We start from the raw sequence: 278,696 nt of genomic DNA on the forward strand, positions 1-278,696 counted from the left end.
ATCGATAAATTCGACAACCGCATGGTGAGTGGTGTTGATGTGTAATTAATCACAGTAAAGTGAAAAAAAAACGTATTTAGTCGACTGCTTTTAGTTCACTTAAAGTAAATGTTACAATCCGTATCCTGTGACATGCACCCGTCTTTACGCTCGCCCGCATGTAATAAATGAACTCGCTAATTTTTTCCCCGTAATTGAGGTTCCTTTTTTGTCATTTTACAGTTACAGTCAGTATCCGTTACGCTCCGCTCTTCCGGCAACTGAACTCATTAAGCTTTTTTCCCCCCTCCATAATGGTGATAGCCCGCATTTCCTGAATTTACCGACCGTATCAGTAATTCAACTTCGGTTCTTAGATGTCAAAAAATTAAAACAAAGCACGCAATTATTTGTAGATATGTATGATTCCGATTGATTTCTTGTGTCGATAGATGATTTTTGAATCAAGTTTTATTATTTATTCTAAAATTGAAATTTTATCAATTAAATATATATTCCACCATCATAGCGCAACAAGGAGAATTAAAATAAAAATAAAAGATTCAGAAGACAACTCGAACCAAAGGACTTCGTCTATACCGACTGAGTTACGTAAGCTCTAATATATTATTTGAGGTTTCTAATATATTATTTAAAAAAAAAAAAAATAGAGGTGTTCAAATCAGCGTAAATATGTATATGGCAGAATCTGTAGTTCACTTAAAGCAAAATTCAATACAAATCATTGATAGAACTCAACCACGGGTAATGATGATGTAAAAAACTGACTGACTGCCTCATTTTTTTCATTCAACCGGTACTTTCCAGGTTACATTTTTCTCAACTGAAAGTCTTATAGGAGTTCGGAAGGCTTTTTCTTCCGAAAACTCGGGTTCTTTCCTTCTGTATCACATGAACACTATATACAATTAACCAGCAATATTGTAATTGTAATAAGAATTAGAACTCTTTTAGAATTCTTAAGTGAATTTTTATCTTAAGAATAAAATGGTGTATTTATTATTTTGCAAAAAGTTAAGTAAATCTCAAAAAACATTTTGTCTTTTCAGTTTTTAAAGAAAGTTTTAATGATATACATAATATGTTAAATATATTTCTATTTTTGTGATTATTAGTGGGCGCATGGCCGTAATAACAAACTCCTTGAATATGTGGCAAATATAAGAAGAAATTAAAATATTATATAAACTATTGTAACCCTATTCATATTTATTAGCATTATTTTTTTCGCCAGCTAGGGAAATGAAGTGTTTATATCTTCCTTCCGATGCTCATCAATCATTTTCGTTATACAAAGCAACACATCTGTATGAGGACACTAACACATTGTCTCCCTGTATTTGATGCATTCGTTACACGCCTGGACAATAATCAGTGATTGACATAAGCATTATAACAGCTTAGTACATCCTCCATTGACCTATTTTATGTTTACACAACTGATAAATTTTTCTATATTTATCTCCATCAATAGTCCCGCTGACTTCAACACCAGCTGACAGAGACCCTCGCAATCTGAAACCGTCTATTTCGTTATCCCTACCGAAGTAGAAGCACACGAAGAATATAAGTCAATTTTAGCTTCTGGCTATTTTATTTCAGCTATTTTCTTAACCTTTTTTCGTATTGGTTAATATGCTGATGTAATTCTATCCTCAAAATAAAGGGGAGAAAGAAAATGCAAAATGATATTAAAAGTGGACTGCGTGATCTATGCCGGTCGCGCTGTTAAAGTTCAGTCATCTGTAAGGATCGTTATTCTAAAACCGATAAAATAAAAAGACAAATAAAATGGGATTTTAAAATGCGCTCAATTCTAGTTCATTGTTGCTGAAATATATCCGTTGATCCTTTTAAATATTCAAAGTTGGCAGCGTGCCAGCTTTATATGAATGCAAAAGCTAAAACGGTGTAGGCCGAAACCCACATGGTTAGTATAATAAGTTATGTATGAATTCTTCACGAATTTGTTTATATGATCGCTGTGTCACAGAAGAGAAGCACAATGCTTTGAATTCTTAATGAAACAATATTCCATTTATGCTTCTCGTTCTGGAGGGTGAGTGGGATGGGTTTCGTGTTGCACTGAGGTCAGCGGTTCTTTGAACGATCGAAGACGGTACCCCTACACTTTCAGTTCCGTGTATACTTGCTAATCAAATATGAATCGTCATACGAACAAAAAATATATATATATATCGTATGTTTGAATGATAGTATTAAATATTATATTTATTCATCATCATAATTTCCCTATTTATAATTTTACAATTATAAATAGGGAAACCAATCAAAACAAATAAGTAGTCTGTGTACACTAAGATAGGACTTGCAGGTTGTTATGACGTGAAGGAAAACCAGGCTTCTCTGTCATATGCTAATTGACGGATCTCTGATGCAGAGATTAGGAGGAAAACGGGTAGAATATTGCTGATGTATTTCCAATATAGACTTCGGGGTCTGCCTCTTTTTCTTTTTCCATCTGTAGGGGCGTAGAGGACCAGAGCTTCAAAGGGTACAGAGGGTGGATGTCTGAGTTGGTGGCCGAGCCATTTTATTTGGTTTCTTTGAACAGTGCTGACTAGAAGATCTTGCTGGGTTTCATCTAATATAGTACAGTTGGAAATGTGGTCTTCGAAACTTGTCTAAGAAAATCTCCAGGATATTTCTTAGACAAGTAGTTCCAAAGCTATTTATAATATTGGTCGCTGCTTTTGTTGAGATGTTCCAGGTCTGGAAGCCGTACAGAAAGATAGACTGGCTGGTGCACTTGTAAAGACGAATCTTCGTCTCCTTTGAGATGAGGCTCGACTTACATACTTTATTAAGGCCTCTGTGGAACTGCAGTGCTTTCTGTTTTCTTGTTTTAATATCTGTTAAGGAATCTGAGATGTGTGATCCAAGGTATACAGAGTCCTCTGCTTCTTCAAGGTGATCATTTTGATTTATATAGATGTGCCCATCTATCTGATGTTTCAATATCTTTGTTTTTTGGGAGTTTATTTTTAGTCCAAATATTTCTGCGGTTCTCCTAAGGCTGTTGAAGTGGTTTTGGGCATCTGTGATGTTGGAGTCAATGAGGACTGTATCATCTTTAAAGCACAGGTCTTCAAGGTGCATATGTGTATATGGATCTTTGATAAGGATTCCTGATTTAACTTGCATTAATTTCAAAATATAGTCAATCAGTATGATGAAGAGATATGGGGCCAGTGTTTCTCCCTGTAGGACTCTTGTGGTGATGGGAAAACTGCTTGTTTAGTCTCCTTAATATATTTATTAAACATTATATCAATAAATATATAATATTTATTAAACATTATATAAATACATAAATATACATATACACGTGTGTTACCATCATTGGCGTTTAGAACTAAAATCCGTCTTCTTGTATGGTAATATGTAATATAATGACGCAAGACGTTACTGCCTATAAGGGCGAAGCAAAATGCTTTTATAATCCCTGCTGTCTGATAAGGTAACTGTGTAGGGAAAAATTTATGAGCTAAGTGCTCTGCCCAGGTGGGTGCGAGTTAAAGCTCGTCATTAGGAATTAGGATGGTCTTAGGTCTCCTATATTTGGAGAAATCTGATTCATCATAATTTGCTGCTTGTTGTACTAGTTCATTTGGGTGTGAAGACGATGCTGAGAAGAACTTACTGCTGAAGATTGCAGGAAAGAGTAGATGTAGGGGATATTTGTATCCCGGTGAAGTTGGACATTTCTGATATACCATAGTGAGTTTAAGATCATACGGAGACATTTGTTTTGCACTCTCTGTAGTTTGAGGATATTTGTATTTGAGGTGTGACTCCAGGCTGGAGACGCATAAAAATAATAGGTCGAATCATCAACTGATAAACGAGTAGTTTGATTTTGGTATCCAGCTTGCTATTTCTATTAATAAGAGGATAAAGCTGTGCAATGATTTTTGATGCCTTTGTACATGAGGCTTTTGTGTGTGGATTGAAGGTTAGTTTTCTGTCCAGCAGTACACCGAGATATTTGGCTTCTTCTCTCCAGGGAATCTTTGTATTAAATAGGAGGATATCATCTTTCGGAGATATTGAATTTTTAGTGAAAAGCATGGCGACACTCTTCTGCGGGTTTACCTGCAATCTCCAATTTGAGAACCAGTGCTCTAGTTTCAGAAGGGTTTCTTGCAGTTTCTTGGTAACAAGATGCGGTTTAATAGATCTAGCTAGTACAGCTGTGTCGTTAGCGTAGAGGTCAATGATAGATGACATTGGATTGTGCGGTATGTCAGCCATATAAATCGAGAAAAGTATCGGCGCAAGAAGGAACCCCTGAGGCACTCCTGCCAAGATTCGTCGCTGGGTAGATAATACATCATTTAGTTCAACTTGCATTCATTTGCCACTTAGAAATGACCAATGGAATGCCGGCTATAATCAACTTGTATAGTGATCCGAAGTGCCATAGCTTATCAAAAGCCTTTTCTAGGTCGAGAAAAACTGCTCCTGTGTATTGGTGCCAATTGTAACTTGTGGTAATGAACTCAATTAGTCTGTGAATTTGTTGAGTGGTGCTGTGAAACTGGCGAAAACCAAACTGTTCAGTAGGAAGAATGTTTAATTTTTTTACTGAAAGTTGAATTCTGGAAATGATAGCTTTTTCTGCTATTTTGCTCAAATTAGAAAGCAGACTTATGAGACGATAGCTTTGAGGCTGCTGAGGATCCTTGCCAGGCTTATAAATAGGAACCACGTCTGCCAACTTCCAAGCAGAGGGAAAGTGTTTGAACTTGAACATAGCATTTATTATTGTTGTAAGATGGACGATAGCCTTTAAGGTAGCAGTTTGATAACTTTGTTGCATATGCCGTCAGGCCCAGGAGCTATTTCATTCTTTAAATTCTTTATATAAATGTCATAAATTTCAGCTAGAGAAGTAGATGTGAGTTGGCTGGTACAGGTATCAGACTGTTTTAATATGTATCCGACATGACGGTGGACTTTGTAAATATGATTGAAATTTAGATTATCGTATGAGGGGCTACACTGTTTTTCTAAATTTTTAGCTATAGTTTCGACTTCTGCATCTGTATAAACAATGTTCAGATCAAATTTGAGAGGGGGAAGAGATTTGTTTTTGTTTTTAATGTTTCTCAGCAGCTTCTAGACGGTTTGATCACCGGGTGATATGGAGGCTAATTTGTCTTTCCATAGTTTGTTTCTGTAGGTTTTAAGTGCATCTCTCACTGCACTGTTCATTTTGTTGAGATATTTTTTGTCTTGGAGTACCCTAGTGTTATGGTATCTTTTTCTTGCTTTATTTGTTTCCCTGATTAAGTTCATTATCTCATCTGGTAGTCGTTTTGGCTTAGAGGCAGTATAATTTGAGGTGACAGATGCTAAGGCTGCGTTGATTTGATAAGTAAGTTTATTGACTGCAGATTCAATTTCTTCCTTGGAGTTAATATGAGGAACGGGATCAATGTAGTTTGGAAGCGTTTTTGATCATTTTTCCCAAGGGATGAAAGTGTGAGGGGAGGGGGGCAGTCCCATCTGGTAACCCAGTTGGAGCAGGATAGGGTTATGGTCTGAAGATAATTCGTTCAGTGATTCCAGGTCGTACTGCAATTTGACATTTTGGAGGACAACTATATCTAGGAAGTCAGAGGAGCTAATTGGACTGAAGTGAGATGGTACTGATGGACCAGCCACAGCTATACCATTCGGACTTGAGTAGTTAAACAGTATGCGGCCATTTTTGTTGGTAGATTTACTACTCCAGGCAGGATGTTTTGCATTGAAGTCTCCGGCGATGATGACCGATCCTTTTACTCCTAGGATGGCGTCCAGATCTGAGGTCAACAATGTTTTTGGTGGAGGGTTGTAAGCAGCAAACATTTTTAGGTTTCCAACTGAGTTTGTGACGACATTAATGTCTGTGATTTCGAGGTTGGTGGTTGCAGGGTTGGCTACTGAATGATGGTTTATGTAGTTTTTGATAAGGATGGCGCTGTACCTCCACCTCTATACCCAAGTCTGTCATTTCTGTAAAACTGATACCCTCTGAATTTGAGGTTGTCAGCAGGCCTCAGGTGAGTTTCATTGATTAGCAATATATCTGGGTTATATATATTATTGAATTTCTGAATTTCCAACACTTTGTTTTTGAGACCGTTGGCATTCCAAGCGATAATCCTAAGTGAATTTGGAGTGAATTTTTTCCTATGCATCGGAGAGTGCAGATAATATGGATTGGGTTTGCTGTAAAAATCTTTTTGTAATACTTAATGATGGATTTGAGTTGCTGAAATCCTGCGACATATTTGCAAGAGAAGAGGCGATAATAGCTGATAGATTTCAATGTGGGTTAGCCAGGTTCTGGTTTCGAGTTATCTGCTTGGAGCGGGTTACATCGGCATATGTTCTCGTTTGATATTCAATATTTGTTTTCTTAAGGGACTCAGTTAATGGGGGCGATCACCTGTTGCCATGTTCTCACTCTTGGAGGATTGAGGGGCTAGAAATTCAGGAGCTCCCGCACTAGATGACGAGGTAGGTTGACTATTTCGGTCGTTCCATCCGTTTTTGGGGTGATGAATACACCCTCTATAATTAGCGGGGTGAGGACCGCCGCAATTGGCGCACTTAGCCGGGGTGGATTTTGGCTTGGTGCAATTGTTTGTTGGGTGATTCTCGCCACATTTTAAGCATCTGTACTGGGCTTTGCACAACTTCTGGGCATGGCCAAATGTTTGGCATCTGTGGCACTGCCCAGAAGATGTTCTCTTTCTCAACGGTTTTGGGGTGATTTTAAGTCCACAGATTGACTTTAAATTGTATATATCTTTGTAAATATTGCGAATCTCAACCAAAACCAGAGACATAGAGGTTTTATTTGATCTAAACATTCTACTGACCTTTATAGGAGGTAGATCCTGTATGTTGAGGTCAGTTGCTATTTCGTCAGGTCAATATCCTCGGAGCACCACTTTCAGATTTTTTTCGGAGGCAAGTGAAAATCTATTATATTGTATTCGTCTTGCGTCCAGTTCCTTTGTAAGATTTCTATAATCAGCCACTGAATTTTTATGCCCTCATCAACGTTTTTAGCCGATCTAAAATTTATTTGCAGGTTAGCCACGATAGTTCTTAGTGTTGTCCATCTCTGCTTTTCCCTTAGGATAATCAGTGGCACCTTTTCATTGAGGGAAGCAGAGTTGGATTGGGAACGTCTTCATCCATACCAACATCAATTGTTGGTTCAGGCGTGAGAGTTTTTCGCTTCTTACGAACGTGAGTCTCTCCTTTGATCGGAAGGATTAGAGGAAAAACTCATCCTAGTAGACTCACGCTCGTAAGAAGCGAAAAACTCTCACGCCTAGTCTTCATTTTGCTCACCATCGTCCCCGGGTAAAAAATATAAGTTTAAGTAGCCCGGCCATTCTTGTTCAAATTTTTTAAGAAGTTTTTTGACGAAAGTGAGTGCTTGCCCTTTGTCAAGTGACTCAATGGTGATGTCTGGATTGATCATGTTAATAGGCCATTTCAGCTTGAACTTCTTTTGAAGTTTATTAATGAGCATAAGAGCCGGCTCTTCATCGAGCAAATCAGTGACGACGTCTAGGTCAGGCAGGCTCATGGCGATTCAATTGCGTATGAGTGCGAGTAGAAAATCCCGCAGCCACAAAGGACTGCCAGCAATATCGAGTGTTGACTAAATACGCGAAGCAATAGCAGGTAAATTGTATCAAAAGTCAACGTCTTACCTTGTGTTCCACAATCAATTAGTCATTCTTCTTATCGACACGAAAGCTTGATATGCATTATTTTATCACTATGAGATGACACATCTAAAATCCACTGCACCACTAACTCGCGCACGTCTTAATCAATCAATCGTCAAACATCTAATCACCTGAATCAATGCGTAATCACTCACAACCTGATTCACTCGTAATCATGTAATAATAAATAATATAATAAAATAATTTTTAATAAAATAATTGTTATTGAGCTATTGAAGCTCTGATCAAGGAGGGTATCAGCAATAGCGGAGCCTCAGTTAGAACTTCATTGGCTACAGCATTGCCATCTATTACTCCCCCAGATCAATAAAATAATGACACTCTTTCAGAATTCTTAAGTGCATTTTTATCATTAAAAAAAAATGGTGTATTTACTATTTTGAAAAAAGTTAAGTAAATCTTACAAAAAAATTTTACTTATTCAGTTTTTAAAGAAAGTTTCAATGATATACATAATAATATATTAAATATATTTCTATTTTTATGATTATTAGTTAAAATTATCATAATAGATTGACATATGCCTGTTTTAATGCTATTTATAAATAAATGTCTTTTTGTGTATTGCTTTTATTTCAAGTTAAGTTGACCTCAACAGGAGATATGCCTGTTTTAATAACACATTGACGTTTCTCTTTCTGATATATCCTTTCTTCGAAAAATTAATGTAACAGGAAAAGCACTGTTTCACTTCCAGCAGGACGCTAATTTAATTCATGTCGTAGCTCTTACAATTCCTTTCGTTACATCTGTTTAATAAATATCTAAGCAAGCGCTATTGTGTTTTCAGTCTATTTTAAATAGGTAGCAATAATAATTTTATTGCTTCTTCTCTAAAAGAGTGTTTAATTAAGTACGATTTTTTCCTCTTGGGTTATGCTTTCTAGATAAGACAAGGGTTTAGTCAAACATCCTGTTTCGGCAGCAGTGGGCTCTCTTCCCTGAGCAAGCGCGCATAATAAAATAAATAAATAAAAAAAAATAATAATAAAATCTTAGTCTTGAAAATTACACACAGATAGGACTTGACTGTAATAAAATATAATATTATACTTTGTTGAATGTTGAAGAATTCCGTTACCATTTACAAATAAGTGTTATTGTACGTGAAAATAAGATTTATGAAGTTCGTCTATTCAAGATAATCATGAATTAGAAATTCTGTTTTAAATGAAGCCTAGTTTTAAATTATTCCAAAAATCTCCTCAAATATATTGATATTCTTGGATTAGAATATAAGATAAAATGTGAGGTACTTGAAGAGCCTCCAAATAATACCAAAAATGAACTATGACAAATAAGAAACAAAGCGTTAAATAAAAGTCTAATTAAATTGCAAAACTCGAAAGTTTTTATTTTCATTCTGATAGGGACATGATTAAAATTATAATCGCGTATCAGGCTAACTGAAATATGCACTTGGATTGGAAAATACTTTAATTTTTTTTTTCAAACTGAATATGTTAACAGGTGTTGTACGCTGAATAGCAAGATGTTTACTTCTTGAAACACACGTTATTTTCTCCAAGGAAAGCAAATAGATCTAAAAAAATGACACAATAGCAGTGACGTCTCGTGGCTTGAAATCGTGGGGGTTCTGCAACTTTCGAAATATACATACACACTGGATTTTTGGATAAAATATCAAAATTATGGTAAAATTTTTTTAAAAAATTTAACATGAAACAATATTGTTTATTATCGATAAAAATAAAATCCATTATCATAACCCCAATAATGTTCTGAAATAAAAATTATAACAAATGTTGTGTCTTTAATTTGTAATGTCCAAATATTCAAAGAGACGAAGTAAACACGATAAGCACTACGAACACTACTGGCGGTCTACGAACACTCTACTACTCTACTAAAAAACAATAAAATGGATTTTTATTGTTTTTTATACAAAATAAGAGAATTGTATAGGATTGTTGATGATAAAATTAAATATTACAAGCAAATATAAATAAATTAATAAATATATTTATATATCGAGAAAAATTGGGGGTGGTGCAGTTCCACAGTGCCCATACACGAGCTGCCCCTGCTTAATAGACACAAAAGAGTTTATCAGATGGAAGACAAGAAGCGGTCTTCAGTGATGAGTCAGGATCCATAGATGTGGCAAGTAATGCCTCGGTTTATATATAATCACGAAACGTTTTGTTGAGATCTCGGCTAACGTTCTCTGCAGGCTAGTGGGCATTAATCTGGATGTGAAAGTTTCTTAGTGGAAAGGCTGATTAAATGAGAAGACAGGCTTTAATGTGATAACTAAAAAGTTGATTTAACTTTCGACAACAGCCATGTTTTGCGATAAAAACTTGAATCGAAAGCGTCAACATTGTTTTCGGGAAGACCAACGATGCACAAATTTATACAAGTGTAAACGGATAAATAATATCACTGAAGATCAAATAGAGGATCAAGACAGAAACAAAAAAGGAAATATGACTGGAAAATAATTGCAGTTACAGCCTAAAGGAAAGAAATAACAGTAGTAAATTTAGTATACAATGAAGTGTAAGGTTACAGTGATATTATAAAAATACCATAAGGTTAAGTGTTATCGTAAAGGGATCGTTTTTAGACCAAGAAAGCAAAGAAAGCTCATCAGAGAACATTCCTGTTACGAATAACTGGAAATTCTTACCTTTAATCACGAATGAAATATGTGTGAGAGACAGCGTGAGGTCCCACTGTTACACACACACACACACACACACACACACACACACACACACACACACACACACACACACACACACAATTTCATCATACCGTGCCTTAAATGCATTCACCTTCCCCACACTCTCAGGCAATGCATTCCAATCACCCACCACTTTCCATACAAAAAACAAACTTACTCCTCAGTTCTTCCCCTTGCTCCACCCTCCTTACACAGCTTCCAGGGACCTCTTGTTCTCTCTTGTCTTTCCCTATTCTATTTATAACTTCATCCATATTAATCTGCTAACCCCTTAGTAACTTATACGTCTCAGTCATATCCCTCCCTCCTCTTCCTCAGTTTCTGCAAATTGCATTTTCTTGAGATCTGTGTTCGTACTCAACATTCCAGAGACCACAACTTTGCATCATCTTCAAACAACTGCATGTCACCAATCAAACCCATCCCAATATCATTTACATACAATTCCTATTCCTGTCAATTAAACAGGAACAGTCCCAAATCAGATCCCCCTAGTGACATTCCTCTTCAGGGATATTGCTCCTCCATAGACAACACCTATCAGCAGCCAATGTCCGCACCAACCTACTATCCAGCTCTATCCGTTCCAGTTTAATTACCTGTTGGTCACGTGGCAATCTATCAAAGGCTTTTGCAAAGGCTAAATATACTCTCGTCTACTAAATAATAAAATAAAAAATAAAATAAAATCCTCGTGGACTAAATATATCCTCATCCTTTCCAAAGCAGATTGTTAAAACACGATCTTCCTTTAGCAAGCCCATTCTGACTATCAAAGAGATGACTGCTATTGCCAACCAATCAACCAACCAACCAACCAACCAACCAACCAACCCGATTCTGAATCTTGGTCCTAATTAACCTCTCTCTAGTACTTTAAGGACAACCAAACACACTGTTTGTACCCTACTCCAGAACTATCTGGTGGAGGCAATGTCAGAATGTGATTCAAAGGTCAGGAGGTTAAATAGAACAGGTATAAATGGATGAATGAATGGGTGAGGCATGACAGATTGCTTATGAAAGCAACAAAAGATGAGTGGTAACAACCAGTTGCATTAGGAGTGAAGCGAGGAAGGTGACTCGCTTGATAGGGGTAGGGAAAGTGCAGTGTGAGCAGCAGTTAGCTAATAAAACTAAAAAATCGCAGGGAGTTTTTTCGATATGTGGCCAGTGGAAGAAAGAATGGTTATGGAAGGAATGTACTGGTTGGTGAAATGGTAGAATATAGAGGATATAGCTGAAATATTTAATGAGCAATTCATAAAGGTATTTCATTCTTGTGAGAACTTGAATGCAGTTGGAAAGGAAAAGGAGGAGGCACCGATGGTAAGTGAGCAGGAGGTATGTGAGGAACTGAGTAAACCTGATATCAATAAGACATGCGGATTTGATGGCATATCACCATGTGTTCTATGGGAATTGTCCATGGAGTTAACAACAGCTTTGACATATTCCAAAGGAGTGGAAAGAGGTCAGAATTGTTCTGTTGCATAAGGGAGATGATAGAACTGAGGCTTCGAATTATAGGCTAATATGAGCCTATAATGTGTCTGGAATTGTGGTTAAAGTTCTAGAGAAGTTAGGTAAGACCAAGAAACAGGATTGGGTTAACAATAGCAGTCAACTCCTCGATAGCCCATGACCAGTCGGTAATTAAATTAGAACAGATGGGGTTGGATAGTAGATTAGCGCGCTGGATTGAATATTGGCTGTCTGATTGGTATCAGCGAGTAATCTATGGAGGAGCGATATCCCTTTCTTAGAGAAGTCCACATATAACTAGCCACCATCCAGGTGATCACCACATGGTCACTATCACCAACTAGTGGAAGATTTGACACCTAATTTAAAATAACATGGTCTGGTGATCAAATCCAATACCCATCATCCTCGTGTGTGCCCACTCTTCCGTCCGTACTTCCTCAGGCAGTTGTCTTTCATAAACTGCAAAACAAATTTGAAAACAAACCCCAACTCAACATCACCAGAGTTAAAGATCGGTACTATCAACGCAAGAAGCCTGAATGGCAAAGAAATGGAGCTAGCTGAGGAATTAGATAAGTACTAGATCGACATAATAGGGGTGACTGAAACAAAAAAACCAAAACTGGTGAGATCTTTCTGAGCAATAAATATAAAATGTTATATTCAGGCAATGACAATCAAGGAAAAGAAGGAGTAGCCATAGTATTCAACACAAAATACGAGGCTAATCTTCTTGAATGGCAGTCAGTCTCAAGTAGAGTAATGTGGGCAAATATGAGAATGGGGAACTGGACAATGAGACTTATTTGTGCCTATGGTCCCACAGAAGGTTCTACTAAGGTAGAAGTGGAGGAATTTTTTGAGGCTTCAGAAAAAGCAACTGACACAATGAAAAAGGAAAAGTTGGTCCTTGTTGGGAATCTAAATAGCAGAGTAGGAAATGATTGTGAGACATACAAAAATATTTTGGGAAAATTTGGAGAAAAGAGCAAAGCTAATAATAATGGCAAATATCTGTTGGATTTCTGCTCAGGACATGGACTGGTTATTACTAACACCATGTTCCAACATAAAAATGTGCACAAATTCACATGGAGAGAAGAGGCTAGGAATAAGAAAAGTCTCATTGACTATGATATTGTTGATAGTGATATTTTTCCCTGGTGCAGGACACCAGAATGTCCAGAGGATTTGAAATTGGAAGTGATCACTATTTAGTCTTGAGCAGGATAAAATTGAATTTCACATTGAAAAGAATAACATGTAAGAAAGTTTTAAAGCGAATAAAAGTTGAGCAGCTCTCAGATGTGAACTGTAGACTAAAATACAGAAAGATTATTGAAAAGAAAATGGAAGAGTTTGAGAACAGGAATCAAACCTTGGAGATTCAGTGGCAAACTCTGAAGAAAACATTGATTGATTCTGCCAGAGAGGCATGTGGTGAAGTTGTGTGCAAGGATAAAAAAAAACCAGAACTCCCTGGTGGACACAGGAAGTTAAAGAGGCAGTGAAGGAAAAGAAGAAAGCATATCAAAAGTTCCTGGCAAATAAGTCAGCTTTTACTCTTACAGAATACAGAGACAAATGTAAGAAAGCTAAACAGTGTGTAAAACTAGCTAAACAAAAGTCATGGGAGGATTTTGGCAAGAATATAGAAAATAAATATCAAGAAAGTGGCAAAATATTCTGGAGGTTGTTGAAGAAGCTTAAGAATGGAGGAAAGAGTGCTGTAAAAGGAATTAGAGATGATAAAGGTGACATGAAAACGGGCGAAAAAGATATCCTTGAAGTATGGAGTAATTATTTTGAAAAACTGCTAAATGAAACAAGCAGTGATGACAGCACAGTGGTAAAAAACACTGACCAGGCATGCAGTCAGGAATACATATCCATACTTGAAGTAGAAAAAGCCATCAAAGGCTTGAAATGTGGAAAGGCAGCAGGAGTAGATGATATTCGACCAGAAATGCTGAAGTATGGTGGTATAAAAGTCTTACAGTGGCTGCACTGCATAGTTCAGAAAGCCTGGACAGAGGGGACGAATTCCCGATGATTGGAGTAGAGCTCTCATAGTACCCATATATAAAAAGGGAAATAAAACTGAATATGAGAATTACAGAGGTATTTCCCTACTGAGTGTTCCTGGCAATATCTATGCAAGTATACTTGAGAAACGGTTGAGAAGAATTGTGGAAGAAAAGCTTGGTGAAGAACAAGCTGGATTCAGGTCAAATAGAGGCTGTCAGGATCAGATCTTCACTTTACGACAAATAGTCGTGAAAGCATGGGAATATAACAAAGATCTGTATTTAAGTTTTGTCGATTTGGAAAAGGCATACGACAAGGTGCCAAGAGAGAAGCTATTCAATACGCTGAAGTTATATGGTGTCAATGGGGCATTATATCAAGCAATACTTAGTCTTTATTTGAGTTGTAAGTCAGCAGTTAGAATTGAAGGAAGTACAGGAAGATGGTTTAATGTTAAATCTGGTGTGAGACAAGGATGTACATTATCCCCTCTGTTATTCATTATCTATATGGATCACATTATGAAGGAATGTGGTATTAAACCTGATATCAAAATTGGAGATGTTAATGTCAGCTCTTTGCTTTATGCGGATGATGTTATACTTCTAAATAAATCCGCTACAAGTCTGCAAGATTCTCTGACTAAATTGAATAGCTGTTGTAATAGATATGGTATGAAGGTGAGCAATAAAAAGATAAAGTCAATGAAAATAGGCAGAATCATTGAAAATGTCAACTGTGTTGTGAATGGAGAACCTGTGGAACAAGTAAAACATTTCAGCTATTTAGGCACAATTTTTACTGAAGATGGTAAACTAAATATAGAAATAGACAACAGAATCAGCAAAGTTGGTATGGTGGGAAGTCAATTGAATAAATTCATATGGAATAAGAGAGAAATTAGTCGGAACACTAAATTAGCTGTATACAAGACAGTGTTCAAACCAGTTTTAACTTATGGATCTGAGAGCTGGGTCAGAAATAAAACACTTGACCAAAGACTAGAGACCGCAGATATGAGAGTCCTGAGAAAGATTAGAGGCGTGAACAGATGGCATCGATCGCAATATCATATTAAAAATGAGGATATTTGGAAAGAACTTGACATTGTCAGCATCCAGTCCAGGAATGCGTTAGCAGAGCTAATCTTAGGTGGTATGGTCACTTAAATAGAATGGGAGAGGAAAGATTAGCAAAACAAGTGTTCTCTGCCAGGTTGGCAGGAAAACGATCCAGAGGAAGACCAAGATATAGGTGGATTGATACGGTACAAAGTGCCTTAGACGATAGAAATATAAGATCTGATAATGTTGGAGTCTTGACAAGTAACAGACTGATTTGGAGGAAAATTGTAGATAGGAAGTTAGTAATGATGTAATTTTTTCATGTACTACTGTCATATCCTGTACACCCCTTGAGGGTACATGGCAGGAATTTGATGATGATGATGATGATGATGAATTTCTGCAGTTTATGAGAATCAATGTATACTGTCAGAAAAAGAATAAGGTAAGAAAAAGAAAATGCGAAACGCTGTTTGTGTAAAATCTGTCGAGGTTTAATTTTTGCAAATAGTTAGATGGCTTCTTTCAAACTATGCCCAATTTATCAATAATGATTGGAATGATGTTAACCTGTTTATGTCACAACTGCCCAATTTTCATTGCAATATTTCGATATTTGTATTTTTTCCAAGTTCTTTGCTGCTGGTGATGTTATGCTTGAAGTCAATGATCTATACTTCTTGGTGTTCAATAATTGTGATGTGAAGTCCATTGTGGTCCAAAGGCGCATCGGTTTATATTCTGAAGTCATGGAGAATTTATGCGGTTTCGTTTTGTCTCATTTTTTACTCTGCTACCAGACATCAAAAGTATGGGGGATATTTTGTCTTTTCATAATTATCTCGACCGCTTGAATGTGGCATTTGTAATCAGTCTGAGCTATCTTGCTGAAGACACTGATTAGATATTCAACAGTTTCACCTTTCTGATCGCATAATCTGCGTTTACTGTTCTCGCGGATATTTTTAATTTTTGATTTTATTGCCTTAGTTTGTGAAGCCTCTTTTTGAGCTGGCAAAAATAAAACTTGCTGTTTTTTTCATATGTCCATACCGTAGTCATTTCTGAGTGTTAGTCTTGTCAGTTTTTTTTTTATATTCGCTGTCTTGCAAATAGTTATGTAAATTATTATTATTATTATTATTATTATTATTATTATTATTATTATTATTATTATTATTCAATTAATAGCGTTTACAGTCAAAGAATAATACCAAACATGAAATAGAATAATGAAATCTTTCATTTTTCAAATGAGTTCAATTCTGGCCTTATCCAAAGGCCTAGGAATCGACTACATATCTTCGTAAAATGTGAATCCACTGAAAGATTCATTTTCCAGAGTTGATATTGTGTTATGTCTGAGAGACTTCGCTTTTCCAGATGTTTCATAAATGTCCTTGGTATTGCCCCTAGCGCTTCCATGACAATTGGAACTGTGTTGTTTCTTCTTGCTCCAAAGTCGTTGATTTTCAATCTCCAGATCCTCATATTTGGTCATTTTTATGTGGATTTCCTTCTACTCTACTATCCTCTGGTATTGCCACATCAATAAACCGCACGTGCTCTTGTTCACCTTCAGTGATGTGTGCCATATTATGTTCGAGATGTCATCTGTCTGAATTTTAAAGTTCCATAATATCTTGGCATTTTCATTTTCAATAACTTTTTTCAGCTGTGGATTCCCAACAATTATTATTATTATTATTATTATTGACCTTTCGCCTGCAAACTTAATTCTGCCTAGCATGGTAGATTTTAAGCCTACAATGTTAGGTAGTATCACAGTATCAAGTATCATATGGTGAAATCGACTTAAGATAGATAGATAGTCTCCACGAATTATCGAAATTTATGTTTTAGACCTGGACTCTGGATGCTAAATCGCCAAATGTGTTGCAAGGTCAGTTTCATGCATCAGGAGGAACATTCAACTACCCCACAGCTATATCCCTGGATCGACGAACTGAATGCTGGTTAAAAAAAAAAAACATTTTCACGTAGAAGTTGTGTTCTGTATATTCACTTATAGCTTATCTACTCCCTCTCTTTCATAATTTCACATCCTTTTTGAATGAATTTTTTTGCTTCTTAACTTATTTTTACTTTTTACACAATATTTGCACAAAATAATATATATAATGCATATTTACACAGATATATGCACAAACGCAACACTAACACAGTCAACAGTGTACTAAATTAAATAATCATTGTAACATAAATTTTCATTAAAATCTATCCTCTAGTCAAAACAGTTTATTTAAATCTTTCTTAACGTTCATAAATTCACGGCTACCAAAAAAAAAACCATTTGCTGAAGACCATCTCAAATACTCTATAATACAGCCCGTTGTTTCAGGCAGGCAAATGTAGAAATAAACCTCTTATTCGCACACACACACACACACACACACACACACACACACACACACACACACACACACACACACACACACACACACACACACACACACACACACACACACACACACACACACACACACACACACACACACACACCTGTGTAAATCGGCCTCCTCCTACAGAGTTGCCAGGGTTTTCTCTCCCGGCAACTCACAACATTGCTCATCAACAGCACATAAGATCACATTTAATTAGCAGACGCTGCCTAGCCTTATTTAATTTCGCTGTAATTCCAAATCATAGCAATAAAGATCTCCTGGAAATTGTGATTTTCATTTCACAAAACAAGAAGAACACAAACGGTTTACAGATGCAATATCCTGGACTCATAATCTTTGGGTCGTGGTTCCAAACAATCTCCTGTTAGATCAGCCGATCACGTTACAACTAACAGAATACTCATTTTCCTGACACCATTAGAAACCTTGTTGTTGTTAGGATCCCGGGGCATTTGAATCCGAGATGGGGTATTGGCCAGAAATTGTTACTTTCTATCCAGGGACCAGTGCAGACTGCCATCATTCCCCGAAGAATTAAGGAGGCGGTTTGCCTGTTTGAAAGGATGAAAAACCATCCACCTCTATATGAGACCCGAATAACACACCTTTAGTCAAAAATACTTGAGGAAGGTTCCTCACGCCATAGACGGAAATCGAACTCAGATCTTTCCGACCAAAGGGTTTCGTTCATTCCGACTGATTTACGGAGGCTCCACTAAAAATCGTGATGATTGAAGATGGATCATAATCGAATATTGCCCGAACTTAGCCATTAGTCAAGTGTTAAGAGCTGTTCAAAGGTAAATTATATCTAGAGCAGTGGCGGCTCGTGGCTTCAAATCGTGGGGGTGCTGTAACTTTCGAAATATACAAACACACTGTAAGTTCAGTGTATACGTGTTTGGATAAAATATCAAAATTATGATAAAAATTTAAAAAAAATAAACGTGAACAAATATTGTTTATTATCCAGAAAATTATACAGTTTAGTATAATTCAAAATTACTTACAAATAAAATCCATTATCATAACCCCAATAATGTTCTGAAATCAAAACTAATGTTGTCTTTAATTATATAACTAATATAACTAATGTTGTCTTTAATTGTAATGTCCAAATATTTAAAGAGACGGAGTAAACACGATAAGCACTACGAACACTCTACTACTGGCGCAAACTGCATGTAAACAACAGTGGAACTGCTCGACGGACAGTGCCGCATTACGCCAATAGCTAGCATCTCACTATGACGTGCATATGCTTGCGCGCGTAGCAAAATGACACTGTGGTAAACACAGTGCTGCTAGCGTCCTTCTCCCTCCAGAAATATCGAGATATATACCGAGAAAAATTGGGGATGCTGCAGTTCCGTGGTGCCTATGCATGAGCCGCCCCTGATCTGGTGTAAAAATTTTTTTGGATGCTGAAATTATTTATAATTGTGTTTATGTCAAGAAGTTAAAGTTATAAAGAAATAACACAGAATTGAGTTTTACCAGCTTTGAGTTAACAAAATTATCAGTATTCCATTGAAGAATGGATTTGGATTGGGTTATTTGGCCGACTCAGCTAACACGATGAGGCCAGTCTGTTATGTTTATTAATTGCTTGCGTTCTTTCGGAAGGTTGATTGAATGTTTTGTAATACAACTTCGAATTTCCTGGAGGAAAACCGTGATACCTCATTATGAGACTGGCTAACACATTTTCAGTTTTTTTAAAAAAAAATTATAATGGTTCTTCGCATCCCAGATGGATTTGTATCCGGGTCGTTCGTACTAAAGGGCATCGCCACTCTCATGAGCTTTGAAGTATAACGTATAGTTCATAAATCAGAATTTAGTGTTATAGAAGTTGAAATTGTCGAAGTTTTGATGAGATTTGTGTAGTGCATGGTTTGCCAAATGAGGAGGGGTAGTGCAGCGTCTTGTTATCAGCAAAATGGTGGATTGGATTTCAGTCAATGAGAATGTCACTGATATGCGTATAGAACGAAACGTGTTCGTGAAAGAAAGAAAGAAGTCTTGGGAAATTGCATTTGTTACGTTTCAGGATAAAGATCCATCCACCATCACTTGAAATATGCGACCAGACAGACAGCTGCAGAAGTCAGAATCCAGATCATATGACGATTTACTTGATAGACCTTTTTGCTAAGCACGATCAAAACGCTTTAGAGATATCAAACGCAACCATTTGAGATTTCCAAATAGTTCCATGGCATTTGTCCAAGGATGGGTAACAATAAGCCACATGATCCCCATTTCACTGAAAGGAATGCAATCGATAGTGAAGATCGTTTATTAGTTGAAAGGCTCCAACGTAAAACAGAAAGTTGAGTTAATGGTTTAGAAACTTTTAATACATCCAATGTTATCTTCTTCCAGAATCATACATTGCTTTCATTTATTTAAATTTTAAAGTCTGTACTAGACATCGTGTTTTATATATAATGAACATTAGTTTACTACACTGCATGCAAAAATATTAAAATGGCATTTCTTCTTATTATGGCAGTCGCAATATAATTCGATTTGAAATTATTTCTATTAAATAACAATGCATTATACTTAACAAAAACTATATTCTTTATTTTCTTTTATATTATAAAATGGGAAGTCTTCTTACTGTTTGAAGGGTTGAAAAGATTCTAGGCAGCAACAACATAAATTCTGAAGATAACAACGCTTCATGTGAATATGAGTCATCTCGAATTCTTGCAGTATAACTCGAAGTTGTTCTTCAGAATATGACTGCGTGAGTGTTCATTTGAAAACTTTTCATGCTGGCTTTAATCTCTTCTGTGGAGTTCTATAGACTGTGTTTAGTACATTAAAGACGCAGGCAGAATTCAGGAGAAAAACTAATACCGCGATCAGTGCCCCGAGGGATGAGAAGATTTTAGAAGCGTTTTTCCTTACAACTCGAACAGTGTGCGCCGTAGTGACATCTTGTTGAAGCCACTGACATTTGATGGAATAAATGGTCTAGTAGAGATAGTTTTATCGTTGTAGATGGACAATTGGTCTTCACTCGTCGTGTTCGTTAAAGTAAAAGTCAATCACACCACGTCTGGAATCAACCTCCACGTCATGGTTAATAAGTGCGTTTCAAGAACAGCTGATTGTTCCAAGTCAGCGATTCCAATTATCTACTTCTGAAAAAAACCAGAATAGCATGACGCTCGTGGGACCTTCAACACTCACACACACGAGTTGATAAAATCGGTGTCTCATGGTGAATGAAGTCTGATGGTGAGAACTAATAAAAGTCGAATGTACACAAGCTTATCGAAGTTCATGTTTTTTAAATCATGCCATTTTTCATATAAAAAAACAACAAAGCGAGATTAACTTCTTAGTATTTGATGTTCGTATCATTTATATATGCATAAGAAGGGAAGATAAAGTTTTGAAACTGGTGATGCAAAGCTGCCGCTTATTTTACTCTTCGCTTCACTTTTAACGTTTAAAGGAAATAAGCTGGATGGGTTCGTAAAAGTTTTGGGGATCTAAAAAATATACAACTTTCACTAGACTATCACTGGGAAATAGCCTCAAACTCAGGTTAATGAGACCATCACGTGTTTCGTTTTCATCAATGTTATAAAGAGAGAGCCAAATAGAGGCCAAAGCCATCTTCACTTATTCTATTAACGATCATCAAGACTCACCGTCATATTTGTAAGGTTCCTCCAATATAGCTGTCGAGATTCTTATTTTGAGCAGACTAGCAGAAATGCAGCTATCCCACCTCAAGAAAGTAAACCTAAATCGAATTCGCTCAGTATGACGATAAAAGGATTGGAAATTTGAATGAGGATTGGAAAAAAAAAGGGAAGCTATTCATGATTACAAGTTTAATTCAGAAAGACTTCTGCTTTTAAACCAAATACATACAGAGAAAGCGTACAGAAATTCTATTAGCAGTCTGCAGGTGGCATTGTGTAGACTGGTGAACAGTGGCGAAGAGTGTGGGTGGAGAATTAAGTGTTCTAAGTGGAGGTGGCGTAATAATAATAATAATAATAATAATATTATTATTATTATTATTATTTTTTTTTTAAATGAAGAACTAATTTTTATTATGTCTCAGATAAATTAAATACATAGATTCAGTAATAATTATATATGCACGATTAACAATTATATAACAGATACTTGCAAGTTAATAATAGTCTTAATTTTTTTTATGTCTCAGATAAATTCCATACATAGATACTCTAATAATCATATATATATATATATATAATATTGATAACACATTAAAATTGTGAATAACAGATACTTGCAAGTTAATAATTTTCTTCCTCGAAGCTTAGCTGAGCTTATCTGAGGAAGATAATAGATGATAGATGGCGGTGGCTTGATGGTTATGATTCTATATTGGTCACAAGCCGGGTGTTGATTTTACTATTTGTGGTACGTGCTTGGAAGACTTCAACTGCTATTATAGTTTACCTTTTTTTTTTTTTTTGCAAATACGGTTGAATTTAGACATAGTGTGTTTGTTTCTTTGTGTTCTTGTAGTGATGGTTTTTGAGAGGGGGGTTTGTCATAGGTTTGTGTGTGTGTGTGCGTGTGTATGTGTGTGTGTGTGTGTGCGTGTGCATGTGTGGGGGGAGAGAGAGAGAGAAACAGGAATTTCTCTAATTTTCATTCTTGTTGCATATTTGGGTAAGCGATATTTGCGTTGTTGTGAATGGATACTATGGTCGTGTCGTCTGCATACTTGAAGATTTTACTTTTTAGGGGGAGTTGGCTTATGTCGTGTGTGTATATGTTAAATAGAATGGGAGATAAGACAGCTCCTTGCGGTACTCCACAGGTTACATGTACCTCTTTGCTGTATGCTGATCCTATACGTGTGGTGTGCTTTCTGTTTTTCGTGTATGCTTTAAACCACTGGAGTAGACGACCTCCAATTCCGATATGGGTAAGTTTCCTTAACAAGGTTTTATGTGTTAGTGTGTCAAATGCTTTTGTTAGGTCAATGAATACCACTAATGTTATTCTGTTTTTATCCAATGCAGCGTTTATTAGATCTGTGAAATCTTCCAGGAGTGTTGCTGTTCCTTTATTTTTTTGAAAGCCATATTGTGTTTTGGGTATAATTTCAGATTTTTCAACGTATGTGGAGAGTTTGTGATGCACGATGCTCTCCATGATTTAGTTGATTACGGACAACGTGGTGATGGGTCTGTAATTACTTATAATGTTTCTTTTTCCCTGTTTGTGTATGGGTGTGATTAATGCAGTCTTCAGTGTTTCAGGAATGTGTCCCGTTTCGAAGATTTTATTTAACAGTTTTTGTATAACTGGAAGTAGGTTGGTTGAGTGTTTCTTTGTGTCTTTTGGTCTGATTCCGTCTATCCCCCGTCATTTGTTAGGGTTAATTTGTTGAATTGCCAGTGATAGTTCTTATTTTGTTACTGTGGGAACCACTTCGACTGGGTTACTTCTGGACCTAGTGGAGAATGTTCGTTTGTGTGAGGAAAGGTTGTTAGTAGTAAGGTAGCCACTAGTGACAACATAAGATAAGGAATCGTGACGTGATTGGTTGTTCATTTGATGACGTCATTGTGGCGTGACGTCATGATATTGCAGTGTTTGGAATTTCCCTGGGGGAATATGTGTCAGTAACGTGAGTTCTTGTGTTTTGTTTGGTTCGCGTATGGAATTATGGGGGGGTGGTAGAGATAAGGATTCGTGTTGTGATTGGTGATGCACTTCTGACTAGATCAAGATAAGATAAGGAATCGTGTAGTGGGTGGGTGTTGTTATCAGATGTAGATAAGTGACGTCATTTGTTAGTTGTAAATAAGTGACGTTATTGTTTTGAATGGAAAAGGGAGATATATTAGTAGATAATGAATCATGTCGTGATTGGTGGGACACTTCTGACCAGATCAAGATAAGATAAGGAATCGTGACATTAATGTTTGTTGTTATGAGATGAAGATAAGTGACGTTGTTGTTTTGAATGGAAAGGAATATATTTTAGTGGATAAGGAATCGTATCGTGATTGGTGGGACACTTCTGACAAGATCAAGATAAGATAAGGGATCGTGACGTGGATGTGTTATTATAGAGTTTGGAATATTTGGAATTTCCTGGGGCCCTCGTCTGTCGGGGACATCATATGGTGTGTTTGGTTCGCTTATAGCATTGTGAGTGTTATTTAGAGACAAGAATCGTGACGTTATGTGTTTGGAAATTTCTGGGGAACATATGTCTCTCTCTGTGATATCACATGGTGCTTTGGTTTGCCTATGGAATTGTGGGCTATGTTTTTGAGATAAGATAACTTGGAATTTTCCCAGGGTGACACACATCTGTCATTGTCATCATGTTTTGTGTTTGGTTGTCTATAGATCGGTGTACTTATTTTCCAATACATTTTGGGGTATTTCTTTCCTGTTAAAGGGTGGGAATTCTTAGAGTAGAGTAGAGTCTAGTGGCGGCAGTGTTTCGAGAGCTTTTCTGAATAATTTAATTATATGCTGGTGTCCCTCAAACACACACACACACACACACACACACACACACACACATGAAAAGTCGCTAATGTATCCATTTTGATACTCTAATATGTACCCTATGATTATTCTTATGAAAAAAAAAACTATTAGAATTACGCTTACCAAAACATACGATCAGTAATTATTGAAATTACAATTATCAATTGTTATGTTAGTTAAAAAAAATTATTTTTTTTTAACATTTCTTTCCAGAATGGGAACATCTTGGTACTATCCAGGTTTTCTGAATATTCCAAATTGTTGAATTTTAACATATATTCACAGCACAGAACACAAACACAAGTCTGAAAATGCAGTTGACTTTGGGGCTTGCATATATTCACACCACAAAAACACAAAAAAAACACAATCTTGAAAGAACGAAATTTCTGTAATAGCCTGAAAAGCTATTTGACTTTTGTTCCTTAGATTTTCTGTCCGTTTGGTACATCGTTAATTCCTTAGCATTAGGTCATACTATGCTTTTATTCCCAAGGTGGTGAGGAACCTCAAACTGTCTTTTCCTGACCAAAATATATCCGCCAGCGATCGGTAATTGTTTTGTCTACTTGTGAACTTTTCTGAATGGGGGGATTGGAATTCTGCTGGTCTTACTTGAGGGTTTGATAATACTTCCCACACGACAATCCGAACGTCACCTTTTTCATGACTCATGTTCTCCCTTTGATGTTTTGTGCGGTATTATCAGTTCGGGGTAGTACGACTGTTTTTCTAGTGTAAAATTATGACAAAAGTCTAATTTTCCCATTGATGAATTTAAATGATTAGCGGTAATTTTCCCCATGATACGAATAGCTGGTTATTCAGTTTCCAAAAGTAGTAAATGATTATCAATGTCCTACATTTTTGGTGAAAATCTCTCAGCTTCTTCACAACTAATAGAAAAAACTTTACTTCCATCCGCTCCTGTATTATCGAGTATTAGTTCCCATCTTGGCATTTCAGAATATAACACTCACTGAGGTTCATTTCGTAGTCAACTCTTCTTTGAAAGTAGCCCAGGATATCAGACCACTTCCAGCATAACTTTTCCCAGGTGCTCCTGGATAAATACATCACAATGTATGTGTCTTCTAAAATAATAATCGGTTTCCATACTTTCAGAGCTATGTGAAGAGTTTTGTCTCGTGCTATTTTCCTGAAGAAAGAAAATTTCAATGACTTTTGTGGCTCCCCATTATTTTACTTTACTTTCCTGGACACAAAACACCACAACACAATATGATAGCTGCATGGGATGAATGAATTGCCATAACTGCAAAAACATTTGACTCCTTTGTTTTTCCATATAGTACTGTTTACCTGACCCTTAGCCCTGACCGTTCCAAAATGAAACTTTCGTGCAGATGATTCACGGACATGTTTCTACATGCTGTTGGATATGATGTTGATGTGAGATTATCTTACTTTAAGACATCATAGGGCAAATCTTTTCTCTGTGGCTCGAATGGTATTCTATATTATTTGTCCTTATTATGTTAAGTATCTTATCCTCAAAAAGTGCTTTAATATTAGACCATGTGACTATTTCTCTCACTCATATGTCCGAAATTGTTGGGATGGGGAAAAAAATAGCATTAGGTGGTGGAAGTGAAAAGGTCATCAAGAGAGTGACAGAGGTCTTCCCTGCAATGCTTCCCCCCAACCCTATTCTGCACACTCTCCTCCAGAAGATGACTGCTCAGCCTAGTGGAGATGAGCGAGCTCATCATTTGCTATCTTTTAGTGATGTCACCTCCAACTGATTCTGATAACTTTGGAGGGAAAAAAAAGCATTAGATGGTGGAAGTGAAAGGGTAGTCAAAAGGGTGACAGAGATCTTCCCTGCAACACTCCCCCCCTCTTCTCCTCCAGAAGATGTCTGCTCAGGCTAGTGGAGATGAGCGAACTCATCATTCGCGGATATCTTTTAGTGATGTCACCTCCAACTGACACTGATGACTTTGGAGGAAAAAAAATAAAAAACGCGTTTTTTTATTTTTTTTATTTAGTGACGTCACAACACAATGACGTCATCAAATGAACAACCAATCACGTCACGATTCCTTATCTTATCTTGATCTTCATCAGGTCAGAAGTGGCTACCCTACTACTGTTGTTTCTTGTAGTTTTTGGACAGAGTTCACGAAGTTCTGATTAAAGTTGTTTGCCAACTGTTTGAGGGATTGGGGGTTGCAAGCAAAGCTGTGTTTTATTGTTTTGGAGGCAGTGGTTCTATGTATATTGTCCAGCATTTCATTAATCAGGTGCCAGGTTTCCTTTATGTCATTCTGAGCTGTTGTTAATTTGTTTCTGTAGTAGTTTCTTATTGCCTTTCTAATCTGTGTTGTTAGGAGATTCCGTTTTCTTTTGTATTCAGCTTTTATAGCGACAATGTTCTGCGTCTTCTTAAGTTGTTTCCATAGGGCATCTTTTCTTTGTATGTCTGTTAATATGTTGTCTGTTATCCATGGATTTTGTTTCGTTTGGGGGCCTATTTTTATTTTTGTTAATGCTTTGTTATATATTTTGTTAAATGCAAGTTTAAGATTATTATATACAGCTTCAGCAGGGTCTAAAGATGTTATCTGCATCCAGTCTGTTTTTCTGATTTCATCGTTCACTATTGCTTCGTTAACAATGCTATGATACTGTTTTGTAGTCTCAGTGAGTTTTATGGGTTCTGGTTCAGTGTGTAACTGCAATGCTGTGAAATAATGGTCTGCCAGTTTGCATGTTATGACGGCTGCTGTGTGGCTGTTTGGAGGGGCCCGTATATTTATATGATCAATACAGGATGAGGTTGTTGTATTTCCGACTATCTCTTCTCGTGTATACGACTGTATGGATGGGGTTATGTTATATGCCGATAATAGGTCTAGGTATTGTTCTGTGTTGTTATTTATGTTCCTAATGTTTATATTAATGTCTCCAATTATTATCAAGTATTCTGAGGCGCCAACTTCCGTGGGTGAAAGCCATCTGTTTAGTTCTTCTAGTAATTTCGTGGTGCTTAAGTTGGGTAGTCTGTATATTGCGTTTGATATCAGGGAGTTTTCTTGTTCGATGTTTTTAATTTCGATGCATATGTTTTCTGCGTATTCTAATTTATAGTTTATATCTGTTACTTCTAGTTTATGTTTGGTAAATATTATTATACCACCACCTCGTTTTGTTCGTCTGCAGTGTTTGTGTTGTTGGAAGTGTGACATTTGGTAGGTGGATGCATCTTCGTTTGTCGTAAATACGTCAGTCAGTATTAAAATGTCTATGTCGTCTATATGTTCCTTCAGATAAGCTTGCAGGGTCAGCCAGTATTTTTGAATGCTTCCGATGCTGATTTGGAGAATAGATAGTCCTTTTATGGGGATTGTCACTTGTTTCCATTCTGTTATTGATTTCAGAATGTGGCAGTTATCATGTTCCGGGGTGATTACGTCTGCTTGATGGTCTGCGTTCATGTTGGTTGGTGTGCTGTTCCTTCTTTACGAGTTGTCAATATTCCTTTCAATGTGGCAGCCTGTTGAGGTCTTCTACGGATTTTATTTCGATTGGTTTTGAGTCTTGTGTCTTTCTAAGGAATATTTTGCTGTCTCTTATCCATATAAACTGGTAATGTTTTTCTGTTTTTACTTTCCTTACTTGGTAGAATAATAATAATAATAATAATAATTTATTATTTTTATTGCATATGATACATACAGTACATACATGTGATTACACATGATACATACTTGGTTACATATTTTTCTTTTAAATAAAATTCGATCCTTTATTTAATTAAAATTATGATTAATAATGTGTCATATTTACAACATAAGATTACCTATTTACAACGGTTTAATTCTGTTTTTTTTTTTTTTTTTTTGCAGCAATGAAATTCGTAAAGATTTTTTTTTCTTTTTTCCCTGTATAATGTATTAATAATAATAATAATAATAATAATAATAATAATAATAATAATAATAATAATACAGCATTTGTTCAATTAACAATGAGTTATATATATATTTACAATTATTTAAGTGCTGTAACTACAGCACCGAAATGTGATATATGGGTTTGGATTTTGTTTTCTTAATTTTAATTTTTATTTTTTTTTAATCTTGGATGAGATGTAATTTCTTAGCTTTCATCCTCGAAGCTTACTTGTAAGCTTATCTGAGGATAACACTAGTTAGTTATTATTTATTTGCTTGTTTGCTGCGTTGGGAAGCTGCGAATTCAAATCTATGTTTAATAGGTTTGATTTCCCCCGCAGCTGTTGATTGCAATTCGCGCGCGCACGCGCGCACATCCCCACCCACCCACACACACACAATAGCTTGGAATGTATTGATGCGTCGCTGAACTGGAAGCCTGAGCGAATATATTGTGTTTCATTAAGTTTGTATGGTATTTTGGGTGCGTGTTTCTTGTTCGTAGTATGTCCTTAGAGCTCTTTTCAGGCTATTGTAGTTTGTAAGGTTTCTGTATTCAAAAGGTAATTTGTTTATCATGTCAGAGATGTAGAAGTTTCGCGTGGCCTTTCCGTAGTGATTATTGTATTTATATGTGATATAATTAGTTATCTTGTTATGCGATATGTGTTTCTGACTGTCCTGTAGTTGGCATCGAAATAATGTTTTAGTGGTAATAATAATAATAATAATTTTTATTTATTTATTTATTTTATTACATATGATACATACATTACATACATGTGATTACATATGTTAATAATAACAATAATAATAATAATAATAAAATCTGAGTTTGACTCATCTCTAGGACGCGACGAATCGTTATGAGTATTTCCAACTGAAGATCAGATAACCGGTCTTATATGGAGATGGCAAAGATTTTAACTCCCATAAACTCATTCCATAAAACAGACAAAACATCCCGAGAATATACACGATTGATAGAATATGACGCAAATAGGATTAACCGCTCTATTACGATGTTAATTAGATTCACATGCTGAGCTCTGCTTAGCAGTGATGGCAGGCAATGCAACCTAACACGTTAAATGAAAGGTTGATATTCATGTATGCGTAAGAATTGTCATGAAAGTTTTCGTTGTCGCCAAAAAAAATGTAGAGTAATCAAAGAGGACTATCGAGTGATAATCTCCCTTGATTTTCTTAATTAAAAAAAAAGATGAAAGAGTACAGTTTAAGAACCTTCAACTCATTCTATCTTATTTACTACAAACATTTGGTGGTAATTGCAAACGCACAAAAAGTTGTTCAGTCCATGGTACATTAGTACTGCGAATCGAAAGAAAGTTAGGAGAATAAAAGAGGGAGAGAATACTGGATTTCAAGACCTCTTTAGGAATAGATAAGAGGAAAGACTGTTGGTAAAGACAGCGGAAAAAGGAATAAATTAAGAAAAAATGCTCTGTTAATTTGAAGATGAAATAATGTTGTCAATGTCAGTTCTTCTGATGACAATGACCGAGGAAATATTTGTATAAAATGTAAGAAGTGAATGTGTGTGAGAGAGAGAACGAATTGATGAGACACTGGTCATTAATCAATCAGGCACTCACTTCTGCACTGAGACAATTCGTTTGCTTGTTTGGCGTCTTAAATGCCATCCCAAAGGACGAGAAAGAGGAGTCGGTGCTTGTAGTAGGTTCATGCCATGAAAGATCGAAGATTAGGGTGAGCCAAAAAAAATATCATTTGCCCTGGAGACTTTCTGTTGCCAAAACTAATTCTGGAAAGAAACTCTCTCTCTCTCTCTCTCTTGCAAGAAAGTTATCAACATTTTCACATGACACTTGCCTACCACGAAAGTCGCAAACTTATAGCCCATTAGTAGCTTGTGTAGGCTTTTTTTTTATTAGTTTTAATATTTTTATTTATTTTTTAAATGCTGAAAACCTGCTTTAAAGATTATTTAGAAGTGGTTTGAAAATATTTCAAATATGAAACCTTTTCAAACCACTTCCAATAAGCTGGGCGGAAGACATGCACGAGGCAATGAACTTCATCTCTCACTTGAGGACGCAAATCATCTCTGCCTACAGCATGATTCGAACCTGTAGTCTGTTGGGTGAAGACTGTGGACGCTATCGCTTCGGCTAATCAGGTCGCAAGGGTGGTTTACGGATTACACTTTTCAGTTGTAGAAATTGGCATTCTGAAAGTTTAATTGATTTGACAAATGCAAGCTTTGTGAAATGAGAGAGAGAGGAATGTCGAGTATTGTTGATCGAAACTGTTTTACAAGAAAATTTAAAGAAGCTTCGTAAATGCTTAGGCGACCGACACAATGCAATAAAAATCAAGGCTTAATTTTACATCAAGTATGGTCTGCTTTCATCACAACTGCCACGGACGCAAGTGATATCACAGTACGTGATAGCAACAACTAGCAATGCTCAAACACACGTGTACGTTTGCATGTAGAGAATTGTTGTTATCAAAGCTGTGTATCGGATTTGTTAATTGGTGAGAAAGAAGAGTCTTATGGAAAGATAGCATTAGTTACAAAGTTTCAAGATAAAGATCCATCGACGATCCATACGTTGCAATGTGAACTCTAATTTTGCGACAACAAAGGGTTCATGTTAACGTATATACGAGGGTGGTCTGAAACATTCGCAGCCTAACAATGAAAAACACGAATTTTATTTATAATTTCAGAATTATTTTTATTTTTGAACATAATCTCCCTTAAGACTAATACATTTATTCCAGCGGCATTATCCCGTTCCTGTTGTGGTTCTCAGTAAGAACTACAAAATACCCCTCTACAGCTGCAATCACCTCTTGATTCGAAGAAAAACGCTGACCAGCGAGGAAGAGTTTTAGTTTTGGGAAGAGATAGAAGTCAGAGGGAGCCAAATCTGCTGAATAGGGTGGAAGTTCCAACAATTCATAGTGCAGATCCCTTAATTTTCCCATTGCCAAAACACCTTTGTGGGCAGATGCATTGTCCTGATGAAAGATGATTTTTTCTTCTGCAAACTGGGTCTTTTCTCACGAATGTTTTTGTCTAGTCTGGTTAAAAGATAGGAATAATATTCCCCGGTTATTGTTTCACCCTTTTCAAGATAACTAATAAAAAAAATGCCTTTAGCATCCCAAAACACCGATGCCGTGACCTTTCCTGCTGATGGAATCGACTTTTTCTTCTTTGACGCTGGACAACCGGATTCTCTCTACTGTTTTGATTGCTGTTTCGGTTTTGGTGTGTAATGGTGAATCCGAGTCTCATCCATAGCAATAAATCCACACACAAAATCAGTTTTATTCTTGTTTAAACGCTCCAAGCACTGTTCAGAGATTTTCATGCGACTGTGTTTTTGATCTGCTGTGAGCAAGCGCGGCACCCATCTTGCGCAAAGGTTTTTCATTTGCCATTCTTCAAGCAAAATATATCCTACACGTTCTTTTGAAATGCCTATAGTCTCAGCAATTTCACGCACTTTAACTCTCCGGTCATCCAATACCATATCGTGCACTTGATCAACGATTTCTGGTGTTGTTACTTTTTCTACATACTTCATGTGGATCATTTTCATGCTGGTTTAAACTCGGCAGCCCATTTCTTAATTGTCGAAAACGAAGGAGAAGAGTGCCCATAAACTTTTATGAACTTCGAATGAATTTCTTTTGGCGTTAAACCTTCTTTTACAAAGAATGTTATAACCGAACGATAGTCGATTTTATCCATTTCAAGGGTTTACTTCACTTCAGACAGTTGTATGAAACCAACTACTTGATAGAATGAGTTGCAATTTCAAATGGATGCCTATGACAGATGTACCAACTTAGAAAAAAAAAAGCTTGCCGATAGTGTTGCTATCTGTGGTCGAGGCCGAGAACTTTTCAGCCCACCAATGTACATATAGATCACTTTATTCGTGTGCAACTGAATCCACGTCTTTCCTGTAACTTTTAATTGATTCGTGTGTCACAGTATTGTGATCTCTATTTACATGGGTGGTCCGAAAAGTTCTCGGTCTCGACCACAGATAACAACATCTGTGGTCGAGAACGAGAACCCAGGCATATGACTGCGCTTCGATTCCCGTCGACGACGCTAGGAGCTTAAGGATCTTTCTCAACCAAAGCCAAGTTTTGGGGATGAGATGGCGCCGTACCTCCCCGTAGAGGGGACTCACGGCCGTTATCATCATACGATTATTATGATTATGATTATTATCTGGAGACAATGATTTTTTCACACCATTATGTCTCCAGATAACAATGAAATTTCCAGTGGATAACGAAGAACACAATCTTTAGCCCGTGATATGACTCTGGGTAACTGATTTCTTGCGACATTCAAAGCATCGAATCACATTAGTCGCATTCCAACTCGATAAGTTATTTGAATGTTGTTGATAAGCTGTTGGGGTGGATTTCTTTCTGTGTATCGGATTTGCGGTTAACTAGAGCAGGCGAAAAAAAAAAGAGTTAAAGCTAAAGTACTTGTACTTTTATGAAGAAATTTTTGCCGGATAGATCAGTTCGAATCCCATTTACGCTGCGCAGAGCGTTTCTAGGACTTTTCAGTTCGAAGGTGAGGTGAAATAGCAAGTCTAATACGGTAAGTTTTTTTCATGAGCAAACTCTGCTGAAGTGCAGGCACACAAATTATTCTGATTCTTTGTCTTGAGTATAAGTACAGCAGTTGCAATAATCCAAGCCCAGAGCTAGAGGGAGGCGAAGTGGGAGGCTTGCCCTGGAGGCACTTTGAACCTTTCTTGAACTTTCGCAGTTAATTCTAAAGTACAGTCTCGAGAACTCATTTCCAAATAATGTAATGCTACTGCGAATTTTCCTCACAACTGCTGTAAGTGTTGCTAGTTGTGAGAGGAGTTTTTCTAAATAAAATTGATTAAGAATTACCGACATTACTATGAAATAGACTTCGCAAATGTCATCGACGATTTTTCTAACAGGAAAGCAAGAAAAATAACATTTTAGAATGTTGAAATTAAAGTTTTACTTCAAATATAAACATAGTGTTTTAATTTATTTCCCTATACGTCGTTTTGAATATTTTGTAGTATTTTTGGTGTGTGTTGAGAGCGGCGGCAAACTCAGGGACCGCCTCGAGCGGTCCCTGAGTTTGCCATCCCTCTGAGTACAAACTGAGTTTGCCACAAAAGCTCTAGCTGTCCAAGCCACACAAGAAATGTGTATGAAGAACTTTACAATCTTCATTTGGATGCCGGCTACATCAAAATGTCAAAATTGATTTAAGTGCTTCCTCAGGGCTCGACTTTTTCTTAAAAGATAATTGCTTAGTATCATGATGAAATATCTTTAAAGCAAGGGATCGTTCTGGTATGTAGACAGTACGGTTATCCATCATTACAAACTTCAGAATGAGTGGAGAAGCTAATACCGAGCAACATTCGGAAAGTCAAGGATCCTCCAAAACAAAGAAATAAATCCTGAGACAATTAAATGAAGCCTCTGATTTCGATGACAACCTCGGGGGAAAAGTAAACGCAAAATTCAAATCCAAGGATGAAAAGTCTTATCTCAGATTTCATAAATATTTTGTTCATATCTTAAAACGTTCTCTACGTTTTAAAGATTGATTAATGTGACTCTTCTTCCATAGGGTCAAAAAATTAGCAAATCAGACCACAGATGCGAGCCCTCTTGACACTTCTGCGCATGTCAGAAGGCGAATCCATTCCGATAATAGGGTAATCAATTCGTCTTCTGGGATGAGTTGTTTATTATTACACGTCAAAAAATTAACTTCTCTTTTATGATCATAGTTTTTAAAGTGGTAACTATTTTGCTTGTATAACAGTTGGAAAATTTTACGTATAAAGCACGTGATTTCGAGTGTTGGTGACGAATATGTACATCGCCTTATTGTTTTCTCCCCTTCAACACGAATTGACTCTTCTTGGAGCTGTGCCAGCTAAGGTTCTCTCATCTGTGGGCGTACTATATTGGGGGTTGAAAAAAAAAAAAAAGACCTTTTCAATAGATCCTTAAAAATATGAGAGTATTCCAAACTATTCTGAAAGATGCGAAGTTCTTTCATGATCAATGAACTCTGAATTTGATATTTCCGATTTCAGAGATCTTTTCTTATAGCGAATCCTACGAGTTTTAATTTTGGAGTTCCTTTTTAGAGAACTTCATGTGCTTTAACGAAATGCCACACATTCCATTACAGAATTCTTTGCTAAATTTATTTTTCTTTATTATTTAAAAAAAAAGATGAAAATAAAATTATTTAAATATTTTAATATTCTTTTTAAAGATTTTCTTTAATTTTAACAGGGGATCATAAAAATTATCAAACCACCTTTTGCAAAGAAAGATACATAAATTATGAGTAAACAAATTTATCTACTACGCTAAGAAGGATTGATTCATTCAATCCATTACCCTTGGAGGATAATGCATGGCAATGCTGTAGCCAATGAAGTTCTAACTGAGGCTCGGCTATTGGTGTTACCCTCCTGCCATGATCAGAGCTTTAATAGCTCATGACACCTTATCCCTACATCGTCCTCTACAGATAATGGGGAAGATGAAAAGCAGTCTTGCTTCGCCCCTTTAAGCCAGTCCTTATAAGGACTACGCTAAGAATAATGTTGGAAGCAATGGAAATAAATCATTTATGCACAAGAAAAATTTCATACAAATTTACTCTTGTAATAAAAGGGAAAAAAGTGGAACAACCCAACGGTTTATTCCAATCAAATGATGGTATTATCATCCCTAGAAACTGAAAGAGAGAAAGGAAAATTTGGAAGTTTCTGCATCACTCTCCTGATAAAACTTGTCGACCCATGGGTTCCAGAAAGGCAAACTCAATCAAGGCTTCTTACAATAACGTAATAATGTCGCTCGCCAACTAAATATTTTCTAGAATGAGCCATTCTTGGATATGCCTTTACTATGATAAAGAAATTCTCTGTTTTCAGTGCTGCTAATGTTATAGGAGGGTGGTGTAAAGCTAGCGAACAAATATCCTGTTACTACACTAGTTTCTTTGATTATTTTTGTTTGAATGCTTCAATGTAGCCTTGTAATTACTACTCCTCTTTCTCGATCTCTTTTCTTACCTCACTTTCTTTTCTCATCTCTGACTTCTCTCTAAGAAGAACCACACGGATAAGTTCCTCTGCTTGCTTACACACAAATGATCCGATACCGAGTGCTTGTGCCGAAATAAGCACTTTAATTCTCAGCTATGGCATGCACTTGATTGCAAAAAGTAAATTGAGGCTTCCTTGAAGACGTTGCTGCTTTGATATGAAGGCGACAAAGAACTCATAAAGTAGTTTACATGGGAACAACAACCTCTAACCTTTCGAACCTGCTTCTCATTCTTTTAATCTCGTTTCAAATATTCCGACGTAACTTCTAACAGTTTCCTGAATTTTATATATCGAAGGCTATAAAAGATCTCATATCTGGAAGGCGACTTCACTTTACGAGACGCGATGAGAAAAACCCCGAAGATATTGAATTAGGTGCGCTGTTGGATGCCAACAATTTTCAGTCAATGATAACAATTTTGGTTAAACTGTGAGAAGCCTACATAAAGTTCGTCGAAAAGTTGGAAGGCTGATTTTTTTTCTCCATTACAAATACGATTTTGGCTTTTATCACATGCTTACCGTAGTCCTTGTAGCATCAATGACAGGTGTGGAATCCTCCGTTAAAACATAAAATCCCCAATGGTACCATAAATATTTCGGAAGGCAGACCATTCTCACTAGTTTATGCAAGTGTGTTTTAAGTGCTTTATAGACCAGGAAAGCCTTGAAGATTATCTTAATGAAAATATCTTATTTGAATCGTACATCTACCGACAATTTTATTTTGACAGTTTTGTGACTGAATTAACGATGGATGTGACATCATGTATATATTTTAGGTATTCTTAAAAATTATTTTTTCGCTTAGAAATAAAAGTGTAAGTCATTTTAAATTTTAAATTTAATTTTTTTTTTAAATTTAGTATTTTATAAAATTATAAATATATAAAAATCACCTTTCAGTATGAGACTGTTAATGTAATATAACTTGTGAATTATTGTCATCGGAAGCTGACCGATGTTTCATGGCTACGGACTTGGATGGATAAAGAGTTCACGTTCAGAGGGAAAATTGCTAAAGTGCTCAAGATAGCTTATAGGATTGTTCAGTTATTGAAGAACAACCTAACATGCAGAGATAAAGAAGTTATTATTCCTCTTTATAAGGCGTTGATACGTCCACATCTGGATTACTGTGCTCAAGTCTGGTCGCCTGGATTCCTTGGAGATGAGGAAGTGGTGGAGAGGGTTCAGAGACGCCTGACTAAGTTGGTGAGTGGCCTGTGGAATGTTCCCTATGAGGATAGATTGAGGGTGTGTGGATTGCAGCATTTGGTTGTTGATAGGAGTAAAAGAGGGAAAATGACAGAAACATTTTTAAGTTGCTTAAAGGATTTTACAGGAATGATGCAGGGGAAATGTTTCAGCAGTGGTCTAGATGGACCTGAACAAGAGATCATTCCTAGAAATTAAGTGAGTGGGGTTAACAAGGGTGTGAGGACTAGAGGTTTCGCCTGGAGAGTGGTGATTGGTTGCCTGACTCAGTTGTGAATGCTTCGTCTGTCAATGAGTTCAAGAAAAGGGATGATAGATTTTGTGTGGATAGTTTGGGTGTCTCACGATGTCTTCAAACTCCATGAAAGTGGCCGAATAATAATATATTTTTTAATAACAATTTATTGATTGCTAAAATATTTACACATACAATAAAGATCTTTAGCGACATTGCAACTTGTAATTTTACAGAATTCAGCACTAAGTGCTGCATTTTCTACATTGGATTTCAATTAAAAATTTTAATAATACTTTTTTGCATTTATATTATGTATTTACAGCACATGTTCTTCTAATATTATCAATGAAGATTATACAGAATTTTTTGTATAATTTTTTATTTTTTATTTTATGTTTATTTATTTTTTTTAAAGTTTGGGAAAGAGTGATTATACATACACATTTCTGCATTTGTTTATAAGGATTACTTGTAGATGAGTGAGGCAAATTAATCCCACCTACTTCGAAGCTTGGGTTAGCTTTTATGAAGAGAGTGGGATTTAGCCTTCACTATTTGTGTTGTTGCTACTGTTTATGGATGGGATGTAGGCATTGGATGCTAGTGATTTGTGATGTGTATATTAATGTTAATGGTTTCTTAACTTTGTTGGTATATTTTCCAGAGTTCATTTTTTAATGTTCTGTAGTTATCTACGTGTTTTAACTTTCTTGATAGGTTGTTGAGTTGCGTGGGTATCTGATGTGATCTCACAAAAGAACCGTATGAGTTGTTGAAGGGTGTGGGGATGTAGAGGGTTGTTGTAGGTAGTGTTATACGATATGTGTCTCTGTTGTTTCGATGGGTGATGTTGAAGTAATTCCTTGTTAATGTCATGTAGTGTTTCAGGTTTTTTTAATGCTCAGAATTCTGTGTATCGCCAAGTGCTTGTCGGATATTGGTTGTTGCGTGTAAGGTGCCCAGATCACTGTTGACACGATTTTCCTGTGTAGTGTTTCTGATTTTGTTAGGTGGCTGTTTGATGTATTTACATAGACTGTTATTCTGTATCTGAGTACGGATTCGCAGATACCGTGATATAGGAGTTTTTTATGTTGGGTGGAATAATGTCTTTAACTTGGAAGAGTTTTGCTGCGATGATTTGGAGTTTGGTGTGTAGGTATTCTATATGTTTTGTCCATTTAAGGTGGGAATCTATATAGAGACCGAGGTATTTTGCGTGTGTTACAGGTTTGATTTCTGAACATTGGCAGGTATTTTTGTTGTTAATGCAGCGGTATGTGTGACAATGTATCGATAGTGATGCGGGGCGTATGATTCTTGGGTTGTGAATTATCAACATCTGTGTTTTGGTGCCGTTGATTAGAATTGTGTTTTGGTGGAAGTATGTTGTGATTTCGTTTAGGTCTTGTTGTGTTTTGCAGAGAACTGTGTTAATGTCTGTGTGGATTGCTAGGAGTGCAGTGTCATCTGCGTATTGAAATATTTGACTTCTTATGGATATGTTATGAACATCATTAATGTATATGTTGAATAGAGTGGGTGATAATATGGCACCTTGAGGTACACCGTGTTTTACTTGTATACTCTGACTGTGACATGTACCTATTTTTGTTACTTGTGTTCTGTTTGTGAGGTAGTTCTTGAACCATGTATGCAGTGTTCCTCTTATACCTATTGAGTATAGTTTGGTGAGTAGTATGTCATGTTTAAGTGTGTCAAATGCTTTGGTTAGCTCCAGCAGTATAAGAACGGCGTACTTGTTTTTGTCGAGAGCTTTGTTTATTGTGTCGGCGATGTCTTCTAATAAAGTAATGGTGCTTTTTGTTTTCTGAAAGCCGTATTGGTTTTGTGAGATGATGTTGTACTTCTGTAAATAGTTCTGTAGTCTGGTGTGTGTTATTTTTTCTAGAATTTTTGAGATGACTGGTAGTCTACCTATTGGTCTGTAGTTCTGAGTATCGTTTCTTTTGCCGTGTTTGTATATTGGGGTAATTACTGCAGTTTTTAGTTGTTGTGGAATAATGCCTGTGTCGAATATTATGTTCACGAGTTTCAAAAGTATTGGATTTATTTGTTCAAAGTGTGTTATAAGGTCTGTGAGTCTTATTTTGTCTATTCCTGGAGTGGTCTTTGGTTTTAGTTGTAGTAGTAGAATAATAATAATAATAATAATAACAATTTTAATAGTAATAGTAATTTATTGATTGCTAAAATATTTACACATACAATAAACATCTTGAGTGACATTGCAACTTATAATTTTACACAATTCAGCTCTAAGTGCTGCATTTTGTAGTTTACATGGGAATTGTCCCTACATTAAGTTTCAATTAAAATTTTTAATAATACGTTTTTGCCGTATATTATGTTATTATGTATTTATTATTACGTTATTATGTATTTACAACACATGTTCTTCTAATATTAACAATGAAGATTATACAGAATGTTTTGTATTTTTTTTTTTTTTTTGGGAGGCATTTCTGATTTCTTCCTCGAAGCTTAGCATAGCTTATCTGAGGAAGATAATAGATTATAGATGGCGGAGGTTTCGTGGTTATGTTTCTATACCAGTCCTAAGCCAGGTGTTGATTTTACTGTTTGTTAGTACGTGCTTGGGATACTTGAACTGCTATTACACAGTTTTACTTTTTTTTTGCAAGTAGGGTTGGATTTGGACATGGTGTGTTTGTTTGTGTCCTTGTAGTGGTGTTTTTTGAGAGGGGTTTGTCATAGGTTTGTGTGTGTGTGTGTGTGTGTGTGAGAGAGAGAGAGAGAGAGAGAGAGAGAAACAGGAATTTCTCTAATTTTCATTCTCTCTATAATATTTATACAGCGCCTGTTTCAGCTCTCTGTATATCCCTAGGTTTCTGTCGTCGAACGGCAATTTGTTTATCATGTCAGGTACAATAATAATAATAATAATAATAATAATAATAATAATAATAATAATAATAATAATATTAATATGTTTTCGAAGGTTAGCCATATTTGTTGAAAAAACATTTTATTTTTGTTGAAGCGTTTTGTTGAACCGTTTCTTCAACATATTTGTTGAAGAAACGTTTTTGTTGAAGAAACATTTTATCTTTGGTTTTCTTGTATTTATTGCTGAGGACAACAACAACAACAAATCTACTCCATGACTGGTGATGGGCAATTACTACTTTTGTGTTGTCCGTGCCCAGGATGAAAGTTCAATCTGTAAGTGTAAAAACGGAATTTCCTCCAATCGGCTAACCAGACCAATAACTTACTACAAAGCTCTAATTCATTTTGCATCCGAATCCCACCGACTAAAGGCTGTTAGCATAGAGTACATTGGTATGGTTTGGATAAGCGATACATAATTCGGAGACCCTTCCCTTCATAGTAAACTTGGAACTTTACAAGCCAATTCCAATACGAAGTTCCAATAAGCTTGCTGCTGGTCTCACATCGGACTACCAAAATCATCAGCCACCTAAAGACATTCTCAAACATGCCCATAGCGGAATTCGATGCCACAACCTGTTTATTGGAGAGTGGATACCGAATCACTCGTCCAACCAGCCGGCGAATTCAGTTGATTGCAAAATAATGGTTAATGCTCGTGTCCAGTGCTAAAAACGAAAGCGGCATCGAATTCTATTAACTTTTTCATTGTATTTATTTTAACGGAAATCGACCAAATTCAACATTTCCGGTAGAATGCTCACTATTATACACGGGCTTTACGTGAAATTTCATTAACTCTCATATAAATTTAATATCAGCAATCACGTTATAAGAAGGACCATGTTTTATACCATTTGGACAGCAGAGAGAAGGGGTAACCATAACTAATCTGCACTCGGCTTCAAAATTGTTTTATCTGTGTGCGTTTATACGTTTTGCTACTCTCAGTCCGCCGATGCATCTTATTCATCCCTCTAATTTTATGTCCCACGTGTCGATATCACGGGTCGCTGGCTCGCCGTGCGATAGCGCACATGTGGAAGCTACGAAACTTATTACTTGCGCGTCGTGCTAACAACGCGAAAGACGAGAGAAGTGGGCTAATATTTCTGCGGTTTCCAAGGCAACGGGTTATTACGTCATCGATGAAGCAATGGAGATGTCTCCTGCTGCTGCTGCTGCTGTGTATGGGCAAGACAAGCATGTTGTTAACGTGGGGAGGTGGAAATGAGATGAAGGAGGGGGGGGGGGGAGATGTCTTACCGAAAAGCTGTTATCGAGAGGATAGCAGATGTCTTAGTTCTATACTACATGAACCTTCTGTGTAAAGGACAGGTGGAAAATTTGAGGACGTCACACCTCGTCTGGTGACATTTTTAGACATCCACTAGGAACCAGAAAGAAAGCAGGTGTGTTGCAGTCATGGAGGATCGAATTCAAGAAGTTGGAAGCTTTGTTTAAGAATTCTCTTGCAATTTTGTGAAAGCGATTAACGTAAAACCGAGAGATAGATAGAGACAGTGAGAGAGCAAGAAAGAAAGGCAGGTTAACTGATAGATAAAAGCAAGGCAGGGCAATAGAATCTCCACTAACCGAAATTCCGAATTCGGTACTGCACGCTCCATAACTTTATATCTTTAACCGCAACCGATTATGAGGAATCATTCTTAACCCTGCGGAGGTCGCGGTCGAAAAAATTGCAGCGTAGGTCGCGTGTATCTGAGAGATACATTCATTACTAAGTATACGCTAAAATGCGAAAAAACTTTAAAAACACTGCAAATATAATACATGATGGTTTATTTATTTTCAGTTACAATCTAGAAATTATTGAACAAAGAAAAAAAAACATAAACCAATACTATACTGACATTAGAGGTCGCGGTATCTCTCAGATACAGTTTACTGTCAAATATCACAAACCTTTACATAACATGCGTTAAACCAAAACTGACCGCATAAACAGTGTGCAATATCACTCGTAATATATGCATGCGCAGCTACTCATGACCTCCAAGCAATACACTGAATTGTGTAAGAATATTTATATTAAACATTTTTTGTTTGTATTCTGTCAGATCAGCCGCGACCTCCGCAGGGTTAAGGGTAATGTCTAATCTATGATGGCGTCAGGTGTCATATTTTCTATAAGACGGGGAATCTTTCTTGAATGATCTCACGTCAACAAAGAAGTCACACACAGAAGTAAACACATCAAGACGTATACAAAGAGAAGTCACACAAAAGTAAATGCTCAAAGAGGTTAACAGGCAATTCAAAATCTTAAATCCATTTCGTATTTAAATAACTGCTGAATATAAATACAAGTACAGTTATTAATGGATCTCATAATTTCGATTCTGACTATAGTATCGTACAGATTTTACACGTAATTAGTGATTTCGTTAAAATTTCCACAGAAATAAATTTATGAGGAAATTTTAAGTGCAAAACTTTGCATAATTTTTCTTTAGAAAATTTGATATGGGGGATGGAAATTTGAATCCCTCTCTCTCTAATACCTACTGATAAGTAAGTATCGAGTTTATATTCTCTATGCAAATGAAAAAAAAAAAAAAAAAAAAATATATATATATATATATATATATATGTATATATATATATATATTCTCAAACATTATTTGTAATGTAACCATTTTATCAATCGATTCTGAAAAATGCATTTGCTACATTAGGACTTCCGGATAACTCTGAGTTTTCAACATGAAAACCGTGGAGACAGTGAATACATTCAAATCACAGTATGATGAGCTGTATGCGCGATGGAGAACTTCCCGCCGCGATTAGTCGTTTTAATAATAATAATAATAATAATAATAATAATAATAATAATAATTAGTATTAATATTATTAAAGCTTAGCAATGAGAATTCTTCATAGATGGCAGCACTAACAATACTACGAATGCCGATAATGTACTTCCCTTGAATATTATTTTTCTTCATAGATGGCAGCACATGATTATTTTTATTAATTTATCAATGGTTACTTTGCTTTTGATTATGGTTCAGAATCATAAAATTCTGAAGATAACTTAAAAGCTATTTTAGATTTAAATAAGATAGCCAAAGATTATGGTATGATAATACCAACAGAAAAAATCAAAAACGATGGCCTTTAAGGACAAGATCCACCAAGAACTAAAATAGTAATAGAGAACAGGTGAATTCATTTAACTACCTAGGATGTACGATCACATATGAAAATGAAAAAGATATAAACGTAAAAATTGCAAAATATTTAAAAATAACAGGTGTAATTAACTCTATATTTAAACCAAACCTAGTTCAAAAACAATCCAGACTAAAAGTATACAATACATTAGCCCTACCAGTCTTAATGTATGGATGCGAAATCTGGACAATAAAACAAAAAGACAAACAAAGATTAACAACAGCAGAAATGAAGTTTATGAGAAAAACTGCAAAGTATACCCTATTTGATCACAAAAGAAACGAAGAAATTATGAAAGAATTAAACTAAGAACCAGTAATAGAAAAAATTAAAGAATATGAACATAAATGGATGGAACACGTTCAAAGAATGAAAACAAAAAGATTACCAAAACAAGCCTTAAAGTACAAACCATTAGGAAAAAGAAAACCAGGACGTACTCTTAAACGATTCAAGGATGACTTCTAAGGCCGGAACAGGCCATGCTAGGCCTAAATCCTTGCTACGCATGATGATAATGATGATGAAAAAAAAAAGTGTGTGTTGGAGGGGATACATCATATTATTAATTATTCAGAAAAGGTCTAAACGTTGCCGCGATGTCGATTCTAAGAATTCCCATAGTGTTTAAGAGGAAAGAAATACTCCAAACTATATTAGAAAATTAGTACTGTTATCTATAGACAAACAAACAGAAAACTTTACTGCAACGACGGATGTTTGTCACCCTGGGAAATTCCAAGATATCATATCTCTAAATATCGCTCATAATTCCATAGCCAAACCAAAACACCACGTGATGTCACAGAGACATATGTTCCCAGAAATTTCCAAACACATGTCACGATTCCTTATCTCGAAACATCACCTACAATGCTTTACGCAAACCAAACACATCATGTGATTGGTTGTTGAGATGATGACGTCATTGTGTGTGACGTCACGAGTTTGGAATGTTTCGAATTTCCCTGGGGGCATATGTGTCAATGGCTTCAGTTCTTGTGTTTTGTTCGCGTATGGAATTGTGGGTGTTGATTAGAGATAAGGATTCATTTCATGATTGGTGGGACACTTCTGACAAGATCAAGATAAGATAACGAATTGTGACATGGATGTGAGTTGTTATCAGATGAAGATAAGTGACATAATTTGTTAGTTGTGAATAAGTGATATTATTGTTTTGAATGAAAAAGGAAGATATTAGTGGATAACGATTCGTGTCGTGATTGGTGGGATACTAGGAACAAAATAGGGGTAGGATGAATGTCGGGAAGCGATGTCAGTGTCTTGGATGTGTATTGTTATGAGTTGTAGATAAGTAAATGGTTTGTGTATGGCATTATGGATGATGGATAGTGATAAGATAAATTTTGGAATGTTTGGAATTTCGCTGGGGCCCCTTCTGTCAGGGAAATCAAATGGTGAGTTGGGTTCGCGTATAGTATTGCAAGTTATATTTAGAAATAAGATTCGTGACATCATGTGTTTGGAAATTTCTGGGGAACATATGTCTCTCTGTGATATCACATGGTATTTTGGTTTGCCTATGGAATTGTGGGTGTGTTTTTGAGATAAGATATCTTGGAATATTCCCAGGGTGACACACATCCGTGATTGTCATCGTTTTGTCTTTTTGTCTATAGATGGGTGTACTAATTTTCCAATGCATTTTGGGATATTTCTTTCCTGTTAAAGCGTGGGTATTCTTAGAGTAGAGTCGTGATGGCGGCAGTGTGTAGGGTTTTCTGAGTAATTTAATTATATGCTGGTGTCCCTCAAACATGCGCGTGCGCAAACACACATTAGACATTAAAATTTGCCAATGTATCCATGTTGATACTCTAATATGTACCCAATGCTTATTCTTATGAAAAAAAAACACTATTCAGTATTAGAATTACGCTTACGAAAACATACGAGCAGTGATTATTGAAATTACAATTATCAATTGGTATGTTGGATAAAAATTGGATAACAATTGGATAAAAAAAAATTAACTGACATTTCTTTCCAGAATGGGAACATCTTGGTACTATCTAGGTTTCCTGAATATTCCCAAATTGTTGATTTTTAACATATATTCACATCACAGAACACAAACACAAGTCTGAAAATGCAGTTGACGTTTTCATTATAGGTTATTGGGGCTAACATATATTCACAGCACAAAAACACACAAAACATAGGAGTTGAAAGATATTTTTGTAAGTAACCAGAAAAGCTAGTTGACTACTTAATTAAGATTACTATCTGATTGGTTCTCTGTATTAATTCCTTCCCACAGTTGCTCATGCTATGATTTCCCAAGCTTGGTGGGAAAGTTTATGGGCCGTTTTGTTTAGGGTAAGTGTTATTTCCTGTTTAGAATTCCGATTGCTGTTAGAGTATGGAATTCTGACAATTGAAATGATATTTTTTTTCAAATTTATTAGTTGTTTCTTCTACTTTACTTTTAAAATTCAGTTTAACTACTCATTCTAACAGAATAACTGAGCATAATTAATAAATAAATAAAATGTATATGAAATTATTTTCCAACACTGTAGATTTCTCATTAACTTAAAGACATCCCTCTTATCTGGTCATCTATATTATTGTACGTAGGTGAGAAATCGTGTTTTTAGGTTGGAACTCTTTGTTGCCATTGGAAATTATTGCTCTCGTAAATTAATGCTTACATTTATTTTTTTAAACCAATATGACAATAAATTTTACCTTCAACTCCTTGTGCTCTTAACCTACTTCTGTAACTGAAATTTATTATTTTTATTTATTTTTTCTTTAGAATTAGTAATTTTAATTAACGGAATGAGACAAACAAGGTTTTGAACTCGCCGTTCCATTTTCTTTTAAAAATTTCTTTTATCAGCACAACAAATAAATAGTTATTTCTTATTATTTCAAATGAATATTAGCTCTGTAATATATATACTTTGTTAATTTATATGTTACCTTTTATTTGACTGTAATATTATTAACAAATTATATTTATTGAATTTAACATACAGAAATTAAATAAAGTGAAAAAGATAGTATTTAATTATTTTTACTTATACTTATGATTTAACATTTGCGCTGATGTTCATAGTGTATGATTTGCCACTGGTGTTTATCTATAATTCATGTGATTTTTCTCCATATGACATTTGAAAACAAGTTGAACTATGGTTTTTACATAATTCAACTATGTAAAACTCATTTCCATTAGTCCCAATTGACTGTTATCCTCTCAGCCCAACATTTATTCCATAATATGGATATTTATATATATATTTTAACACAATTATTATATCAGATATTATTTCCAATACAAGTAAATAATTATTTATTCTTATTTCAAATGAAAATTAGCACAGAAAGGATGATAGAAATAATGACAAATTGTAAAGAAAAAAAATGTTTACCCATCAAATAGATATTTATGATCACAGCAAACAAGAAATTCATCAGCTTTTTCAAAGTTTTGAAATTCATGCCATATTGTTTTCATCCTTTGGTATCATTTAAATGAAGAACGGGTGTGGCTATAAAGTTTGTTAATGTTTTTTGATTTTTCTCTTCCGATGGCGAGTATTTTTTCATTTTGATGTATGCATGTTGATTCACTTGTTATCTGCATGCTATGATAATTTTTTTTTCACTTTTCAGGAGAAATATTCTCCACTAAAATTCTGCCTATTAATATAATTTAATACCCGTTTCCTTTTGTTTCCAAGAGTTGACACAGTTTCACTGAGTGGATTTTCAAAAAAAAAAGTCTGTGGTTAGTTTGCGGCATGAAATTTCAGAAGGAAAAAAAATGTTACAGTCTTACTTAAATTTATATAACACATCGACGACACCCAATCTGTTAATTTAAATTTACACATTTTATTTGAGTGAAATATTATTTACAATGTATTTACTGAATCTAACATACAGAAAATAAATAAAGTGAAAAAAAACAATGTATTTTTTGTTCCTTAATCTTCTTATTGTTAAATTTGCACTGTTGTTCAAAGGTTCTTCCCATGCTTGTGGAATTACCATCATGTGGTTTTTGACAATGTGACTCTCATCTGAAAGTTAATTTTCATTTGGTGATCATTGGGAATTTATTACTGTTGTAAAATTAAGGATTGCATATTTATTTTTTTGAAACCAATACATATATTTCTGAGCATTATTAAAAGCACAGAATCTTTCGTTATGTTTCCAAAAGCATTGAAAAGTACATGTTATGTTTTCATGCTTTCGACATCCAATTTCATTTAAATCAAGAACAGGCCTCCCTATTAACTTCGTTAATGTTTTTGATTTTTCCCTTCCTTCGGCGAGTAATATTTGATATTTGCATGTTGATTCTATCATCCAATTTCTTAGTTTATCCAGAGATAGTGAACCAATTTCCCACTTCAGCTGATGGTTATATCGTATTAATCAAGAATTCTGTTTTCTAACTCTTTCAGGTATTCTTTCCAAATACATGATGATTTTGTCATGCATATCTTACAATAATTCCATCAGAAAAACACATTCGTTTAGTAAATAAATTTGAAGTCTTATTGAAAAGAAATTATACATCAATTATAGCAACGTTGAAAATTCGTATATTTCACCCACAGTAGATTTTGCATATTCGTTTTCCTTCAATCTTCTTACATTCTTCATTTGACACCACAAATAAATAGTTATTTATTATAATTATTATTATTATTTCCCTGATTATTAGCTCTGATCTTACATTTTATGTTAACTTTCTGTTACAAAATTCTGAACAATTAGAACTTTCCACAAAGATACGTTCAAACAATTTTGTGGCTCACCCATTATTTTTACATTACCAAACACAATACAGCAGCTGCAGTGGATGAACGATTACCTTAAGTCCAAATCACTCAACTCAATGGTATTTTCTTATAGTACTGTTTACACTTACCATGCCCTACCCTGACTGTTCCTTCAAAAATGAACCCTTTGTGCAGATGACTCAATGACATGTTTTCACATGCTGTTGGATATACTGTTGATATGTTTTTTATCTTACTTTGTGTGGAAAAAGGTAAAATTTGTATTTGTGTTATCTGGTGGGTAAAAACATTTTTTCTATACCAAAATTTAAGAGTTTAAGTCACGTTTTGGGGTTGGGTTAATTATCTGCTGTCTCTCTGTAAAACAACCAAATTCTAACAGTTAGGATTTTCGATTATGTGAAGGAATTGTTTTCAGATAACTCAAACAATGTCAATAAGTAGCATTAGACAATTTCTAAAATAATCAATTCATGGATATAAGTTTTCAACATATTTTCTCTGTTCCTGGTATTAATTTCACACAGTAGTGATTTTTTACAACAATTAGACAGAATTGCATTAAGGTATAAAGTTGTGGATTTAAATATTAATTTCTAATCAGAATAACTGAGTAAAAAAGTCACTATGGAAAAACACAACAACAAAAGCACACATCGTTGTTCATTTAATTTACAAATGCATATTTTATTTTGCTGAAATACTATTTACAAGTATATGCACAGAGAAAAATTCGAAAAAAAATATAATTACCTAAAAATATTTCACAATATTTAGCTTACACTCTTAAAATCACTTTTTGAGGATAAAATACTTAACACAAGGACAAATAATATAGAATACCCTTTGAGCCACAGAGATAACATTTGCCCTATGATGTCTCAAAGTAAGATAATCTCACTTCAACATCATATCCAACAGCATGTAGAAAACATGTCCTTGAATCATCTGCACGAAAGCATCATTTTGGAAGGAACGGTCAAGATTAAGGGACAGTTAAACAGTACTGTATGGAAAAACAAACGAGTCAAGTGTCTTTGCAGTTACGGCAAGTCATTCATCCCGTGCAGCTATCGTATTGTGTTGTGGTGCTTTGTGTCCAGGAAAGTAAAGTGAAATAATGGGTGTGCCACAAAAGGCATTGAAATTTTATTTCTTCAGGAAAATAGCACGAGACAAAAACTCTTCTCATGGCTCTATAAGAAAGGAAACTGATTATTATTTTAGAAGATGCATACATTGTGATGTATTTATCCAGGAGCACTTGGGAAAAGTTATGCAGGTAGTGGTCTGATTTCCTGAGCTACTTGCAAAGAACAGTTGACTATGAAATGGACCTCGGTGAGTGTTATATTCTGAAATGCCAAGATGAGAAACTAATACTTGATAATACAGAAGCTGATGGAAGCAAAGTTTTTTCTATTAGTTTTGAAGAAACAGAGATTTTCACCAAAAATGTACGGCATTGATAATCATTTACTATTTTTGGAAACTGAATTACCAGCTATTTGTATCATGGGGAAAATTATCGCTAATCATTTAAATTCATCAATGGTAAAATCAGACTTCCAAGATTTTATCCAATTCGATAAAGATTCTTTATTTTGGGACATTTTATGAACATTTTACAAAAACTGTTTGTGTATATTTGCTGACAAAGAATACACAGAATGTATAGGGAGGCATGGTGTCATTTCCAGACTGACAATATCAAATGTATGGAGCTGTGCTTAGCATGGTATCAGATTTAAAAACTCTTTTGCATGAGCAGCTATTTTGATGTAATTTAACCAAGAAACAGTGAGTAACAAAAATTTTATTCATCGAACTCTTTGGAAAATGTTAAGAGTGTAAACTAAATATTGTGAAATATTTTTAAGTAATTACATTTTCGATTTTTTCTCAGTGAATATACTTGTAAATAGAATTTCAGCAAAATAAAATATGCATTTGTAAACTTAAATGAACAAAGATGTGTGCTTTTCTTGTTGTGTTTTTCCACAGTGAATTTTTACTCTGTTATTCTGATTAGAAATTGATATTTAAATCCACAACTTTATACCTTAATGCAATTCTGTTTAATTATTTTTTAAAAAAAGTCACTACTGTGAAATTAATGCCAGGAATGGGGAAAAGAGTGTTGAAAACTGATATCCATGTATTGATTAATTTAGAAATTGTCCAATGCTACCTATTGACATTGTTTGAGTTCTCTGAAAACAAATCGTTCTCAAAATCGAAAATCCAAACTGTTAGAATTTGATTGTTTTACAGAGAGACAGCAGATAATTAACTCAAAAACGTGACTAAAACTCTTATAGTTTGGTATAGAAAAAGTGTTTATACTCTCCAGATAACACACATACAAATTTTACCTTTCCCCACACAAAGTAACATAAAAACACACCAACAGTATATCCAACAGCATGTGAAAACATGTCATTGAGTCATCTGTGCAAAAGGAGCATTTTTGAAGGAATGGTCAGGGTAGGGAATGGTAAGTATAAACAGTACTATAAGAAAATACCATAGAATACCAATTGCAACTACTGTTTTGTGTTGTGGTATTTTGTGCTTGGTAATGTAAAAATAACAGGTGAGCCACAAAATTCTTTGAAAGTTTCTTTGTGAAAAGTTCTTATTGTTCAAAATTTTGTAACAGAAAGTTAACATTAAATGTAAGATCAGAGCTAATAATCAGCGAAATAATAATAATTATTATAATAAATAACTATTTATTTGTGGTGTCAAAAGAAATGTACAATTTCTTTTGAATAAGAGTTCAAATTTATTTCCTAAAGAAATTTGTATTTCTGATGGAATTAGTGTAAGATATGCATTGACAAAATCACCTTGTAGTTGGAAAGAATTACCTGAAAGAGTTAAAAAACAGAATTCTTGATTAATAAGATATAACCATCAGCTGAAGTGGGAAATTGGTTCACTACCTCTGGATAAACTTAGAAATTGGATGATAGAATCAACTTGCAAATATCAAATATTACTTGCCAAAGGAAGAGAAAAATGAAAAACATTAACGAGGTTAATAGGGAGGCCTGTTCTTTATTTAAATGAAATTGGATGCCCAAAACGTGAAAACATAACTTGTACTTTACAATGCTTTTGGAAATATAACTAAAGATTTTGTGCTTTTAATAATGCTCAGAAATATATGTATTGGTTTCAAAAAAATAAATATGCAATCCTTGGTTTTACTACAGTAATAAATTCCCAATGATTACCAAATGAAAATTAATTTTCAGATGAGAGTCACATTGTCAAAAACCAGATGATAGCAATTCCACAAGCATGGAAAGAACCTTTGAACAACAGTGCAAATTTAACAATAAGAAGATTAAGGAACAAAAAAAAATAGATTGTATTTTTCACTTTATTTATTTCTGTATGTTAGATTCAGTAAACACAATTTGTAAATAATATTTCATTCCAATAAAATATCTAAATTTAAATGAACAAATGGGTGTAGTTGATGTGTTAAACAAATTTAAGTAAGACCATAACATTTTTCCCTTGTGAAATTTCTTGCCACAAACTAACCAGACACTTTGGCATCTGAATTTTTACACTTCTCTCTCTCCCAGAGGAGGGATGTCAATGCTATAGCTTCATGATGCAGATAAGTTCAAAGATCGTGTTCCACTGTTAGTTCTCGACAGCATATCCACTAGCTCTCCTTTTAGTGACACCATGCCCAGATAGTAGACTTGTCAAAGGACTACGAGCACAGATATATGCATGAAAAGAAGAAATAATAAAACTCCTAGTTTATTTAGTATGCTCTTTGTTACCTTTGATACATTTGTAAGGAGGCTTTTTGGATTAGGCAGTTCACTGTTTTGCAAGGAGGACACATAGCACTGTAAGCGAAACTGTTCACTGGGAATGTGTTCTAAGTTTTCTTCCCACTGGCTTATTTGATTAGTTAGTGTTTCCCTGCTGTCTGCATCAGCAACTATTGTTAACTGAAGTTCTGCCATATTCTTCAATTTGAAATTGGATTCAATTTCTTTTTCTAAACGAAAAATCTCTTCCTGTAATAGTTGAAGTGTTCCAGTTTTTCCATGATGTCGCACAAATGCTGCAGCACAGGCACAATATATACTATTAATCCAGTTTTCTAGTTCTACTTGGCATGGAGCCTGAAGGTATTGTAGCATGCATATAACAAGTGAATCAACATGCATATATCAAAATCAAAAAATACTCGCCACTGGAAGAGAAAAATCAAAAAACATTAACAAACTTAATAGCCAACCCGATTCTTCATTTAAATGATGCCAATATGATAAAAAATGATAATAATATAAATGATAAAAACAATATGTGCATGAATTTCAAAACTTTGGAAAAGCTGATGAATTTCTTGTTTGCTGTGATCATAAATATTTATTTGATGGGTAAACATTTTTTTTCTTTACAATTTGTCATTATTTCTTTCTTTCTTTCTGAGCTAATTTTCATTTGAAATAAGAATAAATAATTATTTACTTGTATTGGAAATAATATCTGATATAATAATTGTGTTAAAATATATATATAAATATCCATATTATGGAATAAATGTTGGGCTGAGAGGATAACAGTCAATTGGGACTAATGGAAATGAGTTTTACATAGTTGAACTATGAAAGATGAAAGATGTTCCCATTCTGGAAAGAAACGTAAGTTTATTTTTTTTAACTTAAAGATAACAATTGATAATTGTATTTTCAATAATCACTGCTCGTATGTTTTGGTAAGCGTAATTCTAATACTGAATAGTTTTTTTTTTCATAAGAATATTCATAGGGTACATATTAGAGTATCAACATGGATACATTGGCGAATTTTAATGTCTAATGTGTGTGTGTGTGTGTGTTTGAGGGACACCAGCATATAATTAAGTTATTCAGAAAACCCTAAACACTGCTGCCATCACCACTTTAAGAATTCCCACCCTTTAACAGGAAAGAAATACCTCAAACTGTATTGGAAAATTAGTATACACCCATCTATAGACAACGAAACACAAAACTTGATGACAATGACGGATGTGTCACCCTGGGAAAATTCCAAGATATCTTATCTCAAAAACACACCCACAATTCTATAGGCAAACCAAAACACCATGTGATATCACAGAGAGACATATGTTGTTCCCCAGAAATTTCCAAACACATAACGTCACGAATCTTATTTCTAAATTCCTTCGCAATTCTATACGCGAACCCAACACACCATTTGATTTCCCTGAGAGAAGGGGCCCCCAGCGAAATTCCAAACATTCCAAACTCTAGCTTATCACTATCCATCACCCATAATGCCATATGCAAACCATTTACTTATCTACAACTCATAACAGTACACATCCAAAACAGAGACGTTGCCTCCCCCATTCACCCTACCCCTATTTTGTTCCTAGTATCCCACCAATCACGACACGAATCCTTATCCACTAATATCTTCGTTTTCCATTCAAAACAATAATATGACTTATTTACAAATAACAATTACGTCACTTATCTTCATCTGATAACAACTCACATCCATGTCACAATTCCTTATCTTATCTTGTCAGAAGTGTCCCACCAATCACGACGCGAATCCTTATCCCTAATCATCACCCATAATTCCATACGCAAACAAAACACAAGAACTGAATCCATTGACACATATGCCCCCCAGGGAAATTCGAAACATTCCAAACTCATGACGTCACACACACAATGACCTCATCATCTCAACAACCAGTCATGTCACGATTCCTTATCTTATCTTGATCTTGTTCAAAAGCGCCCGGTATACTACTTCTGCTGACTTCTTTTCAAGCAGTGTAAATAGCCATAAGCCAAACAACGCGATATTAATTTTGTATAACTAAGTTCCCATGAAAGAGCAGAGATATTATTAACTAAAATTCAACTCTGAGCAATTGAACTTAAACTACATTCTTATGTATTTGTCACATGCAAAAGGTTTTTGTAGTGTTTATATTGTCCTGTATATAAGCACGAATGTACTAATTATCACAACCATTTCATCAGTCTTCAATGGTTTGGTTAACAATTGATTGAAAGGTTCTCCATTCAGTTTCAATCTTCACAAATTCACCAGTCAGTCAATCTTCTTTTTTTTTGCCTTTTTGTCTTTTAGTTTCGTTATAATTCCTTTTTTATTTGTTATTGGTATTACCAAATTTAATTAAATTTAGTATTTAGGGATTAAAACCATGGAAGTAAAAGGGAGGGGTGATGTCTGCAGTGCAATTGTTGAGATTATGGATTGTGTTATAGTACGTCTACACTTGCGAGAGCTTCTCCTGGGGACTTGCCAAGAAGAGTCGATTCATGCTGAAGGGAAATAAAAAAATGAAGGACGTACGAATTGGTCACCAACACGCGAAATCACGTGCGTTCTTGTCTGTCGCTATGCTAGTGGTAGCTTGATTTTTGTTGTCGTTGTCGTCGCAGAAAACGGATTGATTACTCTATTATCGGAATGGATTCTCCTTCTTTTGACATGCGCAGAAGTGTAGAAGGGTCTCGCATCTGTGGGCGTACTATACTATACAAGAATGATCGCGGTTTTTCTCGTTGTCTACGATCATTCCTTTACACGTTTAGTGCTTAGCATCGAAACATAACTTTGCTTTAATTAATTTGTCAAGAAAATTATCAGACTCAAACGCAAACTGAACTGACCCGACAAATTACGGCAGAGATCAAGCCCACTTCGTGCTGGATCTCTGCAACAATGTTCCATATTGAACAATATTCAATGTGGAAAATTGAACGTGTTCGTGCATACTCATCGGACTGACGGCAGAAGCGATTAATATTAAGAGACTGGTGTGTAATCGGAGTGTATTTTCTGCCTGCCCGTTTGTCTGTCTTGAGGGGGCGAAAACCCAGTTTACGGGAAGAATAGTCCTTTCACCTTTCTGTGTGAGATTGGTTAACTCAATTTTAGTTCAAAAGTTTTTTTTGAAGCGTGTTTGCATCCCAGACAAAATTTGAACTTTCTGTAAGATTGTAACAAATGTTATGGGACTTCGTCTAGCTTTCATACTCCTTTAGAGATTATACACCCTCTCTCCAAAAAGAAGCCAAACTTTTCGAAAATAGAAGAGACTAGTGGTGCCACCTGTTGTATCTTTTTGTTGTCGAAAGCGACAACCATCATTAGGGTTGCGCCAACTGTTTGTGATTTGTTTTATTAGCGGCCGAGTTATAGTGCCAAGAGTGACAGTGTTTCGAAGAACAGTCGGAAAACGAGTTTCAAACAGAGAACTGCGATTTACTTTTGAAACGCATCAAATGCTTCAAAAAGCATACTGTGATAAATGCTTCTCCCGTAATGAAGTTTACGAGTGGTTTCAGCGATTTCAAAGTGGTCGTGAGACTCCTGAGGACGACGAAAAGCCGGGCCGTCCGAAAACTGGACTGACCGAAGTTAACATCTAAAAAGTGCGTGATTTCATCAAAGAAAACCCGAAATCGTCCGTGAGATTGATTGAAGGTGAACTGGGGATTCTAAAATTAACTGTGCACAACATTTTGACCGAGAGTTTGGGCCTTCGTAAATTGAAATCGCGATTTTTCCCCCACAAGTTGACCGACGACCAAAAAATGTATCGAATTGAACACTGCAAGGACCTCATTAAAACCGCTCGCAAAGACTGAAACTTCCTTGAAACGATCGTTGCTGGTGACGAAACGTGGTGTTTTGAACATGAGCCCGAAACAAAGCGCCAGAGTGCTGAGTGGAGACCACTAGAAGAGGGGCATCCGAAAAAAAGTCGCTTGGAGAAGTCAAAAGTAAAGACAATGCTGATTTGTTTCTACGATTCCAAGGGCATTATCCATAAAGAATTCATTCCACCTGGCCAAACGGTGAATAGTGAGCTTTATATCAAAGTTTTGAAGCGATGGATAGTGAGAATTCGTCGCTTACGGCATGAATATCGTGATGACCGAACGTTCGTCAAAACATACTGTCACTCTTGGCACTATAACTCGGCTTCTATTGAAACAAATGTCATAAACAGTTGACCCAACACCAATGATGGTTGTCGCTTTCGACAATAAAAAGATACACCAGGTGGCGCCAGTAAGTTACTTCTATTTTCGAAAAAGTTCTGTTCTTTTTGGACAGAGTGTGTGTGTGTGTGTGTGTGTGTGTGTGTGTGTGTGTGTGTGTGTGTGTGTGTGTGTGTGTGTGTGTGTGTGTGTGTGTGTGTGCGTGCGTGTGTGTGGGTGGGTGGGTGGGTGGGTGGGTGTGTAATTTTCTACACGTTTCTATAAGTTTTCTATAAAAAAAGCCCGACATGTCACGTTTCTTATCTGAGTTTATTAATTAGAATTCAATAAACATTAAGCAAGTTCCACAAGCGTTCGTTTTCATCAGTGTAAGAACCTACTGTGTCTACAATTCAGCACCTCCCCGTTGATCTTTTTGCTGAGGAAAGAAAATTCGAACCACTCTTCTTCTAAGACAATCGTTACAGCCTTCCAATGGTTCTCAAAATCTACTCCTGCATCAATCCTCACGGTGTGCATCTTTTTCTTAATCCATCTTTCCCATGTCCTCTGAATTTTCCATATTCTGTCCTCCTTAAAAAAAAAAAAGCAATTCTTGACGTCCTTCCATTTCTATCTTTTCTGAGAATTTTTGAATATTTTTGAAGTACTGGCGAGCATCTTACCACTGAACTATGGAAACACACGCAAAATTCTTACTTTTGATGATTTAAATTGCCACATACCACTGAGTAAACTCGAGCAGAACTTAATGTGGCCATGGAAACGCAGAAACAACGTCACATCCATTTTTGTCGAATAACAAAGTAAGTTTATTATTCCATAGAAATGATACCGAGAATTTCATACCCCCTACCTGAAGATGCTGGCCAGGAATGATTATATTTACTTAAAAGTTCGGTTTCTTCATCATTTAGGTCTCGCCACACGTGAGTTAAAATTCAACGTGTCTTAGGTATCATCTTGCAGTACAAGCCTCTTACACACAAAATGAGATCCTGATGAATCCTGACTCGAGGTCCTCGAATAGAGTTGGCAGCGGCATGGAATTAATAACGAACAAGAGTGCGATATCTTCAGTTTAATTTTCTATGGCAACTTACAAAATCGTTACACTAGTTAACAAACACTGGACTTTATCGACTATTTTTTGTTTAAACATTTAAAAAATAACTTTTCAGTATTAGCTATAAATTTGACTCATTGTTGAAGTGGGGAATTAAACCCACATACTTAGAAATTAAAATTAAAATATGCAGTTTAGACAACTGTAATTCACAAGAATCTTGAGACCATCCACAGTCCCAAGGCTGTGGATGGTCTCAAGATAGCGCCCTCCTAAATGCTACGCGCGCAAGCATATGCACATCGTAGTGAGATGCAAGCTATTAGCGTAATGCGGCACTGTCCGTCGCGCAGTTCCACTGTTGTTTATATGCAGTTTGCGCCAGTAGTAGAGTGTTCGTAGTGCTTATCGTGTTTGCTCCGTCTCTTTAAATATTTGTCACAATGATCTTAACCATTTAAGATAACCTAGTTTCATGTTCTTCTGATAGATGGCAGCACATCCACTGCAGTTTTTAAATACACGCATTCTAAAAGATAGTGTGATGCAATTTCTGCATCACATCGTCTCTGCTGTTGTGGAAAGTGTTTCGATCTCTTCGCTGCATACTTCGGAGATAATTCCATACAGAGACCCATTAAAATAAAAATGTGCTCGAATTCTAAAATTTATATCCGACCAGGAGTGAAATGTACACATTGCATACAACAATAATAAATCAAATTTGTTTGGGCTAGATGGGTGAAGCAAGCAGAGCCGGCGCTAGGGTCTTTGCCGCCCGCATGCAATATCTATCTAAGCACCCCTGTAATGATCCGGGCGTGTGTGGTTCTTTTACGATAACAAAAATTTAAATTATTTGAAATTTCTTCAGTAAATTTTGACAGAACAACCACACGTTGGTTCGCTAAATGTAACGAACCGAGGGTGTTGACTAGGCAGGATAATCGTTAAAAACCCGAATGTTCAAAAAATTCTCAAAAGTTAAAGCAAATTTTGATAAGCCACTTCACTTTAATCGTTGAATATAATGATACAGGGATTATAGCCTTCTCACCGACCCGAATCGCAAACAAAATTTAAATGAATTTTAATTAAAGTTAAAATTTATTTCAACTAAAGTTTTAAAAATTCTTGCATTTTACAAGTTACTAAATTCTTAGTAACTTGTAAAAATGTTTTAATAATTTTTATAAGTGGAACTATCTTTTAGGATAATAAAAGAAACTCAAGATAGATGAGAAAATGAGAAAAGAATGCAGAAATAATTAGAACATTTATTCAAAAAATAACATCTTTACAGAATAGCAGAAAATAAATTAAATTACATAAATATACTTAAAATTTTTTTAATTAAAATTTTAAGATTTTTGATTTCCTATTCACAAAATTAGAAATAATGGTCTTAACGTCTAATTCCGCACATATATCATTTTCTAGCTATTAACGCCAAACTAACAAGCCTTTTTTGTGACATAATACATGTTACATAATAATGTTAAGAACATACTTGTTCTTAAGTAGGTTTTAATCAATTTCAACGTGGAAAAGGAACGTTCACTACTCGCTACACTAACAGGTAAGGTTAATAGTATTCTTAAAGCAATTGAAAAGTTGGGGAAAGATAAATTATTGGACACAATAAAATTAAGAATATCGAAAGGATTTTGAATATTTAAATTATCCTTCCGAAAAATATCCCGGAAAGCACACAACTCGTCATATAGTTCTATTGCATTTACGTTTTTATTGTCTCAGTCCTTCAAGAGAATCTATAAATCGTCACAAATTTTTCGTAAATCTTCTTTATTAATTTAGTAATCTATACAAGAAATTGAAATTATCATATCTTTTAGCTGTTCAAAGCGTTCTATTAACGAACACATTGCAACGTCTAGAAGTGTATTAAACACATTCACTCTAAATTTATCTTCTGGCGATTGTGGCGTTTCGTCATGATGCTCGTAGTCAAATTCTCGTGTCTTCTTTCGTCGTCGAACTTCCGTACCAGTTTTAAATTCTTGTTCTCCATCCACCTCTTCACTTAGTTCTTTTGCCGTTTTTAGACCTTCTTTAAAATTTGTATCTCATTGATACTCTTGTAAGAATATTTTTAAGTTTTCGATATATTCTAAAGCAAGTGTAATGTTCATATTTTTGTCTAGAAGCATTTTACTCACAGGGTTTATTCTGTTAAGTAAATCACGCCAAGTTATAAGAAAGCAAATAAATTTGTAGTCCTTTATTTTAGCACATAATTTGTGCTTCATGCTGAGTTTCTTTATTAAAATTTTCATTATTTAAAATTTTAAAAAGTGCATCATAAATTTCTCCTAACTGATATCCTAGAGGTGGATTGCATTAATTTTACTTTCCCATCATGTTTCTGATGGCTTTCAATGTTAATTTTTTACGAACTTTAAAAGTATCGCCCAACGTTTGCGCGAGAATGAAAAGAAATTTTATATTTCTTGAATAATTGCAAAGAAACTAATTTTATGTGCATTCACTTTGACTGCATCGTTAATGATTAAATTTGGAGTATGAGCAGCACATGGCACGTAAAAAGCTCTAGGATATTTGTTGAAAAGCAAATTTTGGTGCCCATATTTTTTCCCTTTCATATTTGCCCCATTGTCATACCCTTGACCTCGCATGTCTTCAATGGGAATGTTCCATTTTTCCAATTGTTCCATTATTGTTGCACATAAACCACGTCCTGTGGAATCTGATATATCTGCAAAACCTAAAATGTTTTCCCTGATCTTGACAATTCCATTGTCACAGGAAACAAAGCGAATAATAATGGTCATTTGTTCTGTTTTACTTGCATCAGGTGTGCAGTCTAAAATTATGGAATGATATTTAGATTTTCGAATTGATAATAAAATTGTATCCCTGATTGCGTTACTTAAAGTTTCCAATATTTCATTTTGTCTGTCTTTACTCAAATAGTGTTCTCTATTGTTTCGTTGTAGGGTCCTTTCAACATGATTTTCCATAACGGGATCAAACATAGCAAACAGTTTGACTAATTTTAAAAAATTGCTGTTATTCCTTTCATATAATTTATCAGATGATCCGTGAAAATCTAAATGTAGGCTAATAACGAATTTTATCATTTCAATCAAGCGTTCTAAAACACTCGTCCAATGTTTCTTTTCCATTTCATACATGCTTTGAGTCTGGCAATCAATACTAGTTTTTTTTTTTAATTTTTATCAAGTTCCTTCCATTTTAAGAAATGTTTCATGTGAGCTAAACTAGTCTCATGTCTATGCAAAGTTGTACTTACATTTCTCCAATCGTTATAACTTTCTACGAGATTCAGTAGGTGCGAAAGGTTTGCAACAAAAGCAAAAAACAGAATTTAAAGTTTCGGAATAAATGAGCCATGTTCTTAGCACGAGCTCACTGTTTTCCTTTTTTTCTATTATAATACGTGTCGCCAAATAAAAATATAAAAAAATATATTATATTTTTTTTTTGAACAGGCCCCATTTCAATTAAAACAATTCGTAATTTTTCGTCAATATTTCCCCATTCACCTGGATCTTCTAAATTTATAGAGACTAACAATGTGTTAGTTTCGTGGTCAACTACAACTAAATCTTCTCCTAACTGTTTTTCACTTAAATCCTGCATTTTGTTATCTTGTTCAATAGTTGCAATAGTACTTTCATGCAAACTGGATGATGTGCACGGTTCTTCAACTCTGATTTCTGACGTATCGAGTTGGTTGCAATCTGCATCAGAATATTTTAATATTTTAACAAATTTATTAAGAGCCCCAGTTTGTTTCTTAATAGCTGCTTCTTTCGCAGCATGACGCTTACGATTTTGTGCACCGGATAACGTTTTTTTTTATTTTAAATTTTTGATTCCATTTCTATTTTATACCCACAAGAAATTATTACACAACACGACACAGAGACGAAATAATAGTCCGCGCTGCACTACTGTCAATAGACTCCTGAGATGCATACCATATGACGGGTTAACTAGCAACAAATGTTTTGTACGAAAATTCGTTTCTGCGCATAAAAACCGTCCACCGTTTCACTTTAGATAGACTGTAGTAGACACAACATTCTGCAGGCAAGCATTTAGCCTGCTCTAGCTGCAAATTGTAAACAGCCGGCTGATCAAAGAGGCGGCAATATACTTTTTTTTTTTTAATTTTTATTCCGTGTATCCGGCCTTATTTATTTTAATATTGATCATTCTAAGAATTTTTTGTTTTTATGATAAAAATTTTGTTTCTTAAAAATTAACTTATGATCCTTTCCCTGGCGGCTGCGCCCCCATCGTAGCGGCTCCCGTAACCTCTGCAAGCCCACTTCCGCCGGCCCTGGAAGCAAGAATGCTTTTCACATTCTCTGTAGAAGAAAATGTGTGGATGGGGTGTTATTAGGCTGTTTTTTGATTTTTTTTTTAAGTAAAGCAAACTCTAAAAATTACGACGATCCCTAGACCACTCCATTGTGGTCGAAAGACCGTCCATATCTCAGCGTTGGTTCCACTCAGTGATGGCCTTCCCCCCACCACCACCAAGCAGAACCGCTCATATTCCGAAGATATTTTCCGAAGAAAAGCATTCACTGACAAATCCCCTCCGGCAGTGCCGGAAAACACTTTCCCCGGAGACTCAAATTGCTCTCTTAAGGCAAAAACCTTAAGAGAGCGAACTCAAACTCTCGAATCTCTGCGTCCATTGCCATCCATTACCCTCCACCCATTGTCATCTATTACCCTCAGGAATCAATCCAAACAACAATTTCCTTATAGTCCTTAAAAGGATTGCCTTAAAGGGGCGAAGCAAGAATGCTTTTCATCTTCCCCGTTATCTGTAGAGGACAGTGTAGGGATAAGGTGTTATTGAGCTATTAAAGCTCTGATCATGGTAGGAGAGTAACAGCAATAGCCGAGCCTCAGTTAAAACTTCATTGGCTATAGCATTGCCATCCATTAAATAAATAATTTGTGAGTTCAACGTATCTCATCATTGGCCTGTGGAGTAAGATAAGATAGGCTGAGATTCAGCAGATAGTAGGAGAGGAAATAAAGATAGAGTGCCTAGTAGTAGAGTAGATAAAAAAGGCCTCAGCTGTTGCCCCCCTTAGCTGTTGACCCCCCAGGGGTACTTCTAAAACGGTCGTTGATTTTTCACTTTTAAAAAGGAAAAATCCTGAAAAGGAAAAAAAATGACAGACTAAGCAAATTTAACAAGTGTAAATATATCTAAAGACTATGTGGAAGACAATTCTATAGAGGGATGAGTTTGCCGAGCAAACCCAGAACAGTAATACCAGGGAAAAAAAGAGGGAGATATATATGTATTTTGTGAGTTCAACAAACTTCATCATTGGCCTGTAGAGTAAGATAGGCTGAGAGTCAGCAGATAGTAGGAGAAGAAATAAAGATAGAGTGCATAGTGGTAGAGTAGGTAAAAAGAGGCCTCAGTTGACCTGTTTTAGCTGTTTGCCCCCCAGGGGCGTTTCTAAAACGGTCGTTGATTTTTCACTTTACAAAAAAGGAAAAATCCTAAAAAGGAAACATGTAACAAAACAAAAACAAAAAAGTACACAGAAAAGCAAAAACTGAAAGTTAAACTTAGAGGTGGAGGAAGGATCTGGCCCGAGTGATGCAGCTCACAAGGAACTGCACCGCCTCGCTGTAAGCCTTCGCCGCTCGGGTTCTCAGCTCCACCCCTTCTCTGTGAACTGAAAGGAAAAGCAATAGTAGATTCTCCTTACTTCCGTTTGTTGTGGGCTATTAAGATCTGATCGGCCACCTTGCTTCCCCGGTTCAGGTCTAGCATACGGAGAGCTGTGATGAAGGCCATTTCCACCTCTTCTTCTCTATCCAGAGTTCCCCGTATCTCCTCTGGATTGATTTCTCTTATGTCCTCTATGAAGAGGTCGCCCCATTTGGCGCTAACGACCTTGGGACCGTGTTTTCCTGTTAGGAGGAGTACAGGTTCCCCCATTCTCTCCATTGCTTGTTTAAATTTGGCTGGGATCTCTGGGATGTCTTTTATTAGGAACGTTAAAGTTTGCCCTGCTTTTGCTTGGGGGGAATTCTTGGTGGGAGGGCTCCAAAGCTTTAGCTGTTTTGGTTTTAGTTAACTCCTCTTCCTGTGGGCTTAATGGCCGTTTGGAAGTGTTGGAGTTTGTCTCCATCTCCTCTACTTCGTTTTCTTCTATATTTTCTGGATTGGCTATATTTGGGTTCGCATTGGTAGCTTCGCCTTCTTCTGTTGGAGTTACCATTATGGGTTCAGTATTGGCATTTTCCTTTAGGGACGGAAAATCTTCTTGGTTTGTAATTTTTTCGTTTTCTGATGATGATTGCGTGATAGTACTTCCCATCTTTTCTGCATAGGTTCTATACGGGCAGGTGTTAACTTTGTGGTCCTTGGATCCGCATTTTAGGCAAGCCATTTGACATTTGTCCAATGCATGGCTTGTTGCGAGGCAGTTTGCCCCGAGATGGTCGAAGGATCCACATCGGAAGCATTGCTTCTTCACACCAGGGTAATTGACCATGACCCTGGCCGATCCTATGACAAACAAAATTTGGCACTTCTGCCTTCATTTCGATTACTGCCGTGACTTCACCAGACTTCCAGTTTGGGAAATCTGGATCATTTGCCACTTTGACATCTTTTATTATTCCCCATTGCGAGAATGTTGTCTTAATTATGTAAGAAGGAGATAATAATAATAATTTGTGAGTTCAACAAATCTTCATCATTGCCCTGTAGATTAGATAGGCTGAGAGTCAGCAGATAGTGAAATGAGATAATAATAATAATAATTTGTGAGTTCACGTATCTCATCATTGGCCTGTGGAGTAAGATAGGCTGAGATTCAGCAGATAGTAGGAGAGGAAATAAAGATAGAGTGCATAGTATTAGAGTAGATGAAAGAGGCTTCAGCTGACCTGTTTTAGCTGTTGACCCCCCAGGGGTGCTTCTAAAACGGTCGTTGATTTTTCACTTTTAAAAAGGAAAAATCCTGAAAAGGAAAAAAAAAAGGAGAGACTAAGCAAATTTAACAAGTGTAAATAAATCTAAAGACTATGTGGAAGACAATTCTATAGAGGAATGAGTTTGCCGAGCAAACCCAGAACAGTATAACCAGGAAAAGAAGGGAGATGACCTGGCCCGGAAAACCCCGCCCTGAAAAGGGCTTGGGACCACCTCGATGTTGGCCTTCGCAGTCCGGGTTTGTTCAGGTCAACCCCAACCTGGGGACAGAAAAACTTTCAACTGTGAAAGGACTAGACATACCTGTGGGTTAAACGCTGATCAGGAAGGAAGATCGAGACAGTGTCAACACCTACAACTTGAAGGTGTTATAGGTACGGACACAACCGGATTCCCCCGTGATGATCTGGCAGATGGTTGGTGGGTCGCACCATCTCCTCAGGAACCGCTCTTCTCCCCGTAAGTACCTTTCCTGCTCCAGGAAGCGGCGGAGGTAGGCTGAGAGACAGTTCTTAACACGGAGATAGATGCGATCCCCTTCGTTAAGAAGGTGTTTTTTCCTGATTTTCCAAATGTGATGTTTAATCACATTTATTAGGAAAATCAGGTGTTTCTTGTTTTTGGTTACTGGGGGAGGAAACTGTAGAAAGACAATTTCGGCGAATGTGAGCGCTGGGATCGCAAGCACCTCAGCCAGTCTGTGCCAGACACGCTGTGCTGGCGGGTAGTGGAAGAAGAGGTGCCCTACGGTTTCTATCGCACCGCAGACGTCGCAGAAAGGGTTGCATGGTCGTGGGTTGTAGGCTGATTTTACCAGTTTCACCGGGAGTCTGCCGTAGGCGATTCTCCATGCTAAGTCCCGGTGAAATGGTTGTCCCCAGCTGTTTTTTATGTTGGTGAACAGCACCTCTTCGTTTGTGCCCAGATCGGGTTTTTCCCAGTCAAAGCTGTCAAAAATTTTCCAGTACAGCTTGTTTGGGCTGAGCTGAAGCACTCGAACTCCATCCGTTGCCAATTTTTTAAAAAGTTTACATATTGTGTAGTACCACTCAGGCACCGTCTCCGCACATGGTCCAGCGTGGCCAGTGATCCCGAAGTAGGGTAGGAAAAATCCTAAGAAGTATTTAATCAGATTGCCGGAAAGGTGATTTGATGTCAGTGCTTTCCGTATGGTCTGAGCAGTGTTGGTTAGGTGGCAGTATTTGAGGATTGGCAGGGCGAATCCCCCTTGTGTGGGGGGAAGATGGAGAAATGCCCTGCGCACCTCGTGTTTCCTGTTGTTCCAGAAAAAATTAGTGATATGTTTGTGAATGGCGTTGTCTTGTGTGTCTGTTATGTTTGTGAGGTTAATGGTGTGCAGTAACATCGGTTTTAGGACTGTTTTGATAACTGTTGCTCTACCTTCGAATGATAGGTAGTTGGGACTGAAGGGTTTGAGTTTTTCGCGACATTTTTCTATTAAGTGTTGTGTTTGCAACACTGGGGTCTCTAGGAAGGGAATTCCTAGTATTGTTAATAGGCCGGTTGTGGGTTTCAGACCATACGGAAGACTGACAGGGTCGAATTTCCCATAAATTTTGATTCTTGTTTTTTCTGGGTTGGTGTGAAGACCACTGAGCACGCTGAATTCTCGCAGTATGCCGAAGAAGATGTAAATCGATTCGGAATCCCTAAGGGTTCCGACAATGTCATCGGCATATGCGACAGTTTTGCTCTGTTTGGAGCCTAAGGGTAGCGGTATTCCTCTTACTGCGCGCGTCTCATCTTTTTTTAGAAGAGGCTCTAGTACTAAAGAGAAAAGAAGGGGGATAAGGGGGCAGCCTTGCCGAACCCCTCTGCGTATGGGAATGGGTTCTGAAAGAAACCCATTAATCGCAATGTGCGTTGTTGTTTTACCGTACATGCTTTTGATTGCTTCCCTTACGCAGGCCGCCACTCCGACTTGCTCTAGGATATAGTGCAGGAAGTTGTGCTTTGCACTATCGAACGCTTTTTCTAAGTCTATTGATACGAGTGCAAGTGGGAGTTCCTTGTTCGTCACAAAGCGAAGAAGGTCTCTTATTAGGAAGAGGGTGAGCGCCATCGATCTTCCCGGAACTCCGTATACGTGAATGCTGGTTAGCACATTCCCAATGCCCAACTTCAGACGGTTACAAATCACTCTTGCGAATAATTTGTAGTCTGTGTTAGTCAAGGAAATGGACCTCCAGCTACCCATGCTATTCAGGTCTCTCCCTTTCTTGGGGATGAAAATTGTGTACCCGCTAACGAAGTCAGCAGGCACGTCACCAGTGAATAGGAATCTGTTGAATAATGAGACCAGGATAGGCAAGATGAAGTTCCAGGCTGAGCGATAGAGCTCAACGCCTAGCCCATCCAGGCCAGGGGTTTTCCGTAGCTTAAGCTGTTTATAGGCTCGAGTAACCTCTTCCGAAGTGATTGGTCTCTTTTGAAGAGTTCTGAGGTGTTCAGGCATGTTGTCAATGTTCCACATTCCTAGGTCGCCTGTCTCCTCAGCTTCGTCGGAATAGGTTCTCGTGTAATGCTGGGAAAATTGCCGCAGGATGTCTCCCGTGGTTGTGAGTGTTTGCCCGTTAGCATGAATTTGCCGAACCGCTTTCCCGTCTTGTGCTGCTATGCGCTGCCGGTTATAAAAAGCGGCCGAAGGTGTTTCCGCCTGCCGGAGAAACAATCTGGTGCGAAAATCGAGCTCGGCGACTTTTTTTCGTCGGAGTGCCTCGAGTTCGATTTCCACGGCTTTAATAAGCGAATCGCTAGGAATACCGTTTCTCTGGTTAGCCCGGTACCACCCTAGCTCTCGGTACAGCTCTCTCATTTTTTTCCTTTGCGCGTGAGCTCTTTCTCTGGAGATGTTTTGGAAGAGCTCTTTTGCCTCGGTTTTGAACTGGGCCCACTCGTCCCAGTCCCAGTGGGCCCTTTTTCTTCCTTCGCATAGCAGCTGCAAATCCTTGCTATAAATTTTGGGGAAGCTTGGAGGCATTTTCCAGGGTCCTCTCGATGTTTCTACGACCTCGGGTAGTTCGATGTTCATCAGAACCATTTTATGGTCTGTTATCGAGCTACCAACCGCTATATGCCTGACCGAGATAACTCGTGGCCCAAGGTTCCTGGAGATATAAAGGCTGTCTAGTCGCGTTGCAACTCCTCCGCTCTCCCATGTGGTACCCACTGTGTCTGGATTATGTTCCCTCCAGATGTCGATGAGGTCGACATTATCACAGCAGAGTTGCAGTTCCCTAGAGCCACCGGTACCGGAGTTGATGTTGCCACCAACTTTGTCAAATCTTACGTCAGCGATGCAGTTCCAGTCCCCCCCGGCGATGATATACTGAGCCCCGTGTAAATAGGGTTCTAGGGACATGAAGAACCCGCTTCGCTGGTGGGCGTTGTTGGGGGCATATACATTAAGGAAGCGGATGACTCTACCTCCAAACTTCCAGTCTATAGAGACTAGACGTCCTGCAGCATCTTTCTGTACATTGAAAAACCCGCCTAGAATAGGCTGACGAACAAGGATTCCCACCCCCCTCGCACAGCGCTCTCCGAAACACCAGAAGCTCTGAACCGGGAAGCTTCTGGAGAAGTTTTCTATGTCCCAGTACTGATAAAAGTGCGTCTCCTGAAGAAAGAGTACATGAACCTCATGCAATAAGAGTAGGCTCCAAACAGCGCGTTGTGCGGAGACGGAGCGCAGACCGTTAATGTTGAGAGTGGCAACGCGAAATTTGTTGTTCATGTTAATAGTTGAGTTTTAGAAGGTACGGTTGAGGTTTAGTACCTCCCCGTGTGCTATTTCAATTACTGCTTGGTGTAGTGATGTTATGTCACTTTCGTGTAAGCCCAGATTACTGGCTACGATGGTGTTCCTGAAGGAGTCCTGTTGTTCGCTAAGAATGTCAGGCACGACGAAGTTTCCCCATTCCAGATTAACACAGGGTTTGGATGCACCCTCCTGGTAGTGGGTAAAGAAACGTGGCTCGCCGCCCCTTTCTATAGCGGTGACAAACCTTTCATGACCTTCTTGGTCTGTTTGAACGAGTTGGAGAATGGCAGCTCCCCCTTTTATTATTCTGGGAAATGGACGGGGGTTTGTTCCTGTGTCAGTTGTGGAGGGGGGGATTGGATTTCCCCCAATGGGCAGTCTTTTGCATGTAGCCTGCTCCTCTTCCGCATGCTCCCTCTGGCGTTTGACAGTAGAGGTTTCCATTTCCTCTATCTGTGTGTCTTCGGCTGCGTCTCTGTTTGTGGGGGGGTTCTTGTTTTCTGCTTTTCTTTGGCTTTTGGGCTTGTTTCTTGGCACCAGTATGGTCTGTTTGAAATTCTCCTGTTCCCCCCCTTTAGATTTGGACCCTGTTGTGGGTAGAGGAGGAAAAGCGGAGGTGCATTCTATGGGTGTTTCCGTATTGTCTGGGATGGGGGGAGGGGGGAGGAGCGGTTGTATCGAACCCCCCGCACGTTCTGCTAATGATCTCTGAGTACAGGTGTTGAACCTGTGGTCTGCCTGGTGGCATTTTTTGCAAGGGTTATTGCATTGTTGTAGGGAATGCCCAGAATCACCGCAATTACTACATTTTGCCTTACCGCATTCTGCTGCCAGGTGCTCATAGGAACCACACCTAAAACATTGCCTCTTCACACCTGGGTAATTAACCATAACTCTAGCTGAGCCAATAGTGACAAAGTTCGGAACGGGCGTCTTCATCTCTATTGTGAAGGTGACGTCTCCTGATTTCCATTCCGGTTTGTCGGGATCGGTTCCCAGTTTTATGTTCTTGACCGTTCCCCATTTAGAGAACACCTTGTGAATGACATCATCACTTTTTTCGATGTATTCAAGGGGGAATCTGCTAACCTTCACTGTTCTCCACAGGCTTCCCACTAAGAAGGGGTTGATTTCAATCTCCCCACATTTGAAACCTTCCAGGAGTTTGTCCCTTGTTTCGTTGTTTTTGACGATTACCTGGTACTTTCCGGACCCGTACGGGGTAAATCCATAGATGTTTGAGGAGCCTACTGCCTCGCATAGTGCTTGACAGATATACCTCTTATGCAGAGTGGGTTCGGTATCGAACCCAAGCGTTCTAACCCTAGGAAGTAGATATGTCATAGCTATTCCTAGGAATAAGTTAAAGGATGAAAAAGCGTAGGGGACTGTGACCGTGGTGGTAGAGTAGATAGAGAAATAGAGAAAATCCCGTAGGAAGAGGTCCTACCAGCAAAAAAAAAAAAAGTAAACTAAAAGCCTACTAGCAAAGGGACATAGAGTCGCCAAAAGTTCCCCTTTAGCAGAAATATCCGACTGGGCAAGCTAGAGGCGGACTTACTAAACGCAAGAAGCAAAAAAAGGATCTTACCAACCACGACTTGGAAACAGCAGCTTTCATCTACGGGCGCGTCGACTGGATTCACACTGGACGGTACGCTAACCATACTACAGAAATGATCCTGTGAAGTATGATCTTCGATAACATTGATAACATAAATAATTGTGAGTTCAACAAATCTTCATCATCGGGCTGTAGAGTAAGATAGGCTGAGAGTAAGCAGAAAGTAGGAGAGGAAATAAAGATAGAGTGCATAGTGGTAGGGTAGGTAAAAGAGGCCTCAGTTGACCTGTTTTAGCTGTTTGCCCCCCAGGGGCGTTTCTAAAACGGTCGTTGATTTTTCACTTTACAAAAAGGAAAAATCCTAAAAAGGAAACATGTAACAAAACAAAAACAAAAAAGTACACAGAAAAGCAAAAATTGAAAGTTAAACTTAGAGGTGGAGGAAGGATCTGGCCCGAGTGATGCAGCTCACAAGGAACTGCACCGCCTCGATGTAAGCCTTCGCCGCTCGGGTTCTCAGGTCCTCCCCCACCAGTGGGAGCTGAAAACCAGTGAAGCTGAGTACAGAAATCCACAAGGTGGTTACTGTTCCTTTCTTTTGTTGTGGGCTGTTATGATTCTTTTGACCACCTCACTTCCCTTGGCCATGTCTAGTTTGCAGAGAGCAATGTAGAACGCCGAAGCTGCCTCCTCGTCTATATCCAGGGCTACCTCTACTTGCTCAGGGGTGATTTTGCTGATGTCATCAACGAAAATATCACCCCATTTTGCACTGACGATGTCAGATCCATGTTCTCCTGTGAGGAGGAGTTCAGGTTCTCCTATTTTTTTTATCGCTTCTTTGAATTTTTCTGCCATCCCTGGGATACCTCTGATGAGATGGCTGAGAGTCTCCCCTGCTTTCGCGTGAGGGACTTCTGGGTGGGCGGTCTCAGATACTTTTGCTGTTTTGGGCGTTACCAACTCTTCTTCCTGTGGGCTTAATGGCCGTTTGGAGGTGTTGGTGTTCACCTCCATCTTTCCTTCTTCCCTATCTATATCATCTGTATTATTAGTATCTATATTGGTATTGATGGTTTCAATAGCGACTGTTTCTTCTTGTTGGATTTTACTGCTTGTGGAAGTTTTTTCCCCCTTTCGGTTTTTCTTAGACGTGGAGGTATGGATTTCTGTTATATCAGGAGCAGCCTCGAAAGGAGGAGAAGATTCCTGTGGTGTGTTATTTCCATTGCTTGGTGGAGTTGCTGGCATGATTGCACCACCCATCCTCTCAGCAAGGGTTCTGGATGGGCATGTGTCCACTTTGTGGTCAATTACCCAACATTTCAGGCAAGCTGACTCACAGTTTTCTTGGTTGTGGCCTGCTTTGAGGCAGTTTTTACATTTCACTCTAGGACAGTCCGCCCCAAGGTGAGTGAAAGCACCACATCTAAAACATTGTTTTTTTACACCAGGGTAATTTATCATTACTCTGGCGGATCCAATCATAATGAAGTTGGGAACGGGCGTTTTCATCTCGAGGGAGATGTGGACTTCACCCGACTTCCATTTGGGGTTTTCTGCGTCATTTAGGACTTCCACCTTGTGTGTGTATGTATATATATATATATATATAACGCCCCATTTCCCGAATATTTCGTGGATGATCTTTACATCCGTTTCAATATATTCTAAAGGGAATCTGGGGATTCTAAGTAATTTGGTAATACTCCCTACCAAAAATGGAACTATTGTTTTTCCATTACATTCGAATCCTGCAAGTAGTTTGTCTCTTGTTTGCTCACTCCTTACTACTACTTGGAAGCGGCCACCACCAAATGGAGTAAACCCCAAAATCTGCTCAGCACCGACGCTTTCGATGAGGGCTTTGACCAAACATCGAGGTCGTAGATCAGCTTCCACTTCGATTCCAAGGGTCCGCGTACGCGGCAAAGCCATGCTGGTGAGGGGGGGGCCTAAGCTATTCCCACCATTCCCACCACCGAGTGTGTTGTTCTTGCCCCAGTCTGGGGTTTATTCTGTATCTGCTGCTGTAGTTTATTATCAAGTGCCTCTACGAGACGCTTTGCCGATAATAACTGAGCTAACATATACTATATATACTATACTACATACTACAATTTGCGCTTAGCTAAACAATTTGCTAATCACTTATACTACACACTTGATCTAAGCCAAAAGGCCGAGAAGCGATAACATTGGTAAAGGTATTGGAGACTGAATGAAACAATCACCGTAGCTTACCTTGTCCGAATAAAATTTTAAATAAAATTATTCTTAAAAAATAAAAGTGTGCTTGTAAAAATATTTTTTTAATAAAAATTACAATTTAAAATTACATTTAATAATTTTTTAAATAATAATTTTAAACTTACAGACTTTTTATAAATAGTTTTTGAAACTAAAATTTATATATTTTAAACCGATATATTATTTTCTTTACTACTTTCAGCCATTGTTATTCCCATCTACATCCACAAAGCGTCCAATTAAATAAGTGCAATGGTTGCATCTTTTCCCATTCAGTGAATCTCAGTATACTTTAAGAAAGTGAAACACTACCTCCAGGTGGCAGTATCTACACTCTAGTGCGTTATAATAGGGCTATGAGGCAACCCACTTTTTCAAACCGAAGAACAAATATTTCGCTGGCCTCGTCACTGAGCTACGGAGGAGCTCTTACGATGATAGGAAGAGTTAGAGGGGGGGGGGGGCTGAAACTATGTCTAAGGCAGGGGTGGGCAACCTTTTTCGGTGTGCGTGTCAAAATCACCAGATCTTTGATGCAAATTTTTCTCGCGCCAACTGAAATTTTGGGGAACATTATCATTATTTGGTGTGTTTTAAGTATTGAGAGAACCTTTTCAAATAATCAAAAACCACACTAGTGCGGTAAAATCAAATAATATTGCGATTATTGTAAGTCGTGTGAGATTGAATGAATGTAAAAATTAGTGGCGGAGTTCTTACTTAAAAGTCCTTCTACCCTGTTGATAGCGTGGATATTTTTATTTGCATTTAAATGCAATTCTAGTTGCCACGTAAAGCCACACAATTCAAAGACGCAATTTTTCACATCAGCAAAAGAGAGTAAACAATAATTCTGAATTTTCTGTTATTTTATTTATTTTTTTTTTATAAAGATCAACCAGACATAAGTGTTTTCAAGTTTTTCCAATATATTGCGATACACAATCTCGTAATCGTTTTACTTGACTAAAGCACATATACTTTCATTAATTCTTAATCCCTTACGAGTAATTACAGATAAAATAAAATGAATTTTACCTACATAATATATTAAACAGAAGCTAATATTTACCATTTTTAGGAGAAAAGATCAAATCAAAACTAGAGAAAGAAAAATAGTGGACTTGTTATTTATTTAGCATCAATGAGACTTCTGCTGCTTCTGCATCACTAATGACAGATAATTTATATCAGGTTTATATTTTGCAACCTTTAGAGTTGTGTATGCGTTACTAGTTTCAACTGTAAGGCTCCTCCTGACTTAACAAAGTTCATCACTGAGAACAATGATTCACTAGAATATGTAGATGCAGAAATGGATAGTAATGCTGTCGCAAGGGTTTTGAAACATGCAAAAGTTTCGGGAATAGTATTTCAAGTGCTTAGTACCTCGTTTACCGCACTTCTCTCTCTCTCTCTCTCTCTGTTACTCCCATCTCTAATCGCTCATTTTCAATATTTTCCAAGTCAACTCTGAGGTCAACAAATTTCTGCCTCCAAATTGAGCTACTATGAAAATCAATCGACTGCATTTCAAAATCATCCATATTTATCCACGAAAACATCTACAAGCTTAACTGATCCAGTTTTATAGTGTCTGGAAACTTAATGAGTTTTGCAGTCCCTTCTAATTCTCTTAACTTAACAAATCTTAGAGAGAACTGATCAACAGTTGACACAGCGACGTTTAAAAATAGCTTTTGAAAACATTGGCGGTCTGTTTTGTCATAATTTTGGAATCATTGGTGTATCTCATTTCAAATGCCTTTATGTCATCAAACATAACATCAAGAGTCTTACCAAATCCCTGTAGTTTAAGGTTCAAATCATTTAAATGATCTCAAAAAATCTGCAAAATTTCTTTATAAGGCATTTGTTGATTAGTCAAAAAGAGATTTATCTCATCCAGGTATTCAACAAATCGTTTCTGAACAAGACCCCGAACATTGTTGTATATTATTAGTCCTTTGTACACCCTGAATCCACTCATTCAATAGATTCTGAAATTGTCTTTTATTCAAAGCACGTGTAGAAATGTAATTAACAACCTTGGTTACTGTTTGCATCACTTCAAGAAGCGATGCAATGAAAACTTATCAGTGGATGAACTTGAAGAAGATGCAATGAAAACCTATGCAGTGATGCAATAAGTTTTCAGTGGGTCACTGAAAACTTATCAGTGGATGACAACATGTTTTGCAAACAGATTTACAAATTCTGCTTCCTTAACAATCACGGATACCACTTTTGAAATATCAATTTGCCGAATAGATAATTCGTTCATAACTGCTTTACATATTTCAACCCCACTGATACGCTCAGGTAGTGTTACAAGGTTAATCCTCTCATCGCATACTTCGCCAACCTTATAAAATCGAGCAAAGATTGCTAGCCTAGCTGGTGTAATGTCTGTACTCTCATCGACACAAATAGAAAATAACTTACACGAAGCCAAATCTTTTGTTAATTGTTCTGCTGGATTCCTTTCCAACTTAAGTATCCGCTGGTGGTTGTGACATTAATTTGACAATAAACACTTCCAGTCCATAATTAATGACTCACGATTTAATTAAATCCAAATCCACATATATACACACTTTAGAAAGCCGAAAAATTCCTTCGAAACACGAAAAAATATATAAAATAATGGTAAATGCCATGTCTGGCGAATGATGCAACAACTGAAATTTGTACAACAGTATAGCGAGGAGATGAAGATGGCTTGGATGCTTGTTTGATTTTCTTATTATTAGTAAAGCAGTTGATAGTGTTTGCGTCTTTATTGCATTTTTATTTGGTATCGCTCTACTTAATAAAATTGTATTCTATTAAGTTAAAATATACAACTCAACGAAGATGCTGGGTATGTATTTATTATTTTTTTTTTTTACGGTGAACCCTGGGTTGCTTGCCGCGTTTGACACGCGTGCCAAAGGTTTCCCATCCCTGGTCGCAGTGCTTCCCAAACTTCTGGGTGTCAGGGCCCCCTTTGGAAAAATTAAAATATTTCACGGCCCCCATCGGAAAAAAAATCGTAATATAGACATATATTATTATGATATTTATATTCAATACAAAACATGCACAGCGAATATTGCAAATATTACATTTTTAGCATCTTACATACACATTTCACATGGCACATTATCTCCTATTTTTATATAGATAGATAGATATTATTTAAATATAAAGAGCCAACAGGCTTCATTTCGGCGATATAAACATTATTTAAATTAAGGGAATATTAGATCCCACATTGTTTTAAAACCGAATAAGAAACTCAAAGATTGGAATCAGAGAATTTCATGCCGAATATACTATAAAAACCTATAAAAGTATCGGCGAATACTAGCGTGAGCTGAATGCAAGTAGTCCTAGAATGTAGTACAAACACGGGGGCAACTCGTTGCAAAGGTGGGTAAAGTGATGTCTTATTCGGTTTTTAAAACAATGTAGGATCTAATATCCCCTTAATTTAAATAATGTTTATATCGCCGAAATGAAGCCTGTTGGCTCTTTATATTTAAGTAACTTAATGGGTGCACCTTTTGGACAACTCGTATAGCAGAGTATATAAGAGCTTTTCGCTATACCCTTTGGTAATTCGATTGTGGCTAGTGAGTCTTCACTGATACGGTTGTGAACTTTCTTCTCTGTAGAACGTGGTAATTAAATATGATGGTTTTGAAGTGTAGCTGCTAGATTAACTAGCAGAGACGCGTTTATTTAAAGTCATTAAATTGCGGACTATACTGAATCTAAGAACATCAGCAAAGGTAAGTGGACGGTAATTGCAACGAGGGCGATTCGTTAGGCCTAACAGCCGATAGAATCGCCATTGTTAGCATATCTATTCCAGATACATTTACTTGCGTTTATACGCAAACTGTCAATAATGAATGTGTCAGATTTGGACGCCCTCACAGATTCGCTGGACGAAGAGCCAGCGTTCATACTTGTAAATAAACTTCAAAGGAAATTTAAGCTCAAATGGCCATCAAACTTGATAGATCCTGATACAATTATAGACTCTCTAGATAAAGGATTGGCTTTCAGCTTCATAAAGAAACTCCTTAAGAAGTTCGAGCGTGAATGGCCCGGCTTCCTGAATCTTTACTCTTCACCTGAGACTGACGATGATCCAAATGAAGACACTCCTCAAATGGAGGAAAATTTAAATCCAGTCACCTCTGAATCTACTCATTCAGATCAAGGAGAGAAGCACGTGCGTAAAAAACGCAAAACTCTCGCCTCGGAGTCAGCAAACGAAAATGGCATGGATGAAGATGCCCCCAACATAGATTCCTCTGCCTCCACCAATGAAAAGGTGCCTCCAGTCATTCTTAGGGAAAAACAGAGATGGACAGCCCTAAGAACCACCATGGCCAACCTGCAAATAAATTACTCCACTGCCAAGAACATAGAGGAGGGCATCAAAATTCAGCCCACTACAGTGTCTGACTATAGAAATCTAACCAAGGAGTTGGACACAAGAGGTATACAATACCATACCTTCACACTTACCTCGGAGAAAAATCTTAAAGTGGTACTCCGAGGAGTATCTGAAGACATTGAAACAGCTGAAATAGCTGCTGACCTCAACATGCAAGATCTGCCTCCCATCAAAGTCAGTAGAATGTACAGATCTAACAAGACCCCTATGCCTCTAGTATTGGTAGAAATACACAACATCTATAAAGATATTTACAATTTGAAGACAATCTGTGGGCTCAAGATCTCACCAGAGCCACTTAGGAAGAGGGCCTCTTCTGGGCAATGCCATAGATGCCAAAAATTTGGTCATGCCCAGAAGTTGTGCAAAGCCCAATACAGATGTCTGAAATGTGGTGATACCCACCCCACATATACCTGCTCCAAGCCAAAAACCACCCCGGCTAAGTGTGCTAATTGTGGTGGCCCCCACCCTGCAAATTACAGAGGATGTATATGCCACCCAAAAAACAGACAAACTGAGTTAATCAGTCAGTCTAGCTCACTGACAGAAACGAAAGCCCCAGAAGCCCAAGTTCATCAGGCTCCTATTAGCTTGAACAAGATGACAGGTGTTCACCCACCATCAACTGAGCCCCCTAAGAAAATAAATCTTCAACACCAAACAAGAACATATGCTGATGTGGCCCGCCCCAAAAAAGCAATCCATGACCAGAATATGAAAAATCCACATTCAAATATAACAGCCATCATCACCTCTTCTCTTGTAAATATGTTACAGGATTTCAGTAACGCAAATCCATCACTGAGCACTACAAAAAGTTTCTTGCAGCAAACACAGCTCATTTTATCTGCACTCTCCAATGCATAGGAAAAAATTTACCCCAGATTCTCTAATGATTATCTCATGGAATGCCAACGGCCTTAAAAATAAAATACTAGAAGTACAGGAATTCAATGACAGATATAATCCGGATATATTATTAATTAATGAAACTCACCTGAGACCTGCTGACAATCCTAAATTCAAAGGATATCAGCTCTACAGGAATGATAGACTGGATTACAGAGGTGGTGGCACAGCCATCCTCATCAAAAATCACATCAATCATCATTCTGTAGCCATTCCTACAACCACCAATCTCGAACTTACAGGTATCAATGTCATCACAAACTCTATCGGAAACATAAAAATATATTCTGCTTATAACCCACCATCAAAAACATTGCTGACCACAGATCTGGATGCTATCCTCGGCATTAAACTGCCGGTTATTATTGCAGGAGATTTTAACGCAAAACATCACGCCTGGAGCAGTAGGTCTATAAATAGGAATGGCCGCATCCTCTATAACTACACAAGCTCAAATTGCGCAACTGTGGCTGGTCCCTCAGTGCCAACTCACCACAGTCCTACTGGCTCATCCGACGTCTTGGATATAGCTGTCCTTCAGAACGTTAACCTACAGTACTCCCTGGAATCATTGAATGAGTTATCATCAGACCACAATCCTATTCTGCTCCAACTGGGTTATCAGAGGGATCTTCCCCATTCGCCTCATACCTTCATTCCCTGGGAAAAACTATCCAAAATGCTTCCAAACTACATTGATCCCATCCCTCATATTAATTCCAAGGAAGAAATTGATTCTGCAGTCAATAAACTTACTGATCAAATCAACACAGCCATAGCATCTATCACCTCAAATTCAGTTGCCTTCAAGCCTAAACGACTACCAGATGACATAATGAACTTAATCAGGGAGAAAAATAAAGCAAGAAAAAGATACCACAACACCAGAGCACCCCAAGACAAGAAATATCTCAACAAAATGAACAGTGCAGTGAGAGATGCACTTAAAGTCCATAGAAACAAACTATGGGAAGATAAATTAGCCTCCATATCACCTGGTGATCAATCCGTTTGGAAGTTCCTGAGAAACATCAAAAACAAAAACAAATCTCTTCCTCCTCTCAAATCTGACCTGAACATTGTTTACACAGATGCAGAAAAAGCCGAAACTATAGCTAAAAATTTAGAAAAACAGTGTAGCCCTTCATACAATAATCTAAATTTCAATCATATTTACAAAGTCCACCGCCACGTCAGACATGTGTTAAAACGGCCTGATACCTGTACTAGCCAACTCACACCTATTTCCCCAGCTGAAATTTATGACATTATAAAGAATTTAAAGAATAAAAAAGCTCCAGGGCCTGACGGCATCTCCAACAAAGTTATTAAACTGCTACCCCGAAAGGCCATCGTATATCTCACAACAATAATAAATGCTATGTTCAGGTTTAAGTACTTCCCCTCTGCATGGAAGTTGGCAGACGTAATTCCTATATACAAACCAGGCAAGGATCCTCAGCAGCCTCAAAGTTATCGTCCCATAAGTCTGATATCTAATCTGGGCAAAATAGCAGAAAAAGCTATCCTTTCCAGAATTCAACTTTCAGTAAAAAAATTAAACATCCTTCCTTCAGAACAGTTTGGTTTTCGCCAATTTCACAGTACCACCCAACAAATTCACAGACTAATAGAATTCATTATCACAAGTTATAATTGGCATCAATACACCGGGGCAGTTTTTCTTGATTTAGAGAAGGCGTTTGACAAGTTATGGCACTTTGGACTACTATACAAGTTGATTTTAGCTGGCATTCCATCAGATCTAGTTCAAATTATAAAGTCATTTCTTAGTGACAGACGAATGCAAGTCAAACTAAATGATATATTATCTACCCAACGACGCATCTTGGCAGGAGTTCCTCAAGGGTCCCTTCTGGCACCGATACTTTTCACGATTTACATGGCGGACATTCCGCACAATCCAATGTCATCCATCATTGCCCTATACGCAGACGACACAGCTATACTAGCCAGATCTATTAAACCTCATCTTGTCACCAAGAAACTGCAAGAAAATCTGCAGAGATTAGAGCACTGGTTCTCGGAATGGAGACTGCAAGTAAACCCTCAGAAGAGTATTGCCATGCTCTTCACTAAAAACTCAATACTCCCCAAAGATGATATCTTCCTATTTAATACCAAGATTCCCTGGAAAGCAGAAGCCAAATATCTGGGTGTACTGCTGGACAGAAAACTAACTTTCAGTTCACATATAAAAGCCTCATGTTCAAAAGCATCAAGAGTCATTGCACAGCTTTACCCTCTTATCAATAGGAATAGCAAGCTGGATACCAAAATAAAACTGCTCCTTTATCAACTGTTGATTCGACCCATTATCACTTACGCATCCCCAGCCTGGAGTCACACCTCAAGTACAAATATCCTCAAACTACAGAAAGTGCAAAACAAATGTCTCCGCATGATATTAAACGCACCATGGTACGTCAGAAATGTCCAACTTCACCGGGATACAAATATCCCCTACATCTATTCTTTCCTGCAGTCTTCAGCAGTGAAGTTCTTCTCAGTGTCCTCTTCACATCCAAATGAATTAGTGCAACAAGCAGCAAATTATGATGAAACAGACTTCTCAAAATATAGGAGACCGAAGGCCATCCTACTTCCAAATGAAGATCTCTGAATCGCACCCACTCAGGCAGAGCTCTTAGCTCATAAACTTTTCCTCACACAGTAATCCTTATCAGATAGCAGGGAATAAAAAAGCATTTTGCTTCGCCCTTATAGTCAGCAACGTCTTGCGTCTTGCTTGCCTTTGGTAATTAATTTGGTCTAGCTACTCACTGATGAGGCCTCAATTGCAGCAGGACAGTATAGTATTTATTCATTGTTGAATTTGTTACTTACTAATATTTTGTTATATTTATATTTGTTGTTTAGTTTGTTGTACTAACCTTTTGCATCCTTAGTACTAACTGTACTAACTTGCTGGTAGTGAGTTTCGACGCACTACGGGATTTTCTTACAGAGTCTTAGGACTCTTAATTTTTCTCTTTTTTTTTTCTAGAACGCAGAGATCAATCACCGTCCCCCCCCCCCCAGGACTCGGACATTAGGAGTGGAGATTCCAGGTTTGGAGGATCCCAGAATACTAACAACTGTACTTAAGGAGCTTGTAGGAGTCAATAACATCTTCTCCTTCACCACCTATGGAGGAGGACGATTCTTGTTCGTCGTAAAAAATGCGTCCACGAGAGATAAACTTTTAGAGGGTTTCCCCGTCCAAGGGAAGCAGGTGATCCCAACCATGGTGGGATCACGGGTTCGTCAAATCAGAATCGACCGCTTCCCTATGGAGTACTTAGAGTCCGGAGACGACGTGCTCATTCAAGCATTCAACAAGTGGGGGAAAGTGAGCAACATCAAGAAGAGCGTCTCCAAGGATGACCCCGCTTGGCACTCGGGAGAAGTTACCTTCACGATGGACGTGCGGTAGCCCGTCCCAAATTTAGTCAACATCGGCACGTCGCGCGTGATGGTAAATTATCCCGGGGTACAGAGGCAGTGTCTGCGATGTGGCTCGGTGGAACATCTGGATAGTGACTGCCCCCGAGCCAAGTGTTTCAACTGCGTCGGGCACATCTCACATCAGTGCCCACACCCCTGCCGCAAATGCTCTATCAATGAGCATAAAATAACATCATGTCCTTTAAGAACATTTGCAGAGCGGGCAGGGGCGCCAATCGAGCCCTTGAATCCGCAGCCTGCAAAAGACGCCGGTGAATTACCGGTACTCCCCAACACCATCGGGGAGACGACCTTTGCACAAACTGTTTTGGGGAAGATTAAGAAGCGTCCTGCTACAACACCAGCAGAAGAGACTGTCCCCACCCCCAGCAACAACATCCGCTGAGGAAGCAGTCCCCCCCTCGGCAACTTCAATCGTTCCACCACCACCATCGGAACAAAAACAACATACAGCCGACAGAAGAAGCCATGGACAGTGCAACAACAACAGCTATCCCCCCCCCCTCAACAACATCAGAGGAAGCTTCTTCTGTTCACGCTTCCCAGACCTCCCCTGCAGAACAAAAGACACAGGAGGGGGTACAAGACCTTCCACCTCCTAAAGAACCTCCCAAAAAAAGGAATGGCTTCCCCAAAAGCAGAAAAGAAACACCACCGAAGCCACTCCAAAAGAAATACGGACTCAACAACATCTGAGTCCGAAATGGAGGTGGAAACCCCTTCCAGACATAAAGAAAGTGTCAATTCCAAAATCAAAAAATTTACCGGTTCCCAGCTCAATCTATATGACTACGAAATCAAGGACAATAAGATCGTCCGTTTCAAGATTAAGAACATTCGCCACGAGTTCGAGGTATTCTCGAGCTCGTGTGTTAAACTGGAAGCCGGTCTGCAGGGAGCTGGATACTCTACCTCCCCCCTACAAATTGATAACTTAGTTAAATATGTAAAACAGCTTCGCATCAAAGATCTAGGCCGGCAATAAAAACCTCATAATGCCATCCCCCCCCTTCTGTGTCGCCTCCCTCAACATCAGAGTGCTCCGTTCTCTACCTAAACGGCAAGAGGTGTGCAACATCATGCTAGCACACAACATCCGGCTCTTGTTCCTGCAAGAGACACATTTCTTTCATTTCAAAGATATGCAGGAACTGAGCCATAAGTACCCCGTCCGTTCATTCTGGAGTTTCGGCACAAATACCACCGCCGGGGTCGGGGTACTTATGCTAGCCCCGCTCCTCGGAGCCTTCCATAACATCCAGAGGGATACAGAAGGGAGAGTCCTTGCCGTCGACTGGAAGTACCGGGGCTGTATCACCAGATACATTAACATCTACGCCCCGGCATATGCAACATTAAGACCCGCATTCTCCCAGTCGCTTCACACATACTTATACGGCGCCCATCACGTCATCTTGATGGGGGACTTTAATTGTGTGGCGAACCCGGCCTATGATAAAGTAGGGGGAAATCGCAATACAGGTACTGCTGGCTACCAGGACTTGGAAATTCACCTTAAGAATCTCCAGTTGACAGATATCTGGAGGGCTCACAACCCCTACTGTCGGTATTATACTTGGACAGGCCAAGGCATCGGCACACGGATCGATCGCTTCTACTTGTCACCATCCCTTGTCTCCAGAGCCGAAGCTATAAGGCATGTTCCACTTAATTCTACCATCTCGGACCACAAATTAGTCGTGCTCGGTTTTCATCCATTAGAAGCTGTCGATGTTGGTCCGGGCCCCTGGAAGTTACCACCAGACTTCCCGTCCCTGTTCTCAGCCAAGCTTAACCAACTGTGCTCCACCTGGTGCACCGCTGGCTGGGACTGGGACTCCTGGGCAAGACTAAAACTTACCATCAAAGAAAATATGATAAAATGGGGCCAGGAACGTGCCTTCCTCAGAAGAGCTCGGCTCCGTGACCTTTACAAGGAGAGGAGCTGGTTCGTGGCCAGCCAACGCCAAGGCTTTCCATGTCACAACGTCATCCGTGACATTAATCTCGACATTAAAGCGGAGAGAAAGAAACAGGTGGAAGAAAAGAACATTAAGATCCGTCTCCACCTCCGCTCGGAAGACAGGCAATCGGCTGCTTTTTACAACAGGCGTTACTTCAACTTCCGGCAGGAGTGAACCATCACCACCATCAAAGAAGGCGGGTGTGATTACACCACCACACCCAACATCATGAACGCCTTCTGGGGGTACTACAGTCTACTCTATCAAGACAACAGTGCCCCCCAGGATTACTCCTGTTGGAACATTGACTCCTTCCCTGCGCACATCCAAGCAGGGTTGGATGCACCATTTACAGCGGCCGAAATAACATCAGCCTTCAAACAGTGCCGTACAAAGAAAGCGCCTGGGCCAGACTGCTTAAGCACGGAACTCTACCGAGAGGCCTGAGACCACATCCTCCCCATTCTCGTGGCAATCTTCAACTCTTTCCTTACCACCGGAAACATGCCACGGGAATTTCTGGACTGCCATACCGTCTTCATCCCGAAGACCAACAGGGACCCTTCCATCATCAAAAACTGGCGTCCCATCAGTCTGTCGAACACGGATTACAAGATCCTCGCCCGTGTTCTCAATAACAGACTGAAGATCGGGATGAGATATATCATCAAAAGCACACAAGTGTATGGTGCTCCTGGTCGATCGATGGAGTTCAATCTCGTCCTCATCAGAGAGGTGCTACGTCTGGTGAACATCAAGAAATACTCAATGGCATTGTTGACAATTGATCTCAACCGAGCGTTCGACAGCGTCCGGCATTCCTTTCTCTTCGACATCCTAGAGAAAGTCGGGGTCAGCAGTGGACTCCTGAACATCATCAGAGGAGGCTACAACAACAGCTCTACTCGTCTCCTCATCAACGGACACCTATCTGACGCCATTACCATCCAGAAAGGGGTCAAACAAGGGTGTCCCCTCAGTCCACTGCTCTTTGCACTAGCCCTTGAGCGATTTCTACGGGCAGTCAACAGCTCACGTGCTGTGAGAGGGATTCCACTACCACTCACCACGGATGACTCCAAAGTAATTGCATATGCGGACGACGTGGTGGGCACCCTCAGCGACAACGACTCCATACAGAACTTCTTCGACATCTTAGAGAGGTTCAAAGTGTCGGGGTTAACACCCAACCCCGACAAAACTAAGATCAAGACGTATGGAGTCTGGGACCTAAACAACATCCCCATGGGTCTCGTCCCTACAGGAGACACCTTCACCATCCTGGGGGTCCCATTTGCAGCAGAGCCCGTGTTCGACGTTCAACAACTTATCAACACCACAGTCGAGCGTCTCAAGGACTGGACAGCTGTCGCTCTCCTCCAGGGCTACTGTCATCAAGACCATCTTGTGCCCTATATACCAGCACGTCGTGAATATAACAAACATCAGCGAGGATCAAGAAGTTCGGCTTTACAGGAAACCCTTGAAGTTCTTCTGGGGAAGTCTACGCCAGGAGGTTGACATGAAGATCCTTCAACTTCTGGAGAAGCTGCGGGGCTTTGGCCTCCCCGTCCTTAACATCAAATACCTGAGCAATACCGCCTTCCATCTTAGCAGGATACTACAGACCAACCATCCCTGCAGCTATCCTGTGGGGTATTTCTTAGGCTTTAAGCTTCCCCTTTTTGGGATCCCAGCCCACCATGGTCCCAAGGTGGATATTGTTCCAGAGGATTACAATAGACTTTGCCAGCTAGTACAACAACTCCGCTCGTCGGGTGTCAACACTGCCGAGATCCGGAACAGCAAGATGTGGTATGATCATCTCCTTAACATCCTTCATACTGACGTTCCAGATCTAGGAATCAACAACAACGACATCCTCTTCGGCCACCTCTCTAAACATCGAGGTTACCCATCGAGAAAGGACCTGGCCTGGAGGATAGCCTATAGACACCTTCCAGTCAATGTGAATAGGTGGTGGTTCAACAACAACTGAAACCCATTATGTAGCTTCTGCAGGAGCCTGGACACCATAGAGCATGCTTTCTACGGATGTCCTATTTCCATCTTCATCTGGAAGAGGCTAAGCGACGTGCTCCGCATCCCCCCCCCCTCCTACTGCAGGAGCAAGTGATCTTCCTGCAGTTCGCTCCACCAGCCATCAACAGGCAGAAGTTACTAATATTTATCATCAATGAATTTAAATATCACATCTGGAAGGTTAGGAAAAAATTTTCCAACTACGCTAATCCTCCCAGTCTGTTGGATCTCTCTCGGATCGTCTTCTACATGTTCTATGGCTCCTTAAGGAGATTTTTACATCTCGAGAGAGAGAGGCTTTGGGTGACACCAGATTTAACAACAAGGGGTGTTCACCTCCAATCCTGTGTACTGTCAGAAACAACGCCATCAAGTTCTGCCTGCTGCTGCTTTAAGATCTCCATCTGCAGCAGCAGCTCCACTCCGAGTCATTTTCTTGGTCTCTGCGTCCCCCCCCCGAGGTCTGTTTTGTTTCCTGGTCTCCTACGGAGGTAGTTCGGAGGAAAAACCCAGGCAGCGCAGGCCTACTCGAGGCGGGCTGCTCTGAAGGGACGGGTCACCTGGGCAGCGGCTACCTCCGTGGTCCTTTTGATTTCTTGAGGCAGATCTCCGAGGAGGGTGAGGAAATATCATTTGAGAGCTTTAAGCTAGCAAGATGCGAATAATGAGCTGAGGCCTATTTTTCTTCTTTTTTCTTACCCCTACCTCCCCACTCGCCCTTCCCATCCTATTCCGCTTCTTCTCCTCCCCCCCCAGCACCTCACCTTGACCTCTCTGTTACTTCTTTCCCCTCTTTTACTTCTCTTCGGGGACACTCTGACCCCTTTATTTTTCAATAGGCCGATGATGGGTTTATTCTTTACTCTCACCCACCTCAAAAAAGGCTGAAACCGGTCTGGGTAGTGACCTCCCACCATAATGTAATAACAGCATACATTTCCTAGGAAATGTGTTTTTACATTATGGAAAATATCAAGAATAGCGATCGGAACTTTACCCACCTTTGCAAGAGTTGCCCGAGATTGTACTATGTTCTAGGACTACTTGCATTTAGCTCACGCTAGTATTCGCCGATACTTTTATAATTTTTTATACTATATTTGGCATGAAACTGATTCCAATCTTTGAGTTTCTTATTCGGTTTTAAAACAATGTGGGATTTAATATCCCCTTAATTTAAATAAAAGATAGATATTATCTATCTTAGTCTTAAAACATTTTAAATTTGTTTTCATTATTTAACGGCCCCCAATGGGGCCGCGGCCCTCAGTTTGGGAAACGCTGGTTTAGGGAATACTGAACGCTGTAATAAGGAAAACATCAAGTCTACATCGGGCATAGGACTGAAAGCAGCTGTTGGTTTAGACAAAATAAAAATAAAATAAAAATAAATCGCCGGATACATCCATTCTTGTTGACCATTTAGCGTGTACGTGATGGAAACTTCCAACAGGAGGGCGAACGGTGACAATACAGGAATGTTTCTTGCAATGGTTATAGGAATATTATAAGTGCGTTTACATCAATCAGTTTCCCCTCCTCAAATCTCACTCACTTTCACTGCCAGTCTTGTTGGCCGATCTCAAATCCTGGTTTGAATTTCACTGTAATATAGATGTTTGTGAAATTATTTTGGTCGTATATGACTTTCATCAATCGATGTGAGACCACCGCTTCCTTCATTGAACGTCTGCAGTAGTTTGAATAAGCGCCATGTTTGATTTCCTGAACAGGGAAACTGCTGTGCCATAATTACTAAAATAAAGAGCCAAAAGGCTTCAGTTTCAGCAATGAGTCGCATTGGCGGCGCCTACACTCTCTGCCCAAAAAGAACCCGAACTTTTCGAAAACAGAAGAAACTAATGGCGCCACCTGTCGTATCTTTTCGTTGTGGAAGGCCGCAACCTTCATTAGTGTTGTGTCAACTGTTTGTGATTTGTTTCGTTAGAAGCCGAGTTCTAGTGCCAAGAGTGACAGTGTGTTTTGACGACCGGTCGGTAAACGAGTTTTAAACAGAGAGCTGCGATTGACTTTTGTGTTAAACTTGGTAAAAGTTTTACCGAAACGCATCAAATGCTTCAAAAACAATACGGTGATGAATGCTTATCCGGTATTCAAGTTTACGAGTGGTTTAAGCGATTTCAAATTAGTCGTGAGACGCTTGAGGATGACGAAAAGCCGGGGCGTCCAAAAACTGGACTGAGCGAAGTTAACATTCAAAACGTCCGTGATTTCATCAAAGAAAACCCGAAATCGTCCTTGAGATTGGTTGAAGATGAATTAGGGATTCAAAAATGAACTGTGCAAAACATTTTGACCGAACGTTTGGGCCTTCGTAAATTGAATTCGCGATTTGTTCCCCACAAGTTGACCGACGACCGAAAAATTTATCGAATTGAACACTGCGACCTCATTAAAACTGCTCGTAAGGACACAAACACTTCTTTGAAACGATCGTTGCTAATGATGAAACGTGGTGTTTTGAGTATGAGCCCGAAACAAAGCGCCAGAGTGGAGACCACGAGAAGAGGGGCATCCGAAAAAAAGTCGCTTGGAGAAGTCAAAAGTAAAGACAATGCTGATTTCTTTCTACGATTCCAAAGGCATTAATTCGTTCCGCCTGGTCAAACGGTCAATGGTGAGTTTCATCTCGCAGTTTTTTTAAAGCAAGAATTCGTCGCTTACGGCATGAATATCGTGACTACCGACTGTTCCTCAAAACACACTGTCACTCTTGGCACTATAACTCGGCTTCTAATGAAACAAATGTCATAAACAGTTGGCACAATACTAAGGAAGGTTGCCGCTTTCGACAAACAAAAAGATAGAACAGGTGGCGCCACTAGTTTCTTCTATTTTCGAAAAGTTCGATTTCTTTTTGGACAGAGGGTGTATGTCTTTTAAGTAGTCCACACCAAGGCAACTCGGAGATGCCGCGGAATGTATTCCAGCAAGCTATCTGGTCAACTTACGAGATTTAATAGTTTCTTCGCTCGGCTTTGAAATAAAGCAGGATCGAATATCCACTGCGAGAAACTGTGAATGTTTCGTGAGTCGTGGGTGGGTGGGATATATTCACATATGAAAAAAAAAAAAAAAAAAAAGTGTGTAGCCTACAGTGGAATGAGTTGAGCGTAAGAGGAATTTTCTGACATGACAATTTTCTTTAAAAGAAAAAAAAAGACGTCTTCTAAAAACCTTTATTAAGGACTTTGCAGCTGAACGTGAGTTATCAATCGCATGAGGAAGTAGAAGGATTTATTCAGGAAACAACCGTAGAACACGAAATTAGCAGACATATCGCACTGGCCTGTTAATCCCGTTGCTTCTTTCGTAAATTCGAAATTAATTCTGTAGAGTGTTACGAAGCTATCTCATAGCCTTAGTTGCATCAGAGGCTGATGCAACTAAGGCTATGAGATCAGTTTAATGGTCTCTCTTCATTGGGTGTATTCGTCTGGTTGGTTTGCTTCTTTCCTGGGATGAAAAGCCAAAGTTTCCGGGAGGGAAAATCTTGACATTCCCTAAGAGACGAAAAATCCCTTACAAATTCGCCCTCATACGGTACTGGAAGAGTTTTGCCTCCTCAAAACAGGCAAAACTGGCTAGAAGAACACTCGGTTTACTGACAATATGAGGATGGTCTGAAAAGTTCTCGGCCTAATAATGAAAAAACGAATTTATAATTTCAATTATAAATTCGTTTATAATTGAGCCTAAATTATTTCTATTTTCCAACATAATCTCCCTTAAGACTAATAAATTTATTCCAGCGATCCTCCAGCGCTATTATCCCGTCCATGTTGTGGTTCTCAGTAAGATCTGCAAAATACCCCTCTACAGCTGCAATCACCTTTTGATTCGAAGAAAAACGCTGATCAGCGAGAAAGAGGTTTAGTTTTGAGAAGCGACAGATGTCAGAGGGAGCCAAATCTGGGGAATAAGGTGGATGTTCCAACAATTCATAGTTCAGATCCCTTAATTTTCCCATTGCCAAAACACCTTTGTGGGCAGGTGCATTGTACTGATGAAAGATGATTTTTTTCTTCTGCAAATCGGGTCTTTTCTCACGAATTTTTTCGTGAAAAAATTCGTGAGAAAAGACCCGATTTTCAAAAGATAGGAATAATATTCCCCGGTTATCGTTTTACACTTTTCAAGATAATTAATAAACAAAATGCCTTTAGCATCCCAAAACACCAAATGCGATGACCTTTCCTGCTAATAGAATCGACATTGTCTTCTTTGGCGCTGAACAACCGGCTTCTATCCATTGCTTTGACTGCTGCTTGGATTCTGGTGTGTGTGTGTGTGTGTGTGTGTGTGTGTGTGTGTGTGTGTGTGTGTGTGTGTGTGTGTGTGTGTGTGTGTGTGTGTGTGTGTGTGTGTGTGTGTGTGTGTGTGTGTGTGTGTGTGTGTGTGTGTGTGTGATGGTGAATCCAAGTCTCATCCATAGTAATAAATCGACGTACAAAATCAGTTTTATTCTTATTAAAATGCTCCAAGTACTGTTCAGAGATTTTCATGCGATGCGTTTTTGATCTGCTGCGAGCAAGCGCGGCACCCATCTTGCGCAAAGCTTTTTCATTTGCAATTCTTCAAGCGAAACATATCCTACACGTTCTTTTGAAATGCCTATAGTCTCAGCAATTTCACGCACTTTGACTCGCCGGTCATCCAATACCATATCGTGCACTTGATTAATGATTTCTGGTGTTGTTACACTTTTTTGGACGTCCTTCACGTGGATCATCTTCAAGGCTGGTACGACCAGGTTTAAACTCAGCGGCCCATTTCTTAATTGTGGAAAACGAAGGAGAAGAGTGCCCATAAACTTTTATGAACTTCGAATGAATTTCTTTTAGCGTTAAACCTTCTTTTACAAAGAATTTTATAAACCGCACGATACTCGATTTTATCAATTTCAAGGGATGCAGACAACACATTTGCTTTAGACAGTTGTATAAAGCAAACTACTTGATAGAATGACTGGCAATTTCACATGGATGCTTATGACAGATGCACCAACTTAGAAAAAAAAAAATCTTGCCGATCGTGTTGCCATCTATGATCGAGGCCTAGAACTTTTCATACCACCCTGGTAATGCAATGTTCTCGTAGCCTAAGTTACTTCAGCCGTAAATTCGAACTAATCAACCAACCATCTCTCTTGCTCAGTCACCGAATCTAAACCTAATTGAGCAACTGTGCGATGGAATGGAACAAGATTGAAACGCCTTTGGTTCCTGGTGGTGTCAATGCTCCAACAATGAGGATCAAGGCTAAATAAACTTGAAAAACACCCCTCTTTTAAAATATACAAGAAGACAATAAATTGACCACGAAAATTTCAAGTAATATTCAACGCTGAGGATTTTTTTGCCCACTTGTAGTTATTTCTGAAATGTTATCAAAAGTATTCAAAATGTTTATTTATAGAATACATAAATTCTTTTTTTGAATTTTTGAAATTCAGTTGTCATTTTCTAGATCATTAAACGTCAATAAGAAAGTATGTATATGACATTGTACATGTATACATATAAATAAATGTATATAAATATAAAAGTATGGCGTGAATGCTTTTGTGAGAATATCCTGCAGGAAGATATAGTGACAGTATCTAAAATGCAATTAAATTAATACAATAAACACGCCAATTAAGAAATCAGTTTATTTTTGGAAGCTTCACAAAACAGTCAAGTATACACAAACACAGCAAAACAGTCACTATGGCAACAAACCTAGCTTGTCAAAGATCGTGTGATCTACGCTTGCGGTCAATTGTCACATTTTTACAAGCCAGGCAAAGTTCGGTTGTATCATTAAAACAATAAGGCGAACCAGTTAAAAACAGCTTGTCCTCCTACTTGACGATTTCTAAGGAATAACATAGTAATAATTATTATAAACAATGTCAGACTATGCATCAGTTTGATGAGCAAATAGCATCTCGGACTTCAAGTGACAAAAGCTTACTCCATGCTTTATTTCTAATAATGGCGTACAAAAAAAAAAAAAAACGTACACAAACTGCATATGTACCCTATATTCAGGTTTTCTCAAAGTACTCTCACTTCAAATTCTGTGGTGTAAATAGTGGTAAAATATTTATTTATAGATTGCTACGAAGTTCTAAATTTCGAAAAATATATTTTGAGTTCTTCACCTCATGCAAAGAAGATGTGAAAGATTGCTGCGATCCCAAGTATTCTGCTTAAATAATATTCAACTGCTTCAGTAGAAATTGTGACTTTTGTCACCAGCATTTTAATCCACTGAAGATGGCTGGTATCGCGCTGCAATCTTTGATATCTTTTTTTGCATATGTGGCCAGGCAAAAATCGTCTTTTCTTTATACATTTACCAGAAAATTTCGTAAAAAAGATTTTTTTTAAAAGTCATTCGATTAAAAACGTTACATAGATACATGTGTATTTAAAAAGCAGCAATAGATGGCGCTTGTATCAGTTAAATGAGCGACATGTTTCTGTTAATTTCCAAAAGCGATAATAGATGGCGTATCTCATGTGCATGAAGTTCATACATTATCAGAAATCTATTGTACTTTTAATTAGCTATTCTGTTGAATTCCCCGATGAATTAAAAAAAAAAAGAAAAGAAAATGCAATTTGTTATACTTTTTATTAATTTTTTTTTGGCCTAGACAACTTGCAATTATCATAAGACGAGAAACGGATGAAAAAAAAAATATCGGTTTGATTGGTTGTTAAACTAATTATGTTATGTTTCTAAAAAATCAGAACTTGTTCAGCTAATAACAAGCATGACGTCACCACGAACTGAAACTGACGTCTTAATTTTTCTATTTCACGCACATGCTCGATTGTTATTAGTAATGACGTCATGTCCAGAGCGAAAGCGAAAATTAAACCTCATTGATTTTTATGAATCTAACTGAAAATATTATCACAAAAAATATAAATATTACAATAGTGTATCATAGCACGAATCTTTGAATAAGTTTCATACATAAAGCAATTCCGCATTTGCTGAAATTATCGAAATGATTTTCTCACAAATGGATTTTGCTTTCAAAAGAATAATTAATAAAAAATAGAAAAGTATAAAACATGAGATTTGTTGTCATGGAAACGAAGGGCACTTCTTGTTCTTTTGATATATATATATAAGATATTGGTTTGTATTTTCCGGGACTTTGACTAATTATCTATGGAGTTCATATTTGAAGCAAAAAATACTTTCTATTCTATGATTATTAGTGCTTTTAATGCTTGGTGTGGCAGAAAGATGATATCTCCATTTCATCTTATCCAGCAAATCTGCCAGTTGGTAGAGAAGTTCGTGGTGATTTGATAGATAATTTTATGGTATTCGAATCCAGCCACAGTCTTTTTTTTTTTTTTTCAAGAAGAAGAAAAAAATAGATATATACAACTTTGTCATCCCTCAATGGCAATTTCGAGTGTAGGGGAAGTGCTGGTTGTTAAAAACCCTTAGATCTGTGTTTCACTATTGCCTTCCCCTGTGTAGTTCATGCTGCTGTTTCCTTTGTCGGCTGCTCCCAGACTGCCCCGCATGGAAAATTTCCGGATATTCGCTTCCAGTTCCATCTCCTGACGCGCAGCCATTTCAGCGTCGATCTTGTCTAGTTCCGCTCTGGACAGATGATCCACGATGCCTGCTCCAAAGGCGTCTCCCAACACGTTAATTGAAGTTCTAATTCGATCCCTAATAAATAAACGAAGAACAAGATTAATAATAAATAAAAACTAATGAAAAGGTGTGATAAAATGTTCCTAATAGCTTGCCATCACTGTGCAACATGATTGATGCAAACAATACTAGTGCTGCCACCTACATGTTATGTATGTTTATTAACGCCATTTTTCCCTCACCACCATCACTTTTTTTTTTCCCTTTTAAGGAAACAAACTCAATTAAAAGTCAACAAAAGCTTCTTACAGACAGCCTCTCATTGTTCATTTTATTATAAAGTTCAACTGAATGAATAAAGCGTGATGTAGAATTATAGTAAAAATATCATCATTTATATATCATTATTTGTCTATGATGTTTGATTTCCACTTTGGCTTGAATTTTTGTGAAACTCCTCCTAAGGAAGGTAATTTTCATTGTTTAATACAATACGATTCCGTTCTGGTCAACAAAGTGTGAAAAAAAATATCAAAAGATTTTTTTCAGGTTTAAATAAGCACACTATTATGATAAGAAATGCCATTTCAGAATAAGCGAATCATATTAAAAAAACAAAAAACAAACACATGAATGACAGTATAAGTATTTCTCAATATACTTCAAGACAGAACGTGAATAGTTTTGTTTATTCAGCGCTACAGATTCATTAACGTTATTGAGATACCTCACATAAAATTACAACGGGAGAATGTATTAGCTTTCGCACTGATCAAGTATCTAAACTATCCGTACTTCAGGGTTTTTTTTTTCCCTATCATAATTTTCCATCTAAACAGATCAATAAGAGTAAGTGAAAAGCCAAAAAAATAAATAAAAATAAATACGTCACAACCTTGAAGTGAAGAGGAAATTTCTGTTGTCATTTTATGCTATTTTTTAAGTTTTACTGGAAGTAGTTTGAGGCTCTTTTTAAGTTCTTTTCTTTTTCGTTTATTCAGTAAAATTCAATTATTTCAATAATAATATTCTATATTATTATGCGGCTAATTTCAATTATTTAGTTTTTTTTCCACTATAGTACAGCATCCGATACTAATTTTTTAAAAAAGTGTTGTCTAAACAATGTCTGGGAAAGAGAGTTTCGTAGGTTTCTTGGCGAACAGACTTATTGCATCTAAACTTTGTAATATGCCTGTAGATAGTAAGACGATGTCCTTCACCTGACTAATATGTCCTCAAAGCAGTTCAAAGACATCACAGTAGCTGTCACACCTACGAATTTTTTTTTCCAATGCTAATCACTTAAACAACCTTATCCGTCCCTTAAATGCTGGGTGTATATAACATTTTCTGTTCATGAGGCACATGTTATGTTATATCGGACACATAGACTATTCGAGAGAAATGCGCATGAAAGTCACATGTCAAGACACGTGTATGTATATATATATATATAATAAATATATATATTCAGTTTAATAGCTAAATTCGTGAGTTTTAAGATGTTTCGTGGTACGATGTCTGACTCAATGCGACAAAAAAAAAAAAAAAATCATGCCCCATCTAAACCAGTTTTACGTCACTTTCATAAAAGAAATTCACAGATAGGCGCACGTTATATGCCAACACGATACCAATTACAATTTTAATTAGTCTATTAATGCATTTGTTTTTTAAAAAAGTTCATATTGCTCAGAAAGTACGTCGTAATGCGCAGGTAGCAGAAATAATTAATTACTAAAATACGTAATTATGTAAAACCGATTGCATTTTGTTAATTATATAAAATATATAATGCCTATATATATATATATATATATATATATATATATATATATATAATGAAGCCTTTGGCTCTTCATATACTTAATAAAATATATAATTTTACAACAACAACGTTACTGACCTAAAGGGTGGAGCAAATGCTTGTCCCCACTATCTGGTGAGGAAACTGTGAGTGGGAAAAATTTATGAGCCTATTGTTCGCCCTGAGGGGGCTTGAAGATTAGTCATCAGAAAAATTCGTCTCGAAAAAAATTTCTCTCTCCAATTAAAAAAATTAAAATCATGGATCGGTTGAAAAATGGAGAAAATCCAGGAGTTTTTGCAGGGACTTTGAATTTAAATGAATCAACAATTTGAACAATCAAACAAAATGAACATAAAATCCGAGAACGTGTTTATTGCTGGGTCAACGATAAGTGCAAAGCGCGTTGCTCGTGTACGCGATATTCTAATAGAAAAATGGAGAAATCTCTAGTCATTTCGATAGAAAATTGCACTTCAAAAGAAAATTCCTATGGATGGAAATCTTATTAAACAAAAATCTCTCAAAGTTTATAAACATTTATAGTGCAGGCCAAGTGCGGGTGAATGCGCGTGAAACAGGGTTATATTGGAAAAAAGTGCAAAAACGCACCTATATTTCGAAAATGAAAGATCAGCTCCTGGATTCAAAGTTTCCAAAGATAGAATTACTCTACTGTTTTGTAGTAATGTATCAGGTGATTACATGACAAAACCAGTGTTTATTAACTAATCCTCAAATCCTCGTGCTATGAAAGCTTAAAATATGGACTTTATTTTATTTTGCCTAAAACATTTATGCATTATGTGCAATGAAGCTTAATTACAATTCGTAATTTTTATACTTTTATACTATATATTTTTCTCATGGTTTATATGTTTCCTTAACTTACATGAATTACCTCAATTAAATAAAAATATTTTTTGTTGAATATATCATTATATAATTTCAAAAAAAAAAAAACCGATTTCGGAACCTAACCCTACTTTTACTATGTGATCTGAGTCTCACATAACGCGATTTATATAACGCGGCATTTCTATGGAATATATATATATATATATATATATATATATGTATAAATATATATGTAAAACACATCTCACTAAGAGATGTATACTGTTATACATTATGAGTGGGGGGGTCACTACCTAGACCGATTTCAACCTGTTTTGAGGTCCCCTCAGTGAGTAGCTAGACCCTGAAATACCAAGCGTTTTAGTAATACAGAGCCTTATCAACTTTATCTATACAAGTTGCTACAAGATGTTTTTATTTTTACTTTTACTTCGCTTTTATCCACCTTTACAACGAGTTGCCCTGGTGTTGCACTACCTTCAGACTTGAACTACGTTCAGGTACAAACTTCACTGTTTTGCTTACTTGGGAGAAGGAGTAAAAAAAACCAAGTTTATAAAATTACTTGGTATCCTTAATATATATTTTCCCCAAGGTAAAAAACTTCTCACATCTTTATCTCATCCAGAGTTTCTTATTCAAAGTAAAAGCACCTTGTAGCAACTTGTAGAGGTAAAGTTGATAAGGCTCTGTATTACTAAAAACCTTGGTGTGAAAGAATCAATCGACCGTGAGATGCGGTGATTGATTCATTCAATCCAATACCCTTGGAGGGTAACGGATAGCAATGCTGTAGCCAATGAAGTTCTAACTGAGGCTCCGCTATTGCTGTTACCCTCCTGCCATGATCAGAGCTTTAATAGCTCAATAACACCTTATCCCTACTACAGATACAGATAACGGGGAAGATGAAAAGCATTCTTGCTTCGCCCCTTTAAGCCAGTCCTTATAAGGACTATAAACCTTGGTGTTGGAAGATCTTAGTCCTTTTTAGGACTTCCAGGGTAACAATTAGCAATGCTGAACCAAGGAAGTTAACTGAGGTTCGGCTGTTGCTGTTATCCTGGGTGATGAGTTTTTGAGTTCGCTCCCTTAGGGTTTTTGCCTTAAGGGAGCACTTTGAGTCTCCGGGGAAGGTGTTCTCCGGCACGGCCCGCTGAGGGGTTCTTGTCGGTGAATTATTTTCCTCGGAATTTGAGCGGTTCTGCTCAGTGGTTGGGGTGCTAGGACGGGGCGGCCGTCACTGAGTGGAACCAACGCTGAGCGGTTCTGCTAGGTCGGGGAGCCCGTTACTGAGTGGAACCAATGCTGAGATATGGACGGTCATTCGCCCACTATGGAGTGGCCTAGAGATCGTCCGATTTTTTGAGATTTTACCTTTTACTTACTAACCAGGGTAACAAATGGCAATGCTGTAGCCCATGAAGATTTAACTGAGGCTCGGCTATTGCCGTTACCTAGCCATGACTAGAGCTTTTTAGCTCAATAACACCCCATCCACACAGATTTTCTTCATTCAGATGACGGGATAAAGAGTCAAGGACTCAGTCCATCGCCCAGTTCTTTTAAGAACTTTAAACCTTGGTGTGGTTTGTTCCGGCAGAATTCGAGTGAAGTAGGAAAGATGGCGGTTCGTGTGTTAGTGTTTCGTGTCGTGTATTACTGATGATGAATTGTGAATTTGATTGATATGTTTTTATTTAGCGATTTATTTATGCTTATTCATTAGTAATAGTAGTTAAGTGCTTGCTACCATAAACAGTCACTTTATTTTCCATAGTGCTTTATCCAGGTAAGTGATTTGTAATTACAAGGGATATACGCTAGGCCTACAGCCGCTAGTATCGCCTTTGTTTGTTTCTTATAGTGACATTTTATTGCTGGTAGACACCTAAGAGTGTCTACGGGATTTGCTAGTGGACCCTCAAAAGTCCACAGGATTATCTTTAGTTGCTCGGGACACCTGCGAAATCTCTACTCTTTCTCCATCTGTGTCTTAACACATTTTAAATTATTGAAATGGCAAAACATCTGAATGAGACCAAATTCGAGGAATTGTACATGGAATTCCTCAGATAGGAAAGCTGCTGAGTGATAATTGGCCGGCAAAAGTGAAATTGTATGACACGTTTCCTCCTGAATGTGTCTCAGACGTTGTCGCTGAAGATCATTTAGAATCGGTGCCTTCTACTCCTTCAGACTTTGTAGAAGTGCGCGCACGCAAAAAGCGAAGAACAACAGAAGAACCGCACAAGACAATACTGAAATGGAACAGGATTCTCAAGGTCCGGACGCCGCTATTTCTCCCAAATAAAAGGTGCCTCCGATCATCCTTAGAGAAAAGCAGAAGTGGGCAGCTTTAAGATCCACAATGTCTAATCTGCACATTGGCTTCATTAAGGCCAAAAACATGGATGAAGGCATAAAGATACAGCCAGCAACAGTGACAGACTATAGAAGGAAGAACTGGACGATAGAGGCATCCAGTATCATACCTTTGCGTTCAGCTCGGAAAAAACTTAAAAGTGGTCCTTTGTGGTGTCTGTGAAGACGTTGACACTGCAGAAATTGATGCTGACCTTAATTCTCAGGATCTGCCTCCAGTCAAGGTCAGCAGAATGTACAAAGCAGACAAGACTCCCATGCCATTAGTCCTAGTAGAGATTCATAAAATTTACAAAAATATCTACAACTTAAAAACAGTCTGTGGTCTCATCGTCACACCAGAACCACTCCGGAGAAGATCATCTTCTGGGCAGTGCCACAGGTGCCAGAAGTTTGGCCATGCCCAGAATCTATGCAGAGTGGAATATAGATGTTTAAAATGTGGAGACAGCCACCCAACCAATGCCTGCACAAAGCCGAGGACCACCTCGGCCAAATGTGCAACTGCGGTGGCCCTCATCCTGCAAACTACAAAGGATGTACTCAGCACCCAAAGAACAGACGGATGCAGGCAGTCAATCAGCCCTCCTCCTACAGTACAGGCACACCAGAAGCCAAGGCATCAAAACCGGAGACTCAGCGGCCATAGTCGGAGACCTCCAATAATAGAGACACCCAAAAGCAAACAAGAAGTTATGCCGAGGTGACCCGTACAAATAGACCAATACCAAAACAAAATCAACCAACAGCACCTAAAAATCTAACAGCTGTTATTACGGCCTCACTAGCAAACATGCTACAAAATTTCAGCCTATCAAACCCTACTGAAACCTCCACTAAAAGATTTCTTCGTGAAAAGCAGGTCATCCTCACAGCTCTCATAAATGAATAGTAACAAACTCACTCCAGCATCTCTTCAGATGGTTGCTTGGAATTTCCTCAAAAACAAAATTCTGGAACTCCGAGATTTCACATATAGATATCAACCAGATGTTATATTAATCAGTGAAACTCATTTATGATCCTCAGACAATCCTAAAATAAGGGGTTATCACCTATACAGAAATGACAGATTACTCTGCAGAGGCGGCGGCACTGCCATCTTCATTCAAAATTACATTAACCCTTCAACAACTAACCTTGAGATAACAGGCGTGGAAGTAGTCACCAGCTCCACTGGCAAACTGAAAATCTACTCAGCTTACAACCCTCCCCAAAAATCTCTACTACACGCTGACCTAAATGCCATCTTATACGTCAGAGAGCCGACCATTATAGCCGGGGATCTGAACTCCAAGCACCCTGCATGGAATTGCTCAACCACCAACAAGAATGGTTGCATCCTTTCCAATTACTTAGGATCAAGCAATGCTGTTGTGGCAGGCCCCACCGAACCAACTCATCTCAGTACGTTTGGCACTGCTGACATCCTGGATATAGCTATCCTGCAGGATATCAAACTTCAATACAGCATTATATCCATGGATGAACTATCATCCGATCACAACCCAATTCTACTACAGCTGGGAAAACAAGAATACCTGTCTCCTCCTTCTCACTCCTACATAGCATGAGAAAGACTGTCAACAGCACTCAAGGATTATATTGGACCTGTTCCTCACATACGCACAAAAGAAGAAGTAGAAACTGCAGTTAAAAATCTCACACAACAAATTAATTCTGCTATAAAGGTAGCTTCCTCCTGCAAATCTGCCCGTAAGCCAGATCGTTTGCCTGAAGACATCATGAACTTGATCAGAGACAAAAACAGAGCTAGGAAAAGATTCCGTAACACGTGTGTACCACAAGATAAAACAGCTCTAAACGGATTAAATGGGGCAGTAAGAGATGCACTCAAAGCTCATAGAGACCAAGTATGGGAAGAAAAGTTATCTTCCATTTCACCTACTGATCACTCCATCTGGGGACTACTGACAAATATCAAAAACAAAGACAGATCCCTTCCCCAATATTCTCTGACCAGGGCCTTGCTCACACAGATGTAGACAAAGCAGAAGTTATAGCATACAATTTAGAGGAGCAATGCAGGCCTTCGTATGGAAACCTTGACTGTAGATAGTAAGACGATGTCCTTCACCTGACTAATATGTCCTCAAAGCAGTTCAAAGACATCGCAGTAGCTGTCACACCTACGAATTTTTTTTTCCAATGCTAATCACTTAAACAACCTTATCCGTCCCTTAAATGCTGGGTGTATATAACATTTTCTGTTCATGAGGCACATGTTATGTTATGTCGGACACATAGACTATTCGAGAGAAATGCGCATGAAAGAACATGTTAAGACACGTTGAGAAGCAGCAATTTCACAAATCAGGTCTGACCTATCATATATATCACATATATAAGATTCACAGCAAGGTCAGACACGCACTCAAACTTCCTATCACCAGCACTGACCATATTGCACCAACATCACCTGCTGAGATATATGATATTATTAAAAAATTAAAGAAAAAAAGCTTCTGGGCCAGACGGCATTACTAATCGGGTGATGAAACTTCTGCCCCGAAAAGCAGTAGTGCACCTGACCAGTATAATAAATGCAATTTTAAGATTTCACTATTTTCCTTCCACCTGGAAACTGGCTGACGTAATTCCTATACATAAGCCAGGCAAAGACCCACAAATACCGCAAAATTATCGTCCAATCAGTCTCATCTCCAATCTGGGTAAGGTTGCAGAGAAGGTCATCCTCTCACGACTCCAAACCTCAGTAAATGATCTAAACATCCTCCATAAAGACCAGTTTAGTTTTCGGAAACACCATAGTACTACTCAGCAAATCCACAGAATTGTCGAATACATCACCACCAGCTACAACTGGCGCCAGTGCACAGGAACTGTTTTTCTAGACTTATCCAAAGCATTTGACAAAATCTGACATTTTGGACTCCTGCACAAACTTATCTCAGCCGGCACCTCACTAAATATGGTTTTATTTAATCCATTCATATCTTCAGAATAGATCAATGCAAGTAAAAATCAACGGTTCTACATCCTCCCAGCGCCATATCTTTGCTGGAGTGCCGCAGGGATCTCTACTGGCTCCATTGCTGTTCTCTATATACATGTCAAACATCCCGCACAATCCGATGACTTCCATTTTGGCCCTGTATGCGGACGATACGGCAATACTAACCAGATCTCTCAGACCCCATTTCATTACCAGAAAGCTTCAAGAAAACATTCTAAAGCTCGGGTTCTCTAAGTGGAGATTGGAGGTCAACCCCCAGAAACGCTCAGCCGTTCTTTTCTCAAAAAGGCCAATGTCTCCTGTAGGAGATGTGTTACCATGCAATACAAAAATTCCCTGGCAGACAGAAATAAATTACCTGGGTGTAATTCTCGACAAAAGCTATCTTTCAATCAGCACCAAGTCTGCGTGCGCAAAGGCATCTAAAGCCATAGCTCAGATCTATCCGCTAATTAATAGAAATAGCAAGCTCAACAACAGAATCAAATTGCAACTACACCAGATGGCGATTCGTCCTATAATCACCTATGCCTCTCCTGCCTGGAGCCACACCTCTAATGCTAACATTATCAAAATACAGCGAGTGCAGAACAAGTGCTTGAGAATGATTCTGAACGCCCCGTGGTATGTTAGAAACAATCAACTTCATAGAGATGCAAATATTCCCTATATTTTCTCATTTCTATAATCCTTAGCATCCAAGTTTTTCCTAAAGACGTCCACACATCCCAACGATTTGGTTCAACTAGCTGCAGCATACGAGCCAACGGACATATTCACATATAGAACCAAAGACTATATAGAAGACCAAAAACTATATTAGCCTCCTATAACGATGCATAATCTCCATGCCCATTCAGGGCGAGCAAACTGCTCATTAATTTTACCCTCACTGTAACCACAACAGATAGCGTGGAATATGAAAAGCATCTTGCTTCACCCCTAAAGATATAAATGTCAATTGTCAAACCTTGGTATTTCGGGGTCTAGCTACTCACTGAGGAGACCTCAAAAAAGGTTGAAACCGATGGGGCTCCATGAGGCTCTGCTTGGGGATAGGTTTTTGCCTGTCTCTGAGTGGGGCTACCGTTGAGATTATGGCTCTGCTTGGTGGTGGGGTGAGCCTGCCACTGGGTAGAGCCAATGCTGAGAAGTTCTTCTCGGTGACGGGGTAAGCCTGTCATTGAGTAGAACAACGCAGAGTTGGGTGATCTTTCGGGATCGTCTTATTTTTAGAGCCCGTTTCACTTTTACATTCAAAAAAGGTTGAAACCGGTCTGGGTAGTGACCCTCCCCCCCACCCATAATTTATAACAGTATACATCTCTTAGTGAAATGTGTTTTACATTATGGAAAATATACTAAGAATAGTGATCAGAGCTTTACCACTTTTATAACGAGTTTTCCTACCTTTAGACTTGAACTACGTTCAGGTGCAAACTTAACTGTTTTGCTTACTTGGGAGAAGGAGGAAAAACACCAAGTTTATAAAATTACTTGGTATCCTTAATATATATTTTCCCCAAGGTCAAAAACTTTTCACATATGTATATATATATATATACGAGGGTTATCTGTATATATATATTTATGTATATATATATATATATATATATATATATATATATATATATATATATATATATATATATATATATATATATATATATATATATATATATATACACACACACACACACACACGAGAGGGTTATCTGTATATGTCTATATATACATATATAAATACGAGAGGGTTACTTGTTTTTACGAGGGTTACCAGTATATATATATATATATATATATATGTATATATATATTTTTTTTTAAAAAAACAGATTTAATGACTAAAACCAAGATAACTTATTAAAGATTTTAATAAGAATAATAATAATACGGTTATTATTAGTTTCGGCTTATAACAGCCTTCCTCAGGTATTCTTAAAGGAAAAGAATAGTAATAAACATTGAAGTATCTAAACAAACTGGAAATTACAGGTATAAATTGCCTCACATAATCGATACATAAAAACGTTGTATTTTTTCAAGTTGTTCTAAAAGGCGTGCCATTGTTTATTGCAAGTGTGCGTGCAGGCTCACGTGAACGCCAATATTGAATAACTGCAGCATGGCTATCTGGGATGTTATAACTCAAATTGTTGTTTAAGTGGACATGGTTCAGCAGGATTTCCCTTGATTCTACAATTTTCCTCTCAAACTCATCATCACAGCGAAAGATATTTTCTGATCTATCCCAGCAAACGGAGTGGCTTTGTTGATCATCATTAGGATTATTTGAAGAAAGAACATGACGATAACGCAGTTGCATGAGATCTTTTGTAAGAGATGTCTCTCTTATGCTCTTCTATACGTTGTCAATAGATTTGTTAGTTTGTCCAAAATAAGGGATATTGCAATCGCAACATAATTGATATACACCTGGATATTTTAGGTTGTGATGAGTAGGTTTTAGATGGCTGATTGTAGAAAGGATTTTAGGAAGTGTGGTGAAGAACGTCCTGATATTATATTTTTTAAGGACTTTAGTTAATTTTTAGAGACTGTGCTAATGTATGGAATGGAGATGCTACCTTTAAAATTAATAGTTTCTGTTGTGCACTGCCTAGGAGGATCCAGGAGAAATTTCTTAATCGTTTTTTCAGAGTATCCATTTTGTTTAAAGATGAGAGTGAGGTGATTTCTTTCTTTTTGTAGTTCATCTGGTTCATTCAAGAGAGAGCGTGCTCTGTGTCCTAAGGTAGATATAGTTCCAAGTTTTTGTAGGGAAAATGATGAGAACGATTATGCAGATATCTGTTAGTATGAGTAGGTTTTCTGTACATAAAGATTTTTAATCTTTCAGAGCATCGTGTGAGCATGACATTCAGGAAAGCTAAGGAGTTATTATTTTCTAGATCAGCAGTAAATTTTTTATTAGGATGTTGGATGTTTAGGTGATGAAGAAAATCTATGAGAGATGTGTGATTCCAAACAATGAATATATCATCAACATATCTTTTCCAAACTTTCGGTTTAAATGAGAAGGAAGATATGGCTTTCGCTTCAAAATCTTCAAGGAAGATGTTAGCTAGAACTGGGGACAAAGGATTGCCTATTGACAAACCTTGTTTTTGTTGTTAAATGGAGTCCTGATATCTGAAGTAACCAGAATGAACGCAATGTTTTAATAAAGCAAACATTTTTTTGGATAATTTGTCCTTTAGTAATGTAAGTACCTCGTCCGTAGGAACGTTAGTAAATAAAGATATAATGTCAAAACTTACTAGAATGTCATTTTCATTGATGGGAATAACTTTTATATGCGAAACAAAATCTGTGGTGTTTTTGATGAGAGATGAAAGATTTATTGGAGAAACACTTGAGGTACTTTGCTAGATATTTTGAAAGTTTATACGTAGGTGAGTCAATTCCTTCTACAATTGGGCGAAGAGGGATGTTTTCTTTATGTATTTTGGGAACTCCATAGATGCGTGGAATAAGAGGATGTAGAGAGCGTAAAGAGAGGCGAACATTATGAGGAAGTTCACTCGCAGTCTTTAACGTCTTTAACAAGTTGTTTGTACGGTTTTGTAATTCTGTTGTAGGATTTTCCTGAAGAATTGAATATGTCGAACTATCCCCAAGTAATTGAAGCATTTTGTTGTGGTAATCTTCGGAGTTGAGGATGATCGTGGAATTGCCTTTATCCGCAGGCAAAATAATAATGTTACTGTTCTGTTTTAGATTTTTTAGGGCCTGTCTTTCAGCTAGAGAAATATTATCTGTTGGAGGTTTAGCATTATTTATAATGAAAATCCTTAACCCAAAAACTTGAAGAAATTATGGATAATGTTAACTTACATGATTTTATCATTAGCAGTGAAGCACAAGCCACACGAATACAAAACAAGAATAAATATACTTTATCAGGAAATTTAACAATCTAAAAAGGATACAAAACAGATATGGTCATAGTGAAGCCCGTATTAATCCTAAAAAAGTTGTAGTGAACAAATTTTCTCACATTTTAACGGATGCGGAAACGGATATTCTTAGCAAAGGTCTCAATTTCATTCCCTCACCAAAATTTATCCCTAAAGAATCTCTCCTTACAAAAATAGAAAAGGCAAGTTCACTCATTCCTAATCATTTGGAGAAACTTCTTCGTATTGAATCGATTTTCATTATAAATAATGCTAAACCTCCAACAGATAATATTTCTCTGGCTGAAAGACAAGCTCTAAAAAATCTAAAACAGAACAGTAACATTATTATTTTACCTGCGGATAAAGGCAATTTCACGATCATCCTTAACTCCGAAGATTACCACAACAAAATGCTTCAATTACTTGGAGATAGTTCGACATATTCAATTCTTCAGGAAGATTCTACAACAGAATTACAAAACCGTACAAACAACTTGTTAAAGACTGCGAGTGAACTTCCTCATAATGTTCGCCTCTCTTTACGCTCTCAACATCCTCTTATCCCACGCATCTATGGAGTTTCCCAAATACATAAAGAAAACGTTCCCCAAATACATAAAGAAAATGACATTCTTCGCCCAATTGTAGGAATTGACTCACCTACGTATAAACTTTCAAAATATCTAGCAAAGTACCTCAAGTGTTTCTCCAATAAATCTTCTCAAGTGTTTCTTGAGAAGTGTTAATTCAAGTGTTCCTCCAATAAATAGTTTTTGTTGTGCACTGCCTAGGAGGATCCAGATTTTGTTTCGCATATAAAAGATATTCTCATCAATGAAAATGACATTCTAGTAAGTTTTGACATTATATCTTTATTTACTAACGTTCCTACGGACGAGGTACTTACATTACTAAAGGACAAATTATCCAAAAAACGTTTGCTTTATTAAAACATTGCATTCATTCTGGTTACTTCAGATATCAGGACTCCGTTTACCAACAAAAACAAGGCCTGGCAATGGGCAATCCTTTGTCCCCAGTGCTAGCTAACATCTTCCTTGAAGATTTTGAAACGAAAGCCATATCTTTCTTCTCATTTAAACCAAAAGTTTGGAAACGATATGTTGATGATATATTCATTATTTGGAATCGCGGGCACACATCTCTCATAGATTTTCTTCATCACCTAAACATCCAACATCCTAATATAAAATTTACTGCTGATCTAGAAAATAATAACTCCTTAGCTTTCCTGAATGTCATGCTTACACGATGCTCTGAAAGATTAAAAATCTCTATGTACAGAAAACCTACTCATACCAATAGATATCTGCATAATCGTTCTCATCATTTTCCCTACAAAAACTTGGAACTATATCTACCTTAGGACACAGAGCACGCTCTCTCTTGAATGAACCAGATGAACTACAAAAAGAAAGAAATCACCTCACTCTCATCTTTAAACAAAATGGATACTCTGAAAAAACGATTAAGAAATTTCTCCTGGATCCTCCTAGGCAGTGCACAACAGAAACTATTAATTTTAAAGGTAGCGTCTCCATTCTATACATTAGCACAGTCTCTAAAAATTAGCTAAAGTCCTTAAAAAATATAATATCAGGACGTTCTTCACCACACTTCCTAAAATCCTTTCTACAATCAGCCATCTAAAACCTACTCATCACAACCTAAAATATCCAGGTGTATATCAATTATGTTGCGATTGCAATATCCCTTATTTTGGACAAACTAACAAATCTATTGACAACGTATAGAAGAGCATAAGAGAGACATCTCTTACAAAAGATCTCATGCAACTGCGTTATCGTCATGTTCTTTCTTCAAATAATCGTAATGATGATCAACAAAGCCACTCCGTTTGCTGGGATAGATCAGAAAATATCTTTCGCTGTGATGATGAGTTTGAGAGGAAAATTGTAGAATCAAGGGAAATCCTGCTGAACCCTGTCCACTTAAACAACAATTTGAGTTATAACATCCCAGATAGCCATGCTGCAGTTTTTCAATATTGGCGTTCACGTGAGCCTGCACGCACACTTGCAATAAACAATGGCACGCCTGTTAGAACAACTTGAAAAAATACAACGTTTTTTTTGTATCAATTATGTGTGGCAATTTTTACCTGTAATTTTCAGTTTGTTTAGATACTTCAATGTTCATTACTATTCTTTTCCTTTAAGAATACCTGAGGAAGGCTGTTATAAGCCGAAACTAGTCGTATTATTATTATTATTATTAAAATCTTTAATAAGTTATCTCGGTTTTTAGTCATTAAATCTGTTTTCAAAAATGTATCACAACAACCGAGTAAAAGCCGATTATCATATATATATATATATATATATATATGTGTGTGTGTGTGTGTGTGTGTGTGTGTGTTTCGTCAAGAATGACTTCATCAGGCGATAAGAACATAGAAAGATATTAAAAGACACGAAATTAACATTGACACACTCTAAAGCTATACAATTATAAAGCCATAATATTCGACTGTAAATTACAGTTATTATGAGCTTGAACTACAGTCCGAGTTAAAGTTCTATTGTTGTACACCTGTGCGTGTGTGGAATCACGCGATCTCCAGTATCTAATAGTAGAGTTGAAAGAGTCAGCCAAATTATAGCTAAGATTGTTATTCATGTGAAAAGGGTCCAAGATGATTTCTTTTGACTCGACAATGCGGCGCTCTACTTCATCATGGGAGATGTGAATATTATGGCTTTATAATTGTATAGCTTTAGAGTGTATCAATGTTAATTTCGTGTCTTTTAATATCTTTCTATGTTCTTATCGCCTGATGAAGTCATTCTTGACGAAACATGTTGCGTTATTTCAAATAAATGTCATTGTGTTATAATTCTCGGGTTTTAAGTCAGTTAATTTAGAAAACTGAACATATCACAACCCCGAGTTAATAGTACTAATCATATATATATATATACACACACACACGAGAGGTTTACCTGTATATGTATGTGTGTGTGTGTATATATATATATATACATACGAGAGGGTTACCCGTATATATAAATATATATATATATATATATATTAATGTTCATTATTTACTCGGTAGAACTGTATATAAAAAAGGAAATTAAATGACTTTATACCGAGAATGACAAACTTATTGTTAAGATACAACTAGTTTCGTTGAAATGCAACTTCTTCGGGTATCATGGGCAAAGAGTAAAATAAAAATAACAGACACATGAAAAAATTAATTAACAGATCTAGTATAAAACAAGTACATTTAAAAGGAATGCGTGCTGGAATTCCAACTGAAGTTGACTTCGTGCTTGAGCTGGTATTAGTGAGCCAGTATTGGACAGTATCAATGTGCGCATCAGAAATATTATAGCTAAGGCTGTTATTAATATGAGACGAATCAAGTGATATTTCTTTAGATTCAATTATTCTTCTTTCCAGTTCATCATAGCACACATGGATATTACAGGTTTTTTGCCAATCAACGATGTGTTGGCGGCCATCATCTGCGTTGACGGAGAAGAGAGCGTGGCTAGAGAGAGAGCGCTGGCTCTGGTTCTGTTGTAAGAAATGTCTCTTTGATGTTCTTCCATGCGTAAAAGGATGGATAGAAGTTTGGCCGTAATATGGTTTGTCACAATCACACAAAATTTTATAGACTCCTGGATACTGAGTAGGAAGATTTTTCATTTTAGGTCTACTTAGTATGGAGAGAAGTTTAGGGAACGTAGTGAAGCCAGTTCTAATGTTGAATTTCTGAAGCATTTTTGCCAGTTTCGGGGAGAGAAAGCTGATGTATGGTAACGAAATAAAACTTCTTGGTGGAGAAGAATCTTCAAGAGCAGTTGAGTGATGGACAGAGAGAAATTTATTAATCTTTTTAAGAGAGAATCCATTGTTAATGAAAGACTTTTTAAGAAAATTGAGTTCATATTCAATTTCTGTTTCATCTGTTAATAAAGATCTGGCACGATGTGCCAGGGTTGAAATAATACCAGACTTTTGTGGAGGGTAGTGAAGGGAAGAAGCATCTTTAGAAAAGATGCTTCTTCCCATCACTACTTTCTAAAAATAATAAGTTTTAAGTCCAGAAAGGGAAGACATTCGTCGGATTCTGGTTCACAGGTGAAGTTGATTTTCTGATGAAACTTGTTGAGGTGGTCCAGAAAAAGGTTGAGGTTGTTGGTACCGTGTTCCCAGATGAGAAATACATCGTCAATGTAACGATACCAAACTTTAGGTTTAAGAGGTGAGGAATTATTAGCTTTTTCTTCAAAATCTTTAAGAAATATGTCAGCAAGAATCGGAGAGAGCGAGTTGCCCATAGCTAAACCTGAGTTTTGTTTATAAATCTTATCATATTTGAAGTATCGTGAGTTTACACAGTGAGAAAGTAAGGAGAAAAATTTTTTGGATAGTTTCATCTGGAGAAGGTTAAGAACCTCTTGAGTAGGTACATTCGTAAAGAGGGAAACAATATCGAAACTTGCCATTAAATCTGATGTGTTGAGTTTGATGTCTTTAATTTTTGAGACAAAATCAGCTGAATTTTTTACATGAGAAAAGGAAGTACCACAAAGGTCTTTTTAAAAGGATGCGAGGTATTTTGAGAGGTTGTAAGTAGGGGAGTTTATGCCTTCAACGATTGGTCTAAGAGGAGAGTTTAATTTATGGATCTTAGGGAGTCCATATAACCTAGGGATTAGAGGATGAAACGACCTAAGGGAAAGACGGGTGTTTCGTGGTAACTCTGAGGTGGCTTTCAGTACATTGTTGGTCCTATTGTGCAGTGCAGTTCTTTAGTAGGATCACTATTTAGTTCAGAGTAAGTGTCAGTGTTTAGTAGTTCTAAAATTTTGTTATGCTAATCCGATCTATTTAAGATGACAGTAGCATTCCCTTTGTCTGCAGGGAGAACAATGATGCCATTATTGTATCTCAAACTTTTAATAGCTGATCTCTCAGAATGAGAAATGTTATCAGAAGGTGGTCTTGCATGATTTATGGTGAAAATAACTTCCATACGAAGGTCTTGGATTGGTAATAGGGATGCAGCTTTTTCTATCTTTGTTGAGAATAGTTCTTTAGGTATTGAAGTAGGAGCTATAACAAAATTGAGACCTTTAGCAAGTACACTTTCTTCTGCCGTTGAAAGTGGATGGGAAGAATTATTAATAACAACTTTTTTTAAACAGGCAGAATTAAGATTGAAAGTGTGACGATCCTGCATACATTTTAGAGAGTTGAATTTTCTGATGAGAATAATTTTGTTAGAGTTCTGGATATTAGAAGCTTTTAGAGCGCAGAAATCTTTTAAATTGTTCCAAGATGAAGAGTCTAGAGAAGTAAATAAACGGACTTCAAGAGCGTTCTTCTTAGAAAAATAAGCAGCTAGACTACGTTTTGTATCAAAAATCCGTTCCGATAAAAGCTCTAGTTTAGCTCTGTGGAAAATTCTTTGAGCTCTGGCGCACTAATACTAGCTCACGAACGTAATCAACTTCAGTTGGAACTCTAGCACGCATTCCTTTTAAATGTACTTGTTTTATACTAGTTCTGTTAATGTACTTTTTCATGTGTCTGTTATTTTTATTTTACTCTTTACCAATGATACCTGAAGAAGTTATATTTCAACGAAACTAGTTGTATCTTAACAATAAATTTGTCATTCTCGGTATAAAGTCATTTAATTTCCTTTATATATATATATATATATATATATATATATATATATAATTTTTAATAGTCCTTATAAGGACTGGCTTGAAGGGGCAAAGCAAGAATGTTTTTTTATCTTCCCCGTAGGGATAAGGTGTTATTGAGCTATTAAAGCTCTGATCATGGCAAAAGGGTAATAACATCAATAACCGAGCCTCAGCTAGAACTTCATTGGCTACAGCATAATTATATAAAACCTACTTGATTTAACAATAGGTGTAGGAACCTTAGCTTAAATACATTCCGGATTTATTAGATATTAATGAAGTACTTTATGTAATTAGTAATATATTATATTATTCAAAATGTTTTATTCCTATTTTTATCTATAGCTTAAGGTGAGATCCAACTAATGTTCTCTAAATCACTAAGCTACTAATAACTTTTCAGATAACAATGGGAAAAAATGATCATGTTATAGGATTTTTTTTTTTTTACTAAACTTCTTGGTATGATACATTGTGTGTGGTGTTAATATAAAGCATGCACGTTTTTTTAAACAATTGTGATATTATGAGAAAAATGCAGGTCTCTATTTCGACAGTTTACTCTTGCTTATTGAACTCAAGCAACATGAAATAATAATTAGAAGCACAATGCCCCCCCCCTTCTTAATTGTGAGTTCCTAGTTAGTGGCATCCCTTGTATATTTTAATGTTATCCACTAAAATCCTTTCTAAAATTCCAACGGGAAAAAAAAAAACTTCAGTGATTTCCAGTGGATAATGAAGGCGATCAATTTATTAAAAGAACCAGGGCAGTGCAAAAAAAAGAATAAATAAAATAAAATAAAAAACAGGAAATGAATTCTTATTATCGGAGCTTTCTCTACTAACAGGAAGTATGTGTGCGACTCTTATCAGCACGTAGCAGTAACAACTTCTATGCCTTCGACATGAGAGATGACCCTTTATAATAAATGGGCCCTGAATCCCTTATTAATTCTGGACGAATTGGAAATCCGTTTTTTTTTATTATTATTATTATTAAAAGAACACTGTAATGTAGCAAAAACTACAAAAGTCGATCAAGTTTTGCGATAAATTTGATGCATGGCACCAGTAGCGCACTCAGGATTTAATCTTGGGGGTGGGGGGGACCCGAGTCGAGTAGACGATTTGAGAATACAAACTACGCATCGCATACGACCTATGACTGAGCATCCGCAATGATCGCAAATTCATAAGTAGTATACAAATAGAAGACAGAACACAACATAAATTTAAAAAAAAAAAAAAAAAAGAATTTTAACTAGAAAAAGATTTTTGAAAATTTTTTTAGTGTGTTTTTTCCGTTTTCTTTTTTTTGGGGGGGGAAGGGGGGGAGGGCCCTTCCCCCCTCGGGGTACGCCACTGCATGGTGGCACATGGTTCTCTTTGAATCTGATTTGTTGTTAATATGCAATATTTTTCACACTTAAACTAATAAAAAAATTAATTTATATATTTCAATAAAAATCATATTAAATTTAACTTTTTACCCTCGTCGTTAAAGGGTCTACTCCATCACCGAAAAATCTAAGCTGTTTTTTCTCTCCTATAAACATTTTTATTTATTTAATTTCCCATGATTATCACTTCAACAAACAGTTGGTTGTGCGATTGGCATTTTCAGTTAGCAGAACGCAATCGAAAATTCCTGTTGAACTGGTCTCTTCGAAGTACAGAACGAGTTGAGTTTAAAAAAAAAAAAAAAAATTTAATATTAAACACGGCTGTTTCTAACTGTTGTAATATGATGGCGCGTTAATATTTCTAAGGCATCAGAATAATTATTTTTATTTATTTTTTTCGGGGTTTTAAAAATATTTAAACTATTAAAAATGATGACACAAATAAGTAAATGTTTCTGTATCATTTTCAAAAAAAAAAAAAAAATTTCTTGAATCATTCCAAAAATAGTATGCATGACGTCACTTCCGTCTCAAGCAAATTATCAATCAATCAAAACTTGTTGTGAGCACATAATCAATAAGGAGAATAAACATGTTGCTATGTCTGTTTCTTGAGTTCAGGAACAGGTCCTGGATTTCAAGTACAGTGGAACCTCGGTTGTCGAACGCCTCTCATCTCGAACAAATCGGTTCTCGAACATATTTTCCGAACCAAAACGCACCGGTTTCCGAACAGAATCTTGGTTCCCTAACAGGCAAACCGGCAACCACGTGATCCCTGGGCTGAGATGTAGGGCGGGAGAGCGTCACTTACGCCTCAGCCTCCTCTCAATCCAGACACCTGCTCGAATTGAATTTTGCCTTTTCTTGATTTTCTTTGTGTTTTGCTGCTTTTTTATTCAAATTATTATTAAATAAGCCACCACGGGACCAAAGAAGGATAGTGATAGCAGCAAAGCGAAAAGAAAAGTTGTTAGAACCACGATAGAGATGAAAAAAGAAATCATATCCAAACATAAAAATGGCATTCGTGTCTCAGATCTTACTACGCAGTTCGGTATGGCGATATCAATGATCTGTGCAATACTCAAAAATAAAGAGGCGATCAAGGCAGCTGATGTTGTAAAAGGAGTGAAAGTTCTTACTAAACAAAGATCTCAGACGATTGAAGAAGTGGAAAAATTGTTGCGAATTTCGATAAACGAGAAACAGTTGCTGGTGATAGTGTTTATTGCTGTAATTTGCGAAAAAGCGAGGCGATTACATGATGATCTGTTAAAAAAAAAACCTGGTACGAGTGATGCTATGGGGTAACCAGGCATTTTTTTATTCAGTGGATCTAGGAAGTCTTTGCCCCAAACGTGAGAAAATACCTTCAAGAAAAAAATTTGCCATTAAAATGCCTTCTTGTGATGGATAATGCTTCTGCTCACCCTCCAGGCTTTGAGGACGAGTTGGTGGAGGAGTTTGATTTTATCACAGTGAAGTTCCTGCTCCCAATGCGGTTCCTCTAATCCAGCTCATTGACTAGCAGGTCATTCCGAACTTTAAGAAACTCTACACTAAAGCACTGTTTCAAATGTGTTTTTTGAAGTGACCTCTGACACAGAATTAACATTCAGAGCATTCTGGAAAAAATCACTTCAATATCCTCCATTGATTAATATTCTTGACAAAGCCTGGGTGCAAGTGACTTACAGGACCTTACACTCGGCCTGGAGGAAATTGTGGCCAGACTGTGTAGCACACACACAGAGACATTGAGGGCTTTGAGTCTGAGTATGTTGCTGGTATCGATGATGTTGTGTCTCTGGTCAAAAGCATGGGCTTGGAAGTTGGCAATGCTGATGTGGAGGACCACAGGAATGAGCTCACCACGGAAGAACTGGAACACCTTCAGATGGAGCAGCAAAAGACGGTGGTTGAAGAAATGTCTTCAGAGACAGAGAAAGAAAGGTGGGATTCCTAGTTCTTTGATCAAAGAAATGTGTGTGAAATGGGGTGAGGTGCAAAGTTTTGTGGAAAGAGATCACCCGTTTTCGTCTATATTTTATCTATTTATTGTGTTTATTCTTTTTATGTAAGATTTTATGCATTTTCATTATGTTCGTGTACGATTTTATGCATGACGTACTATTGTAAAGGTTTAAATAAACAATCATCTGGGGTTCGGGAACGGATTAATCCATTTTACATTAATTCTTATGGGAAAATGGTTTCAGTTTTCGAACAATTGGTTTCCGAACAGCCTTCGGGAACGAATTAAGTTAGACAACCGAGGTTCCACTGTATTTGGAAAATAATATCATAATTAAAAAAAAAAAGGCATGGGATACAATATACGAATATACGACAATATGAGGCATGCATTAGGACGAAAAAAAGGCCAAAAAAAAAAAGTATTACAGAATTTTCAGCCAAGCGTCGTGAGCGTTTTCAGTTAAACCACACACGAATTAGTTAGCATGATGGCCATATTTGAACAAAAATTGTGCAAAAATAATTCACATTTTTAATTATTTTCATGTCTCCTACTTAAGTAAATATAAGTCTCAAAATAAAATGGAACATACACACGTCAACAACAAATCTGAAAGGAACTTGCAGAGAGAACTTAAGACAGCTCAGAAAGAAGAATACCCAGAGGTCATCCAAAAATGCGATGAAAAGACAATTTATAGGAAGAGAGGTAAAAAGATATAGGTTTAGATTCTTTTAACCTAAAATTTCCTTGGGACAAAAGGAATGCAGTATTGTTTGACATGCTTCGGTAATCAAAGTCAATGTATCATTTAGGTCATTCAATAAAAAAAATGCAGTTGGATACCTCCAGTTTCTTACCACGTCTTCTTAGAGGCCTGCTAAGTTCTATACAATCCCAAACATAAGAAGACACATAATGTACAATAGAGAAGTACCTGTGGGTAAGGCTAAGGAGAAAGAAGGAACTCCGACTGTATCTATTAGTGTGTAGTATGCATTAGTTATGCTTATTTAAAGTTGCGAACATTTGCGAAGTGAAAATGGGTTGTTGTTGTTGTTTTTTTCTGGTTATATTTCTCACGTATTTTAGGAAATTTGTTACATTTGTGGAAGACTTAGTATACAATCTATCGCCATTTTTACATAAATTAAGGCAACAACAATTGTCCAAATTAAACATAACTGAGTTAATATCTATTAATTTTACATCTTAAATTGAGTCAATTAAATATAAGACAGTTATCATCCTCTCCTATGAATTCAAATCATCATATAGTAGACTTTCTGATAGCATATTCTGTAAAGACAAATATGCTGTGAAAACATATATTATATAATATATGTATGTGAAAACTATATTATATTATATTATATTATATTATATTATATTATATTATATTATATTATATTATATTATACCGTTGGTAGTTTGTCTTTTTTGAGTTGTGTGATGTTGTTTGTGAAAGCATGGTTGAATGATTCTGCTAGTTCCTCTTGGTTTGTGTCCTCACCGAAGCTTTTTACAATAAAATCTTGTGCTGAAGTTTTCTTTTTTCGGGTTACTAATTCGTTGAGTGTAGCCCATGTTTGCTTAATGTTGTCGTTATATTCCATGAATTTTTGGAAGTAGTAGCGTCTTTTTGCCTTACGAATTTTTGTTGTTAGTTTATTTGTTGTGTTTTTGTATAAGGTTTGTAAATGTGTGACTTTTTAATATCTCCATAGATTTTCTTTTTCGGTAATAGTATTTAGTATGTCGTTATTTATCCATGGATTGTTGTCTGTTTGTCGCCTCGTTTGTGTAGGTTTTGTTGCTTTTTTTTGTATATTTCTGTGAACGTTAGTTTAAAATTCTCGTATGATGTTACAGGATCGTTTATTTTAAGTAGGGAATTGCAGTGTATTTTTTACTTGGTTATCGACAATGCTCTTTAGTGTGATCGAGTTTTGTCGACTTTTGTGGTGGTGGGAGGGGGGGGGTAGGAAACGTAATAGAACAAAGTTGAGACAAAGTAGTGATCGGCAATTTTTACGTTAATTACTGATGATGTACATGTATGGATGGGAGCCCGTATATTGATATGATCAATGCATGATTGTGTTAGTGAGTTATTGAGTATTTCTTCTCTTGTTGGGGAGTTAACGGTAGGGTTTATGTTGTACTGACTTAGTATATCAAGATATGTGTTAGTGGTTGAAGAAGCGTGGTCAAGAAGTATTTATGTTAATGTCTCCTATTAGGATGAGCCTGTGTGTTGTACGGGGTTCGATGCCGCGTAGCCATGCTTCTAACTCGTGAAGAAAACTGAGTGGATTATTATCTGGGGGTCTGTATATTTGTTTATTGTGTATTTGATACTATTGTGGCTATTTGTGAGTTCCAAAATTAGTGTTTCCGCATGTTTGAAGTGAGTTTGTTTTTCTATCACATTGTATTTTTTTTTTGATAAATGCCACGATGCCTCCTCCTCTTTTGCTTGGTCTGCATAAGTTGTAGGTTTGATAATTATTTATGTTGTATGCGTAAATTTCTGTGTCGTTTATTGCAAGTTCGGTCAGTATTAGCGCATCTATGTTTATCAATGTATAATTGAGTTGTGTTATCAATGTAAGCCAGTGTTTTTTTATACTTCTTATGTTTGTGTGTATGATTGTGAAGTTGGTGTTGGTGGAAATGTTGTCTGACCATTTCTTCAAAGAGCCAAAGACCTTGAAGTTTATGTTGTCTGACTGGATATGTTCGCCTATGTTTGAGGTATCCATTATATAGTTTTTAAATGAGTTCTAATCTTATTCTTAAGGTTGTAAAGAGTTAGTGTTTTATATTGGTAGGCTGTGTAAGTCGGATTCACTTGTAATTATGTATACTCGAGTGTTTTCATTCTTTCTCAAAAATATCTCGGAATTCTTTGTCCACAGGAACTTGTAGTTTTTCTCTGTTTTTGTCTTCCTTGCTTGGTATAGAAGATTTTTGAAGTATGGAGTCCAGTGTTCCGTTATATAGATCGGTGTTGGGAGTTTCTTATCAGTTAGGATCGTTGTTGTCGGCCTTGTTTTCTTGCTTGCTGTAAGAATGGAGTCTCTCAGATTTCTGTTGGTAAAACGAGCGATGATTGGTGGCGGTCTCTCTTTATTTTTTTGTGGGCTTCGGTTGATATAGGTGATATCTATGGTTGTGATTTGAATTCCAATTTTGCAAAGTTCTTTTTTTCTTTTTCTTTTTGTAGCATGTGTTCCATTTGACACTTAAGTGTGTGTTTACTTCTTTCCGCAATTCTTGATTTTCGCGTTGGAGTGTTTCTTGCGTTTCTATCGCTATCGTTAATTTCGTCTTTAGCTTTTCATAATCAATTGTAATATTATGATATTAGATATAAAAAGGTGTATAAAATTGTTTAGAGTTTTAGAAAAAACTATTGTTAAAATTATTAATAATATTAAAAAATTTAAATATTATTAAAGAGTATTAAAGGATAATAGAGAATAGAGAAAATAATAGCAGAAAAGAAAAGAAATAATAGTAGAAAAGAATAGAAAAAATAATAGAGAAAAGAAGAGAATATAATTTAGAAACATATTGCATTTATTGACTTTGAAAAATCATTTGACAAAGTTAAAAGAAACATATTATTTAACATATTAAAAGAAAGACAAATACCAAATAATATCCTAAAAGCTATCACAAGTATATATGAAAATAATCAAATACAAATAAGATTAAATCACGAGCTATCATATACAAGAGAGATAAACCAAGGGGTCCGACAGGGATGTCCCCTCTCAGCAACTCTTTTTAATATTCACTTAAATGAAATAATAATAAAATGGAGTAAAAATTTACATCAAGGAATTAAACTTTCACCTACAGATAACTTAAACACTCTCCTCTTTGCATACGACCAAACAATAATTAGATATTCTGAAGATAAACTACAGAAAGCTATTTTAAATCTAAATGAGATATCCAAAGATTATGGTATGATAATATCAATGGAAAAATCAAAAACTATGGCTTTTAAAGGACGAGATCCAGCAAGAAATAAAATAGTATTAGATAACAAGATCTTAGAACAGGTGAATTCATTTAACTACCTAGGATGTATGATCACTTATGAAAATGAAAAAGATATAAACATAAAAACTGCAAAATATTTAAAAATAACAGGAGTAATTAATTCTATATTTAAACCAAACCTAGTTCAAAAACAAACCAGGCTAAAAGTATACAATACATTAGCCCTACCGGTCTTAATGTATGGAAGCGAAATCTGGACAATAAAACAAAAAGACAAACAAAGATTAACAACAGCAGAAATGAAGTTTATGAGAAAAACTGCAAAGTATACCCTATTTGATCACAAAATGAACGAAGATATTATGAAAGAATTAAACCAAGAACCAGTAATAGAAGAAATTAAAAAATATAAACATAAATGGATGGAACACGTTCAAAGAATGAAAACAGAAAGATTACCAAAACAAGCCTCAAAGTACAAGCCATTAGGAAAATGAAAACCTGGACGTCCTCTTAAATGATTCAACGATGACTTCTAAGGCCGGAACAGGCCGTACTAGGCCTAAATCCTTGATACGTATGATGATGAGGATTAAAGGATAATAAGTATTTATTGCTTTTTTTTAAGAAATTATGAAAATAATGTTTACCTTTTTAACACAAAACTCTTGAAATATCCAAGAGTTGACAAATATAAAATTTCGGCTGGAGCGTTGCTTTGATATTTCAATATTTAAAAGTCATCGACTCTGCTCAAGGCGTGTCCAAATATTGACCTTTTATTATTGCTTTTACTTAACGGCTTAAGATTCTATAGGCAGTGCATTAAATTTGGCGCCACAGAGTCCAATGCTAATTATGTAATTCCTCCCATTGCATGGAATAATGCCATTATAAGTATGTTTCTTCAAAAACATATTAATAAGCAAAATAACAGAAATAATAGTTGTTGTTTACGTTAAAAAGAGAATGTTTACTATCTTTTTATAAAATGAGTTTCGCTCGAGGATAGTAAACCTTTCGCTCCGATGGACGAACATTTTAAACATGAAATATATTATAATTTTGAAGATAGTAAAATATCGTATGAGATGCATAATTATAATATGTGTATTGGGTATGTCTTGGAAATATTTTTTCCTCTTTCAGTCAATCTTGCTTGATATCAACTAGTTTTCGAAAGACACTTGATACTGTAATTGCACAATAAGCAACTTTCAAGGATGTTGACAACTTCCTGAATAACCACGGAAATAAGAAAATAATTATAAAATGACCTTAAAGGCAGTGGAATGCTGATCTTTTAGTTCACACAGATTCCTTAACCCTTTTTTTTCTCCGTTTACATAAATCCAGTTTATCTTCCAAGATAAAAAAAATATCTATCCAGTACTAGCCACTTATAACCTATATATAACTATGAGATATTATAAGGACTGGCTTAAAGGGGCGAAGCAAGAATGCTTTTCATCTACCCCGTTATCTGTAGAGGCCAGTGTAGGGATAAGGTGTTATTGAGCTATTAAAGCTCTGATCATGGCAGGAGGGTAACAGCAATAGCCGAGCCTCAGTTAGAACTTCATTGGCTACAGCATTGCCATCCATTACCCTCCAAGGGTTCACTATGAAATAACATATGGATGAGAATTATTATTGCAGCCATATGGAAAAAGAAAAAAGGTGGGAAAATAAAGATTTTTTAAAACAAGTTTCTTTAATTCAAAATAAATTATTTATAAATAAATAAATTTAATTTTAAAAATGATATCAAATTTAATATTCGTAATAATTTCTATTTATTTTTTGATATTTCATGACGTTTTAACTTTTGTTATTTTTATTCATGAGCTTTTCAAAGCAATCTCCTGAAGAAAATAAATGGTTTACTGAATATTCTTGAGAATCTATGTAGCAGATGCTCCTTTTATTTATTTATTTCTCATCTAAATATCCTCTCAGGAAATAACCGACGGACTTTGATCATAAGACATTACGGACTTTTCTTCTAACCATATTTATTATCAGAATGTGAAATATTTTCAATAATAACAGCGAGTAAGCGTTCTGATATCGAGAAATTGTACACCCTGTTCGTTTATTTAGTGTATATGAAAACAAAAAAAAATAATAAATAAATAGAATAAAATAAAAAAATCGCATTAGTGCTAAACCTTTTCCTCCATCTTAGCTGCTAGCCATACCATCTCGAGATCCACCATAGACAAAATGGCCTGCGATTAGCTTCACGCACAAAAAAAAAAAAAAAAAAAAAAAAAAAAAAAAAAAAAAAAAAAACTGTTAAGCAGAACAATGGTGCATATGCAATGAAATTAATTACAGAAGTATTTCTGTAAATGCAATGATAGCGCGATGTACTGAAATAAAAAATGAAGTTTTTCGTGTACTTTTTCCTCTTTTTTTTAATGAGAGTTATGTTTCTAATATATAATGAGAATATTAAATACCTGTCATTGTTTTAAAAACAAATTAATGAAACATAAATTCGCAACTTTTATGTTATTTTAGTTTTAATAATAGGTATCCTCGTTACATTTTTACTAATTTTGCCAAAATGAAGTCTTCTAGGCTTTATATTGGATATTACATGTTTCGCTAGGTAATATTTCTGGGAAAATCCCATGTTACTCGTCTAAAAATAAACTATTATTTTATTGCCTACTTTCGTTTAGGAGTGCCTCCTTTTTTTTACAATGTCATTGGCTCTTTACGCGAATCTTAGGGCATTACTGAGATGTTATAAAACTAATAATAATAATAATAATAATAATATTATTATTATTATTATTATTATTATTATTATTAATTAAAATAATAATAATAATAATGTTTTTTTCTGCTATCCACTGGTTGCCTGCCAGATACATACTGATAATCGTATTGCATTGTAAAAACATATAACTGTCAATAACCTAATATTATAAATCCTCCTTAGTACGAGATGAATGAATGGCAAACCAAATCGATGTCATTGATTTCTTTCTTTTCATTCTTATAGGTAATGTAATCCAACAGTTTTCGTTTAAAAACTGTTCTGTAAACTTTGAATGAATAGTAAACAGTTATTTTATATACACTCATATCGCAAAAACATTTGAAGTTTAACGAGTTCAAATGGATTTTAAAGAGAGATCGCCATTTGAATGAAGAAGGAAAGAACCTTTATGTTCCTAAGGCACAAAAGAGAAAAAAATTCAATTTCATTTTAAAGAGATGGTACAACAAAGAGCCATAATAATAATAATAATAATAATCAAAAAACCTTACGGTTTAATTTTTTATTTATTCCTGTGGTAGGAAAACCTTCATTTTCTCGTAGACAAAAAAAAAAAAAAAAAAAAAAAAGTTAACCCATTTTCATGGTGTTCATATCCTTGGTAGGGAGCCGACGGTGCGGTCGAGAAGGCCGAGCAGGAGCTGTGAACGGATACAATTTTCGCATTCGATGGGTTAGGTCAAGAGGGACAAGGCAGCTGTCCCTTTTATAAGGAAACTAAACATGTCACTCATTATATCTGTCAGTTATCGTTGCGCCGAGGAAGTGGAGTCATTAGCCACGTCTAGAGGACCGTTCAGGAGAATACCACTGCTCCGAGCGCTCCGGTACTGCTAAAATGCAACCGCACATTGAAACAACGATAGCATTTATTTCGGTAAAAGTTTATCAGAACAAACTGAAAACACAAATAAAAGAAAGTAGGCCAATCTCGATTTTGAGGAGTTAGTTTGAAAACACTCCAGAATAGCGGTAACATCTATGCTGAACAACTGCTATCGGCCTTACAACCAGTAATAATGATGAATTCTTTAATCTTCGAAAATAGGTAGCCGATGTTGTGGCAAAGAATACAATCCCGTTAAGTGAGGTGTTGTTTTCCTGTGTTAACAACCCAATCCTTCTTAACTGAACTAATCACGTGGATGTAGTTAATTTATTTCGGTTAGATAAAGGCTATTAAGGCCAAGGAGATTCCGTGTATGATTTGTCAATTACATCGCTGAATGTGTACTAGTTTCTTTGAAAGAGACATTCCTTTATTCAATTTTAAAAGGTCATCCAGCTGGGAACTTATCTGTTTGGAATTTGAAGTGATTTCTAAATTCACTTTGCAAAATAATAGCCGAGATGTTTTACACAAATGGTAAAGTCCACAACCTACTTTACACTACAAATAATGATACAATGGGATATATTTTTAATTACCATCAAGCGAAATTGGTTAGATAATTTAGTCGGCTGTCGCGTATCTTTAAGCCAAAACTTAGCCGACTATTCAAACAGGGAAAACTAACACAACTAACAGTCATCTCAGCAAACAGACAACTATCTAAATCTGTCATAGGTTATTCCTTAATAACTTGAATTTTCTTTGGGAGGAGGCTCGAGTCGCTAATCTGAGAGATTAAAAAGTACGATACTTATTACTTGTGCTCCAACATACAATACTTGAATTCAAGAACAGAAAATTTTCGTCAGTATAGTCACTAAATAAAAATATAAAAAATCTATCGGGTCATATGCTTAACAATGTGGCTTGAGAATGGAGTGGGCAGCCCTTGTTATGCTTTCAAAAAATCTCTCCCATTATTCTAATTACTTCCCTGATGAGACAGAGGGGTGACACCGCAGGGAATTTCAGGCAACAGAAATAATGACAGACTTCTCATAGAGAAACCCATTTCTGTTATTAACACTTTTAGCTTAATTATACTACTTCTGGTAATTACTGTTAGCAACAATTTATCATTAGTAATGTATAACTATTAGTAGAGTATTCTTAATCCCACACACACTCGGAATAAGTACTTATAGAAATTCATACACTATGATATGATATTACTTTCGACTTAAAGTATCTACGGAGTGGAACTGGGCTAAACATATTTATACTTACAGCAACCAGTCAACCGCCACGATCATGGAGATGTCTTGAGTTGGGAGACCGACAGCTGTCAACACAAGCAACATCGTTACTAGACCGGCACTAGGAACACTTGCAGCACCAATACTTGCGGCAGTTGCTGTCAAACTGTGAGACATTAATGACAAGGCATTAGAGATAGATTATTTGGTGATATAATGACTATCTGCATCACACAATCTTTCTCTCTTTCTTTTGTTGTCACATACATGGTAATTTACAAAGATCTTACACACAACCATAAAATTTAAATAATCCTTACACACAAACAATAATTCTTTCTTACATAGGACTAAAAATATGCGAGGAATTTGGACTTTTTTTTAAAGAAACCAACTAATAATAATAATAATAATCACGATTTTTCAAAATAAAGCTCATTTATCAATAACTAGTTGTATTTCCATTTAAAACCTTCTCTAAAGTTTACGGAAAATAAAACTTTCCCATTTCCTCACTAGTTATTTTGAAAACAAACTGAACAAAAAATATGCGCGATATCTTTCAGAAATCTCAAAGAAATTTTACTTAGGATTGCCTAAGTAATGCCTGACTACAAGACTCCTAGTTCACTCCTTAAATCACGTGCATTGAGGAAGAACTTCAGGATACATCGTTTATGTTTTTTCTCCCTTTATCTGTATATGAAATTTGAACACCGATTAGGAGATTTGAATCTCGCACGTGAAGGAGGCCTGCACTTAAAAGCAAGCATAACAATAATATTTAATACATTTCTTTCTAGTTTACCGCCGAAGCGAACATAAATTATTCAAGAGAGCATATATTATTCTAGGAATAACAGTAAACTTCGCAATAAGTACTCTTTTTTTGCGAGTGAACTTTTAACCCCCAATTATTATAAATTATAACATAAATTAGTGCGTTCTAAAAGCAAACTGTTAACGATACCTTTATGGGCGATACAACAACAAAATGCAAATACGGCCAGCAATAACAAAGTTCGTTGGGCTAAGTGTGGGTTAAATGGAACCGATTGCTACAGTTGTGCACTATTAACAAGATAAGTTCTGTGAGCGTGTGCGTGCGGATTTTCGCATTCTGTGATTGAAGTACTTCATTAAGTTGAAAGCGATTAATACAGTATTATCATAAATAATCTTTACACCATGAAACACGTATTTCAAAACAAAAAAAAAAAAAAAGAAAGCTGAAAGACGAATAGAAGTGACACTTTTGTAATTTCACTAGGTGAAATTATCTTTGTAATTTTTCAAGAAAACTTTCTTGGTTCCATCTTGTGAATGTTTCTTCCATTGGTAAATTCCGTTAAAATGACTTACTAAGATTTACAGTGCTGAAATATTGTTCTTCCATGGGAGTAGCTACGAGTGTTATGTCGATCATTTTTTAGCAATTCTGCTATCTGTAAACATGTCAAGAAGAGCATTATCAGGAAGTGGCATTTAAGCACTAACCTTACTGAATATGCGAAGGTAATAATATTTCCATTAGAAAATTGTCGTTTTTAGTTCTTCTGTTAATCTTAAACTAATAATTGCAACCAAACTTTAAAAAAATTAAATTAATCAACAGATAATTTCTTCCTTGTGATTTTAATATACTTTCCATATTTTTTTTAAAAACTGGTGTCCATTCATAATTATTCAAATTTAAGTATTTTTTAGAATAATGATTTTAATACTTAATTTTGTTATGTAATATTAAATTTATTCAATTAAATCAAATTACTGAATGATTTGCAGTTCACTAACTGACTTTCAAGACTATACACATGTAGAGAAAAAGTGTAAAAACAACTATTTTTATGAAGTCAAGCAAGCAAAGTCATCTGCACATGCGCAAATCAAAACATTCCAAGTTACGTATTTCACGTGGATGTTTGTCATCTACAAGAGCATAAATTTTATGCTCCTTGTAAGTGGTATCGCCGTTATACATTTGCGAACAACTTTTTGTCTCAAATGAAACTGAAAGGATCCAAGACTAGAAATAGGATATCAGACGATCAGTTCAGTTACTGCGAAGGGTCCAATTAAAAAAAAAAAATGTAGCAAATTGTAATCCAAGAACCTGTCATCCAATGATATACATATTTTTGTAACATACTAGTAATACGTAGTTACAATACAGAGTTAAATGGTGACATCCTTTGATAATACGTTTCAATATCAATCCAAGAGCATTTTCCTTTGGTATATTCTCCCACGCGTTTTGGATATGGACGACACAGCATCCGATTACTTTTCATTTGAAATCCGATTCCTTTTCACTTGTAATCTGGTCTCTAGGTCCGAAAAGGATAGACACCACTTATATAAACTGTTGCACTATTAATTCAAAAAAAAAAAAAAAGCGACAAGCGCACACGTTATCCGGCCGTCCAATAGCCACACGATATCTGGTTGGTAGGAAAAACAGGTCAAATGTATGCAACTGATCCCACTGATGATGAGTTAACAGATGCTAGTTTTGTACTGCGAGACCGATATCAAGTAATCAGATACATGTGGTTTACTATATTAGAATTCACGGAATATCATGCTTAGCTGGCACGTTTTGCATTTATTTCAAAATAAAAAAAGTCTGTAATTTCTACTTTTTTTTCTGCTAACTTAATTAAAACATTTGTTATTTGGTACTTGTGTAATTAATAATAAAAGATTGCGTCTGATTATGCATAATTTCATACGAGATTCATATTTAAATATTCATAAAGTTTATGTAAATATTATATAATAATGACACTATCACTGGGAACATTTTAATGTTCCCAGTGATAGTGTCCGAAAGGATCGGGAGTTGTTATGCCAAATACGCGATATCTGGCCTCACTCAAATTATTCCTCGTTGTGGAAGTCATATTTCGAAAAATAAGAACAATGCAAACAGAATATGAACACATAACGTGCTGACTCAGCTTCCGGCTTACAACTGAGATGAAGGCAAAAACAATTACATCATCCCATAGGACACACTTTTGCATAACTTTTGAAGCGACGATATCTAAGTCCCTCAAATTATTTGCCGCCTCTGCAGACAATCTGTCATGAGATATGTAATCAGAACTCTCCCCTCCCCCCCCCCCTCTCTCTCTCTCTCTCTCTCTCTTTATATATATAGAAAGTTTTTGTTATTCATTATCTATATGGATCACATTATGAAGTAAAGAGGTATTAAACCTGATATCAAAATTGGAAATGTTAATCTCAGCTATTTACTATTTATGCATATGACGTTATACTTTTTAAATAAATCTGGTACAAGTCTGCAAGATTCCCTGACCAAATTCAATAACTTTGCAACACATTTGGTGTGGAAATCAGCAATAAAAAGATAAAGACTGAAAATAGGTAGAAATATGAAAGCATCAAACCTGTATCCTGAATGGCAAACCTATAGAACAAGTAAAACAACATTTCAGCTGCTTAGGCACGATGTTTAGTGAAAATGGTAAATTAAATATAGAAATAGACAACGGAATCAACAAAGCCGGCGTGGTAGGAAGTAACTGAATAAATTTATATGGAATAAGAGAGAAATTAGTCGAAATTATATGGAATAAGAGAAAAATTAGCTGTATATAATACATGTCGTGAGAACCGATGCAGTAAAAAGTGCTTTAGAAGACAGAAATAATATCCTTTATTAAGTGATAATATTAAGGCCTTTTGGCTCTACATTTTTAAAATTATATATATCCTGTATAGTATTGTTATTATTATTATTATACTGAAATTAAAGGAATTAATTAAAAGAATTTTCGAAGAATAACAGTATAAACCAACAGAAATACAGTACCTAGAATCTCATAACCGTATTATAATGATGAGTTGCTATGCTTATCTTTATAATCATTTATGCATGCAATATATTTTCAATACTTGTGCATATTTATTGAGTAAACATTTCGTAAAGTTAACTTATCATGAAGATAGAAGAGACTCATGAACCAGTTATGTTACTTACCAGACCTGTTTATGGGACAAAGTTCATTGAATAGGTGTACACTGCTAAAAAATCTAAGAAACTTATGATAAAAAAGAGAGAAAGAAACAGAACTCTCATGAAGTTTCGCTAAATATCGGACACACTTAAAAAATCTAAAATTTGAAAGTAACTGTTAAATATTATGTCAATAACATAATAATATAAATATTTCAATAACAGCTAATTTAATGAAAATTAGTTGATTTTATCCATCTATTTTAAACATTAAATGAGCGTTTAATGCTCAGTCAGTTTCATCTATCGAAGTCCTCGTGGGAAAGACTTGAATTCATATCCCGTTTACCATGCGAAGAATCTTTATAAAGTCTTTACAACTGAAGGTGAGTCACCTGGTCTCATATGAAAATAAAAAAGGTTTGTGCTTCCAAGTATTGAAAATATATTTCATGCATAAATGAATATAAAGATAAGCATAGCAACTCATATATTTAAGCATAAGACAACTAGATGTCTTATCCTGAAATTATATTATGGTTACGTAAATCAATCTCGGCAGGTCCTGAAAGATCCATAAATACCGCAGACCATTATCAGTATTAGTTTAACCATTAAAACAGTTATCTCAGTGAATTCGGTTCGAGTCCACATGACATTTATGCAAAAATATTATTTTTATGGATATTTCCATGACTGATATTTGTGCAAACGTATCTACAAGTTAATCTGCTTCCCACCTTTCCTAAATCTCGTGAGTGTCAATCAGTTCACAGCAACTGCAGCGTCGTGGATTTTGTTCATTCCTCAACTCTCTCTATTTCTATTAAAAAGATATATATATATATATATATATATATATATATATATATATAATTAAAATTACAAATATTTCAGTTCGATGTTAACGACTTTTTTTCTCAAGCTTTGACTCACCAGTATGCCGTAGGTTAGTCACTCTTTCATATTTACCATGAAAAAATAGATAGCGTTTAAATTAAAGAACTCGACATTATTGGCCAGCAACAAGCTGTGTCTGGTCAACTTTTACACAGCTTGCACTGTCACCATAGAACAACGTAAATGATACTCTGTATCAGCAGCTTATCTACGATGTTTCTTGTCAGTAATTTGAGAGTAATTTCAGAATTCCTTTTTTATGTTACGGTGCCATTCATTCCCGTCAATTATGCACTGCGAGCCAGTTAGCCTTGAGTTCTAAAACTCAATACACTGAAGAGTATCTCGGTAACTAGAAATGCATAAATATTAAAACTGACATGGATTCGAATTCGATAGAAATGCAGAAAATCGTTGTGTATTTTAGGGAGGGAGAAAAGAGGGTCTGAGTCCAACTAATACAGTTACTTGTTGAAAGAAGACTAGAAAATACTTTTGTTTCCCTCACTCATGACAGAATTCAACCCAGCTTTTTTTAATCTAAAAGTTGCATTCCGACTGTGCCACAGAAGAATAAAAATGAACAAAGAAATGCGTGTAAGCATCGTGACAATCTAATATGCTGGATCAGAGAGTGGTTTCCAAATAGGGATCTGCAGATCCCTTAATAGCCAAGGAAGTTCAATGTTGTTGTTTTTTATTTCACTGTCAGAACAAGAAAATTCATTCCATTTGAAATAATACAAGAATCACATGCAATTTCCTATTCACTGTCCCAATATGCGACATACCACTACAGTCCTACACATTTTCCAGATGATCAAATCACCCAAGGATAGAAGAACGCCTAACTCCAAAAATAGGATTAAATATTGAGCAAAAGTCTGAAGTTTATTACTTCTTATTATTATTCCTTCCCTTCTCTTTTACCTTGCTGTGGCGAGGATTTTCTATTCACTTAACACAGGGGTCTTCAACGCATATTCGCGGAGCTCTTTGCCGTGGCCCCCGGCCACGGCAAAGAGCTTTTTGTTTTATAACTCAAGTTTTAGAGCTTGAGTTTTAGAACTCAAGGCTAACTGGCTCGCAGTGCATAATTGGCGGGAATGAGCTGAAAAAAATAACTACTTAACATTAAAACACGATTAAATAAAAAATTATTTCAATGAAGCTAGCGGGCCACTAAGCTATACATCGGTATTTCGAATTGTAAGATGCTTTCCAGATTCATAAGACACGCTGTGCATTTGATACTTAACATAAAATCCTATAAAAGTAAATATTAAAATAGACATGCTTCTTCAGCCATCTACCAGCGCCAAGCAGTACTTAAGTACTAGTACTAACGTCGCAGGTAGATGACTGAAGCAGTAGTTCGTTCGAATGCGCTGTCTAGTGCCTTCCAAATGCATCTCGAAGGTTCTCGATACTTCGTTATTTTCATATAAATACAAGAGGATCTCATCCAGTCAGTCAGTCGTGAACAGTGTGATATTCGTGTATAAGCGCACGCAGGTTCGTCGTGCCAGCCATAGCCTATTGTGGTTTTATTTTATGTTGCCAGACTTTTTTCATTAGTGTGAGACATATTCAGTGGATAATAACCGTTACATGGCCACATTTTGGGTCATTTTTTGGGTTCACCTTCCACCACTATGGCGAGTAAAAAGCGTAAATCAAGGGATTCTTGTCGGGTTTTTAATAAAAAATGGACCAATTTGTGCTTTTTTTCTTTTTTTTTATGCCGATGGACGATAAGCCAGTGTGTTTAATTTGTCGTGAGTCAGTGTCAGTGTCAAAAGAATGCAATAAAAAACAACACTATGAGACAAAGAAAGCATGCGTCCAATTTCGATCACCTTCAAGGGCGGCTTCGTGTGGACAAAGTGAACCGTCTCCAAATTGATTTAAAATGCCAGCAGGGTACGTTTAAATGGCAGAGGGGAAGGGAGCGAAGCGTGCGTCAAAGTAAGTTATGTAATGGCTGGAAAACTTGCTAAAAATCAAAAGCCTTCTTGGACGGCGAGTTTGTGAAAGAGTGTCTCACTGCTGTGGATATTCTGTGCCCAAATAATAAGGAAGCATTTAAAAAACCGAGTTTGTCTGGGGAACTGTAGCACGACGTGTTGAAGAACTTGCTAATGACATTGAAGGAACTTGAAAAAAACAGTCGTCAGAATTTATGTCATATTTACGTGCTTTAGATGAGAGCACAGACGTGAAGGATACAGCATAACTGGCTATCTTTGTCCATGCAACTGATCAACAATTCAATGTGACAGAAGAACTGCTAGCGCTCGTACCTATGAAGGAAACGACAAAAGGCATTGATATTCTTGAAGCCGCCAAGAAAACGCTTCAGCTTTTCGACCTCAGCTTAACCAACCTCGAGGGTGTGGTAACTGATGGTGCCCCTGCTATGGTGGGAAAGAACGAAGGGTTTGTTTCACTGCTACAGAAAGAGCCAGAACTAGAAGGAAAAGATTTCGTCCATTACCACTGTTTAATCCACCAGGAGAATTTGTGTGCAAAACTATTGGATTTGAGAATGTCATGAAAGTTATTGTGACTGTCGTCAACATTATTAGGGCAAGAGGATTAAATCATCGTCAATTCCAAGAGTTTTTGACCCAAGAGTGCGAAGCGGATCACGGCGATGTCGTTTATTATAGTGATGTGCGTTGATTGAGCAGAGGGAAGGTTCTTAAAAGAGTCTTTGACTTAAGATTTAGTGATTTTCGTAACCAACAGTCTTCTTTAGATTTATTTTCAATTCCATTCAGTATCAATGCTGCCGAAATGCCGGGCTCAGTACAAATGGAGCTGCTTGAACTCCAAAACAACTGTTTTTGGAGAGGAAAATTATTCAATGTGCCCTTGCTTACATTTTACAAGACTACATTTCTGAGGACGCATTCCCTAATCTTCGCAGGCATGCTTTGAAGATGTGCGCTTTGTTAAGAAGCACATACTTATGTGACCAATTCTTCTCCAGAATGAAGCATGTGAAGTCCAAGACAAGTACTCGGATTATGGACCAACATCTGAAGAATACTCCGCGCACGGCGACTTCCAATATTAATGCCAACATCGACAAGCTGGTCAAGGAAAAACATTGCCAAGTTGCCCACTGACATTGTAAAAAATGAATGTTTTTTCATTAAATTATCTTTTTTCAAGTATTGACTTGTATTTACTTATTATGAACCTGACTCCTACCTACGCTCTGAGTTTTTTTCTATTTTTATAGGATTTTATGTCAAGTATCAAATGCACAGCGTTCCTTGTGAATCTGGAAAGCATCTTCCAATTCTAAATACCGCAGTATAGCTTAGTGGCATGCGGGCTTCATTGAAAGTTTTAATGGGCTCGCACTGTCCGAAGACCCCTGACTTAACTGCTACCGTATCGAGGATAAGGTGGTTAGCGGTATGCCTCCAAGTATGTCCTATGTCTCTAGATGCATGTGTCCTCAGCCAGCTTGCCTGTTCTGGGGGACGAAAAACCCGAGTTTCCGGGTAAAAAAAACCCTCTACCACCGTATGAGACCGAGTAACTCGCCTTTAGTCGAAAGAGACCAGATAAAGATTCCTCAGGTCTCTGACGGGAATCGAACCCAGGTCTTTCTGACCAAAGGGCTTCGTCTATACTGACTGAGCTACGGAGGCTCTTGAAGTTCATTACTTCCCTTTGAAAATAATATTGGCCCCCTTCAAATCCATTTTTCCTGAAGTCAGTGTATCGCATCTCTTGAGAGAAAATGTATTTATAAGTACGGAAATTTTATTCCTTGTCGACAACATGTTACATTTCTTAATGGATACCGAATGAGCAGTTCTGTTATGATATTTTATCGATGCAGTGTTCAAATAATGCAAAAAAAAAAAAAAATCCGCTCATTTCGGCCAGACAGAGATTGTAAATTAGGGAAGATGAAGTGAGCGTATAAAACAAAACTAAATATTAAATATTTTTATGTTATACTGATCAAAAATCAGGAATATTCTTTAAACATTTGTTTTAATTCTGTTTCCGAAATTATATTTAAAATAGTTTTATCATTAGAATAAATAAAATATATAATAAATAAGATATACTATATTTAGTTTTTCCTTGCTGGCAGAAGTGTTGTCTCATGCTACCTAATTTGGACACGCAGTGAATAAAGCAGCCATCGGCTTGTACATAATGAAACATGCAGAATAGATTTTAATTAGGTATGGAAACTAGAGTGTTGAAATCACAGTCAATAGGGAAAAGGTAACAATATCATGGAGTGCATAACGGACATGACTGTCAAGACTTCGAGAAGCACGTTTTTTGGATACGGCACGTTTTGTTGGGTCTGTCTTAGCATACAGCGATTAAGCGTGCACACATACAGACCTTAACCTGTGCACCCGTTCTACGGAAACGCATCGTCCGAGCTAATCGACTGATGACGCTGTCACATTGGACTGCTCAGTGAGGGAAGGAATAATATCCCACACGGCGATGTGCCACACTCTCCCTCTCTCATCGTTATCTGACATTTCCATTGGGTTAAGGATGAATGGGGCCCCCAAGACATCCTCTGCTCGCGGGGGATCATGTATGAAAGCTGTGGTGTCAGCAGCAGCACGTCCGGTGAACACTAGCGGAGTGGGAGAAAGGTGTGCTTGTCTGAACAGTCGCAGTTAGAGTACGCCCACAGTTCGTAGATCTCTGCTTGGCGACTTGCCAAGAATAGTCGATTCATGCTGAAGGGGGGAAAGAAATGAGGACGTACGAATTGGTCGCCAACACGCGAAATCACGTGCTTTATAGGTAAATTTTTCTGACTGTTATACAAGCAACATAGTTAACTACAATGATCATAAAAGAGAAGTTAATTTTCCGACGTGTAATAATAAACAACTCATCCCACAATACGGACTGATTACCCTATTATCGGAATGGATTCTCCTCCTGTTGACATGCGCAGAGGTGTCGAAGGGTCTAGAATCTGTGGGCGTACTATATTGCTGTACACAGCTCCCACCATGACAGGCTACATCGTGGTGGAATGTGTTTGTGTTTGTGAATGGGGTATGTGTTTGAAAATCACAATTAAGAATCCTCTTGCATATTGAGCCAACTTCAGTGTGGCATACAGGCAGCTCCTTCTATCCCTATCATAAAGTTGAGGCAGTAAATCGAACTGCTTATTTGATTGTCTAGACTATAGGAGTGTTTCGACAGTGGAACAGTACCGTGGGCTTCCTGGCCATAGAGGGCGCCCATACTTCATCTTGACGAACGCAGGTCTTCCTGTCTTGTGCGAGTCCATAGACGAAAACCTCTGGAACGACGACCATGGAATTTAATCAGGGAACATATGGGGATGTTTCCCAGACCACAAGCCAACGTACTCTCGGATAGGCCTCCGAAGTAGGTTCCCAGATATGGTATGATATTTCGCACTTAGTCTAGCAGAAATGTAAATCAAAGGACACCAAGCGAGATAAAACAGGATGCCTAAATCTGAAGAACGAGCACTGAAAGCCAAGTCCATTTTACATCAGTGCGAATGTGAACTAAACCGTCTCTAATAGGACAGGTAACAGTCCTGAATGCGCTTTAAAAGATCGAAAACATGAAACCCAATTGCATTGAACGAAAACTCACTGTTTCCGTATAACATTTCTATCAACCGCAAAATGTCAAAATTAACAGTTTATATTTGATTGTGACCAAAAGTCAGAACTAACAACCGAAACTTCATCATTAACTGTTTGCAGTTTTATGTTTAATTAAACAAACTGTAACTTCAAATGATAATAAATTTATTCTAAATAATCGTTCAGTATCTTTAGTTTTTTCCCTTCAAAATTGAATTATCCCGTGTAATGTCCTCTACATTAAGACCTCAAAAAGGAAGAATAATTGACCCATAAATGTGGACAATGCATTTATATTCTTGGTGCATGTGTGTATTGTGCACCCAATTTAAACGAGCAGGTGCATGTGTATATTGCGCACCTGCTCTGGTAGCATACAACTTCATTTACATTATTTAGTACTGCATTATAAGGCAGCTCATTATATATTCAGTCGATTGCAGAATTTAAGCTAGCGCTGACGTATTTTTAGTGAAAAAGGCAAATTTAGATTTCCTTTATATTCGGATTATCTAAAATCCGTTTGTATATAAAAAACGAATCTTTGTGAATTTTATATTTAAGACATGAATTTTGTTAAACCTCTTTCTGTTTGTCTTAGGTTGCTTATAAATAAGAAAATGTATATTATTCTCGTTAATGTGTGACACTGACGAAGATTTAGGCTTGTTCGCAGCATTATCAGCATCGTGTGTCGTGATGGAAAGCTATCATCACGACTCACCAGTATAATATAAATGGGGAACCACATTACTTACCGCCTGATTTGATATTTTTACAGCAAAATTATACATTGCTTGCCCAATGTATTGAAGTTAGAGTGCCTTACCTATGGAGGCTTTAAATATTTAACAACAACCTGCATTTGCGTTGCATTGATTCTTTTAGTGGAAGAAGATATCTGGAGCCACGCTAGAAGAACAAAGTGCTATTTGCAGTGGAGACGCCATTAAACAGTTTCAAATACAAGATACGTAAATATTCTGATAACAGATATATCCCTGGTAAAGTAAATGTTTACAGAATAAGCTTCAGAGGTCACTACTGCAGTTAGTGCAAAATTATTCCGCTAGGTGTAGGTACGCCAGTAGAAGCTGCTTGGTCATTCGTGGTTTATTTCAAAGTTGCAACTTGCATTCTTAAGAAGTAAAATCGTCTTGATAGCAGTGATTTTGCGTTGTGCCTTTTACCATGTGCTGTATCCAAAGAAAGAAAAAAAAGTCATACTTCAAAGAATGGTGCTTGTGCATCAATTTTGGCTTCATATTGAGAATTTGAATTCCGTCTATGACGTCTATTGATGATGCTAAGAGTTGGGGAATGTCCATCTACGAGCAGCACGTGTAAAATTGTGAGTAGATCAAAGAGCATCCATGAAAATAAACTCATCGTATCCACGAGTTGGCTGATTAGTTAGGATTCTGATCGGAATCCGGAAAAAGCATTTTGACACAAGATGGGAAGGCTTTTACCATTCAAAGACAATATTTTTTGTTACTTGATTTTAAAAAAATTATGAATAGTTATTACTTTTCTTTTAATACGTTTTTAATTTTAATTTCGAATTGTTTTGCTCAATTTTGTCACTAAACCAATGATCCAATTTAAACCAAAATTAAAGCGAGTAAAAGATACCACATTTCAATAAAATCCAGGGAGCCAGATTGAATTTTTTTATCGACAGACGTTAAAACCAATAATACAGGATTACTTCTTTTGCAAGTCTAATAATAGAGGTCTTGAAGATGACCATTAATAGAAATCAATGACAGATGGAATAATGGAGGAAGAGAAACAACCATTTATTAAAATGCCTGTTCAGTTCATATCGCAACCCCCTGGCAAAAGTAATGTAATGTATTTTTAGATTAGATGGAAAGGCAGGAAGGTTATTGATGGAAATAAAATGATCTAAAATTAATTCATTTCTGTCAAATAGGAAATCAATTTCAGAAGGGCAACGGGTATACCGATATCTTATTGTACCAGAAGGCAAATTTGTGGGGGGGGGAAGAGAGAGAAAATCTTCTAGGCACATAAACTGAGTAACATTTCAGTACTCTTCAGTTTAAATTTCTTCCTCTTCCTTATTTAAATAGAGAGGATAAGAAAGGGGGGGTTCTGTCTTCTGAGAAAAACAGGAATATTAAACAAAGCCGAAAACCGAAAATCTTACCTGACAGCGATAACTTCACCCGCCGCTAGTTCGATTCCGTTCATCTGGGCAATGAAGATGGCTGCTACAGCCTCGTAAAGGGCAGTTCCGTCCATGTTTACGGTGGCCCCAACGGGCAGCACAAATCGCGTGACTCGTTTATCGATGTGGAGGTTCTCTTCTAGACAGCGAAACGTGATGGGCAAAGTAGCAGCACTAGAAATAGAAAACACATTAGTTGAGCGTCTTAGTAAAGCACACATCATATTCTTCCAATTTGAAATTTCATTTTGCTGTATAAAATTTTAATGCTCAATTATTATTTATTGAAGAATTCAAATTGTCAAGGGCTTTGAAATAGTGTGTGTCCTACAAGTAACTGAAACTGTGTTATTTTAATACTGAACTTCAAAGTGGAGTTGTGCGTATTTTTGTGGAACTAAATCCAAAAGATTACCTAAGTACGGTTGAATTTTCTATTTCTGAAGATGCCGAAAATTTCCAAAGAGTAGTACGCGAGATATTGGACTGTATGCGAACTGACAACCACTCAGGATGTCCAGTAACTTCACGAATTCTTGGAGGCACTGCAATTCTTCTGGATTGCAGCATCTATTATTATTATCCGAAAAAACATTCTTTAATTTATCTGAAAATATAAGTAAATACAATACAGCATATGATTCTGATAACAAAGCACTCATTTTGTTTCCACTAATATCAACTGTTTTCACTGCAGCATTTCTCAGCGTGAAAGTAAATTTAGTCTGTTTTAGAATCCATCGAATATTCTGAGGTATGTGAAAGAAAATTATCATTTGTAAAATATAATAATAACATTATGTTCAGTTCTCTCTCCCTGAAGATCGTCCCATATCCTGAAACGAATAATGAATGACACTTACTTCAAGGAACTTTTTTCCAGGCCTTTCTTCATCTGGTTCGCGGAGGACTGTGCGGTCTTTGACACAGGCGAGATTCCTCTAGGAAACTCTTGTTTCTAACTCTGCATATCACAAAAACAGACCGTAGAACTCGTGTTTCAGACATTATAAAGACCTGTTAAGATTTAAGACCACGAGGACCTACAATAATCTTTCCCCTCAATTCCTTGGTTTATTGATATTGATTCTTGAACTCACTATCTGTGATGGCTGAAGATTGAGATCATTCTTTCAGATCTTCAAAAAGTTAGTTAGGCCAAAAGGAGTTTTGGGTGTTCTCTTTGAGAATAAAAGGCATTATATAATTTATGTTTTTATTGCATATATTTTACATAAAGCCGGCCATATATACATGGTAGAATTTATATTAAAATTCGATTTTTTAAAAATAGTTGCCTATAACAATGGACTGGCTGAATAAACCAGCCTAGAAATAGCAATGGATTTGGCAAGACCAGTTCATATGTAATGCCACTTACACTTCCTTTGGCCACAATCAAACAAAAATACAAACATAGATTAGTCATTGTAATTCATTAAATCAAATGGTGGCGCTACTAGTTTTGACTTGCTTTCAATGTAGTAATATGGCACAACTTATTTATTATGTATTCATACAAGGGGAGAAACTTGTAGAATTAATGCAAACTTGAATTGGCATTAAAAAAATTGGATTCTGAAAGACAAGAATGCCCATAATACTGACAGACAGAGAGACAGACACAGAGAGAGAGAGAGAGAGAGAGAGAGAGAGAGAGAATAAAGCCTGGCCTGATCATATGGACTGCTAAAATAAATAAAAAATCAATGTTGCTTTTTTCTGGCGATAAAGCAACTCTCCAAATATTTCTCTTCGGTTCGTTGGACCATTCTATACAACTCTCCGAATGCATCCCTGGAAACCACATCCCTTCCTTCGATAAAAGTCGCACGACTAGAGATGAGATTTCATTTGTGGGAAGTGGAATAGCTTTTCCAGCAAGAGGCCGAAAGAGATTCTCAATTTGGAGAGTATAACAAAAAAGCATTTCGCAGAAAATTCCTGTATTTACATTCTATGCAAATTAAGCTACTGATTGCATGAAATTTAATTTTAAATTTTCAATCCCTAAAAGACTATTAATCTAAAGACTAACATAAATTCAGCGTCCTCTCCTAAGGTCAAAGTTAAGAAATTATTAACAACCAGCCTGTTCTCAAATACTCGGGTTTAGGGATAAACATTTTCCATTGAATGTGATTCGTGCAGAGTTAGTTTATGAATTATTATTAATATAATAATAATTTAATAATTATTTATTAGTGTATTATGGTATACTTAATTGGACAACTACAATGAATATGACTGATGTATAACATATAAAACATATTCATGAGTATAATGTACGGATTTTTTGATTAAATTTAAAACTTATTTATTGATTATTTCTCTTCTTTAAAACAACCTCTCTCATGCTGTTTCCACAACCCCCAGCTGTTCACGAAACACATCAACAGCTGTCTTCTTTCTCTTTAACTTCTTTATTATGCTGTTCATTGCGTGTATTCCACTGGACGTTTTTTTTTGTTGTTGTTCTGCTGTATGAAAAAACAAAAAAAAAAAACGATTTTATGGAAGTAAAATAAAAATTCTTCCATCTCCTCATGAGATTGTTGTAATTACCCATCAGTTGAACAGTCCTGATGAAGGTTCTTAAAGTCCTACTTCAGCTACGCTACTGGAGAAGGAAGACTTGCAAAGAATTTCGTTACATTGAAATAGTTGCTTAACTGTAAAAATTAGTTCAACGTTTAGTGTTACAAAATAATAATAATAATAAAAGATTAACGTTCCAACTTTAAGTAAGTGATGATCCTCGTGGAATATAGCTATTTCTAGATTAATATAGGAGTGTCATGTAGACATCACCATCAAATACACAGTTACAGAAGCGGATAATTCTCTAAATTGATGAGCTAAACAGAACCATAACTCACCTGGATGCTGTGCCTAGAGCTGTGATCCACGCTTGTAGCATGCCCTTGAAGAAAGTAAGGGGATTTTTCCTGGTGAAAGCGAAGAAGATGAGAGGCAAAGTGATACACGCATGGATGATGAGGCCTACAATGACGGTCACCATATAAAGGCCTAGCTGCTGCGCTGTTAAGGCCAGATTGCTAATGGACATGATCTTGCCAATGATCAAGGACATAATACCGAATGGAGAGTACCTGAAAGAGGTCATTGACAGTCAGAAGTCACATTTACATTTAATTTTATTTGAAAAATTTTTGATGTGATGAGAACTGAATGTTGTGTACTCACCACATCACTAACACCACAATGCGCATGATGATATCATTGAGGATGACGAAGAAATCAACCATGATCCTCCCCTCTTGACCTGTCTGACCAGCATAAATTCCGAAAGCGATACAGAAAACAATAAGACCTGAAACAAAATAATAATTAAAAAAAAATACTTCACTTGGGCACGTGACTACAATATTTGAAACGCTAAAGCAAAATTCATTTGTCGATTCGCTGTGCATGCTAACAACTTAAGGTAACTCAAAAAGTACTTTCTCATTCTCGCGCATGCGCGCAGCCGCACATACAGTTTCAAATCTGAAAATCTGTTCTTGGAGATATTTGACAGGAAGCTTTCTCATTCAATACAAGAATGCATCTAAAGAGAATTAAGAAACCTGGATTTTTCTTCCTTCTTAAACAGCTTAAACAGACAAACAGGCCAATGAACAAACTAACGTACACGCATAATTAGAGTCTTAATTGTGTAAAAATTTTAATCTAAATAATTCCTTTTAAAAGTCCATTCCATTGGTCATGTGGCTTTAATCTTAATTGTAAGTTTAATCTTAAGTTAATTTCCGAAGTCTTCAAGATTTCTTCCTGGAAGTTTTTTAAGTTCTCTCTGCTTTTATTTGTTAGTTTATTGTTTTTTCCTCAATCAGGAATTGGAAATTTAATTAATCTTTTTTTTTCTTTCTTTCTTTTAACTTAGAGACTGCATAAAGTGGCTACTAAAACTAAGAGTTCTAACAGTTCCGAGACAAAAATGAGGAAATATTAATAATAATAAAATAACCCAACTTTAGTGAAATATCTGAGATTGGATATCCATAGATATTTTGTATTAATTTTAAAACAGACGTAGAAATGTAAATGTAATTATTTATAATTAATATTCAAAATGATGTTTTTTTTTGTTTTTTTTTTTCTTCTTCACCCAGACCTTTTAATACACAAAGTAATGGTAATGACATATGAAGAGCGGAAAAACAACTATTTATTATTGATAAAACGAACGGTGATCTGCTTCGTTGGATTAGAAATTCATGTAATAATAACTGATATAATAGAAATAAAATTATTTCTCCTTACAATGTATTCTATAAAAATTTGTTGTAGATAAGGTGAAGGATGTTATAAATCGATGAGTATAAAACTTTGTTATGAGATTAAATCCATGAATGTTTTAGCTGTTTTAAAGAGATCTGACATTTAAAAAGTTTAGAAATAAGAATTTAACCTCTCTGGCAAATAGACCAGGTATTCAGTTTGTTCAAATACATCGTGGGTCTAAGTCGAGACCACAATAACAAGGTATGAGGTGATACTTGACTCATAGAACAATTTTGTTAGCACTAAGTGAATCCAAGAATCTGCTAAAGGTAAAAATAAATAAACTAAAATAAAATAGCAGTACTGGATTGATTTTGACTGTCATATCTCAAACTACAAAGTACTAGAAGTGTAACCAGAGTCTTGTAAATTTGCGATCACCAAAACGGGTCGTTTATGGGACTGGAATGAGGAAGTAGAGCTGTAAGCCGCTCTAGTTAATGCCATAACATAAAGGTTTGTCGTTGGTCCCGTATGTCACGTTTTTAATCTTCCATCGGTGATAATTGGAATTCCGTAATATGATAATGGACATGCGAATATGCCCATCGGGAGATGTAGAGCCTTACAAATGCAACACACGACACGTCGTAACAGGGGTCAAATTACAAGCAGCTGTTTCGAGACGTCCACAAATGAAACAGACCTTAAACTGAAACTGACTGTATTTGATTCATTTAAGTGATAGATTGCAGTATGCTTAGCCTCCAGGATAGATACTGTCTAGAAGGGTAGCAGCGATTCTGTTGAGGTTACGTGTAAAATTCTCCACTTTGGTATATAGATTAGGTGCATGATGTTTACAATAAATGAAGATTCCCTGTAATTGCTTGGATCTCATAGACTGTCAATGAACTCCTTCAGTTGAAGCCAACATAATAAGGTAACACGTGATTTGATAATGTGCGAAACCGATTCTTCCAAAGCATGATAAAAAATATCCTAGAAAATATTTGACTAAGTAGTTGCTCGTATGGATAGAGAAAAGGATTTTATGGAGTTGTTTATGTATTGATATTTTAATACAGGGAAGGTGAAGTCCCCTTGTGAATGAGGGAAAAGAAGATAATGCGGCTCGACTTCCTGTTTTTCATGATGTCCTACTTCGCTTCTTCTGAAGAGGAACAGGGGTTTATATAGGGTGGCTTCTGTTGTTTTCGAAATGCCAGTAAAATGGATTATGTAGCAATACAGATACGATCACGTGTTTAATGACGATAGTTTTTGCCAAGAAAGAAAGAAAGCCAGTATTCCATTTTTCAGGACGATTTTGTATTTGCTAGTCAGATCTTTTGTTAAGAATATTGAAGATTTTAAGAAGACCACACCTGGAATGTTGATAGAATCTGTTCTTAGAACTAGTCCTAATGGTAAATTGGTAACATCCCATTGTCCTATGATTAGCAGCTGTGTTTCGTTTGAGTTATCATCAGTTATTATCTCCAAATGTGCAGTTTCATTCTAGATTCTACCATATACGGCATCGATTATCCATCTGAAAAGCGTCTTTCTAAGGCCAAGAAGAAGAAAAAGAAGAGTAACGGACTCAAAGGCAGTGGCGGCCGGTGAAAATTTTAAGTGGGGTGCTGTATATACAAAATAAAAACAAAAATTCTTTTTTTCCTAATCGGTAACCAATTTATTAATAAATAAATTTACATATTAAAAAAATGCTTTATTAAAAATATTTCATCCTCACCACGAACAAACATCAATAATAAAAGTTTCGTATCTCGCAGAAGTAACGTGCGCAAGCATATGATACACTCCCCAAACGAGCAGTGTTGGAATCACTTGTAACGTGCAATGAGAAGCGCAAACGAATATCGGCGAGTTTAGCTGCAATTGGCCGAACATGATAATTCCGACACTGAGTTAGATCGCAGTGTATTTATTTCGTAATCTAAAGCGTTAATCGAACAATTCCAATTATTAACTATTCAATCGATGTCAAAACATTGTAACCTTTAATTAACAGGTTGTACAGCATTTATATAATGTTGTAAGCATTGTTATTATTCATAACCACAAACAAAATTTAATTTTTTCATTTTTTTTCATGGGGGTGCTGCAGTGTCGCAGTGCTTATGTATGGGCCGCCACTGCTCAAAGGACAATCCTAATGCACTCTTTGATAAGTCTGTGATAAGTGAAGTTGGTTGGGTACCGCTTGATTTTTGAAAGCTGTATGACACCCCGCAGCAGGAAGATGTTGAATCCCATTTCCCTGCCTTGGATGCCACAGGTCTGTGTATTTGTGATAATGCGTTGGGTGTTGACCTTTATTCTGTTATTATCTTCTTAAATAATCTGTAGTCTACATTTTTAGCGTGATGGGATGCCATGGCCGACAACTCTGTTATTTCTATCTTTTTTTTCGGTATAAATAGCGTTTATAATGTCTGACTGAAATCTGATGGCATGTCCTATTTGTTAATCAGTTGTTGAACAGCATAATTAGCATAGTAGTATGATGATGTCCCAAAGTGCTGTGTAGAATACGCCAGGACCAGATGGTCTCTATAACGAGACCATCTGGCGCTGGGTAGCCAACACCGTTTGGCCCATGATTGATTTCTTATGCTGTTATGGGTAGCTTGAACACCGAGTGCCAAAAATAGTACGTGCAACACCAACCAGGAATAGTACCCATGTGCTTATCCACAAAGTTTTTGATAATATTCATGATATTCTGCAGCTCTTCCTGGGTATTGTTAACTATAGTGTTGCCTTCTGCAGAACAAACGACTATGAGTTCCTTGATAGTCGTTTGTTCTGTAGCAGTACAAAAGTGCAGATTTTTTTTTTTTTTTTGTAGAAAACTGCGGAGAGAGTATCTATTTCTCTTAACTGCACCTCGCTTAGTTTTCTTTTCGTATCTATATCGATACGCATGATTTCTATCAAAAACAAACAAACAATAAAAAACAGCTGACACTCAACAATATCTATTGTTGACAGAAGTATCTTAGCTCTTTCCATGACGAGCAGAGCTGTTGTAAGCATCTCTCTCTCTCTCTCTTCCCCAACCAGAATCGGTTTTGTACAGTCTTTTAAATCGTCACTACTTTGTCAAGTCCACTTGTTCTACTCTGCTTGTAACCACTTTGGGCATAATTCTTCCTAGTTTTACTTTGGAACAGCGTAATGTGATTAGGATTAAGTCGTCAGTGTTCGGGTGGTGTCTATTTTGTTGATAAGATCAAGCTTGAGGAGCACTATTGAATGATTTGGGGTTAGCTGATGACTGGCGATGTGCAATGTCTTATGCCGATTGCTTGATGCGCGAAATGGACAGACACAGAAAGCCGATCGATTGAAGTGGCACCATTAAATAAAACAAAAAAAAAAGTTAGATATATATTGTAATACATAATGTTAATCATTCAAAAACAAACGTTAAAGTATGTGGTAGCACGTCAGGTACCAAACAATGAAGGGGGAGGGGAGAATCATTAATTAAGAGAACATTAAAACATTAAGATTAAGAGAAAAAATCTCTTCTGACCGACACTACAACAATCCCGTGTAAGGTTATATTTTTTATAAGTTAACTTTTGAGAGGTGTATAATTATCATAGTGAAATAAAAAGTTATTTTTTTATTTGATTTAGTATTTTTTTCAAATAAAAACATTTAAAAATTTTCATTATGTTATTATGTTTAATTTAAAAATTTAAATAATCTGTTTGTTAATTTTTTCCAGGAACTTCATTAGTATTAATTTTCATGTGCCTGCTGTGCGCAAGGGAAAAAAAACACTGCATGCGTTGCCTGCACTAATAATAATTTTCAGCTGGATAACCATATATAATACATTAGTCATGTGGGTGAGTTAAGGTTTTTTTTTTTAACACGATCTGAAAAATGCTCTAGAAATCAAACATGGAACTTTTCAAGTCACTTCAGGCCTCTACTAAGCTAGGAGGACGTAATCTCACATCAAACACCGAAATTCATTTCCACTTATAGGCATTTTCAATTCACAAAATCGATCCCGAAGGAGGGATTTTAACCTGTAAAAGCGGGCACGTGCTATCAACTCAGCCAACCAGGATTGCAAATGATACATTTATGCTAGAAAATTCATTGACAATAATGTTAAGTTTACACCTGAATGCAAAATGGATACATTTATAGTAATTACAAGAAAAGAGTGATTTTGTTTTTCATTTTTATATAGTCCTTAATTGTAATCTTGGCGCAGGCAAGGAATATATTTTTCTTTCAGAAATTCGGGTTTTTAACGTAATCTCAGAAAATGGACGTAGAACTCGCACTATTTCAAACAATAATACGAGTTATGGTTTAGGATCACGAGATGGTGACTGTTGTCTGCCATATTCTCGTCCCGAGGCTCTGAAAAATTATCGGTAACCATTAACTGGATTATCGTTGATGGCTAAGGGACGAGAACGATTGGCCGATTTCCAGATAAGCTGTGAGTGAATGATACAAGCCAACCAACCTATGTCGGGGGAGCTATAGTTACTGTCGTGTTACATATTGGTTTGGCGGCAATAATGACTACTCAGTACAGCAATCCCTCGATTAGTGCGCCTAATACGTTTTTTAAAACAGGCGCATTAATCGAAAACGCACTAATTGAATATAATAACCTATGGGAAAAAGTATAATTCGTTCCTCAAATTTCTTTCTTGAACTTAATTTTTTTATAAAAGAATTAAGAAAGAATGTCTCAGGGCCTAGTTAAAGGAAAATCATGAAGCTGAAAGACAATAAAACATATTCAGAATATAAATTTATTATTCTGCTTCTTAACAAAGATATGAGCTAACGCTTTTTTTTCATACAACTGACGGTATGGCCCTATTGCCTATTCTAGTACTTCTGCAAATTTTACTGCTTCTCTCTTCATCAGGGTCAGCCACTAAGCATCGCTGCTTAAAAACTTCGATTGTACGAAAACTATTTTCAAATTGTTTCCGTGAAAGCTCTTTGGGCTTGTCAGTGATTAAATTTTCTTCATATTCTTCAGGATCTTCCCGCTGTGCATCTAAATTTAGCAGGTCGGAATCACTCAACTTCTCAGAATGAGATTTAATTAAGTTAGATTAATTTGAAAAGCCTCTAAAATCATTTGCACAATGTGGAAGAAGGCTTCCTAGCGGCTCGCATATTGCTAGCAGTAACTAGCAACAGGTTCAAAAATAACCGGCTGAGATTTCTCTGATTTGGCTAGAAAAGTCTTGGAAGGCATTCGCTTCCAAAAAAAGGCCGGTTTCATCGACATTAAATATTTGTTGATCACAATAGTCCTCTTCTTACACAATTTTCTTCAAAATCTCTGGGTATCTCCTTATCTGCACTTGCAGCCTCTCCTGCGATTAGAACATTATGTACGCTATTTCTCTTTTTGAAAAGCTCAAATCACCCAGCATTAACGTGGAATCCTTCTTCTTTTCCATCATTGATAGCCCTTCCTTTCAAGGTTGCAAAGAGGTTCAATGCTTTTGATTTAATAAGGCCGGTGTTTAGCAGGATCCGTTTTTGGTTACAATCTTCGATCCATGTAAAAAGAAGTCTCACTAATTCAATCATTATAATACTTTGATTTTCAATGTATGCATTATGAACTTGAAGCAGCCTCACCTTTCTCTTTGGGTTCAGCAGTTGATTCACCCATTTTCGTGTTCTTGTCCTATCTTTCTCTGGACTCGCCTCGTTCATTTTTCTTTATTATTCCAAGTTTTTCTTCCAATGAGATTACTTTTCGAATCATTTTCACATTTCTATGTTTTGCTCACTAATTCTTTTACTCATGATAGGTTATGAAAATAATTTAAAATAAGGAAAACAGTTGCACGAGATACGATCAGCAAAATGCTATGTAAAGCAGACGACATAAATTTTGGCCGTAAAGTTGGAACATAGTGTACAAGGAAATAGCGTAGTATGCCATTAAAAAATAACTTTGTAAAATGTTTCAAATCGGTAACTAAATTATTTCATCCTGGGGAGTGATTTTTTAAAATAGTTAGCCATAAAAATGTAGAGATCGAAAATTTTTAAAATCAGTAACATTTATTTTTAAGATGTATATAAGCGCACTGATCGAATTTTAGAGGCGCACTGATTGAATTTGGGTATCGAAAATCGAAAACAAATGACGCACTAATCGAAAACGCACTAATCGGGGGAGGGGGGGCATTAATCGAGGGATTGTTGTATATAGTTCCCGGGCTCGTTCATTTATTATTTTATTTTAGCACCGAGTAGCCGCCTCGGATTGTGGCTGTATCCGATTTTCCTTAACATATACACCTGGAACACTTTTGGTAATTACACAGGTGTAAATAAGAATTCGGGTAATTCGTTACCGCATCAGATAGATAAAGGTGGAAGGATAATGATAATAATAAACGTGAAATCAAAATTCACTGTATATTTCTTTTAAGCTAAATCAAAAGTTATTTTGATTTGCACAATGCACGAGTTGGCTCTTTTATTTAAGTAATTTATGGGTGCACCTTTTTGACAACGCGTATAGCAAATTACAAAAGTTCTTTACGCTATAACGTCAGTATTAGCTGGTCTACCTACTCACTGATGAGACCCCAATAAAGGTTGAAACCGGTCTGGGTAGTGACCTTTCACCATAATGTATAACATCGTACATCTCCTAGGAGATGTGTTTTGCATTATGGGTAATACTAAGAATAGTGATGAGAACTTCACCCACCTTTGCAACGAGTTGCCCTAGTGTTGGACTACGTGCTCTGGCTCACGCTAGTAATCGCCGAAACTTTTATAGTTTACTATATTCGGCATGAAACTCTTTGATTCCGATCTTTGAGTTTCTTATTCGCCTTTGAAATAATGTGGGATTTAATATCCCCTTCATTTAAATAATGTTACATCGCCGAAGTGAAGCCTTTTGGCTCTTTTATTTAAGTTATTTTGATAACACTACTAAGTATTTAAAGGACAGGAAAATCGAAATAAAATGTAAGTAAAACACAAGCACAGTACATAACAATTTTGTCTGAATCAGAAAATGATTCGGACCGTTGCCAAACCACTCACCTACCTAACACATTCGTCCCGTCCTTGTAGCTCAGAGTTCTCTTCAGAATATACGTTTCGCTGACTAAGGATCCGTTGGTGGCGTTGACATCGGCGATGCGAACGATGTTGGGCTTTGTTTTTGTGTACGAGGTCTCCACCTGCTGGAAGCAAGCTTGAAGGAGATTTTCCGGGAACATGTTCCTGTCGGAGAAAGAGAAGACGTTAGAAAAGACGATATTTTCTCACAAGGAACAAAAAGAAAAATCGACGAGTAGCTCAGAAATCTTTGGTGTCGAGATTCTTCACCCTCACGCCGGTGTTCCTGTCTTAACGTGTGTGCTGACGCAGATATTTTGAAAAGTTTAATCTTCTCCTTGTTTGCCCGCAGTTTCGATCGGATATCCATGACAGGCTAACATACGACAAATCCTGTCATACTCTGTCGCATTTCGCAGCAGCTTCTCTTTCTTTTTTTTCTTCTCTATTCTTGGGTCCATTTGCTACGAAAATGGCACAAAGCTAGCGTGAAACGAACTCGTAACTTTTAGTACTCATTTGAAAATACTGAAGTCGTTCACGACATAGAGTTCAATGAGATTTTTCAAGCAACATGACTTGCTTTATACAATTAACAGCTTAAAGTAACTTAAAAACTTTTCTGTAAATTCCATCATACATACCTGATAAGATCTAAGAAAGCGTCTAAAGTCGAGACCTTCTTCTCTTCTGTACCACTTCCTACTTCCTCCTTTATGGAAGGATCTCCAGGGTGGATCAAAGTGACGAGAATGATTCCGACCATTGCTGCCAAGATAGTCGTGATGAAATAGTAGACCAGTGCCCGAGAGCCCATTTTACCACTGGACTTGGCATCTAGTTGAGCTAGACCTGGGAACATCGGGGGAAACAAAAAAAAGCATCCCTAACTTACTAACTTGACTCTTCCAGTATATAGTAAAATCTCTATTATCTGCTTTGAACTGCCAGTAATTTTAATAAATAAACCGTAATAAAAAGGATTAAATATACTCTTAATACTATGAGTTTGGTATTTTTTAAATCTAATTGTAAGTCTTGTACGTCGTTGTATTTTTACTTCTTGAGATGGTAACCGTATAACGCGTGTAACTGTAGATAGCATCTCCACCTTTCAAACCGCAGACCGTGGGGCACAGGATGTTGGCACTGCATCACCATCCACCTCTCGATGTAGAACAGTAGTCATAATCAAGTCAGTCAGTCTTCATACTATAAAATGCGAAGTTAGACAGTTAGATTTTCATGAGTAACGATTTATGTCGGCCATAAAGAGCGCCACCAATTTGCGTTGTTTTATGTTGTGTTCCTGCAAAAATACTGAATATCAAATCCATCCCATTATCGACACTCTGGAACAGCGTTGAAAGGCAGGATTCTACAGAGGAAGGTCTCTCAGCTCATCGGGATGGAAATGGATGGTTTTCCAACCACATTCTTGAGATTTCCAGGATTACTTGGATTAGCTTTTATCGCCTTACCGCATAGAATTGGGAAGTAACTATTTAAACTACTCCACTGTCCTGTCAAGTGATCAGCGTGTGCGCTAACGATGCATCGCGTTTTTTTCCTTTCTTCTCGTCTCATCTTCTTAACTACTTTCTCGTTGCAAAAAAAAAAAAAAGGGAAGGGAAAAACTTACCTAATAATAATTTACAATCTAGAAAAATAAAAATTAAAATTACAAGACAAAATTAAGAAGAAAGTTCGTACATTCTAGAAAATGCTGTAAAAATATGAAAAGCAAGATGAGTAAATGACAGAAATTTGTAGAACCTTCTTCTGACATGAGGAGAAAGCTCACAAAAACTCCTTTCTTGAAGGCTTGATTTCTTCTTCTTCTTTCTTCTTCTGTCTGTCGTTCAATTTTAAAACAAACTGGCAATAATCAAATTATATGAGCTGTATTAAAACCGATAATTACCTTTCAGTTATAGTTGATCTATGTCATTCAGCCCTGGGGTACCCAATTTTAATATCTAGGTACCCATCCTCATCCTGTCCTCCCTTTTGTGTTAGGCTCAATGGCCTTTTACAGCCAAATAATTTGACTTTTTATAAACCCGCTTAATGTTTATGAGAGGACAATAATCCTGTCTGCATTGTTCTGCGTGTGTTCTTCTCGCCAGCTTGCCTGTTTTGTGGTAATGAAAACCGACTTTCTCGAAGGAAAACTCCACCGCCACCACCTCCGTATGAGACCGAACAACTCATCTCTGTTGAAAATCCTGATAAAGGTTCTACTCATTCTAGACGGGATTGGAACCCATGTCTTTCCAATCGATGGACATTATCAATACCGAATGAGCTCCGGAGGGCTCTAAGATAGCACCTGAAGGCAAAATAAGTGCTGATTCTTAAACATTGATTGCTACGTTATTTCATTTCTTGATGAAATTTATTCAGATGCACCATAAATGAATTCGTTGCTTGGTTGTTCATCTTACTATGAAATGGTTGTTCTCCAGCAAGTGGCTTGATGAAATTGAACGTACTCCATTTTATTGGCCCTTTTATTCCATTTTAATCTGATTCATTCAAAAGAAACTTTAAAAACGTATCTAAGTTGCTGATCGACTTGGGCAAGGGATGTGATCAGATGGACTTCGAAAACGGCATGATTGCAGGAAACCAATTAAAAGGTCCCAGTTTGCCGGAAATGGCGTTCTGTAGTTAGGTGTTAAAAGAGTGGAAGGATACTGTGCTGAATAATAATCGCTGGGCCAATAGTGGGTGCCCACGCCTTATCGATGCTCATGGTGAATGTTGATCGTTCCTTCTTGTGCAAGCCCATAGTCTGGAACGGCTAACCATGAAATCAAACGAACGCAAATGGCGGTACCGACAAGATCCAAGGTACCCGTCTCCGTATGAGAATCCCAAGTAGGGGACCCAGTCAAGGTACCTAAGCGTACACCTAAGCATCGACGACTACGTCTACATTTTGCATCTGAGAAACATCAACAGACTATTGAAGAAGAAAAGAAACTTGATGAATCTCGTTTTTAGCTACATTGTGCGAACAGTAGGTGGAGGATTAGGCGAAAATCCAGTAAGAAGAATCACACTGACGTCATGTCCAGGATAGGAGGTGGTGCCGTTTTATATGGGTATGTTTTCCTGGATTCTGTTTAAGTCCGAATATCTGTAGGCCATACCATGAATACTACAAAGCAATCTGTCTTTCCAGGTGGAAGAAGTGTGTTTCAGCAGGATAATGCGCCACTGGAAACTGGAAAGTGGTGCAGATTGAATAGCTACAATTCCTCGTTTCTCTTTATGTGTTAAAGAATATTAAGTGCAGGCAGTCGGCAAACGATTGTAATTGGGATTCTTTTAAGACCTTGATATCACACGGCCTCGGGTTTTAATTTTTGGAAAATACAAAGTGATGGCTCAGTTAATCATTGATTTCGCTCTTTTTCAGTGGGGTAGATTTTTAAAGACGTCTCACGGTTTCCGTGAGTTTCGAATAACGAATATTCAATCCCATCCAAGACGCGCAGAACCTTTATTAGCGCTTTCCAGCTGAAGGTGGATTAGACGGTTTTACACGAAGGTATCGAGGTTTTTACCTTCCGAAAAGGTTTTTTATCCCAATCAGACAAAATGGTCTTACTTGCGGATTATTATTACAATGAAATAATAATAACTACACCGTCTTCCCTCCCCACGTAATCCTTCAAAGCTACTGTCATCAACACACAACGCCATCTACCGCCACAACTAGTATTTTTGTCTATAAATTGCGTGTTTTTTCATGGCCGATTTGCCTTAAGTGGGAAGAAAAACTTATGCATGGATTGGTCAGATAGTTCATTTCGATCTGATTCATCTGGGGATTTTCATACTCATTGTATGAAAATACGAGTATGAATCCATCTATTGTCATTAATGACAAAAAGACAATTCGAAAATATATTGGAGAACCCGTAGATAATGAAAGGTGTTTCACGTGTTTACTCACCTGAAATCATGGAAGAAATGATGAGTGGCAGGATCAGCATTTTCAACATTCGCATCAAAATATCACCAGGAAAAGAAACGAGCATTATGATATCGTCATTGTAATCTCCTAGTCGAGCCAGGAAGCCAAAGAGTATACCAAGAAGCACACCTAAGATAGTTAGAACGAGTAGAAGATTGTGTTTGGTCCATTTAACCAGCTATAGAAGGAGAAAAAAAAAAAGAAAATATATTGAAACGTTCTCATACAAAGCAAAAACTCATACACTATAAATAATGCAGTAAAATACATAGGATCACCTTACGTTTTCCACTCCATTTGTCTATTCTGTGAAGAGAGAAAAGAGAGGGAAAAATCCCGTCGAGCTTTGATTTTTTCCATCTCAATCCATAAAGTCTATAAACAGATGGCCCGAGAGTACAATGGATCAGGCATTACAGTGTTTAATTCATTTCGATTTAACCCTTGATTTATAATTTAAGAGATTTATATCCCTCAGATCACGAACGCATGAGTTAATCCATTCATATTCTTCCCAAGAGTCGCAACAACTGGATAACATCACGATTGCTTACCCACTGAGAGATTAACACTTTCTTACCATTTTACCTTATCATTAAACAAACAAACAAAAATAAATAAATAAATGTAAGAAGTGTGACTTTTCTGTAAATCAAGTATAATTTCCAAGCATAAAGTGCCATTTAAAACTTAATTCAAATAATAAGAAATAATTAATCCCAAAACTTTTTTTTTGTATTTCAAGATGTTATAGGCTGTTATGACGTCAACTCCCGATTTGGGGCAATGACACGTGTTTCTTAATTAGTAAGGATGGCAGGCTAATTGAACTGCTGATTTAATTTGGTGCGTAAAAAAAATGGTAATTCACAGAGCTGGGTATATTCTAAATCAGAAGGACATCAGTCTTATAGCTTGTGACGTCATCGAAACATAACTGGAAGAACAACGTCACTGCTGAGATTCAATGGTAAAGTAGAAGTTTATTGTGACTTCTTTTTCCTAAGATGGATTTTTTTTTCGGTCTCATGCCACCTCTTTCTTGGTCTTCGATTCTTTTTTTTTCTACTTATTTTATATCTGTATAATAATTTCGGTAGTCTGCTGTTGTCCATTCGATTTAAACATTCTGTCCTGTTCCTAAAAATAAATAGCAAAAATGAATTGCGAGTCAGCTCACACTGATTCAAGGACTTGTGGAATCCACTATCCACTTCCAAACATCATCATCACCATTAAATTCCTGACATACACCCTCAAGAGGGTGTACAGGATATGATAGTACAACATGAAAAATTTACATCATTGCTAACTTCCTATCTACAATTTTCTCCAAATCAATCTGTTACCTGTCGAGACTCCAACATTATCAGATCTTATATCTCTATCTTCTAAGGCACTTATTGCTGTATCAATCCACCTCTATCTTGGTCTTCCTCTGGATCGTTTTCCTGCCAACCTGGCAGAGAACACTTGTTTTGCTAATCTTTCCTCGCCAACTGTGTTTAAGTGACCATACGACCTTAAGTTAGCTCTGCTAACACATTCCTGGATGCTAACAATGTCAAATTCTTTCCTAATATCCTCATTTTTAATATGATATTTCCATTGATGTTATTAAATCGTGCCCCTAATCTTTCTCAGAACTCATACCTGTAGTCTCTAGTCTTTGGTCAAATGTTTTACTTCTGACCCAGCTCTCAGATCCATGAGTTAAAACTAGTTTGAACATCGTCTTTTATACCACTAATTTAGTGTTTTCACTGTCTTTCTTATTCCATATACATTTATTCAGCTAACTTCCTACCATTACCAGCTTTACTAATTCTGTTGTCTATTTCCATATTTAATTTAGCATCTTCACTAAAAATCGTGCCTAAGTAGCTGAAATGTTTTACTTGTTCAGTCACAATGCAGTTGATATTTTCAATGTTTCTGCCTATTTTCATTGTCTTTGTCTTGCTATTGTTGATTTTCATACCAATCATCCAAACATTTAAATTTAAAAAACAAATAGAAGTAATTTTTAAACTCACTTTATAAAATGCCTTTTATAAAAAGTAAAGGGATAGGTTTTAAGTTCACTAGCAGTGTCGATTCAATTTGTTCGTTTCTTTTTTATCATATATATACTTTTTCTACATAAAATAAATTTCATAAAATACTCTGTCTTATGATAGATAAAAGCATTAATAATTAAAAACTAATTTGCAGTGCAACTTCTGAAAGTTATTCGTGTATAAGTTTCGTGATAGATAAAAGTGAAGGAGGCCGCTCTGTATCAGTGGATTAAAAACAATAATTATTATAAATGACTAGATCCAAGACAATGTTCCTATTGATCAATTTAGTTTTCTATAAGTAACGACAAGAGATGACTAACCATTCTTGAGCCATGGTTGCTCCCAGAAAGTTTTTTTTCAAATCCTTCTCTCGATGCTACAAGAGAACATCCATACTGTGAAGTGGATTTACATGTTAAAAATACTGGTAGAGAGTTTGTAATTGGGTTTTTCTAGTAGCAATAGTGAAAGAAATCTCAGAATGGAGAAAAAAAAAAAAAAAAGGATTAGGAATTTTGTAAGTTGAAATCATCAGCTGTTACTACTGGCTTTCCTATAACCAGTGTAGATATTTTATTAGTTGTAGTCAACAGTGTCTTTCCGAGCCTGCCCTTAATACCAACCAGTACACTACGTAAAATATATCGGATGGTTTCACAAAAACGTTCAACGCTCTGATGCCTTTTACTACGTTTAAAAACTACTTAGCGATATTCCCTAAAACAGCGATCTCGTCTCGTTCTTTATATTTCTTTATTCATTTATTTTTGGAAATTTGATACGTACAAGACAATACTCTACATTCGTTTGTCGTAGCAACATCAATAATGCAGTCCCATTGATTCTTCACAAGAAACCAAGGGGAAATAGCATTTTAATTTTTGCGATCTTTTCTGAGTAAATACCATGGATATTAATATCATGTCTTAATCCCATGGATATTGTATCGAATCGTAATAATATTGTTGAGAAAGATCATCGTCGCTACTGAATTAAGTGACTCTCTCGTGAACCTGTTGCGGCTGTTGGGTCATAATTTTTAATATTAATATTTCAGGATTGATTAAAACGTGTAACTTTTCGTGTTTAAGAGAAATAGAAACATTTTCATCTGTTTTTATGATTGCGTATGCAAAATAAAATAAAACTTCCTACGGCCCTACCTGCTAGCTTACACTTGCGGTTCCTAGTCCAGCCATAAATACTGCCACATAAACAGCGAATAAACCATTCATCTATCAGTAAATCACGTACAGCTTTCGGCACATATAAACCGCGTGAATAGCCTGCATATAGCAGCACTCAATGTTCGAATATCCTTCGTTTGCTTTCACGAATGCTCGAAGTCTGTGAGACCACATATCGATGACGGTACGCACAACATCCATTGGAAACGCTGCCAGTGCTCGCTCCAAATCCACTTTCAGGCTTGCGATGTCGTTTCTTGCAGGCTACTCTCTCAAGCTCCGACCACAACCTGGAGACCAACGGATTCAGATCGGGACTTCCAGACGGCCAATCAGATGGTGATATGTGGTCGGGCACATTCTCCTCGAACCCCTGTTTTGTGTTCATCGCCTTGAGTGCAAGCGCTGAGTTCGTTGAAAGGTCTACTGCCTACTGTAAAACAAGGTGTTGTTCAGGGGTTACGTACCAAAGGTTCCTGCACGGTATTTTAACAATACACTTTGGAGAGGTTTTGACCACTATTTCGCAGAAATGCAACGTGGATATCCCCCTGATATGTCATCTCTCACCAAATCATCATTGACTCGGGTGATGACCTCTCTTGGGTGCTATGGCACATACTTGGCAACAATCCGGAGCATACACCCATCATTTTGGTGGTTAAACGAATTTTTCCAATGGTGAAAATCTTCTCATTTGTGCAGAGGATCTCTCTCTGTGTCTGCTATTCGCCTACCGCCGGAGAAGTGCCTTTGATCTTATCACCCTCTGCCGCATAAGTTGTGGTCTTAGGAAAGGAAACCTCCAGTAGAACGACGATAGGCTCTCACCCCCCCCCCCTCAGGTCATCAGTTCGTACACATGACATTGTTATCTGCGAAATGTTCATCTCTCGCAACATCACTTTCTGCGTTCTTCTCACAGGATTATGGCGGAGGCATGACCTTCGAGGCTCGCAAGCTGCTGTTGTGTCCTAATGCAGCGTGGTCGACCTGTTCTTTGGCAGTCGTATACGTCTTCTTTATCGCTATAAGGGTTAACGGTCCGATACCCAAACATCCTGCTAATCCTGACTGTTTTTAGCGTGTTGGAAATAACAGGTGGCTGCATTCCAACTTTGTGAAGTGCTATTAGAGCTAGATAGTTCTTCATCATCTTCTCACTGCATGTTAATCCGTACAACTCGAGATCTTCTCTCTCTACTGATAAACGCGAATGTTGACTATGCACAACGCCACTGACGGAACCGGGCCCGTGCCATTCTGTGGACAGCGTGTGGAAGTTGTAACAGTATTTATGGCAAGACTATGTAATTAAACTTGATAAATATCATGTCAGTCAGTATGTTAAAACAGTAAAAGCTTTATAATAATAGCTAAAGATATATTTTTTTTTTCAGGAACTAAACACAAATAAAATTGGTGTCACTAACTAAACTAGGTGATACACTTAGCACCACCAATTTGCACTCCAAAACTGAGCCTTCGCCTTAGCGCGAATTGGAACTCCTTCATGAGTTGACAAACAAAAAAAAAATGCTTTTTTTTTTCATCTGAAAAACATTAAAAAAATTTATTCATCTGGAAAACATTAGTTCCTTTTTAGGAGTTGAAGACATCGTGTTTAGATGTTTTGCTATATTAATTAGCCTAATAAATAGTTATATATTAATTATGCTAATTCTTATTATGTAAGAAAAGAAGTGCTTCTTCTTTAAGAAATTAAATTCGTCAAGTTTGTATTACATTGTGCTCATTTATGGAAGTAAACAGATTCTGATCTGGATTCCGACTGTTAACTGCTTAGTTTATAATTAATGCCAAAGTAACAAAGCTTATTGGTATTGATAAATTTCGCTAAAATTGAGAAAAGCTTTTGCGATAAATTAGTAAAAAAAAAAAGTAATATATTTAATGTTAAAAATCTGGTAATATAAAAAAATAAACAGAAAATTTCTATCAAATAAGGCTTAATCCCCCCCCCCCCACACACACACTATTTCTTGTATTTTGGTATCTGTAAAATTCAAGAAGGACCTGGATACATTGTCTATTACATTAATTATTTGCAGTTAATATACATCCCATTCCCCCCAGTTGAAAATTTCTTTCCTTACCTTTTGCCAGAATGATCTCGGTACTTCCGTAAGGCGAGCGACAGCCGACTCCGATATCATAGGTGTTTTGGCGTTCGTGTCTACTTTTGTCTCAGGCATGATGACCTATATTTCAGCCTGAAAATGTTGAAAACAAAATGAAACTAGTTTAATCGGCTCATAATTGGATGCAAAAGATTAGTAACAATTGGACCAATATGAAAGATTTTATTTAGCAGCCAATGGATAAAACTTGAATATAATGACACCAGAACAATAATGACTACTGAGGAAATTTAGTTTAATTTTCTGGTTTAAAAACAATAAAATCAATAATAACAAATTATCGCTAATATATATGGGAATCTTTCCGATTCAGTGATATTTAGAAAACATGTGATAGGGAATTGTAGTTTAATATTAGCATCCAGTTTCTTGATTGTTTAATTAAAATGTGCTAATTACTGAGAGAGATACTAAACTTTGGATACCTAATGATAGAAGGAATCCAAAATAAACATATAAAATAAAATGGAAGTTAAAAGTTATCACTGATTTATAATTTATTATCATGTTTATTTTCAAATTTTTAGTAAGTTTATTATAAATTAGCTACACCATAAATAAATTATTATACTACTTTTATTTTATTAAAGTCCGGAAAAAGATTTTATGTTTCAATTCAATGATGAATCAACGAAAAAAGTCCTTTTTAGGACTTCCCGGGTAACAAATGGCAATGCTGTAGCCAATGAAGTTTTAACTGAGGCTCTGCTATTGCCGTTACCCAGCCATGACTACGAGCTTTTTAGCTCAATAACACCCTATCCACACAGATAATCTTCATTCAGATGACGGGATAAAGAGTCAAGGACTCAGTCCATCGCCCAGTTCTTTTAAGAACTTTAAGAACTTTAAGATTTTATGTTTCCTGATAGAGATGGATACATAGGTCATAGGTGGTGAAGACTCTTCACAACCTAAAGTCCTTTTTAGGACTTCCAGTGTATGGCAATGCTGTAGCCAATAAAGGTTAAACTGAGGCTCGGCTATTGCCGTTACCCAGCCATGACTCGAGCTTTTAGCTCAATAACACTCCATCCACACAGATTTTCTTCATTCAGATGACGGGATAAAGAATCAAGGACTCAGTTCATTTAAGAACTTTTATGTTTCCTAAGTTCGTATTCAAATTAGTTACTTATATTCAAATTAGTTACTTATACATATGTATTAGTTACATGAATATTTTTTTCATTTTTGTATAAGCATTTCTTACACTTAGAAACACAGATTTCTGCATCTATAATAGGAAAAACTAATGAAGAAAAAAAAATCGCAGTCATGCCGAACCGCATGGTAACAGCAGTGCTACAAGTTGCATGCATAGATGCGGCATTTTAAAGCACAAAGTAACAGGTTTTACAATGGAAAATCAAGGAAGATTTTATTTTGCTATTCAAATATCAGTATACTTGAAGCAGTCTCTTCCTGTCTCCATGCGTTCCGTCAACCCACGAGATAGGAAATTTTCGAGCAGTGTGACATGATATATTCCTTTGGAAAGATAACAACTAATGACAGCCTTCCAGAAAAGACCAATCACTCCACCCATGGTGTCCGTACCTCCATTTATATTCACTCCCACCCTTCCCTTTGCTGAATGCGCACCCTGTAGTGCACTAAGTCAACAACTGTTGCCTAGCAACTGACAGATTGGCACACGAACTCTCTCTCGTCATCTATTAGCAAAATTGATTTCTTTCTGAAAGCCCGTTTTCATTGTAGTGGTGGTGTATACCGGAGGAAGTCCAGTCAATTAAGAGACCATCCTTGATGCTTTCACATAAAGAACTGCTGCTATCAGCCGGTGTCGTGTAATTGGCGGCCATTGCATGGATGACACACACATCTTAGGGCCATACCGACTAATAGAGTCGTGCTTGCTACAAGGAAAAATGAACTCCAGATAAATTACGATACGTTTTAAGCACACGGGAACAGAAAGCAAACGAGAGATTTATGGCGTAGTATTAAATGGCTACAGAGACGCTAGACATTTGGGATGAGCATTTAACTGTCTGTTTAATATAATGAAAACAACAACTGAATAATATAAACATTATTAAATAAATTAGTATCATTAATTTTAATTATTTTAAATTTTAAATCAGTCATTTTTCCTTACAAACTTAGGGAGGGATTTCTTTTTTGAGTAAAATACATTTAAGTGACAGATATTAAAATATTAAATCAAATGTGATTCGATTAATGATAGTTTTGGTATTAACCAACTGTTATATTCAAAACAGATTATCATATACAAAACTTAGCAGGTGTGTTTTTAAACTGGAGTTCTTGCTCGGTTAGTAAGTTATTAACATTATAAAACTCTTAAAATATTTATCCGATTCATGCGTTATTAAGGATGAAAACCGCATCACCTACGTATTATAGCACTGCAAAAGTGATTACGTTTAAAAAATATGATGAGTGTCCCGAAATCTAAGACACCTTTCAAATTCACTTTATAAAAACAGAAATGTGTATTTAAATATGGTAATATATCAGTTGACATATTTCTTATTTCCAAGTTTTGAATATTATTATTATTATTATTTCTCATAGTTTTGTTATACAATATACAAGAAACTTCTTCAAACTGTGCAATGTTTTTTTTTCCAGAGTAGTGATGTTTTTGTTAATAATAATAATACAAAAAACTTATTATTGTTTGATAAAATAAAATAAGATTTCTAAAAATTACAAATATAAAGTTTCAGATAACAAAGTAATTTTCCACACCATTTTTTATTCTGTATATCTTTCAATAAGAAATAACATTTTTGTTCGTAAAAGCCAAAAAAAAAAAAAAGAGAATAGAACAGATTCTATTCAGAGTTAGCATTTAGCTAACCTTTACTAAAAAAATTTAATAAAAATTTAATTTAGTAAAAATTAAATTAAATTTATAAAAATTTAATAATATTGCATGATGAAAATTCAGAGTTTTAGGAGGAAAGATCACGCAGTCTCCATATGAAACCTATCTGATCCTCACCTTTAAAGTTCTTAATGTCCTATATACGAGCTCAAGGTTCAGCTGATAATAAATGACGTCACAGTACAAGAATTCTGTTGAGATAACTTTCTTTAGTCTAGGTTATTTCCTTTTTTTTTAATCTCCAGAATGAAAATTCTGATAGGGAATTAAAAATTTGTTTTTTCAGGTTTAGCGAGAGAAAAAAGAACTACTGAATAAAAAAAAAAAAAGTGAAAAGCCAGATACAAAATGAGTATCATTATTGTATCATAGTTGCCAGCTTTCTCCCCACAAAGTGGACTGTCCTATTTTTCTTTTTTAGAAATCTGACAACCCCATAATAGATGGCGTGCATCACGTGACATATAAAACAGCTGGTAGACGTAACGCGAGCCTGGTTTTATTATAATAAACAGTACATGGAAATAAGAATAATGGACTACGTGACCAATAATAATATTTTCAACATTAAACAGCCATAACTTACGTTTGCCTTCGTATGACGAATCAAGCATCTACTTGATGAGTTATGATTTTTTTTAAATAAAAAAATAATAACTTTTTTCTAAAAAATAAAGAAGTATAAACAACCGTTTATTATTTTTCAAAATCTTATTAATAATTTAAACTGTGCTGATTTGCTGTTTTATTGAACAAACTGCAACGAATTAAAATGCGAATATCTATTTATAATCCAGTCGTGATTCTATTAAAGAAAATTTAGCACTGAAAACTAAGCCACCACCAAACCATGCCAAATTGTAATCTCACCCACTATGACAACCCGTATAAGCAACTTTATTACAGGAGACATCTCTTCTAATAGATAAGATCTACTGTCTTGTCAAGGTGTCATACGTCTTCAATTTAAAGCAATCTGTACAAGTCAGAGCACAAGCAAGTAAGTTTTTATGAAGTCGCTTCATTGTCGTGTCTTAAAAGGCACTTGTCAATTTGCCACCGGGACTAGGCTCTACCGAGCAACTTAAGAATAATACTGGTGTTTTATTTAATGCCGCCGAAGTACTTGCAGAGATAGTAAAAATAATTCAATTGGTTCTGCCTCTTTTCTTAGTATATTCAAATATGGCCTCATTTACACCGAGCTTCCTCCATCTTACATGCACGGTACTAAGCAACAGGGAGTCTCTATTAAAGAAATGCCAAAATTTTAAGAACGCTTGGATAAATTTCTTTAATTCTTACCTCATAAATGTCTAGTTTAATATCTAGTAATATTTTACAATGCCTACCATAGCTCTACAGTTCGCATCTTACTACATTTGAAAAGACATACGTGATTATAATTATATGATGCATATGAGGGGGACGTGGAGAATTTGGGGTCCATATACGCGTCTAAGAATCGAGTAGCATAGGAAAACTACTAGTAATAAATAAGTTAAATTGTTAATTGTAATACAGATATTTGCTGTACAGATGAACGTGCTATTTAAAAAATAGCACGTTCATCTGTTCTCACAAGAGCAAACCATATCTGAATCAAGTTTCTATGACTACAGTTTCATTCCCACATATTCTTTTAATTTCCTTTCTCCACACGCAATCGCTCTTGTTTTCATTGCCTGGATGCATTCGTGTTTTTTTTTTTTTTTTTTTTTTTTTTGTGAAGTGAGTGATCCAAATAATTGTTTTTTCTTTAGGTAGTACTAGACCAACAAAATTTCAGTTGGTCCCTTGAATGCAAAAGATAACCTTCTTTACAACGTTTGTAAATCACTCCCCCCCCCCCCCGATCCAAAGGCGCGTTAATTCCGGCTAAGCTCTTGGACTCGCAGAAATGGTCGTCGTTAATACTACCTTCCTAAAGAGATGCGAAATTTCCCGTTGTTGTTTGAAAGATCACTTAGTGCCTTTTGCGATTTCCCATTTCCATTACCCCCTGCGTGTTAGCCGCAGTGGTCAGTTACAGCCAAGTAATGTGACGTATTTGAAATCGGATTAATGTTTTAATAGAGTGGTTGATTCAATCCGAGTGTGCAGTGGCTGTACATTGCGTGTGTTCTTATGGCCACTTTGTCTGTTTTGCGGAAGAAAAACCCTGCTACCTCCGTCTGAGACCAACTAATGCATTTCAGTTGAATCCTTCGTGTTGAAAATGGGATTCGAATCCAGCCAAAGGCATCGTTAAAACCAGCTGAGCTATGAAAGCCCCCTTTGCGATTTCTTTAAAAAAAAAAAATGTTATTTAGATCTCATTCCAATAATTCATAATAAAAAAATTCTTGCGTAAATTTTCCAAAAAAAAAAAAAAAAAAAAATCGAAAATACAGGAAAGACCTTTTAATTTAGAAGGGAGTAGCTATTGTCCTTTAAGAGCGCCAGCCAGTTCTTAAACCTCCCCATCCAGGGCTAAATTGCACCCACTTTGCATGCGTACCCTCTCCTCTTCCATTAATTTCTCTCCAAAGGCTAATAAACGCAGCCGGTTGTTCTCTCGCCTTCAATTGTATTTCCGAATAAAAATTACTTAAAACTAGTTGAGTATCTTTACCCGCGAACCAGTGTTACTTCATTCAATATTTTTTTTTCTTTATTTATTTATTTTAAATAATTTAAATTTAAATTTAAATTTTCCTCTGGATGCTCCCTTATTCCCCTCACAAACGGAAAAACCCACCTCAAATACTTTTGATAATAGTTTCACTTATCGGTAGAAACATAAATTTGAGAAAAGCAGAGAATTGTCACCTTCATGGACAAGTCGCCTGGTCAAAGCCAATAATAATATTATCATTATTCGTCATCACAACACTAATTACGGGTATAGACCATGTTGGTCTGTTCCGGTCTCATTGTCCATCCAATAAGTGAAAAGCCAATAATAATATTATTATTAGCATGCATAATAATAATAATGCTAATACTTACAGTAATATATTAATTGATTATTCTTTTAATATCTTTAGTTCTACTATTTTATACTTCATAAGAGAATTGATAAGCCTTTTAGATAGTTCTAATATTGTGTAAGATACTGGCATCAGGTTCGGTTCAAAATTACAAATTTATTCTGTCATTCTACATTATTGCTCCCATGAAGACTACCTAAGAAAGACAAAATTCAGATATATTTTGAGTTCTTAAAGTCAAGAAAAGTTTATTACATAATATTTCGGACTCCTCTCCTTCCTCTGAAGAAGGGGTTCTCAGTTTATGGATGCCAATTGAACAAGCAGTTCATATCGTAAGTTAAGGCATGACTGTAACTTACATTTTAGGTTTTCTAAAATGTTTACTAAACAATCATCTCCCCCCCCCCTCCCTCCTCAATCGTTCTTAACCCTTGGCTACAGCACCAGTGACGTCACCATTGAAGAAACGTCAACACGTAAAGCAGACAAGGGAGAGGAAGTGATCCCGCACGGGCTGACGACACCAGTTTCCCTGGAGACGGGAAATGAGACACTGAGAACGTCACTCCCATTTAATACTTCCATCAGCGTTTCCTCTGCTCATCACGAGCTTGCCGTGGCAGAGAACAAAAGGGGGAATCACGCCACAACATCCGCTGCGGTTGTCCGCACATCGAACCAAGTGGGGGGAGAAACGGCTGAGACAAAAACCGACAGAGACGCGCGAGTTTTGTAGATGAACGGTGAATGATCCAGAAAGTACTAATCGATGAGTGGATGGCAACAAGAAAGGTGCACGTGTGCAACCCGCTAATCAATAACATTAGAAATATTCCAGAATATTTCGCATGTGCGTTAGTCCCGATCGTTCTATCTCACAAATACCTACCGGAGTTATAACCGGTTTCTCTTTAACCCATCCCCTTTTCCCAAACACACCAAATCCCGTATTTTAGGGATGTGAAGGTGGCATTCGCCCATACTGAATCGGGGTTGCAGTGGGAAAGTTGATAATCAGAAATGCAGTCCCTCAAAGATTTTAAAATTTTATGAACAGAATACGTGTTTAAATATATATATTTAAAAAAAGTTAAAAAAATATAAGAATGTTTTCATATGGAATCTAACTGAATCTTATGTTAGTCTTCAAAATAATTAACATCTCCTTTTCAGGTGCTGAGCAATGGATTAGCATAGCATCTGAAAGATGCAAATCTTTAAGACCTTCAATGTGCTTATTTATTTTATAAGACAACGTCAAGATAAAATGATTTTTCCCCTATAAAAACAGCAAAGAAACACCCATTAAAAATGTACTATTGGTTGAAGTGCGTCTCTCCGCTTTTTTAAAATGTTACTAATATTAGTATTGATGTGTAATGCAGTGCAGAGTTGTCTTCGAAAGGGTATTTCTAGGATTATTTCATACTGAATAATGTAGTGCATGGAGGTAAAAGGCACAGCTTTCTTCTATTAAGATATTTTAAAATCGAAAAGGTTAAAATGAAATAAACTACATTTGATTAATTAATAAAATCTAAAAAGAAATGAAGAAAATATCCTATTATTGGTAAACTGAAACTGGAGGTCCTTCAACACCTTTATATTTTATACTATTAATAATGGGGGGGGGAGAAAATCATGATTTTCTATAATCTGCTAAAGAATGACCCCTCGAGAAAAGGATTAAATTAAGTCGGTGTTCAAAAAATGAAATCCCGACTCGATATTGTAAATCCGAACAGCACAGCAACCAGTTTCATAAGCTGAAAAACTTGGAAGTTCGAAGCTATTTGAGTCAAGATGCTGTGGCTCAGAGAACATGCTAAATTGCGTGGGACACTGCGATGGGTAAGACAACAGAGGATTGCTGCAATACTGAGACGGACTAGCTAAAATAACAGAGTGGTGGTGATGGCATTGTATTAAGGCTTGATGAGGTATTAAGGATAAAATATGCCCTAAAAATGAAAAATATGGCTACGTTATGAATATTTATCGGTTTATAGTAGATCGGTTATGTTAGTTGTAATAACAATGGAAGATGAGCTAAAACAAGTTATTTTAAAAAGTGATTAATCGTAGTGATGAGAATGTTACTCCAAAAAGCAGCAAAAAATAAGAAACAGATGGAAAGAGACTGAATAAATTAGATTTTCTGAAAAGTGATAAAAAACATCAAAAGAAAATGAAGGCCGATGGAATAAGACTTGAATATATTTACCCAAAGATATGTATAGAGTATAACGTACATCATGGGAGCTCTCTTTAAAGGTGGAACATGTCATTGTCCAATTTTGGTTGGAACACGACAGAAAATATAAAATAAAATGAAATCTGAAAATCAAATCGACAGAAAACTCCGAAGGATTGACAAACAATGAAATCTTTAATATCGTCAAAATATCTGGAATTTTGCTTACTTCTGATGATACCATCACCGAAGTCTTATTTATTAATTTGTTTGATAAAAAGGTGTTGTTCAATTTCTTGATTTGTTGTAGATGGTTTGCCCCTAGGTGCGTACGGTTGTGAATTACTGATGATGTGATTAAAGCTGTGCAACCAATTTAATGAATCCAATCCCGAGTCGAGCAACCTTTATAAAGGGTTTTCAACTGAAGGTGAGCTAACCAGTCTCATTCGGATGCGGCAGGGTTCCCGTTGCAGAAACATTTTTTTTAATTCTGTAAAACCGACAAACTAGTCCGAGGAACATACGCAGTTAACAGATATAAATTACGCTAATAATCGTAGTCGCTTCGGCCGGTTCAAAACACTCCAACCCAACCCAATTGCAGCTAGTTTATTATGTCTGTTAACTGCATGCGTTCTTCTCGCAAGTTTGTGGGATAATGAAAACCTCCCCACTTCCATATGATTGTAGATAATTCAACTTCAGATCTAAAAACCCTTACAAAGATTCTTCGAGTCCTAGATGGAATCGAACTCTTTTTCCAGAGGGCATCGTCGATAGCGACTGAGCCACGGAGGTTCCTCAGCAGAATAGCATCCATTTGGATATCGCGATCATATATTTCGGAAACTAAAAATTGAAGAGAAGCGATTCTGTTAGCTTTAATTTTGCGAATCTTTTTAACTTTAACTTGGAATCAGATTGTATTAATTATTATTCAGTCTAAAAGGTTTGTGGATGTTGATATAGGATCGGTAAACTCTCAGATAATATCTTTGGGTATTAAGGACTTCATAGGATAAAAAATGTCAGTAATAAAAGAAATGCCGGCCTGTTTGGCCGAGTGGTTAGCGTATCCGCTCTGAGGCTGTGGGTTCGAATCCAGTTTAGGCATGGATGTTTGTGATTGTCTGTCACCTTCATACGTTCATTCACCCAAGTATAGATACACTCTCCCAATATGGACTGGGTCTCCATGGGAGTAGTAGACCTAAAACCTCCCTCACTGGGAGAAGCCTTCACCCTGCAGTGGGTAGAAAAATAGGCTGTTCATCATCCTCAATAAACGAAATTGTATTTATACAGGAGAAGTATTAAAATAGCGTTACATTTCATTCAGTCGGTGTTGGAATAAGAGCATCCGACCAAAGGGTTCCGTCAGAAAGACCTGGGTTTGGATCGCGTGTAGGATGCGAGAAACCTTTAGTAGAACTTTCTAACTAATTCAGCAGGTATCATACAGAGGTGGTTTTTTTCCTCCAGGAAACTCATGTTTTTCATTTCTCAAAATAACCAAACCTCCAGTGAACACACACATGTACAGACATAAAACACATTATCCTTAGAGGATGCAGCAGAATAGTCGCAAGCCAACTGCATTAATTCCATTAACTCCTAATTAAGGACTCAACCCGTCCGGACGGATTGAAAATAGTGCATTGCAATGAACAGTAATAGAAAGTATAAATATGGGGATATGGACTGGGATACTTCGAAGTTTGTTTTTTTTAAAAAAAAAAACATCATCGAGTTTCTGGATAAAAATATTTTATTACTTAATGCTTCCTGATGAATGCTATTTAATGAATGATCTTCGGATCACAGGCTCCTCGAGAAGTATGGTCATAATGCGATTATCTAGAAAATGGTAGACTGAAGGAGCACGTACTGGTCAGAATATATTTATACGCAATCACTTGACATCAAACGACGACAATATCGATGGCTGAAGCTGATTACCACAATAAAATGACAGAGTTCTAAGATCAGAGGATTTTTCCAAAAGTTCTCTAATAAGGAAGCTACCACCCTTCATTGTCATAAGTGTCACTGGCCTCAAGAGATGTGGCAGACCGGAAGAGAGAACACGGAGAGAGAGATGGTAATAAATCATTCGGGGTAAAAGTTGGTAATCAATGAATTTTATGGTACAATAATTCGCACATCGGCAATTTTGAGTAAAGCAATTCCAATTAGGAAGAAGACTTCGAATCTTAGGTTAATATTAGTTTTAGGCTCGTTTGTGTTCATGAGGACACTTATTTCTAAGAAACTCCACGCTAAGATTACACAGAAAGCCGTATATTTTTAGAACTTTTCGCAAACATATAGAAGAATCGTAACGAGTTCTTTCTTTCTTCCAAAAGGAAAGCGTGATATTGCTTAATATACTTTCGACTAAATGAAATAAGGAAACTCACTTCAAAAGAAAAACGAAATTCTGAAGAAATTTAAAACATCTTATAAAAACAGGACACAACCCACTGTCGTCAGTTCTTCTTATCTTTACAACTTCTTATTTAAATATTGGGAACTTTTTTTTCGTTGTCAATCTCTCACTGGTGAATTTGCATTCGGCCATTTTGAGTGTGTCCGGTGGATTCTGCTGCTCTGTGAGCAAAGAGTAGCCTGAGTCGTACACCGACATAAAAGAATTATGACCCCCTCCCTAATATCGTCCCAGACTAACTTTCGTACGGACAATGACCAGTATCTACGGTCAATTAATTGCCCTTGATGACAAATGGATCTATAGCTGAGACGTTTCTCACGCTCTCTGGATGGAGAAGGATTCGGTTTCCAGGATAATCACAGCAAGTTCCAGAATATAACGCAGGTTTCAGGTGCAGTGAATTCTGTGGCCAAGAAGAATGCCGTTTGTGTGCGTTTCTCGAATCATTTCCATACACTTTGGGTCCATTGACTTGGCGCATTATCAACATGGCAAAGCTTCGTTTCTGTCTAGAACATGGCGCACATATCTGCTGCGAGTTACCCAGGCCAAGGCCATGCTGATCGAACGTCGGTCATTATGCTACAGGAGTATTAATTCCGAAAATGAAAGCATATCCACAGTGCCATGAAACTTGTCTGGATGGCGGAAACCACTCACGAAGGTTCCATCAGTTCATGTTGCTTGGTTATAAGCGTAGCTGTTCATCTATGGTCAAGACAACCGTTTCGAACTCAGTTCGAAAAGGTCGTTACCTGTTCTTATGAAAAAGGTAATGAAATCAAGAAGTTCGATTCCTCTACAGGACGTAAAGAATCTTTATAAGGACTTCTCAATTAAAAGTGAGTTAGTCGATGTCAAACAGAGGGGGACACAATTTTCCTTTGGAAACTCAGGTGCCATCACACAAAGCACAACTCGATCGGAAGAATACACGCAATTAACACCCAGTTATTCGATAAATCAGACTGCCACTCATACCTTAATATCACAGGATGGTGTTGATATAATTCGATATTATGAATGTAGGTAAAGGCAGTGAGTGGTTCATCACTTTTGTTCTGGTCAGAGGTTTACGACGAGATGTGAACTCCCAGCGTGCATTGTTTACTAGAGGAGAGGTTTTTTTTTTTTTTTTCTTAATTCGACACACTCTTAGATCTAAACACGGAGATGTAAGATTTTGGTGCCTAGACACTACTGTCTCTTTGTAATTTTAATTTGATTGTAATCAATATTTAATTGATTTTTATATCCCCAATTACAAGATTTAATAAAATATTTTACTTAATATTTTAATATATCATTATTTTACTTTTTATAGTTATAAAATAATTATAAATTAATAGAATTATTGGAATCTATATACACTATTTTGACGATACACCATTTAAATTTTCTAAATTTGAATATAAAAAAAAATCATTTAAATGAAAACTGTATTCAAGCCTTCCATATAATATTGCTTAAATAAGCAATTTAAAAGTAAAGACGATCCTCGTTTAGATGTTGTATTCAGAAGCCACTGATGATCCAGAGGCACTCGTGCATAAAAACTTTTCGTAGTCGCGTGTGGGCATGCTCTTAATGGATTAACCTGTCCTTGTCACGTTCGCAAATAAGCGAGAGTATTAGCATTCGCCCCTTGGCTGTTTTGTAATAAGTGGGCCGACTACATTATTATTATTATTATTATTATTATTATTATTATTATTATTATTAAGACGTAATTAATACCGCCTTAGACAAAAACAAAATAGCCATGGTAGTCTTTATAGATCTAACCAAAGCATTCGATACACTTACACATCAAACCTTGTTAGAAAAGCTGAGGCATGTTGGAATAGACGGGCCTCTTCACAGGTGGTTTACAAACTACCTCCAAAATAGAAAGCATATCACACGTATTCGGATCAAACCGAAGCAGAGAGCTACCAGTAACCTGTGGAGTGCCACAGGGAGCTGTACTCTCCCCAACTCTATTCAATATTTACACGCACGATATTAATCAGTTACCACTCAAAGGTAAGATATTCCAGTACGCAGACGATACAGCAATAATATCCATCCATAATAACGCAAGCATAACCCAAACAAATATGCAACATGATATAAATCTGATCATAGACTGGCTCACGAAAAATTCCATACACCTAAACTCAGAAAAGACAAAATTAATGATATTCAGAAATCCACTGACTCGACCAGTTGATAACAAATATATAACCATCCAACATCCACTTTCCAACACAAAAAACACACAGAACAGCAAAACCACTACAATCACTCAGGTTGAAACAATACGATACCTTGGAATTTACCTCGATGCAGATATGAACTGGAATAGCCATATAAAACATCTACACAACAAACTCCGAACAATAAGTGGCAAACCCTACAGATTAAAAGACATAGTTCCCATACGCCTAAAAACACTAATATACAAAGCACTATGCCAAAATATACTAAGATACGCGATAACAACGTATGCTTTCTGTGCACCCTACAAATTAAATAGACTAATGTCGCTACAGTACAAAATGACAAAACTGATCTTTTGGGAACAAAGAGAAAATCATGACCTTATAAACATTGCAATATCAGAACACAAAATACTGACAGCAAAACATTTATGTCACTATGCAGCCTTGCTAAAACATTATTTCGATGCCAACTACAGGACAGTTAGAAATACATACCGTATAACAAGACGTCAGACTAATTATATCACATATAAATACAATAATCACTACGGAAAGGCCACGCGAAACTTCTACATCCCAGACATGATAAACAAATTACCTTTTGAATACAGAAACCTTACAAACTACAATAGCCTGAAAAGAGCTCTAAGGACATACTATGAACAAGAAACACGCACCCAAAATACCATACAAACTTAATGAAACACAATATATTCGCTCAGGCTTCCAGTTCAGCGACGCATCAGTATATTCCAATTTATTGTGTGTGGGGGGGGGTGGGGGTGGGGGTGCGCGTGCGCGTGTGTGTGTGTGTGCGTGCGTCTGCGTGTGAGTGCGCGCGCGCGAATTTCTCATCCATAGATTCCGTAGCATCCTAACACAGCAAAAAAAAAAAAAAACAATACATAATAACCAACTGGTGTCATCCTCAGATAAGCTTACATTTAAGCTTCGAGGATGAAAGGAAAAAAAAATTAGTTCTCATCCAAGATGTATCATATGTAACCAAATGCATGTAATGTACGTATCACAAGAAAACCAATGTATGTATTATATGTAAACCAATGTACATAATGTAAATATCACATGTAAACAAATATAAGTAATGTATCATAGGTAAACAAATGAATGTAATATATATAATAATTATAACAAATGTATATAATGTATATAATAACTGTAACAAATGTATGCAATGTAAAAAAAAAAAATTCTTTTAAAAGTAAATCATGAGTTTACACCGTATGTTTGTGAAAATAAGGAAATATAATATTTAGATTGCATATGTGTAAATACTGTTGTATAATCACACCTTTTCAAACTTGAAAAAAAAAAAATAGTAAACCACAACATGTAATATTATACAACTTATGTAACTCTGAACAATATAATTGTAAATTATTATTATGATTGTTATATAAAAAAAACTGTTATCAACATTACTATTTAAATCTCATTATATGTAGCACAAAGTGCTGAACGTTGTAAAATAATATACTGAATAGATGATCACTGTACATATTTGAAAGAACAATAAAAAAAATAAATAAATAAAAAAAAATTACATGACACCTCCAGGGAGTCCAAAGACTCATCGAGGGGAGGGCACCTAATCTACAACTGTCTCCACTCAATCCACCAACGGCATCAACTGCCCGCCATCACCACTAATATTTCCACGGACAATCACAAATATCCATGCCCATTCCTTATGAAACTATTTCTATATAAAGTCGCTGTTTCTATCGACAAAAATCAATCTCTTAAATTACTGATGTAGTTCAGGGGTAGATACTGCACTAAAAATAATCACAAATTCATATATTCAATACTTAAATTTATAAATTTGTTTATCTAGTCCCACAAATCCATTCACTTGATCTGCTTTTATGAGAGGAAGGGGGGAGGGAGTGGAAAGTGCTGATAAACACCTAGAACGAAAACGATATTAAAGCAACTGATAAACCAACACGAAAAAACATACGAGGCTATAAGAGTATAAGCAGTGGCGCCTCGCGGCTTGAAATGTGGGGATCCCGCAACTTTCGAAATATACATACACACTGTAAGTACAGTGTACGTGTTTGGATAAAATATCAAAATTATGGTAAAAATTAAAAAAAAAAAAATTAAACATGAAAAAAAATTGTTTATTACCGATAAATAATTCAAAATTACTTAAAAATAAAATCCATTCATTTAATTGTAATTAAAGGATTGGATTTACAATTTTTGGACATTACAATTAAATCCTTTAATTGTAAGGTCCCAATATTTAAAGACACGGAGTAAACACGATAAGCACTACGAACACTCTACTACTGGCGCTAACTGCATATAAACAATAGTGGAACTGCGCGAAGGACAGTGCCGCATTACGCTAATAGCTCGCATCTCACTATGACGTGCATATGCTTGCGCGCGGAGCAATATGACACTATGATAAACACAGTGCTGCTAGCGCCCTCCTAGTGTTACAAGAGGGATTTTTATTATTTTTTATACAAAATAAGAGAATTGTTGATGATAAAATTAAATATTACAAGCAAATATAAATGAATTAATAAATATATTTATATATTGAGAAAAATTGGGGGATGCTGCAGTTCCTCAGTGCCTATGCACGAGCCGCCCCTGAGTATAAGTACATCAGTTACATTCACAACTTTCACAACTCTGCTATGTTCTTTCTTGTGGTTATAGCAGTTACTTTAATACCATTTTTGTTTTAGGTGTTTTTTAGAATATTCCGGCCCCTCCCCTCATATTTTTTATGGTTTCAGAAACTTTTTTAAATAATTAGGTGCTAAATTTGTAACAAGTTATGAAAGCTGCCAAAGGTTTTATCAGAAAGTCGTAGGAGACACTATTTAGTATGATACATATTTTCCATGAGGACAAAATTTAGAAACAACTGATTAAAATTAAGTGTATTGCATTTGTATGTAACAGGAACTGTAACAACTAATTGTCTTTCACTTGCTTTGAAGTATTCGGTGTGGAATGATAACATTATTATTTTTGTTGTTGTTGTTGTTGTATGTGGTAGACCGACCAGATTAAACATGGATGAGAATAAAATATACTATATGCGGTATATTTACAAACTTTAGAAACTCTGTACATCTATTTTCAAAGATTCCTCGATTAATTTGGTTTGTTTATAGGTGCGTTTTGCTAACTATGTGAGCATTCATCTGTAAGTTATTCTGGAATTCCAGCTGTTCAGATTTGATTCCTATTTGTAGAGCCATCTCCATATTTTTGTTTATAACCAGGGGCAGCTCGTGCATAGGAACTGCAGCACCCCCAATTTTTCTCGATATATAAATATATTTATTAATTTATTTATATTTGCTTATAATATTTAATTTCATCGTCAATAATCCTATACAATTCTATGTAAACATAGGACACTGTGTTTACCACAGTGTCCTATTGCTACGCGCGCAAGCATATGCACGTCATAGTGAGATGCGAGCTATTGGCGTAATGCGGCACTGTCCGTCGCGCAGTACCACTGTCGTTTCTATGCAGTTGGCGCCAGTGGTAGAGTGTTCGTAGTGCTTATCGTGTTTACTCCGTCTCTTTAAATCTTTGGACATTACAATTAAAGACAACATTTGTTATTGTTTTTATTTTAGAACATTATTGGGGTTGTGATTATGGATTTTATTTTTATCGATAATAAACAATATTTTTTCATGTTTAATTTTTTTTTAATTTTTACCATAATTTTGATATTTTATCCAAACACGTATACACTGTTCTTACAGTATGTATGTATATTTCGAAAGTTGCAGCACCCCCCACGATTTCAAGCCGCGAGTCAACACTGTTTATAACTCTGTATTAGCTGCGGGAGCACGCAATGAAATTTAGTATTTTGGATCTTTTATTAGTATTGCTTTAATTTTGGTTTGAATGGGACCATCTTAATGACAAAATGAGAGAGAGAGAGAGAGAGCTCTGAATTCGTCGCAAGCATCATTATATTCTACGAAAGCAGTTATAAGAAATTACAAACGCGATGTGTTTGGCCACATTGGTGTGCTATTGTGAAGTAAATTTGTTTTTGAACTAATTCCAGGTACGAAACATTGAATGATTCTTATTATCATTCTGTTTTTATTACAAAACAATTTGAAATGATAATATTTCCTCCTGGGCTTCGTGCAGTTAAATGAAATTCATATCACTGATTAAAATCTCTAAAGTTGTTTCAATGAGACCGTTTTAATATTAAAGCAAAAAAATAAAATAAAATAAAAAAATCACAGGTTCGGTACACAATGCAAAAACGGTTTTGTATTTATTTGTGATACGAATAGCGTTACCATACACAAATGCTACTGCAAAAAAATGTTTCAAATAATTTTCTTTATTTGTTGCCATAAATGAAAAATCGAGTTGTGTAAAATCCCTCAAAATAAAAATCCCCAAGTATTTTCAAAAAAAAAAAAAAGTTATAAAAAGCTCAAAGATGTTGCTTTTTTTTTTCTATTGCAGCCAGCTTTATTTATTTACTAGGGAGGAGGGGGCTACGGCGCCCAACCCCCGTGTTCCGGACTGGTAGGCTGGTTCTCCTTGAATTCTGATGACTCGAATTTTGAATCGACACTCAGGGTAGCCCCTGAGTTTCAAAACGTTTCAAAAAACGTGACATAAAAAGGCATATCATTATAATAATAAAAAATAATTTGTGAGTTCAACAAATCTTCATCATCGGGCTGTAGAGTAAGATAGGCTGAGAGTAAGCAGAAAGTAGGAGAGGAAATAAAGATAGAGTGCATAGTGGTAGGGTAGGTAAAAGAGGCCTCAGTTGACCTGTTTTAGCTGTTTGCCCCCCAGGGGCGTTTCTAAAACGGTCGTTGATTTTTCACTTTACAAAAAGGAAAAATCCTAAAAAGGAAACATGTAACAAAACAAACAAAAAAGTACAGAGAGAAGCAAAAATTGAAAGGTAAACTTAGAGGTGGAGGAAGGATCTGGCCCGAGTGATGCAGCTCACAAGGAACTGCACCGCCTCGCTGTAAGCCTTCGCCGCTCGGGTTCTCAGGTCCTCCCCCACCAGTGGGAGCTGAAAACCAGTGAAGCTGAGTACAGAAATCCACAAGGTGGTTACTGTTCCTTTCTTTTGTTGTGGGCTGTTATGATTCTTTTGACCACCTCACTTCCCTTGGCCATGTCTAGTTTGCAGAGAGCAATGTAGAACGCCGAAGCTGCCTCCTCGTCTATATCCAGGGCTACCTCTACTTGCTCAGGGGTGATTTTGCTGATGTCATCAATGAAGAGGTCACCCCATTTTGCACTGACGATGTCGGGTCCATATTTCCCTGTGAGGAGGAGTTCAGGTTCTCCTACTTTATCTATTGCCTCTTTAAACTTTTCTGCTACCCCGGGCATACCTCTAAGGAGATGTTTTAGAGTCTCCCCTGCTTTTGCATGAGGGACTTCTGGGTGTTCGGTTTCAGATACTTTTGCTGTTTTGAGATTTATCAGCTCTTCTTCCTGCGGACTTAATGGCCGTTTGGAAGTTTTGGTGTTCGTCTCCATCTCTACTACAGCTTCTTCTACTGTATCTGAATTGGCGATGTTTATATTGGCAGTGGTAGCTTCGCTTTCGTCCGTGGGAATTACCATGATGGTTTCTGCATTGTCAGTCTCTTCTGTTGGGATCGTATTGCTGGTCTCTGCAATTCTGGTAGGTTTCCCTCCCTTACGGGACCTTTTCGTTGTCTTAGACATGGCGGCATGAAAAGGAGTGGCCTCAAGAGGCGGAAACTCTTCCTGTGTTGTGACCTTTTCATTACTTGGTTTTGTTGCTGATGTGACTGCACCACCCATCCTCTCTGCGAGGGTTCTGGATGGGCAGGTGTCGACTTTGTGGTCAGTGATCCCACATTTCAAACAAGCTGCCTCACATTTTTCTTGGTTGTGACCAATTTTTAGGCAGTTCTTGCATTTTATGCGAGGGCAGTCTGCCCCAAGATGATTGAAGGCACTACATCTAAAGCACTGCTTTTTGACGCCTGGGTAATTTACCATTACCCGGGCAGATCCTATGAGGACAAAGTTAGGAACTTCGGTCCTCATTTCAAGAGAGATGGTTACCTCCCCTGACTTCCACTCAGGATTGTCTGCGTCATTGTGAACCTGGATTTCCCGTACAACTCCCCACTTAGAGAATACGCTATGAATTATATCGTTGTTCTCTGCATATTCTATTCTAGGGGAAATCGTGGTATCTTAAGGGTTCTCAGGATGCTCCCAACCATGAAGGGAGAACTTTTACTTTACGACAGTCAAACCCTTTGAGAAGCTTTTCTCTGGTCTCCATATTTTTGGTCACTACCTGGTATCTTCCTCCCCCATAAGGGGTAAATCCAAAAATGTTCTGTGCGCCGACGCAGTCTATGATAGCTTTCGCCATCGCCCTTGCCGGTATTGTGGCGTCAACCTCAATTCCGAGGGTACGCACACGCGGCAGAATGGAGGGCATGATCAGATGGGGGGAGCCTAACTATTCCCACCACCAAGTGTTTGATATTTCCCCAGTCTGGGGTTCAGGAAGTTCTGCAAATTTCCCGTTAAATATCGTGAAACCCGATGGGACTCGTACCGATATTAACGGTTAAGAACAGAAACTATACACTATGATAACGCTTGATCTAAGCCAAAAAGCCGAGATGCTAACCATACTACAGAAATGATCCTGTGAAGTATGATCTTCTATATATAATAATAAAAAAATAATTTGTGAGTTCAACAAATCTTCATCATCGGCCTGTAGAGTAAGATAGACTGAGAGTCAGCAGATAGTGGGAGAGGAAATAAAGGTAGAGTGCATAGTAGTAGGGTAGGTAAAAGAGGCCTCAGTTGACCTGTTTTAGCTGTTTACCCCCCAGGGGCGATTCTAAAACGGTCGTTGATTTTTCACTTTAGAAGAAAAAGGAAAAATCCTAAAAAGGAAACATGGAACAAAACCAAAAACATGAAGTACAGAGAAAATAAAACTATATAGAAAGAACTGGAAACCAAAAAAGATGGGGGGAAAAGGGTCTGGCCTAAGTGAAGCAGTTCTCAAGAAGCTGCACCGCCTCGCTGTAGGCCTTCGCCGCTCAGGTTCTCAGGCCCTCCCCCACCTGTTGGAACTAGAGCGCTATTTCTGTGGACAGGAAACCATGGGATGGTTATTGTGACTGTCGCTTTTTGTGGGCAGTCATTATTCTTTTAGCCACCTCACTTCCCTTGGCCATGTCTAATTTGGAGAGAGCTATGAAGAACGCCGATGCCGCCTCCTCGTCTATGTCCATGGCTAGCTGTACTTGCTCAGGGGTGATTTGGCTGATGTCTTCAACAAATATGTCACCCATTTTGCACTAACTACGTTTGGACCATATTTCCCAGTGAGGAGGAGCTCAGGTTCCCCTATTCTCACTATTGCGTCTTGAAATTTTCCTGCCACCCCAGGGATACCTTTAACTGGATGCTTTAGAGTCTCCCCTGCTTTTGCATGAGGAGTCTCCAATTCTTCTGTTTCTGCTGGTTTTATTTTTTTCATCTCTTTTTCCTCTGGACTCAGAGGTCTTTTGAAGGGGGCGCTGCTTGCCTCCATGTTTTCTGTTTTATTTACTTTTCCTTCTGCAGTGATTTCATCATGTGACACAGCTTGTTTATTGGCTGTTTCTCGCTTCTCTTTCTTGGGTGTGCAGGCTATGGTTTCTGCCTTTTCTTCTATAGCCGTTATTTTGCCGTATGCCTCGTTTATAGTTGGAAAATCCGTGTTTTCCGACTCTTGTTCTGTAGTAGCTGTAGGCTTCTCTACTGAGGAGACTGTGACTGGTATAATAGCACCTCCCATCCTTTCTGCATGCGTTCTTGATGGGCAGGTGTTAACTTTGTGGTCTTTGGACCCGCATTTGAGGCAAGCCATGAGACATTTGTCCAGTGAATGACTTGTCGTTAGGCAGTTTTTACATGTCAGTTTTGAGCAGTTCGCTCCTAGATGGTCGAAGGATCCACATCGGAAGCATTGCTTCTTAACGCCAGGGTAGTTTACCATTACCCTAGCGGATCCGATGCTGACGAAGTTTGGAACCGCTGTTTTCATCTCGAGCGAGATGTTTACTTCCCCTGACTTCCATTGGGGGTTGTCTGCATCGTTTAAGATTTGTATGTTTCGAACAACACCCCATTTCCCAAACACTTCGTGGATTATTTTTTCATCACATTGTATATATTCCAAGGGGAATCTGGAGATTTTGAGCAGTTTGATAATGCTCCCCACCATGAACGGAAAAATTTCCTTTCCGTTACACTGAAAGCCTTTGAGCAACTTGTCCCTAGTCTCGACGCTCCTAACTACAACTTAGTATCTGCCATTACCGAAAGGAGTGAATCCAAATATCTGGTCCGCACCGACGCAGTCAATCAGGGCTTTAGCCAAAAGTCGGGGTCTCAGATCAGCGTCAGTCTCGATGCCGAGAGTCCGCGTGCGCGGCAAAACATTGGCCATAGCTGGCGAGGGGGGCCTAGCTAATCCCACCCCCAAGTGTTTATTATTGCCCCGGTCCGGGGTTTAGGAAGATCTGTAAATCTCCGTTAAATATATCGTGAGGCCCGATGGGACTCGTACCGATATCAACGGTTATGAACAGATGCTCAGTTTGTTTGTTTCACGAAAAAACGCGAACTCGCTAACCACACTACAGAAATGATCCTGTGAAGTATGATAGGGTAGATATAATTTTTTACTTTAAGTTGAAAGCTAAAGTGGAGTAAAGTTCCCAAATATTTGATTCATTCAGTGGTGACAGATCGCTTTCATAGTTGGATTTCCCAAGATAAGTGTTGTATAAGGCCGGGTGCTGTCGCATTATATAAGGCTGAAACCTTTCGACAACGGTTTACAAATAAAAGTACTAAATAAACCATTTTTGCCTTTGATCTTCCCTCTTCTCCTTCTTTAAATTCACGATCTGGAGACGTGATCTGCTGACGTCAGTGACAAAAGCCAGCCCTGTTGAGAACATTTGATTAAACATCTAACGGAGTTGAAATTAGTATTTAAAAAAATGGATATCGTAATATGAGCACACTTTTTCCTTCTGCTATCAAAAGCAAGAACAGAAATTCCTAAAATATATTAGAGAGGAAATTTAAAAAAAAAAAAAAAACGATGGTACAAACAACAATAAATAGTAAATCAATTTTTCTTTTTATTTTATTTTCTCTAGCTTTGCTGATTTTGCATATTAGACACAGAGGGGATCGGTTTGAATAATTCCCATTCTCTCGAAATAATAAAAAAAAAATTAAATATATATATTATATGTATATATACTGGTATCCAAAACCTAAGGACGAACACTATTTCTGACACTCTGGAACACCAGTGCATATATAATTTCGGATATTCGACTGACGAAGTCTCTTATCCTATCCTACAGGCTTTCTTATCCTACAGGCTGAAAAATCATAAGATTTTTCAGCCTGTGTAGCTCAGTGGGTGTGGCGTTTGCACACCATGGCGCTTGGTCGCACGAAGGAAGACCTGGTTTCGAGTCTAGTCGGCGACTAGAGGAAATTTTTCTAAGCCTTTTTTCGACCGGTTCCCGAGTTAGTCGATCTCTGGCATGGGCAAGCGGGTTTTTCCTCCCGGAAACTCGGGTTTTTCGTCCCGTAAACTCAAGAAAATCGACCGTAGAACCCACATTATTTCAGACATTAAATATATTGTGTTATGGTTAGGGACCACGAGATGGCGGCACATTTGAGCCGTCTCTATTCACTGTGTGTACCGCTTAATTAGTGATAGCCTTGGGCCATCTAGCTCTGATTGGTACCAGTGGAGATTGAACTGTCCACTCAGTCTCCAAAAGTTAGATAGGGCTAAATGGCCTTGTCTACTCCCGTATACGGGAATAAAAAGGTGTTAGCTGATTTTTTTTTTTTTTGAACTTACAGCAATATACGCATGGAGATTTACAATATTTGGCAGTGTAGTCAGTAGCGAAGTTTCCTTTGACTGAAAACACGGCTTTGAATTCCGTCCAAAAGGCGAAGAACGGAAGTAGCAAAGTTTTTCTTTCCGGTATTTTTTTTTTTTTTTTTTTTTTTTTTTTGCAAAACAAAACAAACACCGACCGGAGAACTCACTGACAGAAAGAGCAGACTATGGAGATAAGATTACCTTCCTATCATGGTACGAATTAGGTTTCTGAAATCTTTGGCCATGGCATTGAATCCAAATATGTTGGGGAAGAGAAAGAAGTGCTTATGGTATCATTTAACTTCAAAGGACTTGACTAGTGGTTAACTCACTGTTAGGAGGAATTCTGCACATTTTTGTCATATCTTTTGGAAAATATCATATGTTGGTTTGAAAGCTCGATAAATATGAATTTCTCATTTTTCATTATCGTCGGAAGAAACTTACACCGCATGGAGTTTTCTTTTATGATCTGCTTAACAGTTCTGACGAAAGGACATTAACCTCTCTCTCTCTCTTTCGTTCTTTGCGACAGTTTACTTTGCAGCAAGGCGATGCCAGTACTAGATATAAGGAGATGCTGAAGTTACGCTAGATTTCTTTGTGACCAGGCTAGCTGCCCTTAATATGATTCAGTCTGTCACAAACAAAACAGTAGAGCCAAGTAGGTTGCCAGACACCAAGTAATAAAGTAAAAAAAAAAATGCACTGTCTCAACGGATAAAATAATTTAATATCAGAGTATAACGAGTGAAAAAAAAATCTATTTAATTGATCAATAGGTTGACTAATCAGACACGACCCTATGAAGAAAAGCCTAACAAAAACTCAATAAACAATTCTTCCTCCAAAAAATTATAACTTACAATTACATAAAATTACAACTTCAATGTAGCAGTTGAGAAGAGTTCTTCGATCGTTATTTGCTCTTCACTTAGAGGGTTTTCTTGTACGTCATGCAGTACTTTGCTGTATACTTGACGTTGCTTTTGTTCTTACAGAACATGCAGTACTGCTGGATACACTTTTCCCCTCAGTAGTAATAATCGCACGGTAGTGCAGAAGAAAGAGAAGAATTTTCTTTCAATAAAAGTAAAATAAAAATTACAAAAAAAAAAGAAGGAAATCCGTGGTCAAAAGAAAATCGAAAACTTAGCCTGTTAGAAAAGCTTCAAAGTAACATGGGATGATAAAATTGTATTCATTTACCAAGACAAATTTTCAAATAATAGTCAGTAAACCCGAGTTCGGAAAAACATCAATTTTGGATGAAACCAGTTGCACCTCTGGGAGGAAGGAAACTGTGATTGGTTAAATTGGTGTCTGGGCAATTAAGACATGTCTTATGATGTTTGTCAATTGCGTGTATACTTAGGCAAGTTTCAGCTGCTTAAAGTCCATCTCGTTAATACCTACAAACGTATAAATTTCTTACTTCACCCCATAATGTACAAAATGTTACCTTCCTGTATTTTAATACCGTAAACATTAATTGGTTCATGGAACCGATAGTTCAAGTACCATTAATATTTGCTTTTAAAAGTTAAATCGGACATAGTTCGGAGTTCTTTGACAAGCCAAAAAGAACAGTGAGTCGTGTGTGTCTGTCTGTGATTTATTACTAAAATCTAAACCATTCCTTTCAATCGCCTTTATGTAGTTTTGTAAGAAGAGGGAGGGAGGGAGGGAGGGAGGGAGGGACAGTTGCCAAAATGCTTTGGCCAAAAATGCCATTTTGTTTAGAAGTATTTAATAAAGCGTCAGAAAAGTAACCTAATCATCGGTCAAGTTGCAACGCAATTTCTGAAAATCTTTCTGAACCTAAAAGAGGCTCCGTAGCTTCGATGCCCATCCAAAAAAAAAAAAAAAAAAACAAGATCTACCATCCATGCTATAGAAGACAAGAATGTATCCCAAAATTGTGCAATTAGAAATATATTCATGCAACTGATGTCATAAATTTAAGACCTCATATCTTATTCCCCATATGGGATGCCCTTCCGAAATGAGATATAACGAATTACACCAGAGAGAGAGAGAGAGATCTCAACCATGAATTTCATCATCCAAGCACCCACTATCTATCAGTGACAGATACTAGGACTATAGCAGTGCCACACGGATCAGTTCTAAACAGAACTGATCCGTGTGGCACTGCTATAGTCCCTAGTTGCATAATGTCTTATGCATATTTATGTCGAATTTGTATGTAAATATGGTGCTGATGCATTTGGAGTTTCTCAACAGTTTTCTTTTGGTCTTGGTTTAACTCCTCCTATAATCTATTTTTGCTCTATAAACGTGATTACAGCAATTTTTCTTTCCATACTGACCTCGGTCTGAAGACATTGTCTATAGACGAAAAGTATGTCCCCCCCCCCCCATACTTTCAATGAGATTTGTCCGTTACCAATCTTATTCTTACCTTAATTTCCCCCTTCGCTTTTATCTTTTTCTTTTATGTCTGTCGCTCCTCCAGGCCAAATAAATAAATAAATAAATAAATAAATAAAAATCTAGTAACAGTGACCTGAGCAATGCAGTCCCTCTTCCTTCACCAAGAACAGTCACTGATTAACTTTCATTTAATTTCTTTCAATTTTCATTGGAAGTGCTCGTCAAAAATTTTGACGAGCACTTCCAATCCAATTTTTGATATGAAATATATTCTATAAAATATATTTGGTATCAAACACCTTCAGAAATTTTTCAAAATATTTTTTTATCAAAGCAGCACTTATTGAAATAAAAAAATAAACATATAAAATAACTAAATAAATGCCAAAAATTGAACTGATTTAAAGTTATAGTCGTGTATTAAGTAAATGAAAAACGACAAAAAAATGAATGTGTTTGGGTAAAACTGAAGCTTGTGATCTGGACCCGACGATCACTTTTCTATTTCCAACGAACCGACTTAACTCCCATGGCATGTGATCTATCATACAGTGATTATTAATCATACGGTAAAGTCCTAAATGACACCCAACTGTTTCCCGGATGTCCAGTAGCAACTGATGGCACGTGGCTCAAAGTTAAGGAAGTCACAAATCATTACCCCAAAGAATCGAAAGCAAGCGATGAAATATACGTGGCGCAACAAATGTCGCTTCCAAAAGCCATCTACGTTTAAGATATACAGTTTATAAGACTAAGCCTTAAATCTCCTTACTTTTAAACACCCATCTCTCTCTCAAAAAAAAAAAAAAAAAAAAAAACATTTTATTGAACGCTTATACGATATTAAACGGACTGTAGGCCAATTAAATAACTCTGTGGTACCCTTATCCACCTCCTTAGAGAAACTGTAGAAACAGATATGTAGCAACATATTGAAAAGTATGCTAAACTCCCAGACTAAAGGATTCAAGTAGCAAATAAGAAAAAAAGCAGAAAATTTGAAAATCAGAAAAGAAAAAGGTGGCTGATTCTTACACGACACAGGTCGTGTAAGAATCAGCCACCCTCGGATCAAATCATACTAAATAAGTTATCATCTGACAGCAAAAGAAGAAAATATTCTCAGCAGAAGATTTAATTTCGTGTATGTCCACATAAAACACCTAACGAACATTTATTACCTAAATAGAAAGAGCTTCTACCTTCCTTCCTTCCTCCCCCCCCCCCCCAAGAGGCTAAAGTGTTAAATCTTGAATCGGTTACAACAAACAAAGCGAAACCATCCAAAGACAAAGTGAGAACGAAAAACCTTACAAAGTTAAAAGACAACACGGAGCAAATTATTCGCCCAGCAGATAATAGGAATGGCGCAGTTATCCTAAATACAGAGAACTATGATAATAAACAGATACAGTTACTTGAAATCGTACCAATAATCTACTTACATCAATGGACTTCATAAGAGAAATGAGGTTATCGTTACGATCGTTCTATTTCACTTTTATGAAGTTGCCCAAAATTAAACCAGAGAAACTGAAACCAATTTGTTGAAAGTATGCTCACCTACTTGTAGGTCGTTTAAAGGTTTAACTAAATTATTAAAAGGAAGAAGACATCGTGGCAAGCTTCGATGACACTTTTCTTTTAATTCCCGCTGAAGAAATAATAAACATTACAAGAAGATAAACTCTCCAGAAAGGACTTGAACTCTTAAGACATTATATAAATTAAGGTTACTTTGTACACGAGAACACTACAAGCAAAAACTCGGTGGTGATAGGAAGGAAACTATCCATCTCCAGTGTTAGCAGAAACATTCGAAGAAAGAGCCCACCTACCCATTTCAATCAAGACTCTGGAAAAGATACAGATGATGTTTTCCTGATATAAAGTTATGATCAAGACACACTTCAGGAGTTCTTAAATCATCTTAACAATCAGCATCAGAAAATGCAGTTCATGGCGGAGCTAAAATCAATCCAATAATTCTCTTCTCTTGCTCGACGTAAGACTTTCGGTGTTTTTGAACAGAATGAAGATCGCAATATATAGAAAACCAATCCACACTTACAGATTTTCAAATACTCAGTCTCATGATCATTATCAATCCAAAAACCAGGGATCATATCCAGGGGCGGCTCGTACATAGGAGCTGTGGAACTGCATCACTCCCACTTTTTCTCGATATATAAATATATTTATTAATTTATTCATATTTGCTTGTAATATTTAATTTTATCATCAACAATCCTATACAATTGTCTTATTTTGTATAAAAAGTAATAAAAATCCATCTTGTAGCACTTAGGAGGGCGCTAGCAGCACTGTGTTTACCACAGTGTCATACTGCTACGCGCGCAAGCATATGCACGTCATAGTGAGATACGAGCTATTAGCGTAATGCGGCACTGTCCGTCGCGCAGTGCCACTGTTGTTCAGTTTGCGCCAGTAGTGGTGTGTTCGTAGTGCTTATCGTGTTTACTCCGTCTCTTTAAATATTTGGACATTACAATTAAAGGATTTAATTGTAATGTCCAAAAATTGTAAATCCATTCTTTTAATTACAATTAAAAGAATGGATTTTATTTTTAAGTAATTTTGAATTATACCAAACTGTATAATTTTATCGATAATAAACAACATTTTTCATTTTAATTTTTTTTAAATTTTTTTCCATAATTTTGATATTTTATTTAAGCACGTATACACTGTACTTACAGCGTGTATGTGCATTTCGAAAGCTGCAGCACCCCACGATTTCAAGCCACCAGTCGCCGCTGATCATATAAATGCTAATTGCCGAAAGTGTTTTCGGTCACTTACCAAATGTTAGTTCCATCCGCAAATATGCCATGAAATTGATAACAACCAAATAGGAAGTGATTTTTTTGTCTTTCCCGTGCATCAGCACCATCAGAACAGAATCATCGAAAGAAAGTTCTGAAAAGTACAAAATCCAAATCGCATCCTCTAAGCCAACTGCGATCCTTGCTTCGTCCAGCTTGAAGTGGCTAGGAGTTTATCTCCTTCCATGTGACTGCGATTTCCATTATTATGGAATAGTAGAAAAATTCAGAGAACAGCATGCCAAAGAGCATGTTAGAGATATCGCATTATTCAGTTACATACTAAGTTTTGCAAATCCAGTCTACAAGATATGAAGTGCAACGAATCGGAAAAAGCAAACTGATGTTATCGCGAGAAAAAATATACTAGAATCAACTCTAATCATCTGGATTAAACCTTATCTAGAACTTATCGAATTGCTATTTATAACCAAACGAATAGAAATTCAAAACACACAAATACCAATAACAGTTAGATTACATTTATAGCTAATGATATAAAACTTAGTCTCTGCTCTGTCTCTCCAGCTAATATTCTTTGCTAGAGAGACAGAGCAAATATTTAATAGCAAATATTCTTTGCTATTAGATACACGGAACAACCTGTAGTGTACTCCATAATTCATTCATCGTATAGTGCTGCAAAGAAGTACACTTAACTAAACTAAGCGGAACTTACACAAGAAACGAATTCTAGTTGAAGTACTACTACTGCAGGGGCATTATTTTCTGTTGCAAATCTCCAAAATTCAGTAAGAAAATCAATGGAAGCCGATCTCTCGTAGATCAATTAAGCCTATTAAATGACATAAAATAAAATTAGGCATGGCTGATTCTTGAGTAACAAATCTTAAAATTTTAATGAAATGAATGGGATTACTTTTGCGACTTCATTTTCTTTGCTCTGCTAGAGGACTAGTTCCAATGAGGGTCGTTTTTATTGAAATATCATAAATTTTTTGTCGTGTTTTTTTTGCACCAATTCCAGTACTTAAGTACTACAGATGCATTCTTTTCCATCACAAATGGCCTTAGTGATGACTAATCTCCAAAATTCTTATTTTTTCTTATATCATTTTATTTAATATTGAGATATAAGAAGCAGTGGGCGAATTTTATTGCTAAGATATTTCATGCTTGCTATCCTCATTGCGCTGTGAAAATGACTACTTACTAAAGTAATTGTATATATATATATATATAGAAAGAAAAAAAAAGATTCTAAATCTAGTCTTCTTTTAAGGGAAACCTTTAGTCTGACCTTTTTAAAATAATCTGCATATTTCAGCCCCACTAATTATTCGCCTTCAATTCCGAAGGTGTTGGGATAAACCAAACATGACTTGCCGAAACATGCAGTGCAACCTGCGGACTGAGCAGGCTGCACTGCAGGTAACTTAGTGAACTGGAAGATACTCAATGCGTAAAAATCGTAAAGCAATATATATTTTTCGTGGGAGGATATTGCATGTATATCTGTATATTTATATTATACACACACATTAAATAACTTAGCAAACGCACCTCTTTTTTTTATTATATCATTTTGTATACTAATGGGAGGCAGGCAGCTCTATTGTGTTTTGGGAGAGGAGAATTAATCGACCGTGAGATGCGGTGATTAATGATTAATACCCTTGGAGGGTAATGGATGGCAACACTGTAGCCAATGAAGTTTTAACTGAGGCTCGGCTATTGCTGTTACCCTCCTGCCATGATCAGAACTTTAATAGCTCAATAACACCTTATCCCTACACTGTCCTCTACAGATAACGGGGGAGATGAAAAGCATTCTTGCTTCGCTCCTTTAAGCCAGTCCTTATAAGGATAAGGTCTATTGTGTTTTAGAGTTTGGAACAAGATGGCGGCTCGCGTATTAGTTTCGCGTTTTGATTAGTGTGATATTTTTGGATTTTCGAATGATATATAGAGGTAAGCGTTCTTCTTTTTGTGAAATTTAATTTGCTATTGCTTCGAGAATTTAGCTAACCGCTCGATATTGCTGGCAGTCCTTTGTAGCTGCGATATCCTCAGAATTTCTGCTGCAAGGTCTCAAGACCTGCGGGATTTCTACTTGCGCTCATACGCAATTCCCCAATCACCACCTACTAGATTTAACAACGAACAGAACAGACATGAATAACTTTAATGATCTTCTAGAGTATCTAAACAAAGATCAAGCACTAAAACTATTTAAATTATTACTTAAAAATTTCGATACGGAATGGCCAGGTTTTCCAAACCTGTACACTCAACCAGATGAACCCGAAGATATCGAGGACGAAGTTGAAGAGATCAACAACACGACCATCTCCCTACCTGAGAACCACAGTCAGACAGACTTCACAGAAGAACACACGAATAAAACACGCAGAACCGAGGATGATCATATGGAAAACGAAACACCCTCACAAACAGTGCCGGGAAAAAAAGGAAAAGATCCCCCCGGTAATTCTACGTGAAAAAGAAAATTGGACCACAGTTGCACGAAACCTGAGAGAACATAACACTGACTACTCCTGGACCAGAAACACCGACGAAGGAGTAAAAATTCAACCAACAACAGTCACAGGCTACAGAGGGATAACAAAAATGATGGATAACAACAAACTACAGTACCACACCTTCGCACTTAGCAGCGAAAGAAATCTCAAGGTTATACTGCGAGGTGTCATTGAAGGCATTACCTCCGAGGAGATCGCGGCAGACCTCACCCAGTAGGGCCTAACACCAATCAAAGTCAGCCGGATGTTCAGATCCGATAAACGACCGATGCCATTAGTATTAGTTGAGATCCAGAACATGCAAAGACGAATTTACGACATAATTGCGGTCTGTGGACTTAAGATAACAACAGACCCACTTAGGAAAAGGGCATCAGCATGGCAATGCCATCGTTGCCAAACGTTTGGCCATGCCCAAAGACTATGTAAAGCTAAGTTCAGATGCCTGAAGTGTGGTGGGAAACATCAAACCATTACATGCACAAAACCAAGAACCACACCAGCCAAATGTGCCAACTGTGGAGGTCCCCACCCAGCAAACTACAAAGGATGCAACCACCAACCCAGAAATCACGGAACTACAAGACCCGTCCAACCACCCCCAATCTGGACCACTCAAAGTATTTCAGCTGCACAGTCACCAAACCAACAAAACCCTATCCACAGAAGTCAGGAAGGGGCTCAACTTCCCACCAAGACCTATGCAGAAGCAGCCCACCCAAAGGACACAATGCAGAGCAATCAAATAGGCTTCAACATCACAGCAATACTGACTGCCTCGCTAGCCACTATGCTGCAAGAATTCAGCAGAACAAACCCAACTCCATCCTCCACAAAGAGATTCCTGCAAGGAACCCATTCCATACTGACAGCACTCAACAATGAATAAAACAAAAGTAAAACCCAACTCGCTTCTAATTGCAGCCTGAAATGCCAACGGCCTCACCAACAAGACACTAGACCTACAGGAATTTGCACAAAGACACAACCCGGACATAATGCTGATTAACGAGACCCACCTAAGACCTGCGAACAATCCAAAAGTGAGAGGATACACAACGTACCGAACGGATAGACTCAGCACCAAAGGTGGAGACACTGCCATCTTCATCAAACCGTATCTCCACCACAATGCCATATCCAACCCACAGACTACCAAACTGGAGACTACAGGAATACAAGTCCACACAAACAATGCTGGAAGCCTCAAGATATATGCCGCCTACAACTTACCAATAGACCTGGATGCCGTCCTTGGCAACACAGACCCCACCATCATAGCAGGAGACTTGAACGCCAAACACACGGCATGATTGAGCTCTACAAACAACAGAAGTGGACGCATACTACACAACTACTCAACACTTAACTCAGTTCTGGTAGCAGGACCCACTGAGCACACTCATTACAGCCCTCATGGCAGATCAGATGTACTTGACATAGCTATCCTTAGAAACATTAGTTATCAATACCAACTAGAGATGATCATTGAACTATCATCTGACCACAACCCAATCCTGATCAAACTTGGCATGCAAGACGAACTGCCCAGCACACCTTCATATCATGGGATAGGCTAGCCAAAATCCTAACAGAATACATTGGCCCTGTACCCATCATCCACAAACAAAGAAGAAATAGAAGCAGTAAGCAATCTAACAAACCAAATCAAAAAAGCACTAGAAGCAGTCATGAAAACCACAACCAACTACCCAACCAAACGGCTCCCAGAAAACATCATGGACCTCATCAGAACAAAAAACAAAGCCAGGAAAAGATACCACAACACAAAGGCCCCACAGGACAAGAAAACACTGAACAACTTGAACAACCAAGTCAGAAAAGCACTTCAAAACCACGGGAATCAGGATTGGGACAATAAACTGTCATCACTCAACCCAGAAGATCACACAATACGGAAATTTCTGAAGATCCTGCGTACCAAACATCACCCTCTACACCCCATGCAAACTGCTCATGGAACGGTGCACACTGATAAAGAAAAAGCAGAAGCAATAGCAGAAAACCTAGAAAAACAATACAGCCCATCATATGACAACATAAACATCACCCACATATATAAAATCTACCAGCAGGTCAAGAGTACCTTAAGACATACCTCAGACAAACCAGATAGCATCACCCCCACTACTCCAATGGAAATAACCAACATTAAAACATATAAACAACAAAAAAGCTCCAGGTCCAGATGGAATTACAAACAGAATCATCAAACTACTTCCTCGAAAGGCCATTGTGCACCTGGTTAACATAACCAATGCAATACTGAGGATACAACACTTCCCCACTGCATAGAAAACAGCCGACATCATACTAATAAAAAAGCCAGGAAACAATCCACAACCCCATCAAAGCTACCGTCCAATAAGCCTGCTTTCCAACCTAGGAAAGATTGTTGAAAAACTCATCCTCTCAAGACTACAAGAAAAATCAGACCAATTAGGAATAATTCCAAACGAACAATTTGGCTTCCGCCGTGTACACAGCACAGTGCAACAAATACACCGACTAGTGGAGCATATCACTCAAGGACACATACCTTGTCAAAGGCATGGCATCAAGGATTACTCTACAAACTCATTCGGGCCAACATTCCAACAAACCTTACCCGTCTAATAAAATCATACCTCACTGACAGATCCATGCAGATAAAAATAAATGGCACCATCTCAACTAGGCGCCAAATCCTGGAAGGAGTACCACAGGGATTTCTGTTGGCTCCTTTACTTTTCACAGTTTACGTGGCTGACATTCCACAGAACAGGACTACCATCACAGCCCTATATGCTGATGACACAGCCATAACGACAAGATCTCTCCGCCCACACCTGGCGATCAGTCGTCTCCAGGACACCATCACAAAGCTAGAGAAATGGTTCTCGGACTGGAGGATACAAGTAAACCCCGTCAAAAGCTCAGCTATACTATTCACCAGACGCAAAGCCTTCATCCAAGATGACATTCAACTCCTCGGCAAAAAGATACCATGGCAGACAGAAACCAAATACCTTGGAGTACAGCTAGAAAAAAAGCTAAATTTCAACAGCCACATCAAGCTCATAGGCACAAAGACATCCAGATCCATAGCCCAACTGTATCCGCTGATCAACCGCAACAACAAATTGGATACACGCAACAAGCTGTTACTATATCAGATGGTAATACGACCAGTAATCACATATGCATCCCAGCATGGAGTCGCACATCCAAATCTAACATCCTGAAACTACAGAGGATACAAAACAAATGCCTGCGGATGATCTTAGACGCCCCATGATTCGTCAGAAACACGCAGATCCACAGAGAAACCGGAACCCCAGACATCCATTCTCTCCTTCATGACCATGCGGAAAAGTTCTTCAGCAAGGCACACTCTCATCCCAACCCCCTAATCAGACAAGCTTCCAGTTATGGTGAACGTGACTATCACAAACATAAAAGACCCAAGGCAATCCTGCTCTCAGCAGAACAGAGTTAACTCCATAGTTCACAAAGTGCGAGCATAAGGCTAACAACCCCCACACCCATCAAGCTTCTCAACACAGACAAAGGGGAAAATAAAAAGCATTTTATGCTTCACCGAGCAACGTTGTTGTTGTCTATTGTGTTTTAAGTAATTTCTTTCTATAAGCTGGTGTGAATTTTTTTGGCGCGTATCTATTGATTCTGAACGTTTATGTGTGAATGGTTTGTGTTTTTTTTCTATGAGGATAGTGAAGTAATCAGGTGATCAGAGTCGATTCTGAGTGGTCATGAATTGTGATGATTGTATGAAGTGACCGGCAAATGATATTTGTTGTACAGGGTGTTCGGGATAAATTTGACATATTTATAATTAATTATATTTTTCCGTAAGTTACATGTATTAACACACACTTCTCTTCATTTAAAAGTTTGGACCCTTCTTCATTCACATACAAGATGTCAGAAAGGATGGATAGCTGGAACCCACCTGAATCATGGAAGAGAATAACTTGTATCATGATGATTCGTGCCCGCCATCAAAATAAGGATATTACGACTGCTGCCCAATGCTCCCTGAATACAGTAAAAACAATCAGGCATGAACTAGAGACTTGCAATGGTGACTACGAGGATGTAGCAAGAAGAAAGATCCCTAGCAGACGATCTGATTGCGTTCGTACAGCAGAATTCCTCGCAAATCTGCAGGAACAGGTGTTGAAGAACCCTGGCATTGGAATTCGGGCTTTGTTCGTGGAGTTGCTAACTGTAGTCAAGCCCTGGATAACAAGGGTAGCCAATGGTAGGCCGTATGTATGGCAGCAGGATTCGGCCCCTTGCCACACCTCTGGGAAAAGTCAAAAATGGTTGTCTGAAAATTTCTACGACTTCACCAGTCCAAATGTTTGGCCTCCAAACTCCCCAGACCTTAACCCCATGGATTATTTTGTATGGGGCGCAGTTGAAAAAGACACCAATCGCACTTCCAGTAATACAAAAGCCCAGTTAATGGATAAAATTAAAACACTTTTTCGGCCCTTCCCAGGGAGACTGTAGCATCAGCTTGTTCGAGGTTCCGAAGCAGAATTGAAGCTGTGATCGATGCTAATGGTGGTTATTTTGAGTAAATCTTGTTGATAGTATTGTAATTAACTCTGCCTGTAATGTTTTTTTGTCAATTCATTAAATTTAATAGATACAAAGAAGATTTTCTTTTTCCTTACGAAACTGTCAAATTTATCCCGAACACCCTGTAAATGTGTCCTGAACACCAAGCCATTATATATCAGTGTTCCTACCCAAAAAATTCAGAGTACTGCGTAAGTGCCGGTAAGGCTTCAACTGCACGGTAAGCGTTTTTTTTTTTTAAATTATTATTATTTATATTTAGATACTTCACATTGATAGTCATGGAAAAACAGCTAAATGAGACAATATTTGAGGAGGTATATAGAGAATTTATAAGACTAGGTGAACTACTTAACATCAGTTGGCCGGGAAAAGCGAAAGACACGTTTCCCCTGGAAAGTATCACAGACGTTGTGGCAGAAGATCAGTTAGAATCGATGTCTTCTACTCCTTCAGACTTTGTAGAAGTGCGCGCAGGCAAAAAGCGAAGAACAACAGAAGAACCGCACAAAGACAACGAAATGGAACAGGATGCTCAGGGTTCGGACGCCGCTATTTCTCCCAAAGAAAAGGTGCCTCCGATCATTCTTAGAGAAAAGCAGAAATGTGGAACTTTAAGATCCACAATGTCTAATCTGCACATTGGCTTCATTAAGGCCAAAAACATGGATGAAGGCATAAAGATACAGCCAGCAACAGTGACAGACTATAGAAGGAAGAACTGGACGATAGAGGCATCCAGTATAATACCTTTGCATTCAGCTCTGGAAAAAACTTAAAAGTGGTCCTTCGTGGTGTCTGTGAACACGTTGACAGTGCAGAAATTGATGCTGACCTTAATTCTCAGGATCTGCCTCCAGTCAAGGTCAGCAGAATGTACAAAGCAGACAAGACTCCCATGCCATTAGTCCTAGTAGAGATTCATAAAATTTACAAAAATATCTACAACTTAAAAACAGTCTGTGGTCTCATCGTCACACCAGAACCACTCCGGAGAAGATCATCTTCTGGGCAGTGCCACAGGTGCCAGAAGTTTGGCCATGCCCAGAATCTATGCAGAGTGGAATATAGATGTTTAAAATGTGGAGACAGCCACCCAACCAATGCCTGCACAAAGCCGAGGACCACCTCGGCCAAATGTGCAACTGCGGTGGCCCTCATCCTGCGAACTACAAAGGATGTGCTCAGCACCCAAAGAACAGACGGATGCAGGCAGTCAATCAGCCCTCCTCCTACAGTATAAGAACACCAAAGGCCCTGCATCAAAACCGGAGACTTAGCGGCCATAGTCGGAAGCCTCCAATAATAGAGACACCCAAAAGCAAACAAGAAGTTATGCCGAGGTGACCCGTACAAATAGACCAATACCAGAACAAAAACAACCAATAGCACCTAAAAATCTAACAGCTGTTATTACGGCCGCCTCATAGCAAACATGCTACAAGATTTCAGCCTGTCAAACCCTACGGCAACCTCCACTAAAAGATTTCTTCGTGAAACGCAGGTCATCCTCACAGCTCTCATAAATTAATAGTAACAAACTCATTCCAGCATCTCTTCAGATCGTTGCTTGGAATGCGAATTGCCTCAAAAACAAAATTCTGGAACTCTGAAATTTCACATATAGGTATCAACCAGATGTTATATTAATAAGTGAAACTCATTTATGATCCTCGGACAATCCTAAAATAAGGGGTTATCGCCTATATAGAAATGATAGATTACTCTACAGAGGTAGCGGCACTGCCATCTTCATTAAAAATTACATTAAGCATCACTCTGTGAGCAACCCTTCAACCACTAGCCTTTAGATCACAAGCATGGAAGCAGTCACCAGCTCCTCTGGCAGATTGAAAATCTACTCAGCTTACACCCCTCCCCAAAAATCTCTACTACACTCTGACCTAAATGCCATCTTATGCGTCAGAGAGCCCACCATTATAGCCGTTGATCAGAACTCCAAGAACACTGTGTGGAATTGCACAACCACCAACAAGAATGGTTGCATCCTTTCTAATTACTATACAGCATTATATCTATGGATGAACTATCATCCGATCACAAACTACAGCTGGGAAAAACAAGAATACCTGGTCTCCTCCTTCTCACTCCTACATAGCATGGGAAAGACTGTCAACAGCACTCAAGGATTATATTGGACTTGTTCCTCACATATGCACAAAAGAAGAAGTAGAAACTGTAGTTACAAATCTCACACAACAAATTAATTCTGCTATAACGGTAGCTACCTCCTACAAATCTACCCGCAAGCCAGATCGTTTGCCTGAAGACATCATGAACTTGTCATGATCAGAGACAAAAACAGAGCTAGGAAAAGATTCCGTAACACGTGTGCACCACACGATAAAACAGCTCTAAACAGATTAAATGGGGCAGTAAGAGATGCACTCAAAGCTCATAGAGACCAAGTATGGGAAGAAAAGTTATCTTCCATTTCACCTACCGATCACTCCATCTGGGGACTACTGAAAAATATCAAAAACAAAGACAGATCCCTTCCCCCAATATTCTGTGACCAGGGCCCCTTGCTCACACAGATGTAGACAAAGCAGAAACTATAGCAAATAATTTGGAGGATCAATGCAGGCCTTCGTATGAAAACCTTGACTTTGACCACATATATAAGATTTACAACAAGGTCAGACACTCACTCAAACTTCCTGACAGCAGCACTCACCATATTGCACCAACATCACCTGCTGAGATATATGACATTATTAAAAAATTAAAGAACAAAAAAGCTCCTGGGCCAGACGGCATTACTAATCGAGTGATCAAACTTCTGCCCAGAAAAGCAGTAATGCACCTGACCATAATTATAAATGCAATTCTAAGACTTCACTATTTTCCTTCCACCTGGAAACTGGCCGATGTAATTTCTATACATACGCCAAGGATTTTGAGGCAAGGATCCTCACCTGCCTCAAAATAATCGTCCAATCAGTCTCATCTCCAACCTAGGCAAGATTGCGGAGAAGGTCATCCTCTCACGTCTTCAAGCCTCAATAAATGAACTAGACATCCTTTCTAAAGAGCAGTTCGGCTTTCGGCAATACTACTCACCAAATCCACCGGATTGTGGAATACATTACTACCAGCTACAACTGGCGTCAATACACGGCACTTTGGATTGCTACATAAATTTATCTCAGCTGGTATCTCAATGAAATTGACACATTTAGTTAGTTCATATCTGCAAAACATGACCATGCAAGTCAAGATTAACGGCACTACCTCATCTCAGCGACCCATCTTGGCCGGAGTGCCACAGGGATCACTACTGGCTCCATTGCTGTTCTCTGTATACATGTCTGATATCCCGCACAACCCATTGACATCCATCATGGCCCTGCATGCAGATGACACAGCATTATTAGATAGATCTCTCCGACCACATTTCGTTACTAGAAAACTTCAAGAAAACTTTCTAAAATTAGAAATATGGTTCTCCAAATGGAGACTGCAAGTAAATCCCCTAAAACGTTTAGCTATTCTCTTCACAAAAAGGTCGATATCTCCTGTAGGAGACATCTTATTATTCAACACCAAAATTCCCTGGCAGATGGAAACAAATTACTTAGGTGTCGTCCTCGACAAAAAAATAACTTTTAACCAACACATCAAGGCGTTATGTGTTATGTTATTGATGGCTTTGCATGCCTTTGTAAGGTGTTAACATAACACCTTACAAAGACATGCAAAGCCATCGCTCAGATCTACCCCCCTAATAAACAGAAGCAGCAAGCTAAACATCAGAATCAAACGGCTTTTATGCCAGCTGACGATTCGTCCTACAGTTACTTATGCTTCTCCAGCCTGGAGTCACCTCCACTACAAATATTATCAAATTGCAAAGGGTTCAGAACAAATGTTTGAGAATGATCCTAAACGCCCCATGGTTCGTCAGAAATCAACTTCACCGAGATACAAATATTCCTTATGTCTTCTCCTTCCTACAAACTTTAGCTGCAAAGTTTTTTCTAAAGACGTCCACTCATCCCAATGATCAAGTTCAGCAAGCTGTAGCCTATGAGCCTACGGATACATTCAAACACAAAAGACCAAAAGCCATTTTAACTTCCTTCAGTGATGTATAATCTCCATGCCCATTCTGGGCGAGCAAACTGCTCATAATATTTTCCCTCACTGTGACCGTAACAGACAACGGGGAATATGAAAAGCTTTTCGCTTCACCCCTTAAGTCATAAATGTCAATTGTCTATTGTGTTTTGGGGAAATGACGTGAGAATCGACCGTGAGAAGCGGTGATTAATATCCTTGGAGGGTAATGGATGGCAATGCTGTAGACAATGAAGTTCTAACTGAGGCTCGGCTATTGCTATTACCCTCCTGCCATGATCAGAGCTTTAATAACTCAATAACATAACACCTTATCCCTACACTGTCCTCTACAGATAACGCGGAAGATGAAAAGCATTCTTGCTTCGCTCCTTTAAGCCAGTCCTTATAAGGATTGATCGACCGTGAGATGCGGTGATTAATACCCTACCTTGGAGGGTAATTGATGGCAATGTTGTAGTCACTGAAATTCTAACTGAAGCTCGGCTATTGCTGTTACCTCCTGCCATGATAAGAGCTTTAATAACTCAATAACATAACACCTTATCCCTACACTGTCCTCTACAGATAACGGGGAAGATGAAAAGCGTTCTTGCTTCTCCCCTTTAAGCCAGTCCTTATATAAGGACTATTGTGTTTTGGGTTAGTGGATTACGAATTCTCAAAAATGTTCGACTGAGATTTTTTTCGGATTACGGTAGTCGAGAGTTTGGTTTTTTTTTTTTTTTTTTTTTGCAATGATTGAGCTTTTCAAGGTGTCAGGCAGATAAGTAATCTTCAACACAGCGTTCTTGCAGTCATATTTTGTGCAAGGTAAGATTTTATCTCATTGAAACTTTCTCGGGCCCTCTCCTGTTCCCTGCCCAGTGTCTGGCAGTTGTCTTCCAACTTTAAAAAGGAGATTTTCACTATCGGTCTACACTCGGTAGTAGGAAGAGACAAGGCAGGTCCTGTTCCATGCGAAACGCCCTTCAAACTACAGATTAGGCATAATCATGAATACCCCATATGATGACTTAAACTTTAAGGAACTCCTTGCAGTTTTCAAACATGTTGGATACCTCCTTAACTCCAAATGGCCCGGTAGGGTAGAGATCCACCAGATTATTGAAGTCGAATCAGAGGACTACCAACCCCTTGATCCACTTTCCAGCACTTCTCAAGATAGCACCAGGGAGATTATGTCGCCAGCTAACGACCATCTCCTAGTGGACTCAGATGACTCTACAGACTATCAAGTGGTCAGTAGAAAGAAGCGTAAGAAGGAGTCTCCGGCTACAGAACCTGAAACAACAGCGGAAACAGAGGTTCAGCCCAAAGATAGGATAGCAGCGTTGGACACATCGTTACAGCCCGTTTATGGACGAGTTGAAAATTCCATATCATACATTCCAGCTAAAAAGCAAGAAAAACTTAAAAGTAGTCATAAGAGGTCTCATTAGAGGAGATAGCCGCTGACCTCAAGTCACAAGGCTTAAAACCTATAAAAGTTTCGCGCATGTACCGTGCAGACAAACGTCCCATGCCCCTAGTTTTAGTTGAAATTAGTAAAGACCACGGAGAAATTTATGACCTAAAAATTGTCTGCAACCTAGTGATTAAGACAGAGCCTCTCAGAAGGAAGACATCTGCAGGTCAATGCCACTGCTGCCAGAAGTATGGGCATGCGCAGAAGCTTTGTAGAGCAGAGTACCAGTGCGTTAAATGTGGAGGCAATCACATTTAACGCACTTCTCAAAAAAACCAGCACTGCTCCCTCCAAATGCGCAAATTGCGGTGGGCCGCATCCGGCGAATTACAAAGGCTGCTCATTCCATCCATCTAATATGTCTAAAGCTAGAGAAACAGGAGTCCCATCAACTCAGAAGTATGCTACACCTCTTACACCAGAAAACCCTTTGCGAGCTTCTACAAGTAACAGATCGTACGCCTCAGTGGTTTCCTCACACACCAAATCAGCAGAAACTATACCAAGCAGTCAAAACTCCGCTGTGATGCTCTCCGCCACTTCAGGAGAAATGCTAACAGATTTTAGCAAATCAAATCCCAATCAGGCTGATACAAACAGATTTCTTAAAAATACCCAAGTCATATTCTCAATCATTAATGGATAATCCGGCGATCACAATAAATTCCATACAGGTCGCATTTTGGAACGATAATGGGCTCAGTAACAACATTATAGAACTTCAAGAATTTGCTAATCATTTCAAAATTGATATCCTATTAATCAGTGAGACTCATTTACGTCCCTGTGATAATCTCGAGCTGAGGAATTACTCTTTAATCAGAAATGACAGGCCCAATGCCAGAGGTGGAGATACTGCAATCTTTATCAAGAAAAACATCCGCAAGAAACAAACAAACTGGCACAGAAATTCACACCATTAATGCAGGCATTTAAAAAATATATTCAGTGTATAACCCTCCAGGCAAAACTCTGCTATCCTCTGATCTTTCTCAACTGCTTGACACTACGGAAGCAACAATAGTGGCAGGAGATCTAAATTCAAAGCATCCCTTATAGAATAGCAGGTGTGCCAATTACAACGGAAAAATCCTTCACAATTTTGCTAAGCTGAGAAATATTATCATCGCAGGACCGATTGAACCAGCACACTATGGAACACACGGAAGGCCCGATGTATTAGATATAGCTATATTCAAAAACACATCTCATCAATTCCAGCTGCAAGTGGTTAACGACATCATTTCGGACCACAACCCACTACTTCTAAAACGGGGAGAGGATCCGGAACTCATTCCCAGTCAGTCATTTACTAATTTCACAAAATTCAAGGCTAAAATCAACACTATCATAGATTCATTACCAAACATTTCCTCCCGTGAAGAAATTGACACAGCAATCAACAACTTAGAAAGCAAAATTCAAACTGGCTTAGCCGCAGCTGCTTCTATTTCCACCCCAGCTCAAGTAAACCTACTTCCAGAAGAAATCCTTGCTCTAATCAGAAACAAAAACAAAATCAGACGCCGCTTTCATAACACGCTATATCCTCAAGACCGCCAAGAGCTGAATAGAGCATCAAACTTACTTCGTTATGTACTAAAAGACTACAGAAATCAGCAATGGGAAAGAAAACTTTGTTCCCTGAAAGATGAAGATAACTCTTTATGGAAATTGGCAAAAGCTCTCCGTACAGATCGTTCTAATATCCAGCCCATTCAGGGAGAAAGAGGTATAGTTTATAGGGACGATGAAAAGGCAGAAGCTCTCGCTGACGCTCTTCAACTTCAGTGCAGTCCTAATTATGCGCATGCGGATTTGGTCTTCATAAAGAAAATTCACCGTCGAGTCCGTACTGCGTCACGGCAGCCTTGCAGCCGTGAAAATATCTGTCTCACCTCGCCTAAAGAGGTCTACTCAATCATTAGGAAGCTTAACAACAAAAAAGCCCCTGGCCCAGATGAAATAACCAACAAAACAATCAAGGCCCTTCCTCACAAAGCTGTCATGCATTTGGTAGCCATTATAAATGCAATACTCAGATTAAATTATTTTCCAGTCCGATGGAAACAAGCAGACATAATCCTCATCCATAAGCCAGGAAAAGCACCTCAATTATCGCAAAGTGACAGACCCATCAGTCTCCTTAAATGCTTGGGGAAAATTGCGGAAAAAATCATCCTCAATCGACTTCAAGATGTGGTGAACAAAAACAACATAATTCTGAAAGAGCAGTTTGGGTTTCGAACCGGGCACAGTACCGTACAACAAGTTCACAGGTGAATAGAATTCATCACAACTGGATTCAACTGGCGACAACACACAGGAGCTATTTTTCTAGATGTTGCAAAAGCGTTTGATAAGGTTTGGCACAAAGGCCTCATCTATAAGTTGTTTACAGCCAACGTTTCACTATACCTTACCAAACTTATTGACTCCTTTCTAAAAAACCGGAAATTTCAGGTCAAGTTGAGAGGACTCAAATCCTCTTCGAAAAGAATCACTGCAGGTGTTCCTCAAGGCTCGCTGCTCTCTCCGCCGCTTTTTAACATCTCCGTTGCTGACGTCCCTGGCACGACATCAACCACCACAGCTTGCTATGCGGACGACATGGCAATTCTGAGTAGATCTCTCGGACCGAACTTAGCTACGCAGCGCTTAAAAACCGCAGCAACAAACCTAGAAAATTGGCTCAGGAAATGGAGAATATCTGTGAATGCCGACAAAAGTACTGCCATTCTCTTCACAAGACGGAAGACATCCCACTACGGAGAAGTCAACTTTTCAACACAGCCATCCCATGGAAATCCAGCACCAAATATCTAGGTATTCAACTAGATAACCGTCTCAACTTTAATTCTCACATCGATTATGCCTGCAACAAGTCAAACTCTGCAATTATGTAACTTTACTCTCTTCTCAACCGAAGAAGCCGTGTCAGCACCAAAAACAAACTACGAATCTGCAAAGCAATCATTAGACCCACATTGACTTATGGATCACCGACTTGGGTTGGTGATCCATAAGTCAATATGGGTCTACATGGGTCATAAGTCAATATGGGTTACCTCCCCTGGCAACATCAAAAAAGCTACAGGTCATCCAGAACAAATGTCTCCGTATGATATTCAATGCTCCGTGGTTTGTCAGGAATACGCTCCTCCACCGAGACGCTGCCATTCCTGATATTCACATGTTTCTCCGTGATACTGCCATTATACATTTCACCAAAGCAGCTAGTCGTCCCAATCAACTCATTCGAGAGTCATCTAACTACGATGAAAACGATAGATGGAAACACAAGCGTCCGAAAGCGGCTCTGTTCATCGGTACAGACGCTCCCACACTGCCCTAAAATGGGTGAGCCAGGTGCTCGATAAATTCTCATTAATTTAAGCCATTTTTTCATAGAGATGAAGGGATTATAATCCAAGGGATTGGGGCCCATCCAGCCACAAAAGTTATGTCTTTTTGTGTTTTTTGCTAAAATTTATTTTTGTTTGCTTAAAAGTTGCGTCATTAGAATTATGACGTCATTGGTAAGGGTCGTTACTTTTAATGGTGGATTTTATGGCATGATAATACGAAAATGATATATTTTTCAAGCTATACAATCACGTGATTGTCACTTACAGATGCAGAAACTCTAGTGGCTTTAAGTAGATCTCCACATTTTTTTCCCCTGCTGGTGTCTCATTAATCAAACATTTCTAGAGAAACGTTCAGAAAGACTGAATAGGTTTTGTAGAAATACAAACATCGTTCGCAAAGTCTCGTGGACGGATCTTTTTGTCTAGTTCCATCGTGCAAAATAACTAGGCGAATAATGACTGATGAGTTGGGGGCTTTTCATATCGCGTGCAGGTTGGTTTTTGTACCTTGTGCTCTTTCGCACAGCATACATTTATTTCGTGTATTAAAGCAAATTTACAACTAAAAAGAAAAAATAATACTTATATTAATATACATATGAATTAAATCCAAATCTGAGAAATATTTAATCAGTTATGTTGTCCCCGTTGTATTAAAAAAATAATTTTGCGCAAATCTTCATCACAATGACTCTCGTTTAATGTAAAAACGAACAAACAGTAGCACATCATGCAGCAGAAACCTTGTTTACCGTGTCTCTCGATGCTCTTCACCAAAAAGCTAAATAAATAAATAAATAAACACAGTGGGACGCACAAATGGCAACAAGCCTGTGCAGAGAAGTACGAACGTGTAAAATGGAGCAACGCGAACTCAGCGGAATCAAGAGTTCCCCCCCCCCCCCATCACCAGCGGGGTTAGCGAACGATAAATTAGGGAAAGTTACTTCCTATTATTATACAATAATACTAATACAGACTGTTATCAGAGGGAAGATGCAGTGGATGGGATGCATCCGAAACGGCCGAACTCTTAAGACCTCCAGAAGCTTGTTTTGGGATTTGGATATATCAACTGATACTAATTTATTTTCTTTTATGAAAAATAAAAAATAAAAAAATATTAAAAAGTATAGTTACAGTTTTTAAAATAAATTCAGTTTACAATTTATTTATCTTTCATTTTTATTTATTTTAATAATATTTTAACTGGCTTCTCATCGTACCAACTTTGTTTATTCTATCATCTATTTCCAGATTTCACTTGCTATCATCAAAAACAAAAAGGGACTAAATAGATAAAATGCTTTATTTTGTTTTATAGGTTACTCATTCATGATAGAACTGAAGTTTTCCACGTGTCTGCCAATTTTGTGTCTTTTTACTGCTGATTTCCATATCACATTTGCTGCAGCTCTGATTCAATTTAGTTGGAGAATTCTGTGGACCTACACTGGATTTATTTAAAAGTACATCATCTGCATAAATCAAAGAGGTGAGAATGAACAAATTAAAGAGCTAAAAGATAATCAGCGAACCCTGCTCTGGAAACCAAATATAGCTCTTTTATGCCAATTCCGACCTCGACCAAACCGAATGGGTAATTTCACACCACGAGATGAAAACCATGTAATATGTAACTAGCCCGTGTTGAGCATAACATTCTAAACATATAACTTGTAAATAAATATTTTCTGAATTTATTTTCCATCTTGTATTTATTTTATAATCTCGATCAAAGAGCGTCACGAATATGACATAAAAAATTCACGTATTCGCTGTTCTTTTTAATACTTGTTGCGCAACAGCGTCTAAAAATTCATTCACTTGCCCTGCGATTTAGCGTGTTGTATTTTCAAGAATGAATACGAAGATATTTTTTTCAGAAATATGAGAATCTGAAAGATGAAAAAGAACATTTTTCCTTTTCTATTGTTCGAATCCTCACAATTCAATCAGAATATATTTTATCTTCAAGCATCGGTAATAATAATAATAATAATAATAATAATAATAATAAAACCGCGATGCTCAATTAATAGCACACCAGAGGGAGACTCTGTAGACCGTTATTATAGTCAAGTTTAACTACTAAGCAGTATGTTAACAATTTCGGACAGTACTTTATACGATTAGGGTCGGAAGTCAACTAATATTATACACATTCGGGAAGAACAGGAGAGAGAGAGAGGGAAGATCTTTATTATTCTTCCTTTCTTTGCCCAAAGAAGCGGGGGAGGGCTGGGGGGAATAAAGAAAAAAAAAGCCTTGAATCTGTATCAATTCATCACCCATTTTGGCATTAGCAGTGACCTTGCTCATTACTTGTTTGCGAAAAGGAAGAAGGGGAGAGCAATTTGGATATCATCCAAAAAAACCTGTAATTAGAGGGTAAAAGAGTAAATATTGTAGCCCAATCTCAAGCTTAGTTTACAATAGCATATTTATTTATTCAGAGCGATATCGCATTTGATTCCTTATTCAAACTTTATTGTATGCGTGAAATTACGTATAATCCCCACATATTGCACGTCCATAATAATGACACCACAATAATAATAATACAAAGAGATCTATTGCCGGCATAGAATATACTGCATAGAATATACAGTATATTCTATGCTGCGTTGACCGTAGCATAGAATATACTGCTACGGTCCACGCAGCATTTTCTGTTGACCAAAATGATAATTATAAGTTAACTCCGAACCAATCATATCCATTGCAAAGTAAACACACACACACACACACACAACTGTGTTGACTGAATAGTGCATGCTGTTCAAATAATTAAGGTTTAAAAATAGGCCTATTATCTAAGCCACCAAGCAGCCTAATATAAAGCTTCACGAAATGAAAGACTTCTTTCGAAATAAGCTGGTAAACAGGCGGTGCTGTTATTTCCCAAACCACGGCTCTGGTCTACAACTTGGCTTCTCTATTTCCGTGGAAACGCGTAGTCATGGGAACGGTTGCTGGAGGTGCACATGAAACTGGAGATATTGCACGCGTGACTTGAAGATTTTGGCTTCAACTTCGGGCTTGTTGCTTAATTTCTGTAGGACGTCATTTTCCCTTCCAACTTGGCAGCTAGCAATGGTAGATCATTATGACGACTTAGAAGCGATAGAAAATAATTTTAACTCCCCCCCCCCCGAATTAATATGAACATTTTTCAATTGCCAAGACAACCTCGGTACACAAGCAGTCGAGATGTGTCTACAAGTATTCCCACCATTGCAATTCTATTTAGAGAGAAGTCCCAAAAGTTCGCTTCACCTTTTTAAACATTCTTTTTTTTTTTTCTTGATCTTATTCACTTCCTTTGCCAAATAAATTGAAATAATAAATAAATAATAAAATATATTTTGTTGTTGTCAGTTTTACCATTTAATAAAATTACTTACTTGTCAAAAAGTATCCTGAGAATTTTTTTTCTTGCAAACCCTTTCTACTAGTTAGAACTGAAACGATTTCTTGAAAAAAAAAAAAATAGAGAGAAAATATTGTTATGGATAATTGTAATATTATATATATATATAATATATTTCACATCAAACAAACATTTTAAAAATTAATATATATAATAAAATTCAATAACATTAAATTTTATCAAAAAATAATAATATCGCAACCATGAAATTCACCCTTCGTTTATTAACTGATTCTGAAACATTTTAATATGTTACGTTAAAAACATATTATTCATTAATAAAATGATATAAATAATCAAAATTAATAAAATGGTATAAATTCACGGTTTATATTAAGTTTACTTACCGACCACTTTAGTTATATGAATATTACATAACACTTGGCTGCGTAGGCGAATCCAAAATTAATTTCTTCGTTACTAAACGAGCTGAATATTTATTTAAGAGGGTAGTTTGCAATGCAACTAAAACAGAAAAATTAGACATAATTGCCATAAGCAATATTTTAATTAAATATAATTTATTGCGCATATAAATGTAATGGCCTGCAAAACACCCGGGAGAAAAAAATAACATTCCAGCCATTCCACTGAGATCTCGTTGTTTCAATTCCCAGTTGCAACATCGCGTGCCATGCAACGCGAGCTCGCTTGAGCGAAGTTCAGGTCAGTAGAACAAGCTCCTGACAACCATAAAGAGTGTATTTATTCTAGTAACGGAAATAATATTTGCATATTAAAATTCAAAAGGAATTAAAGGGAGAAAAGATTTCTCAAAAAAATCGAAGAAAGACTTGACAAACTACAGGTGGGTAACTGAAATTCGTCTTTTTAAGAATTTAACTTTTGATTTTTCATTTATTTATCGATCATAATTCAAAGCATAATATACATGAATTGCCACGAATAATATTTTTTTATTATTAATTATTTTATTCTTTTTTCTGAGGATTATTATGAGTTATGAGTTCGCATTTTGAACCCCTCCGTGACTTGTGGGCCACCCTGTATATTCAAAATTGCTTCATCTACTTTTTAAATGGCTATTAATTAAATAACAGTGATGTTTAACTCATTGATGAGCGAACTACAGTGGCAATATGTCTCACAGTTCAAAAAAAATTGTAATCTTTTCTTCATTGAATATTTCATCTCACTTGGCTTATTATTTAATACAAGGGAACGTACATCAATGCACTTTTTTTTATCTGTTATTTCTATCATAGATTACTTAGTTATTCCTATAAATTACTAAATTGTTGTGCAATAATTTACTATTAGTACATATAAATGGTGGTAATATTTAAATAATGTCGTAATTTAAATGTTACAACCAAGAGCCATTTTATTCCTTATTTGGAAAGAATTTAAATAAAATATATTATAAACTATAATATACTACTTAAAAATAATTAGAAAATAGCAGTTAAAAAACATTTCCAGAGTTTTTAAAATTTAGTAATAAACCCTTTAATTTTTTGTATATGAAAATTATGAAATAAGTCAAGGATGTAGTTTTGTATGAATTCATAATAACATAATAATATATGAATTCATAATATGTGGCAAAACCCGTATGGTCTACTGTGCATATTATAAGCTGGAGGTGTAGCCTATGACTCCATCTCGGGTTTAACTGTTACAGAATTTCATTTTTTCAGTCTTCTGAGGATCAAATGATCGCACTACATATTTGAAGCAGCTCATCTTATTTCAATAACAACAACCAAAAGAAATCTTATGTTACCAACAGCCTCTTTAAGTTTCCAAACCCCCCAAGAGATATGCTGTTTCAGCGACATAGCGAAAAGAGCCTTCTTGTTTAGTTTAGTGTGTGTGTAGCATCTCTGCCGGTTGACGCAAGTAATATTAAGGTTCTGCGGAACGAAGCGTGGAGGATTTTTGTGAAGTACTGTTTCCCCTTTATAACACTCTGATACAGCTTACGGCTTCGAGTGCTGTAATTTGCTCTTCACACGAACCACGAGTGGCGATGGTGTTCGCGCTAGTGCTGGATCCTAATCTCTAACACCTTGACTAAAGCAACCACTTGATTCCCCCCCCCCATCTTCTCAGAAGGGAATGAATAGTCCGTCTTTTAAAAGGAATGCATGCGTGTGGACAGGAAAGGTGATAAAGATTTTGAAAAGGTTTCTGCTAATCTCGAACAGATTCCACAATAATGTTGGTTCGCGTGCATCTCATTTCGTAGCATTCTCGCAATGGATATTTCTCGCAGAAAAGTGGGGGGCGTAACCCTGCTTTCAGTAACCCTCGCTGTTGGCAGAAAGTTTCTGTTTGCATATTTCTTTTTTTTTTTTTTTTTCTGATGACGCATCTATTTCCTTGGTTTTTCTCGAGTTCAGATCTCGTCTGCCACAGACGGAATCTGAATGCCATGCAACTCAGATTCTTCCACCCCAACCCACCCAAACAAACCGGCTTGAGAATACAGACAACTGGCAATCGTAATGCATTTAGTTCTCATAACCTTAGCTGCCGCGATAACAGTTCTAAACAAGTTAACACCGCTGATTGTTTATTTAGTTGCTACCACAAACTGGTCAACATAAATATGACCTCCGTCAATCAGTTCACAGTACAATATAAAGTGGTCGATGAAGGCCAAGAAGTCACGATTGAGTTGAATATACAAAGGTAGGAAACGGAAATGGTTGGAAGAGCATATCCCGTATTTCGTGGGAACTCTATTAATAGGCCTTGTTGTTTAAATAGTGATAGTAATGCCCTTGCAAGTAGAATTGGAAATGGAACAGTGTGGTTATATGACGTGCCTCACCCCGCCTTCTTCAACATTGCCTTGTTTAAGATTCTACAAGACGTGTATCGAAGTATAGTTCGGTTTTCCAAAATAAACTACTCCTTATCTCTGTTGTAAAAATTAATAAATAAATCTTCAGATATTTTGGTTTTCAACATTTTTACTGCGTGTATACTATCTATCGTCCTGCAGCTACTGGAGACTATAACAGAACAGTGAGAACGCAATACCTATTCACATCCTTTTACTTAGTGTATTATCTTGAACTTAAAATTGATTGTTGATGTGAATGTTGTGGGTATAGATGACAGCGGCATTAATGCATAAAAGAAAGGTCAAGTTCCGGAGCTCCCCACTTCAAAACATCGCGAATCAGTAAAATTATACAGATGAAAAATATTTTTAAATAAAAGAATATTGTAATACAGAAAACCCATAAGAGAAGGGGATCCGAAAATCCTAAAGAGAGAATCCTAAACACCTCAGATGAGAACTTGAGGATTTTTTTAAAATAAATTATTCTCCAGATAAAATGCTTTTTACATTTAAGTGATGATCTAAATTTAAGCCTTCCTGCAAACCGACAGTTATTTTATAATATAATAACTGTTTTACTTATTTTTGCACAAATTTACTTGCAGAAGAAAAAAAAAATGTCTGAAAACTTCAAAAATAAAATTACTAAAAGAGCATCTAGTGCATTAAGAGACTTCGCAATGAATTTGATCCATTCAAAATAAACACAAGTGAGGTCTGCTTGATGCAACTGATCGCGACCACTTAGCATCTGAAGGTTAGAATTTGAAAAGATGTGCAGCGGCAAACCTCAAATAGTTTTGGCAGGATGGAAAAATAAAAGCGTTTCTTAATTATTACTTCCGAAAAATATCAAATGGGAAAAAAATATACCTGAAATTATATTATTCGTAAAAGTGTAGATATTGCTTTGTCGAATTTATTTAAAATGATTATTCATTCGTTTCTTTAGTTGAGCTCATATCAGCAAGGGTCCGCGCGGTTAGCCGAGTGGCTTTGCGCTTCGCAACCCTATGCCTGAGGAAGGAGTGTCCTGGGTTCGATTCCCGTCGCCGACGTGAGGAGCTTAAGGATCTTCCTTAGCCAAGTTAGCCGGTCTTGGGCAGCAAGGTTTTTTCCCCTCCAGTTTATCTGGGTTTTTTCAGGCAAACCGGCCCATGAACACACGCCTCTACAGTCATAGGATACCTCCAGGAATAAGGAGTAACCGACCTATTCCGTAGGATTTCGGTTCCGAATGTCTACACGGTAAAATGCGTAGGTCTATGCCTGAGCGTAAATTAGGAGGATCAGCAAGGATGTTCAAGCATAAACAGTCCGCATCAAGAACCTATTAGTTGGAGAACAGATAAGTTGTTCACTCGGTCAATCAGGCAGGCGATGACCTCTCATTATATTATAGATTCTTGTATAAACTTCTTCATTACGTGATTAGATTATTACACTATTATATATATGATCAGGTGATTACATACATTGGATTATTTTATACATAACTGATTGGATTATATTAATAATGTAATCTGATTTTAATGAATGTCTTATTTACCAAATCAGATATTGTCTCATTATGTGAATAGATGATATAGATAATGTCGATGTGAATAGATAATGTCGAAAAATATTAATGTAATGTTAATTATTACGTGACATCCAAGGAAAGGACTTATTGCTGAAAGGCACTTCCCCTCCCTTCTACACTACTTTATCCACAATTTACATATTCCACCATCCGTATCACGCCATCTGCCGCCCATTAATACACTACATAAATCCCATCTACACACTACGCCCATTTGTTGTCATTGAAAGTATTTTCTTCGTTAATTACGTATGTCTTCTGGGCAGATTTGCCTGTAAGTTATTAATATATGATCGCACTGTATTATATTAATAATCGCAGCTGATCATTATTATTATTAAGAGAGACCTCCAGGGAGTCAGACACTCATCGAAGTAGGCCACATGCTACACACACACACACACACACACACACATACACACCAGCTATCATACTTATTCTTGAATTCATTCACACTGTTTGCACTCACAACGTCCAATGGCAATCCATTCCAATCACGCACCACCCTCTGAGAGAAAAATCTAGCCCTCACACCCTTCTTGGCGGCCTTCATTCTCAGCTTCCAAGGATGCCCTCTCGTTCTTTCCGCATTCTTCATAAATTTAAAAATTCCATCAACTGAAATCCTGTGTGACCCTTTTAGAACTTTGTAAGTCTCAATCATATCACTCTTCTTTCTCCTGTTTGCTAGTGTCTGCGGTCTACAAATTCTCAATCAGTCTTCATGATCCTGATTGTATTTTTAACACTCTCCAATATATCAAAATCACAACGGGATCCAGGAGACCAGACCTACGCGCAATAGTCCAAATGAGGTCTTATCAAGGCCTTGTAAAGAGTCAAAATAACATTCTTATCTTTACATGTCAACGATCGTTTCAGCATTGCAATTATCTTTAGAGTTGTATTTGCAATCTTTTCTACATGGCCCCTGAACTTCAACTTTCTATCTATTAGCACTCCAAGATCCCTAGCCTCATCAGCTTCTTCTGGCCTAATCCCACAAACATAACAACGACATTGGATATCTAATCACGCCGAAGTGAATGATTTTACATTTACTCCCATTGAACTGGCATCCATTTCCCCATGCCTACAATTCCAGCCTATTCAAATCATTCTGCAAGTACTGCATATCAGCGGCATTCCTGATCACCCTGCCTATCTTTGCATCATCATACTATGCAAGGTCTGGCATTAGTATGCCTCGGCAAATATTCCAAACAAGTGATAAACTTTTATCACTCTAAATTCTTTTATTGAAGAATTTAAATTTTATTAGAATTTAATTTAGAATTTATTGAAGAATTTTATCCAAGTAGTGTTGCAGCTTAATTTATTGAAGTAAATTACGCTCTAATATGGTTAGTTTAGGAATTTGATGGTGAAGGAGCCCAACTTGTTCTGCCTAGAGCCTGATATTTTCTTGTATACTTCTGAAATCAATGACTGTGTGTGAGTGACTGAGAGAGAGAGAGAGAAATCAGCGTCAAAAGTCTCAAGATTAACAAGTCGATGCCATATCGACTAGTCATCGTGTGAAATAGTATGCAACAAGCTGCTCATCTACGTCATCACATGTGTTGTGGTATCGCAATAAAATGCTTAAAACAAAAGAATCCCACCGCAATCAATGCACGAAATATGGGAAACAAAGTAATTAATTCACAGAGCTCCAAACAGGCATGTAATTGGCTCGTATTTGGTAAAAATGCCAGTAAGGACCTGTTATGAAAATTGGCCGCTTCACTTCTGAAAGAATGGCTAATCAACAACAACAAAAAAAAGAATGCAAACAATAATTATCATAAAATGTTTTACCAAGAACTATCACGAGACAAAGAAAACAAACGCACAGATAAACGTTCAAAATTCATTCGCTGCGTTGAATACAAACGAGGAAGGATGACTCGACAACTTCCTGAAGTCCGTGATCACACGGTAGGTCGTAGCGATCAAATATAAACAGGTTCTACTTCTGCAGCCCCCCCCCCCCTTTTTATGAGATCCGAATACCTTCGCCAGCTGATGCCACACGGACCAGTTCAAGATGTGGCCTCGAGGCCCAGCGTGTAAGAGTCATAATAACAGGTATCGGCACCTGAAGCGAGCACAGTTCCTCCCTCGAATCGGGTAACACACAAGAAGGTTGTCTTCTATTAACAGCTAAGTACGGCTGTGTGGAAGAACAGTTTCCCTTTCAATTTTTTCAAATTCAAATAATTTTAGTTAATAATTAAATTAAAAAAAATAACGTTAATAATAATTATTAACGTTTTTTTTCTTTTACATTTATTTGAATAATTTCAACATACGTTATAGAACAGCTGAGTCATCAAATTTTGTAAGAAAATTTTCACAATAAACATCGAAGTCGGGCTTTAGACAACATGACACTCCTCCAGAACACATACATCGAGAAAAGAAACCCTCTTTCGAGATTCTTCTTATATGACCCCTCCCTCCCTCCTTTCATCAAGTTTTATTCTCATCAGTGACCTACTTTTCTCAGGTCATTTGGCGATCGTTTTAAACTGCGATGTATATTGAATTACTGTGTGCTTGGTCACTCAAGGTTCCGAACTACTGCATGAGTCGCCTGTTTATGAAGCCTTCCTATAAGCAGAACTTGTTAAACAGGATGCTGTATTTCCACTATTGTAATTTAGAAGTTTTGTTTTAGATCTAACAATTTTTAAACGCAAAATTTTGAAGAAAATAAAGAAACGTTTACCTCAGATTTGAATATCTGTACATTGGGCTGATTTAGGTTGGTACGTTTATATCAAAACAGAATGCCTATCCAGAATACGTGAGCAACTTATATTACGCTCATCTAATGCTAAATTTAATAATATATTAATTTTCTAATTACCTCAATACTAATTTAATATTCCTAAATTTAATATTTGATATTACGCACCCTAATACTAATCTAATACTTATTAAGTAGCCGAAATTCTTGTTTCCATTGAGACATCATCTTTCAGTAGGTAAATGTAAGTGCTTTTGCAATTGCAAAATTGCAAGCCAGCACGACAAGTCAAAGTTATGTTACTATCAGTTTTTTTTTTTCGAACACTCTTTTCTGGAAGAATTTGAAAATCCTTATATTTGTTCCGAGGCTATATACGTTGTACCAAAATAAATATTGGGAAAGCACTATATTTTAGAGAAGAATCCGATGGCGTGTGAACCCTCCTTTGTCCCTGATCATGCTTTCAATCCCAAGTGGACTCTTCAGAAGTTTATGATGAGTCGACAATAATATGACCCGTTCTTCTTTCATCATGAACAGTCGTTCATGTATCATTTTGCTGGATGCACTGGCATGGAAGCACACGAAGTGTGCTTGCATGCCAGTGCATCCAGCAAAATGATACATGAACGACTTACTGACATAGTACGATAGGGTACTTAACTGACATAGTGCTATAGGGTACGATTTGTGACATAGATGGCAGTAAAACTTGAGGAGTTTTACTGCCATCTATGTCAGTAAAATCGTACCCTATCGTACTTGACATAATGCATTCGGTAAAACTGTCACAGTGTAGGAAGTATTGTGGTATCCAGAAGTGTTAGCTATACTTCCAGATATTAAAGGTTCGATATCAGTACCATTACATCTCAGCCATTAAAACTCACAGTTAGGATGATGCACTCAAGTACGATCTCTCTCTTCAAGTAGGCATCCCAATACCTGCACCTGAGTGAAAGAGTATGAAAGAGATTTGTCACTTCGTGTCAGAGACTTGACTTCCAACGCTCTACGCTAGGCAGGGTAGCCTGTACCATTAATATGCGTCCTGTAAATACACTTCTTTCGAAGTCTTCAAGACAAGTGTTATCCACTTGCAACAGCAAAGTTCTGCATGCGTTTTTGATATACAGCCGATTCTAGAGATTTCTATTTGCTTACTAGATTATCAGTTAAAATCACTTGTGATGACAGGAAGAGACATATCGAGATGTCTGTTCCTGTCATCACATGTAGTTTACACTGATATGAATGATGTCCTGACACTTATTTATGACGTGTGTGTGTGTGTGTGTGTGTGTGTTAGCAGCTCTGTGATCTAAATTTTTTGAAATTAAGTTAGGTTTACAATTTAATCAAGATTTGGAGATTCGAGCAAAAAAAAAAAAACAGTTTCTTTCTCAAGTAAAAACTATGAATTGATATTATTAAAAGTAACCTGAAGTTGTCAAGAAGAGAAGTCTCCTTTTTAAAGAACTTGTTATTATTATTGAAGAGTGAGAAGAGATTTTTTATCGTAAATAAAAATGTGATTGAGTTTTGTTAACATTAAAGTTAACAAGGCTATCTGATCAAAGAATGGTTTGGATGTTATTATTACTACTATTACTATTGCACGGGTACCTCCATGGAGTCCGAAGATTCATCGTGGGAGATCCAAAGTATCCACACTATATCTATCGTACCTCTCCTTGAACCCATTTACACACAAGGCGCTCACAACTGACTTTGGTAACCCATTGCACTCTCTTTCATTCATTCACTACTCTCCAAGCGATAAAATCTAATCTTCACACACACGTCCTTGCTAACGAGTCTTACTCAATTCCCCCCCCCTCCCAGTCAAGTGCTGAAACATTTCCTCTGCATCAGTCCTGTACAATCCTTTAAATAACTTAAACGTTTCTATCAAATCCCCTCTTTTCCGCCTACCAACCTTCTTCAACCAACAAACTCTAAATCCATCGTCATAGAGAGTATTCCACAAACCACTTACCACATTTATCATCGTCAGTTGATCCTGTCCTACTTCCTCATCCCCAATAAATCCAAGTGTCCAGGCCTGACAGCTCTCCTGTCTCTGCTTGTTTCTTCAATAACCAGCCAAAGAATTCTGTGAACTATCTTGGGTACTTTGGCCACCTTAGCAATATGCTCGCTGAACTGCAAGTCTCTATCAACCCTCCCCCCCAAAAAAAATCTCTTTAGTTTCATCAGTTTCCTGGAGTATATTTTCATAAATGTACATCCTTAAAATCCAAAACTTTACACTTCTCCACGTTGAACAAGCAGCTGCAAGCTCTTCACATTGCTTTAACTATTATTATAACTATATATTAAGCGAACAGCTGAATAATTTCCTTCAAATTATTTCCTGTATCATTTATGTACAAATTAAACAGTTGTGGATCCAGCACTGAATCTTGCGGCACACCACTACTCATCAGCCTTGATTCTGCCCTTCCATGGACCACTTTTTGATATTTGTCCAGCAGCCGCTCTTGTGTCCATATCATCAGTTTCATATCATCCCCATTTGTTCTAATTTGCGTAACAGAGTTCCGTGTAGTATGCTATCAAATGCCTTCATGAAGGCATTTGATAGCATACTAGTGAAGGCATTTGTGAATGACTACTCAGCGATATCAGTAATATCGCTGAGTAGTCATTCCCTTGATCCGATTCAGTCGTGACTCTATTATAAAAAAAAAAAAAAAAAATTAGTAAATCACTGAAACCTGACCGACCCTTCACAAAGCCAAGCTGCCTTCCATAGGAGTACTTATTCTTATTCGCACATTCCTGAATTCCATCTATGTCCAACTTTTCCTACACCTTTGCCACCACTCCCAAGATACTGATTGGTATATAATTTGCTACCGCAGTCTTAGAACCTCCCTTGTGCAACGAACTATTTTGCACTCTTTCCACTCTCTTAGGGCTTTACCTGAGACTTAAATTAAACATCCTAGTGAGACGTAATCTCAATTCCTTTGCACATTCTCGTAATACATGGGATAATATCCCATCTAATCCCACGACTGTATTTGCAAGATATTCTGCACTGCCCTGAGTACCCAATTCATCGCCCTTTATTCATACACCAGTTCCAGTTACGTTGGTCACAGTGTCACTTGGAAGATATGGCTAGTGTCATATCGAGAGGCTTGTTATGACATTTGATGCAAAAATTTGATGTGATTGAACGAAAGGAACGAGATGTCGGAGTGCCTGGATCTACGTACGGAATATTTTAAACACACGCAGGGTTTTAAAAGAAAAACGTAAGGTTGCATCAGCTTTTTGTGATTTGCAAACATCCACAAGGAATAGGCGAGTTATAATGATAGAAACAGAGCGTCTTTTAAGTGTGTGGATTGGGGGATTGTAATCAAAAACGCCTTCACCTTAGCAGAACAGCCATTCAGACAAAAGCTTTAAATTTGTTTAAGAGAATGAAAGAAAAAAAAATTAGGAAGTAGAAGAAACGTGTTGGTTTTTTGATCGGTTAAAAATCGAGTTCAGCTCAAAATGTTTAGAAGTGAAAATGACGACGCAGCATCTAAAGATCCCGAGGTTTAAAAAAATAATCGAAATGGTCGATACGCTGATCAACAAATATTTAACCTGGATGAAACCGGTTTATTTCTGGTAAGGATGCTTTCCAAAACTAAGAAACAACAAACAGTGTTCGCTGCTGAAATATTTTTGTAGGGAATGATATTCCCTAAAAAAATCCCTAAATGATATTTAGATTTTTTTTTTTTTTTTTTGCTCTCTCTGACTACTCCGTGACTTTCTGAACAATAAACTAAAATGATAAAGTATCTTAGTTTTACCCTTTACTGTAATATTTCGTTAATAAATAGAAAAACGTATGTTTAAAATTTTTCATTGCCTATTTCCGTCAAGCTGAAATCCGTTACCATAATTCACACCTAAGTTCGAATGGTGCGAAATGGAATAATGCGACTCCTTCATGGGATCCATTCGCACTAATCGAGATCAACCAGTATTTGATTTGGGAGTAGTCAAAAAAAGGGACTTTTCAGTCTTGAAAGATACTCCCAAACCCAACCTGAAGCTGTAATGACACGATATGTCCCAGCTGACTCCCTCGCTGAAAACGTGTACCAAGCTTATATGCTAGTTGCATATACAGTAGTTTGTGTAGGCTGGTATAAGCGCCACCTAGATATACCATAACATACTACTTCTGCCTTCTAACGTTTTTATCATATAAAAATAAAGACTAATTTGCAACAGAAATCGTTAACCAATTAAATTAAAAGGAATTTTTTTCAATAAAATTACAAGTACCCATTGAGGATGAAGTTCACTAACTTTTTTTTATTTATTTTCTTTATCACGTCATTAACTTTGATTGCATAAAGTTAATGACTTTATCAAGTCAAACATCATGCACGCATCAAACATCCAACTTAAACATCATACACTTTTATTAAGTTAAGAATAAGTGCGGTATTTGAGTATGGGAGTTTTTAGTCTGTCTATCGGTAATGTTGCAGCGAAAGGGTGAAAAATAAAAAAACAGGTGGAAGCAACGTTAGACAGAGATTGGTGAAAACTGCTTTATCAAGAATGAGAAAAACAGGATTGCCATCTTGACTTACTTTTGGACTTGACAAAATCAGTTTAGATCATTCATATCACATAAAGTAATTTTTCTCTATCTGAGATCACCAAACATCCCAGAATAATCAATTTCAGCTCAAAAATGACCATAAAAAAGGAATATTTCTCCCTCCTGTTTAAAACAAGTTTCATGAAAAATTAAGAACTTTTTTATCTTAATTTTATAACTCTCGTAATTCTTATTTTGTATATCAATGTTCATCTATTCAATTAAAAAAAACTGGGTTTTTCATTCCACAAAACAGGCAAACAGGCCGAAGAACACAGCAAAATGAACGCGCCTTCATTTTCTTGACGAGCAATCCTTACCATTGTTTCTTTAAGTCTCTTGAAGCGATACGCATGAAACACTGTTTTTTTTTTTTTTTTTCAGAGGTTAATCTGAAGTCAACATTCCAAAGGTAGATGCTAAGACCTTGTTAATCCCCATTAGTTACATTTTAACAGTCAGAAAATAGGCTGGAAAAGGAAGCTGGAGATTAATATGCAGGTCAACTGTGGTTATTCTTGATCCTTATCTCGTATAGCCTTGGCACATTTCTTAGAAAATAAAAGGAAAAATAAAAGGAATGTAGTTGGGAAATAAATATTTCCCTAGCAATAAATATTGCTTCAGTCATACGTTCAGCGCGAAATGCTTGGATCAGAAGACCGTAAACAATAATCCAACCAAGAAAAAAAACGGCGTAGTGTGACGAAGACTTGGCATTCTTATAACGAAAGACCACATGAATGAAAATGGGTGTGTGGATGCTGCTCCGTGGGAAAAAGAAACCAATCTTGGTTTCTTTTTCCCACGGAGATTGCAGTCTGAACTTCCAAGAAGGTAAACAGCGTCCCATGCTATACTTTGAAAGATCACGCGTGAGTTAGAGATCTGAAGAGCTGGTTGGATTTATCTGGTAGAAAGATCATTGGTGATTGCGAATGTCTCAGCATCTCTACCTGTTTAATCTGCTTAGTTGGAAAAGGAAAGAAGTTGTGGATTTTGTCTCCAGTGATGAGCGCTTTCTAATAAAGAAAGTTGGATTGGAAAAGGCAAGATTTAAAGAAATTCGAAAAGTCTAAGAAGGAATGATTGCATTAGGAGGTTAAACGAAGTTAATAGGATACAGCTAAAAGGTATATAAGCCTACTACAGTGGTATCTCGCTAATCTGAACTAATAAAAACCGCGCTCGTTTAGATTAGCGAAAGTTCGGATTAGCGAATTTTTCCCCAAGAGGCAATAGTAACTAGCGTTTAAGACAAAAACAATCAGATTCTAAAGGTACATCAATTTAACTCTGTAAATAAATGAAGTGGCTGATAGAAAAAAAGCTACTGTACTGTAACATAAAACTTAGAAAATAATAAAAGTTTATTTTGGTAAAAAATTTAGTTTGTATGTACCTGTTTTGTTGAGGATTCTGATTTAATAAAACTGCATAGTTCAGTACGTAACTTAATTTGCGTAAAAAAATATCATTTTCTTGTATATAACACAAAAAAAGTTTCAAAAAATAATACAAAAAAAAGTTTTTTTATTTCTTTGTAAAAAAATCATTGATTTTCTTTTGCTTCTTGGAAGCTAAACTATTTTCGAATGCTTCTTCTCGGAGCTGCATTAGCAATATAATTTTGTGGAATGGCGTATCATTCTGATTAGCCCATTCTATACACATATTAAAACTATCAACTGCCTCTTCATGTTTTACTTTTTTTTTCTTCAAATTCTTTATCGTCATCATCGTCTGCTAATTCATTCTGTAGCCTCATATTTATAATTTCAGCGTCTGATTTGATTTCGAATTCACTTTCGGTTCTACCTGTAATCCATTCCGTAACATCTGTCTGTGAAATTTCAACATTTGGATTTATAGTTCTAACCAAATTATGCACGTTTTGAATTTCCGCTTTTTGTGTATCACCGTAGTTATCTTCGTAAATTCTAGAAGGCCACAGTTTTTTCATGACGCTCGACAGCGGTGATTCATGCCGACAATACAGTACGTACTGTACAGCATGAAAAAGCAAACGTGAACACACAATAAATCAAAATAGGCCTCCAGTATAACCGTACAATCGACAGTATGAAAAAATACTGCATTGTAATAACAATAAATAAATAATAATAGTTAAAATAATAATTATTAAATAAAAATAATAGTACACAAAATAATAATGCGTAATAAATAAAACTTTTTCCCCTTTTCAAACCGCAGTTCGGACTAAAGAGGCTCGGATTAGCGAGATACTACTGTACTACTATGTATCAGCTCGTTGTCTTTTGCCATTTTTATGCGGATATTCTTCAGTAATATCCGCATAAAAATAGTGGAGTTCAACAAAAATAGTGGAGTTCAACCTCGAAAACCAGTCCTGTCAACAATTCGTCCCAATGAATTTTGGAAGTTTTTTTTTGCTTTAAATCTGTTACACTTTGGTTGAAGAACTAGGAACACGTGATGAACTCTTGAACTTTGCATTAAGTCGCACATAAAATTTACTCATACGAAAATATTATTGCCTAATTCATGTTCCACTGCATGTCCAGTATGTGTACTTACATGTTGTTTGTAATTTACATGCACATAAATAGTAATACGGATCTCTGCTCCATCCATACCACGAAGGTGACATTAAATAACGCCACTCCATCGCCATGTGAGGCAACTTCTTCCAATTAAAGCAACAATCGTTATCTTTCTATTAGCGATAGAACGATGGCGGTAAGTGCTTCTTGACGGCCTGGACATTACCACATCAGAAGGGCACAAGTGGGTGAATATTGATAGCAGTGCGAAATGTGATCCTAAATAAATAAATCCCACTATCTTCCAGGAAGTAAGTGTCAGGATTGATTCGCACTATTTCCACGCATTTTTCCTCTCTCACTCTCTCGATGTTTATGAAATCATAGCTTTATCTGTGTTTAGTTCTCCGCTATCTCTTTCGTCGTTTCTCCTCTTGGTTTGATACTTTTATCCATGTTTTTAGCCTTTAAAAAAAAAAAAAAAAACGAAATTACTTAAAAGTAATTTTTATTTTATTTATTTTTTTTTTTATAGTCACGTAAGCTCATTTTTGTCAAATAATCCCAATTTGACTAAAACTTACTTGCAACATAGGACTGTCAGAGTTGCAGACTTCATTAGCCTTGGAGTCTACTGCTGTTTTTAGTTGTGGAAAAAGTTTGGCGTCGAGGAGCAGACTCGCAGATGAGTCATTGATTTACTACATTTATAAGATGATGATATTCTTAGTGCATTTATACCCTCATATTGTGAACTTTACGATTTTCCTAAAACGAGAAACCTACTTATATCACACCCATCGGGTATGAAAGTCCATTCTGATACTTTTGACAATGTAATTAATTTCTTCATTTATTTTCTTAAATTTTAATATCGAAGACGTAACTTACATTTTGACATCAACGTATCTTGAAGCTGTTTTTCAATATACTACTGCAACGTAATGGCCATCGAAGATTTACCCCTCCCAGAGCGTTACGTAATTTTTGAGCAGGTAAAGGTCTCGAAAACAAGCAAGATCTTTCCATTTCTTCAGACATCGCCATCCTTTTTTTAAGATATATTCGCTCACCGAAAGACAAGAAAACCAATCAGTATTCGGAATTCAATTTAATTTGAGAAAAGCCAACTTAATTCTGAAGGCCGATTTACTGCATGAAAAACAACCGAAGTGAAACAAAATAATATGTGCGGACGCTGGAAAAAACGATCCCTGGGTTAGTTAACTGAGACTCGGAAAACTGGTTAAGTTTAACACTTTAATGATTTCTATTAATATGAATTAATAGAAATCATTTCCATCTTGCCCGAATGGTAACCCCCTTATAACAGCGATGGAATCCTTGGCAGTTTCCAGGGAGTCGTTACTTAGAAAACTCAATACCGAAATAGATGCATCTCTTACTTACACGGACTTTCTTTCAGTTCCACTTTCCTCTTCTTGTGACCCAAATCTTCCTCTGACTTCATCGTAGATGTCGAAATGTACACACACACATACACCGACTTCACGTGCCCTGCTCGCGCTGCCTGCCTCACTCCGTGATCTCTTTCTGTCTCTCTCTCTCTCTCTCTCTATCTAGCGCGCGGTATTCTACTGACGTCACAAGTGAGAAGTTGACAACATTGCGTGGGATTCACTGATGAAATGGAGGAAATGGACGTGGTTTGGAACCAAGTGCATCGTTGAGGGAACGGAGCGTATGGGTGGGTGGGGGGGACACCAGTTTATTGTCTCCGTATTGTCTGCCTAGCTAATGATAATTGATGGAGTTCCTTTCTCTTTGGGGATTATTTTGTGGATAGAACACCACAGAATAGATAACCGGGGGGGGGAGTCAAGGGGGAATGGGAGAAATAAATGGATGTTGACAACAGCCAGCTGATGTTTGCACGGGCAATCATATAAATAGCATCAAAGCGACTTCCGTAATTTAGAAGTCATATTGACGGCAACGGATACTGATACGTCAGACCGTGCGCTTCTACTTATGGCGTTTGAAAGATTCGCGAACACTGACCAGAAGCTTGACACGGTAAAACTGATCGCCGATTCTATGCCTTAATGCCACAGGTTGAAGAATTTTAGAAATTAACTGAAGACACGATGAGGGAAGATGCCTCTTGGATATGAACAGCTTAAGCCCATGTGTGGGTTACATTCTAGATAATTCGGTTGGTCTGAGGATTTTTTTTTTTTTTTTCAAGTAGAAGTAGTTTATCCTCATCATTGTCATGTCACTTATGCGCTGCAAGACAACAGATGGCGTGTCGTCCGAATTTTATAATTTATAAATACTGTATTACATTTTATATGAATTTTATAATTATAAATTTTGACAGTATGAATGTTATCATTAAAAAAGACAGAATTCTAGAAATAGCGTAGAATATTAAACAAAAAGACACAATTTTTTTTAAAATAATTATAGCTTGGTTATACTTTCTAGTAATCCTATCAAGACAGAGCTCAGAAAGGTACAGGTCTCAGAAAAATATTAAATATTTCAGTTCAAAGGGATTTTTTTAAAAAACACCTCTTTCATAACACATTGGGGGACGATAATAATATTGAAAAACCTGCCAGATGTCGATTCCATTTGAATTTCAATTTGATATTTGAAGCAGTGATATTTATATGCTAAAATCTCTTTTATCAAACTGAAAAATTAGAATTCTATAGAAAAAGAGAAATCGTAACGATATTTTTTTTTGGTGTCAACGTTATTTAGAAAAGATCGGGCACCAATGTCTACAATTCACCAAAGGCGGTGAAAGATCAAAACGGGAACTTTTCTCTGAAGCCCGAACAGTTTATTTTCATTTATTTGTTTATTTTTAAGCTTGAAAGAAACGAGGCGATGGCGTGTAGATATCCCAACCGTCAAGGACTTTAAACCGTTCGAAAACAAAACCAAAATCCTGAACAGGAAGTGATAATCGCTAGAAGATGAGCACACGGTGATTATGTACGCTTCACGTATTCCTGAACTAAAAATTAAATTTGGTATTTTATTCGAACTTGAAGATTCACTGCTTGCGAATAATTGCAGAAAAATTATGAAAAAAAGTGTTTTTTTTTTTAAGTTCTAGCCACATGTCTAGCATTTGAAATATCTAGAACAATAATAATAATAATAATAACGTAACTTAATTTGCTTAAAATTCGCCGTGCGGGTATGTGCGCGCGCTTTCACTGCTGTAGCGAACCTTAATGGAGTAGAACTGCTTAAATAGTCCGTCAGATGATGACTTCAATTTAAATGAATCTGCTCCAATTATCATGACATGTATCATCATCGTCTCAACGATGTCTACTTCTGGAGCTAGGTAAACGGAGAGCGAGCTATTGTTACCATGGGAGGAGGAGGGGGAAGGGGGGGTCAATTTCCAAAAGCCCCTTGGAAAGTAACTTTTTTTAATACGGTTATTTTATTTTTCATTGATTGAAAAGAAATATTTAGCCTGAACATTAAACAAGAACGAGTCACGTGATTTCTGGTTGATTATTGTGTGCCTTCATTGTTTCAAGTTTCTCCAAGTGGACATTTTTTTTTTTTTACATTCTTAGCATAAAATAAATTGAAAACCAACATCGGCAGCATACAATATCAAATTAAATCACGATAACAGACATATCTCTTAAATAATTCGATGAAAAATAATGACCACTTGCAATCAGGCAAGTGTAGTTTGGTTCCACGATTTGTCGACAGCGGGCGCAAGAGCTAAAATTAACGGCATCGTCGATGAGGCGATTTTTAGCTACAAATGTGAAAAGGTGGCATTTCAGAATGTTCTGTGTCACCATTTTTTTCCCCCTACACTTAAAAGGCTTTCTTTGGTCTTGAAGGGTGTGCAGCTGCCCACAGCTTTTAAGTCCTTCAGTTAAGAAGACATTCCCGTGATTTCCACCGTGGAAAAAGAGAAAACTCTCTTGCTGCTCCTGTTCCTTTATCTTTTAGCGAAAATAAGATAGCGGAGAGATAATCAAATTTTCGTAGTTTTCCAGCTTTTAGATGCCATTAATAGCTGATGTCTTTCCATTTTTGGGGGGGGGGTCTATGTGTGTTTACGTTTTCCTGCCTCTACTGGCTTTTGTTCATACCAGAATTCTATGCAGTCAACTTTACCTGATGCAACGAAGAACCGAATATCTGTTTAAAAAAAAATATTTAAAAAAATTACAAGAGCATTTTCTTTTGAATCATCAGGATTCAAAAATCACCATTTTAATAGCCTAATTTTGCATTGCTTTTTTTTTTTTTCACTTGAAAAAAAAAAAAAAAACAATCAATAACTAAATAAATAAATGCCACCGAAAATAATGAAAGACGGTAGTTTTGTACCTGGGGGAGCGAGGGAAACCCCCCCATCTTTGTTATCCCATTCGACATTGTCGTTTCGCTAGACTCCCGCTTTATGCGAGAAATATTTCTTAGAAATCCAACTATAGAAAACTACGGCTATGGAAAACCCCCGCTGTACTCGAAGAAAACGGGGATCTATTGTTCAGGATTCAGGCTTTACGGCAGGCGATTCTGCTGTGAGATTTCACTCTCTTTCATCGTAGAGTTCGTTTAAAATGAATTAGATTCAACTAAATCTAATTTAATTATAATTTGATAGTAGATTTTGATATAACAGGATATTTCTATCCTATATGATGTAATAGTATGTTTATTACTATAAACATAATCACGTTTGGTCTCCCTGTTGGCATAGATGTTTGTGACATTGTCTGGTCACCCTGTTTATTGGAGGCCCGAAGTGGCTCGAAAAAAACATTAAGCTAAGCGTAGTAAAGAGAGTTACAAAATATGCAGTTAGTTTCTAGAATATTAATTTTGTTTTTATATTCGAATTAAATCTCCTCTCTCCTTTCTTGGCAGGCTCAATGGCCTCTCACGGGTCTAACTGAAACTAATACTGCTTATGGTAGGGAGGCTAATCCTATCTGCGTTGTGGACTATTGCTTGTGTCATTCTGGCCGGTTTGACTGTTTCACAGGATAAAAAACCCGTCTACCCTTGTATGAGACCTGCTAACCAGGGGCGAATGCTGGTCTTGAAATTCACGCTTGCTTTTGTTATCATTCAGGGAGTGAGAGACGTGATTGAAGTCTGATTAGCGGAATAATGAATTACTGACCATTTAAAACTATATATTTAGAAATTTATGTACATTTAATCATACAAATACAACATTTATTTTACAAATGATATTCTATCTTTTTCCATTTAGCTACTTGAACACAAATTCTACCCTACGGTTCTTCTTTTGGAACTGGTCACTAACATTGCATAAAAAGTTGGTTGTAACTTAATTTTCCCAAGCAACACGCACACTTTTAAAGGCTGGCTGAAGCTTTGACTGCGTATGGCCTGTGTTTAAGCAGTAGGGCGAGATGACGTGGTGGGAGCGGAAATGGCTATGCGCGCGCATGAAATCACAGTGCTGAAGCGAGGACCTGGATGCTCCCACAACCGAGCAAGCTAAGGTAGCTTGACTAGCGTAGGCCTTCGATACACAACGCAAAGCTCAATTATTGCCGCTAAAGCTTAAGACGTCTTCTGTATACAAAAATAAAAGCCTAAATGGAATGCTTATAAATGCATGCATTTATTAACAAATAAATAGTACTTCTTTCTCAATTAATGAGCTTGCGCAGCAAGCATGGAGAATTCGCCCCTACTGTTAACTCACCTTCAACTGACTACATAAAGGTTCTTGGCATCTTTGAACGGGATTTGAACCCAATCAAAGGGCTTCATCTATACCGATTTTTCTACTGAGGCTCTTTTCCTAGTTATATATATAATACAGATATCATATATTAAATAGAGTTGTTAATAAGAAAATTTCTCTTATATTTTCAGAGGATTTATTATTTTTTTTCGAAGTAAAAAAAAGTGCCTTGTTCTCTGAAGGATCTTTCTCTTTGTCGTTGTTTTAAAATCCTCAATAATATGCATGTAATCTACTTCAGTAGCGTCACCACTCGGGATAGAGTTTAGCGGTTTTATGCTGTACATCAATTTTTTAGGTAGACGTCACTTTATGCTTAATGATAAGCGCGTGTATTATTTTGTTCTTTCGCAAGCAAAGGATCTCAACGCTCAACTGGAGACGAGACTTGCAGCCTCAAGGCACAAAACGGAACCCAGCAAACTTAAATGTGCCAGTGACGTCACTACCTTACATCATTTATATTAATTGTTTGTCCTTGTATGGGTGGGACGTAGTGCCATAGTTGCACTTTATATCTCATCGAAAACATCTTTGGGAGGGGGAAAAAAAAAAATTGTAGTGCTGACGATCATTCATAGCATTACATAAACGAAAGCAGCTTCCTCAGTGAATGGAAAACAGGGCGAATTATGCTTCCCACTGCTTCCTGCATTCGACTCGCTTTATATCACAAGTATGAGGATCGCGCTTTAAATTTTAGAACGTGCAACAGCTACAGTATGTCCTAAGTAACTATTTTTAAAACGAATGCATTTCTTCTTGATGTATGTGGCTCATTTCTGATTCTTGTTTTTAGTTGTGAATATCTTTGTCAGAATCGCCGAAAGATGGGGGAGAAAGTTTAAACTTTCGTTTATTGGTACTGCACCTAAAGTTCATTAATCCTCCTCTCCATCAAAGACTAATATCTTGAGTTTTGAAGTAACTTAAGGATGAGCGAAAGAATTGTAGTAGAACCCCCCCCCCCCACACACACACACATACAGCTACGATTATCAACCGAAAGTTTTAAGGAATGCATGATAAATCTGAAATTTTGATTTAAAAGCGCGGAGAAAAACAAAGTATAGTGCGGAAGACAAGCAGACAACATATGTTATGCGGCAGGATAAAAATAACACACATTGGTGTAATAACCCTGGTATGACGCGGTACTTATACAACGCGGTTTCGACAAAAACACGCTCTACAAACTCATCTTTTCATATATTTTTCACAGCGCGACTTAAAAATCTAATTTTATCTTCGTTAAATTTGCGTCTGCCCGTATCGTCATGTAATTACAAGTAGCGAATTTATATTAGGGGAAATACCCTCAGCACGCATGTACGTCAATTGTTTACATATAAAGTGTTTATTGTTGAAAATTGTCTTCGTTTTCTGCCAGGAAAGCGCATTAAAAATCATAAGTGTGTTCGTCTCAAGCTGAGTACTTTATTTTCTGGTGAGTTACATACAATGAGTAATGCTTGCTTTTTCGTGTAAAAAATTTATTCTTATAATGGCCACAAAGCGCAACGAAAAGGAAAAACCAACATTGAAAACAAAATTCATTTCTCTCGAATAAAATATTCAAAATCTTGGATCGGTTGAAAAATGGAGAAAACCCAGGAGTTTTTGCAGGGACTTTGAATTTAAATGAATCAACAATTCGAACAATCAAACAAAATGAACATAAAATCCGAGAAAGTGTTTATTGCTGGGTCAACGATAAGTGCAAAGCGCGTTGCTCGTGTACGCGATATTCTAATAGAAAAATGGAGAAATCTCTATTGATATGGATAGAAGAATGCACTCGAAAGAAAATTCCTATGGATGGAAATCTTATTAAACAAAAAACTCTCAAAGTTTATAAACATTTATAGTGCAGACCAGGTGTTCAATGCGGGTGAATCCGGGTTATATTGGAAAAAGTGCAAAAGCGCACCTATATTTCAAAAAATGAAAGATCAGCTCCTGGATTCAAAGTTTCCAAAGATAGAATTACTCTGCTGTTTTGTAGTAATGCATCGGGTGGTTACATAACAAAACCAGTGTTTATTAACCAATCCTCAAATCCTTGTGCTACGAAAGATTAAAATATGCACTATTTTATTTTGCCTAAAATATTTATGCATTGTGTGCAATGAAGTTTAAGTACAATTTGTAATTTTTATACTTTTATAAAATGTATTAGTTTCATAGTTCATACGTTTTCTTAACTTACACGAATTGCCTGAATTAAATAAAAAGATTTTTGTTGGATATGTCGTTGTTGTTTATAAAATATTTAAAAAAAAAAAAAAGATTTAGGAACATAACCCTACTTTTTTTGTGTGATCTGAGACTCGCATAACGCGATTTATATAACGCGGCATTTCTGCGGAACCCAACATCCGCGTTATACGAGGGCTACCTGTATATAAAAATATCGGCTCTTCTAAAGGGCACTTGAGTTTGCCTTCTTCACCTCGTAATATTTATGGAAATGAAGTCTGTTACGGATGACCTCATAGCCAACGCTAACCTGCACTTGGTTTGCCACTTCATCGACAGCCTTCTGTTGTCGAGAATAGGTGCTCTGGCTTTTTCAATGTTCTCATCACCCGGACAGATATCTTAATCGTTCTTCTTCGGCGACACGTGTTTGGCAATTTACCAACAAAGCACGTGGATCAGTTCATATCTGCTTTGCTTCAGAATAGCACGTTGTTTCCGATCTGATGAACTTCTGCACCTTCTTGCCAGGTGTTGCTAAACTCGGAATAACAGCAGATTAAGTCAAACATCTCGTGTAAATAGCAGTTGAGTTGCATGTTTACGACTGCGTAATCAAGCAGTAGGACTAATCAAACATTGCGAATAGTTTTTTTTTTTTCCCCTCTAATAAGCAATTAGCGTAGATGGTGAGATAAGCACTACGAACACTCTACTGCTGGCGCAAACTGCATATAAACAACAGTGGAACTGCGCGAAGGACAGTGCCGCATTACGCTAATAGCTCGCATCTCACTATGACATGCATATGCTTGCGCGCGTAACAACATGACACTGTGGCAAATACAGTGCTGCAAGATGGATATTTATTATTTTTTTATACAAAATATGAGAATTGTATAGGATTGTTGACGATAAAATTAAATATTACAAGCAAATATAAATAAATTAATAAATATATTTATATATCGAGAAAAAGTGGGGGTGCTGCAGTTCCGCAGTGCCCATGCACGAGCCGCCTCTGGTGATTGCGTGAGTAAAGAGAAGTGCCTCGAAAAACGACGACGAAACCGAGAAAGGCACGCATTTTGGACATTTCGACAGTAAAACAACTATTTTGCTTCGTCATTCAACACTCAAGACGGATAGTGAATCTCCGTCATCCAGCGCATGAGTGAATGTCACTCATGCGCTGGAGGACGTCAGATGACGTGGCGTCCGATTTTTTATAATTTATAAATACTGTATTACATTTTATATGAATTTTAAAATTCATAAATTTTGATAGTATGAATGTTATCATCGTAAAAAAGACAGAATTCTAGAAATATCGTAGAGTATTAAATAAAAACATTTTTTTTTATTTTTTATTATGGCTTAGTTATACTTTCTAGTAACCATATCAAGACAGAGCTCAGAAAGGTACAGGTCTCAGAAAAATATTAAATATTTCACTTCAGAAGGATTTTTTTAAAAAATTATATTTATTGACAACTCATTATAATCATTTGCTTGTCATTGCTTTGTTTTTCTGTCTGGCTGAACTATAAAATTATTTACAACTTACGACTGGAAGTCGTAAGATATTCCTGATATTGTGTGGGGATCCACTCTCGTTTTCTTGTTTAAGTGTGAATTTTTTTTAATATAAAATTACGCTCTAATAGCAAGAGGGATTAAAAAAAAAAACTGGTGGATTCATAAAACTGAAGAAAAAATTGGGATCCAGTTTTGTTTACACTTATTTTGTTTACCTCGTACACACATTATTGACTGAAAATGACAAAACGATGAAGAAGGTTTTGATCATCTTCATAAGTTTCTTTCCCATTTTTTTCAGCTGGCTTTAAAGAAGAAAAAAAGATCGTACATGTTTTTATTATGAATATGGAAACCAAAAATATACAGTTTTTTTTTCCCTAAAACATCACTGGAGTGATGAAAGTACAAATTATTGAATGCTACAATTTGCCAGCGTATCGGACTTGCCGACGTACCGAAGTTTATTTTTATTAAAAGAGACAGGTGGTTACAGTATGCCCTCATCATTACCAACTGCTGTTCTCTCTCTCTCTCTCTCTCTTAATCAACTGTAGGTTTAGAAAATGTAATTATTAGCCTGGGATGTAAAACTCCACTCTTTCTCTCTCTCTCCGTGGAGCCATCAAAATCTTAGAAAAGCAAGTAATTGGTCGGAACTTGTTACAGTAAACAAAGATTTGGTAAATGCTTTAGCCAGGAAAAGTGTTACATGATTAAGCTAAAGATGGAACAACGACAGAACGGCCATCGTTCCTATATAGCTAACAGCTATATGTAAAGTCGCCAATGTGGGGGTGTGTGGATTTTTAGGAGCAAGGAATGTTGAAAAAATCTCCTAAGTCTACTGACTTCGGGGATTTTTTTGCCTCGAGTAAATTTGGAGGCAGTTGTGAATTTTCAGACGTGGTCTGGAAATTTACACGTGCCTGTCTGAACTTTTAATCTGGGTATTTTGACAACGGGCAAACAAATTGACTTTTATTTTAACGAGAAAACGAAATAATATAAAACGTGACATCCTTTTATTGCGAGAAGCCAAAAAAAAAAAAAAAAAAACTTTTCGACTAAGCTAGGATCATGTATCTTCTGAGGACCTTCTCTTCTGGCCCACGGAGAAATAGCTCGAATTTTGGACTTGGAATCCAACAGATCCAAATTCCAATCTCGGTGAGACTTTTTCGATTCCGGTGTGATTTGATATTGTCTTTGATCTCATGGGTTTGAATCATACTGCCGCCACGGATGTTTGGAATGTCTTTAGGTAAGAGATAAATTGCATTGAGTGGCGCGAGACCACTTCCACTCTGCTTATTGGAGGCCAGAAAAAAAAGTTCCAGGTTTGGTCTGGAAAGCCGAGTTTCCGGATTGATTGTCGAACCAACCCGCCTGCAGTACTAAATGTTATCAAATAAATAATCCTCTTACATTCAAAAACCATCACATGCGGACTTCTAGAGGAGGGTTTTTTTTTTATTTCGTATGGACTTTCCCCCCATTCCCTAGAACAGGTAGAGCACCCTAATGAGGGATATGTATTTTTATGACTGTAGATCTGTGTGTGTGTTCACAGGGAAGATTTGTCTGTTCTGAGGAACGAAAAACCCGAGTTTCCCGTCCAGAGCACATGATAAAAAAAAGATGGGCAGGACTCGTTTCAATAATCAATGATAAATAGCGAGCAGTCAGAATTATTAATTAATATTTCAACATTAATGTGATATAGTGGGTATTTCAGAAATGAGATGGACATTGTCAGGGGAATCAAATGGTGGAAGAGTTCTCTGGTCAGGAAATGAAAGTAAGCATGAAGCAGGAGTAGGTTTCCTGCTAAGTAACAAGGGCTGTCAGGCAATGATAGGATACAAACCAGTTAGTGAAAGAATAATGTTGCAAGATTCAGTGCCCAACCATTTAATATCACAACCATTCAAATATATGCGCCCACTGCAGAGAGTGCAGATGAAAACATTGAGAGATTTTACAGAGATCTACAAATAGAAATTGATGAGGTGCCGAAGCAGGATATACTTATCATTTGAGGAGACTGGAATGCAAAGATTGGCAAAAATAACACAGGATGGGAAAAGGTTATGGGAAAATTTGGATATAGAGAAAGAAATGAATGTGAAGAGATGCTTCTGGAATTTGCCACGGTTAACAACCTGATGATTTGCAATACCAAATTCCAACAAAAAGATTGACTTAAATGGACGTGGCGCTCCTTCAATGGCAAACACAGAATATGATTGACCTGATATTAATAGACCAGAAATGGAGAACCTCGGTTCAACAGTGCAGATCATTCCAAGGATCTGATATTGATTCGGACCACAGCTTGGTGATTGCGAATATAAGACTAAAACTGAAACAGAAGTGCAAAGGGAAGTTCCAGAAAGCTAAGGACATCTCAAAACTAAATGAAGACAGGCTAAGAACAAAATATCAGAATATTGGAAACTAAGCTTGAGACCCCAAGTGAAAAACAAAATATAAATACAAGAGCAGAACGACTGACTACAGTGCTAAAAAAAGCAGCAGAGGAAGTAATTCCTGAAAGAGAAAAGATCAACAAGAAATGGATAACTCAAGAAAAATTAGTACAAGAGAAAAGAGAACTGAAACTTAAAAGAGATAATTCAGAGGCAGCAGATGAGTTATACCGTTCAAAATGCAATGAAGTACGGAAAGCAGCAAGATTTGATAAAGCCAAATGGTTGGAGGACCAGTGCAAAGACATTGAACAGTACTATGGAGAGCACAAAACTAGAGAGGTCTACAAACTTATAAGAAATGTCAATAGGAAGTGGCAAACAAGATCAATAGCAGTCAAAGATGAAGATGGTAAAGTATTGATGGACAAGACAGAAATCATACACAGATGGACAAGATATTGTAGCGAACTATATAAAAATCAACTAAATGATACTGCAACAGAAGTAATCAAAGAACTAAAAGCAATCTCTCCAAAAGATCTTTGAAAATGACATCTCGGAAAAAGAGGTGAATAAGGCTATAAAACATCTCAAGAACAACAAGAGTCCTGGAGATGACAACATAATAGGCGAGATGCTAAAATATGGGGGAGAATCAGTTGCAAAAGAAATATATAAGCTATGTAATGAAATATGGAGATCAGGGTATGCCCCCGAAGAGTGGAAAAAATCGGTGTTGGTTGTTCTTCATAAGAAAGGCAGTGCTTTAGAATGCACCAATTACAGAAATATTGCATTAATGAGTCATCTTGGCAAAGTGCTGATGAAAATACTAACAGAACGCCAGATTTCGACAAGATCGAAGTACAGTGCAACAAATACTCGCACTAAGACTAATAGCAGAGAAAGCTCGAAGAAAGAACAAAAAGATATACTGCTGTTTCGTGGACTTCCAAAAAGCATTTGATAATATTGACCAAAATATAACATGGGCTGTCTTGGAATCCTATGGTGTGGACAATAAATCGATCTGCCTACTGAAAGATATAAACAGCCAAGCACATACAAAAATCAGGATATCAGGTGAGACTGGAGATTGGTTTGCCACTAGTCAAGGCACAAAACAAGGGGACTCAATATCACCAATCATCTTCATCACACATCTGGGAAGAACAGAAGAACTTCTAGATAAGATTAAAGAAGGTGGAGCAATTTCAATAAATGGCATGAGAATAAACTATCTCTGCTTTGCAGATGACATCGTCCTGATTGAAGAAGACGCAGCAAGGCTGGAACAGACATTGCAAACACTATACACAGAAGGAAAAAGATATGGACTAAATGTCAACTTTGAAAAAACAAACAATGATATTTGGTAACAGGAGTTACTCAACAGAGTTACCATAGACAGATTTCAACTGGAAAATGTGGAACACTTCACATATCTTGGATGCCACATGACGCATGACTTGGACCCCCAAAAAAGAGATAAAAATTAGAATAGCCAGAGCAACAACTATTTTAAAAGCCATGGACAAAATATGGAAGAGCCGAGCTATGAAGATGCAAACTAAACTGCGTATTGTAGAAACCTGTATCTTCAGCAGCATGCTCTATGGATGCGAGGCCTGGGTACTCCTGAGAGAATCTGAAAGGCATTTGAGAAGAAGTGCTATAGAAAGATCTTGAGAATAAGCTGGATCCAGAAAGTGAACAATGAGGAAATCTACAGACGAATACAACCAAAAGAAAACGTGATCCAGAAAATAATCAAAAGGAAACTACGTCTATTTGACCATATATGTAGAATGAATGATGAGAGGAAATTAAAAACGTTGCTATTTGGAACGATTGAAGGAAAGAACAAAAGAGGAAGACCAAACAGAGAATGGGGCGATGACATCGTCAAATGGTGCTGAAACTCCATACACAAACTGAGTCATCTTGCACAAAACAGAATGCAATGGAAGAATCATATCGAGATGGTAGCAGACCCCTACGGGCATTGGAGCCATAGTTGTTGTTGATGATGATGATTTCAACATTAACAAATTAATTCATTTTGAAATATTAATCCAGGAATGAGATCCAGGAATGTCACAAAACAAGATCGGAAGGACTCAGTTGCTCAAATCACTGGGGAATAACTGACGACCACCAGCTCAGAATATGATGAGTTCGGATCAGGTCATTAGGACCAAATCCATTTTTGGAAACATTCTAGTCGGAACTTCATCTTCTTACTAATTTTGGTTTTCCTAGCCTGGGTGTCTTTGATGATCACAAAGCCTTTCCACTGACCATGCCAGAATCCCGAAAAAAAAAAAGTATCGGCCAGCGAACTTGCTTTGTAACCAATCCCACGGACTTGACTTGGACAGGAGGGGGCGATATTAACTGCGTGTCTATTTTTAAGACTTTTTGCGGAACCACTTAAGAAAACTTTCATAAAACTTATCGGAAAAGAATCATGACAATAAACTCAAAATATTTTAATCATGAAAATCTATGAAAAGGCTTGTGGAAATTGTGTTTGCGTCAATAAACTAGTCCGTATGAAGAAAGACAGTTCGATTCTAATCTCCAACTACAGGGACTCTTCTAAGCCTTTCTTTGACTGGTTCAGAGTTAGTCGATCTTTGACACCGGAAAGTAGGGTTCTTTCTCCCGGAACTTCGGGCTTTTAATCCTGCAACTGAACAAAATAGACCGAAGAACCCACACTGTTTCAGACAATATTATATAATGTCAGGGTTAAGAAGCACAAGTCAAGTTGCCTGCCATACTCTCTTTCCCAGATGTCGTTTAAACTCATTCGTAGTCCTGGTCTGGCTATCTATGGTTGGCTTAGGGTGGAGACTGACTTTCCATGCAGTTTCCAAAGGAAGTTAGTTAGGGATAAACGGTCTCACTTATCCTCTTTGGGGAATAAAAGGTGTTAGCAATAAATGTTTATGATGCATAATATCACAAATAATAAAGCAACATAGTTTTTAGAATTAAATCAATTTAATAAAAATTAATATTTTCCCCAATTTTTTTTAAGAATTAAATCTAATATAAGGGAGCCTGTATAGCTCAGTGGATGTGGTGTTTGCATACCACGGCGCTTGGCTGCACCAAGGAAGACTTGGTTTCGAGTCTAGTCGGCGACTAGAGGAAATTTTTCTAAGCCTTTTTTCGACCGGTTCCCGAGTTAGTCGATCTCTGGCACGGGCAAGTGGGTTTTTCCTCCCGTAAACTCAAGAAAATCGACCGTAGTACCCACATTATTTCAGACATTAAATATATTGTGTTAGGGTTAGGGACCACGAGATGGCGGCACTTGTTGAGCCATCTGTCTTCACTGTGTGTTCCGCTTAATTAGTGATAGCCTTGGGCCATCTATCTCTGATTGGTACCAGTGGAGATTGAACTGCCCACTCAGTCTCCAAAGTTAGATAGTGCTAAATGGCCTCGCCTACTCCCCTATACGGGAATAAAAAGGCGTTAGCTGATTTTTGATCTAATATAAGTTATAAGCTCTGTATACTCTACAGAATCCAAGTTTTTGCAGAATCCTGGGGTTCTGCCAAACACAGTTTGAAGCACAAGATTACCTTGATGGACCCGTTTTTCACTCAGGATCTCTCCATGCCTCCAACTTTCTCGATCTTGAGCCTCTCTCTTCCATGTTATACCCATAGATTTCACTAGTGGATCTTCCCATCTTGTAGGTGGTCTTCCTGGTTTTCTCTTTATTCTTGGTTGCCAGTTGGGAATTCTATATGTCCATCTGTTATCCATGAGTCTGGCTACGTGACCTACCCATCTCATCTTGCTTTCATATACTGCACTTACCACATCTTTTATGCCTGATCTCTTTCTTAGTTCCGTGTTTCTAACATGTTTCATTTTGCTGATGTTACAAATCCTGCGTTCCATTGCACGCTGAGTTATTCTGAGAGTTTCTTCTTCTTTTCTTGTCGTGTTCCATGTTTCTGATCCAAATATGAGTGATGGAAGAATGTCACTATTAAATAGTTTTGCCTTTGCAGAGATGTCAAGATTTGGATCAGTAAGTGTTTCTTTTAGTCTGTTGAATGATAGTCGTTCAGCTTTCTTTTTGTTTGCTAGTTCTTCAGATAAATCATTATTGATTTTTATTGTTTGTCCTAAGTACTTGTAGGAGTCAACGTGTTCTATAGGGATGTTATCAATACATAGGTGACTGTCACTTGTGTAGATGTTTTTAATCCATTTTGTTTTTCCTAGATTCATTTCTAAGCCTATCTTCCTGCTGTTTGTGTATACTTTTTCACCCATTTCTTGTAGGTCTTTCGAGTTGTGGGATATCAGTACTAGATCATCGGCAAACATACGGATTTATAGTTTTTCACCATCTATGCTTACTCCTCCGTTTAGGTCCATTTTTTTTCAGAATGTATTCTAAAGTGCTGATAAATAGATTTGGGGAGATCGCATCGCCTTGGCGGACCCCTCTCTTTATATCTATATTTATAGGTTGATCAAATAGGATTATTTGTGTGGTCTGATTTTATCATGTGGATATAAGTAGGGTCCACATGTATTTCCAGTAAGGCACTGATGATTGCATCGTGTTCTATGGAATCAAATGCTTTTTTATAATCAATAAAGAGGAAACATAGAGGGATTCGTATTCTCTGCATTTTTCTGTTAGTTGTGAAATGACCTGGATATGATCTATTGTGGAGAAGCCTCTACTGAATCCTGCCTGCTCTCTGCTGGAGTTGTCTTCAAGAGTGTTTTGTATTCTGTTCAGTATTACTCTGTTCATTATTTTATATATGTGAGAGAGTAGACAGATTGGACGATAGGTTTTTATGTCTTCCTTGTTCCCTTTTTTTGAATAGAAGTTTGGTTTTTGAGGTCTTCCATTCCTCTGGGATCTTTCTTTCTTCGAAGTACCACGTGAATCTGGCAGCCAACGCTTTGAAAATAATTGGTCCACCTTGTTGGATTTCTTCAGCCTTAACATGATCAAGTCCTGAGGCTTTCTTTACCTTTACTCATTTTCTTAAGGGCATGTTCTAGTTCTTCTGGAAGTACATCTGGTATATTGCTTGGTTTTGGAATGATAGGTTCTCAAACTTGGCACACTTACTTGCATAGAGATCATTATAAAAATTCTGCACAATTTCTTCTATCCTTTTTCTATTAGTATGTTTTTCTCCAATTTGATCCTGTAAAGCAGATGGGATTGACTGTTTACTGTTTAAAATTTAAGTCTTTCTCTATTTTTTTTCAGGCTGGTTTTTGCCTGCACTGCTTCTCTTAATTTTTGTATCCTGAAAGTTTTGTAGTCCTCTGGAATTCTTTTCTTTAGTAACTTGCAGATAATTTTGTATTCTAGAAAATTTTCTTCAGATTTCTTCAGTTCTTTTCTCTTTTTCAGTAGTTCTAGAGTTTGAGGTGAGAGTCGTTCTCTTTTCTTTTGTTTCACAGGAATTTCTGCTTTTTTCCTACACTCGTTGAATTTATTAATAAAGTCAATATAGTCATCACATCTAATGTGTACATTATATCTAATGGGTACATAAATGTACCCATTAGATATAATACGGAAATCAGAGACGTGCATCGTAGGGTTTCATTGGAAGTGAACAATGTATTCATATTTTCACATAACTTGGAACAGGCCTAACAGATTTCATGTTTGTTAGCCAAATATCGCGAGCAAAACTGGTTGCTGGTAAGTTCAGTGCTGAAACCAGATCAGCATCATTGAACTAGAATGCATAAGCCCCTGGAGCAGGAACTTAAAAATTATGGAGGAAGGTAAAGTATAATCATTAAAATAATTTGCAGTTACTGTCACTCAAATGTTGCATCTGAATTGGGCACTCATTGCTCAAATCCTGCAGATTTGTTAATCCATTCTTCGTAAAGCTGAATTGTTGGTTATTGTTGAGCTGCGCGCGCATTATTCAACTATTGCTGCTGCTAGCATAGATGGTTATGATAAACTACAAGATTCCAACTCAATCCATGCATGGCCGTCGCAAGAATTAATTGGCATTTTCTCCCCGAATGTTTTATGGTTTCAGACTAGTTGTCTACAGTGATTATGACACACAGTTGTGTAAGTGTCAGTTAGTGTTACATAAATATAAAAAAAGAGAAGAATGAATATACAAAGCGAATGCTCTGAGGATTTTTAACATTCTAACCGTTAACAAGATTCTAAGCATTGAGCTAAGATGCGGAAGCACATACTTGAACTTCTGTTTTCTTCGCGTAGGCTTCTCTGACCCTGATTATCAAGCTAACCCAAAATACACCCCGGGAAAGGCCGCTTCACTACGCTAAATTTAGGGTACTGCTAAATAGTGCTGATAAGACGGTAGAGCTTGTTTTGAACGAGGGGGGGGGAGTAAAAATAAAACTGATGGATGAATGAATGAATGACCTTAGCGAGTAACGTCTTTTGTGTTTTTCAGGGTCGTATAAATAGGAAGTCGTATAGCGGGAGAAGATAGCATGGCTAACAATGGGCGAGCCTTGGTTAGAATATTTTCTGTCAATATTTTCTTCGGGTAGCGAGACGCACTGTTCCACATGATGATAGGGAGAATTGCATTAACTGCTCTCTTCCGGTTGCTGTTGTGAGGAGGAAAAGGGGGGGGGGAGATGATTATACTGGAGGGAGAGGGGAAGACATCGGCAAAGTTTCTTTGTGTAAACTCAGGGTGGAAAACAACCGAAAGCGTGGCATGTAATGTACCCTGAACACCACTTACGTAAGGGGGAAACGCCCTTGAAAACAATGAAATTACATTTTACGTTGTCTTGGCAACGACCGAGCGAACTGGTGACGGTTGGGGACTCACTCACAACTTCAGAGTTTGGGGACATTCTGATGGGATTAACGACGCACGTGCAAGGTACTGTTGCGTTCTGCCATAATTTTGATTGTAATGTTTCTAGAAGTTTTTATAAAAAATAAAAATGAAAGCTCGGTGTGTGTGCGCGCGCACATTTTTCTTTCCGCCAATAACAAGCGCAACAACGCATGTCGGGTACCGGAAGTGTGTGTGTTCGACAGTCATATTTCTGTGATATTGCTGTTTAATCTGCTTAAAATTCCATTTGAATATCCAGCGAACATCCCACCGCTCGTCCCAATTCCCTTCTGCTCGTGTATGAAATTTAAATCGCCCCCTATTTTCCAACTTGCCTGAGTCGGAATCACTGACGGGAAAATGACTTTCTATGAATTTAAAGAAAATAAAATAAAACTTGCGGTAACATCCTTAAACGTTGGATTAAGAAAAGAAAAAAAAAGTTCAATTATCTTGAACATGCTACTTATTAAATATCGGCGACAGCGTCCGTTTGTTTACGATTCTTCGGACGGAAGCCTCCTTTTAACTTTTTTTTTTTTTTTAATCCGAACACACCCGATTTCCTTCAGAATGTTTTCTTTGTGTTCAGAGAAGTTGGCTATTTTTAATAACCCCTAAAATGTCGTCCTGCATTCTTAGAAGTTGCGAAAACCGCATCTCGTTTGTCGTTCTGGAGCGGTGCCACGACTGCGTTAGCTAATCCTATCCATCTGTGAAGCCAAATAACAACGCAGAAAACAACATCAACATTTAAATATACATCCGGGGGGGGGGGGGTCAGTTTGAAAAGAGACTTATTAAATGGATTCATCGGTATTTCGTTTCTAGGCTGCCGCATCGCTCGCCTTCGTAATATCAGTTTCACGTGTGTTTATTATCTCATAGGGAAAGTTGGGTCTTGTTTAAAAAGAAATGTTTTTGTTGTTGTTGTTGTTGTTGTTGTATTTTGAAAGTATTATTTACGTAATAAAAGACACGTGACACTAAAAAAAAACAATTAACTTGTACGTATTTGTAAAATGTTATTACAAATAACTTATTATTATGGAATTCGTTTTATGACTGTAGATCCGTGTGTGTTCACGGGCCGGTTTGCCTGTTCTGAGGGACGAAAAACCCACGTTGCTGGGTGGAAAAATCCTACTACCTCCATATGAGACCGGCTAACTCACCTTTAGAAAGAGACCAGATAAAAGTTCCTCGCGTTATGGACGGGAGTCGAACTAAGGTCTTTCCGACCAAAGCACTTCGTCTATACCGACTGGGCTACGGAGGCTCTTGGTAGTTTGTTGACTGATCGATATCCTGTCTGGGTTCAGAATAGAAGGGGAAATAACGAAGGGTATAACTACAAAAGGTTCGCGATGAAAGCTACGAACTTGATTATTGGTTTGATTATTTTGTCCGGACAGGCCCCTTAGGAAATGCGCTCAAAAGAACACTGGCTAATAAAATACTTGTAGAAAAAGCGTGTCGATAACTCTACGACAGGATCAGAAACATTTGTGTTAGTAATTTTTCTAATTACTAACACTCGTAACAATGATTACGAGGTTAATCCTCATTAACCTCGTAATCATTGTTTACGTTCATTTTTTTTTTCGACAGCTGTAGGGGTTAGAAATGGACATGTCGCAAAAAATGAGGGTGTTTTGTTATTTTAATTAAATGTCATCTAACACTCGCCATTAAAAAGGCGGGGGGGGTAATCAAGAAATTCTCTGATTCCCACAGGCTTAGACGCTTAACTTTAAGGATGATTAGGCAACTAGAGAAGTAATGTGTTAATGCCAAGAAAGATTAGTTTAAAAATTATTCCAAATGATAAATTTTAACCTTGGCTACTAATTTATTCTTATTAATAGATATGAATAAGTAAAAAGAGGGGGGGGGGCTTAATCGAAGAAGCGGGATAAAGCCGAAGTCACAGTCGATGGACATTCAAAATTTGGCTTTCAGTGCAGAACCATTTCTTGCTACCACAGAAAAATAAATGAATAAAAATCAGTCCCACGAGTTAGAGGGAGGACACACGCGCAGATGTTGCACAAAGCGTTCGTTGAGACGTGTCGAAGTATATTTTTAATTTGATTTCGCAGACTCGAAATGCAGACAACGGGCTCTTTCTTAACCCGAATAGATTTAACGAAGGGGAAATTCTGATTTCCACGTCGTCTCTGCGTGCACGTGCCATTAAATTAAAAAGCCAATAACGTAATTTAATTATTTCTTAGCCAGAGGACGCGATAGATTACAAAAGGTAAAGGAAATATTTCCTGAATGTGACCGTCACTTCCTACAAATAACATTCCCTCCCCCCTCGGTCCATTGTGATGTTGCCCACCTCTGCCCGGTGCGAAAAACAGTCTTTTATGCGACACGCAAATCGCAGTGACCAACACCCATTAGGGAGCACTGAGACGGAAGGAAGGTTCATATTATTCCCCCCCCCCCCTCGATGTGGAGAGGGGATGGTGTTGACGGTCCGTAAAGAGGAAAAAGGTTGACAGGGGGAAATCAACAATAACCAGAGAGCGAGGGGCTAGTAGAGGGTAAACGGCTAGTGACGGAAAGTCGTGGAAGTAGGTCATCCCCAGATAGCGGGAGAAAACTCGCCCCGCCCTCGCTCAGATAGCTGGGGGAAATTGTGTGTGTGATAACGGGACCGAGCTGGAAGGTGTGTCGGAAAATTCATCAACCATCTGTCTACGTGCACATACCAGAGCAAAGTTCTGTGGATGTCTGAATAGGTTTCTTTATCAAAAGACATTGAAAGAAACGTCGTGTTCTTAGAAGGAGGGCTTCTTGGAATTTGTTCTGAAAAGAAGTGGCTTTTTCTTTTTTACAAAAATTTTGAATGATTGTGTTGAGCTAAAGCAAACCGCTGTTATGAAAAATCTCGGACATCCCTCACTAAATATGCAAATTAGTTTGTAAATGGATAAAACCGATTATTACTAAAGTTTTTTTTTTTTTAACAATTAGTTTCCATTTCCATGGTTTAAATTCAAACAATTTATTTTTTGTTTGTTTGTTTGTTTCAATTTTATTTTAGGTTTCATTGTTTCTGTTTAAATAATGAAAACGTCACGTGTTCGGGATAGTAAAAAATAAAAATGAAATGGACAGTGTGTAGTCAGTGTTACAGAGCTTTAATTACACTCAAAATAATAAAACAGAATTAAATTAGCTCCGTTGGAGTGTGAAAATGAAGGCCGAAAATTGCAACGGATCACCTTTTGACCCTTCAGACTCATTGGTACTATGTAAAAACGTCTGTTCTCTTGTTCCAATCGGCTTCCAACGGTTCTGCTTCAACCATTCGTTTCTTAAATTACGTAAGCACTCCAAATTGCCAATTAGTGAGTGCTGAATGAGGACGGAGAAGCAGAGCGAGCGAGAAAATACACATTAGGCCGTTAATTACTCAATTAATATTAACGAGCACTCCTTTTTTATTCTTTCTTTTTATTCTTGCAAGTGTTTCGCTAATTTCTCCCACCTTGGAATCCAACAGTGACAGAGGATTCAACGTCACCCGCCCCCGCTCGTTTACGTGAAGGCAGTGGTTTCGGGTCAACCACCCTAGCAACAGACAGAATGCAGAAGCTTTAAGAGCGCGCGCTCGAACAATTTACCTTCTTACTAAAACCTGTCAGCGATAGGGGAAAAAAAAAAGTAAAAAGTATATGCTTTCGTTAAGACGCATGCGCGTGTATTCGAAGATATTCGTATATTAAGTGTTGTAAACTCAGAAAGTTGAACTTAAGCTGGGAATTTAATACTTCTTTCAAGATTAAAAAAAAAAAAAATTCATCGAAATGAATGATGCGTTCGGTGAACATCAAAATCAGTGGAAAAGTGTTCATGGAGATCATTAAGATGCTAATAACCACATCAGCTCCCTCTATTCACGTAGTACCGAAATTTAAACAGGATGTTTAAATGTCTCGAGTGCATGACGTCATTCATTCATAATTGGCCACTAGTAGAAACAAAGACGTTTACAAGGGTCCTTGAAGCAGACATGTTTCAAAGAAGTGGGGTCTTGCACCAGATAAGAGCTCTTTTCGACCTCACTCAGGGCTTCGATGAAACTCTTGACCACTACGCCTCGGGAATAAATTTCTGATGGAAGCCACAACACATAAATCATGCCATTCTTGCGGGTGACATTCCTGGAAATAGGATCCGAATCGGACTGACAATCTTCCTTGCATATTAAATCGATTAACAGACATTGACACAATATTTTCAACACTGATGGTGACGTCATATCCGTTGTGTATTTCTAGTCATCGAGCACAGTTACTCTTTTGCTGTAAAAAAAAAGGAGGAGGGGGGGGAGAATCCCATTGTTCAATGGTTTCTAAATCGAACAATTGTAACTGTTTCTGTTACAGTAATTGGCTGTGCTGCAATTCCATTCAAATCGCTGCAAGCCAACCCGAAACCGTTCATTAGCTCACTTCAACTGTCAACATTCCCCTTTGCTATCAACTTCAGCACTCCTGCCTTGTAAAACAGAGGATGCCGATAGAGCGGATGCCATTTACAATGATTAGCTGCTTCCCCTTAACTACCCCTACTGCTCTTCCCCATCCTACAGCAATGGTTGAAGGACTGCGTTATGTTATGTAACTATAACAACTCCTGATAGTAAAACATACAAAGGCTTAGAATTATTCTAAAAAAAGTGATGGATAATTGAGTTGGCTTTTTATTTCACCGATTTACTCCATGTTTAGGATACTTTTCAATTAAAATCAGGAAAACACTTCAAGTCAGGCTCTTTAACAATGTTTAAATTGTTCTTTAAACACAATCTGGCCATCTGATTTGTATTGACGACCGATCTGATCAACAGAGAGCAATAAACGAAAGAGAAGAATTAAGTACATTTTTAAATAATAAATTAACTGCAGCAAATGATACAAAAGAAGAGGAACTTACGTCATAACACGTGCCACTTACAATGAACTCTTGCTGACTAAAATATTTACTAAGAATTGACAATACGTCACACTACCACGTGTTGCAATGGGTGAAAGAAATTGATACAGAGTTACAAACAGCCTAAAGTATTACGTCAAATCACGTGCGAGCAACAACGAATGAAAGTATGGCTGCAGAGTAACTGACGGAAAAGCGCACCTCATATTAATTGTTTAAGATCACGCAGGTGCTCCAGCTTTGTATAGACACAATATTGCGTTTTTTGCTTTGGAGATCGTTGTTAAATAAGGTCAAGGGAATATTTGTATTCTGGCGAGTATATTAACGCAACGTCGATGAAGTTTCTCATTAACAATCAAAATTTGTTCACATTTATTTACTGCGTGCTGCTTTTTGTCTTTTTTGACTCTCGTCAATATTTTTTGCGTTATTGCTAATTATTAATCCATTCCAGTGGGTGAATGTTTATTAACATGAAGTGGACTAAATTCCATATGAAACATTCTTTTCTCGTTCAACAAACTTTCGTTAATCGACAAATAATGTTTTTCTGAATTGGAAGCTCGTCCCAAGTGAAGTCAGCCGAATATTTTTCTAACAATTATCGTATCTGAATAATAGCTTTCAAAATGGAAATCAATGTGTCACAGCGCCCTCTGGAAGAAGCGATCGACTTCACGTGATCCATCGAAGTCTAGGAAACTTCTTTCTTAATAAGTAAAAAAAAAAAAAAAAAAAATACGCCTTTGCGTCTTACGAAGAGTTGTGAAAGTCGCCGCGAGCTATCCATAAAAATGGAAAGAATATTTGCCAGAAGGATCTCATGATGATATGCATATTAAACGATTTCGATAGTATGTTCTATTTGAGTTGTAATGAAAAACTAATTAAGTAAAATAAATAGTAGAAACAATCGATTGCTGTTGTTATCATAGCAACCAGCTGTAGCTATACCTGTCGTTTATTTATAAATTTCTGCAGGTTTTTCCTTGAATCGAGATTATCTTTTTCCTGGTAATTCCTTCACAGACGGAAATGAAGCAGCTTCCTTATCAGTAAAAAGTACATTATTTGAATTGAAGAAAATCTTTTATTAGAATTATCCGAAAAAAAGCCTTTGCAAGCGTGTGGCTGCCATTTGTGTGTGTGTGTGTGTGTGTGTGGCAGCTTATTCAGGAAGTAGCCAATTCAATCAAGGTTAGTGTGAACATTAATTTTGAAGTTATTGGATCTCATCAGTTAGGTAATATTATTAAGCTAAAATACACGATTCGGTACGGAAGTTGGAAGGCAAAACAAGCAAGAACTCATTCGAGCAACAAGTTTAGCAAAGCAGCCATTAGTGCTGTGATTTGCGTGTCAGTGCAAACACTGCCCTACTTCTGCCAACTAACGGGGAGGGGTGGAAAGAAGGTGAAGGGAAATAGTCGCGTAGCTGTAAATAGCGTACGCGAGTCTCCTCGGAATTGTCTGACGAAATGGGGGCCTAATATTTCGTCGCTAGTTAAAAAAATGCAGTTTTTTTTAGAAACAGTTCTTTCATTAGCAGCCAACGAATGTTCATCAGTGGCGGAAGGTAGTTAAAGACAGTTAAAAAAACAATCAGTGTGTAATAATACGGTATCCTATTTTTTCTTTATAGGGAAGGGTCGGAATAACCGAGGGTCAACCGGATTCAGATCGTTCCATAGCTCGCAGTCCAACCTCACCTACGCAGACCCAGTCAGCCGTGAGCAAACTTTGCACGTCTTCCTCGTGTTGAAAGGAAAAACAGAAGTGAGGTCGGCCTGTTTGAAAGTAGAGAGAGTATTTGTATGCCGTCTCCCGTGGCAACCCGCAGGAGAAGGCCGGTCGATCAAATAGCGCTGTTAAGAATATGCACGGAACATAAACAGCATTTCGTTAGGCCTAAACAAAGACTCACTCACCGCTTATCTTCAGCGTCCGGATTGTTGCAGAATCCTTCGGTTTCGACGTGACACGTGGAGGCTCACTGGTACCCCCGTTTGCCGCCACCACAAGCGACCGCCTGTTGCAGCACACCTCGTCACCGCTCTCTCTCTCTCGATTACCAAACTCGGGGGAACATCGTCCGTCACTCAGGAACGCAGATTGGTCGGCATCGCAGCCACTTTTTTAAGTACTGACAATTCTTCTCAGACGAGCTGCACCAGACACACCGAAAGATGATTGCTTAACACCTCCCTGCGACACTACGGTACGCTTCGATGTCATCCGCAGACGACGGCGAGCGCAAGAACGGATGGATTGGAGAAGTCAAGCGCGAAAACACGAGCTTCGTCACGTGACTTAAGCTTAGAAGAGTGCGAGGGGAGAGAAAAAAAAAAAAAAAAGAAATAAAAAACCGCACTGGAAGCAGATGCGCGGTGGGAAAGGCATTTAAAGCGATGCTGGCAAGGTGCCAAGTAAGGCGCTGTGCCACCGTGCGGGCGATGTGAATGGTGATGACACCCCTCCCGGTTAAACTTTTGGCTCCAGTTGCATGCGAAGGCGGCAGTTCAAAGAGTACTTTCACTGACGACGTTGTTCGGACCACCTCCTATGCCTTCTCCTGCTGAATTTTGTTATTTCTTTGAAGAAGACAAAAGAGAAGCGGAGGAAACTGCGAACATTACGTGCTCAAAAATTGCATTTTTCTTCTATGCTGAACTGTGATAAAGTGGAAAAGAATGACTTTAGCTTCAAGGAAAAGTAATGACAATATCCGGTAGATGCTAACAGTAGAAACATGTAAATATTAAAAGGAAAACCAAGGATAATGGGAAACACTAATTTTGGATAAAAACAAAAATGCGAACGTAAAAGAAACAAAATTGTTTGCAGTGGAGAAATGCTGTTGATTTGAGGTCATCGTAGCCAAAAGTGAAGGATTGCAACAGTGTCTGAATTTTAATAATTAATAATAATTGACTGTAATAAGTATTTTATTAAAAATATTATTAAAGCATTTATTTTTAATTATTATTTAATAAATAATCTAAAATAGTAATTTGATTAAATAATTTTAAGAAAATGTTTTTACCACAGTTACCATTTGGTTTCCAAATTTCTAGACTCCAAACATACGTCACGCTCCCTCATCGTATGCGCGTGTGTGTGATGCATCTTGATCGTTATGACATGATATCTCTGCTATGCAAGTCCTAAGTTTTATGAAAAATAAGCAGTTGCCTGTTTTTAGGTCGTAAAACGATCGCCTTCTAAGCCACATAGGAGTGCTATTATTATTCTGATGCTTTGATTTCAGTTGATAGAAATTATGGTCGAAGCATCTAAGCTGTGAGGCGCTATCTTATTTTTCTATTTCCATGTGTTCTGAAGCTCGTTTGTCTTTTTTTTTTTTTTTTTTTTGAAGGATTAAAAACTAAATTTTCTGGGAGGGAAATCTACCCTAAACCTCCTCATGAAATCGGCTAAGTCACCTTCGGTTGAAGTTGTTATAAAAGTCACTCACGTTTCTACTGATCTTAGGTCTTGAAACCGGAGGGAAAATGTGACGACGCCCTCGCGACAATTTTTTTTTTTTTTTCCTTTGTTGGTACAGCAGCAGGATTCTCGTTGCTGTGGGCGCGAAGGATTAAGAAATAGGAAGGAAAAGGATAAACAAATAAGGGAGACTTGTTGGATGGACCGAAAGAAGAATTGCGAGAGATTGGTGGTAACGAATAAATCAAGCAGGCATCTTGAAAATTGGAGTTCTTTATTCAGCCCAGAAAGGACAAACAGGGCAGAGGAAATTTGCCCTGAAATCGGAGGTCTGGTTTATCTGTTTATATTTTATTTAGGCGACATCGCATTTGGAGGATGTAACCTGTGACCTTCAGTTTATTGGGGAAAAAAAAAGTATTTTTTTTTTCATTAGCTAAGCGTAAGGATGCGAAGTAGTGGATTTGAGAATTTTTAATGATTTCTGTTTGCAAGATTTTGGAGAATTCCACCCCAAAGAGATGTCGATAAACGTGTCCATGAACCAACCAACGAAAAGCGAATCATCCAATAATCCAATTTTAACCGGAAAGAGTATGTAAGAACTGCTTTAACAAGTTGCGTTTTCTATTTTTTCTTTTCCCTTTTTTTTTAAGTGTGGTTTCTTAGTGTGTACAAATCACACAGATTTGTACACACTAAGATCATTTCCCTGGAATATACTTAACCCGTTTTAATTCTCATTGAGTATTTCCTTTCAGATTATTCTCGAAATGTTCGCTTCTGACCGGAATATCTGGCTTGTTATTTAGTCTACTTTATCTTTAGAATTTAGTTTACAGGATACAGTCGTTTCCTTCCTTTAAATTGAGATACGGGATGACCTTCGCGATGCAGGTGGAGATAAATCTAATCAATTCAAGGTCAAATCAAAAAGATTTGGCAAAAAAAAAAAAAAAAAAAAAAAAAACGGCAGTTGCTACTTTTAAATTACATACAAACTGTAGGCATAATCTGATAAATTAAAAAAAAAAAACTATTTATTATGCAACTCTGTTATATGAGAGTGCTTGTGGAAAAGCCTTTCTATTCCATTGCATGGTTCCCTCCCCCCCCCCCCCCAAAAGAGACCGTTATAGGTTCGATTCTTAGTCGAAAACTAGAGTAGTTATTGATTTTTTTTATAACTTACTAAACCTACGGAACCGTTCATGAAAATATTTCTTTCTCAACGGAATCCCCTGCGAAAAAACATGCAAAATAATTTTAATAATAATAATAATAATAATTTAAAATAACAACAAAGTAACCTAACTGTTCTAGAATTAAGTCGGTTTAATAATGATATTCACTCACTAAATGCAGAAACCTTAATTGAGAAATATGAGCTTGTATCGAAAACAAATTATGAATGTTCGGGGTAAAGTTTGTTAGGCATTCAACCCATTTCGATGTTTCGTTACAATGATTGATTAGAATCCGTGGAATAGGATCCTAAACGCTGCTTCGCCTAAAGGCTCGTATTCACTATGAATTTTTACCCAGAATGGATCAAATGATAAATTGAAATTCAATGTTGACCTGCGCACTTGCATTCATAGATGGAGCAATTGTGGCGACTCTGAAACTGAAATGATCGAAAACCCACAAAAAAATCTTCTCTTGGATCCTTTGTATTGAAGGAAAGGAGTCATAAATTTAGGCGACAGCTTTTCGTGCGATTGATGCCGGCAGTTTTAGATGGTTGGAGTTGGAATCTTCATTCACGTTTTAATCCATTTTTTTAAAGAATGGCAGAAAGTCACAGTTTTTGTTTTAAGGGGTTTTATAAAATTGACCGTTTTAACGGTTATTGTTAATTATTGCTGATTCGCGAAACTCAGCACTTGTTACCATTTCTCATTACAGATATCTATATTTGGAGCTGTTCGTTTCATTTTTTGCAAATAATCTTGTAAGTTCACCAAGCATATTAACCAGTCCATTGAGTATAAGCTGAAACAGTTTTTAACAATTTTTAAATAAGCAATAGTAAGGAAAAAAATTCATTCCCAGTTGTATGATTGTTCGGTTCATAGTAGTTCAAAAATTCTTCCTTAATTTCGTTGCGCGTATCTAACACAGACGAATGTCTCAGCCCACAACCCTGTGTGACTCACTCATCTAACTGAGAGAACGTAAATCTTCGACATTTTTAAGTTACTGAAGAATATCTTCGCTCATCATAATTGTAGTATTCGAAGCGCTATTGTAGAAAGAGGTGTTGTTTTTATTTTATTAGTAAATTTATCTCCTAACATTGTACGGCCAGTGTCCAACTACAACGCATGATCAGTCTTCTACGGCTTTTTCTTTCTTTCTTTTTTTTATTTTTTATTTTAAATTCTGCAGTGCGAAGTGATATCGAAAATTACGCTTTAAGAGCTCACTCATTACCTGAGATTTTTAGTGTTTTATTTATTTTTTAAATCAACTGACATATTTTGATTTTTCGATTGTTGGCCTTTTGTTTCCAAATGCCTTTTTAATTTTTTTGACGGAACCACAGCAATATTAGACAAAAACCTCTGAAAAAACACAGCATTATGGGTAATCATCTTTATACGTGAGTCCAAATAGCACGTAAGAAGGATCGCATTTGCTTTTCTTCTTTCTTTTCAACTCCCGAAACGTGATATTGTTACACCTGATATCTTAGGAATATAGTATTCTCAGCCATCATGGTGTAACATGAAGAATAAAGATCATAAATTAAAACCCCTGCATGAAAAAATGAATTATTTAATGGAAAATTTCTTGCATCCATTAATATGTATAAAACGTAAGGGTTGTTGTTAAAGTAGCTGATAAAGGAAGGAATGTATTAATATTGTAATATGACTTAAAATAAGGAATTCTAACTAAATAAGTAGCTAACAAAGGAAAGTATAGATTAATATTGTAATACGATTAAAAATGAGAGAGTTAAGTAAATAAGTAGAAAGGGGTGAGTCATAAAATACGTTATGTGAGAGATTAAGTTATTAAGTAGAATAAAATGTGAGAGATTAAGTTATTAAGTAGAATAAAATGTGAGAGATTAAGTTATTAAGTAGAATTCATAGAAAAAGTTTGAAAGGGGATTAGATCAGGCTAGCACAAGAAAAGCAAAGCTATCGCTTAAGGTCGATCCCCGGATTAAAACATTGAGAACGGCCTTGCCGATCAAATGACGTTTGGCGGGAAAACGCTACCCTAATTGGTCGATGATTAAAAAACAAGTAGAAGGAGGAGAAAGGAAGTAAGAAAAGGTTTTTATAGCTGCCCTTTTATAGCTGCCGTTAGGGAGGCAGCTATAAAAGGGTTGGTAACCCCCCCCCCCCCCCAAAGACCCTTTTTGGATAGCCGCTTTTGGCCTTGGAGTTTGGTTTTGGTTCCGGTGGAGTTCAAGGGGTTTTCCTGAGTGGCGACAGGGGTGATATCTCCTCATCACAACACGGAAACGAAAGTGAGCGGGATTTCGATTCCCGTTTTTCCCGAGTAGGAAGCAAAGAAAAAATTGCAATAGAGTCCTAGAAGAGGAGGGATCTTCTTCATTTCGACGCTAGTGATAACTACGCAAAGCAGAAAGCTGTAAAGAGATCGATGTCCTCGTTGCTGATAGTAGAGCAAATATATGTGTGTTAAAGTATTCCAGAGTTACAAGAAGTTATACCAGAGGTTCGTTTGGAAAAGAATAAAGGCCCATACGAAAGGCTCAAGAATGGTACTGTAAATCATAACCTATGTTAGCTAGAAATTTGTCTGTGAAAAGTATCGTGATTCCAATACAGAGCTGTTAAAGTTATACCACGACTTTAGTATCTGATAGAATGTGTTATGTGTAGATTGACTAGTGTTAAAGATTTATGAATGGTTAAGAGTCCTAAGGTATTTTTGCATGTCTATTATATTGCACAAGATATTTAAATGACATAATTGTGTGTTAGTGCAATTAACGGTATAACGGAATAGTGTGAATTAAGTAATTACGTATCCTAAGAATTGAATGCCTAATGTAATGTATGAAATAATTGAAATGTCACAAGTATGTGTTAGCAGTGAATGATTTGTTAATCTACTTCAGTATGAATAATCAGATAGTGTGAATTGATCTAATTTGTTCACATCAGGTGAATTTATGAATTAATGTGTATGGCGGCATAATCACAAATAGCCATATTGCTTGTAATGATTTAATGTTAGTCTATAAGTATTTTAGTTTAGTATTTGAATTGTACCATGTTTAGAAACTTAATAAACCTTTTGTTCAATGATAAAAGAGTTGTCTGATGTTGCTAATCCAATGCACCACTTAAAATCATCGTACCTAATCACGCGGGAAATTTAATGTTGAGGAAAGAGATTAAGAGTCACGACTGCAATAATATTTAAATACTAAGAGATATATTCGAGATTGACTCTCTCCCTATTCATGACAACATAAATGGGGCAGTTGACAACCACATGAAAATATTGTACTTAGTCATGCGGAAAATTTAAGTTGAGAATCGAGTTAAGTGTCACGACTGCAATAGTTACACTTTCAGATATATTTGAGTTCTTTCTCCTTGTTTATGTATGTAACATCCTAAACTAAATATCCCAAAAGGTGCAGTATAAATACAAATATTAGGGGTACTACGGGGAGCAATAACTTAGATATTGGTTTAAGTTTTGGTAAAATCTCGGGCATAGAAGTTTGAAGAATATAAATAAAAGGAATTTGTAAGATTAGAGTAGAAAATCGTAAATTGGGACACAACAATATTAACGTACCTTAGTCGGCGCGGTTAGTCTAGTGGCTTTGCGCTTCGCAACCAAATGCCTGGGTTCGATACCCGTCGGCGACGTGAGGAGCTTAAGGATCTTCCTCAGCCATAGCCAAGTTAGCCGTTCTTGGGCGTGGACAGCAGAGTTTTTCCCCCCAGTTTATCTGGGGGTTTTCATCCCGCAAGCAGGCAAACCGGCCCCATGAACACACGGATCTACAGCCATAAATACTTAACCGCCCATGAGGGGGATCAACTCACCCCAATAGGGACGAGGGAGGAAACTCCATATGAATAAATAAGTAAATAAACGTACCTTTGAGAAGTAGAAACCTTCAACGAATCTCAAATGGTGTGTGTGTGTGTGTTTATGGTGCATGCTCTTCGGTGATGGTGATAGTAGTTCCACTAACTTTTGTCGTTTTAAAAATACAAATTTGTCTTTCGCTATTTACTCATATCATGAATACATTTAATAAATTATTACACTGATATTAATGCCTTCATTGTGCCTTAATGACCGGCGAGTTATGCCTCTTATTGTACACCCACACTTCATAGAACCGAGCTTGGCAATGTGCCAAGAATAGTCAATTCATGCTGAAGGGGAGAAATAAATAAAGGACGCAGAATTGGTCACCAGCACGCGAAATCACGTGCTTTTTAGGTTAATTTTCCAACTGTTATACATGCAAAATAATTACCAATTTAAAAACTAGAGCTTTCATAAAAGAAAAGCTAATTTTCCGACGCATTAATAATAAACATTCATCCCACGAAATGCATTGATTACCCTATTATCGGAATGGATTCTCCTTCTTCTGACATGCGCAGAAGTGTCGAAGGGTCTCGCATCTGTGGGCGTACAGTAGCAACAACAGACACTTCTCTCCCCCCACTTCATAGTTAGGAGAGCAAGTTTCACCAAATGCCATTCAATGATTTTTTTTTTTTTCAGAAATAGACGCAAGTCAAGTTACAAATGCTCTCGAGAACCCTAAGGTTCCGCGCAACGCAGTTTAAGAAATGCCAGACTAGATATTTGTGTGTGTGTTTGTTTTTAATAGACCTTTCTTAGTTCCTTTCTTAGACTTTTCTTTTTTTTTCTTAATTCCATTAAGAAAAAAAAAAAAATTTTTTTTTCTTAATGGAATGTCGGTTTTTAAAAGCCTGCATCTTCTTCTTCTTTCTTCTTTCACTACGCGTTATTCCCGCTTCCTCTGCAGGGTCCGCGTGTTACTTAGATGCGACTTCTTGTTAGTAACACTCCCAACCGACCTGTCGCCTGGGCTGCCGCTGGGGGGGATATATTTTTGGCTGTATAGGCGTATGTTCACGGGGCCGGTTTGCCTGCTTGCGGGATGAAAAACCCCCACATAAACTGGCGGAAAAAACCCTACTGCCCGCGCCCAAGACCGGCTAACTTGGCTATGGCTGAGGAAGATGCTCAAATTCCTCACGTCTTCGACGGGAATCGAACCTGGGACACTCCTTCCCCAGTCATATGGTTGCGAAGCGCATAGCCACTAGACTAACCTCGCGGACTTTTAAAAAAAGCCTGCATCTAAAAAAAAAAAAAAAAAACACAAATAAATAAATGTAAAACGACTTTTGAACTCGCACTATTACAGACAATAATATGAGTGTTAGGGTTTTGGTACCAGGTGTCGGTTGTTGTCTGTCGTACTCTCTCCGAAAGCTTTGGTTCAGAGATAGCCTGAGACTGCAGGATCAAGATTAGCGCAGTCTTCCTGACCGCGAAAAGTTAGGACTAAAGGAGTTCGTCTTCCCCCTTTGGAGAATACAACGCATTACAGCCTTTATAATTATTTTTATATAGCTGTTATATGAATTTAAAATTGCATCGCTAAAACCTTAAATAACTGGTGCCCTACGTGGTCTGCTAGAAATTTTGCAAAACACCATCCGTATTATCGGAAGTAAGCTGTCCTATGATGTCCGATTTTGACAAAATGTAGTCTCACTTTAAAATGTAAGTTGATTTTTGATAAAATTTGCCAAAGAGGGTTTTAAAAGCTTCTAACCAGCATCAAAAAAAAAAAAAAAAGTTTGACTGCTGGAAGGAAGTGACAATGTTGTGATCAATAAATTGATCTTTATCTTATGTGACTTATGGGCCTTTTAATATGATTCTGCCATTGATGTCATCTGTTCAGTCTTTCTCAGAACACTCATACCTGTGGTCTGTCTAGTCTTTGATCGAGTGTTTTATTTCTAACGTAACTCTCGGATCCATAACTTAAAACTGGTTTGAACACGGTCTTATATACTCGTTTTATAAGACTGTGTTTCATATTTATTCATATAAACGTACTGTTTTCAACACCTTATCATATTTCATTGCGTTATTGTCTGTAAATTAGCCTCATGCGTGTACTCATGAGGCTGAATATTATGACCACCTATCTCCATAGTAGTGGTGCTGAGCCTCTTTTAATCAAGATAATCGCTTGCATCCATTGACCCCACTACACCACGGAAGGTGTCCTGTGGCATTTTGGACCAACTTGACGGACAAACATCCTGATCCACCAGGCGGCGCCAGTGCCTCGCTTGGTCAGGATGTTTGTCTGTCAAGTTGCATTTCACAACTCCAAATGTTCGATGGGATTAAAATCAGAAGAATTAAGCAGCCATAATGTTCGAACCATAGCGCGAGCCTTGTTACACGGGGTCTAGCTAGACGAGTCCAGATTTAGTCCAGTCAGTTTCGACGATGTTCATTCGTTGGAAAAACTTGGTTTCGAATCCTGTCTAGGATGTGAAGAACCTTCATCAGGGCTTTTCAGCTGAAGGTGAGTTAGCTGGTCTCATCTGATGACGTCAGAGGTTCCCCTCCCGGAAACTCGGGTTTTTCATCCCGCAAAACATATAAACTGGTCATAAGAACACAAGCAATTTACAGACATAACGCACCAGCCTCATAGCCTGAGTTGCTTTGGCTGTAAATCCGAAATAATCTTATCCATCACCGGCCTGATTCTGGCCAACCGTGCAGTCTGATAGCCGGAAACAGACGGGGTGGGCATAATGTTTTGGCTCATGAGCGCGCACGTGTGTGTGTGTGTGTGTATATATATATATATATACTTCTCTACATCTAGAAAACGTTAATATACAGAACCTTAAACCATGATATTTGAACTATTTGTCTCAAAATGAATTTTCATGCGGTGCACCAACCGTAAAATTTCCACATTTGAGCATTTCTGATTGAATTTCGTCTACTTCAGAGCTGCCTTTTCATGTATTAAATTTTCATAGCTTTTTCTACTTCAAGTATTGATCGATCTGCTCTTGATTACAATCCTCCCGGATATATATTTTTTTCCACTGTTGTGTCGATTCTTGTTTCATTTATCAATCATTCAAAAATAATTACTGCAGCCATCAAGAATATGTCACATGTTTATCATCCTCTCTGATTTCTTTTCAAGTACTCTTTCCTGTATTTCTACGCTTTCCTCCCGTCCCATGCCCTCGAAGAACATTTTGCCACTTTCCTGACACTTATTTTCTATTTTCTTACTAAGGTCTTCTCAAGAATTTGCTAAGAATGTAGAAATTTGCTTAGCTAATTTTATATGTAGCTTAACTTTCTTACATTTTTCCCCGTTCCCTCAAGAGTAAGCTCACTTACTTGCTAAGGTCTTTTAATACGCTTTTCTGAACTACCTCTTTAACTTCTTGAGTCCACCGTGTTATTTTTTCTCCTATATTAGCACGCTCGTTCACCCCGTGCTTCCCTGAGCGAGCCAAAAATAAATAATAAAAAAAGAGAGAAATTGCTCCAACAAAGTTTTCATAGGTCTTCGGATAAAAACATGGCGAAGAAATTAATAAATAAAAATTGCTGATTTCGTATTAAAATGTTAATCTCGACGTTAGAACGAGCACTCGCCCAACGTTTTCCTACTACTTGCATGACTGAGCCGAACGAGGAAGTCCTCGTAAAATAAAAGAGGAAAGTAATTGAATATGCAAAGACGTGTTGAATTCCACGTGGAACGTGTTCTAAGTTCAAGACTAAGAACGCACTCCCGAGATGTTTTTATTTTTCTTTCTTTTTACGTTATTTAAATATCGATAACTTGGAATTCGAAGGTGGGTCGTAGCTAATTGCGGCGAATGCTGATAAGAGGTGTCCGACTTTTATAGTCGCTGAAGGGAATATAAATTGGCCGAATGCGTATGGTGAGCTGGACGACACCAGTAAATGTGAGAAGAGGCGGGGGAAGTCCAGACAAAGAGAGCTGGAGTTTGAAGACACAACGATGTCAGTCAGAATAGCCTCTTAAAGAATCGGATCTAATTAATTAGTAGACTTCTTACTCACTAATTGCAATTTCCTCGGATGAACCCTGCGAAAATGATTAGCGAATTAACAGGGTCATAATTTCCATTCCAAGTGGCGTTTGCCCGTTGGGTGGAGCAAATGAGGCTCACTCTGTAATAATAATTAGCATTCGGCACCCCATTTTTATATTGGTTCGGTGGTCCAGTGGTAATTGCATGAGAGAAGCCCTCCCTCCCTCTCTCTACACTGCAGAGCCAACCTTGAGACCATTTCTGTGCCACCTACTCTCTCTCTCTCTCTCTCTCTCTCTGAGTGTGACGCTATTCACAGCGCTTCCTGCCTGTCACAGGAAGACATATCGTATACTGTATGGCTTCCTCGCTATAGAGATGGTTTGCCAAGATCAAGTGCGTACAAGCATTTAGAAATGCCTAAAAGGCTATCATCTCGCCTTGGACTTCCGAGACGTGCAGAATAAATTAACAGAGAAAAAAAAAAATGAACAGGTAGAAATAAAAGTTACATAAAACGAAAATTAATAAAATATACCGTACTGGTAGAAATCCGACAAACATTTGCGACAAATTTATCCACTGTTTTCTGGTTTTTTTTTTTTTTTAGTTATTGTTGCCACGAATTAACTTTATTAATGCGTAGACGAGAACAACAAAAATAATAATAATAAAAATAGGCAAATATCGCTGAGCTTCAACTCTGTGTGTGTGAGTGTGCAGCTGGAAGAAATACGAAACATTTAGCACAGAAAATTATTCGCAATTTAATGACTGCGTTGTAGTATTGCAGGCTAAATGCTAACGTGTTTTCCGGGAGAGAGGGAAAAAAAAAACATTTCATACGGTATAGCCTACTAATATTATTGTAACCTAGATACCAGATGCTTCCATAGGTGGGTGGTTTAGCTTTGAGTCGTTTGGTCGGAGAAGAAAGATAGGTTCCAATTTTTGTTACGATCAGAGGAATTTTTTAGGTAATTTTTCACGTTTGGCCAAATTCTTACGATGATGTAGGAAAGGTTCACTGTGAAATGCGAGAATGAGTCCACCTACGCATCCCCCCCCCACACACACACACCAAAGTATTGACTTACAGCCCAACCGCAGAATAACTGAAATGGCCTAAATATTAGCCACGAGATATCCCGAAAGTGTTGTATGCAGAGTTCTATCTCCGAAAGCAAGTTAAAAATTCTGGGAGAGTTAACTGAACTTGAGAAGAAAATATCTCACTACGAGGGTGGTCTGAAAAGTTCTTGGCCTAACAATGAAAAAGCGAATTTATAACTTCAAAATTATTTTTATTTTTTAACATAATCTCATTTAAGACTAATACATTTATTCCAGCGCCATTATCCCGTCCCTGTAGTGGTTCCCAGTAAGATCTGCAAAATACCCCTCGACAACTGCAATCACCTCTTGATTTGAAGAAAAACGCCGACCAGCGAGGAAGAATTTTAGTTTTGGGAAGAGATAAAAGTCAGGAGGGAGCCAAATCTGGGGAATAGGGTGGATGTTCCAACAATTCGTAGTGCAGATCCCTTAATTTTCCCAATGCCAAAACACCTTCGTGGGCAGGTGCATCGTCCTGATGAAAGATGATTTTTTTCTTCTGCAAACCGGGTCTTTCCTCACTAATTTTTTCGTCTAGTCTGGTTAAAAGATAGGAATAATATTCTCAGGTTATTGTTTTATCCTTTTCAATATAATTAATAAACAAAATACGACAGGGGTTCAAAACGGATACTACTGTATACACTGGGTCAGCCAACAGTCAGATTAGCTGGAACTTTGGAGACTAAACATGGTTTCAAGTAGGCATTAAAGATCATCTCTCGTTTAGCGCGGATTGATACCTCCGTTATACAATTCTAGTCTGTGTTAGACTACGAAATGTTTTATTTTATGGAAATGGAAGAATATTTAAAATGTTAGCCATTTCATTATATCAACAGCTACAATTTTGCTTTATTATTTTTCCACTGGATACCTATTTAGCTTTGTGGCACAGACAAGTTTTTTTTTTTTTTAAATTTTTACTCGTAGAAACTCTTGTTTTCACCCCTCGTCTCAAAAGTAGCCTCTAGGACATACAGTATTGCGGACAACAATACGGATGTTAGGATTTAGGGCTACGAAACGGCAGCAGTTGCTTGCCGTACATCTCTCTCTCTCTTGAAAAGTTTTGAGTTATGGATAGTTTAGGTGGTAGAAAGACTATTTTTGGGTGTTTGGGTCTCTTCAAATATTGCCAGCAATGCTTTCTTAAATAACCTCTCCCGAACAGGAATGGCCGATGCATAGTATCCGACCTGGGACCACAGTTACAGCTGATCGAAATTTGGCCCTAATAATTCTCACATCGAGAGTAGTTTTAGTAATGTCTACCAACACGTGACTTATCCCTGTTACGATACCACTTTTGCCAGTTGAGAGATCAGCAGGAACTTGAATCAGCTGCTTATCTGACCACCTTTGTGACAAAAACACAGAACGCCTCCTGTTGGTAGGATCTGCATATAATATATGTATATATACACAGCTCGACAAATTATGCAAAATTCTACTCACCACAAAAAAAAAAAAAAAAAAAAAAAAAATGTGCTCGTCCCTTCTTTTTTTTTTTTTTTTTTAAATGTCCCAATAAGCAGTTCCATAAAGGATTCTCGTTGTTTAGAGAACGTTTCCTTTGTGTGCGAACTTCCAAGGAGAAGTCAATAAATAATAAGAATAGAAAGAGAGAAAAACAATATTGAATGTAGCAGAGCAGAATGGGGCGCGGACGGGGGGGGGGGAAGAACAGAGGTAGCACTTGATATTTGCTTGTGGTTAGCTCTGATAGAGAATATTGTAGCACAATGAACTCCACCTTTCCATGTCCTGCTGTGCATATACACACTTGCCAAATTTCATAATTAATTTGGTTTGCGTGCACGAAATTAGTTCAAAGCTTCTACAAATTCTACATTTCTTGTCTTGTGCCGAAACATCTTATTTAATCAACACTTAAATAATCAGTGCTTAAGGTGCTCAAAGTTGTCCGATTTAAAGAATAATTAAAATGATTCGACACACTAAGCTAAAGAATCGAAATAAAAATCCGTCCATCCAAAAATGTGTTTTTTTATTTGCGTGCTGACGGAGTGTCAAAGCAGTCCTTGTAAGGTGAGCTATTGAGAAACGCGCGCAATAGAATTGCGTCCAGAGCAGGAATGTCTTCCAGGGCGCGGCCGGATAGTGACCCGTCAATGAACTTCCCTCTGCCAAACTACGTGACAGAGATGGAAAATTGCCGGTGCTGCATTTCTTTAACCCTTTTGTATATTCATTAACTAGAAAGAATTCTAGTTAATGAATTCTTTAATGAAAGAAAAAAATTAACTACGATAGCTGCGGATTAAACACTGTTTGCGGAATTTCGTTAACTGTTGGGTGTTTTAAATTAAAAATGTCTTCAAATACTAAATGTTAAAAAAAAAGAATAATATTAAAATGAAACTCGCCATAAAAACTGAAAGTGTGTGTGTGTTGCTAGAGAGGAAACTGTGATATGTCGTTGTTCGTGTATTCTTAGCTCAATCCGAACGAGATTAAGACAAGAAACAATATGAAACTGTTATCACAGTAAAAAACAAAAGAGTATCCTCGGTGATTTATCCCCCCCCCCACTTCTCAGATTAGATCTGTTACGGAATGCGTGCAACCGTAATCATACGGATATCCCTTCATCCACAACAAAATTCGACTTCCATAAACTTTCTGCGAGATGAGGTCTTAAACATAATTTAAGGCAAGCATATAAAAGCTTGTTCGATTCAGGATTTTCTGCGTTCAAGGTTATTTATGGCCCTGTTGAAAAAAAGATATCCTTGTCTACTTTTATTATGCTAATTTTAATAAATACTTTTTGGGAAAACAGCAGCTGATTTTGAATGAAACGAATACTGAAAAAAATCGGACGCCAGATTCGTGGGGGTTTCTTTGTGCTATGGAATACGGTCGATGCTAAGGGAAGAAAAAAGACGTACCGAGCTTACGTCATCTTAGTCATTGTCGTATAAAATTGTCATTCAAAGCTAGAAAGTGTTCTTTTTATTTTAGTGGTGATTATTAGCCAGACGTTTGGAAGAAGAAAAAAATATTTTATATTAGAATCGTTTAAATTGGATTATCGGGAAGAACTAATGTGTTTGACGTGTACACGACATAAACGAGCAAATTTGTCAAAGCAATATAATAAGAAATTATTATTCTAAATTAAAAATACCAAGAAATTATCTTGGTTTATTCCTTTATCCAAGTGTAAGCAAACAAAGTTGTGTGTGAAGTATCTTCAGGACGGGTCTACTTGTATAGTGAGGCCAATGATTTCGCATCTCTTACCATAGTATCCCATAATGCAGCGCACATATCCTTTTGGGTGCGTATGATGCTAAACATTATAGGATGGGTCACTACCCAGACCGGTTTCGACTTCAAACAAGAATATAATTTCTTGGCATCTTTAATTTATAATCAAGTGAAAGAAACTTTCAAAAATCTTTATCCTGTTCGTAACGGATCTTCATCATCAAATAAATATTTTGAACCTAATTTCATTTGGATTTTCCATCTCCTTCACCTTATTTCTTTCTCGGTCCAAACTTTCTTCATAGTCACAGGAGACAAATCATTTCCAGATGATGCGAAGATCCGAGTATTTACTCATTTCTCTTGATGCGCAAAACAGGAACCATAGCGATACGCAGTTGCTCACCGATACCTTCACAAAATGATCAATTGAAATGACGAATTTCTGAAACATACTCGGTTTATTTTTAAATTGCACTTGTGAATTCGCGTGCTTGCTCTTGTCTTCCCCACAGGAAACATTTTTGACAGTTTAGTTCATTTACTAGAAACTAATTGTCCTCCTTTTTTTTTTTTTAGATCCAAATATATACACTTAAGTTTGGATATGGAAAAAAAAAAGATTTATAACAGTGACTTTGCTTGCCTGGTTGGCCGAGTGGACAGCATTACCGTTCTCCAACCACCAAGCAGCGAGCTTGAATCCCACTGTGGTAGCATATATGTCGGTGATTGTCTTGAGACGATAGATGAATTTCATCACTCGGTGTGAGGCTACCATCCTAACCTAAGGGAAGCCACAAACAATATTCCAAGTTGGGTCTGTAGAACAGGGACTTCCTTGGGATTATTTAACCTTTGATGCGCGATAGGTTGAAACATGAGTTCTCTAGACGGTTGAAACAATTCATGAGTTATCCAGAAAGGAAACGCTTGTCAGCTTCGTATGTGACTTCTTATTGAGAACTTTCATTACTCAAAAAAAAAAAAAAAAAAAGCTCTTTTTATTCCAGAGAAATATTTCTGTGTTACGGAGATGTTTACACTAATGGTTACTGTGCTTGGGATCAGTGGAATGCGCAAGCGCCCTGTGAGGTACTGCGCGAGAATTATATAGAGCAGTAGTATAACAGTGAAATAGAAGCCGCGCGAACCGGAAAGGGAAGTGTTCGGTGTACCCATACTCAAATTTTGTGTCCTTGTACTTTTTTTTTATTTTTTTTTATTAAGACTATACGACAACAATTATGTTGTCATGTTGTTTCCCCCCATTTCATTTCATAAGTTATAGATTCACGAATTTTATATGATATTACAGTTAACGTTTGCAGCAGTAACGTATCGACTATTTCGACACGTGATCTGTATATTTACGGCACAATAAATTGACTCGAATGCCCAACGTTTGGGAGTAGCGGTCATAATTTTCCCTCTTAGTTACGGGGTGTAAGCTCTTTCTTTCTGAGGACGAAAACTCCACCCACTTCCACGTGTTTAGACTCAAGCACAAATTATTCCCTGGGAACAGACAATAAACTCCGTCGATATATAATTTTATTATATATATAGTATTAATTGTATAATAATTATACAGTATTATATATAATTTTAGACAGAGACACAGAAAAAGACATTAAAATTGCAAAAACAGGAATTTATGGAGTAGGAAATTAATGAGTTCGATGACTGGCAGTTATTTGATGCGCTGGAGATATTCAATGTCATAAATTCAAATGATCAAAAATAGATACTGGATAGATTTCGAAATGTTTTGTCGGTTATACTCTGCATTCGTTACAATGCGCTCCAGTACTGAGGTCTGTTAAGCACGTGGCCTAACGTGCCTTCAAATCCTGAAGGATGAGAATTTTTCAGACCTTATCTGGTGGGAGACAAAAAAACTCTTTCTTCCAAAACTCCATCCACCTACCTAGAAAATAATATTAATTTAATGTGTACATATAATAATAATGTGTATTACACCACACACACAAATCAAAAATATCGGACATCCCTTTGTAGTAGAGTATATGGCTACATACATCGCTAATATAAAAAGAAGCGAACGGTATAGCGATCTTCAAAGACAGACATTCATTAAATATTGAAAAGGCTTCTGGGTCTGTCTTTCATGATTCGGGTTGTGTTTCCCACTTCCAGTGCCGGGGGGAAGTCTTAACGCTGCACCCTATGATGACATTCTTAGCTTCCAACTATACGGCAATAGTTCGGTGAAGGTCGACATCAACACGACGATGGCCCATCCACAAAACGAGGCCTGTGTAGGAATGGTTGGATGAGAAATGATGTTCAAGAAGTTGATTGGCCTGCTCAGAGCCCTGATCCCAATCTCCTTGTGGGATGGATTGGAACGCCGATTTCGAGTTAGGCCGAATCACTCAATAAGTGGTGACCGAACACTCTTCCTGCAGAATGGAAGGGATTTACTGTGCAATGTACCAAAATCTAGTGGATTGCCTTCTCAGAAGATTGAAGGCTGTTTATAGACGCGAAGGATGCGACAACCCCATAAGGCATGCCTGTCCTATTAGAGTGAGAGTGGAGATGAGGTGTCCGGATATTTTTATCAAATAGTGTGTGTGTGTGTGTGTGTGTGTGTGTGTGTGTGTGTAATACACGAAAGAAATTAATTCCAGGACAAGATTAAGGGATTATACGTGTAGCTGGACATTTTAATGATAGGAATTAGTGAGTTGCCCTAATACATTTTAATTTCTGTTTTGCAGGAACTTGACAACGCTCACATTATTATTTTTTTAAACATAATTCTCACTTGTAAAAGGTAACGCTATAACATATTGGGTGGGTTAAATAGTGAGATAATCCAATGAGCCTGCTGAGAGAGAGAGAGAGAGAGAGAGCAGGGTTATTTAATTAAATATGGAACTTCACACTGTTACAGTGAGACTCGAAGCCTGCAGGGACCAAGCGGAAATGCCGCCCACTCGGGCAGGCGAATTTAATATTTTATGAAGAAATGGTAAGCCATGTGACCTGATTTTGTACGGAAATACGGGAACCAAGAATCCCCCCCCCCCTTCTTAATAATAGTGGTCGTGACGACGCACTTCCGTGGCGCAGTGGGAAGCACGTGCCCTTTGGGTTTGGGAAGAACTTGAGTTCGTCCTAGAATACAGGCTATCATCATCATCATCATACGTATCAAGGATTTAGGCCTAGCATGGCCTGTTCCGGCCTTAGAAGTCATCGTTGAATCGTTTAAGAGGACGTCCAGGTTTTCTTTTTCCTAATGGCTTGTACTTTAAGGCTTGTTTTGGTAATCTTTCTGTTTTCATTCTTTGAACGTGTTCCATCCATTTATGTTTATATTTTTTAATTTCTTCTATTACTGGTTCTTGGTTTAATTCTTTCATAATATCTTCGTTTCTTTTGTGATCAAATAGGGTATACTTTGCAGTTTTTCTCATAAACTTCCTTTCTGCTGTTGTTAATCTTCGTTTGTCTTTTTGTTTTATTGTCCGGATTTCACTTCCATACATTAAGACCGGTAGGGCTAATGTATTGTATACTTTTAGTCTGGTTTGTTTTTGAACTAGGTCTGGTTTAAATATACAGTTAATTACTCCTGTTATTTTTAAATATTTTGCAATTTTTATGTTTGTATCTTTTTCATTTTCATAAGTGATCATACATCCTAGGTAGTTAAATGAATTCACCTGTTCTAAGATCTTGTTATCTAATACTATTTTATTTCTTGCTGGATCTTGTCCTTTAAAGGCCATAGTTTTTGATTTTTCCGTTGATATTATCATACCATAATCTTTCGATAATCTCATTTAGATTTAAAATAGCTTTCTGTAAGTTATTTTCAGAATTTGTAATTATTATTTGGTCGTCTGCAAAGAGGAGAGTGTTTAAGTTAACTGTAGGAGAAAGTTTAATTCCTTGATGTAAATTTTTACTCCATTTTATTATTATTTCATTTAAGTAGATATTAAAAAGAGTTGCTGAGAGGGGACATCCCTGTCGGACCCCTTGGTTTATCTCTCTTGTATATGATAGCTCATGATTTAATCTTATTTTTATTTGATTATTTTCATATATACTTGTAATAGCTTTTAGGATATTATTTGGTATTTGTCTTTCTTTTAATATGTGAAATAATATGTTTCTTTTAACTTTGTCAAATGCTTTTTCAAAGTCAATAAATGCAATATGTCTTTCTAAATTATATTCTCTTCTTTTCTCTATTATTAATTTTAGGCAGAAGGCTGGGTCTATACATGATCGTCCTTTTCTAAATCCATTCTGTACTTCTAGAATAAAGTTTTCAGAATATTTCATTGGTTTGCTATTTAAGATTCTGCTATATATTTTGTAACAGGGATTTAGTATACTGATACCTCTATAGTTTTTAGGGTCATCTCTATTACCTTTCTTAAAGATAGGAATCACAATTGCTTTTTTCCATTCTATTGGGGGGATACCAGTTGAGAAAATTTTATTTAAAAATAATAAGTCTTTCTTTGAATCTTGTTCCTGCGTATTTATATAGTTCTGAACCTAGCTTATCTTCTCCAGGTGATTTTCCGTTTCTTGTTTCTTTCAGGCTGATTTCTAATTCTTCTTCAGTTATTTCCTTTTCATTTTCGTTAATTGTTTGCCAGTTGCCTTTTTTAAAATATTTGTCTGTCCACAGTTCTGTGTAGTAATTTAGAAATTCTTCTAATTTCAATTCAGTGTTTAATTTTATGTTTTCTTTGGTATCTGCATTTAAGTGTTTCAAAATCTTATATACATTGGGTCTTATTTTATATAAATCATGTTCTAAATTAGAAACAAATTTATTCCATGATTCTCTATGTCTTTTTCTGACTTCTCTTTTAGCTATGGCTCTTATTCTTTTAAATTCTATTTCATCTTCTAATCTTTTACTGCTTAACCATTTGTGACAGGCTTCTTTTTTCTTTTTGATTATTTCTTTGATTGTATCATCCCAGATCTTCAGTTTTTTTCTTTTATTGAATTTTTTGGTCTTTCCTAAGCTTTCATTTGCTGCTGCATTTAGTATCGTTTTTATATTAAGCCATTATATTTCTATTTCTTCATTTTGTTTTATTTTATCTAGATACTGGTTAATTCTTTGTTCATATAGCCATTGTACATTTGTGTCATTCAATAGTCTAGATTTATAAACAAATGTTTCAATTTTTCTTTCTGTTCTTGTTACTTGTAGCCATTTAGGTGGTAATCTTAATTTTATTTTAACAAGGAAGTGGTCACTGCTTATTTCATATCCTCTGTGAACTCTAACATCTAGTGAAAATTTTGATGTCTTTTCATTTAATCTGAAATAATCTAATATTGATTTCCATCCTCTTGCTGCCCAAGTATATTTATGTATATCTTTATGTTTATAGAAGGAATTCATTATTTTTAGGTTATTATAAACTACAAAGTCAATCAATTTTTTACCATTTCTGTTTAGAGTGTGTTCTCCATGTATTTTATAACCTGTATTCCATGAATACATGGAATACAGGCTCTAAAAGTTCGAAACTTGATAGAGTAAAGCTGACTTAAGTTCTTAGAGTTCTTAAAAGAACTGGGCGATAGACTGAGTCCTTGACTCTTTATCCCGTCATCTGAATGAAGAAAATCTGTGTGGATGGAGTGTTGTTGAGCTAAAAAGCTCTAGTCATGGCTGGGTAACGACAATAGCCGGGCCTCAGTTAAAACTTCATTGGCTACAGCATTGCCATTTGTAAGGCTGACTCAGCGTTCAACTGACAATAGAATATTGAATAAGCGATTTTTGTTGTGGTGTCGAAATGCCGACGCCTACAAAAGGGACGTTCAGCAATAGAAATCACCCGAAAGAGAATGTTGGGATGACGCAAGGTGTTCAATCGTAACCTTATGGAAGGTGAACTTTCGAAAAATGCTTCCAGCAGTGGTCTTGGAGCACTTTTCGAAAGTTTCAAAAGTTCCCCTTTCAAGAAGTGCTTCCAGCCAATACTGGAAGAAGCACTTTCGATTCGCTGTTGATGAAAGGGCCCTCCTTCGACACATTTTGCTTAATTGTAATCAACAGCATTCACTTTCTCCTTTTTTTTCTTTTGGCCTTTCAGTGTTTGCTTCGTACGAGTGTATTGTGAAGGATAATAACTGACGGGGGATTGCATAAGAGGAAGAAATCCTGCAGCACAAGTTGGGCCGAGTGTGCATCAGCATTATCTCAATGAGGTTCCCATTCATCGAAGACTCACTTTTATGGCTTTAAAGAGGATTCCATCGTCCCAGCGACACTCGAAAACTTTTACACACACACACACACATGCCAGTTAATGGATCTACCATTTCTGACTAAATCACGCGTTTATTCGCCGATTCTTCACTTCCAAGCAATCGAAGAGCATCCAGGATGTTCGCCAAGTTCGATTTAGTGCGTTCATCGCCTCTTTAAAACGATAGAACTACTCGAAAACTCTCGAGCAGCGTCATTACCAAGGGTTATTTGCATCGATTCATGTTTCGGAAGTCATCTTGCCGATCTAAATATGCGCGTCGTGATTCTCAGATGTGTCGTGCAAACACAACAGCGACAACACTAAGAGAGAGAAAGTTAGCAACCATAGCGAACGAAACGCACCTCGTCAGCCACCCTCAGCAAATGTCGGTTTGCCCTGCTTTTAACTGGAATCACTTTCAGCCCACAAATGTTTACGATGCCTTTCTAAATATAAAGCGAAACTTTTATTTTTCAGAAAGTCCTGCTCTGGTTCGTTGCAAGCGTTATTAACATCTCTTGTCTTCTAATCGGGTAGACCATACGCCGACTCGATGCTACTCTTCAAACTTTTTTTTTTTTTTTTTTTTTTTTTTGAGCATGTGTTGATCTCGCCCTTCATTCTCTTCCCCCCCCACATTACTATGATAAACGAGAATCTACTGATTTCTTAATTACTAATCATTGAGAAATGCCCCTTGTATTCTTTTTCGTTCAAGGCTAGCTCAAGTTTGTCAAATTGGACCGGTTTCTGGGTTCGGTGTGTTGGGCTTGAACTTTTGCGCTACTTTCCGAATTACTCTCTCTCTCTCTCTCTCTCTCTCTCTCTTTCTTTCTTTTTTTTTTTTTTTAAGCGAAAGTGACAACCATTTTCACTTCGAAATAAATGAATAAATAAAATTAAAAAAAAAAAAAAAAAAAACACTGGATCCATCCCTATACTAGGGGTGGATCCAGTTTTTTTTTTTTTTTGCAATTTTATTTATTTATAGGGATGGATCCAGTTTCTAGTTTGCGTCACTTCGAGTGTAGGCAGTCTTGAGTTTAAATCACATGGAGGCTGTTTGAATTGGATTATTTTTGAACGTCAGAGCAATTCACCGTAATCACGTGCAAATCATTCCTTGCTACGCGTCCGTTTGTTATCGGGCGAGTCGAGGATTAAACCATCTTCGATTCGGTCCATTGATTTTTAAGTGCAATGTGTGGGTTGCAATATATCAGCCGCTTTATCATCCAGATGAGCTCGATGCACGTGCAAATACCACGTCTCAAGGACACTCCTCATTCACCATTTCGTTCTAATGGGTTCCGCTTTAATCGTCACCAGACCGCCATCGTGACCCTGACCTTGATCACACCAACACTGGATCCCCATTCCTCGACGATTACCATAAGTCGAAACCACGTGATTATCATGTGTTCTATGGAGAACTGAAAGTAATATTCTTTCTCTAACGTCAAGAACGTGTGGACGAAAGATGATGTCCCAACTACTGATATTGCGTGATTTTCCTTTCCCATAAACGGTGGCGGTATTTTACAGCGGCAAAGCTTTAATATTCGCTTATCAGCAAATGTGATAAATAATCACGTAACAATGAAATCAAATAGTTTGATTGTTAAGAGTGAAAAAAAAAAAAAAGATTTGTGCACGTAAACCTAATACTCATTATTATAAATGCGTTAAGATCATTAACTGTGGTTTCTTAGCAACCACTTAGATGGTTCACGGATAATAAAAATAATACGTATGTCATGCTATCTGGTTTAATAATTAAAATTTACTCCTCTGATAAGAGCAGGTAGAAAACCTTCGAATGGCATGCGAAAAATTATTATTATTATATTTTATTTTGATGCGAAGATCTAGTTAAGATTCTCCGCACACGTGTTTCCCGGTCATCTATCATCCCATCAGTCAATGTCTAATTTTCTTCTCTAGGTTCCGGGAACAGTGGAGTCCAGTGGCTGTCCCTGCCTTAATGATGGTTATCAGTGTTAAAGTCAGATATTCCAGTGGGTCTATTTCTGTCTCCAGTTAGAAACATTTTTTTTTTAACCAGCCAGCAATCACAATGGTGCCACAGAACCTCCTATAGAGGGTAGACATTCCGCCTCGCATGTGAGAATAGCTGCGTTCTCAGTAGCTCACGTGACGAGCAAACCGGAAGCCTGAAACTGAGCGTCTTCCCGGATGAGGATGTTATTCATTTTAACACCAAGAGCCTCGCTGCATCGTGTCTTTCATGTGCATTTTATGCATACACACAAAAAAAGAGAAAAAAAAATGAAGAAAGAAATGAAAGGTAGAATGTGGAGAAAATATGGTCGATGTTAATGTCGGAAAATGCGATAAACCTCAAGATAAATGCGATAGTTATTTGAAGGTCGTGTCTCCTTTGGATGACTGTCGACAGAAGTGAGGCCTTCATTTGCAGTAAACGGACGGTACTGAACATTTTGATTTAAGGATTCTCTTACGATTATTTACGATATTTTACGGATTATTTAAGGATTATCTTATCTTACGCAATCACACACTTCCGATTCAGCTGACCCGTTTGTCCCTTCCGCTACAAAAAATCACGGTTTGTCCGAATAAAAATCTCTGCCGTTTCCTTTAAGATTGTTCCTACATGTAATAACGCACTTTCTATCGCGAACTTTCTTTATGAAGTGGGATCAAAACAGTTTTCGGAGTGCATCTTGAATCTCTAAGGCGGGTGGCATTTGTGTCGTTTCTCCTTCTCAGTAGGTCGTCCCTTGCGACTTTATACAGCGAGCCCAGGTTTTATGACATTGCTGGAAACATTCGTGCCAAGAAGTCTTGGCAAAGAATAAACTGCCATTATTATTATTATTATTATTATTATTTGTGATGATGTCATTACATCTTCACAAACAAGAAAAAGTCGCAGGTTGTCAGATCTGAGGCGAAAGAAGATTACGGAACAACAGTAATGCTGTTTTGACCAGAAATGCATGCCTAAACAAAGCAGAATGCCTGTTACGGTGGAGAAACCAATCTGAGAAATACGCCACTCCTCAGATGGATTCCCAGATGTTCAAAATCAACGGACGTCACTCCATTTTTTTTTCACTTGGCAAAGCAATCAAATATTTGAGTTTTGTTGTCGTCTCGAAGATCATCTGGCAGTTTTCTTTCGGGTTTTAAGAACACGATGCACACGAATGGATCTTCAAAGCTTTTGAGTTTTAAATGCATGATTCATATTGTGCATGCAAAATGGACATGGTGTAGTAGACAAAATAGAAACACCAAGGAAGAGATGGAAAAAATGAAATTGTTAGGATTGTTGGAATGCAGTTGACGAGAAAAGCTGAAAACAGAGTGGAAATGGAGAAAATTGGAGATCTTCGTCCAGTAATGGAGATCCAGATTGAAGAAGAAATACTTCTATGTAAAGAAAGTTTAAACCTGACAACATACCGAATAAATGAAACCAGAATGGTAGCGTCTATTAGGGATAAGTTCAAGAAAAGTTAATTGCAATTCATAACTCCGAAATGCCCTGACCGCATAATGCAGTCTTTTCAACTAACTTAACCTCTCTTCTGTGAACTCGAGAGAGCGAATCGGCCGACAACGCTCGTTCTACTTTTTTCTTGTTCAACTAACACTGATGTTATTACGTGAGGCTAATTGCTAAGACAACCTAGAAAGTGCGTGGAACAGGCTAATAAGGTTGTCCTCAATTCGTTTTAAAACTTACAAACGTTTTAATGTAGATTTGAATTTTAAAAATAAATAAAAATGTGGCCTTTAAGGCACGTAGAGAAACTTCTAAATTCATTATGCCTTGCGTGCTGTTTAATCATATATCACACTGAAACTAATAAAAGCCTGTAAGATTTTTATGCGATAGATAACGTCACAGCCACCACCTTAACTACCAGAGGCCTGAAGTGTCGTGGAATAAATATAAGTCCCGATGGCATATTATTATTATTGATCACTAGAGGTGGATCCTGGTCATTATTGGCCCATGAGATCTGAGTATTTAAAAAATACCCAATCTTATTGGACGCTTGAAAAAGTTCCCCATTTGGTATCAAAAGCAGTATTTCCGGACTATGTAAAAATAAGTTTAAAAAACAAAAAAAAAAAAAATATATATATATAAATGAAAACCAAATCCTTAGCCCACCCACGGCGCTGCCTACTTATTATGTAGTTCCTCCTGAAAAGCTCTTTCAAGTTGATTATTTTTGAATTATGGCCAAAGCACCTCAAGCTTTGAGGCAAGTGTATTCTGCCTGGTAATGTCTGTCAATCGCGTTTTCTAGCCAGTTGGCTTTTCTTTTTTTTTTTTTTTGTTGCTAGGTTAGAAAATCAATTGATTCGAAGTAAAGTCGACGTACTTGCGAGCATACTTGACGTTTTCTCACGCTTGGATAAAGAGAAAAAAGAAATATAATTTCCTGTCAAGGTCAAGTGTAATTTACTATGGATTAAATATGTCAGGACCATTGCTCCACCTAAACAAGCAATGTAAAAATTATTCTGACCTACAACAAAATAAATCTATAAATGGCTGATTTTAACCAATTCTTTTCTCGAAAAGTGCTTGTACGGATAAGCCAGTTTTCGTGATCGTGTGTGTGTGTGTGGGGGGGGGGGGTGACACAGAGTCCCCTACTTGACAGTGGAGATAAATTCCCATTAAGTCATTTGAAGCGGCCGGAAATGATACGATACGCAAGTTATCCTCATTGTCATTAAGAAATGAATGGTGTCAATTTGCAAGGGAAGTCGAAGCTCGTTAGATCATTTTCCACCCCTGTTAGATAGCGGCGCACTCGTTCATTAGGCATAAAATATAAAATTTTACACGTCACAGCTTCAAACTTATCTAATAACTCTGGCACGAAAGCTCAAACAAGATAATCGGTGCCAAAACAATGGTCATATGCACTTGATGATGGATCACACCATGAACAATCATTTGTCGAATTTTTCCTGTTATTTTAGAGTTGTTGTTGAAATGGTAAAGTTTTTTGGCTACGTCTGTATAGAGTCGATGCTTTCCGGATGGGTCGTAAAAGGAATCTGTGTCTTTCGTAACAGAACTGGATCTCTAACGTTATTCTAAGGCTACTGTCAGCCAAGGTTAACCACTAAACTTGGTCACAGACGGCAGCTGTAAATCAACGGTTGCCCTTGACTCTTTCCTTACAAAACTAGTCACAAAAGGTATCCTTGGCAGTGCGCGCGTCCTTTGCTAGTGTCAATGTTATTGTTTAATCGTAAACTGCGTCGAGCTCAGTAAATTTCTTTAAGCAAATCGCAGACTTAGCTAATCTTCAAAATTTTTACGACTTTCAGTGCCGAATAGAGGATAGGACTTCCAGGTGGGGTGTTTCCTCCCTCCCTCCCTCGCCTCAAACCTTTTATCATTTTGGAATTACAATCCTAATGTTGAACGATGTTCGCTTCTCTGTCGACTGTAAATATGGAGGATGGAATTTGGAAATGGCGCACTGAGTGTTTATTTTATTTATTATATTTTTTTAATGAAGGAAACAACTCGCTGATAGGATCCGCTGTCTTCCAACTGATTTAGCACTTTCTTCCACGCACGCCAAATCAATTCCGTGTTCGTAACGCACCCGAAATTGCCAGATGAGAAGAACTTTTAACTCCGTTTCCTGTAGTAAACTTCAAGGTCATCTGGCTCACAGGCAGGAAGGATACGCACTGTGACCTGTAAGTGCAATCATCCGTGGCTGAATGCTTTCGATTGACACTGCTAATAAGTGTGCATATTTCTCACTGTCTCTGGTCCCCGCTCATTACCACATTACTTTACATTAAAAGGGCTCCGCACGAAGTGGGGATGGTTGCAAATGATGTTTAAGATATTTCTCCATCACACCTCAGCCTGGGAAAGATTACGCTCAGGCAACTAGGGTTGTGGAAACAAATCTATAATATCTAAATCACGTATTCTTCAGATTGTTTAACGAAGAAATCCTAAGAGTGGCGAACTGATTTTCAGTGAGATGGGAAAGAAAAATAAAAGTGCATTTTCTAAGTTAATTAGTGTGATAACTTTGGAATTTCCATGTTATATAATCGGTTTGTTTATATAAGATAAAAAGTATAAAATTAAAGGAGACGTCAAATATTATACGAATTTCTCGTCCGATGACCAGGCAATATTTAAAGATCAGCCTTAAAGGACAAAACGAAAAGCTACTTTCGGATTTTAGTGGAAATATATGAGAGGAGTCAGCTTTACTCTTTCCAGGAATCCTGTTGAATTAGAAGCCCGAAAGAGCTATTTGTAAGACTCTACTTGTCAGGTCTGAAGCTTCTCCTTTGTTACGAACCCTTTGGTTACGAAGACTCGTGTTTCGAATTCCATTAGTGACGAGGTCTTTTCAGTTCAAACGGTGAGTTAGGCTGTCTCATACGGGTGGAGAGTTTTCACCAGGAAACTAGTTTTTCGTGCCGTAAAACAGGCAAACCGTACCCGGGAACACACAGATCTAAGGTGTAAATGAATATTTGCCTTTAGATGATGCAGCAGAAGAGTGGAGTAATGGTTTTGTGTTAATTCGCCGTAACTTCCAAGGAACGGATGGATCGAAGAAGACTTGTCCGTCCAGTATACAAATTGGATCTACAACAACCAAATTTTGGCCACATTACCTATTTGATTATGAGGATCGTAGACTATATAAATATAAATTGAATTCCTGCCCAAGTTATGCGGTTTTCATTGCAAGAACCGTTTGCTGAAGAGATGAATTTTTTTTATTAAATCAGTGTCAGTTATGTTATTTCCGTGAGGTCCCAGGAAGCTACTCCACATAACACCACGCTATGTTATGCAATTCATCCAATTTTCCACCCATAAAATGTGTGTTCCAAGTCATGTTTGGTTGTTTTGTGGAAGAATCAACCCAAGTTTGCAGGAGAGAAAAAAATCACCCTACTACATTCATGAGACTAACTTTCATACAAAAAAGCTCTTAGAAAGTTTCCTCAGTCTACAAGGGAACCGAGGATTTTTTTTTCAGAGTGTTTGTTATGTTCGCCGTCTTTCACTTGTTCTTTTCTTTCTTTGCGGATTTTTTTTTTTCTTAGTCGTCAAGGGATATTGCAAGCATTAAAGAAAAATGTTCCTTACTGAGTGGCACTACCTTTACCTCTTTTAAAATCTTACTCTCTCTACATAAAAAAAAAAAAAAACTACTTAAGAATTTATATATATATATATATATATATATTATATTAGGATAACCAAGCAATTTTATATGCTTGGTTATTTTAGCACCTAATCCCAAGTATGCAAACAATTAAGTTTGCGCCTGAAACAAAGTTCAAGTCTAAAGATGGTACAACACCAGGGCAACTCATTGTAAAGGTGGGTAAAGCTTTGATCACTATTCTTAGTATTTTCCCATAATGTAAAGCACATCTCACTAGAAGATGTATACTGCAATGCATTATGGGTGGGGTCACTACTCAGACCGGTTTCAACCTTTTTTGAGGTCTCCTCAGTGAGTAGCTAGACCCTAAATACCAAGGTTTTAGTAATACAAAGCCTTATCAACTTTACCTATATAAGTTGCAACAAGGTGTATTAAGTTTTAATAAAAATCTCTGGAGGAGATATTGATGGGAATAAATTTTTAACTTGGGTATATTGTATATTAGGATAACCAAGCAATTTTATATGCTTGGTTATTTTAGCACCTAATTGATGGGAATAAAAATTTATTCCCATCAATATCTCCTCCAGAGATTTTTATTAAAACTTAATACACCTTGTTGCAACTTATATAGGTAAAGTTGATAAGGCTTTGTATTACTAAAACCTTGGTATTTAGGGTCTAGCTACTCACTGAGGAGACCTCAAAAAAGGTTGAAACCGGTCTGAGTAGTGACCCCACCCATAATGCATTGCAGTATACATCTTCTAGTGAGATGTGCTTTACATTATGGGAAAATACTAAGAATAGTGATCAAAGCTTTACCCACCTTTACAATGAGTTGCCCTGGTGTTGTACCATCTTTAGACTTGAACTTTGTTTCAGGCGCAAACTTAATTGTTTGCATACTTGGGATTAGGTGCTAAAATAACCAAGCATATAAAATTGCTTGGTTATCCTAATATACAATATACCCAAGTTAAAAATTTATTCCCATATATATATTCCCATATATATATATATATATATATATATATATATATATTAGGGTTACCAAGTAATTATATAAAACTTATATATATATATATATATGAGCTACTTGTATATAGAGGCTGATGACTTCACATATATACAGACGTGAATATATTTCACGCACACAATTTTGCTTTGTTTACTTGGGAAAAGGATTAAAACCAAGTATATAAAATTTCTTGGTATCTTTAACGTATAATACACTCAAGGTTAAAAAAAAAAAAAAACTTTCTACATCTTTCTCTCATCGAGAGATTTTTATTAAGAAGGTCAAGTACCTTTTGTCTACTTGTATATGAGATATATATGCCTTCTGAATTCAACCTTGGTATAGTTCGCGGCAGTGATTAATACCCTTGGAGGGTAATGGATGGCAATGCTGTAGCCAATGAAGTTCTGAGACTTGGCTATTGCTGTTACCCTCCTCCATGATCAGAGCTTTAATAGCTCAATAACACCTTATCCCTACACTGTCCTCTACAGATAACGGGGAGGATGAAAGCATTCTTGCTTCGTCCCTTTAAGCCAGTCCTCATAAGGATTGGTATAGTCCGCACACCGATTAGAGATCCCTCTACACTTCTGCGCATGTCAGAAAAAGGAGAATCCATTCCGATAATAGGGTAATCAATCTGTCTTCTGGAATGAGTTTGTTTATTATTACAGATCAGAAAATTTAGCTTTTCTTTTACGAACATTGTAGTTTTCAAAGTGTAACTATTTTGCTTGTATAACAGTTGGAAAAATGTACATAGAGTATTAACAAAATTAAAAAAGGTATAGCATAAAACAAAAATTTAACTAAGTTTATTTTTAAGAAAGTTTTCTATAAAATAAAAATAATTATACAGAAAAACACAATTTTTTTCAAATGAACTTAGATATTCTAAACTTACAGTTGAGAGAACTGAGACACTTTAATGTCCTAAACCGATTAATTATTTATGACTTGTGACTCTTTTAACAAACCCATGCAAAAAAAATACCATTGTCAAATCCTTTTAATCTTCAGAGTCTTCTTCAGACTGCCAACATTTTCCATAAGTTATATTACTATCAATCCAAGTTAAATCTAGATATACAATCGGTCTTTTCTCCTCCTTGAAACGTCTTATTGCTCTCAAATACTGCGTTCTAGATAAAACAATGTCACTTCGCTCCATGATAAGTTTCCTTTTATTCTGGGACTTTTTAAAACAAAATCCGATTTCATGAAGTATTTTCCTTAAAGTTTCTCTTTTCCAAAAAAAATTAATTTTTTCTTTAGGCACAGGAATCAATTTTGGAACAGTTGTCTCTCTTTTCTCGACTACGTAAAATTCGTGAATAGTTCTTATAACGTCTACATCAAAATCATTCAAAGCTACGGTTTCGATGGTTTTCTTTCTCTGGCGCTTTTTTTTTAGGAGATTTAAATTTCTTTTAACAGTTAAAATAATTTAACAGACTGCTAGTCTTTTAACAGTCGACCCTGATACGCCCGCAATTGCACTTGCACGTTTTATGACTTGAGAAAGGGGAACAAGGACACGGCCTTCTGACGATTCGTTTTCGCAGAATGTCAGCACATTATTCAATACTCTTTAGCAAGAGCTACTGAAACGTTTAACGATAGAACTTGTTGACTGTACGGGATCCATCATACAAATTAATTATAAAAAAATAATGCAAAAAAGCGACAACAAAAATCAAGCTAGTACTACTAGTACAGCGACAGACAAGAAAGCGTGATTTCGCATGTTGGCGACCAATTCGTACATCCTTCATTTCTTTCTCCCCTTAGCATGAATCGATTATTCTTGGTAAAATTCCAAGGAGAGACCTGAAAACGGTGGGCGAACTATATCTCCCTGTGTGGTTGCCGGGATAAGAATAGCACCAATGTAGCTAATGCATGTCGTACGAGGCGACTAAAATTGGTATTGCCATCCATTACCCAGGGAGGGTAATGGATGGCAATGCTGTAGCCAATGAAGTTCTAACTGAGGCTCGGCTATTGCTATTACCCTCTTGCCATGATCAGAGCTTTATAGCTCATTAACACCTTATCCTTACACTGTCCTCTACAGACTTGGAAGTTTTAACTTCCAACAGTACTATTGTCTTCAAACAGATTTTTGTAGTGTTTTTGAAAGGAGTCAAGGATGTCTTTAGTGGTGGACATGTCTTCGCCATCAACACAGATTTGAGCGATAGTCCTTTCTTTGCAAAATTTTGTAAATTGTCTATTGAAGAATGCAGCTGAGATCTCTTCAGTGGGAGCCAGACCTGGGAGAGATACCAAGGTCCTTATAAGGACTGGCTTAATATGGAAAGCAATCTTGCTTTGCCCATTTAAGCCAGTCCTTATATAAGGACCTTGGTATTTCTCCTAGGTCTGGCTCCCACTAAAGAGATCTCAGCTGCATTCTTCAATAGACAATTTACAAAATTTTGCAAAGAAAGGACTATCGCTCAAATCTGTGTTGATGGCGAAGACATGTCCACCACTAAAGACATCCTTGACTCCTTTCAAAAACACTACAAAAATCTGAAGACAATAGTACTGTTGGAAGTTATACCTCTTGGAACATTAATGGCTTCCTGTTCATATCCAAGATGGGCTTGATAGCCCCATTACAGCATCTGAGTTGCCACAGCCTATAAAGAATGCCAGACAAGAAAATCCCCAGGGCCTGATGGTCTAGGGATTTAACTTTATCGTGAGACCTGGGTTTTATTCTTCCCATTCTAGTTACGCTATTTAAATTCCTTTCTCTCATCAGGACACACACCAAGTGAATTTGTAACAAGGCATACTGTCCTCATTCCTAAACCTAATAGAGATCACACCTTAATCAGCAGCTGGAGACCTATTTCTCTATCTAATACTGACTACAAGATATTTTTCTGCATTATCAATAACAGGCTCAAAGTGGGAATGAAATATATAATTAAATGCACGCAGGTGTATGGAGTACCAGGTCGAGCAGTAGAATTTAATCTATTTCTGCTACGTCATCTAATCCACTTAGTTAACACGAAAAAGCAGTCGATGGCAGTGCTATCAGTAGACCTTACTCAAGCATTTGATAATGTCCGGCATCCCTTTCTATTCCACATCCTTCAGCAAATTGGCACATGTACTCTGTCTTACTTCTACTCAGTCTCATACCTCTCTCTTCCAGTATCAGAGGAGCCTATTCCAATTCAACCACCTGCCTCCTAGTTAATGGGTTCCTGTCAGACCCAGTAAAAATTCAAAAAGGAGTCAAACAAGGTTGCCCTCTCAGTCCACTGCTCTTTGCATTGGTTCTTGAACCTTTCTTACAGCAAGTCAACAATTCACATGCTGTGTGAGGAATAACAGTTCCTTCAACTAAAAAGGAAAGTAAGGTTTTATATGTCGGAACTTTGAAGGATAATGATTCCATATATATATATATATTTTTTTTTTTTTTGGGGGGTATTTTGGAAAAATTCAGCAAAAGCAGCGGATTGATTATTAATGCAGACAAAACAAAATTAAAAGTTTATGGAAAGTGGAATCCTGGAAGCATTCCTTTTGGACTAACCCCAAAGAGAGAACCCCTCATTATACTTGGAATTCCCTTCTCCACTTACCCAATATTACCAGTCCAAGAATTTATATACAAGAACTTGGAAACATTAGAAGACTGGAAAATAGGGCCGCTCTCCTTTTCTTCTAAAGCCTTAGTACTCAAAACCATAATCTTTCCTGCTCAGTTGCACATAATATTACAGACATCACAGAAGCAGAAGAAAAACAATTATATAATAAACCTCTGCAATTTTTTTGGTCTAGCCAATACCAAGAAGTTAAAAAGGAATTTCTTCAACTCTCAACGAAGCACGGAGGATTTGGACTTTCAGTCTTAAAATTCTGCTATTTAAGAAATATGAAATGTAGACAGTAAGGCAAGATTTCATAAACGCCAAAAAAAGGTGCCGATCTCTCCACCCCCCCAGCTACGCCTTTATAACTTAGCGGTCCGCAGAATTGTTTTAGGCATTTTACCGGTCCTTGGGCTTAGAAAAGTTGAGAAACGCTGATCTAGGCAATCTTGCTGTGGTAATATGAAAACATTACTGCCTTGTATATTTTTGCAGTGGAAACACACTGGGGGGGCTATCGATTTTCCTATATATAGAGTAGTTTGTGTGTGCTAGTTTTGACATAAAACAACATCACATATTACTTTAAAGTCTTGTTCCTTTTATTTTTCAGATTTCTCTCAGGGGACCCTATAACCCCTAGAGAGTGTCTCCCCTGGGTGGTGGATAGGGGAGCCCACCATGTGTGTGTGCGCGCGCATGCGTGCGTGTGTATATGGTGGGATGGTCCGAATATACTGAATAAGGACTTGTGGACAAACAGGGCCAATCATCTTGATTGTAAGGGAAGCGGCACTCCCATGGACCCCTAGCTGGATCTATCTCCTCTCCTTCCACTACTTTGAGGAAGATCCACTTACTTTAATCTTTCCTATAAGGCCTTATTAGCCAACTCTTCTTATTTTATGACCCCCTGTGCTATTAGAGTACTCGAGGGCCATGGGGTCTTTTCATTTCTAGCCGTACAACTATGCCCTCTCTATAAACCTTACTGTAATTCTTCTATAATCTACTCTTTCCCCCTTCAATATACCCTATTCCTCCTATGGGTTTAAATTCGGAAGAAGGTTAGTTCAGAAGCCTTAAGGTAGCAGCCATACTACTGAACTATTCCATCGTCAGGCTAGTCCCCTGACATGGAGAACATAATTCTACTAGTAAGCTGACAGAAAAAGATAATCGGATTGAATCTATAGGAAACAACCCTGGAATGGAAAAGGTAAAACAAAAATGGAAACAAAATATAACACACATAGCAAACTGGAATGTAAGAGGAATAGCATATAAAGAAATAGAATTAGACCAATTATTAAATGAAAGAAATTTTAAATAGCAGTAATAACTGAAACAAAAAAGAAATTAAAAGGAACCATGAGAACTGAAAATTTTAATGTGATATGCAGTGGAGTTGACAGAGACCAAAGAGCACAAGCAGGAGTCATGATTTGGATTCATAACTCCCTTTCAAAACAATTAAAACATGATAAATTATGGAATGAAAGAATAATAGAAGCTAGAATAAAAATAGATAGAGGCTATTTAACAATAATTGGTTTATATGCCCCAGAAGAGGGAAGAGAACAAGATAATATTGATTTTTATAATCAGCTACAAAACATGTATAATAAAATAAATAAAAATGATTACATAAGTTTAGCAGGAGACTTAAATGCAAGAATTGGAAACACAAAAATTAATAATAATATAGGAATACATGGAGAACATACTCTAAACAGGAATGATAAAAAATTGATCGACTTTGTAGTTTATAATAACCTAAAAATAATGAATTCCTTCTATAAACATAAAGACATACATAAATATACTTGGGCAGCAAGAGGATGGAAATCAATATTAGATTACTTTATACTAAATGAAAAGACATCAAAATTTTCACTACATGTTAGAGTTCACAGAGGATATGAAATAGACAGTGACCACTTCCTTGTTAAAATAAAATTAAGATTACCACCTAAATGGCTACAAGTAACAAGAACAGAAAGAAAAATTGAAACATTTGTTTATAAATCTAGACTATTGAATGACAGAAATGTACAATGACTATATGAACAAAGAATTAACCAATATCTAGACAAAATAAAACAAAATGAAGAAATAGAATGGCTTAATATAAAAACAATACTAAATGCAGCAGCAAATGAAAGCTTAGGAAAGACCAAAAAATTCAATAAAAGTAAAAAACAAGATCTGGGATGATAAAATCAAACAAATAATCAAAAAGAAGCCTATCACAAATGGTTAAGCAGTAAAAGATTAGAAGATGAAATAGAATATAAAAGAATAAGAGCCATAGCTAAAAGAGAAGTCAGAAAAAGACAGAGAATCATGGAACAAATTTATTTCTAATTTAGAACATGATTTATATAAAATAAGATCCAATGTATATAAAATTTTGAAACACTTAAATGCAGATACCAAAGAAAACAAAATTAAACACTGAATTGAAATTAGAATTTCTAAATTACTACACAGAATTGTGGACAGACAAATATTTTAAAAAAGACAATTGGCAAACAATTAAAAATGAAAAGGAAATAACTAAAGAAGAATTAGAAATCAGCCTGAAAGAAACAAGAAACGGAAAATCACCTGGAGAAGATAAACTAGGTTCAGAACTATATAAATATGCAGGAACTAGATTCAAAGAAAGACTCTTATTTTTAAATAAAATTTATTCAACTGGTATCCCTCCAATAGCATGGAAAAAAGCAATTGTGATTCCTATCTTTAAAAAAAGTAATAGAGATGACCCTAAAAACTATAGAGGTATCAGTATACTAAATTCCTGTTACAAAATATATAGCAGAATCTTAAATAACAAACTAATGAAATATTCCGAAAACTTTATTTTAGAAGTGCAGAATGGTTTAGAAAAGGACGATCATGTATAGACCTAGATTTTGCCTAAAATTAATAATAGAGAAAAGAAGAGAATACAATTTAGAAACACATATTGCATTTATTGACTTTGAAAAAGCATTTGACAAAGTTAAAAGA

At 37.1% G+C, this 278,696-nt stretch overlaps 1 protein-coding gene across 3 annotated transcripts; it reads right to left on the minus strand.

The window, feature by feature from the left end:
• Positions 1-89,697: 89,697 nt before the first annotated feature.
• Eaat2 (Excitatory amino acid transporter 2) lies at positions 89,698-243,389 on the minus strand. 3 transcript variants are annotated; one of them, XM_090407515.1, is made up of 11 exons: positions 242,585-243,389; positions 202,556-202,624; positions 155,103-155,219; positions 149,715-149,913; positions 146,392-146,599; positions 145,734-145,912; positions 137,582-137,708; positions 137,254-137,487; positions 134,354-134,548; positions 121,685-121,819; positions 89,698-91,754 (listed from the first exon to the last, which is right to left on the minus strand). In XM_090407515.1, exons 3-11 carry the CDS (start codon positions 155,199-155,201, stop codon positions 91,520-91,522), a joined length of 1,611 nt encoding a protein of 536 aa, XP_090263641.1. In that variant the 5' UTR covers positions 155,202-155,219; positions 202,556-202,624; positions 242,585-243,389; the 3' UTR covers positions 89,698-91,519. The 3 variants fall into 3 exon arrangements, with proteins under 3 accessions (XP_090263641.1, XP_090263643.1, XP_090263642.1); XM_090407517.1 differs by lacking the exon at positions 242,585-243,389 and adding an exon at positions 218,323-218,436; XM_090407516.1 differs by lacking the exon at positions 242,585-243,389 and adding an exon at positions 202,929-203,082.
• Between the last annotated feature and the right edge of the window lie 35,307 nt (positions 243,390-278,696).

Source organism: Typopeltis vanoorti, chromosome 17 (assembly GCF_054136105.1).
Source record: "Typopeltis vanoorti isolate ZY-2024b chromosome 17, IOZ_Tvanoo_1.0, whole genome shotgun sequence".
NCBI classification, from domain to species: domain Eukaryota; kingdom Metazoa; phylum Arthropoda; class Arachnida; order Uropygi; family Thelyphonidae; genus Typopeltis; species Typopeltis vanoorti.

Coding starts and splice junctions, on each gene's coding strand:
- Eaat2 (XM_090407515.1), bottom strand. CDS start 155,201: ATGCCTGAGACAAAAGTAGACACGAACGCCAAAACACCTATGATATCG. Junction 145,913..146,391: donor GCTTTCTTAGATCTTATCAG/GTATGTATGATG, acceptor TTTCTCCGACAG/GAACATGTTCCCGGAAAATC. Junction 121,820..134,353: donor GGTGAAGTTATCGCTGTCAG/GTAAGATTTTCG, acceptor AATGTCTCACAG/TTTGACAGCAACTGCCGCAA.